We start from the raw sequence: 288,358 nt of genomic DNA, 5'->3' as shown, positions 1-288,358 counted from the left end.
GGCCTTTCTAATTGACCTGGCCCGGGTATCCTGGATGTATATTGACCTCATTCCGTCAGTAGAGGATGCCTGGTTGTTCTTTAAAAGTGCTTTCCTCTCAATCTTAAATAAGCATGCCCCATTCATAAAATTCAGAACTAAGAACAGATATAGCCCCTGGTTCTCCTCAGACTTGACTGCCCTTGACCAGCACAAAAACATCCTGTGGCGTACTGCATTAGCATCGAACAGCCCCCGCGATATGCAACTTTTCAGGGAAGTCAGGAACCAATATACACAATCAGTTAGGAAAGCAAAGGCTAGCTTTTTCAAACAGAAATTTGCATCCTGTAGCACTAACTCCAAAATGTTTTGGGACACTGTAATGTCCATGGAAAATAAGAGCACCTCCTCCCAACTGCCCACTGCACTGAGGCTAGGAAACACTGTCACCACCGATAAATCTACAATAATCGAGAATTTCAACAAGCATTTTGCTACGGCTGGCCATGCTTTCCACCTGGCTACCACTACCCCAGCCACCAGCTCTGCACCCTCCGCTGCAACTTTCCCATGCCCCCCCCCCCCCCTCGCTTCTCCTTCACACAAATTCAGACAGCTGATGTTCTGAAAGAGCTGAAAAATCTGGACCCCTACAAATCAGCTGGGCTAGACAATCTGGACCCTTTCTTTCTAAAATTAGCCGCCGAAATTGTCGCAACCCCTATTTCTAGCCTGTTCAACCTCTCTTTCATAACGTCTGAGATCCCCAGAGATTGGAAAGCTGCCGCGGTCATCCCCCTCTTCAAAGGGGGTGACACTCTAGATCCAAACTGTTACAGACCTATATCCATCCTGCCCTGCCTTTCGAAAGTATTTGAAAGCCAAGTTAACAAACAGATCACCGACCATTTCGAATCCCACCGTACCTTCTCCGCTATGCAATCCGGTTTCCGAGCTGGTCATGGGTGCACCTCAGTCACGCTCAAGATCCTAAACGATATTATAACCGCGATCGATAAAAGACAGTGCTGAGCCAGGTCTTCATCGACCTGGCCAAGACCTGGCCAAGGCTTTCGACTCTGTCAACCACCGCATTCTTATTGGCAGACTAAATAGCCTTGGTTTCTCTAATGACTGCCTCACCTGGTTCACCAACTACTTCTCAGATATTATAGACAGAGTTCAATGTGTCAAATCGGAGGGCCTGTTGTCTGGACCTCTGGCCGTCTCAATGGGGGTGCCACAGGGTTCAATTCTCTGGCCGACTCTATTCACTGTGTATATCAATGATGTTGCTCTTGCTGCTGGTGAAGCTCGGATCCACCTCTATGCGGACGACACCATTTTGTATACATCTGGCCCTTCATTGGACACTGTTAACAAACCTCCAAACGAGCTTCAACGCCATACAACACTCCTTCCGTAGTCTCCAACTGCTCTTAAACACTAGTAAAACTAAATGCATGCTCTTCAACCGAACGCTGCTTGCACCCGCCCACCCGACTAGAATCACTACTCTCAGCGGGTCGGACCTAGAGTATGTGGACAACTACAAATACCTAGGTGTCTGGTTAGACTGTAAACTCTCCTTCCAGACTCACATTAAGCATCTCCAATCAAAAGTTAGATCTAGAATCGGCTTCCTATTTCGCAACAAAGCCTCCTTCACTCATGCTGCCAAACATGCCCTCGTAAAACTGACTATATTACCGATCCTTGACTTCGGTGATGTCATTTACAAAATAGCCTCCAACACTCTACTCAGCAAATTGGATGTAGTCTATCACAGTGCCATCCTTTTTGTCACCAAAGCCCCATATACTACCCACCATTGTGACCTGTACGCTCTTGTTGGCTGGCCCTCACTACATATTCGTCGCCAAACCCACTGGCTCCAGGTCATCTATAAATCCCCGTCTTACCTTAGCTCACTGGTCACCATAGCAACACCCACCCGTAGTCTGCGCTCCAGCAACTAAGAGGGGTAGGACTACCCAGCTCCTGAAATTATACTTCACATAATATAGACACATGTAGCCTATTTATTTAGATATTGTATATTGTTATTGGTGAAAAATCTGTTGATATGCCCTTGATTGAGCCACTTAATCCTAATTTGCTCAAGGGGTGCGGTACTACTATGGTTGACACCGACGCCCTCCCCTATAGACTAAACATTCTACCCTTTGAAAATATAATTTTTTAGGACTCGCCATGTTGCACTTTCCTACTGCACTATTGTTGTTGAAACGATAGATGTAGTGGTAGCAGTTGAAAAATATATGCCTGTAAAAATATATGTTAAAAATGACAATGTCATATTATAATTTACAATATGATCAAATACAAGGACATACACTGTACATTATTTTCATATTCTCATTTTCTCTGGAAAGCTATGTGGAAGTAACACAGTAGTTGATCTTAAATGAAATGGTAAACTTCATGCAGATCATACTGATCTGGCTTATTGCAAGGTCTTACAACACTGTGGGTGAAACATTCTGAACTTCACCAGCTGTGTAGACATTCCTTCCAGGTCTGGAGATGACACACCAGTACTGCCCCTCATCACTTTGAATCAGTGCACTCATTGTGACAGTGAAGACCCCAACATTCGTATCCTCCATGATGTAGCTCCTTTCTGTCACTCTGGGCTTGCTGGTCTTCACCACAATCTGACAATAATCTAAAATAGGTCCCCTACACCAGTACTTTGTGTTCTGCCTGTAGTAAGGATTGTACTGACAGGAGATTGTTACAGATCTATCCTGGTCTCCCGTTACCACTTTGGTATCGGACAGCTGAATGGAGTCCACACTCCTGCATGTTAGAGGGAGGAGAATGAAGAGTGAAGCTGTACAAACATTTCACATGGTCAGCATATGCAAAATTAACTTGAATAGAGTCGATTTGTTTTGTCTTGATGCTCTTATATGTATGGTAGTCATTCTCTTTCCTTCCCCTTAAAATGTTGAGCAACATCTGTTTGCCAGTTACGTGTGTATGTGTGTGCTCTTGTCATGTTCCTGTTTATTCACATGATTGGCAGGGCCAGATTGATTGCAATGGGGCAGGAATTTTTTTCTTTCTGTAGAATTGCAGGAAGTTAGCTAATTTTGGGGGGGCAGTAAAGGCCTCCATTTAAAGTTAGTTTTCTCTTCAAGTCAGATCATCGATTTAAAGGCCAATGAATGACCCCAGATCCTAGGTGTTCCTGTAAAGAATTTGGTTTTCTTTACTTGTTAGTTGACATTTTATAACAAACAGTGGTTTATTGGTCCTTTTGTGAGAAAACCACCAAACAAGTGTAACACAGTTTATTTTTCTCTATAGGCTGCTTTACTCTCATGATTAAAAAATATACAAAAAGGATAAAGAATAATATATTAAACATATATGATACAAAACATAATTGCATTGAATAATCATTGCAATCAAAAACACGTTACATGTTTAGTAACCCCATCAAAATCATACAAAATAAACTTCAAAAGATTCCAATGCTGAGCTGTCTCCCACTCCTGTGACTTAAGAGCATTATCCTTGAAGAGATGCATATTTGTGCATTATTATGCATTTAAAACATCAGAATTGTGGATTCTAACACTGGCATATTCAGTCATCTCTGTGGCCGGCGATGGTTTGGCGTTAGCCCTTAGGATGGTCAGGTCACTGTAAATAACGTGGTCATCCATCATCAGTGCCTTGGATTTACCAACGTGCTCATTTTTAATAACAACAACCTGTAAAATAATATACAAACAATTTACAGACTAAAGTTGTGTATTGTGAGAGACTGGTCAAATTAGGCTTTTATCTCCTGTACAAATAATATGAATTTGTCTAAATGCTTAGGTATAGAGTCTGCTTATGGTCTTTGTTGAATGATGCATTTCCAAACCTGTGGTTTGTCTGTGGTTTTTGTTTCATCATCCAACTCTTTTGATTTTGACCCACATGCTGGAAAAAAAACAGAAGAAAGAAAAATATATATTTAAAAATGTTTCTCAGAATAAATCAATATACATCTCTGCCTATGTTACATTAAATAGGTTCAATAGGTTTCAAAATAAGATGATTACTCACCCAAAGCTATCTTTCTCCAGAGGGTATAAACAAGCAGACCTGATGCAGCCACCATAAGGAGTACACAGAAACAGGTGACCAGGCCAATAACGATCTGCTCCGCTGATATGGACCTAAAGCGTAAAAAAGAAGTAGAGAAAAACAGTGATTTAAGAGTTGAAAATGTAGCATAGAAGCCTTTTATCTGACTTGGCATGTGTGAAGAAAATGTATGAATTTGAGTGACTGTATGAATTAGTTGTAGAATTCAAGTCTTACCTTTGGTCAATTAATTTAGTTGTTGCTATGTATGTGGTTGTAGGACTAGTTGTTGTTGCTACTGTTGTTGGTGCTATTGTAGTAGTTGTTGCTATAAAGATATGAGTAAATGTATAGTAGCCATAACACAATATAATAAATAGAGCAAAATTCAATTAGTGCTTTAATATTGTGTCAAAAGAATACCACGAAAAACAGCCAATGGAAACATTTGTTCATGACAACTTCATATAACAATCATACAGTATATTTTATTTGACTAATATTGCCTGTTTACACCTGTTTAAGTCCCAATCACTGCCACCACAAGGTCACCTTTCACTTATCCATGAACACAGCCAAGCACCAAAACAATGATGCAAAACCACTAACCAGTCTGAGGTATGAGTCCCATATGTAGAACATTACAATTAAATACACATATTTGATCACATCACAATGTAAAGATGTATGTGTGACAGTATATTATGTAAGAAATACTGTGGATTTTCTAAATCATCTTGTGAATAGGAAATGACTTACTTGATGGTTTGTTTCCCATTTTTGTCAGCAAATGTTGTTGTTCTCTATGAGTGAACGGAACAAAATGGTGAGGCATAACTTGACGCCCTAATGTATTTCAACACATCTTTTAATGTAGTCTAAACTAACAGTGAAAATGTTACATGGCCTAATGCCTTTATCAATCTGAAAACTGTCTTTGTCTGTGGTTATACAGTAGCCTAAGTAGACAAGTATACTATTGTGGTTTAAGGGGATAAAAGGAGAACAACCTGACATTCCAAAAAAGATAACACTTCTTACCTTTAGTAAAACTTCTAGAATGTTCTTAACATTCTGAGCCAGTACTGTGAAATTGTGTGACTCAAAAAAGTATTAATTCATGAAGAAATAACTGTTGCGTCAGCTCGAAGTATATGTAGTTAGGGAAGTGTTTCCAAAAATGAGATACAGGACGTTTACTATTTGCTTAAACAAGAACACAGCAAATGAGAGAGCAGAAAAGCTGTAACACTTGCCAAGAGTGTGTGGTAATGATTCATTATGTCATTCATTGGCATTATAGTTAGAGACAAACTATTTACAATGATTTATACCCACCAAGGACTACCTTAAGTAATAATATGCCAATAACCGATGTTGAAACCTGGTTTGGTGTGAATATGACCTTAGAGATTAGTTCACCATGAATTAACCATGTTTTAATAGAGGACCTTGGAGTTTTGGGGCCGGTGTTTAGCAACCTACTGTAGTTGTACACAGATGACTTACATGGCCCACATATGACCTTGGATCTTTGGGGCTGGTGATAAGGAACATAATCAATCCAAGATGGCATAGCAGTGTGGTCGTGTTCTTTGTTGTGTGTCTGTGTAAATAGCCTGTTTTTTGTATTTTTTTGTATTTTTCGTACATATTTCCCTATCACACATTTAATCCTTCTACAAAATATACTTTCCTGCAACCCGCCTCACTCAATGTGGAACGGATTCTATTATTGACTTACCTTTTATCTAGAATCTCCAGTTGTTACCAGCTAGCCAGCTAACTAGCTACTTGCTATTAGCCACAGTTAGCGGTTTCACCCAGAACATCAGATTTTCTGCCGGAATAACTGAATCACTGGACATTAACACCGGATTGCAACTAGCTAGCCGCAACCGAATTGGATGTTGCTGTTTGGCTAATCACCACTGCCCCTGAAGCAAGCACCAGTTAGCCTTCAGCCAGGCCCATATCCTGGCTATCTACCTATCATGAGAATTTCTATCTCTAATTCAACCTAAGCATGAATCATTACCAGGGGTTGTAAGGCTCTGGTTTTAATCATAAATGATTCAAGGTCCACAACCAGCAAGAATGATCTGTATTTTTATTCATGGAGAGCTCTGGCGCCAAAAAACATACATACAGCTTTTATATCCCTTGACACACAAAGGCACTTTGCTCCGCCCACCTTTTCACAGCTTCTCAGTCCCCTTCACCCTGGAATGCTTTCTCAGCAGTTTCTAACTCCTCCCCCTCTGTTAGTGGGTTGACACTACATTATAACTCCTAACACCGTTCACACATTTATACTGTATTTGGGGTGAAATCCTTTAGTCATTATTCTTAAAATACAAATTAATCTAACACTACCTCTCTGTCTACCAGACGGGAGTAGCCAGCTAACTAGCTACTTGCCATTAGCCACCACTAGCGGTTTCTCGCCATTGTCCGTGGCCTGCACTACCTACCAGCCAGCTCTAGCCTGGACTATTATCCGCCAGTCTGCACTGTCTGCACAGCGCGTTATCGACCCAGAACATATCGGTTTTTCTGCCGGAATCACTGATTCACTGGACCTTTAACACCGGATCATCGTAGCTAGATAGCTGCAATCATATGGACGTTGTTGTTGGCTAATCAGCCTCGAGCTAGCCGCGAGCCAGGCCCTTCTCCCGGTTATCTACCTCTCTGTCAACCGGACGGGACCTCCTAGTGTTGACACGGAGCCCCACTGATCCAACACGACTGGTCTGCCGACGAAATCGTCTGATGTGATTACAACAGGTTTCCCGTTACGACGTCGACCACGAAGATCCATCTGCTAGCCCCAGCCCGCTAGCACACGCTAGTCGTGGCCTCTTGCTCGCTAGTGCTATAGCAGCCCCCGAACTACCTCTGAACTCTCCTATTGCTGTTCACCGTACCTTATGATAACTCAGCTATACAGCTGATGCCTGCTGGACTGTTCCTTTATACGGTACCGCATCCTGTTTATGTTTAGCCTCAGCCCAAACTTTGTCGCCATTACCAGCTGTTGTCTTAGCTCTCGAATAACACCTGTGATTGCTTTATGCCTCTCTCCCATTTCAATGTGCCTTGCTTATTGCTGTTTCGGTTATTTCTTATTGTACTATTTCACTGTAGGTCCCCCAGCCCAGCTCAACCTGCCATAGATAGCTCCTTTGTCCCACCCCCCACACACGCGGAGACCGACTCAATCGGTGCCTCCAGTGATGCTATCTCTTTCATCGTTACCCAACGCTTAGGTTTACCTCCACTGTACTCATATTCTTCCATATCCTTTTCTGTACATAATGCCCTGAATCTATTCTACAACGCCCGGAAACCTGCCACTTTTTTTCTCTGTACCCAACGCACTAGAAGACCAGTACTTAAAGCCTTTAGCCGTATCCTTATTCTACTCCTCCTCTGTTCCTCTGGTGATGTAGAGGTTAACCCAGGCCCTGTAGCCCCCAGTATCACTCCTACTCCCCAGGCGTTATCATTTGTTGACTTCTGTAACCGTGAAAGCATTGGTTTCTTGCATGTTAACATCCGAAGCCTCCTCCCTAAGTTTGAGTTATTCACTGCGTTAGCACACTCCGCCAACCCTGATGTCCTAGCAGTGTCTGAATCCTGGCATAGGAAGGCCACCAAAAATTCAGGTTCGTTGATAATTTGTGTGAGAAATGTCCATCCCCAACTACAACATTTTACGTCTCGATAGAACTGCCAAAGGGGGTGGGGTTGCAATCTACTGTAGAGATAGCCTGCAGAGCTCTATCGTACTATCCAGGTCTGTGCCCAAACAGTTTGAGCTTCTACTTCTAAAAATCCACCTTTCCAGAAATAAGTCTCTCACTGTTGCCGCTTGCTACAGACCCCCCTCAGCCCTGAGCTGTGCCCTGGACACCATATGTGAACTGATTGCCCCCCATCTATCCTCAGAGTTCGCACTGCTTGGTGACCTAAACTGGGATATGCTTAACACCCCGGCCAACCTACAATCTAAACTAGATGCCCTCAATCTCACACAAATCATCAACGAACCTACCAGGTACAACCCTAAATCTGTAAACATGGGCACCCTCATAGATATCATCCTGACAAATTTACCCTCTAATTACACCTCCGCTGTCTTCAACCAGGATCTCAGCGATCACTGCCTTATTGCCTGCGTCCGTAATGGGTCCGCGGTCAAACGACCACCCCTCATCACGGTCAAACACTCCCTAAAACACTTTAGCGAGCAGGCCTTTCTAATTGACCTGGCCCGGGTATCCTGGATGTATATTGACCTCATTCCGTCAGTAGAGGATGCCTGGTTGTTCTTTAAAAGTGCTTTCCTCTCAATCTTAAATAAGCATGCCCCATTCATAAAATTCAGAACTAAGAACAGATATAGCCCCTGGTTCTCCTCAGACTTGACTGCCCTTGACCAGCACAAAAACATCCTGTGGCGTACTGCATTAGCATCGAACAGCCCCCGCGATATGCAACTTTTCAGGGAAGTCAGGAACCAATATACACAATCAGTTAGGAAAGCAAAGGCTAGCTTTTTCAAACAGAAATTTGCATCCTGTAGCACTAACTCCAAAATGTTTTGGGACACTGTAATGTCCATGGAAAATAAGAGCACCTCCTCCCAACTGCCCACTGCACTGAGGCTAGGAAACACTGTCACCACCGATAAATCTACAATAATCGAGAATTTCAACAAGCATTTTGCTACGGCTGGCCATGCTTTCCACCTGGCTACCACTACCCCAGCCACCAGCTCTGCACCCTCCGCTGCAACTTTCCCATGCCCCCCCCCCCGCTTCTCCTTCACACAAATTCAGACAGCTGATGTTCTGAAAGAGCTGAAAAATCTGGACCCCTACAAATCAGCTGGGCTAGACAATCTGGACCCTTTCTTTCTAAAATTAGCCGCCGAAATTGTCGCAACCCCTATTTCTAGCCTGTTCAACCTCTCTTTCATAACGTCTGAGATCCCCAGAGATTGGAAAGCTGCCGCGGTCATCCCCCTCTTCAAAGGGGGTGACACTCTAGATCCAAACTGTTACAGACCTATATCCATCCTGCCCTGCCTTTCGAAAGTATTTGAAAGCCAAGTTAACAAACAGATCACCGACCATTTCGAATCCCACCGTACCTTCTCCGCTATGCAATCCGGTTTCCGAGCTGGTCATGGGTGCACCTCAGTCACGCTCAAGATCCTAAACGATATTATAACCGCGATCGATAAAAGACAGTGCTGCGCCAGGTCTTCATCGACCTGGCCAAGACCTGGCCAAGGCTTTCGACTCTGTCAACCACCGCATTCTTATTGGCAGACTAAATAGCCTTGGTTTCTCTAATGACTGCCTCACCTGGTTCACCAACTACTTCTCAGATATTATAGACAGAGTTCAATGTGTCAAATCGGAGGGCCTGTTGTCTGGACCTCTGGCCGTCTCAATGGGGGTGCCACAGGGTTCAATTCTCTGGCCGACTCTATTCACTGTGTATATCAATGATGTTGCTCTTGCTGCTGGTGAAGCTCGGATCCACCTCTATGCGGACGACACCATTTTGTATACATCTGGCCCTTCATTGGACACTGTTAACAAACCTCCAAACGAGCTTCAACGCCATACAACACTCCTTCCGTAGTCTCCAACTGCTCTTAAACACTAGTAAAACTAAATGCATGCTCTTCAACCGAACGCTGCTTGCACCCGCCCACCCGACTAGAATCACTACTCTCAGCGGGTCGGACCTAGAGTATGTGGACAACTACAAATACCTAGGTGTCTGGTTAGACTGTAAACTCTCCTTCCAGACTCACATTAAGCATCTCCAATCAAAAGTTAGATCTAGAATCGGCTTCCTATTTCGCAACAAAGCCTCCTTCACTCATGCTGCCAAACATGCCCTCGTAAAACTGACTATCCTACCGATCCCTGACTTCGGTGATGTCATTTACAAAATAGCCTCCAACACTCTACTCAGCAAATTGGATGTAGTCTATCACAGTGCCATCCTTTTTGTCACCAAAGCCCCATATACTACCCACCATTGTGACCTGTACGCTCTTGTTGGCTGGCCCTCACTACATATTCGTCGCCAAACCCACTGGCTCCAGGTCATCTATAAATCCCCGTCTTACCTTAGCTCACTGGTCACCATAGCAACACCCACCCGTAGTCTGCGCTCCAGCAGGTAGATCTCACTGGTCATCCCCATAGCCAACACCTCCTTTGGCCGCCATTCCTTCCAGTTCTCTGCTGCCAATGACTGGAACGAACTGCAAAAATCTCTGAAGCTGGAGACTCTTATCTCCCTCACTAACTTTAAGCGTCAGTTGTCAGAGCAGCTTACCGATCACTGCACCTGTACACAGCCATTCTGAAATTAGCCCACCCAACTACCTCATCCCCATATTGTTATTTATTTTGCTAATTTGCACCTTAGTATCTCTATTTGCACATCATCTTTTGCACATCTATCATGCAAGTGTTAGTACGAAATTGTAACTATTTTGCACTATGGCCTATTTATTGCCTTACCTCCATAACTTACTACATTCGCACACACTGTATATATATTTTCTGTTTGTATTTTTGACTTTATGTTTTGTTTATTCCATATGTAACTCTGTGTTGTTTTTATCGCACTGCTTTGCTTCATCTTGGACAGGTCGCAGTTGTAAATGAAAACTTGTTCTCAACTGGTTTACCTGGTTAAATAAAGGTGAAATAAAAATTTCAAAAATAATGTAATTGCACACAGCTACTCCTGACCAACATAGCCCACATTTGACCTTGGCCAAAGTACGTTCATATCCTATGGGTATACTATGGGGGATCCTCTACTACTGTCCCACTTACATCTGGTTAGCAAAACGCCTCCAGCAGAACAAACAAGGTTGCTAAGGTAAGATCAAATTATTACTTATTTCAATAACTTCTACTTTAAGGTGGTTGCTCAGACTAGCATTGACACTGCACAACATGTTCCATAAGTATCAGCATTTTTTATTTGATTTATGCAGTCTGAAATTAGGACGGAAAGATACAGTGTATTCGGAAAGTATTCAGACACCTTGACCTTTTCCACATTTTGTTACATTACAGCCTTATTCTAAAATTGATTAAATTATTTTTTCCCTGGCAAAGTGAAAACAGGTTTTTAGAAATTTTAGCAAATGTATAAAAAATAAGTACATTATTTACATAAGTATTCAGACCCTTTACTATGAGACTTGAAATTGAGCTCAGGTGCATCTTGTTTCCATTTTGTATTTTTGTATTTAAAGAAAAAGTGTTCGAATCCGCTCTTCTAAAAATATTATTGTTTTTGGATTTGTATTTATTATGGATCCCCATTAGCTGCTGCCAAGGCACCAGTTACTCTTCCTGGGGTCCAGCAAAATTAAGGCAGTTATACATTACAATACATTTATAACAGATTACACAACATATTAGTGTGTGCCCTCAGGCCTCTACTCTACTACCACATATCTATAACACAAAATCCAAGTATACATGTGTGTATAGTGCGTATGTTATCGTGTGTTTGTATGCATGTGTCTATGTTTGTGTTGCTTCACAGTTCCTGCTGTTCCATAAGGTGTATTTTTATCTGTTTTTTAAATCATATTTTACTGCTGGCATGAGTTACTTGATGTGGAATAGAGTTCCATGTAGTCATGGCTCTATGTAGTACTGTTTGCCTCCCATAGTCTGTTCTGGACTTGGGAACTGTGAAGAGACCTCTGGTGGCATGTCTTGTGGGGTATGCATGGGTGTCCGAGTTGTGTGCCAGTAGTTCAAACAGACAGCTTGGTGCATTCAACATGTAAATACCTTTCACAAATACAAGTAGTGATATAGTCAATCTCTCCTTCACTTTGAGCCAGGAGAGATTGACATGCATATTATTAATGTTAGCTCTCTGTGTACATCCAAGGGCCAGCCGTGCTGCCCTGTTCTGAGCCAAGTCCCTCTTTGTGGCACCTGACCACACAACTGAACAGTAGTCCAGGTGTGACAAAACTAGGGCCTGTAGGACCTGCCTTGTTGATAGTAACTGTTAAGAATGCAGAGCAGAGCTTTATTATAGACAGACTTCTCCCCATCCTAGCTACTATTGTATCAATATGTTTTGACCATGACAGTTTACAATCCAGGGTTATGCCAAGCAATTTAGTCATTGATCATCCTTGAGATGTTTCTACAACTTGATTAGAGTCCACCTGTGGTAAATTCAATTGATTGGACATGATTTGGAAAGGCACACACCTGTTTATATAAGGTCCTACAGTTGACATTGCATGTTAGAGCAAAAACCATGCCATGAGGTCGAAGGAATTGTCCGGTAGAGCTCTGAGACAGGATTGTATCGAGGCACAGATCTGAGGAAGGGTACGAAAACATGTCTGCAGCATTGAAGGTCCCCAAGAACACAGTGGCCTCCATCATTCTTAAATAGAAAAAGTTTGGAACCACCAAGACTCTTTCTAGAGCTGGCCGCCCGGCCAAACTGAACAATCGGGGGAGAAGGGCCTTGATCAGGAAGGTGACCAAGAACCCGATGGTCACTCTGACAGAGCTCCAGATTTTCTCTGTGGAGGTGGGAGAAGTACAACCATCTCTGCAGCACTCCACCAATCAGGCCTTTATGGTAGAGTGGCCAGACGGAAGCCACTCCTCAGTAAAAGGTACATGACAGCCCGCTTGGAGTTTGCCAAAAGGCACCTAAAGGACTCTCAGACCATGAGAAACAAGATTCTCTGGTCTGATGGAACCAAGATTGAACTCTTTGGCCTGAATGCCAAGTGTCACGTCTGGAGGAAACCTGGCACCATCCCTACGGTGAAGCATGGTGGTAGCAGCACCATGCTGTGGGAATGTTTTTCAGCGGCAGGGACTGGGAGACTAGTCAGGATCGAGGGAAAGATGAACAGAGTAAAGTACAGAGAGATCCTTGATGAAAAACTGCTCCAGAGCACGCAGGACCTCAGACTGGGGCGAAGGTTCAGCTTCCAACAGGACAACGAAAGATAAGCTGAATAACACACTCAGACAGATGATACGTTGTCTCATCATACTTTATCGTACCACTATTACGGAGTTATTACTGTGTCGTTATTGTGCTGGTGATTGATGTATGTACCTTGGTAGTCCAGAATGTCCTCAGTGTAGGTCAGTTTACAGGGGAAGATGCTGCTGAGGAACAGGCCCAGTAGAGTCGTCCCAACAAACAGGAATATACTGCTGGTGTAGAAGATGAGCAGCAACAACACTGTGACAATTACACCAGCCTACAAGGCCAAATGAACACTTCAGTTGGCTATATAGAGGATCAGTTATTGAGATAAATGTTCATTTAAAATGTATTGTAATTAAAATACAATGAAGTTCTAATTACATCCCTCAATTAACGTTCATTAATTTCCCTTGGAGATCAATAAAGTATTCTATCGATCTATCATTTGTATTACCAGATTGATCATGAGCAGTCGAACGGGCTGGAAGCGTACAGTGAGAGGGATGGACACCAGACGTCCTGCAGTGATGGCTGCCCAGAAGATACTAGCCAGGTATCCCGTGGTCTTATTTGGTAGAGACATGGGGGGAGACACTGCATATGTGTACACAAAGCCTGCATAAGCACCCTGGGAATAGAAAGTGGAAGTCCACAGATTAATCCAATGCTTTATACATACACTAATATGGAGCAGACTGCATAGTTTTAACAGAATCTGTGCCACTCACCACAATGCAATCGGTCATGAACAGGACCATTTCACCAACGATATGAATTCCAAAGAAGGACACAGGCAACCTGCGTAGGTTGACAGCAGCTGAAGACATCCCCATGACAAGCAAAACCCCCAAGAGAAACATTAGGAGAGATCTAAACCACTTGGCTAGTACAGTAGGTGTGAATCTTCAACTGAACCTAACTGAGACTTTGATGTGACAGATTCCCATACCTGAGATCCAAGTGTTATCATACTCAAGATATACTGTCATCTTAGAGAGGAAATGAGGGGTTCGATTCAGATCAGAAAATGGATGTTTTGTACTTTACCTCCTCCCATCTCCTGGTCTTTAGGTTCTATGACGGGCCCCTCGGCCCCCATGGCCAGTTTGTCTTTGTCCAGCAAACGAGGGGTGGTGCTGAGGCAGCTGCTCCCAGTACATCAAGAATAACACTGCCATTGGCACTGGCAGCAGAAACATATAATTCAAATGATTTATCACCGGGAAAAATGTAAAATGTAAAATCATTACATTTGTAATTATCAAACAAACATTATTTAAAAAATATATATTGCATGCATATCATCGCATTTGCGTAGTGGCAAAGAGCAGTAGAGTAGAGGCACGTACAGAATAGGTACACATGAGAAAACATTTTAGTCTCAAATATTTTGGTAGCCTACAGCAGACAGATTAGTGTCTTCTCTTTTCAGCAGGAGCCATTTGGTTTCCAACCTGTGTTTTCCCGTGATTGTATTTGAAATATTGCAAAAGTTTTTTTTTGTCTGCATGCTGTTTGTTCATTGACATATTTGCCGCACGTTCCCGACTGTAAGCTATTCCTTGTAATTGGGCTTCATCCATAGCTAGGCAATTTTTTAAAAGTAGCTATTGATCCTCTGTGGCGAAATTATAGGCCTTCTCATGGTATAGTAGGCTATCCAGAATTGTTTCATTTCTTTCTGAACAGACAGCAGTAATTCTATAATTTTCGCAAATGTATTTCAATTTATCAGGGGTTCTGCAGCTCCTCCAGAACCATTTGGGCGGCTATGCTTCTATAAGGAAATAAATGATGAAGTGTAACGATAGAGAGATGAGAGTTGCAGGCTCATGTCTTTCAGAGCAGAGAGCAGGAGAGAGATCATAGAAAGTTAATCTCATTCTAGTTCTATGAGAGATACAGGCGTGCTTCTCACACAGCCACGGCCACATGTTGGTCTCAAACATAGGTTACAATGTTGCACAAACCATAAACCAAAATCTACCTTTTCACATTATGTTTATTTTTGGAGGCAGGAGAATAAAAAATGTGAAAATTATTTTTCATGCCAGGAGAGGTACTGGATAAACGAAACAGAACAAAACAGTGAGGTGCCGGCACAAATTAAGCACTGCCCCTTACTAATTTAATACAGGATCTTACTGCTAGGGGCAGGTGGTCCACGGACACGTTGTGCATCGTTATGGGGCTGGTCCTCAGTGTGTTCCTAAAGTGGTGCATGATCTCTGTCACATTCTCTGTCATGTTCCCCACCCTGCAGCCTGTCTTGGACAGGAAGGGATCAGCAATCAGAGGGCTCACCAGCACCCCAAACCCAATGAAGAAGTGGAGGGCCTGCAAAAACAAGAAACTCACCTTTTAAAATGTGTTAGAATCCGCTCTTCTAAAAACATTATTGCCAAGGCAGTTATACAATTTTAAAAACATTACAATACATTCATAACAGATTTCACAGCACACTAAGTGTGTGCCCTTAGGCCCCTACTCCACCACCACATATCTACAACACAAAATCCATGTTTACATGTGTATGCATGTCTCTGTGCCTATGTTTGTGTTGCCTCACAGTCCTCGCTGTTCGATAAGGTGTATTTCTATCTATCGGTTTGTATCATTTGATTTACACAACATGCCTACCACTTTGAAGATGCAAAATGTTTTTTTTTGTGAAACAAACAAGAAATAAGACAAAAAAACAGAAAACTATTTGGTGGGCGGCCCTCTCTTGGCAGGTTTGTTGTGGTGCCATATTCTTTCAATTTTTTAATAATGGATTTAATGGTGCTCCGTGGGATGTTCAAAGTTTCTGATATTTATTTATAACCCAACCCTGATCTGTACTTCTCCACAACTTTGTCCCTGACCTGTTTGGAGAGCTCCTTGGTCTTCATGGTGCCGCTTGCTTGGTGGTGCCCCTTGCTTAGTGGTGTTGCAGACTCTGGGGCCTTTCAGAACAGGTGTATATATACTGAGATCATGTGACAGATCATGTGATACTTAGATTGCACACAGGTGGACTTTATTTAACTAATTATGTGACTTCTGAAGGTAATTGGTTGCACCAGATCTTATTTAGGGGCTTCATAGCAAAGGGGGTGAATACATATGCACGCACCACTTTTCCGTTATTTATTTCTTTGAATTTTCTGAAACAAGTTATTTTTTTCATTTCACTTCACCAATTTGGACTTTTTTGTGTATGTCCATTACATGAAATCCAAATGAAAATCCATTTAAATTACAGGTTGTAATGCAACAAAATAGGAAAAACCCCAAGGGGGATGAATACTTTTGCAAGGCACTGTACTTGATGTGGAATAGTTCCATGTAGTCATGGCTCTATGTAGTACAGTGCGCCTCCCATAGTCTGTTATGGACTTGGGGACTGTGAAGGGACCTCTGGTGGCATGTCTTGTGGGGTATGCATGGGTGTCCGAGTTGTGTGCCAGTAGTTCAAACAGACAGCTCGGTGCATTCAATATGTCAATACCTCTCACAAATACAAGTAGTGATGAAGTCAATCTCTCATCCATTTTGAGCCAGGAGAGATTGACATGCATATTATTAATAATAGCTCTCTGTGTACACCCTGTTCTGAGCCTATTGCAATTTTCCTAAGTCCCTCTTTGTGGCACCTGACCACACGACTGAACAGTAGTCCAGGTGCGACAAAACTAGGGCCTGTAGGACCTGCCTTGTTGATAGTGCTGTTAAGAAGGTTTATTATGGACAGACTTCTCCCCATCTTAGCTACTGTTGTATCAATATGTTTTGACCATGACAGTTTACAATCCAGGGTTACTCCAAGCAGTTTAGTCACCTCAACTTGCTCAATTTCCATATTATTTATTACATTAATTAGTTGAGGTTTAGGGTTTAGTGAATGATTTGTCCCAAATACAATTATTTTAGTTTTTGAAATGTTTAGGACTAACTTATTCCTTGCCACCCATTCTGAAACTAACTGCAGCTCTTTGTTGTGTTGCAGTAATTTCAGTCACTGTAGTAGCTGACGTGTATAGTGTTGAGTCATCCGCATACATAGACACACTGGCTTTACTCAAAGCCAGTGGCATGTCGTTGGTAAAGATTGAAAAAAGTAAGGGGCCTAGACAGCTGCCCTGGGGAATTTCTGATTCTACCTGGATTATGTTGGAGAGGCTTCCATTAAATAACACCCTCTGTGTTCTGTTAGACAGGTAACTCTTTATCCACAATATAGCAGGGGGTGTAAAGCCATAACCCATACGTTTTTTCCAGCAGCAGACTATGATCGATAATGTCAAAAGTAAACACTGAAGTCTAACAACACAACATTGTTTAACAAGCTTCAGAAATGTAAATTGAGAAATTAGCAAAATGGGATGGGGATTCAGACTAAATTGTCCAGTAGTAGACCTAACTAGCCTTTATGTTATTTGGTGCCCAGTCTATAGTATGGTAACTACTCTGTCTTTACCTGCTGAAAGTCTTGTAGTATAATAATATGAGTGGTCCTCTGTAGCTCAGCTGGTAGAGCACGGCGCTTGTAACGCCAAGGTAGTGGGTTCGATCCCCGGGACCACCCATACACAAAAATGTATGCACGCATGACTGTAAGTCGCTTTGGATAAAAGCGTCTGCTAAATGGCATTTTATTATTATTATTATTATTATTATTATTATTATAATATTTTCTATCTTAAGAGACTCACTCTCTTTTAATGCTTTTTAAGCTAGAGTTTCCCCCTGAATGACTTAACTGAAAGGATGTCCTTTGTAGTTAATGGGTAGAGGAGATTCTATGAACATTGGATCTATTTCAAGTGTCAATGATTTGCTGTTAGGTGCCGAACTGTGTCAAACTGTGTCTAAATGATATTTGAAAGCTAAATGTTGTCTTATCTGTCATAGGTAGCAGTCACTTCTGTCTCTCCATTCATAGTTTAGGTCAGGAAATGACACAGGATGACAGGGTGCCTTAGATTCCTTTGGTGCGATCATGGAGTTGCATCATGTTGTAACGAGAGCCCACGAAGGAACCATGCACCCTTGGTTGTGGGTGATGGAGAACAGATATCCCGTTCCCTAAGTCCCACATTCCAGGCCAAGATTTACAGTTATGTTAGTGATGGCGCCCCCCTTTACAAGCCATCATGAGAACAAACAAATTGCTCTTCCTTTCGCCTTTTACGACTTTGAGATGGCCCTGATGGGGGTCAACAGACAGAAAACAGACGCCTTCCGCAAGTCAGTAGACCGTCTTGTGATCTGCATGTGGTACTGAGTAAACAACCAGCTAGTCTTTTGAGTACTGGGGATGTGTATCCCAAGAGGAGAGAAGTCAGGAACGTTTTTCTTACTCTTTGAAACAAAGAGAAAATGTCGCCAATAGCGCAAAGGACATTAAAACATGTTTTCTGGACAATGTATCAAACTGAAGGACTTATGACATGTTGATATAAACTTGAAGCATACAGTGACATTTTTCTTCTCCTTTCCTATGTCATTAAAAGTGGTATAATGGGTATTTTGCTTTAACATCAAATGTATGGATTTTACCCATGTTATGTTTGGTACCTACAGGCTACGTATTACATCGTCGGGACTGTTAAACAGTTTTTGTACAGAAGGAACATTCTGTGAACACTTATGAGGAAATCTCAGATCTACCTAAATGTGCTAAATTCTTAGAACCAACAGGGTTCCGTGATGCCCTGTCCAGACTATCAGAGTCCGTCCTCTGTGAGTATCCCTATAAATTACAGGACTTGGAAACAGATGTTAGATCAAGTTTCTTTGCGGTGCGGCCACACCAAGTTGAACTGAGTGATCCCATCTCCTTGGAAACCAACCACCGATCAACTTTTCCTATCCTACTCAGGCGGAAGCAATCATCCCCGAGGGGACCCTGCGAACCCACTGTTTGCCTTCAAGACTCCACTAACAGCTGGGACCAAAGGAAGGATTAATTGCACGGAAGCAGCTCTAATATACTTTACTGAGGACCTTTATAACTGTGTTGTATTCCATTATACCCTGCCTTTATATTGTATCTGTTAACTACCTCATTTTCAACTTATTTAGTCTAGTAAATAAAACCTTGAATGAATAATTTGTGTCATTGAGTTAATTTGCGACTGATTTTGTTCTTGAGGTTCTAGAGCTTGACGATTGTTCAGAATGAGAATATAGTAAAATGACTGTTGATTAAGACTATTGTTGATATAGGATTAATGGTATAACGGTTAATGATAACTACTGATAAGAGTTAATCCATTAATGGTGCCCCTCTTAGATTCATTTGAATAGGATAACCAAATTAATCAAATAAATCAGATCAATTATTTTCAGTAATTAAATCAGTAAATTATCTTAAAAATTAATTAGCCAAAAGCCACAACAATCACCAAGAGGGCTTACGGGATCTAACCTGTGCAGGGCCCAATGTGACTTCCCATTGATGTGAAGCATCATACTTAATATATTATTAGAGTATCTTCAAAGGAGATATTATATTATTAGAACATAACTTCAAAGGACTCCAACATGCTCTTGGTCATTTAAATGGCAGACTCTCCTCCTCTACCTGGGTTCGTGATCTGAAACATCTCAGAGGCTTTCTCTGTGTGGGTGGCACAGGGAAAAGTACTTGAGATAATAATTTTCCCTACCTCGACTATCACAAGTTATTGACAAAGTGTCACATATCTGCTCTCAGTTACATATACCAACATGAAGTCCAGGAGGTTGACTGGAGATGGAGGGTAGGAGGAAGTGCATCATACAACACCACTAGTTTTATATTGTGTTACATTTGTGGTAAAACTTCAACCATTGCAGGAAGATAAAATGGTTTAGCAACAGGGATGTCCGAAGGCTTGTCTTGGTGAGTGTCTTGGTTTGCTGGTTTACAGCTCATTCCTGAATTGATTTATTGAGGCTAGTGGCAAGTTATGGATTTCCGGGTCACCACAGGGGCAAGGAATAGGATTCAAGAAATGGTAGTAATTCTAAGCATCACAAGCATTTCTTGAATCCCATTATTTGCCCCCGCAGTGAACTGGAAATCAAACCCTGTTGTGACATGGAGGGGAACCACAGGCCGCTGACCCCCAACCATTTACCATACTGCACCCAGTATCCTCCACATAGATGTTTAACATAACGACTTAATCATGTAATTTATGCTACACATTCGCTACACATTCATGCCGCAATATGCTACATATCAGAGGAGGCTGGTGGGAGGAGTTATAGGAGGAGGGGCTCATTGTAATGGCTGGAATGGAATAAATGGAACGTAGTCAAACACAAACACATGGAAACTTTGTTAAACTCCGTTGTGTTCATTCAATTCCAGCCATTACAACGAGCCCGTCCTCCTATAGCTCCTTCCACCAGCCTCCTCTACTACATACACTTCATTTACTTGTTAAAGGCTCAATAGTTCCATGTGTGTGCAGGTGAAAAAACTGTGCCAAAATCAAACAAGTTGCTGGGTTCATATTGTGTAACTGATTTGCCAAGTCTATTCCTTGGAGCGGAGATGCTGGTCGAGTAATGACCCCTGAGAAATACTGTATATGTTTTGATAAGAGGCATTGATTAACGACCATCAGCCTCAACACTTCCTCTTTCATAGTTATGCCAACACACAAGTCACTTTTTAGGTTATTGTCAACTAACAACGTCAACGAACTAACATCCTTGCAGAGATTTGTAAGGCAGTTGTTAATTTCAACTGCATTGTCATTTGAAGGAGGGTGAAGATAGTGGTTTTCCAAAGTTGGTAGAATTGGTTCTGTCAAAGTTGTCACAAGCAGAATTATAAGAATGTGTGTCTATTTCAAACAAAGTATTATTATTTACTCGTAACCTCTCAAATATTTGGTTAAGCACCCTGGCCTCACTATCACGATCACAATTTTTGCTGCATACTTCTATTATTAAGAAGTCATCTGACTCTGGGGAAGTAATTAAAGGGCTTCATTGCCAAAATCCTGAAGTATCACTTTAAGTGTTCATATTTGTATTTATTATATCCCAGAGTTACTATCCACTACATCATCAAAATAGCACGTCTAATAAAGTGCCACTTGCTCACTAAAGCTCTGATTATAGTAGAGTTGTGGGGTTGAGATTACTGACTTTCAACACTTTCCTCAACATGAAATTACATTTACTGCTCAGTAATAGCCAATTATGGCCATATCAACATCAAGATGGCCATTCTTTATTAAATTGGTGACCGAATGTAGAAATGAAATAATATTATGACACAGCACAATTTATTTAGACATAGCAGATTTTCAGTAAATAGATTTAGCTAAAATAACATATGCTGACTAATCCTGCAAATCAGATGTCTCTCATACGGAACGTTTCTCCGATTAACACTTTTACACTCTGAGTGGCAGACAAACTTTCTGTCACGTATTTTGATCCATACATTATTGATCAGATTAAATGAAAAACTGTACTGGCAGACAGTTTTTCATTTTCTCTCAGGATTAATGCCCATGAGTCAACCTCGAATTTATTTTCTCTCCGTCACCACTCTTTTGTCTCTGTCTGTCGCATAGGCACACACCCCCCCAGGCCTCCCCTCTCCTCCTCTCCCTCCCCTCTCCTGAATAATGATATATAATGATGAGGGAGAAAGTTACAGACGCACAAATATCATACCCCCAAGACATGCTAACCTCTATTCATTACAATAACTGGGGAGGTTAGCATTTTGGGGGGAGTATGATATTTGTGCATCTGTAACTTTATCACTCATTATTCACGATTCATTCAGGACTATCGGTAATCACGGTAGCATCCACATTAATGTAGAAGTGTTTAGAAATATATTATATTCTTATTTACAATAAAAGTGACTCCAAAATGACAAAACACATTATTTACCATTCATTTCTATTTGGCACAAAATAATCTGAAACACAACCAAAACAAACAGCAAATGCATCCAAAAAGTTTGTAGAGTCACAAGCTTGATGTAATTATTGCATGCTAGGAATATCGGACCAAATACTACACGTTTTGACTACTTTTTTTTTATGCACATGAGTGAATTTGTCCCAATACTTTTGTCCCCTAAAATGGGGGGACTATTTACAAAAAGTGCTGTAATTTCTAAAAGGTTAACCCGATATGGATGAAAATACCCTCAAATTAAAGATGACAGTCTGCACTTTAACCTCATAGTTTTTGTGCGGGAGTACAGAGCCAAAACAACAACTAAAATGTGTCACTGTCCCAATACTTTTGGAGCTCACTGCATCATCACATCAAGATCCTCTTTAAGACATACTGTTTGTCAATTTGTTTGAAGAGCCATAATATTACAATTATTCTTGACAAAACACACTTTTATATCAAAGGTATTTTTCCCGGTATCTTTTAAGTACTCATGTTGGAAGTTAGTTCATGGCTGAATTCCCAGATGTTTTATGTGGTCGAAAGCAATCGTCATATTATTGCGTCAACTCTAGTGAACTCTAGTTTTAGTGGGATTCCATTTTGAAAGGGCAAAAAAATCTAAAGCTCTCCTTCTTAGACTGATAACACAAAATGGTGGGAGAGAAAAAAGTAAGGATGACACATGATAACAGAGGATTAGTTTATGTGGAAGGGGAGATTTCCCAAAATGGATGTTACACTAGACTAGATTGATGTGTCAAGTATTTATGCTTATCATGCACAAAAGGCCTAAGCGTTTTAACAGTTTCCATGCATGAACATATACATCTGTAATGTGCAGTAGCAGTGGAGATTCAATCCAAACAGCAGAAAGCTCCATTAGCTGGCTGCATTTGTTGCCAGACTCAGGGATAATAGGGGTGGTGCTGATTAGGGTAAAACTAGCGTTGTTGTTTACCTGGATACTGTATATGCGGTCACACAACAGAAAAACAAACCACCAGATGAGGCATCGCACACTACAGTCTAGGAAGTGTTTTTTACACACATCTGGACAGAGATAAGTCTATTGTGATTTATTCTCCTCTATTACAAAATGTCTCTCCCTCGACCTCTCCGTCTCTACCTCCACCCTTCCCTCTTTCCTCTCCTGAGTAGGGCAGTGAAGCGTGTCTTAGTGAGACCTGGTGAATAGTAATGAACTGAGCCTGTGCATCTATTTGAGGGAAAGCGAGACAGAGAGAGAGTAGAGTGGGGGCCGGGGTGGTGGCGGCGGGGAGACTGTGAGTGAGGGCTTTTCTAGAAGCACTGATGCAGTACAAGCTGTGCAGCATACAGTCAGACAGGGAGTAGAGGAGGGATGCAGAGAGAGAGGGGAAGCAGTTTCATTACTCCCCTCCATCTAACCATTCTCCAACCTACTCTATTTTACTCCTTTTTTTCTCATCAGAATATCTACAGCGGTGAACAAGTTGTCATGATATCATGTCCTAAACCTTTTTACTTATTAAATCTTCAACAATTCACTGTTATTCTCCCTCTGGTTTCTTCCTCTTTATTTATCTCCTCTTGTTCTTACTTATAGAGTAGCTAATTTTCTCCCCCTTCCCTTGACCCAGTTTTTTTAAAGCAGAGGGGAATGTGTTAACAGGGGAAGCGGATGGAGGGAGGAGGAGAAAGCTGAGAGAGAGAGCGAGAGAGAGAATGTGGCTAAGAGAGGGGCACAACACCTGCTGGCTTCATCCCTGCACTGCAAGCGGCATTCTCCCTCTGCCAGTGATGGACTCTTAAAGAGGACAAAGAAGGAAGAAAGAAGGCCTGAACAAAGAATAGTGAAAAAGCTCTCTGAGGAATGAGGATACCAGGATTTTTCTGCATTGATTTGAGTCCCACTGCTTCTCAGACATGTTTCATTTGCCTGCTCTTTTCTTCCATGTAAATCCACTACGTTTCTGTGCTGGGAGAAGATATCAAAGTTCATGTCAATGTCGGCAGTTACAATGTAACAGATGAAACAAAATGTACAAAAAACCTTCCAACCCAGAGGTTGATAAACAAAGAATCTTTGGGAATATTCAGCAGCCACCCGCCACCTGCAAAGATCAACTGGAGTGCCAGGGTTGAAAGGAAGGGGACTCACACAATAGATGCCCCCCTACAACCCTCTTTTTTATCTTCTCCATCCAACATACATGGGCACACTGCCAACTCGAAATCTTAAGAACTCTCATTCAAAGAAACCCCCTTAAGAAGGGGATTTGTTTAAAGCCAGGACCCATTCTCTCTCCCAGTCCTTGTGTTTTCCCCATTTCATTTCCCCATAAGAGCGATTTTTGCTTGATTATTCTCCGACACTGCAACTGGGATTTCTAAAATTGCCACTCCAGCAGCGTTTCGTCAGTTTATGAATTTGTGAGTATTGTCAGCAATTGATCCTCCAAAGCTCTCCCTCTTTCCATTTTCATTCTGCTTTACTCCCTCTGTCTCCACTCCACTTTCTCCTCCAGCTCACACATTAACTCCTCCCCCCACTACCCATTGTCTCTCTATACAGTATCAGTGAGGAGATGCCATTCTCGCTCCAGCGTGGACACAGCCAGAGGAGGAGGAAATGGAGGTAAGTGAGAGATTTATTACATAGAATAAATCAGTCCATCAGTAAACTGTGGGCTATGCCATTATTTTGTATTTTAACTGTATGTATAAACTAATTGTCCATTCATTGGTCATTGTTTTCTGAATGAAAGGCAGTTTCAAACAAGAGGATCTTACAGTTGTTCTGCTGCTTACAGAATGCAGTGTTTGCCTGTGATAGTGACTGTGTAGGCTGACAGTAGTAGGTGCATTTGTATTGAATGAATAATGGGTTGTAATGTGACTGGCTGGACATTTGGGTGCTGTCCCTTATTCCTGTGTAATTGGGAAACAAGTAAATACCTCTGTGAGATGGTTTTGGTTTAAATCACAGAGTTTAAAACGCAACTGCAAATGGTGGAATGTATCATATCCTGCATTGTAATAGTGAAGGGCCCCATAAAATGCAACCCAGAACCTCTGTACTTAGAATGTCTATTTTTCTATTTTCTATTTTGTTTTGTCCATTACTCAATAGACAGAGAAATACACACCTGGTATGTGATTACATTACACACAGACATATATTACAAGCACATGGACATACACATCTGGTGTGTGAGACAGTGTGACAATTACTCCAATTGGCTCCCAGTAGAGATTAAACGTTGTAGGATGTTTGGGATTAGTGCTAATCCTGCTCCCTGAGATTCAATTTATCGCCTGGCCAGTGTCTGACACACACAGCAAAGCAGAGCAGAGGCCTTGCTAATTTATGCCTGGACATGCATCAGTAGGCTCCCTGGAGTTAAGGGATCTGGAGGAGGGGGCCAGAGGGGCCTGTCAAGCCAGGGTTTGAATTGGGTGTCTGGGGAAAGCAGACATTAGGGGTGTGAGAGCTCACTGCCTTCCAATAAAGTGAGCAGGGAATATTCTCACCAATAATAGCCATCTAATGTCTGCGGCCCAAATTAATGTTCACCCTGGCTGGCTGGGAGACTATTAGAACAGAATAATAATGAGATGGCAGGCAAGATGGTAAGTTACTTGGCCAGAAGAACATTGTCATAGAATGTTAGGTACTGTAGGACCTTCATATCTAAATAATTAAATCCAGGAACATATGACAGGGCAAATCAAACTCTGAATGTACTGTAGCCTTAGCTCTGTTGCATCTTGGCCTGTACTCTTCCTGTCCTAAGAGGGCCTAGCTGTTTTGTATCTATAATGCAGCCATATACAACCCCCATATGGTGTTGAAGTGCAGGTTTATAATCTTCATACCCTCTTTGTGTTTTGTCTGAATAACTTGAGGCTGGCTAACACATAAGCCCTGCTCTGCAGTGGACAGTCACAGCCCTACAGGAAGCTTTGAGTTCAAAGAAGAAGAAAAAACTGCTTGCCTCAATGGGTCTTTTGTTGTTTGAGTTGGATACACAGCAAGCACCAGAAACCCTGAACACTGACTGACAAATACCTGGCCCCCCTGTGCCTCAAATACCTCAGCTTTGCACTCGATACAATGTCAACAAAAACTCCCTCTGTCCTCCTCAGTTGCCCATTTTCTTCCCTGAGACTAGATCATCCAAGCTTTTTATGTTTCTCCTGAGTGGCGCAGTGGTCTAAGGCACTGCATCGCAGTGCTAACTGTGCCACTAGATCCTGGTTCGAATCCAGGTTCTGTCGCAGCCGGCCGCGACCGGGAGACTCATGGGCGCCGCACAATTGGCCCAGCGTCGTCCAGGGTAGGGGAGGGAATGGCCGGCAGGGATGTAGCTCCGTTGATAGAGCATGGCGTTTGCAACGCCAGGGTTGTGGGTTCGATTCCCACGGGGGGCCAGTATAAAAAAATATGTATTCACTAACTGTAAGTCGCTCTGGATAAGAGCGTCTGCTAAATGACTAAAATGTAAAATGTAAATATGTTTTGTACTTTTTCCTCAGCAGAGATGGCCAGCTTGATTGACCCAAAAAAAAGTGTACAGGGGAACGTTTCTGACTGGTACAGACCAATAGAAACATTGGGGGAAGGGGAGAGTTAACAGTGATTATGAGTTAACAGTGATTTACGTAAGCGTTTCAGTCAGAAGAGCTGCACAGAAGACATCGCACTAATGGTAAGTATAGTTCGCCCCTTCGTTAAATAATGTGTTCGGATGTCTATCTCTATGTATTTTGGGTATGCGATATAGGGAATTGGTTTGTAACTGAAAAAAAATCCTTTCTATTGCATTGTTTTTTATTATTTTGTGTGCAAATCTTTTCTCGCTGATTGGGGATAATGTTGTGTTGGACTTATCCTGGAAAACCCAGTTAGGCTACCAGTTTTGATTGAACAAGGCCAAGAGTCTCTGAAAACAGCATACAGTGCCTTACATACAGTCCACATTTTGTTGTGTTACAAGGTGGGATTAAAATGGATTTAATTGTCATTTTTTGTCAACAATCTACACAAAATTGTCAAAGTGGAAGACAAATTCTAACATTAGTAAAACATTTATGAAAAATAAAACAGTAATATATCTTGATTAGATAAGTATTAAACCCCTGAGTCAATACATTTTAGAATCACCTTTGCCAGCGATTACAGCTGTGAGTCTTTCTGGGTAAGTATCAAAGAGCTTTGCACACCTGGAGTGTACAATAGTTACACATTCTTAAAAAAATTCATCAAGCTCTGTCAAGTTGGTTGTTGATCATTGCTAAACAGCCATTTCCAAGTCTTGCCATTTAAGTACTGTAAAAACTGTAACTAGGCCACTCAGGAACATTCAATGTCTTCTTGGTAAGCATCTCCAGTGTATATTTGGCCTTGTATTTTAGGTTATTGTCCTGCTGAAAGGTGAATTTGTCTCCCAGTGTCTGGTGAAAAGCAGACTGAACAAGGTTTTCCTCTAGCATTTTGCCTGTGCTTACCTCTATTCCGTTTATTTTTATCCTAAAAATCTCCCTAGTCCTTGCCGATGAAAAGCATACCTATAACATGATGCAGTCACCACGATGCTTGAAAATAAGAAGAGTGGTACTCAGTGATGTGTTGTATTGGATTTGCCCCAAACATAACGGTTTCTATTCAGGACATGAAGTTCATTTCTTTGCCAAATTTTTTGCAGTTTGCAAACAGGATGCACGTTTTGGAATATTCTGTACAAGCTTCCTTCTTTTCACTCTGTCATTTAGGTTAGTATTTTGGAGTAACTACAATGTTGTTGATCCATCCTCATTGTTGTCCTATCACAGCCATTAAACTCTGTAATGGTTTTAAAGTCACCATTGGCCTCATGGTTAAATCCATGAGCGGTTTCCTTCCTCTCTGGCAACTGAAGGACACCTGTATCTAGTGACTGTGTGTATTGATACACCATCCAAAGTGTACTTAATAACTTCACCATGCTCAAAGGGATATTCCATGTCTGCTTTTTTACTTTATTTACCCATCTACCAATAGGTGCCCTTATTTGCGAGGCATTGCAAAACCTCCCTGGTCTTTGTGGTTGAATCTGTGCTCGACTGAGTGACCTTACAGATAATTGTATGTGTGGGGTACAGAGATGAGGTAGTCATAAAAAAAAATGGTTAAACACTATTATTGCACACAGAGTGAGTTTATGCAACTTATTATGTGACTTGTTAAACTCATTTTTATTAATGAATTTATTTAGGCTTGCCATAACAAATGGGTTGAATACTTATTGACTCAGGACATTTCAGCTTTTCATTTTGTATTAATTTGTAAAATTGTCTGAAAACATAATTCCACGTTGACATTATGGAATATTGTGTGTAGGCCAGTGACACAAAATCTCAATTTAATCCATGTTCAATTCAGGCTGTAATACAACAACATTTGGAAAAAGTCAAGGGGTGTAAATACTTTCTGAAGGCACTGTAACTTAAATGGGCAGACTTATGTTCATGCAACGAAAGCTTATCATCCTGTTCCCAATCCCAAATACTGCCTCTATCTGTTTGCACAAAGATTTAGTTAATTGCCCCAATCTGCTTAGTTCTCTGGGTCTCAGTCATGAATGAATCAATGCTGAGGTCATTTTCCAATCCTTTGTCAGTGGTTCCAAAAGTCAGGAAGAGGCCCGCCACTGAACAGAAATTACTGTTTATGTAAACCTTCTTGTATTCACTGCTTCCCTTTAAAAAAAACTTTTGATAAACCTTTTCCCTTCAGACACTGACTGAAAGCAGTGTTTTTTTCCCCATCAAAGATTATTTCTGTAATTGCCTTGGGAATGAAATATCTTGCAGATAGAAGGATATTTTAGACTGAAGCACCGAATAAGGATCGCTGCCTAGTATTTGAGTTTCGTCCGTCAAAAACACAATTCTTGTTCGTTCACTGAGGGATCAGTTGAAAAAAGAAAATAATAAAAAGATACTATCATGTAATTCCTCCGAGGCCCCAGTTGAATACTACCAGTTCAGTTCATTTGGTTAATTATTCATGGAGATGTGAGTTTTAAATCCTGAGCACTGCCTCCCTGCAACCTGCCCTGATTATTTCTATTTTTCAGCATCTAATATCAAAATCATAAGTGTCTCACATGGCATTAAACATATTGCTGCATATCATTTGGGAAGCAAATAAACAAAATACGCACATTGGGACTATTTAGTAGTTTGTTGTTTTCCCTGATCATTTAGCCACGCCTGTGTTCTATGGCTTTCTATTCCTATGTGATTTCTCTCTGGTATGTCATGTAGGGTTTAAAGCCATTGGGTACAGAGTGAAAATGCAACAAGGGTACCGACTGTATCCTAAACATAGACCATGAGGAAGGAATATCACTTTGCCGATCACTTGCAAAAATTCATAGCCCCTTTAATTATTGTACTTTATTACTTATTGATTAATAACCATAGCTATCACAATATAGTGTCTCAAAATCAAAAATAGACTCATCATATCAATTAAATGAAAATAGCAAAGTATTATTTTTATGTCAGAAAATGTAACTAATCAGCTGTCCATCATTTAGGTATAGAAGATGTTTCTGCTTTAGGCTATCCTTTTTGTTGTAATCTTTGCAGTTTTAAAGCCAGTGTCCTGCAATTCTACACATTTTGCCTAGACTTATGCCATGTTAATGATATCTAAGTGAGAGTGACTAACAAAATCAATGGGGCCCCCCTGGAGGTCAGGGCCCCTGGGCACATGCCCTGCGTTTCCAGTCAGTATTCAGCCATGATTACTACAAGTTTAGATAGCTGGCTAGACTAACTTACTAATTTAAAAATTATTAGCTGACATGGCTAATTGAGTGACTGTCAGTGGCTGACATAACATGAGAAAAACTGCTGATGCACAACCAAATTTCGACATCGCACCTTGTGTATTCCACTATTCTACCCCTCGCGTTTGGGAACCACTGCACTAGAGGGTACAGCCTACCTCTCGAACCTGGTAGACCAATAAGTATCCGCTCATTTCTTCTGCAGGCATGAATGGATGTTCAAGCCTCCATATTCTCTTTGTGCCAGCCTAAAAGACAGAAAAAGACAGGAAAAATGTATGGAGGGACCCGAGAATATGGAAAACGACTGGGCCAGAAGTAGGTTATCAATGCTGTGGAAATTAATAACATAACAAATGCCTCTGTAGTGAAAATGTGAAAATGTTTCAGCATAGGCCTATCTATTTCTGGAACAACATCACAAATTGTAAGCATGCTAGTAGTTACCAGGCACATGCACATATATAGATCTACCAGTCTCCAAAGTGCCCTTTTGGGTGGTGGTATACTCTTTTTGTCATTGTTGTTTGAAACCCACTGCCCGCAAGTTGTCATGACCTCGTGGAGTTCGCCACCCTGTCTGTTGGTTGCACCTGTTGATCTGCGCTGTTCGAAGCTTGTGCGCCTAATGATATTATATACAGTGCCTTCGGAAAGTTTTCAGACCCTTTGACTTTTTCCACATTTTGTTACGTTACAGCCTTATTCTAAAATTGATTTTTAAAAAATTTATCCTTAGCAATCTACATACAATACCCCATAATGACAAAGCGAAAACAGGTTTTTAGAAATGTTTGCTAATTTATATTTTAAAAAACTGAAATACCTTATTTACATAAGTATTCAGACACTTTGCTATGAGACTCGGAATTGAGCTCAGGTGCATCCTGTTTCCATTGATCATCCTTGAGATGTTTCTACAACTTGATTGGAGTCCACCTGTGGTAAATTCAATTGATTGGACATGATTTGGAAAGGCACACACCTGTTTATATGAGGTCCCACAGTTGACAGTGCATGTCAGAGCAAAAACCAAGCCATGAAGTTGAAGGAATTGCTGTAGAGCTCCGAGACAGGATTGTGTCGAGACACAGATCTGGGGAAGGGTACTGAAAAATGTCTGCAGCATTGAAGGTCCCCAAGAACACATTGGCCTCCATCATTCTTAAATGGAAAAAGTTTGGAACCACCAAGACTATTCCTAGAGCTGGCCGCCCTGCCAAACTGAGCAATCAGGGGAGAAGGGCCTTGGCTAGGGAGATGACCAAGAACCCGATGGTTACTCTGAAAGAGCTCCAGAGTTCCTCTGTGGAGATGGGAGAACCTTTCAGAAGGACAACCATCTCTGCAGCACTCCACTGTTAGATTAATTTGTATTTTAAGAATAATGACTAAAGGATTTCACCCCAAATACAGTATAAATGTGTGAACGGTGTTAGAGTTATAATGTAGTGGCAACCCACTAACAGAGGGGGGCGGGACTAAACATTCCAGGGTGAAGGGGACTGAGAAAACGGGTTACAAAAAGCCTCCTAAAGGTGGGCGGAGCAAAGTGTCTTTGTGTGTCAAGGGGTATAAAACAGGAGTGTATGGGTTTTGGCGCCAGAGCTCTCCATGAATAAAAATACAGATCATTCTTGCTGGTTGTGGACCTTGAATAATTTATGATTAAAACCAGAGCCTTACAACCTCTGGTAATGATTCAAGCTTAGGTTGAATTAGAGATAGAAATTCTCGTGACAGTGGTCCTTCGAGCCGGATCTTAAATACGTCTTTGTCGTTCTAAGGACACCGAAACCATGCACGGGCGGGTGATTGCATCCGTGGAGAATAGTCCTGGCCTTCAACGTTAAGGTTATAAACAGGCCGGTGATTACTCTTATGAACGATAAAGACGTTAACGAGTTTGAAAAAGCATTTAAATCCAAACTGCAAGGAAAAGGTCAGTAATTTTTATTCATGGTTTTTGGTGAAATGATTTTAACTTGTATGAGAATAGTAATTATTGTGGAGGGCAGAGAATAGTTACCAAAATCTCATAAGAGAATTAAAAGGGAGGGGGTCTGAAATGACTCAAGGTGAATGGCCATCACCAAAATAAACGAGTTAATATTGAGATTGTACGGGGTACAGTGTTACAATATAAACAGGAAGGGGGATAATTTTCGTTGTGTGCGATAGATACAGTGGGGAAAAAAAGTATTTAGTCAGCCACCAATTGTGCAAGTTCTCCCACTTAAAAAGATGAGAGAGGCCTGTAATTTTCATCATAGGTACACGTCAACTATGACAAACAAAATGAGATTTTGTTTTCCAGAAAATCACATTTTAGGATTTTTAATGAATTTATTTGCAAATTATGGTGGAAAATAAGTATTTGATCACCTACAAACAAGCAAGATTTCTGGCTCTCACAGACCTGTAACTTCTTCTTTAAGAGGCTCCTCTGTCCTCCATCCATTGACAACAGAATATTTAAGGAAACGCGTAGCATGTAACAGAGTTACAGTGAATAACAGTTCTGTAACAGCTTCTTTTTACAAAGTAAAATTTAAAAGAGAATGGTATCAACCCGCAAGGCATGTGGTCAAATTATTTGCTGCTGATAAATAGGGATAGCAAACTCATCATTACACTATTGCCTTTCTAAATTAAATCAGCATCTTCACCCTCCTTATCATTCAGTTAGGCCTAATTTAAATTAAATTGGTAAGTAAGGTGCACAATTATCGCCCATTCACCCATTTGTCATTAATTCAGTGAGGCGAGAGAGACGCATTAGCACCTGGCTGGGTACCATGTCCTACAGCACATTGTATTGGAGGGTTAAGTTGGGAATACAGTGGGGAAAAAAAGTATTTAGTCAGTCACCAATTGTGCAAGTTCTCCCACTTAAAAAGATGAGAGAGGCCTGTAATTTTCATCATAGGTACACGTCAACTATGACAGACAAATTGAGAAGAAAAAAATCCAGAAAATCACATTGTAGGATTTTTAATGAATTTATTTGCAAATTATGGTGGAAAATAAGTATTTGGTCACCTACAAACAAGCAAGATTTCTGGCTCTCACAGACCTGTAACTTCTTCTTTAAGAGGCTCCTCTGTCCTCCACTCGTTACCTGTATTAATGGCACCTGTTTGAACTCGTTATCAGTATAAAAGACACCTGTCCACAACCTCAAACAGTCACACTCCAAACTCTACTATGGCCAAGACCAAAGAGCTGTCAAAGGACACCAGAAACAAAATTGTAGACCTGCACCAGGCTGGGAAGACTGAATCTGCAATAGGTAAGCAGCTTGGTTTGAAGAAATCAACTGTGGGAGCAATTATTAGGAAATGGAAGACATACAAGACCACTGATAATCTCCCTCGATCTGGGTCTCCACGCAATATCTCACCCCGTGGGGTCAAAATGATCACAAGAACGGTGAGCAAAAATCCCAGAACCACATGGGGGGACCAAGTGAATGACCTGCAGAGAGCTGGGACCAAAGTAACAAAGCCTACCATCAGTAACACACTACGCCGCCAGGGACTCAAATCCTGCAGTGACAGACGTGTCCCCCTGCTTAAGCCAGTACATGTCCAGGCCCGTCTGAAGTTTGCTAGAGTGCATTTGGATGATCCAGAAGAGGATTGGGAGAATGTCATATGGTCAGATGAAACCAAAATATAACTTTTTGGTAAAAACTCAACTCATCGTGTTTGGAGGACAAAGAATGCTGAGTTGCATCCAAAGAACACCATACCTACTGTGAAGCATGGGGGTGGAAACATCGTGCTTTGGGGCTGTTTTTCTGCAAAGGGACCAGGACGACTGATCCGTGTAAAGGAAAGAATGAATGGGGCCATGTATCGTGAGATTTTGAGTGAAAACCTCCTTCCATCAGCAAGGGCATTGAAGATGAAACGTGGCTGGGTCTTTCAGCATGACAATGATCCCAAACACACCGCCCGGGCAACGAAGGAGTGGCTTCGTAAGAAGCATTTCAAGGTCCTGGAGTGGCCTAGCCAGTCTCCAGATCTCAACCCCATAGAAAATCTTTGGAGGGAGTTGAAAGTCTGTGTTGCCCAGCGACAGCCCCAAAACATCACTGCTCTAGAGGAGATCTGCATGGAGGAATGGGCCAAAATACCAGCAACAGTGTGTGAAAACCTTGTGAAGACTTACAGAAAATGTTTGACCTGTGTCATTGCCAACAAAGGGTATATAACAAAGTATTGAGAAACTTTTGTTATTGACCAAATACTTATTTTCCACCATAATTTGCAAATAAATTCATTAAGAATCCTACAATGTGATTTTCTGGAGAAAAAAAATCTAATTTTGTCTGTCATAGTTGACGTGTACCTATGATGAAAATTACAGGCCTCTCTCATCTTTTTAAGTGGGAGAACTTGCACAATTGGTGGCTGACTAAATACTTTTTTCCCCCACTGTACATTAAACAGGTCAAAAGTCACGTAAACAACTGGGGATTTGCTCTAACTCTGTCTGTTTCATGAAACTGGAGCAGTTACGACCTCTAGGTTACGGATAGTGTTAGCAAATGATCGTATAATGTTGTATACGTGTGAGACTTGATGATACATCGGAATACGTGATAATTGTTTCAATGAGGGACTGAATTAGATCGCGTGAGAAAAAATTGTTATCTGACCCCTTTCATGAAACGGGTTAGATAATTTAAATGGTTAATTACAAAAGCAGATCATAACATTGGCTCAAGAGACGCATTTAATAATAACTACTAGGAAAATAATTCTGGATTGAATTATTACTAAACGGGGGGATTTCTTATTTTTCCACCATGGGACATAAATATTCTAAAGAGGTCCGAGAATTAACGGGGGATGAAAGATATATGTTAGGAGGAGATCGAATAAATATGTTTTATGGATCCATTTGGGAGAAGAGGTATGGATTTATTGGGCATCTCGATGTGGAAAAGTTAAAAGTTATGATTAAGCAGATGCATGTTGTCACGCCCTGGCTCTGGGGACTCTAGTATGTTGAGCCAGGGTGTGAGTTTTCATTTGTTTATGTTCTAGTTGTTGTATATCTATGTTGGCCAGGGTGGCTCCCAATCAGAGAAGGCTGTAGCTCGTTGTCTCTGATTGGGAGTCATACTTAGGTAGCCGTTAGGCATTCATTATTTGTGGTTTCTTGTTCCGTGTTGGTTTGTTTATGTAACCAGGGACGTCACGTTTTCGTTTTATTGTTTTGATCGTGTGATCATTCTAATAATAAAAATGTTCGCATTCAACGCGGCGCCTTGGTCCTCCTCTATGAATGACGATCGTGACAGAAGAAACCACCAAGATGTGACCAAGCAGCGTGTCCAGGAGCCATCGCCAGGGAGATCCCTAACAGATCTCCTTCGCCTCCTCGACTGGGTCAAGCCGAGTGAGGAAGAGAAGGGCTTGACATTGTGGCAGAAGGGCGAAAGGCTGGCGAGGGACATGGAGACCTGGTCCACGGGTAGGGGAGACGCCCAGAAAATTTTTAGGGGGGGGCTAACGCCGTGGACGACGGGCCAGCAGGAGACCGCGGCAGAGCGGCCCAGCGGATTGGCAGAGGAGGCCGCCAGGTTACGGGGGCCACTGGTCGAAGAGGGGGTGGAAGATGTAGAGGCACGGCGAGAGGTACTGGCGTGTGTTGCCAGTCCGGTCCGGCCTGTTCCTGATCCCCACGTAGGGCCAGTGGTGTGTGTTCCCAGTACGGTCCGGCCTGTTCCTGCCACTCGCACCAAGTCTACGGTGCGCATCGCCAGCTCGGCCCGGCCCATTCCTGCTCCCCGCACCAAGTCAGTGGTGCGTTTCGTCAGCCCTGTCCGGCCCGTTCCTGCTCTCCGCACCAAGTCTGTGGTGCGCGTCGCCAGCCCAGTCCGGCCCATTCCTGCTCCCCGCACCAAGTCTGTGGTGCGTTTCGTCAGCCCTGTCCGGCCCGTTCCTGCTCTCCGCACCAAGTCTGTGGTGCGCGTCGTCAGCCCGGCACGGCCCGTTCCTGCTCCCCGCACCAAGTCAGTGGTGCGCTTCGTCAGCCCGGTCCGGCCCGCTCCTGCTCCCCGCACCAAGTCAGTGGTGCGTTTCGTCAGCCCGGCTCGGCCCGCTCCTGCTCCCCACACCAAGCCAGTGGTGTGCGTCGTCAGTCCGGCACGGCCCGTGCCTGTTCCACCGGTGGCAGGTCCGGCACCGGTCAGGTGCTGCGTCACGCCGGAGCTAGAGCAATCCGCTCCACCAGTGTTCAGTTCAGCTCTGGTCAGCAGGGCCAGACCGGACCAGGGGTACTTTGGGGGGTTAGAGAAGGAGTGGGGGTCATGTCCGGAGCCGGATCCGCCGCCGAGGCGGAGTGCCCACCCGGTCCCTCCCCTGTTGTATTTGGTTGGCGCGGTCGGAGTCCGCGCCTTTAGGGGGGGGTACTGTCACGCCCTGGCTCTGGGGACTCTAGTATGTTGAGCCAGGGTGTGAGTTTTCATTTGTTTATGTTCTAGTTGTTGTATATCTATGTTGGCCAGGGTGGCTCCCAATCAGAGACGGCTGTAGCTCGTTGTCTCTGATTGGGAGTCATACTTAGGTAGCCGTTAGGCATTCATTATTTGTGGTTTCTTGTTCCGTGTTGGTTTGTTTATGTAACCAGGGACGTCACGTTTTCGTTTTGTTGTTTTGATCGTGTGATCATTCTAATAATAAAAATGTTCGCATTCAACGCGGCGCCTTGGTCCTCCTCTATGAATGACGATCGTGACACATGTAAACTGTGGAACGGATTTGAAAAAACAGCGAGGGGAGGGGCTAGAGACAGCAAGGGTCTTTTTGAAGCGCGAAGGAGAGAGGAAGTGCTTTAACTGTAACAAAGAGGAATATTTGGCAAGGGAGTGTAAGGCCCCGTGTAAATACTGTAACAGAACAGGTCATAACCATCGTGACTGCAGGGTTAAAGGAAAGGGCAGTGTCGGAGATAGGACAGTCTATTTTTTGGTTCAACAGGTAAAATGTTTGAAGAAATGATTCGTGCCGATTAAGAATTGGCTAAAAACACCACGAAGCGATTATTTGAGAGGTACCTATAAATTTCCAACGATATATACGTATGAACTTTCTCACCCAAACGTAGACGTACGTCATGAGTGAGAAAGTAGAGAATATATACATTTGCATTTTTGGTCATTTGGCAGACGCTCTGGTCTGGAGCGACTTGCAGGAGCAGTGGGAGTTGGGTGCCTTGCTCGGGGGCACATCGGCAGATTTCTTGCCTGGTCGGCTCGGGGATTGGAGCCGGTGACCTCTCGGTTGCTGACACGGTGCTCTTGGTTACTGGGCTACCAGCCAGCCGATATGAGTTTAAGGTTGTGCCGTTGTTTGATTAGGTGATAAGGTTATGTGATAAGGTTTAAATGGGTAATCGGACCATAACTAAAGTGGTTATAGAAGTAATGTATAAATAGTAGAGAGCCAATAGAGGGTTCCATTGAACTATTATGTATTGTTGGGCATTTGAATGGCATAAGGTGAAATCTGTGTGTATGAGGGAATTCAACGGCTGGTGTGAATGATAACCGGATACTACTTAGTATTTGGTTGGTTAATGCTGAATGGAAGATTTGAGGCGTGGTTGGAGGGTAACTAGGAAGACGCACTTATTCAATGGGGAATGGGTGTAGGGAGAGAGAGTTTTTATGTGTATTAAAAGTTGCATTAGATAGCTTTAGTAGTATTCTAGATAGGTCTATGAAAATATGTTACAAGTACGAATGACATTATTTCCTAAGAAGGAAGATTTGTAGGGAAGGTCCCCGCGCCTCCCCCATAATGTAGGAAGGAGCAGGAGGGGGGGGGGGGGGGGGGGGGGGGGGAGGGGAGAGGTGAGAGACAGTACATAGTTCAGATGGTAGGAATGTCATTAAGTGTATGCTTATCAACAATATCAAGTATTTGTTTTATTGATTGGGGCCGAATCAGAGAGAACGGTTAAAGAGATTGAATGGCGAGCTGGAGTGGCGATAGAGCTGTGAAAATTGAGTTGAGGACAAAGGAGAATAATTTATGGCTCTGGTTGACGGGAAGAAAAAAAAATTGAGACAGTCCAGCCAGTTAGATTGAGCTAGAAACATTTCAAGTAGAGGGATAAAGACTTTACTGAAAGGAAGTGCTTTGATGAATTCAAATGGCATATTATATTATATTATTATTATATTGTATGAAAATAAATGGTGGATTCAAAAAATATATATATTTAGTTTTGTTACGTGAACAATGGGATATCATTTTTACTATTAGGATGATGGATTGAAAAAACATTGGTTATAATTATGAAGTTATTAAACAATAGGTTTACATTTTAAGAACATCAATGCAACAAGTTACAATGAGGAAAGGAATAGTAAATTGGGGAGATAAAGGGGAAAATAACTGAGTTGTATAATAATTTGAGGGAACATTACCATCGACATGCAGACTTCTCCAAAGTACATGAATGTAAACAGGAAGACAGTGAGACCATCAGCCAATACTTAGAGAGACTGATAAATGTATTTAACGCAAATAGTGGCATACCTGAGCCTCCCCAGGGGCAGGGAAATGATACTCTGTACCATCAGCAGCTAAAAATAGCATTCCTTAGTGGAATGAGACCAGAAATAAGCAGGAATATTAAGAGGACTTTAGTGGGATGGGGAACTACTTCGTTAGCCGAGGTCAAGAGATATGCAATCCATCATGAGCAGAATAGTAGACAGGATAGAGTAAGAAAAGAACAGAAGGGAGCAGAGTATTTAATGGCCACTCTAGGGGAAATAGCTGGTAGAGGTAGAACTCCAGAATAGAAGGGGAGAGAGATTTTCCTAGGGGGTGGATCAAATAATTGATAATGGATCATTTGAGATGAGATCACATGTAGCAGATTTAGGGTAATCAATTAAATAATCATTGTATACTCGAGGAATTTTGAGTGGTTTTATGGATTAGTTATGAGGAATTAGATTGATACAAAAATTATTGATGGGTTAGGACTGGGGATATCTGTATCATGTTTTGTGTGTACTACCATCTTTAGATTACTGATGGTAATTGAAGGTTAACAAAATGTATAACCAGGAGAAAGAGATTAGCTTATCTCATTGGAATGTTGCTAAGGGTGAGGGGGAGCAGTAGTGAAGTTAGGCAGTATTTAGGTAATAAAAGGGAGCTACCAAATTAAGTTGAGCCTGGCTATCTTTGATTGTTGTTTTTCAATTGGGTTTTTCAAATAGAAAAACAACACACTCAGCATGATGTTTATAAAGGGTTGTTATGTTGAATTTAGGGGATTTTCAACAGTTCATAGGTGGTGTTTACTATGCTGTGGGATGGAACGGTTTGTTGGGTGATATTTGAAATTAAAATTAATGCAATGAGCTGCAGTAATCAGAGGAATGTACAATCTAAGGCAAAACAGCTATTGCCTAGATCATTGATTTAGCAATAGGATCAGGAAGATAGGGACTAGAAAAAAAAAATAGATGAAGAATGATGAGCTTTTTGGTAATGATAGACTGCTGTAAAGCTTGGGTACTCCATTATGTACTGCATACTGGTAAATTAAGTGATCTTATCTATGGGAAGGCAATGGCAGCCCATGGTAAAATCATTTGGAACTCTAAGGAGAAAGAACAGTTTATGTTGTTGCTCTCTTCCCAAACAATCTTAGCTTTTCATACATATATCAGGGATGTTACCAAAATGGTAGAGAGTAAAGAGGGATATGACATTGGTCGTGATTTAAAGATGGTGAGGGTTTTTTTTTTTTGGTGGGCTATTAGATATAACTGGTTTAATCACGAACATAGAGGTTTTTATTCTTTGTTGCTAGGCAGAAGACTTAGGTGACCTAGGGTCGAAGTGCTTGCTCTTACTTCAATCCATGGCTGTCTTTTGTCTCTCTTCAAACATTGTGAAGAGAGCGGCACCAGGATTAAGCAGAGTTCAGGCTAAAACCTGTCTCTCCTTTGCTATCTTCTTGATTGATTACAGCAAGGGGGGGGGGGGGGGGGGGTTGTGTTAGGTTTGAAATATTTAAATATGGACTTGTCATGTCCAACAATCAGTCTTCAGGTCAAGGGGTGGAACAGAGTTTGAACTAAACATAAGTGTTTTTACAAGATAAGAGATTGATTGATTGGATTACTAATTGATTCTGAACTGAATGAAAGTCGAATTTAGCCGCCATAAAAGACAAAGGAAGTGGGAGGAGCAATAAAGAAGCAAAAGACAGTCTCAAAAATGAAAGGCATGGCAATTGGTTGATAAATTACCTAAGTGATTGTTTAGATAGGTGGTAATATTGACACATGAGCAGAACTATGTGTCAAGAGGGGGGAAGAGGCTAATGGTAGGATTAAATAATATACGAAGGAGAGGACAAAATACTTTTTTTTTTTTAAAGAAAGAAATAAAAAAAAATTTTTAGATACAGTCTAGAAAGAGAATGCAGTCAGAAATTGTTAGATTAATCTGAACATGTGTGAAGATAGTTTATTAACCACACCTGTATGTCAGAAGTTTTGTGCCCCACAGGTGAACTAAAGGAGAAGGTGACCCACTCTATCTAACCAGGTGACTGGTGAGCATCCAGTCCCTAAAGAAGAAAAACTGGAAGCAGGCCTGTTGGGAAGGGCCCTATCAGGTTATATTGGTCACTGCCTTGGCCATTAGAATAGCAGAGAGAGTACCTGGGTCCATGTTACCCACTGTAAGAAGGTAAGACCACATACAAGCACCACTTAACACACGCAGAGTTGGAGAGAAGAACTAGACCAATAGGGTCCGGAGATCACCTCTGTTAACGAAGATCTCCTACCCCGACCTATCATCACTGTAGTGTGTTCTTAGGGTGTGAGTATGGGGTGGTACCAAGCAGAAGGACTAAAGGCAGGAGAGGGTTGGCTGTTTTTGGGAATATGGGTGTCCCTGAGCTGCATCATAGTCTCGGCAATAGTCTTGGTATGTCAAGATCCACCACCACCTCGCACCAATTACGCTATGGCCTTCCCATTATTAAGAAATAAAAGGGAAGCGACCCGACATACTGACCGTCAAGGACGAGTGATCTACAAAATAGGAGTCAGAGAAGGGTGGGGAGTAAGATTCAAAATTTGGATTAGGGATCTTATCAGGACGGATAAGCAAGCAACGTGGGATTATAAGATCCCATTGTATTTATGTTCAGCTCCCTCGGCGGATTGTTCCTGGGCTCAGGTATTTAGACATACTGGGGGACGGAGAGATGAGACGGGGGGGGGGGGGCTGGACGTCCAGATGGAGGATAAGAAGGTATAACGACATCCCCATGGAGATGGTAGTAACAATAGTAAAGGTCACTAAAGAGGACATGAAAATAACTTACTGGGCTTGCGCGGATGAATACGGACGGGATACTTGTCTAAGATTACATTTGATGGAGTCAAAAGATATGGAGGGCACAGGTACTGTCATTAATCCATTAATAGCAATAGACCGAGTAGATCAGTCAAGGGATGACGGAGTCAATTCGACTAACCCGTCCACTATGAAAGATTTTCTCCTCCAAGAATGGAACCAAGGGGAAGTGGAGGGGGTCCCTGATGAGAATCTCTGGTTAAAGTGGATGAAGTACACCACTAGGGCCTTGGGGAGACCAATTGTTATGTATGCTCCATTGGGCGACCGACAATGTTGACCGCCCCAATGCCAAAGGCAATGTTTCCCTGTGTATTAGACCTGGGGTCCAATCAAAAAGAGCCCAATTGCACAGGGATTGGGCTGGCAAAGTTGACATACTCGGCCAGCCCACCTGGATTCACTTTAACTCCTGGCGAATACCAGTGTTACAGACATAGAAATGGCACCCGTAACTTGGGTGATTTTGATGGCTGTAAGGAGATAATTAATGTTACTGATTTAGATAAGGAAGGGAGGGGAAAAATTATGAACCTTACCATCCCTCTGACTGATGTGTGGTGGGCATGTACTAACAAAGGGAGCATTCGACAGACATTACCAGAAGGATGGGTGGGTACTTGTGCACCAGTATTGTTGGTCCAAACCTGTAAGAATTAGTCATCAAAGACCAGTGACAGGAAGAATAATCAGGAGGAGGAGAAATATAGGTCAGGAAGGAAATAGCCCAATTTGGATAGATGGTATAGGCATCCCCAGGGGTGTTCCAGACGAATACAAAGCTATAAATCAAATATGGGAGGGTTTTACCACAACATTTTTCTGGTGGGTGACAATAAACAAGAATGTGGATTGGATAAATTATATCTATTACAACCAACAACGATTTATTAACCAGACTAGAGATGCAGTAAAGGGGATCTCCGAGCGATTATCCGCCATCCCGCTCATAACTTAGTAGAGGTTGGTTCTAGATCAGGCAGAAAGGGCCGGTGTCTATAGAATGATAAGCCATTGTTGCACATTTATCCCTAACAACATCACACTGGATGGGACAGTCACCAGAGCTCTTACAGAATTAACTGCACTAAGTGAAGAATGAACTGAGAACTCAGAAGTTAGTACATCGTGGATAGGGTGGTTTGATGAAATGTTTGGTCAATGGAAAACCATAGCAGCCACCATCTTAGGAGCGGTCAGTGTTTGTATGGGTATTCTTGTATTATGTGGTTGTTGTCTTGTTCCCTGTGTCCGAGGATTGGTGAGTCAGGCGTTGGTGAAATGCAGTATCTAAACAATGATGAGAGATGGACTGACTCCGGACTCTGACCAGGGGAATGTGAAAAAACGATCCTCCAGGCTTGGTGGATGATGAGGATTTGGACCCCGAAAGACCGCAATTGGATGAAATGTTTATTAGTTCTGACGTAATCTCTGAGATTAATCATGCTTGTAAAATACATTTATCCTGAATGTGAAATCATTTAGTCAAAGGGGTGGATTGTTAGATTAATTTGTATTTTAAGAATAATGACTAAAGGATTTCACCCCAAATACAGTATAAATGTGTGAATGGTGTTAGAGTTATAATGTAGTGACAACCCACTAACAGAGGGGGGCGGGACTAAACATTCCAGGGTGAAGGGGACTGAGAAAACGGGTTAAAAAAAGCCTCCTAAAGGTGGGCGGAGCAAAGTGCCTTTGTGTGTCAAGGGGTATAAAACAGGAGTGTATGGGTTTTGGCGCCAGAGCTCTCCATGAATAAAAATACAGATCATTCTTGCTGGTTGTGGACCTTGAATCATTTATGATTAAAAGCAGAGCCTTACAACCTCTGGTAATGATTCAAGCTTAGGTTGAATTAGAGATAGAAATTCTCGTGACATCCACCAATCAGGCCTTTATGATAGAGTGGCCAGACAGAAGCCACTCCTCAGTAAAAAAGCACATGACTGCCCGCTTGGAGTTTGCCAAAAGGCACCTATAGACTCTCAGACCATGAGAAACAAGATTATCTGGTCTGATGAAACCAAGATTGAACTCTTTGGCCTGAATGCCAAGCGTCACATCTGGAGGAAACCTGGCACCATCCCTACGGTGAAGCATGGTGGTGGCAGCATCATGCTGTGGGGATGTTTTTCAGCAGCAAGGACTGGGCGACTAGTCAGGATCGAGGCAAAGATGAACGGAGCAAAGTACCGAGAGATTCTTGATGAGAACCTGCTCCAGTGCGCTCAGGACCTCAGACTGGGGCGAAGGTTCACCTTCTAACAGGACAAGGACCCTAAGCACACAGCCAAGACAATGCAGAAGTGGCTTCGGGACAAGTCTCTGAATGTCCTTGAGTGGCCCAGCCAGAGCCTGGACTTGAACTGATCTAACATCTCTGGAGAGACCTGAAAATAGCTGTGCAGCAACGCTCCCCATCAAACCTGACAGAGCTTGAGAGGATCTGCAGGGAAGAATGGAAGAAACTCCCCAAATACAGGTGTGCCAAGCTTGTAGCGTCATACCCAAGAAGACTCGAGGCTGTAATCGCTACCAAAGGTGCTTCAAGAAAGTACTGAGGAAAGGGTCTGAATACTTATATAAATGTGATATTTCCGTTTTTTCAATCAATTCTTTTATTAGCAAAACTTTCTAAAATCCTGTTTTTGCTTTGTCATTATGGTGTATTGTGTGTAGATTGATGAGGGGAAAAAACAATTTAATCAATTTTAGAATAAGGCTTTCACCTAACAAAATGTGGAAAAAGCCAAGGGGTCTGAATACTTTCCGAAGGCACTTGTTAGAAATTGCGTAATTCAAATCTGGTTTTGGAATAAGAGAAAATCAAGAGATATTCAATCCAAGCTAAATGTATTATATGCAAAATGTATGTATGATAAGTATGTTGGTTCGTATATGGGCTCACTGAAATACCACGCAGGGCAGACAGAGAACTGATCCATTGTTATGAGTTCTTCTTAAAATACTCTGACAGAGATAGTTCCCGCTCCCTGCTGGGCCTATCAGAGTAGAGACTGAGCGTGGTTTAGACTTACTCAGCCAATCCGTTGGTGCACCGGCTGGTCCCAGCCCCTTGGCGCTCCACTGTTGCACACTGTTGCCAGGCATACGTTTTTATCATAACAACCTGTAGAGTCAGCACCCAAAAGACACCGTTTCACTGTACCCTAAGTACCTACGTTCAATGACGGTTCACAGACAACGGTTCACAGACAACAAAGAGGCAGTGTTCGTATCTGTAAGAAATACAAGTCTTATCTGTAAGAAATACAAGTCTTATCTCATCCTACCCCCTAACGTTCCTCACATGAATCACAGCTTGTTATGTGAAACAATTCATATCAGTACAGTACAAACCTTTTATGCTTTAATCATTAATGCATTCCTTCTAACCTATTCATCCCTCCAGTTATGAGAAAATAGATCCCCACACACTGTATATATAAGAAAGTATGCAAGTGCACACTTTGGGAGAATGGTGGAGAATTGGGATGCAACTCACGCAATAACATTACTTTCAGGTCAAACTCATATTGATACTGCCGATGAGGAATATCAGTGCCAAGTAATGACTTGTAATGACTTGCAACCATATAGTTAGATACTGTAGACATCATCTACCTCTATGCTTGCAACCTCCACCTATTCATCCAAGTAGTATTAGGCCTACCTAATATAGGATACCTGCTATCAGCTGGTATAGATTAACTCCATGAGGATAATCTACATGTGCTCACTACTTAGTGAAGATGCCCTCCACTGTTGTCTACCACCACTCTCTTCCAGCCACATCTGGAAAACCTAAACAGGCAGACAGGCAGGACAGACAGATGGACACACACACAGCCAGTGTGAGGGCCACAAAAAAAGAAACAAATGCAAAACAAAATTGTCTATAGTACATGCACACTGTATAGTGTACTCTAATGAAAATCTTTCAGATAGTAGTGCCCTAGCTCTGGAGAACCCAAGGCCATACAGCACTGGAGTCCCCTAGTAATGCCCTTATTCTTGAATAGCCATATACCACTAGAGTAACTTCAGTGCATCATATCTTGCTTTCTGGCTGTGATAGAAATTATATAACCATGCTTGTTAGCTAGCTAATTGTTTATATGCATCTTCTAAATGTGAAATTACAAGACTCAAGAGAAACTTACCTAAGAGTGTTTCCCGATGTCCTCCTTGTTGTAAAGGTAACAAGCTAGCTAGCTAGTAGCCAATGAGCCCTTTTAATCCGAAATTGAAAAGTTAAATAAATCAAAAACAATCAAGCTTTTTTTATACACTTTCCATCTTCAACCTAGTCTAAACCCTGCCAACACAGAATGAATGTGCAAAAACTTTGCAAACGCAAAAAAAGGCAGCGAAAGCAAAGGGCAGGGTAACGTAACCGAAGAAGAGAAAATAGCAGGCAATGAGGGAAGCATTTCATTGCAATTGCATTATCATTTAAAATGTTTCACTTAAAAAAATGTTTTGCATTAATTTACAATTCATTTGTTCTTGCCTTTCAAAATTATTTCCTTGCAATATTATTTATTTTGCGCTCAATATTTTCGGGTTAATGTTTTACTTTCAATATAATTATTTTTGTTAGCCTTTATAAGAACTTTGTTCTCGAATTCATAAGGTTTACTTTATATTAAAGGCACAAAAGTAATTCCATACAAGTGATCAAAATGAAAAAAGGACATCCCCCCCACTTGATAAAAAAAAAAAAACGTTCATAATTCATATCTCAAATTAATAACATACACTCTTAGAAAAAAAGGTGCATCTGGAATCATCTGGAAAAGATGGTGGGCTATCAGCTGATCATTGATGTTGATGATTGATGTAAATCTGCTAGTTAACTAGCTCGATTTATTTTACTGCTTGTGATTTATCTTCAACGCTCGTATCAAATAATAACTTCATAATATATACTGAACAAAAATCTAAATGCAAAGTGCAACAATTTACCCCCTCAGACGATCCCGCAGGGGAAGAAGCCGGATGTGGAGGTCCTGGGCTGGCGTGGTTACATGTGGTCTGCGGTTGTGAGGCCGGTTGGACGCACTGGCAAATTCTCTAAAACGACGTTGGAGGCAGCTTATGGTAGAGAAATTAACATTCAATTCACTGGCAACAACCCTGGTGAACATTCCTGCAGTCAGCATGCCAATTGCACGCTCCCTCAAAACTTGTGTTGTGTGACAAAACTGCACATTTTAAAGTGGCCTTATATTGTCCCCAGCACAAGGTGCACCCGTGTAATGATCATGCTGTTTAATCAGCTTCTTGATATGCCACAACTGTCAGGTGGATGGATTATCTTGGCAAATGAGAAATGCTCACTAACAGTGATGTAAACAAATTTGTGCACAACATTTGAGAGAAATTAGCTTTTTATGCGTATGGAAAATGTCTGGGATTTTTTATTTCAGCTCATGAAACATGGGACCAACACTTTACATGTTGCGTTTATATTTTTGTTCAGTGTAATATTATTAATCTTTTAACTCATGATATATGGCTGGCTGGCTAGTGGCTTGTGTGGATACAGTATTTTAGTATGGTGGTTACAGGGACGGCCTGTTCAATAGGGCGATATGGGCGACGCACTGCCAAACGGGAAAAGGAAGGGATTTTTTTTCTAATCAATTATATCACGGCAACAGTAGTTATCAGTGTTGTAATCTATACGTCTGATCTGCCACAGTGCCACACTGCCACTAAATGTCGAATCAGGCTAAAGTCGTGCTTCAAATGGCTCCACCCCCTTTTGGGGCGATTTCAGTCAGATTGAAAATCGCCCAGAACTTCTGTCATAGACTCCCATGTAAAATCTATTTTTTTCAAATTTCAGAGCCTTCAATACAATCTCAATGGGTGTCTGTGGGCTTGCACTTACGCGCTTTCGTCACATGAACGTAACTAAGAAAAGAGAGGGTAGCAGCGTCAATCAATTCACTACTACTATCAACATGGCTAGGCTTCAGTGCAACTCGGTTGTGTCTTTGAAAGAATTTCCTTTTTGTCGGCGAACAAATGAAGATAAATTGGCAACGAAACAATTAGGATCTCCCAGACCAAATTTAATAATTCAACAGGTTTCTACTAAAGGGGGGAAGTCCTACACCCGAGGATTTTCCAAAAATTGGTATGAACGAAAAACCTGGCTAGCAGGCTGCGATGTAGCTAATGCAGTTTTCTGCTACCCCTGCTTACTCATTCACCCTGAAGGCGGCACGGCAGACAGCACCGCTTGGACAGCGACTGGTGTAACCGACATGCACCATCTTTCAGAAAAGATTAAGAAACATGAGCTGTCAAAGACCCACATGGATAGCTGTTTGAGAATTTCTGCTTTGGGGAGAGTGAATATTGCCACTCAACTGGATGAGGGATACAGGCTAGCTGTCCGCCGCCACAACGATGAGGTTAGCAAGAACCGCCATATCCTCAGCCGGCTAATCCAGTGTGTGAAGTTTTGCGGCGTGTTTGAGTTAGCTTTGCGAGGCAAAGATGAAACTGAGGGCTCCACCAACCCTGGTATTTTTCTTGGACTTGTCAACTTTGTGGCACAATTAGATGAGGTGTTTGATGACCATCTTAAAAATGCTAAAGTTTTCAAGGGCACATCAAAGACCATTCAAAACGAGCTACTGGAGTGTATGCTAGCGGTCACGAGGGAACATATTGTGGAGGAGGTGAAGTCTGCGAACTTCGTAGCTATCCAAGCTGACGAGACCACGGACGTTTCTACACAGACACAGTTGGTGCTTGTGCTGAGGTACATAGATAGCAAGAGTTGAAGTCGTAGCACTGTCTACGAGAATCGAGACGACCTAATAGAATGTTTTGAAGCCATCCGGACGGGTTCATTGGGTTCATTTGACCAGGGCACAGTGAGAGAGGCATCTGGCTACGTGAGGATGCTGCATGATGAAGATGTTATTTTTTTCCTGCGGCTTTTTCACAAAATCATGCCCCACGTCGACATTCTGTACCAGAAGCTACAGAAGAAGGACATCGATGCTGTCTTTATCAAAAGTGCCCTCGACAGCTTCACAAGCAGTGTGCAGGCCATAAGGTAAGATTAAACAATATCATTCGATCTTTCTCAAAGCAGAGCTTTATTTGAAAATGTATGCATGAAAGGAGACTGCATTTGTGTTTGAAATTACATTATTCTCATTATATATGGCCAGTGGTGTAATCTATTTTATTTTATATACTATGTGTACTGTGCAGTGGTGCTCATACAGTGAGGGAAAAAAGTATTTGAACCCCTGCTGATTTTGTACGTTTGCCCACTGACAAAGAAATTATCAGTCTATATTTTTAATGGTAGGTTTATTTGAACAGTGAGAGACAGAATAACAACAGAAAAATCCGGAAAAATGCATGTAAAAATTTTTATAAATTGATTTGCATTATAATGAGTGAAATAAGTATTTGACCCCTCTGCAAAACATGACTTAGTACTTGGTGGCAAAACCCTTGTTGGCAATCACAGAGGTCAGACGTTTCTTGTAGTTGGCCACCAGGATTGCACACATCTCAGGAGGGATTTTGTCCCACTCCTCTTTGCAGATCTTCTCCAAGACATTAAGATTTCGAGGCTGACGTTTGGCAACTCGAACCTTCAGCTCCCTCCACAGATTTTCTATGGGATTAAGGTCTGGAGACTGGCTAGGCCACTCCAGGACCTTAATGTGCTTCTTCTTGAGCCACTCCTTTGTTGCCTTGGCCGTGTGGTTTGGGTCATTGTCATGCTGGAATACCCATCACGACCCATTTTCCATGCCCTGGCTGAGGGAAGGAGGTTCTCACCCAAGATTTGACAGTACATGGCCCCGTCCATCGTCCCTTTGATGCGGTGAAGTTGTCCTGTCCCCTTAGCAGAAAAACACCCCCAAAGCATAATGTTTCCACCTCCATGTTTGACGGTGGGGATGGTGTTCTTGGGGTCATAGGCAGCATTCCTCCTCCTCCAAACACGGCAAGTTGAGTTGATGCCAAAGAGCTCAATTTTGGTCTCATCTGACCACAACACTTTCACCCAGTTCTCCTCTGAATCATTCAGATGTTCACTGGCAAACTTCAGACGGGCATGTATATGTGCTTTCTTGAGCAGGGGGACCTTGCGGGCACTGCAGGATTTCAGTCCTTCACGGCGTAGTGTGTTACCAATTGTTTTCTTGGTGACAATGGTCCCAGCTGCCTTGAGATCATTGACAAGATCCTCCCGTGTAGTTCTGGGCTGATTCCTCACCATTCTCATGATCATTACAACTCCACGAGGTGAGATCTTGCATGGAGCCCCAGGCCGAGGGAGATTGACAGTTATTTTGTGTTTCTTCCATTTGCGAATAATCGCACCAACTGTTGTCACCTTCTCACCAAGCTGCTTGGCGATTGTCTTGTAGCCCATTCCAGCCTTGTGTAGGTCTACAATCTTGTCCCTGACATCCTTGGAGAGCTCTTTGGTCTTGGCCATGGTGGAGAGTTTGGAATCTGATTGATTGATTGCTTCTTTGGACAGGTGTCTTTTATACAGGTAACAAGCTGAGATTAGGAGCACTCCCTTTAAGAGTGTGCTCCTAATCTCAGCTCGTTACCTGTATAAAAGACACCTGGCAGCCAGAAATCTTTCTGATTGAGAGGGGCTCAAATACTTATTTCCCTCATTAAAATGCAAATCAATTTATAACATTTTTTACATGCATTTTTCTGGATTTTTGTTTGTTTGTCTGTCTCTCACTGTTCAAATAAACCTACCATTAAAATTATAGACTGATCATTTCTTTGTCAGTGGGCAAACATACAAAATCAGCAGGGGATCAAATGCTTTTTTCCCTCACTGTAAGTGTATGAACACATTCTAAAGTTGACTAAAAAGAGGAATAAAAAAATAAAAAAATAATCTTTTGGAAATTTATCTTACTGACTTAATTAAAAAAGTTGGAAAATCCAACCTTTATGGACACCAATTTTCTTTTCTTTTTTATTCCTCTTTTTAGTCAACCTTAGCATGGGATCATAAGCTTATGAGCACCACTGTATACTGTGCTGAACATCCAGGCTATGTGAGACACAAAGGCTAACTTAAACACTAAAGACTTTATGCATCCCTGCCCATTTTAAGTGGAACTGAAGTATTTGTACTATACATCATGGATACATTGCATATACCTGTGCATCACATAGACAACAATACTGTACAAAGCCAACAAACACATTGGTCTGTTTGCCTTCAGGGACTCCTCTCAACAGCAGCTGCAAGAAGCAACAGGAGCCAAAAGACCCAGAACAGCTTTGAGAGAAGAGGAGAAGCAGAGGCTGTCTGAAGAGGTCTGCAACACCATCCTGGATCACATCAAAGAAAGGTTCTCTTTCTCTGGCCACCTTGTGAGTGCTACCTTACTGCAAGCAGACATGTTTGAAAGGTACTGCCATTCATTTCCTGATGAGGCTCTGAATGCCACTGTGAATGCATACCCCATGCTGAGCAAGGCAAAGCTCAAGACAGAACTATCTCTGATCTATGAGAATCCTGAATTCAAGGGAGGCTGTGGTGCACTGGCACTGTACCAGGTTCTCATGAGCTACAACCTCCAGGAGACGTTCTCTGAGACTGTGACTCTGTTGAACATCCTCATAACTACTCCCATGACAACAGCTGAAGCTGAGAGATGTTTCTCAACTTTGACACGAGTTAAGACATTCCTGCGAAATTCAATGGGCCAGGAACGTCTGAATGCACTGGCCATGCTTTCCATGGAGAGGGAACTTGTCCTCAGCATGCCTGATTTCAATGAGAAAGTCATTGAACGCTTTGCTGTATTGAAACAGAGAAGAGAACAGTTTCAGTACAAGTACCGGTAATGTAGCCTCTCTCTCTCTTTGTCCCTCCCTCCCTGTCTCTTTAACACACACACGCCCAAATCAGTTCACAGTTGATGTTGTTTAAAATAGTTATTTTTCATTTAAAAAAAAGTAAAACAAAAAAAAATATCTGTTCATGTTCATTTTTACAAATCTATACAATTGGCCAGAATATGGTTGTTCATATTTACAAATCTATACAATTGGCCAGAATATGGTTGTTCATTTTTACAAAGCCATACAGATAGCTGTGTTTACCTTTTCTAGAAATTACTTTCAAATTCTGTTTTCAAGCAAAATGTCTATCACTGTTCATTTTCACAAATCTATACAAGAGGGCAGAATATGGAAGTCTATAAAAATGTCTTATTACCAATAACTTGCATCAATGTTTTCAGTAGCCTCTATCAAAAGCTCCTGCTTGCTTGTTGTGAATTATGCTCAGGTGCACATATTTCCAATTCAACCATGAGGCAAAAAATGTGGTAAAAGCTCTTGTTGATCCTGCAATCTGAACAAATACCAAGATGCTGTATTTTCAGCTGATATTTCATTTGTTTATGGAAATGCATATTGTTTATGCAGTGTTGAGGAATGTGAAAGAACACCCTTGATTATTTTTACTGTGATAACTTATTTTGATTTTGTAAGCCAACACTTTTGAGATCAGTCAATAAATGCTTCTGGTATTGACTTATATGCTGCCCCTGTCTTCATGTTGTTGCTGGACATATCTTTTAAAAAATGTGTGTAGGTCACCTAAATCATCAGAAAAATTGCCCCCCCTGAGAATTTTTTCAGGAGCCGCCACTGGGTGGTTAGCTACCAGTCTGTTTTTTTCTGCCTCTCTCTGCTGCGTGTATCAGCCAACCAGACCTAATATTGATGATGATTTAGGCTAAATCAAGTGTTATCAAGTGTTAATCAAATGTTATGCTACTGTGGCAGTACTGTTGATATTTAAACCATGTAGCAAGCTACACACACTCGACCGGTGACCGAATCCCTCAAGCCATGCATGTTTGGATACCGAGCGCGTGCAATCTCCATACAGGGCAGACTGGGGGAAAAGGCGCAACCCGGCGCGCGCGAGCTCTGTATAGGGCAGCTCGACAGGCGCAGCCAACGGACGGGGTGGCGAACTTCACTCACAACGACTTGCGTGCAGTGGGTTCCGAACAGCAGTGACAAAAAAATTAAATTATACCACCACCCAAAGGGGCACTTTGCTTTGCACATGTAGAGCCCTATCTGTGTAACGTTAGGTGGCTGCTGTGGACTCATAGGTATCGGCATGTAAGGTTTATGCTGAGAATGAAACATCTCGATATCTTATTGTTTATACCAATAGCCCAAACCTGGTCAAGTAGATGCTTGTTTTCTTAATTTTGGCCCCAATGTGTGGAAATTAAATATACCTTCTTCCCCAAATGATGCCCCATCCAGCCTCACATGTAAAAGTAGCCTAGTCAAGGTGACTTGACGTTTGTAAAAGCAAGCGTGATGTGAAAAGCGTCCAATCAAGATGCTGTGCAGGTAATTTGGCGCCAAATCAGAACAACAACATCAAACGACCAAGACCGCGTCCGTGTACCAGCTAATTAAAATGTTTTACAACTTTAATAAGCTCTAAATTAAGCATGAAACAGTATCAACAATTAAAGTCATTTGATACTATCAACGTTAAATGCCACGAAGCCAGCGAATCATGACTATGCTCACTGATTAAATTAGCTTAGATAGCTAATCATGCAGCCTGCTCCTACTACTGTTGCAGCTGAGCTGCTTGCTTGACTGTTTTAGCTGGCATATCAAGTGACTAGTGCCCACTACCCCCTTCCAGGCAGCACCTGTTCTTTTGGCCGAGTGTGTAGTTTGCTTACCAGCAGGGTAGCTAGCTAGCAACCATTGCTGGATCATTGACATTGGACCGTCTGTCTACTTGAGTAGCTTGTAAACAAGTTGGCATATTGCTTGCTTTGGCTTTTTTTGGTCGGTCCCTCAACGCGTGACATGCCGGTGTTTGTAGAAGACCCCGCTCAGTTCTCCAAGCCAAGACTGAAGTCGGAGTTGATAGCCCACAATGTCACACTACCTGCGGCAGAGAACAAGAAGCAAGTCTACGTGGAACTATATTTGAAACACATCAGTCAGAAAAATGTTGCAGATTTCTCTAGCGATGAGGAAGATGACCAGCAAGATGTTGTGGAAATACAAGACAGCCAGGACTGTGTGAGTAATACTGATGGGTCGTTCGCGAACGAACGGCTCTTTTTGGTGAACATGGGACCGAATGGCATCAGTGAAAAAGCCGTTAATTTGGCTCCCTGATTTGCATATTGCTACTACTGTTTTTAAAATAATAATGCCATTTAGCAGACGCTTTTATCCAAAGCGACTTAGTCATGTGCGCATACATTTTTACGTATCGGTGGTCCCGGGGATCGAACCCACTACCCTGGCGTTACAAGCGCCATGCTCTACCAATTGAGCTACAGATGACCACAACTCAAAAACAACGTTTTTCTGCAGATAAGTTACAAACTAATTCTCTGAAGATGGTGAATCCTCACTGCAGAAACAAATAGTAGAGAGAGCGTGTCAATCTGGTGCACACTGATTTTAAGTGCATAGAAAAAATAAATGTATTTGAACGCGCATGTCACGATTGGACATAATGGTAGCCAACCCTTTTGGCTTTACATTAAATACAGTAATCCCTCGTTTATCGCGGGGGTTACGTTCCGAAAATGACCCGCGATAAGTGAAATCCGCGAAATAGAAAACTTTTTTTTTTTACAATTAGCAACTATTACATGTATACAAATACAGTGACTCACGTGTAGGCCGTTTCACTGCTCTTCAGACTGGGCCGCTGCATCCTGACTGCGCTCTGCAGTGTTCTCTTCTTCTGAAGCCCGCGGTGCAGGTGTGTTTGTTCGGGAGAAGAACATAGTGATAGGCAGCTGTTGTCGCTCTTTTTTCTTCTTTGCAAAAAGATCCTTGTACACCGACATGCCACCATCGATTACGTTGGAGAACTGTAATGAACGGCTCATCAAAGGGTCCCATTCCTCAGCTACTCGCTTAAGTTCAGTGGCCATTCGCACCATGGTTGCTAAGCGACCAAGCGTTAGTCCTTCCTCCTCATCTCTCGTGTCCTCTTCTCCCTCTTCTCTTTCATCGTCGCACATAGCCAGGGTCAAACGGTCTTTGTGAACTTTAAATCCTGGGGCTTTGGCTTCTTCCTGCATGATGAAGGTGCGGGAGGGCATTCGTTTCCAAAATAAGGCAGTCTCATCCATGTTAAAAACTTGTTCGGGCTTATATCCCCCCTCCTCAATGATCGCCTTGAATTTATTGTTCACGAAGGCTTCTGCCTCAGCGGTATCCGCAGACGCCATCTCACCGTGCATACAAACATTTTTAAGTCCAAAGCGTTTCTTAAACTTTTCAAACCAGCCCTTGCTTGCATTAAATGCGCTTGGCACTTTGTCAGCAGCACTTGCTGGGGGCCTGGCATCCTCTCCCACTGTGTCAGCAGCACTTGCTGAGGGCCCGGCATCCTCTCCCTCTTCCCCGTCACTGACAGCAAAGTTTTCATACAGCATTCTCGCTTTTGTGCAGATAACGTTTGTATCCAGGGTTATGTTTTTTTTCCTGAAGTCATTAATCCACAGAGCTAATGCCGTCTCCATCCGTACCATGGTCTTGTTGCGGACAGTTACAACCCTTTTTGCATTCGTATTAAAATTGACTGCTGCTGTCGTCCTTATGTTTTTTTCCTCCTTCTTTATGTAACGAACGGAAGATTCATTGATTCCGTAATGGCGAGCAACGGCTGCATAGCTTTTACCTTCCCTTAGCATGTCCAGAAGTTTAACTTTATCTGAGATAGGTAGCATCTTCCGCCGTTTGGGCCCATCCGCAGGTGCTTTTGTCGGTCCAGGCCGTTTCGTCGACATTATGGGTTTAGGAGATGTTCGAAATTACAAGATAATTTGGCCAACTTAATGTAAATTTGCCAAGCTGTTTTATGTACGTACACATAACTGCACGAGACGACAAAATGATAGCACAATTCGTAGCATGTTTTGATACAAGAAGCGGGAGTGAGTTTTTAGCGAATCAGAATGCAGAGCACAATGCACCAAAAAAAAAAAAATGCATTATGAAAATCCGCGAAATAGCGAATCCGCGATAAGTGAACCGCGAAGTGGCGAGGGATCACTGTATGTGCAATTTTTTCATGGTTCTAGGTCGATTTGTAAGTATTTTGGTCGAAGAGTCGTTTGGGAGTTAGCCTGCTATTTTACTTGAACAGAGCCAAAACGAATGCCCATAGTAAGTAGAGCTGTCATGTCTATAGGACAACTAATTATTTGTAAGTGAATGGCTTTACTGCTCCTCAAGTCTTGAGGATCAAGCCAACACAATTTTATATATATTGTTGCAGATTTGTGTTCTTCTGATCTGGATCAAATGATCTTTCTATATCCAGTCCTCACAATCTATTTGGGAATAGCAATCAAAACCATATGCACACTTATCAGTGTTTATTATTGTGTCCCCCCTCCCCTCTTCAGAGTCATTACCCCATTAATTGACGCTAACTACTTTAGCGCCTATTGACGATAGTATCTTCTGACCGGGGGAGTTTTGTTAAGAGCCCTGAAGCTTACTCTAAACATTAACACGCATCGCTTGCGGTAGTGTTTTGGAAACATAAGGAACGTATCTTTCATATCATAAAAAATGTAAATTACTACACACCTTTTATAGGGTCAGTGTTCCCACACGTCCATATCTCCATGTTACAGTGCGTGTTTACTGAAGACAGACAGCCACATGTGCTAATTAGCTATCTAGCGTGCAGGGTTGGGTAGGTTACTTTCTAAATGTAATCTGTTAGTTACTAGTTACCTGTCAAATCAATCAATCAATTTTATTTTATATAGCCCTTCTTACATCAGCTAATATCTCGAAGTGCTGTACAGAAACCCAGCCTAAAACCCCAAACAGCTAGTAATGCAGGTGTAGAAGCACGGTGGCTAGGAAAAACTCCCTAGAAAGGCGAAAACCTAGGAAGAAACCTAGAGAGGAACCAGGCTATGAGGGGTGGCCAGTCCTCTTCTGGCTGTGCCGGGTGGAGATTATAACAGAACCATGCCAAGATGTTAAAAAATGTTCATAAGTGACAAGCATGGTCAAATAATAATCAGGAATATATCTCAGTTGGCTTTTCATAGCCGATCATTAAGAGTTGAAAACAGCAGGTCTGGGACAGGTAGGGGTTCCATAACCGCAGGCAGAACAGTTGAAACTGGAATAGCAGCAAGGCCAGGCGGACTGGGGACAGCAAGGAGTCACCACGGCCGGTAGTCCCGACGTATGGTCCTAGGGCTCAGGTCTCTCAGTTGGCTTTTCATAGCCGATCATTAAGAGTTGAAAACAGCAGGTCTGGGACAGGTAGGGGTTTCGTAGCCGCAGGCAGAACAGTTGAAACTGGAATGGCAGCAAGGCCAGGCGGACTGGGGACAGCAAGGTGTCATCATGCCCGGTAGTCCTGACGTATGGTCCTAGGGCTCAGGTTCTCAGAGAGAAAGAGAGAACGAGAGAATTAGAGAGAGCATACTTAAATTCACACAGGACACTGGATAAGACAGGAGAAGTACTCCAGGTATAACCAACTAACCCCAGCCCCCCGACACATAAACTACTGCAGCATAAATACTGGAGGCTGAGACAGGAGCGGTCCGGAGACACTGTGGCCCCATCCGAAGAAACCCCCGGACAGGGCCAAACAGGAAGGATATAACCCCACCCACTCCGCCAAAGCACAGCCCCCGCACCACTAGAGGGATATCCCCAACCACCAACTTACAATCCTGAGACAAGGCCGAGTATAGCCCACAGAGGTCTCCACCACAGCACAAACCAAGGGGGGGGGCGCCAACCCAAATTGATTACATGTAGTCAGTTACTCCCCAGCCCAGCTAGCATGCCAAAGAACACCAGTGTGTAAGCTAACTGGGCAGGAAGTGTAGTTCGTCAACTGGAGGCACACAGTGTATGGATCTGTGCAAAACTGCTACAGTAAGTGTATCTTTTTTATTTGAAAGATTATTTCTCGCTGACATGAAAGATAAGGGACACATCAGCATATGTTTTGGAAAACCGCTTCAAAAGCGATGATTATTGACATTTCTAAACGTTAAAACCCAGCATCAGAATTGTAGTTTACACTGAGCCAAATGTGGCGACTGTAATGGCTGAAAACCCTACATACGGAGAAGTGTTTTCGAGAGCTACAGTCATGTGCTCACCGAAGTATGTTCAAATGGTTTTAGCTTAGCTACTACTATACTATACTGTACTGTACTAAAATGTTGTATGCAGTGTTTAAGTAACGATTTCATGGTTTATGGGACAGATCTTCTGGTAAATTAAGTTAAACATGTTATTGATACTGTCCCGGGGTGACTGCCTAAAGTAAAGGGTGCACACAGGGTGGCATGCAGCTGTTGTAGCCCCATATCAACTGATACCCTGAACTCTGCAAGGTCAGCTATATAGTTGGCCTAGCTGACTGGACTGCAGGGAGGGGCCCATGGAGGGGGTGAGGGGAGTGGGTCGGGGGTGGCTGTCTTCCAGAACTGGGTTGCCAATGGCATGCCATCATTCAGTGTGGTTTCACACTTAGGTAGAGCTTAATGCTTTACTGCACTACCCCCCAGACGGTTGTATTTCTATATTTACATTTGAGAATGTATTGCAGAGAAGGATTGCCCACAGGGACATTAGTCATGCTGATCACTTCTTCTCACACCTGTTTTATATACACTCACTGATCAGTTTATTAGGTACACCAACCATCTAGTACCGGGTCGGACCTACCTTTGCCTCCAGAACAGCCTGAATTTTTCAGGGGGATTCTACTAGGTGTTTGAAACATTCCACAGGGATGTTGGTCCATGCTGACGCGATGGCATCACGCAGTTGCTGCATATTGGACGACGGTACATTCATGCTGCGAACAGCCTGTTCCATCTCATCTCAAAGATGCTCTATTGGGTTGAGGTCTGGGGACTGCGCAGGCCACTCAAGTAAACTGAACTCGCTGTCATGTTCCAGGCAAAGTTTTTCCACTCAATTGTCCAGTGTTGGTAATCACATGCCCATTGGAGGTGCTTCTTCTTGTTTTTAGCTGATCGGAGTGGAACCCAGTGTGGTCGTCTGCTGCAATAGCCCATCCGTGACAAGGATCAACGAGTTGTACGTTCCGAGGTGCCGTTCTGCACACCACTGTTGTACTGTGCTGTTATTTGTCTGTTTGTGGCCCCCCTGTTAGTTTGCACGATTCTTGCCATTTTCCTTCGGCCTCTCTCATCAACAAGCTGTTTCCTGCTCACAGGACTGCCGCTGACTGGATGTTTTTTGTTTGTCGCACCATTCTCAGTAAGCCCTAGACACTGTCGTGCGTGAAAAGCCCAGGAGGGCGGCTGTTTCTGAGATACTGGATCCGGCGCGCCTGGCACCGACGATCATACTACACTCAAAGTCGCTTAGGTCACTCCTAACGTTGAATCGAACTGTAACTGAATGCCTCAATGCCCGTCTGCCTGATTTATATAGCAAGCCATGGCCACGTGACTCACTGTCTGTAGGAGCGATCCATTTTGTGAACGGGGTGGTGTATCTAATAAACTGTTCAGTGAGTGTATATGGGCTCGGTTTTGCTCGAACTCATGCTTGATGCTTTCAAAGGCTGGACCTGATTTGTCGTCTTTGCAACTTACAATACGTCAGCTAGCCTGTCAATGAATGGATATGAACACTGAATTATTTCCTGAATAAGGGCTAGCACCAAGCCTTATGTATAAGCTGCATTGTAGACAAAACAGGGTGACTTCTATAGAAGCTGTATAGGAGGTGGAATTTGAAATGCTGTAAAACCAGCACTTTGTGCAACTTTCTCTTGTATTGATTTATTAATGTTCTGCTGTAACAGCTAGCTTATTATCTTGACGTTTTGATCACCATTCAATTGTCCTTATTTTCATTATTCATGATTGTGTCTAGCATTATAATCAACATGACTGTGTTTACCCTGTCCAGTTAGTCCTGCTCAGTGGTCTGAAATGAATTTTTAAGAGAGACTTCTCAGTTATGGTAAAACTTGTGTCAAGGGATTTCCATGTGTTTCATCATACAGTGAGGGAAAAAAGTATTTGATCCCCTGCTGATTTTGTACGTTTGCCCACTGACAAAGAAATGATCAGTCTATAATTTTAATGGTAGGTTTATTTGAACAGTGAGAGACAGAATAACAACAACAAAATCCAGAAAAACGCATGTCAAAAATGTTAGAAATTGATTTGCATTTTAATGAGGGAAATAAGTATTTGACCCTCTCTCAATCAGAGAGATTTCTGGCTCCCAGGTGTCTTTTATACAGGTAACGAGCTGAGATTAGGAGCACACTCTTAAAGGGAGTGCTCCTAATCTCAGCTTGTTACCTGTATAAAAGACACCTGTCCACAGAAGCAATCAATCAATCAGATTCCAAACTCTCCACCATGGTCAAGACCAAAGAGCTCTCCAAGGATGTCAGGGACAATAATAATAATAATAATATGCCATTTAGCAGACGGTTTTATCCAAAGCGACTTAAATTCATGCGTGCATACATTATTTTTTTGTGTATGGGTGGTCCCGGGGATCAAACCCACTACCTTGGCGTTACAAGCGCCGTGCTCTACCAGCTGAGCTACAGAGGACCACAAAAAACATCCAGTCAGCGGCAGTCCTGTGAGCAGGAAACAGCTTGTTGATGAGAGAGGCCGAAGGAAAATGGCAAGAATCGTGCAAGCTAACAGGGGGGCCACAAACAGACAAATAACAGCACAGTACAACAGTGGTGTGCAGAACGGCACCTCGGAACGTACAACTCGTTGATCCTTGTCACGGATGGGCTATTGCAGCAGACGACGACACTGGGTTCCACTCCGCAAGATTGTAGACCTACACAAGGCTGGAATGGGCTACAAGACCATCGCCAAGCAGCTTGGTGAGAAGGTGACAACAGTTGCTGCGATTATTCGCAAATGGAAGAAACACAAAAGAACTGTCAATCTCCCTCGGCCTGGGGCTCCATGCAAGATCTCACCTCATGGAGTTGCAATGATCATGAGAACGGTGAGGAATCAGCCCAGAACTACACGGGAGGATCTTGTCAATGATCTCAAGGCAGCTGGGACCATAGTCACCACGAAAACAATTGGTAACACACTACGCCGTGAAGGACTGAAATCCTGCAGCGCCCGCAAGGTCCCCCTGCTCAAGAAAGCACATATACAGGCCCGTCTGAAGTTTGCCAATGAACATCTGAATGATTCAGAGGAGAACTGGCTGAAAGGGTTGTGGTCAGATGAGACCAAAATCGAGCTCTTTGGCATCAACTCAACTCGCTGTGTTTGGAGGAGGAGGAATGCTGCCTATGACCCCAAGAACACCATCCCCACCGTCAAACATGGAGGTGGAAACATTATGCTTTGGGGGTGTTTTTCTGCTAAGGGGACAGGACCACTTCACCGCATCAAAGGGACGATGGACAGGGCCATGTACCGTCAAATCTTGGGTGAGAACCTCCTTCCCTCAGCCAGGGCATTGAAAATGGGCCGTGGATGGGTATTCCAGCATGACAATGACCCAAAACACATGGCCAAGGCAACAAAGGAGTGGCTCAAGAAGAAGCACATTAAGGTCCTGGAGTGGCCTAGCCAGTCTCCAGACCTTAATCCCATAGAAAATCTGGGGAGGGAGCTGAAGGTTCGAGTTGCCAAACGTCAGCCTCAACCTTAATGACTTGGAGAAGATCTTCAAAAAGGAGTGGGTCAAAATCCCTCCTGAGATGTGTACTAACCTGGTGGCCAACTACAAGAAACGTCTGACCTCTGTGATTGCCAACAAGGGTTTTGCCACCAAGTACTAAGTCATGTTTTGCAGAGGGGTCAAATACTTATTTGCCCTCACTGTACCTGGTCATTTCCTGTCCCCACAGGAAGAAGAAGATAAGGAAGATCCAGAGATGACCGACCCCTGTGGACTTACGGATGATGAACTGAAGGCCACACTGCTCAAATATGGAGTCGAAGCTGGACCCATTGTAGGTGAGACTACTAAAGACTACACTTATTAAAGACGTTACATTAAAGCAGCAATCAAGTTGAAACAAAAAAGCTAAGTGATGGGGCTGGAGAAATGTTACCACTCTCAAATTCATAGACAGAGCTATGGATGCAAGGACTGACCATCCAAGATATCAAAATGATAGTTTTAACCATGTTTTGAGGCTATGCAGTGTTTGTTTGCTTTGATTACAAACATTGGAGTAAAACAAGCTTATATTTTGGGTTCTGATGGGGTAAGATAGTTGAACTAAAGTAATGAGGAATTTAGAAGTTATATTCTTCAAAAATCAATGGGTAGTCCAAAAATTTATGTAGCTACTGAAAATTGCCTTCTTTTAATATCTGTATTTGATTTGTATGCACTTGCTAATAAAACATATCCATATGGTACTTTGTACAATGTCTTTAGTTTTAAATTGATCTGTTTGTGATAGCCACCACCAGGTCTATCTATGAGAGGAAGCTGCAAAGGCTACTAGAACCTGCCCAGCCCAGACAGAACGGGGGCACAGGAGATGCAGACCAGTACTCTGACAGTGAAGAAGGGGAGGAGGAGTGGGGTATAATCATTCAGATTTGTCACTGCCATTTGTGATATACAGACACCGATGTGGATTCTGTATACTAAAATGGATGACAAAACGGTGTCCTCAAACAAGGATGTGTTTACCTCTGATTCTGTAGGTTCAGAACAAGGAAGACCAGAGACTGTTTCATTAGTGGAGGAATATCAGCATGCTAATGAACAGGTGAGTGCATTCATACTATGATCTTATTTTGAGACCCTGACCAAAGAATAGCACATTTCCTATGCAGCTATGTCGTTGTCCTCAAGTAATGAAAAGATGTTGCCTGCAGTGCCAATTTGTGACAGTAGTTAGGTATTTCTGTGCCTGGGTTCTAATGCAAACTGTTCAGTCACAAAGTCAAAATAAGTTGTTATATTTTAGGAGTTGTTCTCAGCTCAGTTATTCCTTACTTTTAACAGATGGAACGACACTCTCTGAATAATAAAAAAGCTGAATATCATTATAATCAGTGTTTTATGCCATCGTCCAGAATGGTAAATCTGTCAACTACTTAGACCACCAGCACCCTTATTTATGAATTATTCACACATTTAAAATGGGTGATGGAATTATTTCTGGAGTGTGATGCTTTTGTGTAATGGGATAATAATTATGCTACCTGGCAGTGGGTTTGGAGAGTTCCGGGCCGCTATGAATTCAATCCCAAGAGGAATGCAGGGAATCATGGGAATGTGGCTGAGTCTTCCATAACAGCAGAGGGGGGGCACCGGGGGCAGTTGCCCCCATCGCCTGTTACCCCTGGGCACGGAGTTGGGCTGAGCAGAACATCCTCTCTGCTAGGACATACCACAGGATCAGTGGCAACTCTTTTAGAAAAACTCACTGAACTCTTCAATGGGAATGGGATCTCTGCTCTTCTACTTGCAATTATTTTCCTCTTGAATCTGCACAGTATGCTCTCTTCTCACACTCTAAAGCTGGTGCATATTTTGGGTTTTAAGGGACAACTTAAGGGATCAAGCAAGCTGTTGGAGCATATTTTTGGATGTCCTGTTATTGGCTGTGGCTCTGAAAAACAGTCTTACTTTTAACCATGCAGGTACAGCCTCCGTCTGTATCTTTGGGAGGCGGTCGTGATGATTCCTCCTATTCCTCTTCTCAGAGCTTCAGTATTACTGAGATGGTAGAAGAGGGAAGTTTGTTTTGATCTGGTTTTTGTTATCTAATCTTGACGATCACATCAACAACCTAAATATCTAATCCCACAAAAGTGATGACCAATGAGTGATATGCTTTATTTACGTTTTCCTCTGGAACCACAGATTGAGAGTCGAAGCCCTCTCTCCAGTAGTAGAACACAGAAGCACAATGGGAGTAATATTCCGGGACCTTGGCCAAGGCCCCACCGGGTCAGTAGTACTCACAAACACTTCAGTAATCTTATCAGTGACAAGCTGTTGTTGGTGGTGGTTACAGGGTGGATGTGATTCACTGGGCTGTGGTTATCTGAGCGTGTGAGTAGAGGGGGATGTGGAGTATACATTTAATGAGTTGTTTCTCACTTCTTCTAGCAGGACATGGCGATGGTGGACAAGTATACCATGACTAACCGATCACCTTGCGTCACCCCAAATACCTCCTTTTTCAAACAGCATATCAAGGCACTTACATTAGCTTGTTTACTTGTCTTTCAGATTCATTCCCATCTTTTCACTCTTTCAACAGTTCATACAGTAGAGGTATGGTGTATATGCAGGTCTACACTCTATACTTTATTATCCGGTTAATGGTTTTGCCGTCACTATGTCAGTTTGATTGGGTTGTTCATGTATACAACCAAGCTAGTGGTTTAAACAAAGTGTTCATTCATACCTAAATTTAATGTTTTACTAAGAAAAGGTTTGGGGAAAATGTGTCTTCAGGACTTTGAACCCAAGGTCTTGCACAATAAGGACTTTCCCCTAACCTTTTATCTCTTTGCCATTCCACCTGATCTGATTTAAGATGGTGAGGACACTGGTAGTGTGGACGTTTCTCTTTCCTCTCATCTGTTTTGGTTTGGGTCAGACAGTCTGATTTGTGGCTCTATATGTTTCTCTTCTTAAGGAGCCGGCCACAGATGTCCTGATGGAGATGTTCCCGGAGACAGAACCCACACGCACTGGCATTGCGTAAGTCCAGTTTCCATAAAACAACACTACACATAAAGAAGACTAAGGTAGCCATCTCTCAGGTTAAATAAGGCTATGTCCCAGTGACTTTTTTGGTTTCTGCTTACTGAGGCTACATAGATTCCATATTCTCATACTATTTGCCTACCTTTTATGTGGCTAATTTTCCTCTTTCTTCCAGTGCCACCCGTCGGAGGCCTATCAAGGGTGCAGCGGGGCGACCAGTCCAGTTTAAATACCCAGACTTCCCTGCCAGTCCCATGACCCTACAGAGACAGGCAGTGGAGTGCCGCCTGGTGCCTCTGTGGGTCCAGATCCTGGTCTTCCTCATCTTGACTTGCCTCCTCTACCTCATCTACGCTGCCATGGAGCACAGCTCGGACCATCCCTTTGTGGCCTTGCTGGACAACCTCAGTATGGGGATGGAGACTGAGGGGCTGTCGCTCCAGGCTGACCCCTAGGACTTGTCTGTACACCCTCTCTAGGGAGGAGTAACTCCCCTGCTCTAGGTCTGTGTCCTGATTTTCCACCCTTCTCCTAAAGGGAGAAATCCTTTCCTTCATGGATTTAATAATGGATAAAACTTCATCCAGCCAAAGCTTATACACATCCTAAGCTTTCAAATCCATGATGAGAAGTAGTGCACACTTCGGTAAAAGGATGGACAATCGGGATACTCCACAAATTGGTTTACAGTTGTGAGGAACTTCATTTGGTCACCGTAATTCACCTTTACACTCTGGATGATGTCACTCTTAACCAAGCAAGGTAGCCAGTACAACCATGTTGGTTGGAAAATGTTTAGGTGAAACTACTGTTCAAATATATACAGTGATGGTGGAAGTGCAGAAAATAAAATGAGATTTGTGTAACTTAATGGAAGATTTTTTGTATTTAATTAAAAGTATGTATCAATGAAAAATGAATGGAATTACAGCTACAATTTACAAGTTGGTTTGGTTGGGGTTATCAAAGTCCAGTCTGTTTTAGAGCTCACCAAAGATGTGGTTATGGAAAGTATTCTCATGTTTTAAAGTTTTTGAGCACTGAAATGTCAAACTAATAAGAACTATATATTTTGTGAATACTCATTACCTTTTTTGAACCTATCTGTAATTTTAACATTTCTGTTGGGTGTGAAACAGCTACTTTTAACCAAAAATGTCAGGGAATTCAGTGTTTTTTCAAGAGTTGCTTTTGTGTTGTTTTGAGTTATTTTGAATAAAGAGATTTGTTTCATTTGGACATGGTCCCTTAAATGAATATCAAATGCTGTATGACATTTTGATTCAAACTGCATGCATGCATGTGCATATTTAGTTGAGCAGTCGGTATGCTGATAGTCTGGTGACATATTGCCAGGGTCAATGCTATCTGGAATCCTTGTGACGTCCATACCCTAACGCTTACCATTTCAAACGTTAACTTAATGGGTGGCAGATAGCGGATATCCTATTTCCAGCCCAACAGTTGGCGCTCTAATGGTCATTCATATATCAAAACGTCACGAGCAGCTGCACTGTCATTAACACTCCGTGTGTGCACTGTCAAATAATAAAAATGGCTGACCGCAGTGCAAAATTTAACATTCTGAAGTTAGTCAAGATTTTGTCTTTTAGCTTATTATTCGTTGTTTTAGTATGTTTCGTTGCAGCCATTGTAAGGACTCTGACGTTTGATGTGAATGCAGGACTTCAACTTGCACACTGGGAGAAGACGAACAACATTGCGTCTGACATAAACCAGCACCAGAGAAAGGAGCTTCTTGAGAATTTCAGAGGTGAGATCCGGACTAATTTGACCATCAAGCCGAACAGATTTGACAGTCTATGTTGTGTGAATAATCGCTATAATGTGCACACCAAATTTGGTCAACGCCACCGGCTTTTTTGTATGCAGAGGCAATCCGGATTCCCACGGTGTCAACCTCGAAGACTCAGCTCAACGTCACCGCACTGCGCGAGTTCGACAGCCTCCTGAGGAAAGGTAACCTACCCGCCAACCGCCGATATTCTTTGTTTAGGATCCAAAGGCAGACGGTTACTGTAGGAAACATGTTTTCACTGAGCACACAAAGTTAACAATTAGCATTAGGACACAGCTTTATGATACTCAAGCAGAAATGCAACCCCGTTTACTCCATTATTTTAAAAGCTGATTATAAATTATATCATGTAACAAAATATGGCTATTGAGCGATAATTGTTTGACGCTGGTGCTCACTTTATAAATCATAATATTTTGATGAACTGTTAAAGTTAAATATTTGGACATAAATATCTTCCTTAATATGTTGTGAATAACTTGTGTAAATGTCAATGTTGTCTTATGAACCGTTCGTGAGCAAGTCTCTGATAATCGGGGGAGCTCTGACGACCCCTTTTCGCGCTCCTGAAAATACTGCTTTCACATTTCCATTTCGGAAGTGTTATCTTGTCCAATCATAAACTATTTGAGTTTAAACTCGAAGCGAAATATACATGCTGACTGATGTCTGGAAGTCGTTTTGTGGAAAAAGTGCAGAAATCGCCTCCGTGAGAAGGTAAGCAACATTTACTTATCACTACAAAGATAAGGTTCATGGGGAAATGTAGCTATGCCATTATCAAGATTTAATGTTGAATTGTTGAAGCGTTTGTAGATTTACCGCGAGTAGGTGGCTAACAAACTGTTTGGCTAGAGAGCTACGGTAGCTAGCCAACCTTTGCTTACTGTGGGGAGAGAGTGGGGCGTTCTGCTTGGCTGGCTGTGGTGGAGATTTTCTCCTCTCGCACCGCGTTCCCTGTCTCTCTCGATTTGGTGAAACAAATACACTTTAATACATTCAAACCTCAGATTCTTAGTAACAATTTTATATGCGGTAAGTGAGACTGCATTTAGACCACGGAGGTGACAACTTCTGTTCTCAGCAAGTCTGCTTGCTAGCTAGCTAGTAGTTGGGGGAGAGAGAGGAACGTTGCTTGGCACCTGTCTTTATATCACAAGAGAGAGAGGGGGATGAGGATAGATGGGAGGGAAGGAGAGGACCACTGGTTGATAAATGCCCTCAGCAAGGACTGCCAGTCTACATACATATTTGTATGAAATTAAAGATTCTCATTCTGTTTTGGTTTGTTTGATATTAATAGGCCTGTGTTCTTCCAATGTTTAACATATCTTGCTCGTCTGGATGGCCTCTTCTACCCATCTTCTGACCAATTAGTTTGTATAATGTAAGTACACACAGTAGTCTGTGAGGGAGGGGTAAAAGGTGGGACAGATGCAGGGTTTCCATTAACTGGTAATAGCTGGCTTTTGGCCTTTGAATTGTATAAATAAATAGAAAAGGTGATTTAATATATATATATATATATATATATATATATATATATATATATATATATATATATATATATATATATATATAATCCCATTGCGAAATAATGATTTTTAGCCGATTCATTGATGGAAATAACAGTTGATGTAAATACATTTGACCAGTCATGCTTATTGGTCTATGGGGTAATATACATCATTTAGTGGAATTTAATTGGCACTGTCTGACAGATTTTCCGCACAAAGGCTCTGTATGCTGTTCGCGTGTGATAAATAACATGCATAATGAATACACACTTGCACAGCATACAAATACAGAGCCGTTCAGCGGATAATCTGTCAGTCAGCGCTTTTATAAGCCCAATCATTGCGCAACAATTCTAAATGCAATCGTGTTAAAAATAGTTTTTGGGCCACGATTAAAGAGCTTCTATTTTTATTTCTCAACTGCTAATTGAAGCGCGCTTCTCATTCGCCATTCAAATGCATAGGCAACAGAAGGCAGGCTTCATCAGCATGTCACACACCATTATTCAATGAGCTGGAGGCAGTATGCATTTTGAAAACATATAGCTACTTAATTAATAATAATCTCCAGAGTGGCGCAGTGGTCTAAGGCACTGCATCGCAGTACTAGCTGTGCCACTGGAGATCCTGGTTCGAATCCAGGCTCTGTCGTAGCCGGCCATGACCGGGAGACCCATGGGGCGGCGCACAATTGGCCCAGCGTCGTCCAGGGTAGGGGAGGGTTGGTAGAGCATGGCGTTTGCAACGCCAGGGTTGTGGGTTCGATTCCCACGGGGGGCCAGTATGAAAAATAAATAAAATAATGTATGCACTCACTAACTGTAAGTCGCTCTGGATAAGAGCGTCTGCTAAATGACTAAAATGTAAATGTAAAACATTTTAATTGTTTGAAACCTGAATGTTTTACTACATATTATGAGGCATGTTTTACCTTGCTTTTTCTTTTGCCTAGTAGCCTAGGCAAAATCCGACCATATCCGTAGAGGCAATTATTTGATAAAGACTTCCATTTGCCATTGAAACCAGTAGCCTATTTCTCTCATGTTCTACTGGTTTTCAACTTTCTTTCATTGTCATGTAGCTAAATGCACATTCGCGCGTAGCCTACTGCCTTGTGGGCATTGCTGCTCTAATAATAAGAAATAATAGTTTATCAACATTTTTAAGCAAAACGTTCTGATCTGTTGCATCAGATTCATTGCTTTAAAAAAAAAAAAAAGTTATGTAGCCTAGGCCTACTGGTTGTATGAATTTGGGATCTATTGTCCCACACCTGTCCCAGAGTCTGTTTGGGCTATTTCTTTCTCAACAAGCTGACCAATCGAATAGGTAAACTTTTCTTCTATGGTGGATAGTAGATTGACATAGGCTCATAGGTGGCGCGTCCATAAGGCTAAGTACATTTTAATTAAATTGCCAAAATTATATAGCCTAATTAGCCTACTCCTGTCTATACAGAAATAAATAAAATAATTCAAAAATAGGTTACTAAAGCATGATTTGGCCACAGAGGAACATTTAGCTTCCCCAAGCCTTAAAAGTTGTGGATTGTTTTAAATGGAATAGCCTACAGTTGGAAGCAAAGGCAGCGCGTGCAGCAAATACCAAATACTGTAGATGATTATTGAGTTGCGACTGTCAGTCAAAAGTAGAGGGGGCCCAGCCAGGCATATCGCAATATTTCTAAATTAAATTGTGGGAAAACATAGTTTGGAAAGCAAATGGCTATTGCTGTAAAGAGAAGACAATGAAAAGACTAAAATCGGTCTTTTAGTTATAACAATTCTCAACTTAATTGAGGGAACAACAATAGGCCTATCTTATTGGCACCAGCGGAGAGCATCGGCCATATCCCCAGTGATATTCACTCTATCATTGTTGGGTCAGTGCCACTTAAGTTTGTTTTTGGACAATTTCCTCCTCCAGTTTAGATGGATGTCATATTCTATTTGTGTCTCCCCTTCTCGTAGGCCTATTATATGTCAATTTTATTGATCTGTTTGTCAGTGTCAGTAGAGTAGGCTACCCTGTAATTTGTCATATTAAAAAAGATTCAGCTAATTTCACAAGTCATAAAGTGTAGTAAAATTGCATGAAATGTGGTTTTCCCATGCAAAGAAAAAAGAAATGTAACTGATATAGCCCAGGCCTCTACATTCTATGCTCTCAGCCATGCATTGAACAGTCTTTGCGAACAGTGTTTGTGTTATATTATTAGCCTAAATTATGACTATCCAGTCTACTAATCACGTTACGAATATTAGGCTATTTTACATAAGTCTGCAAATGCGATGATGCATGGAATGCTTTATTATAAAGGTGAATTTTTATGGTGAAAATTGGCTTCCCCAAACTTGAAACTCACACACCGCCTATGTGATTTTGCTGTTTGTTACTTGTCTTGTTGGCTGAGGAAAAGTAAATGTGGACAGTTATTCTAACATCTTCAAAGTGTGCGGTAAGGACACGCATCAATGCATCCTCGGCTTGCATGTTCTGCTAAGATTAATCACCATAATCTAAATGTGATTTCTGTCATTCTCAGCACCGTGGGTGGATGCTTTAATCAGGTTATGCACCCAATGCATATCGGTCTGCTAAATTTCTCAAATGTCCGTTAAGGTCAAATGTCTGGCACTACATTTTCATAAAGGAAACCCTGGACAGGTGTCAAGGTAATGTGTGAGCACATGATCATTATGCTCAGAGCTTAAACTCTCATGACATTTTAACCATCAAATGTCATCTTTTTTATTTGGTTTATTTTTGTATTTTTTTTTCTGTTCTTTCTTTTTGTCTTTCTTTCGTACACACAGTTTATTGGTGGTGTGAAAAGTACAGATGCTCATTTTGTTTGATATTAATAGGCCTGTTTTTTTTGCATGTTCACTATGAACTAAGGAACTTAAGATATGCACCTAGTGTAATGACATCTGCCTGTATGGAATATTTTAACTTAGATTCTTGGCCCATTTATTAGAAGCAATGTTTGGAAAACGGTTTGTTGTGCACACATTTATGAACACTTACAATCTCACCTTTGCTAGAGTAGCTCAGGAAGGTTAGCCGCCACCACACACACAAACACACACACACACACACTCACACTCGTGTAGTCTAAGGGAGGGGTTAAGGTTTGGTGAGTAGCATAGGTGTGTGAGGAGTTTCGAATGGAAATTTCCCCGTTAAAAGTCTATGGGCTTTGGAATGCATTGAATTGTATGCATATATTGCTATGGTTTAAAAAGGTCATTTCAGGTAATCTAGTCTGAAGCAGTCTGTAATGTTAGATTAGTGTCTCTAGCTCAAAGGTTTTAGAGCAGGGGTGGGCAGAAGAAAAAGGAGTATGTCTAGTCGAATTACATAATTGTTGCTGTTTATGAGCACACTAAAACCCTAAAAGTATTACATCAGGTTAGTTCAGTAGCGTGTGTGTGATTAATTGCATTAGTAGGTCAAAATAAATAACTTAGTTGGAAAAATGCTAACTTTGGTGCCATTTTTGGCGAAGGCTTTGCCATTGACCTGTGCATTATCTCCCGCGGCCTTTTGACCCAGAATTCAGACACATATTGTAATATCTCAGCAATGGTAAGGTTTACAGGCATAAAACAAAATGCAGTGTGCTTCTGGGATTCTGTTGTATCATCAGTTCAGCTCTAAAAGCAATGTTTATTTTACCCCCCCCCCCCCCAACACTCTACACCAGCAGTTCCTAAACTAGGGGTCGTGAAAAATAATATCTCGTCTTTGTATCTCAATCATTGTAATGTGGTTAACCATAAAAAATCAAAATGAAAATTATTCAAAAATAAAAGATAAAATTCAATCCGAGAGCGCCCTTAGATCATGGGAAAAGGCCACACTTGACCGTTGCACTTGAATCATTCCAACGGTGAATGGCTAGGACCACTACGTTATGAAACCACACGCTATTGCAGAGACTTTGATATTACTGACCGCAATTAATATGGTGAAAACAATGTGTGGGGAGGCAGAGGCACAGAAACTCTCATCAATTAGTTATGTTAAATTAAGAATTTAAGCTATTGCTAGCAATCAAGAGGAAACTGACTGCATGAGTCAAACTCCTCAGCTTTTCTAAATGGACGTTAGCTATGAGGGCCGAGATGCCCATGCATTGCCTTTTGTTCGCTATACATGTCAGGGGATGCTACGACGACATTGTTCTGTCTCATGATTCCCGAGCATGAAACGGCACAGGGGATGTTCAGTGTGCTGCGTGGCTATATTGATGAAAAACAGATTCCATGGGGTCGAATTGTGGGCTTTTGCACAGATGGGGCTCCATCCATGGTGGGACGGCGGGCAGGCCTCTGCGCTCTAGTTATGAATGTGTCTCCTCTACCATATGGACGCATTGTATGATACACATAGCAACTGGCGGCAAAAAAGCTGAGCACAGAACTCTGAGATATACTGCAGCAGGTAACTTCGATTGTAAACTACATCAAACCACATCCACTGTGTGCATGCCTGTTCGCAAAACTATGTGAAGGTATGGGATCAGAGCATGACAATGTTCTATTTCACACACAGGCTTGGTGGTTAACGAGGGGGAGTGTTGTAAAGATTTTTCACTTTGAGAGAGGAAGTGTTGTCATTCACACTGGATGTTAAAAAAGGAAAAAAAGGACTTAGTTGACTTTGTAATGAAAATAAAATGTTTCTCCTTGCCTATGTAACAGACTTATTTGGGAAACTGAACGAAACTGAACCCAAGCATGCGGGGGAAATACAAAAACATTCTACAGATGAGTAACCGATTCAGAGGAAATCATTCTTATTGGAGATGGTCTTCTAAAGGTGAACCAGGCAAAGCCAAGAGAAGGAGGCATGGGGAAAAATCAGACTGGGAAAAATCGATTTGAACGGTCATCCAACTCGGAATTCCAACTCAGACCTCTTTCTAGAGCTCCGACCTGAAGATCACTGACGTCATGATTTGATCTCGTATTTTTCTGAGTTCCCAGTTGTCTTGAAAGCACCATAAAACTCATGGTACCGTTCGCCTGCTCATAACTGTGTGAAGTTTGATTCAGTGCTCTCGTCTGCATTAAAACCAAATATTGATCCAGGTTGGACGTCATAGCCCCACATTTAAAAGTATGTGATGGTGAGTTGAGAATACAATCAGAAATACTGTTAATTTTTTTTTCAATTGACTGCCATAGCTCCAAATAAAAAAGTGAACATTGGCTGTTAATTACATAATTTTTTCACATGGTTGGTTGTCGTGAGAATTTTTTTATATCAAAATGGGGTCTTGGGCAGAAAAGGTTTGGGAACCCCTGCCCTACACTAAACATATTTTTCCCCCCCTCTGCCAGTTTTCCCTACAGTGTTCTCTTCCCACCTGGTCCAGCATGAGGTTGTGGCCAACTACAGCCACCTGTTCTGGGTGCCTGGCTCTGACCTGGCCCTGGTCCCCTACATGCTGCTGGCCCACATAGATGTGGTGCCTGCTGATGAGAGTGATGGATGGGAGGCCCCACCATTCTCTGCAAAGGAGATAGATGGATTCATCTACGGTAGAGGGACCATCGATAACAAGCAGTCTGTCATGGTGAGGGTTGACTGTAGGTAGAGGTTTATGGGACCTGGGTGTTCCAAGAACAAGGATCAGAGCGTAGAGAGAAATCTATGATTTGTTTGCTATGATTTAGGCCAGGGATGGGCAGCTGGCGGCGCGGCCCCCCTTTTTGAAGGCCCTCAGATCAATTTTGGGAACTCAGTTGGGGTCTCAACTGACTGTTGCGAGTTAGAAGGGGCCATTTAGAAATTTGGTTGTGCATCAGCAGTTTCTCTTTTTATGTAAGTCACTGATAGTCAGTCAATAAGCCCATGTCAGCTACATTATTTTAGATTGCTAAATGAGTTTTGTGGACAGCTATCTACATGTGTTATCATGGTCAAATTACCTGCTGGGGGTCCCCCTCCATTGATTTTGTCAGTCTCACTCAGATATATTAAAAACTGCTAACATTTCTCTCTGCCTCATGGAAAAATGAGGAGAATTGCATGAAATTAGTTATAAAATTACAAAATATGTAATTGCAGCAAACGTGCTTTAAAACTGCAACATTTTCTGTACACCCCAAATAAATGTAAAAATTATCTCTGCTGTCGAGAGCGGGGTTACTAAAATGTTTTGCTCGCAGTGTGTGTGGGGCGGGGGATTGTTTTGTGGCCCCCACCCCCAACAAAGTTGCCCATCCCTGATTTAGGCCAAGGGCATTGCATGATTAACAATGTGGTTACTGTTTTTCCTCATCCAATAATATGATTTAACGTTGTCAGAATCTAACCAGACAATTTTTTTCACTGTAGGGAATTCTTCAGGCGCTGGAGTACCTGTTGATAAGAGGTTATTCTCCGCGAAGGGGATTCTTCATTGGTCTGGGTCATGATGAAGAGGTTTGTGAAGTTGGTAGAGGTCTTTTATTTCAGAAACCGAAAGGGACAGAAATCAGAAACATGATCTTCTGTCTGTACTGTAGGTGAGTGGCTTCCAGGGGGCCATGAGCATAGTGAAGGTGCTGAAGAAGAAAGGGGTGCAGCTGGTGTTCGTACTGGATGAGGGTCTGGCTGTGCTGGATGGAGTCATCAGTGGTCTGCAGGGGCCTGCTGCTCTGTAAGCATTCATTCATTCACTCTTGTCTCATATTTAATGTCTTTCTCCTTTATTAAGTGTTACTTATACGGCTTACGTCATAGATTGCACTCACAGTATATTAAAAGTGTGTGGGCCTGCCTGTGTGTATATGTGTCAGAATTGGGGTCACTGAGAAAGGACAAGCCACTGTGAAACTGAGTGTCTTCAAGGCCCCGGGTCACTCCTCCATGCCTCCCAGAGAGAGCAGCATCGGCATCCTGGCTGGAGCTGTCAAAAGGTGAGAGGGTATTTGGGAATCACACTCATCACAGGCTAGATGGGTCTTCTGTGTGTAGCCATTGCTTAACACCTACAGGTACAGTTAAATGAAGGGGAATTCCACTTTTCTTTCTTGGTCAGCCATGAACATTATAGACAAATATGTTATAAGGCTCAAGGTTCAAATTTTATTGTCACGCGGACAAGTGTAGTGAAATGCCTTTCTTGCTAGCTCTATCCCAACAATGCAATAATAAATATCCGTAGGACTATAACGTAAAGTAGTAAAAAAACGCACAAGAAATATAAATAAGAAGAACACAAGAAAGTAAGCTTGTATACACCTCAGTTGAGTATGCGTGAACTCAGTAAAGGGAGGACATTTCTAAATCGGCTAGGCCTACATTGTTTTAGGCCTGCGTCATAGAATATATTGTGTCATGTCATATTGTGAACCTAAGCCCACGTGGTCTGTTTTGTCAGGCTGGAGGACAACCCAATGCCCATGTTGTTTGGTGGAGGCCCTGACCGCAGGACCTTTGAACACTTAGCTCACAAGGTAATCCTGTGTGTCTAACCTCTATCCTACATTGGCTTCAATTATCCTATCAGATAATCTGCTATAAAGAGACTAGTGTTTAGTACTAGTCTTAACAACATTTTAAATAAGTACATAGCTTTTTAAATCACTTTGAAATGTCTTTGTCTTAAAGTTTGGACTCCCACTTAAGTTTGTCATGTCGAATATGTGGCTGTTCTCTTCACTTATTGGCAGGTAATTTCCCTCACTGAATTTCTCTGGTTTGTTCCACCTTGATTATTTCAGTTACATGCAGATTATACTCGATTGAGTTATAAAACCTAAATAACAACATTTGTTTATGTTACAGAGTATTGGAAAGAAGACCTGACACAAATGCTTTTGTGAGAACTACAACTGCAGTCACCATGTTCAACTCAGGTGTTAAGGTACAATATCTTGTCATAATAAATGAGTTATAGTGCATGAAGGTGTCTGTTAAAGTGATGCTCCTGAGGTTTTCTATAATTTCACCAATAGTTTTGAAAGTGCTCTCGAGCCATACGGGTCCCCGAAATTGTTGTACTACGTCATCCATTTTGTGTGATATGTTCTTGTTTTTTTGCAATTTGTATATGTTCAAAATTCAAATTGTGTTAAGTTATATGGTCCTGGAATGCATCTTTACGCAAATACAGTACTTGATGTTTCTATTCTTCACAGGTGAATGTTCTTCCCTCCCTTGCTGAGGCCTATGTGAATATGCGGATACATCCAGCACAGTCATTACAAGAGGTGGGGATTAGCATTTTACGCATCTACGTATATGGTTCAACAGCATGCTATATTCAAAATTAATGTTATTTATCTATTATACTGTAAAGCTAAAATCGTAGGTTGATCTCACAAAACCGAGACACTGAATTTATAAACCATTTAGTCATGCTTGACCATTTTGAAAACTCCCCCAGTTTTCAAAATGATAGTGTTTGTATCTTCCTGTCAGGTTCTGGAGTTCATCCAATCCACAGTGGGAGATGAGAGAGTGAAGATGGAGCTGGTGAATGGCTTTGACCCACTGCCTGTCAGCTCGTATGATGAAACATCCTTTGGGTTCCAGACCATCAAGAAGACCGTGCTGGACCAGTTCCCACAAGTTACTGTTGCGCCTGGTAAGAAACAGAATAGAAGGGAGTGTGTGTGGAGAGGGAATGGTATTTGGTTGATTTGCCCACGATGATGTTGGGGGGGATCCTGCTTTTGGTATGGGTTTTTCAGGCAACATATTCACATATCTATGACATAGTAGGATTCAACATACAAATCTATCATATTCCAACGTGCAGGTATCTGCATCGGAAACACAGACAGCCGCCACTACACTGACCTGGCCAAGGACATCTATCGCTTTGCACCTACCTGGATCAGACCAGGGGACACCCAGAGGTATGACTCACATTGTAGCTGGAGCACTGAATATTCTGTAGAGAAGAGCTCTCTCCAGCCCCAATCTCTTTATCAGGTGCTGAATGTAGTCATAGTAACTGGATACGTACTGTACAACATACTGTATCTTTGGCCTGTTGAGGAGATTTGTTGATCATGAGACAAACTCCAGTCTTATGATCTAGCCATGTGACACTGTTGAACCATAACATGTAAGTCAGCCCTACATGCACAGCATCTTACATTTACATTTACGTCATTTAGCAGACGCTCTTATCCAGAGCGACTTACAGTTAGTGAATACATATTTTTTTTCTTTATACTGGCCCCCCGTGGGAATCAAACCCACAACCCTGGCGTTGCAAACGCCATGCTTTATCAACTGAGCTACATCCCTGCCGGCCATTCCCTTCCCTACCCTGGACGACGCTGGGCCAATTGTGCGCCACCCATGAGACTCCCGGTCGCGACAGAGCCTGGATTCGAACCAGGATCTCTAGTGGCACAGTTAGCACTGCGATGCAGTGCCTTAGACCACTGCGCCACTCAGGAGTACTTGACAAGGAGGGTTAAACAATGCCCTCTGTTTGCATTGAACAAACGAAAGTCTCACCTTACTAACACTGTAGTTTGGCCGCTATCGTTCCAGTACTTATGCATTCTCTACATTTCCAGGTTCCATGGTATTGACGAGAGGATTTCTAAGAAGAACTACGAGGAACTGGTCGTCTTTTACTTCAATCTGATCCAGAACTGTGACATCAAGGAGCTCCCTTCTCCCCACAGTGCTGGTCATGAGCTCTAAATCAGGGTATTGGAGGGGTGGGGTGGGGGCTGTGTATGCCACTGTTAAATTCATAATCCAGATCAAAATTACACTTTGTTGTGTAAGATTCTATTTACCCCTTCAGGTTGGGTCCCTCCTTTATTTTGGGTGAAGTACAGACATCTCTTGGTGATTAGTATATATGATAAACAACAAACTACCAATGCTATAGTTTGAATGAAGACAGTCCGATTTGTATTATCAATGAGTACATCAATTCAATATTACTCAGACGTCAAAAGGGGGCAAGATCTCAAGGGGAACAGACATACAACATGGAGATTTTGATCTCTGTGTTGTAAAAAAAAAAAAAAGGAAAGAAAAACACTGCCGCTTGGTGACAGTACTGCATTAGAGATATGGAGTTAGAATTTTGGTATGGCCATAGAACGTTTTTAATTGGTACAAAATCAATGTAATATGTTACTATTTTGTTGTTAATCATTGACATGAAACTTGAAATGGAGATTATTGTGATGGGTGAAGTGTATGCAGTGTGCATGTGAGAGCTATAATCTGATATTTGCTGGCCAAATGTCCTCCCTGTGGAATGGTTTCTAAACAAATATAAAGATATATAAATCATTTTATTTTCAATATACAGTAATGGTATGAAACTTGAAATCGCAAGCTCTTAAAAGGCCATATTTCAACTTTTGCGTGATGTCTTACTTGTTGATTTCTGAGGTACTTGAGATTTTTTTATTGTGAATATTAAACATGTTAATTGAGGTGCAATACTTGATTTATCTGTTTTCAGATAACTGAAATAAAACATTTTATTATAATACTGCTGCCTAGTGTGTGAGGTAATGGGCCAATAAAGCTGAAGATATCGTTGATGTGCGTGGTGAACATAATGGTTAATAAACATGATGCACTGTGGTGACGGCCATCTTTGTTTCCAGTTGATGTGTCCAAATTGTTACAATGTACAGTCCGACGTGATTTTACAAGTGTTCAGACAGTAGGTCTAAATTCACCTATACCAAGGGTGTCAAACTCATTACATGGAGGGCCTAGTGTCTGTTCCTTGGGGTTTTGGTTTTTCCTTTCAATTAAGACCTAGTCAACCAGGTGAGTTCTTTACTAATTAGTGACATTAATTCATCAATCAAGCACAAGGGAGGAGCGAAAACCTGCAGACACTCGGCCCTCTGTGGAATGAGTTTGAAGTGTGAAGTACTTTACAGTTGGGTTAATTGTGTAACAACAAACACAAAGGTTTCAAACATTTCAAATGATAGGAAGAGATTCCAATCTCTTGGAATCTAGTCACAATAAGCAGCATCAATAAACATTACATACAAACATTACACAAATACTTAATTTTTTGCTCACTTTTTATTATTCCATTGTAATTGGAGTACATCTTTTTTCATTTAAATGTAAACGAGCCTTGGCATCATGAAACTGAGGTAAACATAGTATATCAGTTACTCAGGCTGCAATTTGTACATTAACAGAAAACTCCTATGCCATGCTCATGTTCTACAAATTCCAGTCACAGCACTTGCATTTCTCGTTGAAAACAAGGTTAGTGGCGCACTTCTGGAGGTAGGTGTGTCCATTGAAGCATTGGTAGAAGGCATTAGGGTCTTCCTTTTTACAGTACAGACCGTCAGCTTTCCCCCCACAGAAGCCACTGCCGGGCAGAGGAGTGGTGGTGGAGGTGGTGGCGGGTACACTGCTGGTGGTAGTTGCTGGCAGTGGTGGTGGACGTGTTGTGGTAGGAAGGGGTGGCAAATCTATCAAACACAGAGTGTATTGTCAAGAATGGAATGATACAATGTCATTGTTATATCAACCAAACCTCTTATGAGACTTAAACCTCAGTGCTCTAGTAATGGCTGCTTACCTGAGGCCAGAAGAGAACGCAGATGGCTGATCAGGGGATAGTTGCCCTGTCCACAGAACTGTCCGGCAAAGTCATCCAGATCCAGAGACCAGATAAAGGCCCCTCCAAACTTGTTGTCTTTTAGATAGCGTGCCTATAAAATGACCAAATATTTTATTTCACAAAACCATATAGCCATCAACCAATCACCATGTAATCAATGACAAAGATATTATGGTTTAAATTAGCAAGACATTCGACTACTACAATTTACAGCCATCAACTGAAAGAAGATTCCTTTTTGCACATTAAGTCGTCTTAAGTAATATGATACCGTACCTTTATTTCAAAGCTCTCCCAGTTGTCATATCCCACCCACTCATTTCCTTTGGTGGCATAGGGAACCATCTGATCCTCAATCAACTCAACAGTTGCTCCATTCAGGAAAGTGCAGATCTGGTGGAAGAGAAAAATAAACATGTCATGAGTAGGTTGGAAAGCTGATTGCTGTTGTTTTGAATTGGCCCTGAGTACAGTATACTGAAAGTGTGCATTGATGCATTGTGTTAAAATCTATTTTTTTATCATCTACAAGTGTTTCCAAGTGGTTCCAAAACATAGCGTGTTAATTGACTCCACGGAGTTGGGAGATCGCACCACCAGTGACAACTGTATTTGTAGTTTTGAACTTTGACCCCTCTCCCTGACCTTTAGTCAGTACTGACCTCATAATAGGACCAGAAGCCGGCCTCACGGGTGTAGGTTCCAGCAGAGGCTGGTCCACTCGTTATGGCTCCGACGCCATTGTCTCCTGAGACAGTGCGGAATGTGCGCCCATAGGTGGCGAAACCCATCATCAGCTTCTCAACAGGGGCGCCCTGGTCCCGCCAGTACTTCATGGCAAAGTCCTTTGGAAAAAGAGTAAACATTCAACAACTATTTGACAAATTGTTAATGGTTTCTAAAATGCTTTCTAGATTATTTATGGTTTCAAATGGTTTCAAAATAATAATGATTGGTAATATGTTTTACTCACAACGTTGAAATACTTGAGCTCTCCTTCCTCTCCATCTAAAGCACCACGGTACAGGGGGCTGTTGTGGCGTGTGAATGGGTCCCAGGCTCCACCCATGTCATAGGACATCACATTGATAAAGTCCAAGTATCTGTTACACAGTCACACAAGGTGAAAGGTCACAAAATGTAACATGGAAAATACTAAATGGTAAATTATAAACCTTCGCAATAATTATTACTATACCAATCACCTATGGTGAATGACGGCCCTCTGTTTTAACTTTTGGACTCACTTTGCAACCTCTGCAATCTCATAACCGTTGTCAATGTTTCCCTTCCCAGCAGCCACTGCAGCTGTGACCAGCAGCCTTGGTCTCCTGGTGTCAGTGGCCTCCTCCTCAAATGCCTCAAGCAACTCCTGGACCCAGAACCAAATGAGACAGTGTATTTTGTTAATGTTATGAAATAATATAATTTCGAAGTTGTGCTGGATCAGTTAAAGTTGAACATAATTATTATGGTGCCCCATTAAAATTGTTACTCAGGATCCAAATATAATGTTTTCCAGATCTTTGATTATTACTACTGTGGCTGTGAATGCCAAACTGACCCTGCACAGCAGTGTGAACCTATTCTTGTCCTCTGGGGGGCTCCCTCGTGATCCAGGGTACTCCCAGTCCAGGTCCAGGCCATCAAAGCCGTACATCCTCAGGAAACTGATGGAGGACTGGATAAACTTCTGGCGATTGGCAGGTGTTGACACCATGATGGTGAATCTGAAAAGTTATTCAGTGTCAGTAATCATAATACCTGGAATTGTTATTATTAATTGAAAAGCATAATGACCAATAGATACTTAAGAACATGTTTATTTATTTCAGTAAAATACATTGAAACATGTACAACTTAATCATGGCTATCTGGCAACAATACTCACTGACTGGACCCAAAGTTCCATCCACCAACTGCCAACAGGGTCTTCAGTGCAGGATTTCTGTCCAAGACAAGAGAGATTCATCAACACACCCAATTTCAATGCATTTAAAGATAAATGTGAGTATGTAATAATTATTGTAAATGCACAAAATGCTGATGGAGAACCTAAGGCATCAATCATATAGCTCAGTAGCTAAAACTCACTGGTTCTTGAGCCCATTGAAGGACTGATAGAGAACATCATCGTTCCATTCGTAGGTGACTAGCTCGTTGTTGTGGTTGATCATTGAGAAGGCGTAGATCAGATGAGTGCAGAGATTGGGGTCCACATTGGCCGGCAGGTATTTCCCAGTGCCTGGTCTGTACTGGGACCAGTTGGTGAAGTAGCACAACAGTTTGGTTGATGACACTGTTGAGGAATTACTAGTATCAGGCCCCCATCAGAACAAAGTCATAGACAAAGACTTTGACAGTGACCATATCTAGGATTGTATCAATGTTGTCTGCTATGTACTGAGCCATGTTTTTCAACAGTAAGTTATTTATTTTCTCCATATTAATGTTACTTAACGATATCCTATTTTTGGTAGCTACAGTACAATTAAGTTTGGATAGACATCAAGAGTAATGCTGCAAGAACTACAAAACGTACCCATTTGAAGACACATCAAAACGGACAGTCCTGAAACAGGAATTAAACATTTGTTGTATTAGACAAATCAAACAAGCTTAATTGCATGCAGTCAACAAAGTACACTACATGACCAAATGTATGTGGACAGCTACTTGTCGAACATCTCATTCCAAACTGTTGCCACAAAGTTGGAAGCACAGAATCGTCTAGAATGTCATTATATCCTGTAGTGTTAAGATTTCCCTTCACTGCCCGAGATCATTATTCCTCCTCCACCAAACTTTACAGTTGGCACTATTCATTGGGGCAGGTAGCGTTCTCCTGGCAACCGCCAAACCCAGATTCGTCTGTCGGACTGCCAGATGGTGAAGCATGATTAATCACTCCAGAGAACGCGTTTCCACTGCTCCAGGTCCCATGACGGCGAGCTTTACACCACTCCAGCCGACGCTTGGCATTGCGATCTTAGGCTTGCGTGCGGCTGCTCGGCCATGGAAACCCATTTCATGAAGCTCCCGACGAACAGTTATTTTTGTTGTATTTTACCCACTTTTTTCTCAACATTTCAATTACGATCTTGTCTCATCGCTGCAACTCCCCACGGGCTCGGGAGAGGCGAAGGTCAAGTCATGCGTCCTCCGAAACATGACCCACCAAACCGCGCTCCTTAACCCGGAAGCCAGCTGCACCAATGTGTCGGAGGAAACATCGTTCAACTGACGACCAAAGTCAGCCTGCAGGCGCCTGGCCGACACAAGGAGTCGCTAGAGCGCGATGAGCCAAGTAAAGCCCCTCCGGCCAAACCCTTGCGACACTGGGCAAATTGTGCGCTGCCCTATGGTACTCCCGGTCACAGCCGCTTGTGACACAGCCTGGGATCGAACCCGGGTCTGTAGTGACACCTCAAGCACTGCGATGCAGTGCCTTAGACGCTGCGCCACTCGGGAGGCCCCCGAAGAACAGTTATTGTGTTGACGTTGCTTCCAGAGGTAGTTTGGAATCGAAGACAGACCATTTTTACGCGCTTCAGCATCTGTGAGCTTTTGTGGACTACCACTTCGCGGCTGAGCCATTGTTGCTCCAAGACGTTTCCACTTCACAATAACAGCACTTACAGTTGACCGGGGCAGCTCAAGAAGGGCAGAAGTTTGATGAACTGACTTGTTGGAAAGGTGGCATCCTATGACGGTGCCACCTTGAAAGTCACTGAGCTCTTTAGTAAGGCCGTTCTACTGCCAATGTTTGTCTATGGAGAGTGCATGGCTGTGTGCTCAGTTTTATATACCTGTCAGCAACGGGTGTGGCTGAAATAACCGAATCCACTAATTTGAAGGGGTGTCCACATACTTTTGTATATATAGTGTATCTAGAGTATACGATGGTGTCATTAACACGATTATGTAAAATGTATCACAATATTTCATTGCCAGAATTTGACTTACCAGTGAGGAGTGTTAGTTTGGCCATGATGAGTTTGTAGTTGCACGGCCTCTCCTTACAAAACCGAAGAGGAACCTGGAAAAAAGCATTTTCATTTCATTAAACAAACCATGGTGGTAAGAATGTTGTGTGTGGCTAAGGTTGCCCGAGTGCGTCTGCACTGTCCATCTTCAAGTTTAATATGTTGCAATTATTGTACCTAAAAGGTTATAACTGACGGTCGGGTGATAGTAAAACTATAATGTAATAATAATAATAATAAAAACATAGAGCCCAAGTCCTACCTGGTCCTCGGTGAGACACTGGATCAGTGTCTGAAAGAGAATACATATCACTTTTTATACTGTTCTGATAAGCCTGGGCATAAGGCTACATATCTGTACCAGGAAGTGGCAACCTGGTGGGGATTGTTTGCGATTGATCTGGATTAATCAGTGTCATCGTTTTTGCTAGGTTATATCCTAAAATGAAACTGTCTGAATTGTAATAGAGATAGACCTATCTTTATGGTCAGATAAACAACCATGGATGATTAGTATTAAGGGTGAAATAAACCATCTCTATCCTCTGTATCAGCAATATGGAATTGGGACATTCAGTTAGCAAATACAGTTAAATCATCTTCATTAACTAGTTAAGAGGTTTTAGTTTGAATACAAACTGTCCACAAACTGGACCCATTGTAGTATTTATCATTCATTCACATATACAGTGAGGGGAAAAAAGTATTTGATCCCCTGCTGATTTTGTACGTTTGCCCACTGACAAAGAAATGATCAGTCTATAATTTTAATGGTATGTTTATTTGAACAGTGAGAGACAGAATAACAACAAAGAAATCCAGAAAAACGCATTGATTTGCCTTTTAATGAACCCCCTCTCAATCAGAAAGATTTCTGGCTCCCAGGTGTCTTTTATACAGGTAACGAGCTGAGATTAGGAGCACACTCTTAAAGGGAGTGCTCCTAATCTCAGCTTGTTACCTGTATAAAAGACACCTGTCCACAGAATCAATCAATCAATCAGATTCCAAACTCTCCACCATGGCCAAGACCAAAGAGCTCTCCAAGGATGTCAGGGACAAGATTGTAGACCTACACAAGGCTGGAATGGGCTACAAGACCATCGCCAAGCAGCTTGGTGAGAAGGTGACAACAGTTGGTGCGATTATTCGCAAATGGAAGAAACACAAAAGAACTGTCAATCTCCCTCGGCCTGGGGCTCCATGCAAGATCTCACCTCGTGGAGTTGCAATGATCATGAGAACAGTGAGGAATCAGCCCAGAACTACACGGGAGGATCTTGTCAATGATCTCAAGGCAGCTGGGACCATAGTCACCAAGAAAACAATTGGTAACACACTATGCCGTGAAGGACTGAAATCCTGCAGCGCCCGCAAGGTCCCCCTGCTCAAGAAAGCACATATAAAGACCGTCTGAAATTTGCCAATGAACATCTGAATGATTCAGAGGAGAACTGGGTGAAAGTGTTGTGGTGAGATGAGATCAAAATCAAGCTCTTTGGCATCAACTCAACTCGCCGTGTTTGGAGGAGGAGGAATTCTGCCTATGACCCCAAGAACACCATCCCCACCATCAAACATGGAGGTGGAAACATTATGTTTTGGGGGTGTTTTTCTGCTAAGGGGACAGGACAACTTCACAGCATCAAAGGGACGATAAACGGGGCCATGTACCGTCAAATCTTGGGTGGGAACCTCCTTCCCTCAGCCAGTGCATTGAAAATGGGTCGTGGATGGGTATTCCAGCATGACAATGACCCAAAACACACATCCAAGGCAAGCAAAGGAGTGGCTCGAGAAGAAGCACATTAAGGTCCTAGAGTGGCCTAGCCAGTCTCCAGACCTTATTCCCATAGAAAATCTGTGGAGGGAGCTGAAGGTTCGAGTTGCCAAACGTCAGCCTCGAAACCTTAATGACTTGGAGAAGATCTGCAAAGAGGAGTGGAACAAAATCCCTCCTGAGATGTGTGCAAACCTGGTGGCCAACTACAAGAAACGTCTGGCCTCTGTGATTGCCAACAAGGGTTTTGCCACTAAGTACTAAGTCATGTTTTGCAGAGGGGTCAAATACTTATTTCCGTCATTGAAATGCAAATCAATTCATAACATTTTTGACATGCGTTTTTTTCTGGATTTTTTTGTTGTTATTCTGTCTCTCACTGTTCAAATAAACCTACCATTAAAATTATAGACTGATCATGTCTTTGTCAGTAGGCAAACGTACAAAATCAGCAGGGGATCAAATACTTTTTTCCCTCACTGTAATAGCTTCTGTAGGCCTTTCTCTTGGATATATTTGATGTGAAGTTCACGCCATAAACAAAGAAAACAAAAAAAAGTACAGAAAAGGCAAAAAATCTTAGTAGAACAAACATTATGCAAGCTCCAGGCCATTGCATGAGAGACATGACAAGATAAACTGTCATAAAAATGCCAGTATTGATTGGTTTTAAGATAAGATTTCCTTTGCTTCTTTTGTTGAAACTGGGAAGGTTGGCCCTTGGTTTTACCTATTGAGGTCACATAAAACAGAACAATACAGTCAATGCAAAACATGAGCATGTCTGGAGAGCCTACTGTCTGTGGAGTCTTCTGTGTGTGGAGTCTACTATGTGTGACGGTTTCTTGACCTTTAGAGACAGGAAGTTAACTGACATTCAAGATCACTTACAACCATTCACACTTGAGCAACCTGGATGTCAGTCCGCTTCTGCTTTAGCCAACTATTTTGTTGTTAATTTGCTACTATACTGAACAAAAATATAAACGCAACACGCAGCAATTTCAACGATTTTACTGAGTTACAGTTCATATAAGGAAATCAGTCAATTGAAATAAATTCATTAGGCCCTAATCTATGGATTTCACATGACTGGGCAGGGGCGCCAGGCCCACCCACTGGGGAGTCAGGCCCAGCCAATCAGAATGAGTTTTTCCTGACAAAAGGGCTTTATTACAGACAGAAATATTCCTCAGTTTCATCAGCTGTCCGGTTGGCTGGTTTCAGACGATCACACAGATGAAGAAGCCGGATGTGGAGGTCCTGGGCTGGCGGGGTTACACGTGGTCTGCGGTTGTGAGGCCGGTTGGACGTACTGCCAAATCCTCTAAAACGACGTTGGAGGCGGCTTATGGTTATGAAATGAATAGTCAATTCTCTGGCAACAGCTCTGGTGGACATTTCTGCAGTCAGCATGCTAATTGCACGCTCCCTCAAAAATGGAGACATCTGTGGCATTGTGTTGTGTGCACATTTTAGAGTGGCCTTTTATTGTCCCCAGCACAAGGTGCACCTGTGTGATGATCATGCTGTTTAATCAGCTTGTTGATATGCCACATCTGTCAGGTGGATGGATTATCTTGGCAAAGGAAAAATGTTCACTAACAGTGATGTAAACAAATTTGTGCACAACATTTTAGAGAAATAAGCTTTTTGTGCGTATGGAAATATTCTGGGATCTTTTATTTTAGCACATGAAACATGGGACCAACAATTCAGTATAGATTTTAATAAATAAAATGTAAATGTAAGCAATGTTGCTGGCGTTTTCTAATCTTCCGGTGTGATTGAGCTATATTAAATAGACACAATTCTTGAGAAAGCAAGCACTTTATTCATGTAGCAACACTTATGATACCATGACAACATAATAAGACTATGAACTAAATGAACAATCAATTGTTACATAAAGATTAGAGACATTTACAAGTGCCGGGACATCATAACTTCTTTATGGCTGAGATAAGGCCTCTGTTACAGCCCTGAATCACCAGTCAGCTTGAGCTCTTGCACCCATTAGCAAACTACTCAGAACCTATTCTCCCCCTCGCTAATATTACTGACATCATTGCAGCTCAATAGTCCCTGACTGGGAGATTTATTACAGTATGCTGTGTGCACCATTTAATTCAGAACATGATGATACTGTACTTTACACCCTATTAACCATGATAGAAACATGCAGCTAACTTTAAGCATTTCCTGTCATTACAGTACCTTTCAGGGTCTGAATATTATTATGATTATGATACTGTGTGATATCATTATGATATCATATGGTCCAACAATAAAATAAAAAACATATGTTTGTATAGTTCCTTTCTAACTAAGCTCCTAGGTATAGTTAATTTGAAATGTTTAAATGCTGACAGCCTGATAACAGAGCACATTAGAACAGTGTTTTAATCCATTTGTGTATTGATTAGAGGACCATAAGTACAAAGTACATCTCTATCAGTTAATATTGTCAAAATCACAAGGTACATTAATGATTAACAGAAAAGACAGAAATGACTGGATGCCATAATAATGCACATTGTAGTTCTAGTAAGCAAAACATCATTCTTATTTTGCTTTTCATGCTAGTGTACTATGTACAAATATTAGCCTTGATCATAGCATTTAAAACCCACATTCTATATACCATAGATAACCATATAACAATTATACAATAATTATACAAAACATTTCTGCAGCATTGAAGGTTCCCAAGAACACAGTGGCCTCCATCATTCTTAAATGGAAGAAGTTTGGAACCACCAAGACTCTTCCTAGAGCTGGCCGCCCGGCCAAACTGAGCAATCGGGGGAGAAGGGCCTTGGTCCAAGACCAAGAACCTGATGGTCACTCTGACAGAGCTCCAGAGTTCCTCTGTGGAGATGCGAGAACCTTCCAGAAGGACAACCATCTCTGCAGCACTCCACCAATCAGGCCTTTATGGTAGAGTGGCCAGACGGAAAACACTCCTCAGTAAAAGGCACATGACAGCTCGCTTGGAGTTTGCCAAAAGGCACCTAAAGACTCTCAGACCATGAGAAACAAGATTCTCTGGTCTGATGAAACCAAGATTGAACTCTTTGGCCGGAATGCCAAGCGTCACGTTGAGGAAACCTGGCACCATCTGTCGTGGAAATTCTAATCAATAAAGGTCAATCACCAATCAGGATATTACTTTATTCAAAACGTATTAATAAGGGAGCAGGTCACACCACACACAAGTGAATAGAGTGAGTGCTCTGCAACAATGAGGCTGGTTGTGTTGGGCCGAGAGCTCCGACATACAGAGAATACAAATATATTTTATAGCAAAGATACACCCTCTTAGTCTACATGACAAACAACAGATGTGTGGAATGGGTCAAAAGGTGAGGCTTGGTAAATGAGAAAAGGAGTATCCTCCAGCCAGATAGCATTTGCTGTGAAGACTGTTCTTATTGTATAGAAACCAGAGTTTGGCACCTAAGACAAGGTTCCTCTCATCATTATCCATATCCGAGCCATCTCCAACCTGGTACCCCCTAGTACACAAACACCAACTAATTCTATGGAATGCAGGCTGTAGGTTTTATCACCCAGCCATCGTAAATCAATTGCCAGCCCAAGCTCAACTGAGTTCACACAGACACAGATGAGTGAGTTCTAAGAACCCTATTCCATTGCATAAAACAGTATTAAACATAATCTTGTAATTTTTCTACCATATATCCCTATGGTGAAGCACGGTGGTGGCAGCATTATGCTGTGGGGATGTTTTTCAGCGGCAGGGACTGGGAGACTAGTCAGGATCGAGGGAAAGATTTACGAAGCAAAGTACAGAGAGATCCTTGATGAAAACCTGCTCCAGAGCGCTCAGGACCTCAGACTGTGGCGAAGGTTCACCTTCCAAAAGGACAATGAACCTAAGCACACAGCCAAGACAACTAAGGAGTGGCTTCGGGACAAGTCTCTGAATGTCGTTGAGTGGCCCATCCAGAGCCCGGACTTGAACCCGATCAAACATCTCTGGAGAGACCTGAAAATGGCTGTGCAGTGATGCTCCTCATCCAACCTGACAGAGCTTGAGAGGATCTGCAGAGAAGAACGGGAGAAAATCCCCAAATACAGGTATGCCAAGCTTGTAGCGTCATACCCAAGAAGACTCAAGGCTGTAATCGCTGCCAAGGTGCTTCAACAAAGTACTGAGTAAAGGGTCTGAATACTTACAGTACCAGTCAAAAGTTTGGACACACCTACTCATTCAAGGGTTTTTCTTTGTTTTTACTATTTTCTAAATTGTAGAATAATAGTGAGACATCAAAACTATGAAATAACACATATGGAATCATGTAGTAACCAAAGAAGTGTTAAACAAATTATTCAAATAGCCACCCTTTGCCTTGATGACAGATTTGCACACTCTTGGCATTATCTCAACCAGCTTCACCTGGAATGCTTTTCCAACAGTCTTGAAGGAGTTCCCACATATGCTTAGCACTTGTTGGCTGCTTTTCCTTCACTCTGTCGTCCGACTCATCCCAAACCATTTTGATTGGGTTGAGGTCGGGGGATTGTGGAGGCCAGGTCATCTGATGCAGCACTCCATCACTCTCCTTCTTGGTAAAATAGCCCTTGCACAGCCTGGAGATGTGTTGGGTCATTGTCCTGTTGAAAAACAAATGATAGTCCCACTAAGCCCAAACCAGATGGGATGGTGTATCGCTGCAGAATGCTGTGGTAGCCATGCTGGTTAAGTGTGCCTTTAATTCTAAATAAATCACAGACAGTGTCACCAGTAAAGCACCCCCACACCCTAACACCTCCTCCACATGCGGAGATCATCGGTTCATCCACACCGCGTCTCACAAAGACATGGCGGTTGGAACCAAAAATCTCAAATTTGGACTCCAGACCAAAGGACAAATTTCCACCGGTCTAATATCCATTGCTCGTGTTTCTTGGCCCAAGCAGGTCTCGTCTTCTTATTGGTGTCCTTTAGTAGTGGTTTCTTTGCAGAAATTTGACCATGAAGGCCTGATTCACACAGTCCCCTCTGAACAGTTGATGTTGAGATGTGTCTGTGACTTGAACTCTGTGAAGCATTTATTTGGGCTGCAATTTCTGAGGCTGGTAATTCAAATGAACTTATCCTCTGCAGCAGAGGTAACTCTGGGTCTTCCATTCCTGTGGTGGTCCTCATTGATGGTTTTTGCGACTGCACTTGAAGAAACCTTCAAAGTTCTTGAAATGTTCCGTATTGACTGACCTTCATGTGTTAAAGTAATGATGGACTGTCATTTCTCTTTGCTTATTTGAGCTGTTCCTGCCATAATATTGACTTGGTCTTTTACCAAATAGGGCTATCTTCTGTTCCCTATGGACCCTGGTGTGGAAGACCCCGAACCTGGAGAGGGGCTGACGTCTGGGCCTGGATCGGCAATCCTCCCGCGATGCACCAAGCCCTGTCTGGACCCTGGTGTGGGAGGCCCCGACCCTGGAGAGGGGCTGACTTCTGGGTCTGAAGTGGAGCCGCTGACCGGAGCTGAACTGGACCCCGGTGGAGCGGACTGCTCTGGCTCCGGAGTGGAACCGCTGACCGGAGCTGGACTTGAAACCGGTGGAGCGGACTACTCTGGCTCCGGAATGGATCCGCTGACCGGGGCTGGATTGGGCACCGGTGGAGCGGACTGCTCTGGCTCTGGAGTGGAGCCGCTGACCGGAGCTGGACTAGACCCCGGTGGAGCGGACTGCTCTGGCTCCGGAGTGGAACCGCTGACTGGTGCTGGAAAGGGCACCGGTGGAGCGGACTGCTCTGGCTCCGGAGTGGAACCGCTGACCGGAGCTGGACATGGCACCGGTGGAGCGGACTGCTCTGGCTCCGGAGTGGAGCCGCTGACCAGAGCTGGACTGGGCACCGGTGGAACGGACTGCTCTGACTCCGGAGTGGAGCTGCTGACCGGTGCTGAACCAGGCACCGGTGGAACGGGCACGGCCGGACTGGGAACACGCACAACTGGTCTGGAGCGAGGAGCAGGAACGGGCCGGACTGGAGACACGCACCACAGGTCTGGTGCGAGGAGCAGGAACGGGCCGTACTGGACTAGGAACACGCACCACTGGCTTGGTGCGAGGAGCAGGGACGGGCCATACTGGACTGGGAACACGCACCACTGGCTTGGTGCGGGTAGCAGGTACTGGGCGTACCGGGCTGGCGACACGCACCACTGGCTTGGTACGAGGAGCAGGGACGGGCCGTACTGGACTGGGAACACGCACCACTGGCTTGGTACGGGGCGTACCGGGCTGGCGACACGCACCACTGGTTTGGTGCGAGGAGCAGGGACGGGCCGTACTGGACTGGGAACACGCACCACTGGCTTGGTGCGGGGAGCAGGTACAGGGCGTACCGGGCTGGCGACACGCACCACTGGTTTGGTGTGAGGAGCAGGCACGGGCCGTATCGGACTGGGAACACGCACCACTAGCTTGGTGCGAGACGCAGGCACGAGGTGTACCGGACTGGGAACTGTTGTTAGAGATCTCCGACTGCACCAGTCTTTTACTCTCCGCGCCCAGTCTTGCTCCAGTGAGGACTCGTCCTTGAGCCCCCACGAGTGCAGTGGTCGGGGCTCTTCTCTATCGATCCCCGACCACCCTTTTAGCCCCCTCAAAAAAATATATTGGGGCTGTCTCTCGGGCTTTCTCCTCGGCCGGCGCCTTCTGTGTTGCCGTTGCTCCTCTCTAACCCGGGCCTCCTCTGTCTGTTCCCAAGGACGGCGATCCATCCCAGCCTGGATCTCCTCCCATGTCCAAAATCCCTTACCGTCCAGGATCTCCTCCCATGTCCAGGATGTCTGCTCCTGGGCACGCTGCTTGGTCCATTGTTGGTGGGATCTTCTGTCACGAACGTTGAGAGACGGGTCAGACCAAAGTGCAGCGTGAAAAGCGTACATGTTTATTTAACTCAATAAACATAAACAAAACAAGAAACACCGTAACGTGAAGTCCTCTAAACACATACAAACCTAACACGGAACAAGATCCCACAACTAAGGTAGGCAAACAGGCTACTTAAGTATGATCCCCAATCAGAGACAACGAGCGACAGCTGTCTCTGATTGGGAATCTCACCCGGCCAAACATAGAAACACAACCTAGATCCTAAACATAGATATACATCACATAGATTTCCACACCCTGACTCAACAAACAAGAGTTCCATACGTCAGGGCGTGACACTTTTAAGAAGGCACAACTGTTAATTGAAATGCATTCCAGGTGACAACCTCATGAAGCTGGTTGAGAGAATGCCAAGAGTGTGCAAAGCTTTCATCAAGGCAAAGGGTGGCTATTTGAAGAATCTCAAATATAAAATATATTTTGATTTGTTAAACACTTTTATGGTTACTACATGATTCCATATGTGTTATTTCATAGTTATGATGTCTTCACTATTATTCTACAATGCAAAAAATAGTAAAAAAAAAAAAAAACTTGAATGAGTAGGTGTGTACACTGGTAGTGTATGTGAATGTGATATTTCAGTTTTATTTTTATATAAATGTGCAACATTCTCTAAAAAACGGTTTTTGCTTTGTCATTATGGGGTATTGTGTGTAGATTTTTGAGGGAAAAAACGATTTAATCAATTTTAGAATAAGACTGCAACGTAACAAAATGTGGAAAAAGTAATGGGGTCTGAATACTTTCCGAATGCACTATACAAATCTCCCTGGCATATTACACAATTTATGCAGCAGCATACAATACATTTTTGGACTTGTTGGACCTTGATGTGCTGTGCTCACTTGAACAGGAAGGTGGCGCGGCAGTCCTTCGTCGGCAAATTTTGTCATCAAAATGTGTCATTCTCTGGATTTATGGTGCTTTCAAGACAACTGGGAACTCTGAAAACAACAAGGTCGAATCATGACGTTAGTGATCTTCAGGTCGGAGCTCTAGAAAGAGGCCCAGGTGCGTACACCGGTCCCTCACTGCGGTGGAGATCGGCGCTCGCCTTTTGACGACGGAGGGCCCGCTGCAGGTGGACGTGTGCAGCACCTGGTGATCGAGTCTGGCTCTCTACCAGAAACCTGCCCCTCCGCCTGCCCTGTCGGAAACTGGGTCGGCGGTTTGTGGGGCCGTTTAAAGTCCTGAGAAGATTGAACGAGGTGTGTTACAGATTACAACTACCTATTGAGTATAAAAGTATTAACCCCTCGTTCCATGTGTCTCTTCTCAGGCCGGTGGTAGCTGGCCCACTCCAGGAAAATGAGATCAAGGAGACTCCTCCGCCCCCATTGGACATCGAGGGGGCACCGGCGTACTCCGTGCGGTCCATCTTGGATTCGAGACGTCGGATGGGGGGTCTCCAATATCTGGTGGAGTGGGAGGGGTACGGCCCGGAGGAACGGTGCTGGGTGCCGAGGAGAGACATTTTGGACCCGTCTCTCCTGACAGAATTCCACCGTAGTCACCCGACGCGCCCTGCTCCGCGTCCTCCTGGTCGTCCCCGAGGCCGGAGTCGGCGCACGTCTGGAGCCGCGCGTCAAGGGGGGGGGTACTAAAGGCTGTCTTCCATTCATCGCCCTCCCTAATGCGCACCAAGTTGTACGCGCTCCTGAGATCTAATTTAGTGAAAAAACGCGCCCCGTGCAATGACTCCGTCATGGTCGCAATCAGAGGAAGTGGATAACTGTACTTCACCGTGATCTGATTGAGACTACGGTAATCAATGCACGGGCGTAACCCTCCATCCTTTTTCTTCACAAAAAAGAAACTTGAGGACGCAGGGGAAGTGGATGGCCGTATGTATCCTTGTCTCAGAGATTCGTCTATGTAAGTCTCCATAGCTCTCTTCTCCTCCTGAGACAGAGGATACACATGGCTCCGTGGGAGCGCAGCTCCTGCCAGGAGGTCTATCGCACAATCTCCCTGCCTATGGGGAGGCAACTGCGTCGCCCTCGACTTACTGAACACAATAGCCAAATCCTCATACTCAGGGGGAACGTGCAATGCGGGCACCTGGTTTGGACTCTCCACCGAGGTAGCCCCTACGGAAACGCCTAAACATCGACCCACACACTGGGCAGACCACTCCATCAGAGCCCTCTCCTGCCACGAAATAGACGGGTTATGGATACTCAACCAGGGCATGCCCAGCACCACCGGATACGCAGGCGAGTCGATCAGAAATAGCTGGATCATCTCCTTATGACCCCCCTGCGCACACATCCTAAGTGGCGCCGTGACCTCCCTGATCAAGCCCGATCCCAACGGACGGCTATCTAGGGCATGAACGGGGAATGGGACGTCAACAGGAAGAAGGGGAATCCCTAATTCTAAACAAAATTTCCTATCAACAAAATTCCCAGCCGCGCCTGAATCTACCAGCGCCTTATGCTGGGAATGAGGTGCTACCTGTGGAAAACGCACAGGTATACAGAAGTGCGCAACAGAGAGCTCTGGGTGAGTGGGGCGCCTACTCACCTGGAAGGACTCCCCAGTGCGGGGCCTGTCGTCTTCTCCCCTAGGAGGCCATCCCCAGCACCTAGCCGCGGTGTGTCCTCCACGGCCACAGTTGGTGCAGGAGACGGGCCCCCTCGTACTCCGACCCCTCCTCTCTCTAGCGCCAGCGCCCCCAAGCTCCATAGGGCTCGGCTCGGAGGCGCTGGAGGGTGAAATGGACGGACCCCCCTCGGAACGTCCGCGGGTAGCCAGCAGGGTGTCCAGCCTGATGGACATGTCGACTAACTGGTCGAAAGAGAGACTGGTGTCCCTACAGGCCAGCTCCCGACGGACGTCCTCTCGTAGACTACAGCGGTAGTGATCGATGAGGGCCCGCTCATTCCACCCTGCATCCGCCGCTAGAGTACGGAATTCTAACGCGAACTCCTGGGCGCTCCTCCTCCCCTGCCGGAGGCAGAACAGACGCTCCCCCGCCGCTTTCCCCTCCGGTGGATGGTCAAACACCGCCCTGAAGCGGCGGGAGAACTCAGCGTATGTGATGGTGGTAGCGTCTATCCTCCTCCACTCGGCGTTGGCCCATTCCAACGCCTTGCCGGTAAGGCAGGAGATGAGGGCGGACACGCTCTCGTGTCCCGAGGGCGCCGGGTGCACGGTGGCCAGGTATAGCTCCACCTGGAGAAGGAAGCCCTGACACCCGGCAGCGGTCCCATCGTAGGCCCTCGGGAGCGAGAGTCGAATTCCCCTGGGTTCCGGAGCGGGAATGGGCTGACTGGCTGATGGTGATGGCAGGGGAGGTGGAGTTGGGGGTGTCCCTCGGGTCTCCCAGCGTTGAAGTGTGTTAATAACATCCTGCAGGGCGGTCCCGATCCGAAGGATCTGGTCATTCTGCTCCCGGACCCGATCCTCCAAAGTCTCCTGTGCTGCTGCGGCTCCTGCTGATTCCATTCTGAATGGTGTGTGATTCTGTCAGCGGGTGCTGTAGGTGGGTGTGGTGTGGGAATCAGGCGCAGGACGCAGAAGATAAGTCCAAAAGACTTTAGTAATGCACACTCAAAACACGATCCAACAGCCCGGAGGCGAGAAAATGCGCACACAGGCGTAAACAAAAGGGCGCACTAAACATGTGCAAAAAATACTCTCCTACACAAAGGAGGCAAGCTACAATAGCGCACTGTAAATAGTAGCGCACCAACACGACAGCGAAAACAATCACACACAACACCTGACAAACACAACGAGAACTTATAGGACACTAATGACGCTAAACGACAACAGGTGTACATAATCCAGACAAAACCAAACGAACATAGAAACATACAACGGTGGCAGCTAGTATTCCGGAGACGACGAACGCCGAAGCCTGCCCGAGCAAGGAAGAGAGGCAGCCTCGGCCGAAACCGTGACACACACATGCGCTCCACTTCATAGCAGGCTAAGGATTGCTTTGCAATGCTTGCAGTTAGACACTGATTCCTTCCAAACCACTCATTGTTGAATTTGCGATTTCCAACTTGTTGTGTAATGTTTATCTCCAATTGCCGATGAGCACCGATACGTTTTATCTATAATTTCTCTTCATAATTTCTCTTCATATGACAAGGATTGAAAAGGATTTGCCAGTAGATTGTAGACTTGATTCATGTTGATGATTACTAGCTTGCTAGCTAAGATTTTTAAAGTAGGATGTTGACATGATCAGTCCAATCAAAACTACTGTAGATATAACGTGATTTGACGTCATTTTATCTGTGGCCAATGACCTTGAGCCTTCTTGGATGGCCACTTCTAATGTAACTCTATGGCTGAAACACCTGCATTTTGGAGCTGCCTTACTCAATCAAGCAAAAAAAAGACCATGTTTGTATGCAGCTTTATTAACTCAATTATTATTATTGATTTTTTTTACATTGTTTGCAAACTGATATGTGACACGTATTAATGCCAAAATAACATGCAAAACAGGCTCTGCCCCACCTGCCCTGGATGACTGGTCGCCACTGCACCCATTCTAAGTGCTGTTTCCTTATGCAAATTAGTTGATGGGGCTCATGGGGGAGTGGGCCTCCTGGCTCCTACTCTCCCTAAACTCTGGGTCTCTGTCATCCCTCTCCTTGTGTCTAGTGTACTGGCCAATGAAGGAGCCATCCTCATTGAACTCAATCTCCCGTCCATCACCATAGTCCACCAGACTGTCGTCACTCTCCGTCCATTTCATCATGGTGTCGTGTGTCGTCTGACCCCTCCTGACTTTAGTCTCTTCCTCCCTGGAAGAAAAGGGAAAATATTAGAGGCTGTGTTATGGCTCCCAGCTTTCACCATACAGTTCTAGACATTGAAAACAGACTGACTGGTTGTAATACTTACCGTCGGGCAGAGTAGGGAATGGTGGTGACATGGCTTATCCTGAAACGTTCAAATTGATTGTTTAGAATTTGTGTTGAGAGCTACAGTGTTGAAGAACATTTCTATAAAATATCCTAAAATCGTTGATAATTCAATCAAGTCACTTAAACCATTAATTTGTTTCAACAGCGACAGCATGTTGAAATGCAGACTACCCAAACGTTTATTTTGGTTCCGATTTCCGATTTATTGGTTATAAATATAAAATACAGTCAGTATAAGTAAAATAATACAGTAGAAATGGTGTACATGGTGTAGACTTGTGTTAGTATTCTCATACCTTTCCAGAGACCTTCAGCAGTCCAAAGGCAAAAAGAACAAGGATGAAAAATGTGAAAACATTAGTCAGAATAGAGAGATCAATTCTGAGGATTGGGGAGTTATCAGGAAATATACATTATTCTGAAATAATGACAACACTGAATGGTACAATATTGTTACCAAATGGAATTATTTATTTCACTGTTGAGTATTATTACCACACCATATTAAAGCATGAATGGGTCTTTCTATAAACTAGGGTACCAGTGAGCATTTCTTGCAGTGGACAACTGTTTGGAGCTGTTACAAAGTCATTAATAATTTTCAAGTAAATACATTAAGATATAAGGGGGAACATAGATACATTCAATATAATTCATGATTTGAATCAAAACCTGTTTAAACCCTTTTTTCGTGCTTGGAGTCTTCACAGATTTGGCAAAAATCGTGTGACATAAAACACTACCTTTCTTTCCTTACACTTATGATACTGTTTGTTGTTATATCATATACTAAGCATTTAACAGTTGAATTACACATTGACCTTGATCCTGTGAAATTCCTGGATATTGGTTTCAGACTCTTTTTTTGTATGGAGATCTCAGAAGTGTACTGTAACCTCTTAACATTTCGTATCTCCATATGTTATGGTGTGAAAACAGTTTTCATTGCCACACATATTCAAAACAATGTATGTGATTGCAGAATCCAATGTTTCAAACAGAAAGAGTAACTTTAATATGAAGAATAAAACAAAAATTGATACTGTCATTAAGGTTCTTCAATAATTACTCATAATAGTTGTCGGATGCCTGTTTGATGTCTAGCTGTTTAGTTACATGGGGACGTTATCGCGCAACATCAGCTGATTTAGGAAAGGATTTTCTGAATAACAGTCAAGTGATAAGAGCTTGTGTAATACTGCACACGATTTAACAACAGCCAAAGTGCGGGAATTACCTGGAGGATTGACAGAACATTTTGATGTCTATGTTGTTAGCCTACTTTGTTGACAACATTAAATCAAGATTCCTGAGGTAAGATTACGTCCATGTACATTTTTATAGTTTGTTTTCCTAGTTAAAACAGAAATCGAGAACTTGAAAACTGCCTGTTCATTCTTAAAAAAATAATGTTTCATTTTTGCATATAAAACAAAAAAAACGACTTGATATTTCGATGTTCAAATGTGGGTGGGGTAAAATGTGGAATGCTGGGTCAAGTGCACAGCCAACACTTCCTGTCCTTTCAAAATAAGAGGTCACCCTTCTAACTCCATTCTATGAATCTATTATCTATCAGTGGCAGTCAGTGCCGTTTATGATGAGGGAGGATGATTATGTTTTTCATGAGCATGGCCTTATTTCTATTACAGCATGTTGGATGACTGTCATTCATATTCCATTCACCCAATTCAATGTAACATCGATAGGTTTAGGCGACTACATGATACTCCAATTTTCCCTATACCCATCATGAGGTTGCTACAACCTAGCCTATGAATTAAAGTTTACAACGTAAGTGCACATAGGTCGAGAGAAACATTTGAGATGACAGACAGTGACACATTCAATACCACATTGCACACACTTGCCTGCATCTGGCTTATCTATGGTGTAATCATTAGTCCAACAATTGCAAACAAGAGTTTCTATTGGACAAATTCAGGTATTTTTATCCCCGTTTCGTTTGCTTCCGCTTAAGAAACGTTCTTCAACAGAATCGGCGGAATGAATACACCCCTGATCACGCATGAACACAGTTCACTTTCATAGCAGCCACATTGTATTGATTCTAGCCTCTATCCACTCTCCTCCTCTCACCTTTTCCCTTCGTTTGTGGACTTCAATGAACAACAGATCAGTTGTATGTGACCAGACTAAAAAACCTTTCCAAACCAAACCATGTTATAACCGCTACAAACAGCCTACATCATTGTCCCCATATTAAAATCAAATCAAATTATATTTGCCACATGTGCCGAATACAACAGGTGTAGACCTTACAGTGAAATTCTTACTTACAAGCCCTTAACCAACATTGCAGTTTTAAGAAAAATAAGTGTTAAGTAAAAAATGAATAAGTAAAAAAGAAAAATAATTAAAGAGCAGCAGTAAAATAAAATAACAGTAGGGAGGCTATATACAGAGGGTACCGGTACAGAGTCAATGTGCGGGGGCACCGGTTAGTCGAGGTAATTGAGGTAATATGTAGGGGGGGGGGGGCAATGCAAATAGTCCGGGTAGCCATGATTAGCTGTTCAGGAGTCTTATGGCTTGGGGGTAAAAGCTGTTAAGAAGCCTTTTGGACCGAGACTTGGCACTCCGGTACCGCTTGCCGTGCGGTAACAGAGAGAACAGTCTATGACTAGGGTTGCTGGAGTCTTTGACAATTTTTAGGGCCTTCCTCTGACACCGCCTGGTATAGAGGTCCTGGATGGCAGGAAGCTTGGCCCCAGTGATGTACTGGGCCGTACACACTACCCTCTGTAGTGGCTTGCGGTCGGAGGCCGAGCAGTTGCCATACCAGGCAGTGATGCAACCATTAGCTAAAGTAACGTCCTAGTCAACATAGCTAATAGAACTAATGCGTTAGTAAACCCGCTACAATCATGCAGTAGCGTTACAGTGTATAGTCAGTAAGCAGTTACACTGGCGGGCCCCGGTGGGAATAAATTAATAAAACCAAAAGCTTACCTTGACTTGGAAGAGTTCCAGTGTTGTGTTGGATAGTCATAGCCAGCTAGCTAACATAGCATCCCTCTGTTTGAGCCGGGTGTTTGAGTAACTAAACTAGCCAGCTGCATTTGCTAGCTAGCTAACATAGCATCCCTCTGTTTGAGCCTGGTGTTTGAGTAACTAAACTAGCCAGCTGCATTTGCTAGCTAAGTAAGTGAAACTGAAAGTGAAAAAAAATGACAAAAATCACTCTCTCGCTTCTCCTTCATTTTTGAAGAAATTAATTTGTTGAAAACTGTTCAGCTATTGTCTTTCTCTCTCTTCGAGTCAACTACTCACCACATTGTATGCACTGCAGTGCTAGCTAGCTGTAGCTTATGCTTTCAGTACTAAATTCATTCTCTGATCCTTTGATTGGGTGGACAACATGTCAGTTCATGCTGCAAGAGCTCTGATATGTTGGAGGACGTCCTCCGGATGTTGTCATAATTACTGTGTAAGTCTATGGAAGTGGGTGAGAACCAAGAGCCTCCTAGGTTTTGTATTGAAGTCAATGCACCAAGAGGAGGACGGAAGCTAGCTGTCCTCCGGCTACACCATGGTGCTACCGTACAGAGTGCGGTTGAGGCTACTGTAGACCTTCATTGAAAAACAGTGTTTTACTCAATTATTTGGTGACGTGAATATATTTAGTATAGTTTTATCTAAAAATGATAACTTTAAAAATATATATAATTATGAAATTCACTGAGGATGATGGCCCCTTCCTCCTCTGAGGAGCCTCCACTCTTATCTATTAATAAATGTATTAATAGCTGCCCGTACCGTGCCACAGTGCCAAGAAAAGGTAAGATTTCTAAATTTCTGCATAAGATTTAGTGTGTGTTGACTTATGAACTGCTGTTACTGTAAATGGTTAGCTGACTGATATATCAAAGCTACCTAGCTAACTATTGGTAATCTTAAATGATGCTATACATTCCAAAACAACAGTATCTATTGCTAGACTAGAAATGTGCTCTAGCTATAGTTAGTCGGTGGTTGCATATCTAACTAGCTGAAATGAAGCAAGCGTGTGAATAGTAGGCATGTAAATATAACCTTTCACTGTTTACAGCAGGTCTCCAGCTACCCAGACCTGTCTGATCAGCCTGATAGGGTGCCGTGGGTGTGTCCAGCTTACACCTGTGCAAATCTGTGTGTATAGCAATGGAATTAAACCTCCAACCAATGCCTCAAATATCGTGCTGTAGATCCACCACTCACCCGAAGGGAGTGTGGAGATCTGAGAGAATTGGACAGGTGTAAGCAATACCGTCAAAATGTTGACCCTGATGTCATACATTGGCCCATTTATTTATAGAAAGACCCGAATACATTTTCAAATGACTGTAGATTACTGTTCATGTGGAAGGTTTTAGATACCATAGTTGGCTTGAAGGGAAACCTACACGATCAGGACTACTTCACAAAATTATTATACATGATGTACGTGGTTGACTTTGACCTACACAAATCCTGCATTGGCACTACTGGTACTTACAGTTGAAGTCGGAAGTTTACATACACCTTAGCCAAATACATTTAAACTCAGTTTTTCACAATTCCTGACATTTAATCCTTAGTAAAAATTCCCTGACTTAGGTCAGTTAGGATCACCACTTTATTTTAAGAATGTGAAATGTCAGAATAATAGTAGAGAGAATGATTTATTTCAGCTTTTATTTCTTTCATCACATTCCCAGTGGGTCAGAAGTTTACATACACTCAATTAGTATTTGGTAGCATTGCCTTTAAATTGTTTAACTTGGGTCAAGCGTTTCGGGTAGCCTTCCACAAGCTTCCCACAATAGGTTGGGTGAATTTTGGCCCATTCCTCCTGTAACTGAGACAGGTTTGTAGGCCTCCTTGCTCGCACACACATTTTTAGTTCTGCCCACAAATGTTCTATAGGATTGAGGTCAGGGCTTTGTAATGGCCACTCTAATACCTTGACTTTGTTGTCCTTAAGCCATTTTGCCACAACTTTGGAAGTATGCTTGGGGTCATTGTGCATTTGAAAGACCCATTTGCGACCAAGCTTTAACTTCCTGATTGATGTCTTGAGATGTTGCTTCAATATATCCACATCATTTTCCTTCCTCATGATGCCATCTATTTTGTTAAGTGCACCAGTCCCTCCTGCAGCAAAGCACCCCAACAGCATGATACCGCCACACCGTGCTTCACGGTTGGGATGGTGTTCTTCGGCTTGCAAGCAACCCCCTTTTTCCTCCAAACATAACAATGGTCATTATGGCCAAACAGTTATATTTTTGTTTCATCAGACCAGAGGACATTTCTCCAAAAAGTACGATCTTTGTCCCCATGTGCAGTTGCAAACCGTAGTCTGGCTTTTTATGGCGGTTTTGGAGCAGTTGCTTCTTCCTTGCTGAGCGGCCTTTCAGGTTATGTCGATATAGGACTTGTTTTACTGTGGATATAGACACTTTTGTACCTGTTTCCTCCAGCATCTTCACAAGGTCCTTTGCTGTTGTTCTGGGATTGATTTGCACTTTTCGCACCAAAGTACGTTCATCTCTAGGAGACAGAACGCGTCTCCTTCCTGAGCGGTATGACGGCTGCGTGGTCCCATGGTGTTTATACTTGCGTACTATTGTTTGTACAGATGAACGTGGTACCTTCAGGCGTTTGGAAATTGCTCCCAAGGATGAACCAGACTTGTGGAGGTCTACAATTTTTTTTCTGAGGTCTTGGCTGATTTCTTTTGATTTTCCCATGATGTCAAGCAAAGAGGCACTGAGTTTGAAGATAGGCCTTGAAATACATCCACAGGTACACCTTCAATTGACTCAAATGATGTCAATTAGCCTATCAGAAGCTTCTAAAGCCATGACATAATTTTCTGGAATTTTCCAAGCTGTTTAAGGGCACAGTCAACTTAGTGTATGTAAACTTCTGACCCACTGGAATTGTGATTCAGTGAATTATAAGTGAAATAATCTGTCTGTAAATTTTTTTGGGAAAAATTACTTGCACTGTAGTTTGTTAACAAGACATGTGTGGAGTGGTTGAAAAACGAATTTTAATGACTCCAACCTAAGTGTATGTAAACTTCCGACTTCAACTGTATCTCAAGTCAAGGTTTTCTCAGTTGATTTTCAGCCAGTTATTTTATGTTGCCTACCGATAGTCAAATGATCCCTCCTGATCTTTATCATCCACTGGCTCCAATGTCACTTCTTTCTTGTACCGTACTGAAAATAAAAAGCTCTGTCTTGTTACTCTGACCAAATATAATATAAGCACTTTATACTTAGGGTAAATATATCCTATCCATTAGATAATTTAGCGCAACTGTGGAATTAGAAGCTTTATGCTAGTGAATGAACTATAGTATTAGGTATGTTGGGTCTGTCTCTCCATCTAAGAATGTTGGTCCTCTAATGGAGAAATCTTTTGGACTACATTATTGCTACAGTACCTGGGTATTTTCCCCCTCGGCTCCTCTTGATAAAGCAGACGACCAGGAGGATGAGCACAAAGAGGGCCACAGCACACATCACACCAATGACCCAGCCCTGAGTGGGGAGGTCCACCTGCTCCCGTGCATTAGCTGTATGTAAACACACACATTATTCATTGTCATGATAAAATCTGTAGGTGTGTGGATGTTTAATGGCTTGTAATTGTGTGTTGTGGTTGACCTGCAGTGTTTTACCTTCAGTTGTATAATGGGGTGATTCCTCTGTGTACCACTCTCCAACCCCGGTTCTAGTCTGTGCTGCTATGGTGAATCTATAGCGGGTGTAGCGATCATATCGGCGCACAGCAAAACTGGTGGTATTTGGGGGAAATTCCTCAACACGCAATTCCTCCTCCCGGGTTGCGTTCACTGTGGAGAGAGAGCACACCAGGGAGCCAAGATAACTTATGATTTAGAGACCTGTTTTCCCTACTGTATATGGATACTGTATCCACTTTGTTCACCTGACTGATGATGAGTAAGTCTTCCTACCTGTCTGATATTTCAGTATGTATCCGGTGATGATGCCATTGGGCTCTGCAGGAGTGTCCCAGTCCACCCAGATAGTGTCCAAATGTCTCTGCTGGATTCTGAAGGATCTTGGAGCAGAGGGTGCTAGAGACAAATACAATTACATTTTATTTGTCACATACTTTGTAAACAACAGGTGTAGACTAAAAGTGAAATGCTTACTTATGCAAAATAATAACACAAGGAATAAATACACGAGTAACAATAACTTTGCTATATAAACACGGGTACCAGTACCGAGTCAATGTGCAGGGGTACAGGGTAATTGAGGTAGATACTGTATGTACACACAGTGCATTCGGAAAGTTATCAGACTCCTTGACTTTTTCCACATTTTGTTAGGTTACAGCCTTATTCTAAAATGGATTAAATAGTTTTCCCCCCTCATCAATCTACACACAATACCCCATAATGACAAAGCAAAAACAGATTTAGAAATGTTGCAAATTTATTAAAAATAAAAAATTGAAATATAACATTTACATAAATATTCAGACCCTTTACTCAGTACTTGGTTGAAGCGCCTTTGGCAGTGATTACAGCCTCGAGTCTTCTTGGGTATGACACTACAAGCTTGGCACACCTGTACATGATGCTGCCACCACCATGCTTCAACGTAGGGATGGTGCCAGGTTTCCTCCAGATGTGACGCTTGGCATTCAGGCCAAAGAGTTCAATCTTGGTTTCATCAGACCAGAGAATCTTGTTTCTCATGGTCTGAGAGTCCTTTAGGTGCCTTTTGGCAAACTCCAAGCGGGCTGTCATGTGCCTTTTACTGAGGAGTGGCTTCCATCTGGCCACTCTACCATAAAGGCCTGATTGGTGGAGTGCTGCAGAGATGGATGTCCTTCTGGAAGGTTCTCCCATCTCCACAGAGGAACTCTGGAGCACTGTTAGAGTGGCCATTGGGTTCTTGGTCACCTCCCTGACCAAGGCCCTTCTCCCCTGATTGCTCAGTTCGGCGGGGCAGCCAGCTCTAGGAAGAGTCTTGGTAGTTCCAAACTTCTTCCATTTAATAATGATGGCCACTGTGTTTTTGGGGACCTTCAATGCAGCATACATTTTTTGGTACCCTTCCCCAGATCTGTGCCTCGACACAATTCTGTCTCGGAGCTCTACGGACAATTGCTTCCTTGGTTTTTGCTCTGGCATGCACTGTCAACTGTGGGACCTTATATAGACAGGTGTGTGCCTTTCCAAATCATGTCCAATCAATTGAATTTACCACAGGTGGACTCCAATCAAGTTGTAGAAACATCTCAAGGATGATCAATGGAAACAGCATCCACCGGAGCTCAATTTCGAATCTCATAGCAAAGGAGCTGAAAACCTGTTTTCGCTTTGTCATTATGGGGTATTGTGTGTAGATTGATGAGGGAAAAAAATAATGTAATACATTTTAGAATAAGGCTTTAACGTAACAAAATGTGGGAAAAGTCAAAGGGTCTGAATACTTTCCGAATGCACTGTATATGGCCAATATACCACGTCTAAGTGCTGTTCTTATGCACGACGCAACGCGGAGTGCCTGGACACAGCCATTAGTCATGGTATATTGGCCATATACCATATAACCTATTTTCACTTTGTCATTATGGGGTATTGTGTGTAGATTAATGAGGATGTTTTATTTATTTAATCCATTTTAGAACAAGGATGTAACGTAACAAAATGTGGATGAATTATTTTCAATTTACAATCTGTAGAAACAATGAGAATAGAAAGGTTCAGAACTTTTGTAAAACATCACAGTACAGTTGAAAAATATATGGCAAATAGAAATCCAATATGGATGTTGTTAAGAGATAGATGGGTGGTGTTGAATGGAGTTGAAGGATGGGACTAATAACAACTAACAACAACTAATAACAACAAGATAACTAATAATGTAAGCATACTGTGTCCATAATAAGTATATAGGTTATAGGTTGAGAGCTTTTGTGAAAGAGCACAGTTAGAAAGATATGGCATATAGAAGCAAACCGGATGGACATCATGAAAATGATCGGAGAGGTTGAGGGTAGAGGAAGTTAAGGAGTAAAAACAAACAAAATATAATTATTGTAAAATGTACTGTGTCCATAAAATGTATATCGTATGTATAAACTGGAAGTAGAGGCCTAAGCATTGTTGCTCACTAGTTTACTCCAATTAGGGAAGGGTTGGTGGGGTTGGAAAGTAATAAAGGGAAATATATATATTTTTTAAAGGTTATGTATATGTATATGTATATATGTATATACAGTGGGGAGAACAGGTATTTGATACACTGCCGATTTTGCAGGTTTTCCTACTTACAAAGCATGTAGAGGTCTGTCATTTTTATCATAGGTACACTTCAACTGTGAAAGGCAGAATCTAAAACCAAAATCCAGTAAATCACATTGTATGATTTTTAAGTAATAATTTGCATTTTATTGCATGACATAAGTATTTGATCACCTACCAACCAGTAAGAATTCCGGCTCTCACAGACCTGTTAGTTTTTCTTTAAGAAGCCCTCTGGTTCTCCACTCATTAGCTGTATTAACTGCACCTGTTTGAACTCGTTACCTGTATAAAAGGCACCTGTCCACACACTCAATCAAACAGATTCCGTCTCTCACAGTTGAAGTGTACCTATGATAAAAATGTCAGACCTCTACATGCTTTGTAAGTAGGAAAACCTTCAAAATCGGCAGTGTATCAAATACTTGTTCTCCCCACTGTATGTATGTATGTATGTATGTGTATGTATGTATGTGTGTGTATATATATATATATATATATATATATATATATATATATATATGTGAGAAAAAAAACATATGGGGGATTGGAAGTGATGCAGACAATTACATTGATGGAAGTTACAATCTATCTGCAATATTAAAGCTGATCTACCCCCTAAAAAAAAAAAAAAAAAGAATCTCAACGATGATCAATGGAGACAGGATCCACCAGAGCTCAATTTCGAATCTCATATCAAAGGAGCAGAATACTTATGTAAATAAGTTATTTCAGTTTTTTATTTTTAATACATTTGAGAAAAAATCTAAAAACCTGTTTTCGCTTTGTCATTATGGGGTATTGTTTGTAGATTAATGAGGATGTTTTATTTATTTAATCAATTTTACAACAAGGATGTAACGTAACAAAATGTGGAAAAAGGGAAGGGGTCTGAAAACTTTCCGAATGCACTTTATAGGTAGGGATAAAATGACTAGGCAACAGGATAGATAGTAAACAGTAACAGCAGTGTATGTGATGAGTCAAAATAGTTAGTGTAAAAAGGGTCAAAGCAGATAGTTAAATAGTTAACCAATAGCTACCCGGACTAACTATTAACACTAGAATCGCCTGTCCTTTCAGCCTATAAGTACCCGCTAGAGAACGTTCCCGGGCGTCTCTTTAGCATATGCATATCAAGGTGCACAAACATAAGTACCAACACTTGATAAATAGTGCATAACCTATTGTAAAGGATTAATTACATGAAGAAATATTTGTAGAAATACAGTACCAGTCAAAAGTTTGGAAACACCTACTCATTCAAGGGTTTTTCTTTATTTGTACTATTTTCCACATTGTAGAATAATAGTGAAGACATCAAAACTATGAAATAACACATATGGAATCATGTAGTAACCAAAAAAGTGTTAAACAAATCAAAATATATTTTATATTTGAGATTATAATAATAATAATAATATGCCATTTAGCAGACGCTTTTATCCAAAGCCACTTACAGTCATGCGTGCATACATTTTTTTGTGTATGGGTGGTCCCGGGGATCGAACCCACTACCTTGGCGTTACAAGCGCCGTGCTCTACCAGCTGAGCTACAGAGGACCAATATTCTTCAAATAGCCACCCTTTGCCTTGATGACAGCTTAGCACATTCTTGGCATTCTCTTAAACAGCTTCATGAGGTAGTCACCTGGAATGCATTTCAATTAACAGTTGTGCCTTCTTAAAAGTTAATTTGTGGAATTTCCTTAATGCGTTTGAGTCAATCAGTTGTGTTGTGACAAGGTAGGGGGGTTATACAGAAGATAGCCCCATTTAGTAAAAGACCAAGTCCATAATATGGCAAGAACAGCTCAAATAAGCAAAGAGAAACGACAGTCCGTCATTACTTTAAGGCATGGAGGTCAGTCAATACAGAACATTTCAAGAACTTTGAACGTTTCTTAAAGTGCAGTCGCAAAAACCATCAAGGGCTATGATGAAAATGCCTCTAATGATGAACACCACAGGAATGGAGGACCCAGAGTTACCTCTGCTGCAGAGGATAAGTTAATTAGAGTTACCAGCCTCAGAAATTGCAGCCCAAATAAATGCTTCACAGAGTTCAAGTAACAGACACATCTCAACATCAACTGTTCAGAGGGGACTGTGTGAATCAGGCCTTCATGGTCGAATTGCTGCAAAGAAACCACTACTAAAGGACACCAATAAGAAGAAGAGACCTGCCCTGCGGACATACAAGATTGCAATAAATGCTTTGAGTTCATCAATAGACATGTCCCACGTACTGTTTCCTTTTCTGTGCGCATGAGCAACAGTACAATCTCTGATGTGCTGCAACATCTGCATGTCACATAAACTCATCACTCTTTTCTACCCAAACACTGCCATCCCTCCCAGACTCCTGTCTCACCGTGGCAGTTGGGATCCCTGTCTCTTTTGGCGCTGTTCTGGTTTTTCTGCGGCGAGGCTCAGGCATCGGAGGCGGAGGCTCGAAGTCAACATCAGCAACGTCGATTTCAAGCTCAATATCCGATCCTCCATCTGACTCCAACTCATTTAAATTCTGCAGCATTTGCAATGCTGTCAGTGTGTGCATCCATTTGTTTGGTTCGGCTTGCCATTGTGAACTACATGCATTGTATGTTGTACTCAGTGTCTGATTTGACTCTCCGAGGGGCAATTATATACCATTTTACAGTCTTTCATAATAAAATAATTAGACCGCCCACAATTCTTCATCATCATTACACTATTGTTCTAAATTCAATCATCCTCTTCACCCTCATCATTCAGATCAATCAAATTCAATCACCCTCTTCATTATTCAGTTCATTGAAGTCATATGCACCATTATCAGTTTCTATCTGGTTTCTATCGCCCATTCATCCATTGACAACAGAATATTTAAGGAAACACGTAGCATGTAACAGAGTTACAGTGAATAACAGTTCTGTAACAGCTTCTTTTTACAAAGTAAAATTTAAAAGAGAATGGTATCAACCCGCAAGGCATGTGGTCAAATTATTTGCTGCTGATAAATAGGCATAACAAACTCATCATTACACTATTGCCTTTCTAAATTAAATCAGCATCTTCACCCTCCTTATCATTCAGTTAGGCCTAATTTAAATTAAATTGGTAAGTAAGGTGCACAATTATCGCCCATTCACCCATTTGTCATTAATTCAGTGAGGCGAGAGAGACGCATTAGCACCTGGCTGGGTACCATGTCCTACAGCACATTGTATTGGAGGGTTAAGTTGGGAATAGGTGTGAAAAAGCAGGTAAAAAGCCTCAATACGTTTCTGTTTGTGATTTCAAAGTTCTGACAAATGAGCAGTGTACAATACAAACATTTAGGAAAAGTCAGGGAAGGAGAAAAGCATTTTTTTTTGCTGATTTTTTTAAATTGACAAAATCAAACATCAGTGGCCATTGGCCTATAGCGGTTCTAGTGTTTATCAGTCTTATGGATTGGGGGTAGAAGCTGTTCAGGGTCCTGTTGGTTCCAAACTTGGTGCATCTGTACCGCTTGCCGTGTGGTAGCAGAGAACAGTCTATGACTTAGGTGGCTGAAGTCTTTGACAATTTTTAGGGCCTTCCTCTAGGTCCAAGAGGCTTCTAAACAGCTTCTACCCCCAAGCCATTAGACTCCTGAACATCTAATCAAATGGCTACCCAGACTATTTGCATTGCCCCCCCTCCCCTCTTTTACGCTGCTGCTACTCTCTGTTTATTGTCTATGCATAGTCACTTTAATAACTCTACCTACATGTACATATTACCCCAATTACCTCGACTAACCGGTGCCCCCGCACATTGACTCAGTACTGGTACCCCCTGTATATAGCCTCGCTATTGTTATTTTTACTGCTGCTCTTTAATTATTTGTTACTTTTATTTCATATTATTTTATATTGTATTTTTTTGTGAATTATTATTTTTTATATTTCTTTTTTGGTATTGTTTCTTAAAAGTGCATTGTTGGTTAAGGGCTTGTAAGCATTTCACTGTAAGGTCTACATCTGTTGTATTCGGCGCATGTGACAAATACAATTTGATTTGATTTGATTTGACACCGCCTGATATAGAGGTCCTGGATGGTAGGGAGCTCGGCCCAAGTGATCTACTGGGCCATACACACTACCCTCTGTAGCGCCTTGCGGTCAGATGCCAAGCAGTTGCCATACCATGCGGTGATGCAGCCAGTTAAGATGCTCTCAATGGTGCAGCTGTATAACTCTTTGAGGATCTGAGGGCCCATGCCAAATCTTTTCAGCCTCCTGAGGGGGAAGAGGCATTGTCGTGCCCTCTTCACGACTGTGTTGGTGTATGTGGACCATGCTAATTCCTTAGTGATGTGGACACCGAGGAACTTGAAGCTCTCAACCTGCTCCACTACAGCCCTGTCGATGTGTATGGGGGCGTGCTCGGCCCTCTGTTTCCTGTAGTCCACTATCATCTCCTTTGTCTTGCTGACATTAAGGGCGAGGTTGTTGTCCTGGCACCACACTGCCAGGTCTCTGACCTCCTCCCTGTAGGCTGTCTCATCGTCATCCATGATCAGGCCTACCACCGTCGTGTCGTCTGCAAACTTAATGATGGTGTTGGAGTCGTGTGTGGCCACGCAGTCGTGGGTGAACATGGAGTACAGGAGGGACTAAGCACGCACCCATTAGGGGCCCCCTTATTGAGGGTCAGTGTGGTGAATGTGTTGTTGCCTACCCGCACCACCTGGGGGTGGCCCGTCAGGAAATCCAGGATCCAGTTACAGAGGGAGGTGTTTAATTCCAGGGTCCTTAGCTTACTGATGAGCTTGGAGGGCACTATGGTGTTGAACGCTGAGCTGTAGTCAATGAACAGCATTCTCACGTAGGTGTTCCTTTTGTCAAGGTGGGAAAGGGCAGTGTGGAGTGCAAAAGAGATTGCGTCATCTGTGGATCTGTTGGGGCGGTATGCGAATTGGAGTGGATCCAGAGTGTCTGGGATGACGGTGTTGATGTGAGCCATGGCCAGCCTTTCAAAGCATTTCATGGCTACAGATATGAGTGCTACGGGGCGATAGTCATTTAGACAGGTTACCTTGGTGTTCTTGGGCACAGGGACTATGGTGGTCTGCTTGAAACATGTAGGTATTACAGACTGCGTCAGGGAGAGTTTGAAAATGTCAGTGAAGACACTTGCCAGGTGTCAGCGCATGCTCCGAGTACGCGTCCTGGTAATCCGTCTGGCCCTGCAGCCTTGTGAATGATAACCTGTTTAAAGGACACTCACATCGGCTACGGAGAGCATGATCACACAGTCGTCCGGAACAGCTGGTGCTCTCATGCATGGTTCAGTGTTGCTAGTCTCGAAGCGAGCATAGAAGGTATTTAGCTCATCTGGTACGCTCGTGTCACTGGACAGCTCGCGGCTGTGTTTCCCTTTGTAATCCATGATAGTTTGCAAGCCTTGCCACATCCAACGAGCATCAGAGCCGGTGTTGTAGGATTCAATCTTGGTCCTGTATTGATGGTTTGCCTGTTTGATGGTTTGTCGTAGGGCATAGCAGGATTTCTTATAAGTGTCCTGAATAGTGTCCCGCGGCAGCTCTAGCCTTTAGCTCAGTGCGTATGTTGCCTGTAATCCATGGCTTCTGGTTGGTTATGTGTACGTACGTTCACTGTGGGGACGACGTCATCGATGCACTTGTTAATGAAGCCGGTGACTGATGTGGTAAACTCCTCAACACCATCGGATGAATCCCGGAACATATTCCAGTCTAAGCTAGCGAAACAGTCCTGTAGTTTAGCATCCACTTCATTGGACCACTTCAGTATTGAGCACATCACTGGTACTTCCTGTTTGAGTTTTTGCTTTTAAGCAGGAATCAGGAGGTTAGAGTTATGGTCAGATTTGCCAAATGGATGGCGAGGGAGAGCTTTCTATGCGTCTCTGTGTGTGGAGTAAGGGTGATTTTTTTGGCTCTCGTTGCACAGGTGACATGCTGGTAGAAATTAGTTAAGACGGATTTCAGTTTTCCTGCATTAAAGTCACCGGCCACTAGGAGCGCCGCCTCTGGGTGTGCATTTTCTTGTTCACTTATGGCCCTATACAGCTTGTTGAGTGCCGTCTTAGTGCCAGCTTCGATTTGTTGTGGTAAATAGACAGCTACAAAAAATATAGATACTCTCTTGGTAAATAGTATGGTCTACAGCTTATCATGAGGTATTCTAACTCAGGCAGGCAGAACCTTGAGACTTCCTTAATATTAGAGATCACGCACCAGCTGTTTTTTTGGGGAGGGGGGAGTGGTAGATCACCAGCTGTTGTTAACAAAGAGATACCCTGAGTTTCCCCGACGCCACCGTTCTGTCCTGCCAATGTATAGAAAAACCAGCTAGATTTATATTTACCATGTCCTCATTCAGCCACGACTCAGAGAAACATAGGATTTTGCAGTTCTTCAGATCCTGTTGATAGGATAGTCTCGAACAGAGCTCATCCAGTTTATTCTCCAGTGATTGCACGTTGGCCAATAGAATGGAGGGTAGAGGCAATTTATCCACTCTCCGACCTAGTCTCTTCGGGTAGCCCGCACGCCAACCTCTATTGTGCCATCTCCTCCTCCTTCGATTGTCAGGGATTTGGGCCTGGTCCGGGATAATCAATGTCTTTTGCGGCCAACTCATTGAAGTCCAAATCGAGGTTAGTGATAGCTGTTCTGATGTCAAAAGTTAAGATCAGCGCAAAATAATACCAAAAATAACATAATTGGTCAGGATCCCGTAAAACAGCTACTATTGCCTCCAGCGCCATTATATCACTGCAGTATGGAAGAGAACAGGCGAGTGACATAATTCAAAGGTGAAGTCTGAGAATAAACAAAGGAAAATACATAATTAGGAAAATAACTGACAGAAAAAGTGCCACATCTAATACAGCATCACAATGTTTTTCCTTACTTCCCTCTGGAGTGGGGAACACTATGGTGTTACTGGGATCTCCCTCATATCGGTTGTTGGCCACCACTATGTACATTTTGTAGTTGCTGTAAGGGATGAGTCCCGGTAGGACACCAGAGAGACGCGGCCCGCTGGCTGGGAAGGCTTTAGACTTCAGGGCCCTGCTCACACTAAGCCACCTCAGCTGGCTACTGTCTCGCCAGAAGTACACCTGGGATTGGGGGATACAGCACATGCATTCATTTGTTTGTTTGTTCCCTCGTTTGTTCCCTCGTTCAGTTCCTCATTCGTTCATCTGTTCATTCTTTCAGCCGACGTGTGAAGAGCTTTTCATCCACTGCTCTCCTAATGTATACCAATATAGCCTGGATCTCATAACAGTTTGTTACACTTGGAATTGAAAACCAGAAACTAAACAAGCCACCTATTCCCAGTAGTCTGACCTTGTATTCCTTCAGTTCTCCCATTATGCTGCTGCGAGCCACAGGGTTCCAGTGCACGGTGACCTTGGTGGCCTCTATCCTGGACACACGTAGGTTGACGGGGGCAGCAGTGGGACCTGGGAGACACCAAGAGAAAGTTGTAATTCGCTATGGTATGGCTGACTGCCAAGTGTCAACTAGGGATGGTCTATATCTACCTGTAAATGGGTATAAAAAGGGTTTCTGTGTATCTGCAGGAAGGGATTGGGTGGTGATACTCACGGTCTTCCCCAGAGTAGCCTATGATGACAGGGGACTCTGGACCCAGCCCAAAGTCATTGACAGCTTGGACCTTTATCTCGTAGGGTGTGAAGGTGTCTGTGTCGTAGATGTAGTATTTACACCACCAAGTGGTAGCGTTCTTCCACTCCTCCCTGGAATCCCTCCGTTTCCACCACACCAAGTACTTCAGGTGGGGCCCATTCCACTCTCGGTTGTTCAGTGCCTTTTCCCCATACCAGACAAGGAAGTTCAATTGTACAGAATAAAAGTTGCTATTCTTCATTGAATAAACGTTGGGTTCAAAAGCATTGTTTTTATATATATGTTTGAATGTTTCACCTCCCAGCTGATCGCCATGCTGTTTCTCCATGTGCCCACTCCTTTGATGTTTTTAGGGATGGCGTCTGGAGCTGAGAAGCATAGCAAGTATACAAATGATTTTGGAAAGCTCATTGTACGATGGTTTGAATATGAAAGATCATTGTCAGCTGTATTCCTGTTCAATACAATTAATGAAGACAATGAGAAATCCGTTATTCATAACACATCATCACACGCATCAAGCACAAAATACTCACGAGCTCCACCAGTCTGGAAGTTGTCGGACGAGCGACTGGGTTTACTCATTCCAATATCATTGATAGCAATGACCCTAAATGCATAGATAATGAATGGTGACAGTTGCAGAATGACAGAGTTGAGGTTCCCGGGGTATGTGGAAAGGTTTCTCCAGTTGAAAGGTAACCAGTCGTCATCATCATACTGCACCAGGTATTCTGGAGGTAAAACACAGAAGAAAACACTGATTACTTCAGTTGATTTTAACTAACTCTGACCATTTCAAAGAAACTCTGGTGCATATGTGGCCTGAAACCAGGACTATGTTTACTTTGGGTGTCCTGCTCCTGAGGTGTAGACTGTAAGGTAGAGCTGTTACCTTTGATAGGGCTGTGTTTGCTATCTCCAGGGGTCCAGGAAAGCCTGACGCTGCGCTCAAAGGGGTCCGACAACTGCAAGTTTGTAGGGGGGTCTGGACGATCTGGGAGGAAGGGAAGGAAACTTTTGTTGCAAATTCAAAATATAAACTGTACAGCATGCATATTGTGTCTATCTGCTACTATTACATGATGCAATGTAATTAACATTAATTAACATTCCATAACATGTAATGAAATTGCTGAAACACAATAGTGTATCAGTGTCTTCAGAAACTATTCACACCCCTTAAATTGTTCCACATTTTGTTGTGTTACAGCCTGAATTTAAAATGGATTAAATTGAGATTTTGTGTCACTGGCCTACACACAATACCCCATAATGTCAAAGTGGAATTATGTTTTCAGAAATGTTTACAAATTAATAAGAAATGAAAAGCTGAAATATCTTGAGTGAATAAATATTCAACCCCTTTATTATGGCAAGCCTAAATAAGTTCAGGAGTAAAACATTTGCTTAACAAGTCACATAATAAGTTGCATGTAATAATAGTGTTTAACATGACTTTTGAATGACTACATCATCTCTGTACCCCACAGATACAATTATCTGTAAGGTCTCAGTCGAGCAGTGAATTTAAATTTAAAACACAGATTCAACCAAAGACCAGGGAGGTTTTCCAATGCCTCGCAATGAACAGCACCTTTTGGTAGATGGGTAAAAAAAAAAGCAGACATTGAATATCCCTTTGAGCATGGTGAAGTTATTAATTACACTTTGGATGGTGTATCAATACACCCAGTCACTACAAAGATACAGGCGTCCTTCCTAACTCAGTTGCCGGAGAGGAAGGAAACCGCTCAGAGATTTCACCATGAACCATGAGATTTCACCATGAACCATGAGATTTCACCATGAACCATGAGATTTCACCATGAACCATGAGATTTCACCATGATGCTTTTAATCATTAAAGATTGGAGCTAAGCATAGTCAAAATCCTAGAGGGAAACCTGGTTCAGTCTGCTTTCCACCAGACACTGGGAGATTAATTCACCTTCAGCAAGACAATAACCTAAAACACAAGGCCAAATCTACACTGGAGTTACTTACCAAGATGACATTGAATGTTCCTGAGTGGCATAGTTACAGTTTTGACATAAATCGGTTTGAAAATCTATGGCAAGTCATGAACATGGCAGTCTAGCAATGATCAACAAACAACTTGACAGAGCTTGAAGAATTTTGTTCAATCCAGGTGTGCAATGCTCTTAGAGACTTACCCAAAACTACTCATAGCTTTAATTGCTGCCAAAGGTGATTCTAACATGTATTGACTCAGGGGGTTGAATACTTATGTAAATGAGATATTTCTGTATTTTATTTTTCAATACATTTGCAAACATTTCTAAAAACATGTTTTCACTTTGTCATTATGGGGTATTGTGTGTAGATGGGTGAGAAACAACATATATTTAATCCATTTTGAATTCAGGCTGTAACACAACAAAATGTGGAATAAGTCAAGGGGTATGAATACTTTCTGAAGGCACTGTATGTATGTTTACTAAGCGCCACGTTAGAGTCCTACCCATCACCACCAGGTGGGCGGAGACAGTGTTCTTGTCTATCTCAGTCTTGATGATGCAGGTGTAGTTCCCTTCGTCTCCTCTGTTGACGTTTGTGATGACCAGAGTTGAATCATCCAGCGACACCCTGGAGATAATTAACAGGACACAATACTGATGACATTAGGAAGTCATCTTGACAAATTCAGTTGAACAATTCACCATTTAGCCTTTAGTTATACTCATATATAGACTATAACTCTGTTAGTTTGAAGTTAGCTATAACTATAACTAGGATGTTAGGGTGTCAAAAGAAACCCCATGGTTACAATGGTTACAAGGACGAGTAGTCATATTCATGCTCACCTCCAGCCTATGATGAGGAACTGTTTGTTCTTCAGCCAGGTGGTGGTGACGGTGACCGTGGGGTCATGTTCGGCCTTACACTCCAACCGGACATCAGTCCCCCGGAGGACTCTCATATTATCTGGCCGTTTGAGGATTTTGGTGGACTCTGAAAAAAAGAGGATACGGACCATGAGAACACCTGCAATGTACAGTGTAGATTGAACCACATGCAGAAGCGTTACAGTTAGGCTATTATTGGGTATTCACCTTTGACCTCTAATTTGACCTGGTTTTCGTCTCGTCCTGCGACATTGCTGACAATACACAGGTATGTCCCCTGGTCGTCCATACGGGTGCCTCTGATCTGCAGGGTCCCGTTGCTGTGTACTTTAAAGCGATTTCCCTCTAGATTGCCAAGTCCATACTTAGACCTGTGCAAAAAGAGGTAGACAGTTACACACATGCATACACACATATACTTGAGAGAAGAGCATCATAAACATGTTCTCACCAGCGCAGATCAGGCACGGGTGAGCCAAAATAGCGGCAGTCTAGCCAGGCGCGGCTGCCCTCAATGACCTTCACCAGGGCAGTCCTGGGCCTGAGGATACGTGGTGTTGCATCTACAGAAACAGAACATATGACCGTACCAATGCTTTCAACAAACAGAGAGGGTTATGGTTATTTTCTGCAAATGAATATGGTATCTTACGCAGTACATTGATGTAGGCATTGGCAAACAGGTAGCCATACTGGTTGGAGGCGTTGCACTGGTAAACACCAGTGTTCGCCACAGTCACTGAAAGGAAGGTAATTGTATCCCCTGACACCTGCCTGTTTGGGACCAGAGTGGCATCTGGAACAAGCATATAGTACAGTAAGTAAAATACTGCGTCCTTGCAGTTAAAGAACAGTTTGTTACTTTACTATACAGTCTTTTCAGTTAAGTGACAAAAACGGCAGATTGTATACATAAAACGTGTAATTGAGCAATTTGAGTGTCATCTCATGCAGTCATTTGCAACAGTGCATTTGGGTACTTAGGGTGGCTGTGCTTACCTTCGATTGAATCTCCGTTGATAAACCAGCGGATACTGGGCCGAGGGATGCCGTCAGAGCGGCACACTAAACGTGCATTCTCCTCTGGGGCCAGCACCAGGTTACTGGGCTTCTCCAACCAGAATGGAGCCGCTGTTAAATATATGGCTGAGGTCAGCATTTTAGAAGAAACAAAAATCAAAGCTACATCAGTGAATATTTGCTATATGAGTGGTTCATAGAAAGTATTACCAAATGAGCTATTTCCTCCCATAGTAAACCAAACAGTAGCTATGTTTCCATTAACATGTCCAGTGATTTTTTTGTCAACATTTAGAAAGTTTGCATAGAAAATAGATGCGACAATTGCCTACTCGGGTGCGTTTCCATTTAACTAACCTAACGTAGCAGGCGCAAAATAAATGCCTGAATCTAGATCACTTACATACTGGTCTTGATGAGAAAGTTCAACCAATCCAGTAAATGTGGAGGTAGAGTTAAGATGGAGTGTTGCCTTGTTAACGTCCAAAAGCGGAAGTCATGTCACAGGATCTGTTTTCATTTCCCCTGAAAACCGGAACATCCGGTTGTTGGGGATTCGGCAGAGGCTACCAAGGGGCCAGGGTTCCGGGCTAGAAGCACGGTTTCGACTGCTCCTACAGTTTTGCTTCGGTAGTGCAGTTTAACTGACGCCCGGCCCAAAAATACAATTTCCACACACGGCCACATAGAGAAGTCAGATTAGAAAATTCCTAATAAGACACTTTAGTTATTACCTTTGTACACAAAAAAATTCATTGAATTATTCAAATAATTGTCGCTGAGGCGTAATGATGTCACACCTAAAAAAACTAATTTTCACAAAAACCTAGAGTGTCGAATAAAAATGTAATGGTTGAAGTGTTGCCATTACCATTTTAGGCAAATTGCGCATTAATACATTGGCAACAGCATGTATGCCCTCCCACCTATCTGTTTCATGTCTCAGGTAGCCCGAGAAAGCCAGCATGGATAGACGCAAAAATGTACTAATATTTTCTATATTCTAATATTTCTCATGTGCCAAAGTATCGCCACATTGCGACATTGCTTTGGTTGAATAAACCAGGGTCAATGGAAACCTGCCTAGTGAAATGAAAAATGTATGTGAAAGATCAATGGGAGAGGTAATATTGTGAAAATATCCCCGTATCTGTGTGTTGGTGTGATGGAAAATAGGTATGAAGATGTTGTCTGACCTTTGATCTGGACAGTGATGGTGTGTTCCAGGTATCCAATCTTGTTAGTAGCCGTGCAGGTGTATTCACCAGTGTCCTCAAATGCAGTCTTGGGGATCTGCAACAACTTGTTGTAGTTCTTCAACTTAATGTTGGTTGTGTCCAGTTCCTTTCCATCTTTGGTCCATGTGATGACAGGGGTTGGACTATGGTCAAATATGGTAAAACAACAACAAAAATGAGGCAATTTCAGGGTCATTTTAGAGGGTTCTTTTAAAAGTGAACAGCCTGAGCAAAAAAAAACATACATATTGGCTAAGTTAAACATTTCATGAAGCGATTTATTACTGTGGCTTGTGAAAGCAGACACACTGTAAATATTGTCCAAATTATTTCAGACTATTTATTATTATTCTTTGGAACACTACTCCTCTTAAACCGTTTAAGCTAGAAACACCATTCAAACTGTGTAGACAGGTCTAGAATAGTTTGCTTGCGTACAACTTTTATACTTTTTAAACAATAAAACGTTTTGTCCTTTTTTTGTCCTCCATACACTTTCATGGAATTTCCTCAACATTCTAAAGGGCTCATTGTGACATCATGACTTCCAACATTCTATTCTATTCACTGTAAACAAGATACAGTGCCTTGCAAAAGTATTCATCCCCCTTGGCATTTTTCCTATTTTGTTGCATTACAACCTGTAATTTAAATGGATTTTTATTTGGATTTCATGTACTGGACATACACAAAATAGTCCAAATTGGTGAAGTGAAATGAAAAAAAGAACTTGTTTCAAAAAATTCTAAAACATTGTTAACGGAAAAGTGGTGCGTGCATATGTATTCACCCCCTTTGCTATGAAGCCCCTAAATAAGATCTGGGGCAACCAATTACCTTCAGAAGTCACATAATTAGTTAAATAAAGTCCACCTGTGTGCAATCTAAGTGTCACATGATCTCAGTATATATACACCTGTTCTGAAAGGCCCCAGAGTCTGCAATACCACTAAGCAAGGGGCACCACCAAGCAAGTGGCACCATGTAGACCAAGGAGCTCTCCAAACAGGTCAGGGACAAAGTTGTGGAGAAGTACAGATCAGGGTTGGGTTATAAAAAAAGATCCACAACTTTGAACATCCCACGGAGCACCATTAAATCCATTATAAAAAAATGGAAAGAATATGGCACCACAACAAACCTGCCAAGTGAGGGCCACCCACCAAAACTCACGGACCAGGCAAGGAGGGCATTAATCAGAGAGGCAACAAAGACACCAAAGATAACCCTGAAGGAGCTGCAAAGCTCCACAGCGGAGATTGGAGTATCTGTCCATAGGACCACTTTAAGCCGTACACTCCACAGAGCTGGGCTTTACGGAAGAGTGGCCAGAAAAAAAGCAATTGGTTAAAGAAAAAAATAAGCAAACACGTTTGGTGTTCGCCAAAAGGCATGTGCGAGACTCCCCAAACATATGGAAGAAGGTACTCTGGTCAGATGAGAATAAAATTGAGCTTTGGCCATCAAGGAAGAAAAAAATAAGCAAACACGTTTGGTGTTCGCCAAAAGGCATGTGCGAGACTCCCCAAACAAATGGAAGAAGGTACTCTGGTCAGATGAGAATAAAATTGAGCTGGCGCAAACCCAACACCTCTCATCACCCCGAGAACACCATCTCCACAGTGAAGCATGGTGGTGGCAGCATCATGCTGTGGGGATGTTTTTCATCGGCAGGGACTGGGAAACTGGTCAGAATTGAAGGAATGATGGATGGCGCTAAATACAGGGAAATTCTTGAGGGAAAACTGTTTCAGACTTCCAGAGATTTGAGACTGGGAAGGAGGTTCACCTTCCAGCAGGACAATGACCCTAAGCATACTGCTAAAGCAACACTCGAGTGGTTTAAGGGGAAACATGTAAATGTCTTGCAATGGCCTAGTCAAAGCCCAGACCTCAATCCAATTGAGAATCTGTGGTATGACTTAAAGATTGCTGTACACCAGCGGAACCCATCCAAGTTGAAGGCGCTGGAGCAGTTTTGCCTTGAAGAATGGGCAAAAATCCCAGTGGCTAGATGTGCCAAGCTTATAGAGACATATCCCAAGAGACTTGCAGCTGTAATTGCTGCAAAATGTGTCTCTACAAAGTATTGACTTTGGGGGGGTGAATAGTTATGCACGCTCAAGTTTTCTGTTTTTTTTGTCTTATTTCTTGTTTGTTTCACAATAAAAAATATTTTTGCATCTTCAAAGTGGTAGGCATGTTGTGTAAATCAAATGATACAACCCCCCCAAAAATCAATTTTAATTCCAGGTTGAAAGGCAACAAAATAGGAAAAATGCCAAGGGGGGTGAATACTTTCGCAAGCCACTGTAACTTTTGACACAAAATCGACTACTATGACCACTTTCCCAGCCATTTAGACAAAAAGTTAGAGCATATGAAATCTTTGTCTACTTCTCTGCTATTTAAATCTGAAATCAGAACACTTCTTCCACTACCACAAAAATACTTTTAAATAGCTGAAGCAAGAAACACAATTTTACTTCATGTGACCATCTAGTTTCATTTGGAACCTGACACTACATTCACATACACTGGGTAATAGTAATACAATGACTAACCCCAATGGTAACATTTGATAAACACTTGATGAACATTAATGTTTGTGGTTGAGAGGATCACTCACACTCCAGCAGCGATGCACTCGAGGAGCAGCTCCTCCCCCTGCAGGACAGTCTGGGAGCTGGACCTTCCGGCCGGAGACAAGAAGGTGGGGGCTGCCTCAGACACCATGCGCGCTGTTGAGGGAACACACCTGATGATTTAATTATCCCGGAGTGAAGACTTTCCCCACTGTCAAATATCATGACAGCAGGGACTAGGGCTGTGGATTGACTACTGGGACTACACTGGGAGCAAATTCTTATTTTCACTCCACAACAACACTGTCTGATCCTTATTTCAAGGCATGTCAATGTTATAGAAGATTGTTATAGGATGTTATGTTGTGTTAAGATGAGGAGATCGTTCATTTCTGGTTGTATATTTCAAAATAAAATTACAACAAAATGCAGATCAGTAAGATCAGAGGAGAACGGTAAATCATTTTAGCTGATAGTCTGAAATAAACAATGTGGAATCTGTAAGTATGCTAATAAAAACAAATGAAAACATACAGCAGTGAGCCAAGAAGGGGGGAAAGCAACTGTTTAATGAGGTAGGCAAGTTAGTACATGGTAGTAAATAAAATGGTGGGATCCTTGTGTCACATACTGTTGTTGCATATTATACAGTAACCAATACTAACTTGTGAGGACTCTGACGGTAATAGGCATCTTCTGCTGGATAATGTTTTTGTAGGGGAAGCGTGCATTGCAGCAGTAGTCGGTGGCAGAGTCATTGACGTAGACATTAGAGAAGTAGAGATCTCCATTCACCCCCATAGACACTCTACGGTCCTGTTTGATAGGCAGCATGACTGGGGGATGGGGCTGGTGAGGCCAGTTGAAAGGTCTACCAGATGAACCTGAAATTGAATATTAAGTTATGAATGCATTTCCTGGTAAGGTCATCTTGAGTCAATATGATAAAAAGTGGGACGTCCACACAGATCATGTTTGGGATAAGTATCAGAATACAAAAAATAAGTACAAAATAAGCTAATCAGTTCAGAAAGAGAGACAAGTGGTTGTCATTAGTTATAGAATATAAAATGCCATTCCTAGACACGATGTACTACTGATTTGAGAAAATGAGTTAGGCCTACTCACACTTGCTCATCCAGTAGGTCTCAGGTTTGGGAGGGCCTGGAGGAGGGCTGCAGTCCAGGACCAGAGGGAGACCAACACTCACTGTTACCGGCTCCAACATCTCTCTGGGCCACAGAAGGGCCCCTGACATGGACACATAGGGGTAATTTGTTTATTTGCTTACATAGGGTTAAGAGGATGAGGTAAGAGACATTTAATCTAGGGATCAGAATCTTGCTGGGACATGGACTTATCTCAACATCTTTTGAGGTCTGTAAACGGCAGACAAAATTGGACTTTGGAGTGATTTGTCCCTTTAGGCTTTGCTTGGTTCTGCCACAAACATTTAGCATTTTAAAGGTTTGAGACCCTGGCTTTTCTAATGTACTCTGTGACAATGGATTCAAAAGCCTGAATGGAGTGGCAGCTTACTAGAGATGTGTAGGTTGATCTTGTTTGAGTATGCAGTGCCATACTCATTGGTGGCAACACACTGGTACTCCCCCTCATAGGCCTCCGGGTCAGCCCAGGCATAGATGTCCAGCGTCCCCGAATGTCTCCTCATTGAGGCCTGAGGGTCCCGTGCCACGTTGAAATACTTCCCATTACGCCGCCATGAGAAACTTAGGGATAAAGGCAAGTCTTTTGGATCAGGTAATTAAAGGTGTTCTACTACAGCTACTCAAAATATTTACATGGTTTTGAACTATAAAGAAAGTGCTGCGGATGTGTCTGTTCTTACATGGGTATGTCAGTTCTTACATACAGTTGAAGTCGGAAGTTTACATACACTTAGGTTGGAGTCATTAAAACTTGTTTTTCAACCACTCCACAATATTTGGTCAGAGTAACAAGACAGAGCTTTTTATTTTCAGTACGGTACAAGAAAGAAGTGACATTGGAGCCAGTGGATGATAAAGATCAGGAGGGATCATTTGACTATCGGTAGGCAACATAAAAGAACTGGCTGAATATCAACTGAGAAAACCTTGACTTGAGATACAATTGAAGTCGGAAGTTTACATACACTTAGGTTGGAGTCATTAAAACTCGTTTTTCAACCACTCCACAAATTTCTTGTTAACAAACTATAGTGCAAGTTATTTTTCCAACAATTGTTTACAGACAGATTATTTCACTTATAATTCACTGAATCACAATTCCATTGGGTCAGAAGTTTACATACACTAAGTTGACTTTGCCCTTAAACAGCTTGGAAAATTCCAGAAAATGATGTCATTGCTTTAGAAGCTTCTGATAGGCTAATTGACATAATTTGAGTCAATTGGAGGTGTACCTGTGGATGTATGTCAAGGCCTACCTTCAAACTCAGTACCTCTTTGCTTGACATCATTGGAAAATCAAAAGAAATCAGCCAAGATTTGTAGACCTCCACAAGTCTGGTTCATCCTTGGGAGCAATTTCCAAACGCCTGAAGGTACCACGTTTGTCTGTACAAACAATAGGACGCAAGTATAAACACCATGAAAATCAATCCCAGAACAACAGCAAAAAACAACATCTTTTTGTGAAGATGCTGGAGGAAACAGGTACAAAGGTATCTATATCCACAGTAAAACGAGTCCTATATTGACATAACCTGAAAGGCCGCTCAGCAAGGAAGAAGCCACTGCTCCAAAACCACCATAAAAAAGCCAGACTACGGTTTGCAACTGCACATGGGGACAAAGATTGTACTTTTTGGAGAAATGTCCTCTGGTCTGATGAAACAAAAATAGAACTGTTTGGCCATAATGACCATCGTTATGTTTGGAGGAAAAAGGGGGTGGCTTACAAGCCGAAGAACACCATCCCAACCGTGAAGCACGGGGGTGGCAGCATCATGCTGTGGGGGTGCTTTGCTGCAGGAGGGACTAGTGCACTTCACAAAATAGATGGCATCATGAGGAAGGAAAATTATGTGGATATATTGAAGCAACATCATTCAGGAAGTTAAAGCTTGGTCGCAAATGGGTCTTCCAAATGGACAATGACCCCAAGCATACTTCCAAAGTTGTGGCAAAATGGCTTAAGGACAATAAAGTCAAGGTATTGGAGTGGCCATCACAAAGCCCTGACCTCAATCGCATAGAAAATTTGAGGGCAGAACTGAAAAAGCTTGTGTGAGCATGGAGGCCTACAAACCTGACTCAGTTCACCAGCTCTGTCAGGAGGAATGGGCTAAAATTCCCCCAACTTATTGTGGGAAGCTTGTGGAAGGCTACCCGAAACATTTGACCCAAGTTAAACAATTTAAAGGCAATGCTACCAAATACTAATTGAGTGTATGTAAACTTCTGACCCACTGGGAATGTGATGAAATAAATAAAAGCTGAAATAAATCATTCTCTCTACTATTATTCTGACATTTCACATTCTTAAAATAAAGTGGTGATCCTAACTGACCTAAGACAGGGAATTGTTAGGAATTGTGAAAAACTGAGTTTAAATGTATTTGGCTAAGGTGTATGTAAACTTCCGACTTCAACTGTAGGTGTGTCAGTTCTTACATGCGTGTGTCAGTTCTTACCTGGGTGTGTCAGTTCTTACATGTGTCTGTGAGTTCTTACCTGGGTGTGTCAGTTCTTACCTGGGTGTGTCAGTTCTTACCTGGGTGTGTCAGTTCTTACCTGGGTGTGTCAGTTCTTACATGTGTCTGTGAGTTCTTACCTGGGTGTGTCAATTCTTACATGGGTGTGTCAGTTCTTACCTGGGTGTGTCAGTTCTTACATGTGTCTGTGAGTTCTTACCTGGGTGTGTCAGTTCTTACATGTGTGTGTCAGTTCTTACATGGGTGTGTCAGTTCTTACATGTGTGTGTCAGTTCTTACATGGGTGTGTCAGTTCTTACATGTGTGTGTCAGTTCTTACATTGGGTGGGGGGTGCCTTTGGCTTCACACTCCACGACCATGTTGTCTCTGGGGTCCACGACAAGTTCCTTCAACGACTGTTTTATAATGGTGGGGGGCTGTCTGACTGTAGGTGGACAAGTAAAAATTAAAGACCTTATTACATTAGGATTGTACATTTATTGACATTCTGTATTTAAGCAATAAGGCATGATGTGGTGTGGTACAGTGCCTTCGGAAAGTATTCAGACCCCTTGACCTTTTCCACATTTTGTTACGTTACAGCCTTGTTCTGAAATGGATTAAATGGATTTTCCCCTAATCAATCTACACACAATACCCCATAATGACAAAGCAAAAACAGGTTTTGAGACATTTTTGTAAATTCATTAAAAATAAAAAACGGAAATATGACATTTACATAAGTATTCAGACCCTTTACTCAGTACTTTGTTGAAGCACCTTTGGCAGCGATTACAGTCTCGAGTCTTCTTTTTTTTTCCTTTTTTTTTTGTGTGTGACTTTTTTCTAGTTAGTAGATCAGCTTTAATATTGCAGATAGATTGTAACTTCCATCAATGTAATTGTCTGCATCACTTCCAATCCCCCATATGTTTTTTTTTCACTCGCATATATATATATATATATATATATATATATATATATATATATATAAATATATATATACATATACATTTCCTTTTAAAAAATATATTTCCCTTTATTACTTTCCAACCCCACCACCCCTTCCCTAATTGGAGTAAACTAGTGAACAACAATGCTTAGGCCTCTACTTCCAGCTTATACATATGATATACATTTTATGGACACAGTCAATTTTACAATAATTATATTTTGTTTGTTTTTACTCCTGAACTTCCTCTACCCTCAACCTCTCCGATCATTTTCATGATGTCCATCCGGTTTGCTTCTATATGCCATATCTTTCTAACTGTGCTCTTTCACAAAAGCTCTCAACCTATAACCTATATACTTATTATGGACACAGTATGCTTACATTATTAGTTATCTTGTTGTTATTAGTTGTTGTTAGTTGTTATTAGTCCCATCCTTCAACTCCATTCAACACCACCCATCTATCTCTTAACACCATCCATATTTGATTTCTATTTGCCATATATTTTTCAACTGTACTGTGATGTTTTACAAAGGTTCTGAACCTTTCTTTTCTCTTTGTTTCTACAGATTGTAAATTTAAAATAAACATTTTTGCTAAAAGCATTATTATATTATTTATCGATTGACTATGACTTTTCAGATCACCCATTAATGCTATCTGCAGGGTTAGCTCCAGGTAAATATTGCAATCCTTTAGCCATTCCTGGACCTGTGTCCAAAAACAAGCTACAAATGGACAGTACCAAAACAAATGATCTAATGATTCTGTCCCTTCGCAGCAAAATCTGCAGAGCTGGGAAGATTGTATCCCCCATATAAATAACATTATATTGGTAGCAAGAATTGTATTTAATAATTTAAATTGAAAAATTCTAAGTTTTGAATACGGCGTTGTTTTGCGTATCAGTTCATAAACACTATGCCATGGGATCGGTACGTCAAAAATCTCTTCCCAACTATTTTGCAATATATATGGGGTGGCTGTCAATCCTTTGGTCCTTAAATGAAACTGGTATACTTTGTTATTTATCACAGTTTTCTTTAACCAATTATGTTCTTTAACGCAAGGCCGACAGACAAGTTCCTTACATTTTCCCCCTTCCACTTTCCTCTTCCATTTTTGCGGTAATGCTGCAATTATTTGGTTGTAATTTTGGGTAGAGCAGACATTTCCATATGTTTTTGTTAGCTGCATGTGCGACATAACTCCACCAGTCCTACCGATGATATAATTTACGAAGATTATACCTTTTTTAAACATTTTGTCCAAAAAAATGTTTTTTTATCAATTAGTATATTTGAGTTTAACCACAATATTTGTTGCATTATTTGTTCTGTCGTTTCTGGAGGATTAAATTGAAAATGCAACCAACTTTCTATGTGTTGTTTTAGAAATATTGATATTTGGGAGATTATTTCCTTTTCAAATAACTGAAAGTGTGAGGTTGTAATCTGAATAAAGGGAAAAAGGCCATTCTTGAACATTGGGTGAGACAATCTTACTAATTTGCTAGAGAACCAGTTCGGATTGAAGCTTTTAGTGATAGGTCTAATGCTTTAATATTTAATAATTTATTTCCTCAGAATTCATATTCATTATAATAATAGGCCCTTTTAATTTTATCTGGCTTGCCGTTCCAAATAAAATTGAATATTTTTTTCTCATATAATTTAAAAAACTGTTCGCTAGGCGTAGGCAAGACCATAAGCAAATAGGTAAACTGGGATAATACTAAAGAGTTAATCAAGGTGATTTTTCCACAAATTGACAGGTATTTACCTTTCCATGGTTGCAAGATCTTATCTATTTTTGCTAACTTTCTATTAAAATGTAATGGAGTGAGATCATGTATTTCATATGTACAGTGGGGGAAAAAAGTATTTAGTCAGCCACCAATTGTGCAAGTTCTCCCACTTAAAAAGATGAGAGAGGCCTGTAATTTTCATCATAGGTACACGTCAACTATGACAGACAAAATGAGAATTTTTTTTCCAGAAAATCACATTGTAGGATTTTTAATGAATTTATTTGCAAATTATGGTGGAAAATAAGTATTTGGTCAATAACAAAAGTTTCTCAATACTTTGTTATATACCCTTTGTTGGCAATGACACAGGTCAAACGTTTTCTGTAAGTCTTCACAAGGTTTTCACACACTGTTGCTGGTATTTTGACCCATTCCTCCATGCAGATCTCCTCTAGAGCAGTGATGTTTTGGGGCTGTCGCTGGGTAACACAGACTTTCAACTCCCTCCAAAGATTTTCTATGGGGTTGAGATCTGGAGACTGGCTAGGCCACTCCAGGACCTTGAAATGCTTCTTACGAAGCCACTCCTTCGTTGCCCGGGCAGTGTGTTTGGGATCATTGTCATGCTGAAAGACCCAGCCACGTTTCATCTTCAATGCCCTTGCTGATGGAAGGAGGTTTTCACTCAAAATCTCACGATACATGGCCCCATTCATTCTTTCCTTTATACGGATCAGTCGTCCTGGTCCCTTTGCAGAAAAACAGCCCCAAAGCATGATGTTTCCACCCCCATGCTTCACAGTAGGTATGGCATTCTTTGTCCTCCAAACACGACGAGTTGAGTTTTTACCAAAAAGTTATATTTTGGTTTCATCTGACCATATGACATTCTCCCAATCCTCTTCTGGATCATCCAAATGCACTCTAGCAAACTTCAGACAGGCCTGGACATGTACTGGCTTAAGCAGGGGGACACGTCTGGCACTGCAGGATTTGAGTCCCTGGCGGCGTAGTGTGTTACTGATGGTAGGCTTTGTTACTTTGGTCCCAGCTCTCTGCAGGTCATTCACTAGGTCCCCCTGTGTGGTTCTGGGATTTTTGCTCACCGTTCTTGTGATCATTTTGACCCCACGGGGTGAGATCTTGCGTGGAGCCCCAGATCGAGGGAGATTATCAGTGGTCTTGTATGTCTTCCATTTCCTAATAATTGCTCCCACAGTTGATTTCTTCAAACCAAGCTGCTTACCTATTGCAGATTCAGTCTTCCCAGCCTGGTGCAGGTCTACAATTTTGTTTCTGGTGTCCTTTGACAGCTCTTTGGTCTTGGCCATAGTGGAGTTTGGAGTGTGACTGTTTTAGGTTGTGGACAGGTGTCTTTTATACTGATAACAAGTTCAAACAGGTGCCATTAATACAGGTAACGAGTGGAGGACAGAGGAGCCTCTTAAAGAAGAAGTTACAGGTCTGTGAGAGCCAGAAATCTTGCTTGTTTGTAGGTGACCAAATACTTATTTTCCACCATAATTTGCAAATAAATTCATTAAAAATCCTACAATGTGATTTTCTGGATATTATTTTCTGTCATAGTTGACGTGTACCTATGATGAAAATTACAGGCCTCTCTCATCTTTTTAAGTGGGAGAACTTGCACAATTGGTGGCTGACTAAATACTTTTTTTCCCCACTGTATTCCCGAGTATATCCACATCACCATCAGACCATTTTATTCGTAAACTACATGGTAATGTAAATTTATTATTTTTTAGTGATCCTATTTGTAATATAGTACATTTATCATAATTTGGTTGTAATCCAGAGATGTTAGAACATGTATCTAGATCCTCTATGAGGCTCTGGAGGGATTCAAGTTGTGGATTTAAAAGAAAACATGAATCATCAGCATACAATGACACTTTTGTCTTTAAGCCCTGGATTTCTAATCCTTTGATATTATTGTTGGATCTGATTTTAATAGCTAACATCTCGATGGCCATAATAAATAGATATGCCGATAGTGGACAACCTTGTTTCACTCCTCTTCACAGTTTAAAGCTTTCTGAGAAATAGCAATTTTTTACTATTTTACACCTAGGGTTACTATACGTGATTTTAACCTATTTTATAAGAGATTCTCCAAAATTGAAATGCTCCAGGCATTTATATATAAACGCCAGTCGTACTTTATCAAATTCCTTTCGATGTCTGCTATGAATAGCAAGCCTGGTTTCCCAGATTTTTCATAGAGTTCTATTGTTTCCAGTACTTGCCTTATATTATCTCCAATGTATCTTCCATGTAGAAAACCTGTCTGATTAGAATGAATAATGTCTGACAATACCTTTTTAATTCTATGAGCTATACATATTGCTAGAATTTTTGCATCACAACTCTGAAGTGTAAGGGGCCTCCAATTTTTTTAATGGACTGGATCTTTGTATTTTCCACTTGTATCCTGTTTCAGTAATAATGAAACCAGACCTTCTTGAGTGTCTGATAATCTACCATTTACATAGGAGTGGTTAAAACATGCTAATAACGGTCCTCTGAGTATATTAAAAAAGGTTTGGTATACCTCGACTGGTATGCCATCCAACTCTGGAGTTTACCTGGACTTAAAGTCTTTAATTACATCCAGAAGTTCCTCCTCTGTAATTTCACCTTCACATTAGTCTTTCTGTATGGCTGTTAATTTTACATTATCAATAGAAAAAAAATCTCTACAATTAGCTTCAGTTAGAGGAGATGGAGGCGACTGAAACAAAAACATATGCTTAAAGTACTTTGTTTCCTCCTTCAAATATAATTTGGTGAATCATGGGTGACTCCGTCATTTGTAACCAGTTTCAGTAAATTATTTTTGGTAGCATTCCTATGCTGAAGATTAAAAAATAATTTGGTGCATTTTCCCCCATATTCCATCCAGCTTTATTTTTATAATATATTACACTTGATCTTTCTTGAATAAGTTTCTCCATTACTTTTTGTTTTTCCTCTAATTTATTCTGAGTCTCTATGTTACAGTTTTTATTGCTATCTATCTTGTCACGATCGTCAGGAACAGATGAGGACCAAGGCGCAGCGTTGCAGGCAAACATACTCATTTATTAGCGAAACGTGATCAAAACAACAAAAGACGGTAACGTGACAGTACACGGTAAAACACAACCAACTCGAAACAAGAACCCACAAAACACAAAGGAAAAACCGACAGTTTAAATATGGCTCCCAATCAGAGACAACCAGCAAACAGCTGACACTCGTTGCCTCTGATTGGGAGTCACTCAGGCCAACATAGAAAATGACAAACTAGAACCCCCAACATAGAAATATAACACATAGAATAAACACACCCTGGCTCAACAAATAGAGTCCCAGAGCCAGGGTGTGACAGTACCCCCCCCTAAAGGCGCGGACTGCGACCGCGCCTCAATAAGAGCTAAACAGGGGAGGGCTGGGTGGGCATACCTCCTCGGCGGCGGTTCTGGCTCCGGCCTTGCCCACCACCCTCCAATCAACCCCCCATAGCACCCCTGGTCCGGTCTAGCCCCGCTGGCCGGAGCCGGACTGACGACACGCACCCCTGGCTTGGTGCGTGGAGCAGGAACGGACCGGACCGGGCTGACAATGCGCACCCCTGGCTTGGTGCGTGGAGTAGCACCTGGCCGAACCTGGCTGACGATACACACCCCTGGCTTGGTGCGTGGAACAGGAATGGACCGGACCGGGCTGACGATGCGCACCCCTGGCTTGGTGCGTGGAGTAGCAACTGGCCAGACCGGGCTGACGACTCGCACCCCTGGCTTTGTGCGTGGAGCCGGAACGGGCCTCACCGGACTGACGACTCGCTCCCCTGGCTTGGTGCGAGTAGCAGGAACGGGCTGGACCAGGCTGACGACTCGCACCCCTGGCTTGGTGCGTGGAGCCGGAACGGGCCTCACCGGACTGACGACTCGCACCCCTGGCTTGGTGCGTGGAGCCGGAACGGGCCTCACCGGACTGATGACTCGCTCCCCTGGCTTGGTGCGAGTAGCAGGAATGGGCTGGACCAGGCTGACGACTCGCACCCCTGGCTTGGTGCGAGTGGCAGGAACAGGCTGGACCGGGCTGACGACTCGCACCCCTGGCTTGGTGCGAGTGGCAGGAACAGGCCGGGCCGGGCTGGCGACTCGCACCCCTGGCTTGGTGCGAGTGGCAGGAACAGGCCGGGCCGGGCTGGCGACTCGCACCCCTGGCTTGGTGCGAGTGACAGGAACAGGCCGGGCCGGGCTGGCGACTCGCACCCCTGGCTTGGTGCGAGTGGCAGGAACAGGCCGGGCCGGGCTGGCGACTCGCACCCCTGGCTTGGTGCGAGTGGCAGGAACAGGCCGGGCCGGGCTGGCGACGCGCACCGTAGCTTTGGTGCGAGTGGCAGGAACAGGCCGGGCCGGGCTGGCGACGCACACCGTAGGCTTGGTGCGAGTGGCAGGAACAGGCCGGGCCGGGCTGGCGACGCGCACCGTAGGATTGGTGCGTGGAGCAGGGACAGGCCGGGCTGGGCTGGCGACGCACCCCGTAGGCTTGGTGCGTGGAGCAGGGACAGGCCGGGCTGGGCTGGCGACGCACCCCGTAGGCTTGGTGCGTGGAGCAGGGACAGGCCGAACCGGGCTGTGGAGACGGATAGGAGACCTGGAGTGAAGAGCGGCCACCACCCGTCCTGGCTGAATGCCTACCCTCACACACTCTGTGTGAGGCATCCGCACAGGACGTACAGGGCTGTGTACCCGTACTGGCATAACAGCACGTGACACTGGAGCAGGATATCCGGGACCGCGGAGAGGCATTGGAGACCACGAGCGTTGAGCCGGCACACTCCGTCCTGGCTGCATACCCACCTTCGCACGACACGTGCGGGGTGCTCGCACAGGACGTACACGACTATGCCGGACCACTCGTGGCACAGTACGCCGCTCCGCATACCGCGGAACCTGCCCCGTCCCATGCTGCCATGCCTGAGCACGGGAAGTTGGTTCCGCTCTCCATCCAGGCTCCGTCAACCTGCCTTCTGGTCCCCCAAACCCGGTGGCCTCCTCTCCAAATCGCCCTGTGGCAGCCTCCTGCTGCCCAGCCGCCCATGCCGTGTGCCCCCCCCTAAAAATTTTTTGGGGTTGCCTCTCGTCCTTTCGACGATGACACTGCTGACGCCGCTGCTCCTCTCTCGCCAGGGCCTTAATCCTACCCCAAGGTCCCTTGCCCCCGAGCATGTCCTCCCAGGACCACGATTTGCCCACCTGGGCCATCGCCAACCTCTCCATCTCTTTACCTGGCGCTTCCTCCCATGTCCAGTCTGCCTGCTCCTGGACACGCTGCTTGGTCCTTTTATGGTGGGTTCTTCTGTCACGATCGTCAGGAACAGATGAGGACCAAGGCGCAGCGTTGCAGGCAAACATACTCATTTATTAGCGAAACGTGATCAAAACAACAAAAGACGGTAACGTGACAGTACACTGTAAAACACAACCAACTCGAAACAAGAACCCACAAAACACAAAGGAAAAACCGACAGTTTAAATATGGCTCCCAATCAGAGACAACCAGCAAACAGCTGACACTCGTTGCCTCTGATTGGGAGTCACTCAGGCCAACATAGAAAATGACAAACTAGAACCCCCAACATAGAAATATAACACATAGAATAAACACACCCTGGCTCAACAAATAGAGTCCCAGAGCCAGGGTGTGACATATCTGTTCTGTTAGACCTTCTATTTCCTTTGTTAGTATGGACTCTTTTGACCTAAATTGCTTTTGTTTTTCGAGATGAGTACTGAATTGCATGGCCTCTAAAGGCACATTTAAAGGTGTCCCATACAATAAGGGAATTTGCTGTACCTATGTTATGTCGGAAAAAAACAGTTATGAATTCCTCTGTCCTAGTTAAAAACAAGTTATCATCCAATAGGCTTTGATTAAATTTCCAATATCCTCGCCCACGTGGAAATTCAGTAAGAGTAATGTATATGCCAATTATATGATGGTCCGTCCGCATTCTGTCCCCATCAACACTTTTTAAACTTTTGGTGCCAACGAGAATGACATAAGAAAGAAGTCAAGACGACTAGCTTGATTGAGTCTCCGCCATGTATATCTCACTAGATCAGGATATTTAAGCCTCCATATATCTACTAGTTCTAATGTATCCATGACATTCATGATTTCCTTAAGAGCATGAGGGTGATTGTTTGTAGTGTGATTTCCTTTACGGTCCATTGAGCTATTTAAAACGGTATTATAATCTCCCACCATAATAATAGAGTCTTGAATTGCTTGCAGGGTTGATAATTTATTACAGTGAGGGAAAAAAGTATTTGATCCGCTGCTGATTTTGTACGTTTGCCCACTGACAACGAAATGATCAGTCTATAATTTTATTGCTAGGTTTATTTGAACAGTGAGAGACAGAATAACAACAACAAAATCCAGAAAAAACGCATGTAAAAAATGTTACAAATTGATTTGCATTTTAATGAGGGAAATAAGTATTTGACCCCCTTCTCAATCAGAAAGATTTCTGCCTCCCAGGGGTCTTTTATCCAGGTAACGAGCTGAGATTAGGAGCACACTCTTAAAGGGAGTGCTCCTAATCTCAGCTTGTTACCTGTATAAAAGACACCTGTCCACAGAAGCAATCAATCAATCAGATTCCAAACTCTCCACCATGGCCAAGACCAAAGAGCTCTCCAAGGATGTCAGGGACAAGATTGTAGACCTACACAAGGCTGGAAAGGGCTACAAGACCATCGCCAAGCAGCTTGGTGAGAAGGTGACAACAGTTGGTACGATTATTCGCAAATGGAAGAAACACAAAATAACTGTCAATCTCCCTCGGCCTGGGGATCCATGCAAGATCTCACCTCGTGGAGTTGCAATGATCATGAGAACGGTGAGGAATCAGCCCAGAACTACACAGGAGGATCTTGTCAATGATCTCAAGGCAGCTGGGACCATAGTCACCAAGAAAACAATTGGTAACACACTACGCCGTGAAGGACTGAAATCCTGCAGCGCCCGCAAGGTCCCCCTGCTCAAGAAAGCACATATACAGGCCCGTCTGAAGTTTGCCAATGAACATCTGAATGATTCAGAGGAGAACTGGGTGAAAGTGTTGTGGTCAGATGAGACCAAAATCGAGCTCTTAGCCATCAACTCAACTCGCCGTGTTTGGAGGAGGAGGAATGCTGCCTATGACCCCAAGAACACCATCCCCACCATCAAACATGGAGGTGGAAACATTATGCTTTCGGGGTGTTTTTCTGCTAAGGGGACAGGACAACTTCACCGCATCAAAGGGACGATGGACGGGGCCATGTACCGTCAAATCTTGGGTGAGAACCTCCTTCCCTCAGCCAGGGCATTGAAAATGGGTCGTGGATGGGTATTCCAGCATGACAATGACCCGAAACACACGAGATGTGTGCAAAGCTGGTGGCCAACTACAAGAAACGTCTGATCTCTGTGATAGCCAACAATGGTTTTGCCACCAAGTACTAAGTCATGTTTTGCAGAGGAGTCAAATACTTATTTCCCTCATTAAAATGCAAATCAATTAATAACATTTTTGACATGCGTTTTTCTGAAATTTTTTGTTGTTATTCTGTCTCTCACTGTTCAAATAAACCTACCATTAAAATTATAGACTGATCATGTCTTTGTCAGTGGGCAAACGTACAAAATCAGCAGGGGATCAAATACTTTTTTCCCTCACTGTATATATATTGTCAAAGAAGTGTGGATCATCATTATTTGGTCCGTAAAGGTTAATGAACCACATCTGTTTATGGTCCAATAACATATTTAAAATAATCCATCTACCTTGCGTATCTGTTTGGACAATTTGCACATTCGGATCGAAATTACTGTTAATTAATATCATCACCCATTTTGAGTTTCTTTGCCCATGGGAGAAGTATAATTTAATACATAATTTTCCAGCATTATCAATTAATATGCGTAATAATGTCGGCAGTTCATGCGTAGGATTTTAACCTATAACCCGGATTGCCATTGTATTACATTACATTTTTGACAAGCAATTATTATTTTAGCAAACAATTATTGTGGTTCATCCTATATTCTCCCTAACATCCTTACCCCCCTTGCAACAGATGTGGGATAAACACACACGCACATACTCTAACACACTCAACCCCTTTCCTCCACAATCAACCATAAAATCAGATGCTCAACGGTTGTAACATCCCAGAGCCCAACTGAAGAAAGGACCTGATTTACGAATGAATATACGAATGCATATACAGTTACAGCTGATTGAGAAAGCATGCAAGATTTAGCAAAAATTTACAACAATGTGAGATTTGATTAATCTATTTAATCTATGTCAAGTCCTAGGTGATGGAGATCAGATCCACCCTCTTCACCTGAGACACAAACACTCTGGTCCCCCGTTGTAACCATTTTTCCCAAGCATCTCCGTGCAGTCAGACCTTTGATTATTTTGTGCCACCTGGGCCACAATGATAAGCCCCCTCTCTGATTATCCGAGTGTGACCCCCTCCCCATGGGTTACTGCAGCCAGTGTTGCCAGCACTGCCACTACCTGGGTGGGGGTACCCCACCGGAATCCCCACCGGCTAGGTACAAGGTCGTCAAGGTTCTCATTAGCAGCTTTGAGAATTTCCTTGTATATTATGCTCTCCCATCAGGGGGCTCTGGCTTTGTAGGACCAACCCTGCCAGGCAGGCTCAGAATCTTGAGGGGGCGGTGCTGCTCAAGTAGGTCTCTGACCGCATTTATTTTTCTGTTTTGGCTGCATATAGTCAACTCACAGCAGGTCCATAAAACAGATGGGGACTCCTCTTTGGTGTATGGGTCGCTCAGGTTGGTGTCTAGGATATAGAGTTGGGGATCGTTCCATCATGATAGGACAATTAAAACAATTATATTAGATGTATACTATATTTTAAAATGTATATCCCTCATCTGCACAAAATTGAAAGCTCTCTCTCACAACCCCTGCTCACAGACACACGTTAGTTCTGGGATATGCAACCATTTCCTTTCTCAATCACTTAAAGCCACACTTATTCAAACACAAAAACGCACATCACACCTTCCATCACAATACATCCACACATACTGTGCCTTCTATGTCTTCTGTTTGCTATGTTTTTATCTCCACTATGTTGATTGAGTACTTGTGTTCTAATTTAGTTGTATTTGAAGATGTATTATTTTGCTTGTTATCTTTTCTTGTAATACCGTCTATTCCCTTTATAAAATACTATACCTACTATAAATGTGCTTTATTATTACAATCCCTACCATGGCTAGTATTGGGTGTTCCATTATTCGACTCCTCTATTAGAACTTTCAGAATAGCCATGGAGTAGTCTTTGTGTCGCGGAACATTTGGTTGTCAATATACAGTTTATCGACAACAAGAGCAACACGCTTCCCTTTTGATCTATTTTCCTTGATGATTGGGTACAGAACTTTGTGCCGTTCTGCAATCTCCCTCGGGAACTGATCATTCATGCCTATTTTCGTGCCAGCAAGTCTTTTACCTTTTAACCATTACATTATCCTTAAAAAAAGCAAATTTGGCAACGATTGGACGCTCATATTTCTGTCCTCTTTGTCCGAAACGGTGTACACATTCGAGTTGGATTTTGGATTTTGAAAGAAGTCCTTCACTATTTTTTTCTGTAATCTCTCCCTCTTTTTCCTGGATACCTGTAAGTACTAGATTTTCTCTCATCGATCTAGTTTGTATGTCTAGTAAGGCTTCTCTCAAAAAGTTGTTCTCCTTTTTAAGTTCCTTAACATCCGTTTCCATCCTAGTGACTGTCCCTTTTAGTTTTTTTGTATCGCTCTCCATTATCGCAGCTTTTCCGTCACTCATTTCAAGACTTGCCTTCAATCTTTTACATAATTACTGACCAACTCTAGTATGCCCAGTTTGTCATTTATCGACTGCAACAAGTCGCTTTCCACACTTACCAGTCCCAGTGGTGAAAAGCATAAATCATCTGTATCAGTCGGGAAGTCGCGTTTTCTCTTGGAGATTGATTCTCCTCGTTTATCTTCCATCATGTTTGGGAGTTGCGTGTTGTTGTAATATTTGTCGATACATTTCTCTAGCCTTATAATTTGTTTTGTGTTATTATCCAGATTGAATGTTATTACCCTCGAATATATGAAATGTTAATATTTAGTATAACTTACTGATATTGAATATTATGTTTTTATCTTGAGGTGATTTTTACCGCTGTGTATTCAATACGCCATCTTGTATACCTGCCCTCTACCAGCCTCAAGTCTTCTTGGTATGACGCTACAAGCTTGGCACACATGTATTTGGGGAGTTTCTCCCATTCTTCTTTGCAGATATTCTCAAGCTCTGGCAGGTTGGATGGGGAGTGTCGCTGCACAGCTATTTTCAGGTCTCTCCAGAGATGTTCGATCGGGTTCATGTCCGGGCTCTGGCTGGGCCACTCAAGGACATTCAGAGACTTGTCCCGAAGCCACTCCTGCGTTGTCTTGGCTGTGTACTTAGGGTCATTGTCCTGTTGGAAGGTGAAACTTCGTCCCAGTCTGACGTCCTGAGCGCTCTGGAGCAGGTTTTCATCAAGGATCTCTCTGTACTTTACTCCGTCCATCTTTCCCTCGATCCTGACTAGTCTCCCAGTCCCTGCCATCACCATGCTTCACCATAGGGATGGTGCCAGGTTTCCTCCAGACGTGACACTTGGCATTCAGGCCAAAGAGTTCAATATTGGTTTCATCAGACCAGAGAATCTTGTTTCTCATGGTCTGAGAGTCCTTTAGGTGCCTTTCGGCAAACTCCAATCGGGCTGTCATGTGCCTTTTACTGAGGAGTGGCTTCCGTCTGGCCACTCTACCATAAAGGCCTGATTGGTGGAGTGCTGCAGAGATGGTTGTCCTTGTGGAAGGTTCTCCCATCTCCACAGAGGAACTCTGGAGCTCTGTCAGAGTGACCATTGGGTTCTTGGTCACCTCCCTGACCAAGGCCCTTCTTCCCTGATTGCTCAATTTGGCCGGGCGGCCAGCTCTAGGAAGAGTCTTGGTAATTCCAAACTTCTTCCATTTAAGAATGATGGAGGCCACTGTGTTCTTGGGGAGCTTCAATGCTGCAGAGATGTTTTGGTACCCTTCCCCAGATCTGTGCCTCGACACAATCCTGTCTCGGAACTCTACGGACAATTCTTTCGACCTCATGGCTTGGTTTTTGCTCTGACATGCACAGTCAACTGTGAGACCTTATATAGACAGGTGTGTGCCTTTCCAAATCATGTCCAATCAATTGAATTTACCACAGGTGGACTCCAATCAAGTTGTAGAAACATCTCAAGGATGATCAATGGAAACAGAATGCACCTGAGCTCAATTTGGAGCCTCATAGCAAAGGGTCTGAATACGTATGTAAATAAGGTGTTTGTGTTTCATTTTTTTGTACATTTGCAAAAAAATCTAAAAACCTGTTTTCGCTTTGTCATTATGGGGTATTGTGTGTAGATTGATGAGGGAAAAAAGCAATGTAATACATTTTAGAATAAGGCTTTAACATAACAAAATGTGGAAAAAGTCAAAGGGTCTGAATACTTTCCGAATGCACTGTATATGGCCAATATACCACGTCTAAGTGCTGTTCTTATGCACGACGCAACGCGGAGTGCCTGGACACAGCCATTAGTCATGGTATATTGGCCATATACCACAAACCCCAGATGTGACTTATTGCTATTATAAACTAGTTACCAACGTAATTAAAACAGTAAACAGAAATGTGTCATACCCAGCCAATCAGCATTCAGGGCTCAAACCACCCAGTTTATAATTGACATTGGCCATATACCACACTGTTACAGTGCAGGGCCACAATAGGTTGTGTTGACTTACTTTCCAGTGGGACATCGATGGCAGTCAGCCATTGCCATAACAGCAGTGATAGAGTTGATCTGATCAGCGTCCCCATCTTTACAGTGAATGGCCTCCAGCGATCCTGTTGAACTGCTAGATGCCCTTATCTAGAAACTGTTTTATAAGTGACCGATTAAGCAATTCAACTGTTTCATGAAATCAAATTCAATCAAATATTGTGACATTTATAGGACCAATTGTTTAGTAAGACAATATTTTCCAGCACAAAACAACCAAATAAAATGAAATACTATTTAGTTTCCAAACAGCAATATTTTATCTCTGTCCCTATCAACAGTCTGCACTGGCACATTCTCTGACAGAGTCTCTTTGTCGCACAATAGATCCACCTACGGAACACATGCCCAGGACTCAACTTCAGTCTCAAGCCATTCTGAAAAACCAGCCTCCACAGGACTACATTATAAAGCTTTTGTTAGTTGCTGTATAGATTTATTTGAATCCCAAAGAAATACACAGATGTTGTTATCATGTAATTAATATGTCACTACTATTTTACTGTTAATTTCTAAATATACATAATATAAAGTGTAACAAAACAGATCATTGATCACCTCATCAACAACCCTTATCAAAACTTTTCCTCCTCTCATTAGAACTCATTAGCTCATTACATCTGCGTTACCTTTCATAAGTACAATCCTTCAAGTGAAATCGCATCAGGGTTCCCTCTTCCCCATCATCTCCAAGACTCTCCAATGCATTGAGTTTCTCCACAATTCCAATGTCCAGTTAGTGCAGTAAACAGATAAAATCCTTGGTGATCAATCAGTCAATTCCGTTTTCTTGGTCAATCAAACAGTAGGATTCTGGAGAGGCAGAGCATAGTGGACAGACTTCTGTAATAAAGTTTCTGTCTGTGTCATGGCCATTCTGCACTCTGCCCACCCATCTCATGAATGAGCTCCCTACGCCCCTCACCACCCACATCTCTGTCCCTGACAATCTCTCTCTCTCTCTCTCTCTCTCTCTCTCTCTCTCTCTCTCCTCTCTCTCTCTCTCTCTCTCTCTCTCTCTCTCTCTCTCTCTCTCTCTCTCTCTCTCTCTCTCTCTCTCTCTCTCTCTCTCTCTCTCTCTCTCTCTCTCTCTCTCTCTCTCTCTCTCTCTCTCTCTCTCTCTCTCTCTCTCTCTCTCTCTCTCTCTCTCTCTCTCTCTCTCTCTCTCAGCATAGACATGAAATCAGTCAAAACACCTCAAAACATGACATAGTATCAAGAACAAGATAAAACTAGCTGAAACGAGCCACTTACGACTCCCCACATGGCAGCTTCTTGTCATTGTTGCTAGCTATCTGGCGATCTAGAATGACAACAACACACAGCCTTCTGCCCCACTGAGGCGCATGCATCCTTTTCGTGACGTTGTCAGCTAACCTGTCTATGGTCTGTGGTCACAACCTTGTATGCTGTGGAAATTGTGGAGGAAATTATGAGGGAAGCCAGACATACTTTTTTGTATTCACCTCAAAGCTGTGTAAATAACAATGCTTTATCTCCATTGCAGTCCCACACACTTCTTATGGGTATATTAGTAATTACACCAAAATACTCTGTAACTCAGTGGAAACACCAGCCAGCCCAAAGTCTGCACATAGTTTGCATGTTTATTGTATTTGATGACATCAGTGATGTGGGCCTTACTGTTGGCTGCTGAAAACCATTTTACATGAATTTTACATGCAAGAAAAACTCTGGCATATGACCTTATCACAAAGGCTGTTACAGGGGATGATCAATATTATTGCTTTACAGCCAAATCAGAGGCATATTTGTAACAAGCTGTGTCTGTTTTGTCTGATTGTGAACTGTGTTTAATGCGATTTTATGGTGTCTAATCATGTAGACAAATGAACTTCCTTTTGTGCGATAACAAAAATAAACACTTGTTTGCACTCCGGCCACCTTCCCACTATTTGCTCCTTCCAATATGTAGCTAATCAGCATTCTATTCCCATTCTGGACCACTCTGATACAGTACACCCAAGCAAGATCAATCATTCAGACTGACATCTTTAAAAAGGGGTAAGGTCAAAGCCATTCAGCCGAGGACCCTTCAGGCAAACTAAATGCTTTATTTTCTTGAAACAGCACAGGATCCTAGAAGAGACCTCTGTCTCTGTGGGAAACAAAAGCAGTCTCAAGCCTCTCCACATAGTTCTGATCTGTGTAGGCTCCCAGGAATCCGGACAGAGCACTAATGCATGAATTTATACTGCACTCTATGCTAGAATGGACAATCACAAATGGCAAGGGTGACATGAAAACCAATAAATTATATCTGCTTGTTTGTGCAAAAGACGCTAAAGGGTTTTAAATGATCTTTTGCTAAGGGGGCTTGGAGTCACAGATCACAATCAGCTCTGACGATGACCATGACCTTGACGTAAACCATTGAGGTTCTCGCAGTGACAGAGATATAACAGTGTCACAGGGATGAGAACAGAACTTGAGTATGGCCCAGCCTCTTGTTTTTGTCTTTCCCACCACGTTATTGTAATTGAACAGAAGTTGAGGCGCCTCAAAAAGGAAACAAAGGCGAAAAATTTTCAGCTACTTGGCTCTTGTCATGGCTTTTTTCTTCCCATGCATTTAACTTGAGCAGGGTTTCAGTCTGACCACCAGATTGCACAGTGTGAAGGGCTCGAGAGACGCATAGCTCCGTGAGGACATCAAGGTCTCTATGTCCCGTGGGTCCCCTTTGGCATGTGTGGCCAGAGCTTGGCTAGGAGCAGATGGCATGTGGGAGGATTTCTCCATTTCTACACAAGCTGCCTGTTCAGGAACGGAGACAGAGACAACCCATCACTCAAAACACAGCGTCATCAGCAGGAAGTAGTGGCTGGTAGGAGAGAAATTCCACTTAAGCGGGGCCGCTCTATTCTTAAGATAGCATCAGGTGAAGTCCTGATCATCATTCTCATTTGGACTCTGTAACAGTGCTTAGAAATCAAGACCTTCTAAAGTTATATTACAAACTACTGTATCTCTTCATTGCTGTATTAGATTTATAATCAATTACTGCTTTAACTGCCAGTATCAATGACTCTCAGCACTGCACAGTTACATAACTGGAGGTTTAGGCCTGGCTGAATATTGGACCATTCCAAGTGCCATGAAAATCAGTTTAAGTATAAATTATCAAGGGTATGTAATGTTTTCATTTGAAGTACAAATCTTCAAATCAAAAGCAAATATCTCTGCAAATGAGGAGTACAGCTCCCTTGAGAAAAAGGCCAATGGAAAAACTCTGACAGTATCGTGGGAACTAAACAATATACAGTACTCACTTTGTTTGTCTCAGACAAAAGTGCTGATTCAGTGGAAGATGGACCCACCCTCTTCTCGTCTCGAAAGACGATGAGATCATTTAAAGCTTGACCCTGCCTATGACTAGAAGAGGTCTCAGTCAGATACAGACAGTCATCATGGTGTGTTCATCAAATAATAAAATCCTTACATCATGTCCATGCAGGACTTATATGCACATGCCAATAGCCTTTCATTTATCTACTGGTCAAGTAAAGACATTCCATGAGAGAAACATTACTTTTTCTTCAAGCTATAAATTGTTTCTTTACAAAGTCTTCAGAGACAACAAAAATCTAAACAATGTTGTTTTACTGATCTCATTAAGGCATAGTGCTCATTCTTCAACATAGGGTATTACATTAGTTAGTTACCAATGAGCAGCAGAACATTTTAGAGGTGTCATCAAGATTTCTTGCATTCAAGATAATCAAAGGACAGATTAAATACAAGGAAATAAAACAAAGTTACCTGGATAATTCAGCTGCTGTATTTCCTCTCATCTCTCTTTCCTTTTGACAGATTTAGTTCTTACATTGTTAAACAGCCCTTTTCCTCCATCGGTCTCTCATTGGACTCTGATCTTCTCTGGTCTAATGTGTGTGTTATCAGGAAAAAGTTGCATTATTTCCAACCACATGCATGACACGTATCAATATTTCATGAGGACTTCAGAGGTTAAAATCAGGTCAAACTCTGTTCTGGTCACACGACTTGTCAAATGGGCACCATATTATTTCCTTTGTGTAATGTGGATACAACAAACATAACGTCATCTCCATCCACTGTGACAGATCAGCTGTCACGCATTAGCTGAATGGAGCCAGATGTCATCATAACATGTAATTTCTTCATACAGCAATCCATCACAATGGGGAAGTGGACTATCATATGGCATAGACCGAAGAGGATTTGATTTGATGTCTAAAGTAATGTAATATATTTTGTTATCTGTGCTTCTGTTGAGTGAAAGGAGGGGGATTACTGACCTTGTTGTCTTCTCTCTGGCTGACACAGAGACACTCATTCTCTCTCTAACAAGGCATTTCTGTCCCAAACAAAGTGTGTCCTTTACACTGACTGACCAGGAAGGGTACAGCCTCTAGACGCAGGCAGGCTGCCATCAACCCTTCACACTCCAGCAGTACACAGACAATATTACATATGACTTGCTGCTTTTTAATTGCTCAGTTGTTACATCACCAACTCCAATCCAAGTCTGGTATGGGAATTACTGGGTCTGAGAAGTTAGATATGTTACTACTTGAATGTAAAGGCCTCAGCTGAGCACATCATGAGGCCAGATATTTCACAGATATGTGAGGGACAAGTTTGCTGTATACTTCAGAGTAAATAATAGCTTTTAAGAGGGTGAGGCATCTTACAAAAATATCAGATAAGAAAATACAACACATCATTTTTCTATAATAATGTTTATTTTTTATATATAAATAGATTTTACATTTACAAAATTATAACTAGCAGCTACACTAATTCCCTCAGTGCAAAAATCTTCAATATACGGTCAGTGCCAGACCTGGTTACATGTTATTTAAATATTTATTTTCTGTGTATTTGAGTATTTTCAAATAATGTGGCCCCAATCAACTACTTCTATTGGAATTATTTGAAATTATTTTCAAATTATTCCCTATAAATAGCCTACTTCTTGAAAGTATTTTCAAAAACGTATTTCAAATACTATTTTCAAATTCATCAGTTAAATGCATGGGAGTGTATTTGAGTCAATGTATTTGAGTATTTTCAAATACTTTCCAAGTGTATTTCCTAATATATTCCAATAATCAACTACTTGTCTTATTAAATAAAGAATATTTAAATACTTACTTCCAAATGTCTTTGAAACTAATTGAAATACCCTAAATAGTATTAGATCCTAGGTCTGGAAGTGCACAAATAGGAAAATGTCAGACAAATATACTTAACAATAGTCCAGCCATTTGATTCACAGTAAATCTTACTCCATTAAGGAGTGCATCCTCATACTAATACATATACAGCACTGAATATATAAATTACTATGCAGTTTTGATTTTGCATACATAAATGCATGAGTAACAGACAGAGCCCTTTTAAAGCAATAGAGTAACAGAGCTCCATCTATGTATTTCCTCATTTTAGTGTTCATATATAGAAACACGTACTTACACAGTAATTTAAACAGAAAGGTGTATGTATGCATTTGGGAGGAAGGAACAGTTTGCCCAAAGCTGAAAAAATAAAAACAGGGTATAAAACTACAGGCACTGAGTAACAAAACCCTACCACTCTCCTCCAGAGCCGAGTTGTGACTGTGCTGTGCCTGTGTGTGGCCTAACCTGTGACCTGTGACCTATGACCCTCAAACCCAGCTCTGCTGCATCTCCCAGGCTCTCTCACTGACCCAGTCCTTGGTGTGGCTCAGCGCAGTGCGCTCCTGCCCCAGCACCTTACACAGCCTGGCCATCTTGGGCTTGTTCCTGTCCAGGTAGAGCTGGGTGTCAGCCTGCAGCTGCTCCATGGCCCTGACGCTGCTCTCATCCAGGGATACCTCGGCACTCAGTATGGGGTTGAACCTGAAGTAGACGTCTGGGGCCAGCAAGTCGTCCAGGAGGGTGTGGACCCCCTCTGTGTCGGTGGCGCTGCAGATCAGGTGGTTGATCTTGGCACGCAGGCTGGTGGAGGTGCCCGGGCTCCGCTTAGCATTGTCATAGCGACCGGTGCCTAGCGACAGGACACACTGGTAAGGCTGGTTGGGCCACAGGAGACGGCTCTCGTGGATGGCGAGGGCACAAGGGTTGTTTAGAATGAGGCCACCGTCCTACAAAGGGACATGCATTTTGAGTCAGGAACTGTTGGTACACATGACATGCAATGAATTTCATTGTACATGGGGCATCTCACTCTGAACTAAAAAATATTACAGTTAACAGCATTGCACGTATTTTTCCTATCAAGGGTCCTGAATCCCACACCCCTCTCAAACAACAGAAATTATAAGGGCATTAGCTTGATCTATGCAGTGCTTTTATAGCGGATTTCACCTCTATTAAACAACCACAGTCTCAGCCAGCATGGGCTATCAGAAACAGAGAGTAGAAGCCAATAAAGTCTTACCTGATGGATGTCACTGTGTAAGGGGAATTCCTGGAAGTATCCTGGGGCGGCGGACGACGCTCTCACCGCCTGCCACATCTGGTACCCAGACCCCCCTGCGTAGCGACTGAGACGGCCTGGGCTGTGGTTGTAGTTCCTGAAGATAAAGGCCTTGGGACTGGTGCCCCAGTTCACCACCGCGCTCACTGCTGACACCTGAACAACGATTTAGAAAAACACCACGGTCAATTTTCACCATATGAATGTAAGAATGGGTAACACACACATAATATTAACAATGGCTGAAAAGGGCAGAGTGAGTAGAGTGACATTACCTTGGGGCTCAACTCATCCCTGGCTGTTTTAATCAGAACTTGGTCGCCCATCTTCTCTCTGTAGAAGGTCCAATGAAATACAAACGGTAAACACATGAGAGCAGAACCATGGTTTGACATTTTAAGAATTCAAGAATTCATCATTATGATTCAAGCAAGGCTGGCCTGATCACCGACAACGATGAGACAGCCTATAGGGAGGAGTTCAGAGACCTGGCCGTGTGGTGCCAGGATAACAACCTCTCCCTCAACGTGATCAAAACAAAGGAGATGATTGTGGACTACAGGAAAAAGAGGACCGAGCATGCCCCCATTCTCATCGACGGGGCTGTAGTGGAGCAGGTTGAGAGCTTCAAGTTCCTTGGTGTCCACATCACCAACAAACTATCACGGCCCAAACACACCAAGACAGTCGTGAAGAGGGCACGACAAAGCCTATTCCCCCTCAGGAGACTGAAAAGATTTGGCATTGGTCCTCAGATCCTCAAAAAGTTCAACGGCTGCACCATCGAGAGGATCCTGACTGGTTGCATCACTGCCTGGTATGGCAACTGCTCGGCCTCCGACCGCAAGGCACTACAGAGGGTAGTGCGTAGAGCCCAGTACATCACTGGGGCCAAGCTTCCTGCCATCCAGGACCTCTATACCAAGCGGTGTCAGAGGAAGGGCCTAAAAATTGTCAAAGACTCCAGCCACCCTTGTCATAGACTGTTCTCTCTGCTACCGCATGGCAAGCGGTACCGGAGCGCCAAGTCTAGGTCCAAAAGGCTTCTTAACAGCTTCTACCCCAAAGCCATAAGACTCCTGAACAGCTAATCAAATGGCTACCCGGAATATTTGCATTCCGGGTAGCCACCCCCCCCCCCCCACACCCCCTATTTTACGCTGCTGCTACTCTCTATGCATAGTCACTTTAACTCTACCTACATGTACATATTACCTACTATTTTTTTTCTTCTTAAAACTGCATTGTTGGTTAAGGGCTTGTAAGCATTAAGGTCTACACCTGTTGTATTCGGCACATGTGACAAATACAATTTTGATTTGATTTGACTGAACAGTAAACTGGCATACCTCAGTATCATCTCCCAGGTCTCGGTGCTGTAGTAGGAGTGACTCCAGCCCATCTTCACTGTGCCCACCAGGGGATTCTGACGGAACACATCTGAGCCAAAGCGACGGTACATATCCGCACACTCCTCTAAAGAGAAACGGGCCAGGCCAAGCATGAAGGCCAACACTGCCCCTGTCACACAAAAGAAGGACAAACAGACAGGAAAATACTAATCATTTGCATGACAACGGTTAAATGATTCAAGCTCAGGTGTTGTTTGGGAATCCTAGATGTGTAGGTGAGTCAGGGTTTTTCTTACCTGTGCTCACTCCACAGATGTAGTCAAACAGCTGGTGAACCTGCTTGCCTGTTTCTGCCTCCAGCTGCTTGAGGACCTGTAGTGGCACCACCCCTCTGAAAAGAGACAGGAGAGAAAACAGAAAAGTGATTAAAGATTTAAAAAAATTACTACCATTTAATAAAAAGTGCTTGTATGCTTTTATAACAGTTACAGTTCATTGTAATACTTCAGTGGGTTAGCTTGTAACGCCAGGGTAGTGGGTTCGATCCCCGGGACCACCCATACACAAAAATGTATGCACGCATGACTGTAAGTCGCTTTGGATAAAAGCGTCTGCTAAATGGCATATTATTATTATTATTTAACCATGGGGAGAAGGATCAGTACCTTGTGCCACCACCATCGATTGAGAGCACTCGGATTCCACGACCTTTGACTGGATCCACATAGCCAATCAGAGCCAAGGTTTCCCTAATGACACTCTGAAGTTCCTGGTCTTCTCTATGGCTTCGCCGTTGTCTTAAGAGCTGAACAGCAGCTTTCTCCTGGAATGAAAGACACATTATTGAATTGGTGATGATTGAAGTAGTACATGACTGATGAAAAAAATCACAAAATAAGCATCATCATCTATAATCTTCTTGGATTATGGTTCTCTGGGCTGTGACTGGGGGTGGGGGGCGACGACACACGACACGTGGCTTTTCACTGCAACTTCACTATTACCATTACACTACATTATTATCAGTAGCATTTCATTATTATTATTCAAGTTATTATTACCTCTAAATATTAGTCTAGTATACAAATTAAGAAATGTCAGATTGGAGAGGAATTCCGAAAAAATACAGATTCCGATTTTGACGCACTAAACCATTCACACAAAGTCCGATGCAATTTTAATAATATAATAATAATAATCCCTCCACTTTTCCAGACAATTCATATAACGTCACCAATGCTGCTGCGGTCATTCTCTGTGGTCATATGTTGTTTAAAGTGGACGCAGTAATAAGAGAAAAATCATATACTACTGGAAAAATAATATACTAATGCAAATATTAGGATATAGGCTATGCATCCTATTTGATGAATCATGAAAGGAGCTTAGCTATTTCATTCAGTTGTACCACATTTAATAAGAAAGGAAATGCAAAACTGGAACCTGTCGTCATTCTTCGCATATATGCTGACCCTGCAATAAGACACCGTAAAAAAAAAAATCTGATTAAAGAGTTGAAGGCCTATTTTAGAAAACTTTCTGAATGGACATAAACTCATACCCGCACACCCACCCACCTAAAAGGACCCATCAATCAAAGGACAGCATCTCACTCAGACACATAAGCAAATCACAATTGTCCTTTCCCAAAAATGTATAAAAAAAAGTTGTAAAATTCCTTTCTGTAGGATATCAAAGAAATAGCCTACATTATAGCATAATGCTAAATCAATGTAGCCTATCATATAAATTGACAAGGAAAGTTAAGTGGGATATACTGTATAGAGACAGCTGTGGTAGGCATGAAGATGAAATTGACAACAATTAGAAAATAGAAACACATGCACGCAACCACTCCATAGCCTAATGATCAGCCAACATGTCCATAGCCTAATGATCAGCCAACCTGTCCATAGCCTAATGATCAGCCAACCTGTCCATAGCCTAATGATCAGCCAACATGTCCATAGCCTAATGATCAGCCAACATGTCCATAGCCTAATGATCAGCCAACCTGTCCATAGCCTAATGATCAGCCAACCTGTCCATAGCCTAATGGGTGGTTATGTTGACACTACATTTTAATTTGTGAGAGCTTTAGCTAAATCTGTGCAACCACTTATTGATAAGAGTAAACTCCGGCTGACATTTTTTCCCTCTGTCTTTTAAGGGTTGCGTATAGCACAGGTGGTCGCCTAGATTCACTTTAGCAGGCCTATAATATACACTCAGTGGCCAGTTTATTAGGTACACCCATCTAGTACCGGGTCGACCCCCCTTTGCCTCCAGAACAGCCTGAATTATTTGGGGCATGGATTCTACAAGGTGTGGTGTTCAAACGTTGCTCAATTGGTATCAAGGGAGCTAATGTGTGCCACACCCTTATACCACCGCCACCAGCCTGTACCGTTGACACCAGGCAGGATGGGGCCATGGAAACATGCTGCTTACGCCAAATCCTGACTCTGCCATCAGCATAGCATAACACAACAGGAACCGCGATTTGTCGGACCAGGCAATGTTTTTCAACTCCTCAATTGTCCAGTGTTGGTGATCGCGTGCCCACTGGAGCCACTTCTTCTTGTTTTTAGTTGATACGACGTCTGCTGCAATAGCCCATCCATGACAAGGACCGACGAGTTGTGCGTTCCGAGATGCCGTTCTGCACACCACTGTTGTACTGTGTCGTTATTTGCCTGTTTGTGGCCCGCCTGTTAGCTTGCACGATTCTTGCCTTTCTCCCTCGACCTTTCTCATCAACGAGCTATTTTCGCTCACAGGACTGCCGGTGACTGGATGTTTTTTTGTTTGTAGCACCATTCTTGGTAAACCCTAGACACTGTCATGCGTGAAAAGCCCAGGAGGCTGGCCATTTCTAAGATACTGAAACCGGCGTGCCTGACACCGACGATCAAACTATGCTCAAAGTCGCTTAGGTCACTCCTTTTGCCCATTCTAACGTTCAATCAAACAGTAACTGAATGCCTCAATGCCCATCTGCCTGCTTTATATAGCAAGCCACGGCCACATGACTCACTGTAAGTGTCAACCATTTTCATAAACCGGGTGGTGTACCTAATACACTGGCCACTGTGTGCATACTGTAGCCTAATATTTAGGCTATATGAATGATGCATTAATACATTAATTCACTTTAACATCTCTCTATCTTCACTGTTCCCTATCTCTCTAGCTCTTGAACGAGTAGCCTATATATATAGACAATGAACAGCAATATAGTTTGAAACTTATTTCGATCAATCCTCTAGCTTGCTGAATGGCTACAACATAGGCGACAGCGTTGGCAATGAACAGGCGGGGAAGTTTGAATGGCGAGAGTGATGTGTAGCCTAGCTCTGCTGTGATGTGATCACATTGGCTAAATTGACACATTGCTGCACTGATGCATTGCAAATGTAAAAAACAGGCAGAGAGAAATTAATTAATTCACACAACGAACCCACAGACCTGTCAATGTGCGGCCTGTCAGTGGCAGTGTCCCAGATAACATGTTCTATTGGTCAACAGCTTATTTTCGCATTGCGAAAAGACGCAAAAATCAAACCTGTTCCAAATAAATAATTGTCGGATTGTGGCAGGATGATATTTTGAGATTGGTGTGAACGGCGTCATAAACAAGACATGTACTTGTATTTTTTTCTTCCTAATTATTCGGACGAAAATAACGGAGTTGGTGAGAAAGGGCCTTTAGTGAAAATAGGCCTTTTACAAGATTAAATCATGACAGTAGCGTTTGATTCTTATTAAAGAGATAGGAGTCCAGACAGGCTACTTTAGGAAACTTTCTGAATGGGCATATAGGCCTATAGAGAGAATCAGTGAACTCACACACGCACACCCCCGTAAAAATTACCCGCCAATCAAAGCCACCAGCGTATGTCAGACACAAGAGCAAATATTTATCCTTTCTTAAAACGTATTAAAAAACCTAGGCCTAACTAAGGCTTTACGAAAGTAGGCTATAAGATAATGAATTGACAAGGAAAGTAAGAGGAGAGAGACAGCTATGTGATAGTATGAAGATGAAATTGACAATCATTAAAATAGAAACAAATACACGCAACATCCCATAGCCTATTTATCAGCTTTGATTAGTCTATAAATTAAGAAAATATTCCGTATCAAATTACACCATGCCAGGTTGGATGGAATTGGCACATTGTCCATTTGACACAACATTAGCGCATTATAGGCCTCAGAGCCAGAGCAACCTTGTCGACTGCTGTTGAATAATTAATGAATAGTCAGACACATCCAACCTGCAATGAAAACGTTAATTGTATAAAATAACATCAAACTACAGCTGGAAAGAGGAGGAAATGTAGACACAGTTATAAAAACAATTGCCTATAATCATTAGTAAACACGCCCGCTATTAGATAAAGTTTATCTACATGAAAATAAAGTCAATAAAAAATAAAAATAAATGAATGAAGGCCTATTTAAATGGTTTTGATGGTTATTTTATTCATCCATAACAGTCAGTTACGCTGTTATTCAATTACCGTCACAGCCCTATGCAAACTCTTAAAGTACCTGATCTTGTAAAGACACTCCTTGAGTACAAACCTGCCAGACCACTGCTTTGCATCCTGGGTGTCGGATGAGGTGTGTGTTGAGCTCATCGACAACTTCGGTGATGGCCTCAGGCGAGAAGGCCTGTTGTAGACTGAACACCAAAGCACGGGTCATCTCCTCTGCCTGTCTCCTGCCCATCACCTGGGGAAGGAATGATCACAGTCAGACCTAAAGGAGGATATGCTCTCTGTTAGTGTTAAATTAAATCAGGTAAAAAAAAAAAACACTATTGGAAATATCAATATTTCAGTATCTGATTCTACAATAACAAAAAACATGTTCATGTACAGTTGAAGTCGGAAGTTTACATACACTTAGGTTGGAGTCATTAAAACTCGTTTTTCAACCACTCCACAAATGTCTTGTTAACAAACTATAGTTTTGGCAAGTCGCTTAGGACATCTACTTTGTGCATGACACAAGTAATTTTTCCAACAATTGTTTACAGACTGATTATTTAACTTATAATTCACTGTATCACAATTCCAGTGGGTCAGAAGTTTACATACACTAAATTGACTGTGCCTTTAAACAAATTGGAAAATTCCAGAAAATGATGTCATGGCTTTAGAAGCTTCTGATACACTAATTGACATAATTTGAGTCAATTGGAGGTGTACCTGTGGATGTATTTCAAGGCCTACCTTCAAACTCAGTGCCTCTTTGCTTGACATCATTGGAAAATCAAAAGAAATCAGCCAAGACCACAGACATTTTTTTGTAGACCTCCACAAGTCTGGTTCATCCTTGGGAGCAATTTCCATACGCCTGAAGGTACCACGTTCACCTGTACAAACAATAGTATGCAAGTATAAACACCAAGGGACCACGCAGCAGTCATACCGCTCAGGAAGGAGACACGTTCTGTCTCCTAGAGATTAACATACTTTGGTGCGAAAAGTGCAAATAAATCCCAGAACAACAGCAAAGGACCTTGTGAAGATGCTGGAGGAAACAGGTACAAAAGTATCTATATCCACAGTAAAACGAGTCCTATATCGACATAACCTGAAAGGCCGCTCAGCAAGGAAGAAGCCACTGCTCCAAAACCGCCATAAAAAACCCAGACTACGGTTTGCAACTGCACATGGGGACAAAGATCGTACTTTTTGGAGAAATGTCCTCTGGTCTGATGAAACAAAAATAGAACTGTTTGGCCATAATGACCATCGTTATGTTTGGAGGAAAAAGGGGGTTGCTTGCAAGCTGAAGAACACCATCCCAACCGTGAAGCACGGGGGTGGCAGCTTCATGCTGTGTGGGTGCTTTGCTGCAGGAGGGACTGGTTCACTTCACAAAATAGATGGCATCATGAGGAAGGAAAATTATGTGGATATATTGAAGCAACATCTCAAGACATCAGTCAGGAAGTTAAAGCTTGGTCGCAAATGGGTCTTCCAAATGGACAATGACCCCAAGCATACTTACAAAGTTGTGGCAAAATGGCTAAAGGACAACAAAGTCAAGGTATTGGAGTGGCCATCACAAAGCCCTGACCTCAATCCTATAAAAATTTGTGGGCAGAACTGAAAAAGCGTGTGCGAGCAAGGAGGCCTACAAACCTGACTCAGTTACACCAGCAATGTCTGGAGGAATGGGCCAAAATTCACCCAACTTATTGTGGGAAGCTTGTGGAAGGCTACCCGAAACATTTGACCCAAGTTAAACAATTTAAAGGTAATGCTACCAAAATCTAATTGAGTGTATGTACACTTCTGACCCACTGGGAATGTGATGAAAGAAATAAAAGCTGAAATAAATAATTCTCTCTACAATTATTCTGACATTTCACATTCTTAAAATAAAGTGGTGATCCTAACTGACCTAAAACAGGGTATTTTTACTAGGATTAAATGTCAGGAATTGTGAAAAACTGAGTTTAAATGTATTTGGCTAAGGTGTATGTAAACGTCCGACTTCAATGCTAAATCTGGTTAATGTAAATTCATCTAAAATCAGAAGCAAGCACACAGATCATTTGCATTTCCTGGTTGTGTTGAAGGTGACTCACCATTCTTCTAAGTGTGGCCTCACTGAGCATAGAGGCAGGCTGGGCCTGGTTCCTCTGAGCCCAGGAGTCCCCCAGATATCCCCCCAGGAGGCTGGGGATGGCACTACGGGGATTGAGAAGGCACTCCATGAAGGATACAGCAGGCTGTGGTTTCGGGACCCTAACGGATCCATACTCCATCTCCCATTCTCCCCTGCGTTCCTCTATGGGACCTCTCTCTAACTCCTCCTCCTCCTCCACGGCATCATAGCTGCCTTTGAAATAGCTGTTGACGTAATTAGCCATGTATGCATAGTTCTCACCGAAACTGGTTGTGATGTTGCTAATGTGGAAAAGGGATTTGGGACGAATGGGTTGTTCTTCCTGCTTCAGCCCTGTGGGTGATTGTTCATGTCTGGAGGTAGAAGGTATAGAACACTGCTGTTGATACGTCCTACTGTTTGGCATGTTGTCCGCAACCAGATGTTCTGTTTGAGGTGGTGGTAGTTCGGTTTCTTCTGTAACGGTTTTGGCTCCAAAGTATCTGTTGACGTGCTGGGCAAAGTGAAGGTAGCCCTCTGCCTCTCCCTCCCAGTTGTTGGAGATATCAGCACTTTCAATGGCTGGTTTCTGAATGGCTGTGGTCTGAGCTACAGGTGCACTAGTCTTTAACTGAGCCGCTTCAGCTTCCTTTACACTTTCAATGTGACTTATTTTTATTGTTTTCCTCCTCCTCATCCCCCTGGTCGACACTCTGCTTGAAGCCAGATCCTCCAGAGTCTCTTCCAGAGTTGAACCTAGGAAGTCCTGTGCCGAACCTTTGGCGAACACTGACTTTAGGTGTTTATGTGATGAGTTTATGTGATGAGCAACATAACTGTAACTTTCCCCAAACCTGGTGGCAATGGAACTGATGTGAAATAACTGCATTGTACCATATGGCTGGGGGGAGGAACTTGTTTCTGTCTGGCTGTCTGACGTCTCAAGCTCGTCTTCATTTTCCAAAGGCTGCTGTGTTGTTGTCTCCCTGTCCTCCATTGCTCTTCTCTCCCTGGCTGCCCTGTTACTTTGACTACGCCTCTGTGGCCTGCTGCCCAGACTCTCCTGAGTTGTGACGACAAACCCCACATTCCCAGCAACAGGGGACTGCTGGGTCACATCCTTTCTCTTGAAGTAAATATTGATGTGTCTGGAGAGGTGATTAAAAGAATCACCCAGACAAAGCATGCTCAGCTGAAAGGGTGTCTGGCTGTCCTCCTGAAGGCTGTTCTCGCGAAGGACCCCGATGGGGGCCTCAGCCTTCAACTCATGCCTACTCAAGGTTGAGTAGACACGGACCGCCTGGGAGTATCTCACCCCTCTGGTACCACCCCCAAGGAGGTACTCAGGGGTCAAGCTCCTGTGTTTGAACCTTAAGCTCTTGGGGGCGCCTTTCCTTGGAAAGCTGGGAGGCAGGGGAGAGGAAGGCAAGGAGTAGCTACGGAAGTCCAAGGCTAGGGGTGTCTTGGCCAGGTGAGGGAAGGTTCTAAGGCTGGTTATGAGGTACCTGAGCTTGCAGTACAGTCTTAACGTCCTCCCTCCCAGGTGACTCACACAGAGGTTTATGTTGAGGAACCGACCCATCTTTAGCTTGGATGTAGCCGGCTGGGGACAAAGACAACCAACAGGGTGCTAGGAGCTGGGCCTGTATTGGCTTAGGCCGAGATATCAGAATCATCTGGTACCTGTAAAATACAAGAGGGAGAGGTAAGTAGATTTTCCCACCAAAACTGTGATAACTTTAGTTTTAACTATGCTTTGTGGAAAGTAACTATTTTTCCAGGGGAACAAATAGTTACTTTGGAGGTGACTACAACTATTTGAATAACAGATCCCAATAAAGTACTACTTTTTAAAACTATTTGAATACAGATCTCAGAAAGTAACTACTTCTGTAAACTATTTGAATACAGATCTGAGAAAGCAACTACTTTGACAAATTATTTAAATACAGATCTCAGGAAGTGACTGCTTTTCTGAAACTATTGGATTGGCTGCCTTCAACTAATGGCAGGGCTGTATCTGGAACTGCATGTTGAAGATAGAATGAATAGAGGACACACAACATCCTATACTATTCCAATCTGACAGTCATATTTGAAGCGTTTCGTTCCAAAAAGCTATACTCCACTTTTTCACAAGTGTTTTTTTGTGTGTAAAATATTCTCAGATTCTTAAAGATTCTTAATTTATAGATTTTAGATGTATTAAAACGAGTTGTTGCAAAACGCTATATATCCATTGTTTAGCTGAAATGGAATGTTCGTATCCTGTATATTTGACTTTGATATGTGGTTGTCTCACCTAACTATTTTAAGATTAATGCATCTGCTAATTGAATAAAATGTAAATGTAAATATTTTACATACAGATCTCATATTACTGTATTGATTAATTTTTGTATTGAAAAAAATATTGATGTCACAAATGTATAATTTGTACAGTTCTTTATTTAAAAAATAGTTATTTGTCAGATTTGACTGTGTAAAACCTCCTAACAGTACTACTTATTTCTCTGAGAGTGAGGCAGATGGCATTTTGCAACAAAACATGATTATTTGTCTCTCTGAAAGGAAACCATCAAGTGATAGATTTCAAACAAATACATGTCTCTGTCTATGAACAAATCCATTCCATCTCTTTCAAAGTTCTTTAAACAATAAAAGCTAATTTACCAACATTTCTGAAAATGGATATATAGCGTTTTGAAATGAAACTTCATTTGAGCTACACAATACATTTCTATCTGAACATTTTGTAAATGTCCATTCTCCCAAATATATTTAGTACAGATAAGTGTTCTTGTTTCCAACACACACTATACCATTTTTAAAGGGATAGTTTACTCAGTATTCAAACTAACATGATTTTCAACCTACCTTGGCTGTATTTGATTCAAGAAAGCAGTTTTGGGATATTGAGTTTCCTTTCTACACTTAATAGCCATATTGTTACTGTTAGCGTTCTCAGTAAGACATAACATTAAAAAGTTATTGTGCCTGTAATAAAACAAATTACTTTTGGAGCAACAGTTGATTAGCATGTTGTTACATAATATTTTGGTAATAACATTTTAATTGCCTAGCAATGAGCTGAGAGTTTGACTGTTCCTTATTCAATGTATGTAATAACTCCATTAGTGTGCAATTATAAAGAAAGTTCCAAAGTTACTACACTTTTTTAAAAACATGGCCAACATCACTTGAATGACCTACCTTTAATAAAAGGGATGTCTGTCTTTCTTTATCTGATACAGTGTGATTGATTGATTGATAGATAGATAGATAGATAGATAGATAGATAGATAGATAGATAGATAGATAGATAGATAGATAGATAGATAGATAGATAGATAGATAGATAGATAGATAGATAGATAGATAGATAGATAGATAGATAGATAGATAGATAGATAGATAGATAGATAGATAGATAGATAGTCAGTCAAGTGTTACTGTATCATCTTATGTCTGACTCATTATGAAAATGTATTTGAAGCTTCAAAAGTGGTCTACTCTAATGTTGAGGTGATTCCATGCACCTCATGTATTTGATTCTAGACTATCGGCTATATTAAGATTCATATCAAAGAGCCCTCCAAACCATGTTCTTCTGATCATATTTGTACACTAATTCAACTAACTGTTGTAGTTTTTGGTTCTTCATCATATATTTTGCAGTCTTCAAATACATATTTGTTGTTTTCAAATAACTTCCTTATATTCAAATACCTTCAAATAATATTTGGTTTTCTGCAACCTGTATTTGAATATCAAAAGAAAATAGTTGCCTTTTAGTTGAAACTATATTTGACTACATAAACTACAAAATATAACTATTTTCTGCCCAGGTCTGTTTCCCACAAACAATCAAAAGTGGCTGGCTGACTATTCTAAACAGATCAAAATTAAAAAATCCATCTCAATCTGAGCTGGAAACAATGTAAAATGTTTGTGTTGAGGTGGAGCCTTTATTTGTAAACAAGCTAAAGAACACAACATCTGGAAGACAACTATCTGCCATTCAAATAATTAGGCCAACATAGTCTTCCCTTATATGTAGACAGAGGCATGAGGTCAAAAAACATCCTGTCCTGCACCCATGTGCCCTCATCAGTATGTCATATCAATGTCCCTACCACATCACTACAATACGGGAGCTGGCAAGAGGTATATCTTTACCTGCCACAATAACAACTACCAGGGAGGGGGGTTGTTTTGATACATTGTGTGTGTGGTCCTGGTCACATTTTATAAACACCTCTGACAAAATAGACATGCTGTCCCACTGTTCCCTCGTAAATATAACATTACACCATTACACAAATGTCAATCTAGAAAGAGCGGGAATCCTGGGACATGTTTTAATAAAACACTTTCTACTAAGTCCACTATTAGGACTCAGGAGAGAACTTAGCGGAGGTATCCCTTTAATGTGACAGAAATCTGAGAAGCAGAGAGGATAGTTCTTACCTCACTGCACCCTCATTTCTATGGTAAAACCCAAAATAAGCTATGACTGTACTTCTATATGTAGCCGTGTCCCTCCTAAATGCAAGGTAGTTGCGGTACATAACAAAGGAGCACAATTTAATTGAAAATAGCAACTTGCTATAGTACATTGAACATCAAGAAATACTGTCTACCTGCACCAAGGAAGGTCATATGCACAGATTTTCCAGTCAGGTACTGCATGGCTAGACCTGGGTAGACAATGTTCACTATAACCTTGAGACAACATACAGTAGATTCTGATAAATATGAGGCAGGTATAGATTAAACATTTACCTGGGGCAACTCTTCTCCTGTTATCCTCCGCTTTCTTCCTTTTATGTTTTGCTCTCTATCCTGAAACAGTTTCTTATTGGATGTCCTGCAGGGCAACCCTTCAAAAGTACCGACACTGTTTCTGTTTTGATACTTAATCTCATCCTACCTTCCTGTAGGGTCTGTATCCTATTGGCTGGTCTGAGCGGAGGGCTGGGCATAGCAGCCCTCGGACTAACCAATCCTCTTTAAGACTGCAGATCCCTCTACTTAAGGTCATCTGCTGTCACCGCTGTCTAAATAAAGAGAAGGCGTGATAGGGATTTCAGAGTGAGTTGAGAAAGTTGTCATTGACGTCACAGTCACACTTTGCGTGACACAGTTATGTTCTAGCCAGTACATATTTTAGACAGATGTGGGTGTCAAGTGATGTTTTGTTATGCTTCTCAGAGCTAACATAATATTGACAGTATGCAGTGCTTCTCAGAACTGAAAAATGTACAGTGTATAGTTCCTATTTCACTAGCATTGTTAATTTAAATTCCAAATATTTGCTATGTACAGTGCATTTGGAAAGTATTCAGACCCCTTGACATTTTCTACATTTTGTTATGTTACAGCCTTATTCTAAAATGGATTAAATATATACATTGTTTCATCAATCTACACACAATACCCCATAATGACAAAGCGAAAACAGGTTTCTTGACAATGTTGCACATTTATACAGAAATACCTTATTTACATAAGTATTCAGACCCTTTGCTATGAGACTCAAAACTGAGCTCAGGTGCATCCTGTTTCCATTGATCATCCTTGAGATGTTTCTACAACTTGATTGGAGTCCACCTGTGGTAAATTAAATTGATTGGACATGATTTGGAAAGGCACACACCAGTCTATATAAGGTCCCACAGTTGACAGTGCATGTCAGAGCAAAAACTAAGCCATGAGGTCGAAGGAATTGTCCGTAGAGCTCCGAGACAGGATTCTGTGGAGGCACAGATCTGGGGAAGGGTACCAAAACATTTCTGCAGCATTGAAGGTCCCCAAGAACACAGTGGCCTCCATCAATCTTAAATGGAAGCAGTTTGGAACCACCAAGACTCTTCCTAGAGCTGGCCGCCCGGCCAAACTGAGCAATTGGGGGAGAAGGGCCTTGGTCAGGGAGGTGACCAAGAACCTGATGGTCACTCTGAGAGAGCTCGAGTTCCTCTGTGGAGATGGGAGAACCTTCCAGAAGGACAACCATCTCTGCAGCACTCCACCAATCAGACCTTTATGGTAGAGTGGCAAGACGGAAGCCACTCCTCAGTAAAATGCACATGACAGCCTTTGGCCTGAATGCCAAGCGTCACTTCTGGAGGAAACCAGGCACCGCTTATCACCTGGCCAATACCATCCCTACAGTGAAGCATGGTGGTGGCAGCATCATGCTGTGGGGATGTGTTCAAGCGGCAGGGACTGGGAGACTAGTCAGGATCAAGGGAAAGATTAACGGAGCAAAGTACAGAGAGATCCTTGATGAAAACCTGCTCCAGAGCGCTCAGGACCTCTGACTGGGGGCGAAGGTTCACCTTCCAACAGGACAACGACCCTAAGCACACAGCCAAGACAATGCAGGAGTGGCTTCGGGACAATTCTCTGAATGTCCTTGAGTGGCCTAGCCAGAGCCCGGACATGAACCCGATCAAACATCGCTGGAGAGACCTGAAAATAGCTGTGCAGAGACGCTCCCCATCCAACCTGACAGAGCTTGAGAGGATCTGCAGAGAAGAATGGGAGAAACTCCCCAAATACAGGTGTGTCATACCCAAGACGACTCGAGGCTGTAATCGCTGCCAAATGTGCTTCAACAAAGCACTGAGTAAAGGGTCTGAATACTTATGTAAATGTTTATTTTTTTAAAGCCTTTTTTTGCTTTGTCATTATGGGGTATTGTGTGTAGATTGATGAGGGGAAAAAAACAATTTAATCAATTTTTGAATAAAGCTGTAACGTGACAAAATGTGGAAAAGTCTAGGGGTCTGAATACTTTCCGAACGCACTGTACATTTGCATTAGCCTGATCTATAAAGCAATATACAGTACCAGTCAAACGTTTGGACACACCTACTCATTCAAGAGTTTTTCTTTATTTTTACTATTTTCTACATTGAAAAATAATAGTGAAGACATCAAAACTATGAAATAACACATATGGAATCATGTAGTAACCAAAAAAGTGTTAAAGAAATCCAAATATATTTTTTTATTTTTGAGATTCTTCAAATAGCCACCCTTTGCCTTGATGACAGCTTTGCACACTCTTGGCACTCTCAACCAGCTTCACATGGAATGCTTTTCCAACAGTCTTGAAGGAGTTCCCACATATGCTGAGCACTTGTTGGCTGCTTTTCCTTCCAACTCATCCCAAACCATCTCAATTGGGTTGAGGTTGGGTGATTGTGGAGGCCAGGTCATCTGATGCAGCACTCCATCACTCTCCTTCTTGGTAAAATAGGCCTTACACAGCCTGGAGGTGAGTTGGGTCATTGTCCTGTTGAAAAACAAATGATAGTCCCACTAAGTCCAAACCAGATGGGATGGTGTATCGCTGCAGAATGCTGGGGTAGCCACGCTGGTTAAGTGTGCCTTGAATTTTAAATAAATCACAGACAGTGTCACCAGCAAAGCACCCCCACACCATAACCCTCCTCCTCCATGCTTTACAGTGGGAAATACACATGCAGAGATTATCCGTTCACCCACACCACGTCTCACAAAGACACGGCGGTTGGAACCAAAAACCTCAAATTTGGATTCCAGACCAAAGGACACATTTCCACCGGTATAATGTCCATTGCTCGTGTTTCTTGGCCCAAGCAGGTCTCTTCCTCTTATTAGTATCCTTTAGTAGTAGTTTCTTGCAGCAATTCGACCATGAAGGACTGATTTACACAGTCCCCTCTGAACAGTTGATGTTGAGATGTGTCTGTTACTTGAACTCTGCGAAGCATTAATTTGGGCTGCAATTTATGAGGCTGGTAACTCTATTGAACTTATCCTCTGCAGCAGAGGTAACTCTGGGTCTTCCATTCCTGTGGCAGTCCTCATGAGAGCCAGTTTCATCATACCACTTGAAGGTTTTGCGACTGCACTTGAAGAAACTTTCAAAGTTCTTGACATTTTCCGGATTGACTGACCTTCATGTCTTAAAGTAATGATGGACTGTAGTTTCTCTTTGCTTATTTGAGCTGTTCTTGCCGTAATATGGACTTGGTCTTTTACTAAATAGGGCTATCTTCTGTATACACTACCAATCAAACGTTTGGACACACCTACTCATTCAAGGGTTTTTCTTTATTTTTACTATTCTCTACACTGTAGAATAATACCTTGTCACAACACAACTGATTGGCTCAAACGCATTAAGAAGGAAAGAAATTCCAAAAACTTTTAAGAAGGGACACCTGTTAATTGAAATGCATTCCAGGTGACTATCTCATGAAGCTGGTTGAGAGAATGCCAAGTGTGCAAAGCTGTCATGAAGGTTGGCTATTCGAAGAATCTCAAATATAAAATATATTTTGATTTGTTTAACACTTTATTGGTTACTACATGATTCCATATGTGTTATTTCATAGTGTTGATGTCTTCACTATTATTCTACAATGTAGAGAATATTCAAAATAAAGAAAAACCCTTGAATGAGTAGGTGTGTCCAAACTTTTGACTGGTAGTGTAGGTCAACAGGTGCAATGGCAAGAGCCCAACTCATATATAGCACAATGTACCCTACAACCAACCTAAAATAACCCTGTCACATACCGGGTCCATGTTTAGTAAACAACATACAGTAGATCATCGCAAAGTATCTCAACCTTTGTCAGGCACATGATGTACAGAGACTCTTTGAGGACTCTGAAGATCAGAAAGAGTTGAGTCTCTCTTAAAGGATATAGTTGAGGCATCAAAATTAACTTTATCTTGAGTTATTTTCTCAGGACGATCCTCAACATAATTTTGGGAGGATTATCAACAATACTTACTTTTGAATGACCATTAGGTAGTGAATGACAGTGATTGGTAGTGAATAGTGAATGACTAAAAAATATACAAACAAGTAACATACAATATTATATCATCTCTGTCACTGTATTATTCATCCTTTGTGTCAAGCAACCTAATGAAACAACATGCCAACTTGAAAATGGTTGATGATCATATCAAATAATTTATTCATGGGTGAATTACAAACAATACATTTTAATGTACTGGGACCAATGATGTGTATATATATAAATCATTGACTTGGACCTATTCAATAACCTTGTCTAAGATAAAGATTCCATCTAGTGGTAGCTTTAAGTAGTTACGCCACAAGATTTCAGATGGAAAGAATGTCTGTTTGGCAAAAAGAGATGAGGCTAGAAGGGCATTTATATAGTGTACATTTCCTGCATGTGTTCCAGCAAATGGAGTGCAAGCTCTTTTGTTAAGTTCCAGTCAGTGGTGGAACTCAGTGCCCAAGTGCACCTGATATAAAGAGGAAATAAAGTTTATATTGACTGTGAAGAGGTGCCACACCTGTAATGAGGTGCTGTCTCCTCTGTTTATGGGTAAGTTCTTCAACTCCCTCCATGGTCAAGGTTCTTTCTTCACACAGCGTCCTGTAGTACAGTCTTCTCGTCCGGTCCATTTCAGGCGGTTTTTAGCAAAGATTGCATAAGCTTTGTCCATGACTGGTCTAACGAGAGGCCATGACATGAAGCGGCCCAGCCAGCCTAAACCAACTGCACTGTACATGACTGTAAAGGCTGGAACACCACGGTGAACCTGGAGGGAGATGAGAGGAAAGGAAGTGGTAGAGTCAGTGAAAGAAGAGATACATACTGTGGGTGTAACTAACTATACTGAACAAAAATATAAACGCAACATATAAAGAGTTGGTCCCATTTTTCATGAGGTGAAATAAAAGATCCCAGAAATGTGCATTTCTCCTTTGCCAAGATAATCCATCCACCTGACAGGTGTGGCATATCAAGAAGTTGATTAAACAGCATGATCATTACACAAGTGTACTTTGTGCTGGGGACAATATAGGCCACTCTAAAATGTGCAGTTTTGTCACACAACACAATGCCACAGATGTCTCAAGTTGAGGGAAAGTGCAATTGGCATTCTGACTGCAAGAATGTCCACCAGAGCTGTTGCCACAGAATTGAATGTTCATTTCTCTACCATAAGCCGCCTCCAACGTCGTTTTAGAGAATTTGGTGGTATGTCCAATCGGCCTCACAACCACAGACCGAAGACCTCCACATCCGGTTTATTCACCTGCGGGATCGTCTGAGACCAGCCACCCGGACAGCTGATGAAACTGTGGGTTGGCACAACTAGGGCTGTGGAGGTCATGAAATTGTCAGCTGGTGATTGTCAAGCAAATAAATGCTGGTCTCATAGCAATTGACCGTTAATTAACATAAACACATTTAGCATCTCTCCTGGCTTCCACGCATAGCTAACAAGCCACTGATGCAGATTTTGGAACATCTACATTTAAAAAAGTCTAATAAATCCATTTAATATAGCCTACACCATCACAATAAATCCATTATTTATTTTAGACAGGTCTAAAGAAGCATGATATGAAGAAAATGTAGTCTATTTCAAATGAACAGAATAGCATACTCTGCGTTGTCCTTATGTTAGGCCCTGATCTGGCTATGCCATATGGCTGTGGGCTACACTAGTTCATTTAGCAGACAAGATTTGCTTAGAATTCCATGGCATTATTTTTCCTTTTTTTTTCTCCGTATTATTAACTTAACATAGTTGAATAAAATAGAAAGGATATTTTGTCCGAATTATTTGATCTGTGTTGAGCGGTTAACAAAGAAACAGGTCCTCCTATATTCATAATTTAGAGTTATTTATGCAACTTTAGTTGTGATACAAATGTTGGGCTATATGTTTTGATTTATAATACATTCTAAGGCTGCATGATACGACTCTAATGATGATTTGAAAAAAGTTGCATGAAAGGCATGAGCTCTACTTTGTTTTTTTTGCACAGGCTGCACACACTCCATCAGTCTCTCATTCACAATTTGACAAGCACTTGATAATGCCTCAAATTTCTCGGCGGCATCCCCTTTCTGTGGCCGTAATGCCCCCTAAAAAAATCCATGCCTTTTGCGGCCAGTGGCCGTTGTGCCCTTGGGCTGAATATCCCCATAGTACAAAAGTTGACCTATTCCATTCTGTGCGAGAAATCAATATTCCAAGCATAGTCTGGGACAGTTGTGAGATGCGATAGATCCCAAATTAATACACCCACTAGCATCAAATAAACATTTAAAAGCAATGAGGCTGACGCAACAGATCAGAATGTTTAGCTTAAAATGTTGATAGCCTAATGGTTTATTTCATAACATTATAAGCGCAGCAATGCGCACACGGCAGTAGGCTATAAGCGAGAATGTTCCAAAATGCAATCAATTAGCGGGAAAACAACACTCAAGTGACTGCAAATGCGATTATGCATGTATTTATTTTATTATAAAGGTGCATTTTTATGGTGAAAATGATCTTCAGGCGCTGCATATGCATGCCAGTTAGGCGCTACACCTGTTGTAAAGCGGATTAATGTGCTTAAATGTAAGACGTTTTTTGGCCACTTTAGTTGTGATACAAATCTTATCAAAACATATAGGCCTATGTCCTAGGCTACATGAGGTGTGCGACTATGATTTGCACACAAGCTGGGCATCATTCACAAGTGATAATATATCATTCACAAGTGATAGGCTAATATTGTCACCCATCAGACTATTCTTGATTTAATCTGGTCTTTACAGTGAGGGAAAAAAGTATTTGATCCCCTGCTGATTTTGTACGTTTGCCCACTGACAAAGAAATGATCAGTCTATCATTTTAATGGTAGGTTTTTTGAACAGTGAGAGACAGAATAACAACAAAAAAATCCAGAAAAACGCATGTCAAAAATGTTATAAATTGATTTGCATTTTAATGAGGGAAATAAGTATTTTACCCCCTCTCAATCAGAAAGATTTCTGGCTCCCAGGTGTCTTTTATACAGGTAACGAGCTGAGATTAGGAGCACACTCTTAAAGGGAGTGCTCCTAATCTCAGTTTGTTACCTGTATAAAAGACACCTGTCCACAGAAGTAATCAATCAATCAGATTCCAAACTCTCCACCATGGCCAAGACCAAAGAGCTCTCCAAGGATTTCAGGGAGAAGATTGTAGACCTACACAAGGCTGGAATGGGCTACAAGACCATTGCCAAGCAGCTTGGTGAGAAGGTGACAACAGTTGGTGCGATTATTCGCAAATGGAAGAAACACAAAATAACTGTCAATCTCCCTCGGCCTGGGGCTCCATGTAAGATCATGAGAACGGTGAGGAATCAGCCCAGAACTACACGGGAGGATCTTGTCAATGATCTCAAGGCAGCTGGGACCATAGTCACCAAGAAAACAATTGGTAACACACTACGCCGTGAATGACTGAAATCCTGCAGCGCCCACAAGGTCCCCCTACTCAAGAAAACACATATACAGGCCCGTCTGAAGTTTGCCAATGAACATCTGAATGATTCAGAGGAGAACTGGGTGAAAGTGTTGTGGTCAGATGAGACCAAAATCGAGCTCTTTGGCATCAACTCAACTTGCCGTGTTTGGAGGAGGAGGAATGCTGCCTATGACCCCAAGAACACCATCCCCACCATCAAACATGGAGGTGGAAACATTATGCTTTGGGGGTGTTTTTCTGCTAAGGGGACAGGACAACTTCACCGCATCAAAGGGACGATTGACCAGGCCATGTACCGTCAAATCTTGGGTGAGAACCTCCTTCCCTCAGCCAGGGCATTGAAAATGGGTCGTGGATGGGTATTCCAGCATGACAATGACCCAAAACACACGGCCAAGGCAACAAAGGAGTGGCTCAAGAAGAAGCACATTAAGGTCCTGGAGTGGCCTAGCCAGTCTCCATACCTTAATCCCATAGAAAATCTGTGGAGGGAGCTGAAGGTTCGAGTTGCCAAACGTCAGCCTCGAAACCTTAATGACTTGGAGAAGATCTGCAAAGAGGAGTGGGACAAAATCCCTCCTGAGATGTGTGCAAACCTGGTGGCCAACTACAAGAAACGTCTGACCTCTGTGATTGGCAACAAGGGTTTTGCCACCAAGTACTAAGTCATGTTTTGCAGAGGGGTCAAATACTTATTTCCCTCATTAAAATGCAAATCAATTTATAACATTTTTGACATGCGTTTTTCTGGATTTTGTTGTTGTTATCCTGTCTCTCACTGTTCAAATAAACCTACCATTAAAATTATAGACTGATCATTTCTTTGTCAGTGGGCAAATGTACAAAATCAGCAGGGGATCAAATACTTTTTTCCCTCACTGTATACTAAATATTATATGTGTGAAATTTGTTTTGATTTAGAATGGACCACTATCATGCATCTGTCTAGAAACAGGGGCAGAGGAAAAAAAATACATGTTCTCTATGCACTTAAATAGCGAATGGAGGACGCATTTCCCATGGTTAATTTTCATGCCAGCCAGGTAGGCTATACTCCTGTTGTAAAGATAAGCAATGTGCTTAATATTAGGAAAGTTGAGAAATAAATATAGTAAGCCTATAGAAAGCTGATGGGATCCTCCTCTTTTTAATAGAGGCCATCAAAACGCTGTTTTCTCACGCAATTGCATATCCTATAGAAACGTTGCAAAATATGAGCTCTTGGGCTCTAATAAAGTGTTTGATTAGATTTTCAATTACATTTCCATTGATGTCAGAGGGATTAGAGGGACAATAGAGTACTGAGTACCAGGCAGTTAGCAAGTTTGGTAGGCTACTAATGACCATCACCAGCATCAGAGCTTGGAGAAGCCTGCAGTTTGACGTCGTAACAGACTTCAGTGGGCAAATGCTCACCTTCGATGGCCACTGGCACGCTGGAGAAGTGTCCTCTTCATGGATGAATCCCAGTTTTAACTGTACCGGGCAGATGGCAGACAGTGTATATGGCGTTCTGTGGGCGAGTGGTTTGCTGATGTCAACGTTGTGAACAGAGTGCCCCATGGTGGCGGTGGGGTTCTGGTATGGGCAGGCATAAGCTACGTACAACGAACACAATTGCATTTTATTGATGGCAATATGAATGCAGAGAGCTACCGTGACAAGATCCTGAGGCCCATTGTCGTGCCATTCATCCACTGCCATCCCCTCATGTTTCAGCATGATATTGCACGGCCCCGTGTCACAAGGATCTGTACACAATTCCTGGAAGCTGAAAATTTCCCAGTTCTTCCATGGTCTGCATACTCGCCAGACATGTCCCTCATTGAGCATGTTTGGGATGCTCTGGATCGACGTGTACGACAGAGTGTTCCAGTTCCCGCCAATATCCAGCAACTTCGCACAGCCATTGAAGAGGAGTGGGAGAACATTCCACAGGCCACAATCAACAGCCTGATCAACTCTATGCGAAGGAGATGTGTCGCGCTGCATGAGGCAAATGGTGGTCACACCAGATACTGACTGGTTATCTGATCCACGCCCCTACATTGTTGTTGAGTTATCTTGCAATTATATTTTTGATCAGCAAACAAAAGAAAAACAAACATAGCCATTCTTGCCATACTCAATGGTGATTATCAATATTTAGTGTCGTTCCAACTCAAGCTGTTTACCTTGTTATTCTCATCAATCACGTGCATCTCGTCCATGGCCATCTCATAGCTGATCCCCCCATACTTCTCTTCATCGAAGCCTTGCAGGGAGATGTCCACAAAGTCTACTTTCCCTGGTCGGTTTCTCTGCAGATACTGCAGGAATTGGATCTCTTTAACACATATGGGGCATTCTCCATCATATAGCACCTGTGATTGAGTGGAAGGGAGGAAAAACTTTCTGTATTTCATTGACTGTTGATCTCCAGCTACCTATAAGATCAAAATGTTCCTGTGCAGTTAACAGTCTTGTAGGCTGTCTTATTGTAACATATGCATTTACTATATTGCCAACATTAATCTTGTTTTGGAGCCCAGGATATGCAACACTAGTTATCTTACCCTGACACCAGCAGGGTCAGTTGAATAGGTCTGATGGCTGCAGAGAGGTCGTGTCAAACCAATCACAGACCTTGAATTCACATGACTGGCTATTCTAGCCAACGATGTCCTCACAGTAGACAGCATTCTGTGGCAGCCAAAATATAAGCTGAAGCAACAGTCTGGACCCCGGAATATAAAATCAGGAAACATAAAGTATTAATGATGATGATTGCATGTACTTAATTCAATTAAAACCACACTTTTCAATTTCTGTTTCCATCCACAGTGAGTTTGTAGAACAAATACATTGACCAAAACCCACCCCTAAATGTACAAAAACAAATATTTTGTTTAGCTTGCTATTTGCTTTAGCTAGATAGATACTGCAGCTAGCTACAATAAGTCACTCAACAACAAACGGTAGAGAATGAATTAGACTGGCTACCAGGTTAGCTAGTCATTCTAGCAAAGTTCATAGACAATAAACCTTAACTATTCAAATTATGCGATCAGGTCTTACCAAACAACAGATGATGGTCCAATTCAGGCAAGCAGTGATACTCAATGACACTGGCAGACACTCAAATTCAAACGTTACACAACAGCATTGTAGCTAGTACAAAATGCTAGCATTGTTGATAGCTTAGCTAATGGTACTAACTTAGTTTCAGCATTGCTGTAGGGAAGCTAACGTTTTTCGTGGCAGGTAAGAGTAGGCGCATGCAATTGTTTCCTAGTTAATTAAGATAAAATAACAATGAAGGAAGTATATTTGGACAGCTGCTGGCTTACGACTAGCTAGCAACAAAATGTTAGCATGTTTGATAACAAACGCGGAAGCAGGTAATTCTGGGATTTGTAGTCCGTTCTGGGACATGTAGTCCCGATGTTGGGAACGTCTGCAATGTACACAGAAGAACGTTGTACCAAATATTAGATATACTCTTCCTCTCATACACACCGAAACGGCTGTGTAACTTTTCCCTTCCGGCAAGTTGTGTTATGCAAAAAACCTGCTGTTTTCGCCATCGAGCCAATCTGCTGGTAGCTACAGTCATAATGGGATATTGAAATTGAACACTTTTGACATTATGGGGAAATTATCAAACCAAATGTGTGACAGTTCACTTGACACAAGACTGAAATCAAACATTACACTGTTGATTTTATGTGTGTTTTACATTTACTGTAACTTTCACAGCATTTGTCAATAACTAAGTCTACATAATACATTCAGTAACATAATAAGAATATTCACTGTCATTTTGGGATAAGTGCAACATAAGAAGAAAACGATAACAAGGGTTTGAATGAGAGGTCTGCTGTCTCCAAGTGGCCACACACCTCTCCAAACTGTGCACAGTTCCTAAGTAATTTCCATGCACTTTTATGACAAGGAAAAAGCCTTCAACAATAAGGTGCTTTTTTGAGCTCACCTAACATTGCGGTTGAGGAACTGAAGCAAGCACACTTGTAGTTTTTTGTTTGGAACACAGCCCTGCGTCCCCACTATCACACAATTAGTACTGTTGTTGTTTATACAACGGGTGGGTCTAATCCTGAATGCTGATTGGTTAAAACCGCATTCAAGCCGGTGTCTATTCCACAAGTTATCACCGCCTAATCTATGAAATTAAAATGCCTATTTACTCTGTTCCATCTGACTGCGCAATCCACTGTCTCATCAGCCCAGCCAGGCAATTTATAAACTTGATATCCACTATAAAAAGCATCTAGACATTATTTCACATTTCTTTTAGACTAACATTTAGTTTTCAACAGTGGAGATTTGTATAAACCTTGCTGTCTCTCTCTCCGACATTTGCAACATTGTTTCAATATTCAAATTCGATCTCCAGCTGTCCCATAGTAATGAACGTGTCCGGAGTTGGGACGAGACAGACAGGCAGGCAGTGTTTCTCAGCCAGTCGAAATCATGAATCAGCTGGCATAATTTTTATGGACATGCAAAGACATGTCAATTGATAAAAAGGTCAAATGAAATGAAGTGCAGCTAGTTTGCTGTCTTTCCAGCTTCAGTTTGAAGTGATTGTGTTAGCTGTGTTGTTGGCTAGCTCCTCTGAACAACAGTGTCCTGACGAGTGAGCACTTTTTCTATGCCAGCCGAAATCACGCCTCATTAGCTCATTGTTATGGATGTATCCAAATAAATGTCACAAGAAAACAACTTAAACAAATGCAAATGCAGCTACTTTGCTGTTATTGTGGCGTGGTTATTCTATTTTGCTCTATTTTATATACCTGTCAGCAACAGGTGTGGCTGAAATAGCCAAATCCACTAATTTGAAGGGTTGTCCACATACTTTTTGTATATATAGTGTATATATGAATTAGATAGTTGTGTGATGATAATGAAGAAAAACATTTTTAAAATGTATGACATGACCAAAACTTGATATACAGTGCATTCTGAAATTATTCAGACCCCTTGACTTTATCCACATTTTGTTACGTTACAGCCTTATTCTATTTTCCTCATCAATCTACACAATACCCCATAATGACAAAGCGAAAGAGACATTTTTGCAAATGTATTAAAGATAAACAACACAAATACCTTATTTACATAAGTATTCAGACCCTTTACTATGAGAATCGAAATTGAGCTCAGGTGCATTCTGTTTCCATTGATCATCCTTGAGATGTTTCTACAACTTGATTGGAGTCCACCTGTGGTAAATTCAATTGATTGGACATGATTTGGAAAGGCACACTCCTGTCTATATAAGGTCCCACAGTTGACAATGCATGTCAGAGCAAAAACCAAGCCATGAGGTCGAAGGAATTGTCCGTAAAGCTCCAAGACAGGATTCTGTTGAGGCACAGATCTGGGGAAGGGTACCAAAAAATGTATGCAGCATTGAAGGTCCCCAAGAACACAGTGGCCTCCATCATTCTTAAATGGAAGAAGTTTGAAACCAACAAGACTCTTCCTAGAGCTGACAGCCTGGCCAAACTGAGCAATCGGGGGAGAAGGGCCTTGGTCAGGGAGGTGAACAAGAACCCAATGGTCACTCTGACAGAGCCCCAAAGTTCCTCTGTGGAGATGGGAGACCCTTTGTCGTGGAAATTCTAATTAATAAATGAGGAGAGACAAGGTCAATCACCAACCAGGATATTACTTTATTCAAAACATATTAATAAGGGAGCAGGTCACACCACACACACAAATGAATAGAGTGAGTGCTCTGCAATAATGAGGCTGGTCGACCCCACACTTTTGAGTATTGGGCCGAGAGCTCTGACATACAGAGATAAACAGAGGTCTTATATAGTAGACCTAGAAATGCTTAGTCATGGCTGGTTCCACCACAACTGGCTCAATGTGCCGAACCAACAGATATCTACTGGATGAGGTGGCCAAATACTATTGAGTCCTCTGTGTTCTCATGCGAGTACTAAGAACTGTTTGTTCTTAGAATAGAGGATAAGGAGAGACTTCGTTCGAAACAGAGATACATTTTATCCGAACATGCAAGTTTCAGAGTACAGAGGGTGGGGGTAAGAACACGAGATGTGCACAGCCGTGGTGGATTAGGTACAGAGTTATGTTAAAACAGCAACTTAAACAACCAGAGTAACAGGATTGTACACACCTATCATTTATATTAACCTAAAAAGTAATGCTAATACTGATTTTTTCTCTCACACCTTCCAGAAGGACAACCAACTCTGCAGCACTCCACCAATCAGGCCTTTATAATAGAGTGGCCAGACGGAAGCCACTCCTCAGTAAAAGGCACGACAGCCCGCTTGGAGTTTGCCAAAAGGCACCTAAAGGACTCTCAGACCATGAGAAACAAGATTCTCTGGTCTGATGAAACCAAGATTGAACTCTTTGACCTGAATGCCAAGTGTCATGTCTGGAGGAAAACTGGCACCATCCCTACGATAAAGCATGGTGGTGGCAGCATCATGCTGTGGGGATGTTTTTCAGCGGCAGGGACTAGGAGACTAGTCAGGATTGAGGGGAAGATGAACGGAGCAAAGTACAGAGAGATCCTTGATGAAAACCTGCTCCAGAGCGCTCAGGACCTCAGACTGGGGCGAAGGTTCACCTTTCAACAGGACAATGACCCTAAGCACTCAGCCAAGACAATGCTGGAGTGGCTTCGGGACAAGTCTCTGAATGTCCTTGAGTGGCCCAGCCAGAGCCCGGACTTGAACCCGATCGAACATCTCTGGAGAGACCTGAAAATAGCTGTGCAGCGATGCTCCCCATCCAACCACAGAGCTTGAGAGGATCTGCAGAGAAGAATGGGAGAAACTCCCCAAATACAGGTGTGCCAAGCTTGTAGCGTCATACCCAAGAAGACTCGAGGCTGTAATCGCTGCCAAAGTTACTTCAACAAAGTACTGAGTAAAGGGTCTGAATACTTATGTAAATGTAATATTTCAGTATTTTTTTATTTGCAATCATTTCTAAAAACCTGTTTTTGCTTCGTCAATATTGGGTATTAATGAGGGAAAAAACTATTTAATCAATTTTAGAACAAGGCTGTAACGTAACAAAACGTGGAAAAAGTCAAGGGGTCTGAATACTTTCCGAATGCACTGTATAGTAATTAATTCATGCAATGTCATAAGAACAAGGAGAGGTGGTCTAACATTGCCTAGCCCAATAATGGACTAAAGGAGCCTAAAGTTACACCTTATAGTCCAAGGACCTTAGCATGTTCTGTTTAAAGGCGAATTGGCTCTAAACCATCTAAACGTGAATTGATTCTCAATTGCGGTACAGTTCTAGAAACATAAAGCCCTATAGTTTCATATCACATCAAAATAATTTCACAGATGCAAAATATACACTTACTGTACACTTTCTAAACCAGTTTTAACAGTTGCAGCCGACAGTATTTCAGTGACAACATGGCGTCCTTCTTCCGCTTACACACAGGTGTTCGGAGACGCAGATAGCTAATTAGCGCAAGTATGCCTCAGTCTTCCGTCTGTTTTCCATAACCAAGCTCTGTAACATGGAAATAAAGCCATGTGGGAACCCTGACCCTATAAATGGTGTGTAGTAATTTAACCTTTAGTTTTTTGAAAAATATGTTCCTGTTTCCAAAACCGTACTGCAAGCGATATGTTTGAACATTCAGAACAAGCATCGGGGCTCTAAAAGAAACTGCCCTGGCCAGAGGATACTATCTTCAATAGGTGTTAAAGGTAGTTAGAATGGGTGAAACAATACACATACAGTGGGGAAAAAAAGTATTTAGTCAGCCACCAATTGTGCAAGTTCTCCCACTTAAAAAGATGAGAGAGGCCTTTAATTTTCATCATAGGTACACGTCAACTATGACAGACAAAATGAGAAAAAAAAAATCCGAAAATCACATTGTAGGATTTTTAATGAATTTATTTGCAAATTATGGTGGAAAATAAGTATTTGGTCACCTACAAACAAGCAAGATTTCTGGCTCTCACAGACCTGTAAGTTCTTCTTTAAGAGGCTCCTCTGTCCTCCACTCGTTACCTGTATTAATGGCACCTGTTTGAACTTGTTATCAGTATAAAAGACACCTGTCCACAACCTCAAACAGTCACACTCCAAACTCCACTATGGCCAAGACCAAAGAGCTGTCAAAGGACACCAGAAACAAAATTGTAGACCTGCACCAGGCTGGGAAGACTGAATCTGCAATAGGTAAGCAGCTTGGTTTGAAGAAATCAACTCTGGGAGCAATTATTAGGAAATGGAAGACATACAAGACCACTGATAATCTCCCTCGATCTGGGGCTCCACGCAAGATATCACCCGTGGGGTCAAAATGATCACAAGAACGGTGAGCAAAAATCCCAGAACCACACGGGGGGACCTAGTGAATGACCTGCAGAGAGCTGGGACCAAAGTAACAAAGCCTACCATCAGTAACACACTACGCCGCCAGGGACTCAAATCCTGCAGTGCCAGACGTGTCCCCCTGCTTAAGCCAGTACATGTCCAGGCCCATCTGAAGTTTGCTAGAGTGCATTTGGATGATCCAGAAGAGGATTGGGAGAATGTCATATGGTCAGATGAAACCAAAATAGAACTTTTTGGTAAAAACTCAACTCCTCGTGTTTGGAGGACAAAGAATGCTGAGTTGCATCCAAAGAACACCATACCTACTGTGAAGCATGGGAGTGGAAACATCATGCTTTGGGGCTGTTTTTCTGCAAAGGGACCAGGACGACTGATCCGTGTAAAGGAAAGAATGAATGGGGCCATGTATCGTGAGATTTTGAGTGAAAACCTCCTTCCATCAGCAAGGGCATTGAAGATTAAACGTGGCTGGGTCTTTCAGCATGACAATGATCCCAAACACACCGCCCGTGCAACGAAGGAGTGGCTTCGTAAGAAGCATTTCAAGGTCCTGGAGTGGCCTAGCCAGTCTCCAGATCTCAACCCCATAGAAAATCTTTGGAGGAAGTTGAAAGTCCGTGTTGCCCAGTGACAGCCCCAAAACATCACTGCTCTAGAGGAGATCTGCATGGAGGAATGGGCCAAAATACCAGCAACAGTATGTGAAAACCTTGTGAAGACTTACAGAAAATGTTTGACCTGTGTCATTGCCAACAAAGGGTATATAACAAAGTATTGAGAAACTTTTATTATTGACCAAATACTTATTTTCCACCATAATTTGCAAATAAATTCATTAAAAATCCTACAATGTGATTTTCTGGATTTATTTTTCTCATTTTGTCTGTCATAGTTGACGTGTACCTATGATGAAAATTACAGGCCTCTCTCATCTTTTTAAGTGGTAGAACTTGCACAATTGGCTGCTGACTAAATACTTTTCCCCCCCACTGTATAGGCACGCTTTATCTTGTCTGGTTTAGCATCCCAGATAAAGCGAAATTTTTTTGCTCATATGATTTGAAAAAAAGATTCATCAGGAGCAGGCAGCGCCATAAGTAAGTGAGTAAACTGAGATATGACTAAGGAGTTAATCAGGGCAATTTTTCCATAAATAGACAGGTATTTACCTCTCCATGGTTGCAAGATCTTGTCTATTTTTACAATTTTTCTATTGAAATACATTGTGGAGAGCTCATTTATATATTTTGTGATATGAATACCAAGTATGTCTACTTCACCATCAGCCCATTTTATAGGTAAACTGCAAGGTAATGTAAAAGATCCAATACGTAATATTGTACACTTATCATAATTAGGTTTTAGTCCAGAGAGTTCAGAAAGGTTATCTAGATCTTCAATGAGACATTGCAGGGATCTAGCTTGCGGACTTAATATAAAACTTGAGTCATCGGCATACATTTCTAATCCTCTAATGTTGTTATTTGATCGGATTTGAATAGTGTCATGACTTGCCCTCATGGGTTGAGGATCAAAGATGCCGGCTAGGCAAAGGTTTGAACACCCCCACTCCTGGGGGCCAGTTTTATGACCGGTCGTAAATACCGTGCCGACTTTCTCTTCCTTGCCATGAAGTATTGGGAGAAAGGACCCCTTTGTTAACACATAGATTCTTTCCGCCAAAACTCCAACATCCAAAAGTGGATAATGAAACAATATTCCTACCACAAAGAATGTCGGAAATGGTCGGTGGGGACTTAAAGAACAATCATGTCGAATTCGTTACTATGTTGTAATGTCATTAAAGACGGTAGAACAACATAACTGTATCTCTGGGGGTGTACACTTCCCAGTTATGAGGTTTGCATCTAATTGTTGTATAAAACGAATTATTAAGTATAATAATACTTTTGTGAAGATAACAATGTGATTTTAGCATTCTATATGAGATGATTGTTTTCCATATTGACTTGTTCTCAGTCAGTGGCCAAGCCCAGATGAGCACAAACATGATGGAACGCCCCTTTTACCCCGAGTGCATAAAAAGCCTTGAAACACAAATTAACATTAGACCAGCAGACGTGAAACGTGAGCTAAACGTTACAAAATGGTTTAAAACTACAACTCCATTACCAAAGGAAGACCAAGCAGATTACGGTATAAACCGGACGTTGCAAATGGTTGAATATCTACCAGACCAGGAAGCGTGAAGCTGAAGCTACACATCACAAAATGGTTAGACTAAATTCCCTGTCTTAGGTCAGTTAGAATCGCCACTTTATTTTAAGAATGTGAAATGTCAGAATAATAGTAGAGAGAATGATTTATTTCAGCTTTTATTTCTTTCATCACATTCCCAGTGGGTCAGAAGTTTACATACACTCAATTAGTATTTGGTAGCATTGCCTTTAAATTGTTTAACTTGGGTCAAACGTTTCGGGTAGCCTTCCACAAGCTTCCCACAATAAGTTGGGTGAATTTTGGCCCATTCCTCCTGACAGAGCTGGTGTAACTGAGTCAGGTTTGTAGGCCTCCTTGCTCACACACGCTTTTTCAGTTCTGCCCACACATTTTCTATAGGATTGAGGTCAAGGCTTTGTGATGGCCACTCCAATACCTTGACTTTGTTGTACTTTAGCCATTTTGCCACAACTTTGGAAGTATGCTTGGGGTCATTGTCCATTTGGAAGACCCATTTGCAACAAAGCTTTAACTTCCTGACTGATGTCTTGAGATGTTGCTTCAATATATCCACATAATTTTCCTTCCTCATGATGCCATCTATTTTGTGAAGTGCACCAGTCCCTCCTGCAGCAAAGCACCTCCACAGTATGATGCTGCCACCCCCGTGAGTCACGGTTGGGATGGTGTTCTTCGGCTTGCAAGCAACCCCCTTTTTCCTCCAAACATAACGATGGTCATTATGGCCAAACAGTTCTATTTTTGTTTCATCAGACCAGAGGACATTTCTCCAAAAAGTACAATCTTTGTCCCCATGTGCAGTTGCAAACCATAGTCTGGCTTTTTTATGGTGGTTTTGGAGCAGTGGCTTCTTCCTTGCTGAGCGGCCTTTCAGGTTATGTCGATATAGGACTTGTTTTACTGTGGATATAGATACTTTTGTACCGGTTTCCTCCGCACAAGGTCCTTTGCTGTTGTTCTGGGATTGATTTGCACTTTTCGCACCAAAGTACGTTCATCTCTAGGAGACAGAACACGTCTCTTTCCTGAGCGGTATGACGGCTGCGTGGTCCAATGGTGTTTACACTTGCGTACTATTGTTTGTACAGATGAACGTGGTACCTTCAGGCGTTTGGAAATTGCTCCCAAGGATGAACCAGACATGTGGAGGTCTACAATTATTTTTCTGAGGTCTTGGCTGATTTCTTTTGATTTTCCCATGATGTCAAGCAAAGAGGCACTGAGTTTGAAGGTAGGCCTTGAAATACATCCACAGGTACACTTCCAATTGACTCAAATTATGTCAGAAGCTTCTAAAGCCATGACATCATTTTCTGGAATTTTCCAAGCTGTTTAAAGGCACAGTCAACTTAGTGTATGTAAACTTCTAACCCACTGGAATTGTTATACAGTGAATTATAAGTTAAATAATCAGTCTGTAAACAATTGTTGGAAAAATTACTTGTGTCATGCACAAAGTAGATGTCCTAACCGACTTGCCAAAACCATAGTTTGTTAACAAGAAATGTGTGGAGTGGTTGAAAAACGAGTTTTAATGACTCCAACCTAAGTGTATGTAAACTTCCCACATCAACTGTATATAACATATATATCTTCTAAGAGTTTAATTTGGGAGATGGTAACTCGTTAAACAACTTATTCCGTGGTGCCCCAAATTCCTAATAAGTTAATTGTTACATGATTTATTTAATGGAGTGACAATTAAACATAGTTAGTTAATTCGATAAATAATAGTCATACATATTAATGTAGGTCACGTCACGACAATAGCTAGCATTTCGATGGCCATAGAATAGATACATTGAGGGAAAAAAGCATTTGATCCCCTGCTGATTTTGTACATTTGCCCACTGACAAAGAAATGATCAGTCTATAATTTTAATGGTAGGTTTATTTGAACAGTGAGAGACAGAATAACAACAAAAAAATCCAGAAAAACGCATGTCAAAAATGTTATAAATTGATTTGCATTTTAATGAGGGAAATAAGTATTTGACCGCCTCTCAATCAGAAAGAATTCTGGCTCCCAGGTGTCTTTTATACAGGTAACGAGCTGAGATTAGGAGCACACTCTTAAAGGGAGTGCTCCTAATCTCAGTTTGTTACCTGTATAAAAGACACCTGTGCACAGAAGTAATCAATCAATAAGATTCCAAACTCTCCACTATGGCCAAGACCAAAGAGCTCTCCAAGGATGTCAGGGACAAGATTGTAGACCTACACAAGGCTGGAATGGGCTACAAGACCATCGCCAAGCAGCTTGGTGAGAAGGTGACAACAGTTGGTGCGATTATTCGCAAATGGAAGAAACACAAAAAAACTGTCAATCTCCCTCGGCCTGGGGCTCCATGCAAGATCTCACCTCGTGGAGTTGCAATGATCATGAGAACGGTGAGGAATCAGCCCAGAACCACCACCAGCCCAGGATCTTGTCAATGATCTCAAGGCAGCTGGGACCATAGTCACCAAGAAAACAATTGGTAACACACTACGCCGTAAAGGACTGAAATCCTGCAACGCCCGCAAGGTCCCCCTGCTCAAGAAAGCACATATACAGGCCCGTCTGAAGTTTGCCAATGAACATCTGAATGATTCGAGGAGAACTGGCTGAAAGTGTTGTGGTCAGATGAGACCAAAATCGAGCTCTTTGGCATCAACTCAACTCGCCGTGTTTGGAGGAGGAGGAATGCTGCCTATGACCCCAAGAACACCATCCCCACCGTCAAACATGGAGGTGGAAACATTATGCTTTGGGGGTATTTTTCTGCTAAAGGGACAGGACAACTTCACCGCATCAAAGGGACGATGGACGGGGCCATGTACCGTCAAATCTTAGGTGAGAACCTCCTTCCCTCAGCCAGGGCATTGAAAATGGGAATTCCAGCATGACATTGACCCAAAACACACGGCCAAGGCAACAAAGGAGTGGCTCAAGAAGAAGCACAGCCAGTCTCCAGACCTTAATCCCATAGAAAATCTGTGGAGGGAGCTGAAGGTTCGAGTTGCCAAATGTTTTGCAGAGGGGTCAAATACTTATATCCCTCATTAAAAAGCAAATCAATTTATAACATTTTTGACATGCGTCTTTCTGGATTGTTTTGTTGTTATTCTGTCTCTCACTGTTCAAATAAACCTACCATTAAAATTAGACTGATCATGTCTTTGTCAGTGGGCAAACGTACAAAATCAGCAGGAGATCAAATACTTTTTTCCCTCACTGTATGGTGATAGCAGACACCCTAGTTTAACTCCTCTTGACATTTCGAAGCTCTCTGAGAAGTAGCCGCTATTTACTATTTTACAACTGGGGTTGCTATACATTATCTTTTACCTATTTTATAAGAGAATCACAGAAATTGAAAACATCCAGGCATTTATGAATAAAATCCAGTATTACTGTCACGCCCTGACTCAGGGGACTCTTATATGTTGAGTCAGGGTGTGGTGTTCTATGTTGTGTTTTCTATGTTTCAGTCTAGGTGTTGTAGTTCTGTGTTTGGCCGGGTGTGATTCCCAATCAGAGACAGCTGTCGCTTGTTGTCTCTGATTGGGGATCATACTTAGGCAGCCTATTGGCAATCATTAGTTGTGGGATCTTGTTCCGTGTTTAGAGGCTTGTATTGTGTTTAGCCTTAGGACTTCACGTTTCGTTGGTTTGTTGTTTTTGTTTGTGTGTTTATTCGGTGAAATAAACATGTATGCCTTTCACGCTGTGCCTTGGTCTGACCCGTCCTTAAACGAACGTGACAGAAGATCCCACCAAACATGGACCAAGCAGCGTGCCCAGGAGGACCGTACACCCTGGACACAGGTGAGGAAGATGTGGTCGTGGGAGGAGATATTTGCGGGGAAAGGACCATGGGCGAAGGTAGATGCCCAGGCAGGAGAGGAGCAACGGCAACACAGAGGGCGCCAGTCGAGGAGGAAGCCCGAGAAGCAGCCCCAACAAAATGTTGGGGTGGTGGGGGGACGGGGTGGTTGGCGGAGCCTAGTGTCAGAGCAGAGCCAACTCCCCATACTCACGCAAGGAAGCGTGTGACTGGGCAGGCTCCGTGTTATGCGGAGCTACGTACTGTGTCGCCAGTGCGCCGGCACAGTCCTGTACGTCCTGTGCTAGCACCACGCACGTGCCGTGCGAAGATGGGCATCCAGCCAGGACGGGGTGTGCCGGCTCAACGCTCCTGGTCTCCAGTACGCCTCCTCGGTCCCGCATATCCTGCGCCGGTTCTACGTACTGTATCGCCAGTGCGCGTGCACAGCCCAGTGCGTCTGTGCTAATGCCTCACACATACAGTGGGGAGAACAAGTATTTCATACACTGCCGATTTTGCAGGTTTTCCTACTTACAAAGCATGTAGAGGTCTGTCATTTTTATCATAGGTACACTTCAACTGTGAGAGACGGAATCTAAAACAAAAATCCAGAAAATCACATTTGTATGATTTTTAAGTAATTAATTTGCATTTTATTGCATGACATAAGTATTTGATACATCAGAAAAGCAGAACTTAATATTTGGTACAGAAACCTTTGTTTGCAATTACAGAGATCATACGTTTCCTGTAGGTCTTGTCCAGGTTTGCACACACTGCAGCAGGGATTTTGGCCCACTCCTCCATACAGACCTTCTCCAGATCCTTCAGGTTTCGGGGCTGTCGCTGGGCAATACAGACTTTCAGCTCCCTCCAAAGATTTTCTATTGGGTTCAGGTCTGGAGACTGGCTAGGCCACTCCAGGACCTTGAGATGCTTCTTAGGGAGCCACTCCTTAGTTGCCCTGGCTGTGTGTTTCGGGTCGTTGTCATGCTGGAAGACCCAGCCACGACCCATCTTCAATGCTCTTACTGAGGGAAGGAGGTTGTTGGCCAAGATCTCGCGATACATGGCCCCATCCATCCTCCCCTCAATACGGTGCAGTCGTCCTGTCCCCTTTGCAGAAAAGCATCCCCAAAGAATGATGTTTCCACCTCCATGCTTCACGGTTGGGATGGTGTTCTTGAGGTTGTACTCATCCTTCTTCTTCCTCCAAATTTCGGCGAGTGGAGTTTAGACCAAAAAGCTCTATTTTTGTCTCATCAGACCACATGACCTTCTCCCATTCCTCCTCTAGATCATCCAGATGGTCATTGGCAAACTTCAGACGGGCCTGGACATGCGCTGGCTTGAGCAGGGGGACCTTGCGTGCGCTGCAGGATTTTAATCCATGACGGCGTAGTGTGTTACTAATGGTTTTCTTTGAGACTGTGGTCCCAGCTCTATTCAGGTCATTGACCAGGTCCTGCCGTGTAGTTCTGGGCTGATCCCTCACCTTCCTCATGATCATTGATGCCCCACGAGGTGAGATCTTGCATGGAGCCCCAGACCGAGGGTGATTGACCGTCATCTTGAACTTCTTCAATTTTCTAATAATTGCGCCAACAGTTGTTGCCTTCTCACCAAGCTGCTTGCCTATTGTCCTGTAGCCCATCCCAGCCTTGTGCAGGTCTACAATTTTATCCCTGATGTCCTTACACAGCTCTCTGGTCTTGGCCATTGTGGAGAGGTTGGAGTCTGTTTGATTGAGTGTGTGGACAGGTGTCTTTTATACAGGTAACAAGTTCAAACAGGTGCAGTTAATACAGGTAATGAGTGGAGAACAGGAGGGCTTCTTAAAGAAAAACTAACAGGTCTGTGAGAGCCGGAATTCTTACTGGTTGGTAGGTGATCAAATACTTATGTCATGCAATAAAATGCAAATTAATTACTTAAAAATCATACAATGTGATTTTCTGGATTTTTGTTTTAGATTCCGTCTCTCACAGTTGAAGTGTACCTATGGTAAACATTACAGACCTCTACATGCTTTGTAAGTAGGGAAACCTGGAAAATCAGCAGTGTATCAAATACTTGTTCTCCCCGCTGTACTGTGCGGAAGTAGGCATCCAGCCAGGACGGGTTGTGCCAGCTCTCCACTCCAGACCTCCAGTCTGCCTCCACAGCCCGATTCGACCCGTACCTGCTCCCCGCCTCAAGCCAGTGGTGCGTGTCGCCAGTCCGACCCGGCCCGTTCCTGCTCCTCGCACCAAGCCAGTGGTGCGTGTTCCCAGTCCAGCCCGGCCCGTTCCTGCTCCCCGCACCAAGCCAGTGGTGCGTGTTCCCAGTCCGGCCCGGCCCGTTCCTGCTCCCCGCACCAAGCCAGTGGTGCTTGTTCCCAGTCCGGCCCGGCCCGTTCCTGCTCCTCGTACCAGACCTGTGGTGCGTGTCTCCAGTCCGGCCCGGCCCGTTCCTGCTCCTCGCACCAGATCAGTGGTGCGTGTGTCCAGTCCGGCACGGCCTGTGCCCGTTCCACTGGTGCCGGTCAGCTGCTCCACTCCGGAGCCAGAGTAGTCCGCTCCACCGGTGCCCAGTCCAGCTCTGGTCAGCGGCTCCAGTCCAGACCCAGACGTCAGCCCCTCTCCAGGTTCGGGGTCTCCCACACCAGGGTCCAGACAGGGCTTGGAGTATCGTGGGAGGAAGGAGAGGGGAAGCAGCACGCCGAGGTCCAGACCAGACCAGGGGTGCAACAGGGAGGCGGAGAGTATGTGGTCGTCACGCCCGGAGCCGGATCCACCTCCGAGATGGAATGCCCACCCTGTCCCTACCCTGTTATGTAAAGGTTGTGCGGTCGCTTGTTGTCTCTGATTGGGGATCATACTTAGGCAGCCTATTGGCAATCATTAGTTGTGGGATCTTGTTCCGTGTTTAGAGGCTTGTATTGTGTTTAGCCTTAGGACTTGGTTTGTTGTTTTTGTTTGTGTGTTTATTCGGTAAAATAAAATTATATGCCTTTCACGCTGCGCCTTGGTCTGACCCGTCCTTAAACGAACGTGACAATTACTTTATCAAAGGCCTTTTCAAAATCTGCAATAAATACCAGGCCTGGTTTCTTAAATGTTTCACGTTGTTCTATTATTTCTAGTAGTTGTCGTATATTATCTCCAATGTATGTATGTAAAAAATCTGTCTGATCAGGATGAGCAATACCTGGTAAAAACCTATCTAATTCTGAATGCTATGCATTTCTCTGGTATTTTTGCATCACAACATTGAAGTGTAAGAGGCCTCCAGTTTTTTAGATAGACTGGATCTTTATATTTGCCATCTGGGTCTTGTTTTAATAATAGTGGAATCAGACCTTCCTGCTGAGTACCTGACAGACTACCATTTCTATAGGCGTAGTTAAAACAAGCTAACAATGGAGCTTTGAGTTTATCAAAAAAGGCTTGATATACAGTACCAGTCAAAAGTTTGGACACTCCTACATTGTAGCATAACAGTGAAGACATCAAAACTATGAAATAACATATATGGAATCATGTACAGTGGCTTGCGAAAGTATTCACCCCCCTTGGCATTTTTCCTAATTTGTTGCCTTACAACCTGGAATTAAAATGGATTTTTTGGGTGTTTGTATCATTTGATTTACACAACATGCCTACCACTTTGAAGATGCAAAATATTTTTTTTTTGTGAATCAAAAAAAACAGAAAACTTGAGCATGCATAACTATTCACCCCCACAAAGTCAATACTTTGTAGAGCCACCTTTTGCAGCAATTATATCTGCAAGTCTCTTGGGGTATGTCTCTATAAGCTTGGCACATTTAGCCACTGGGATATTTGCCCATTCTTCAAGGCAAAACTGCTCCAGCTCCTTCAAGTTGGATGGGTTCCGCTGGTGTACAGCAATCTTTAAGTCATACCACAGATTCTCAATTGGATTGAAGTCTGGGATTTGACTAGGCCATTCCAAGACATTTAAATGTTTCCCCTTAAACCACTCAAGTGTTGCTTTAGCAGTATGCTTAGGTTCATTGTCCTGCTGGAAGGTGAACCTCCGTCCCAGTCTCAAATCTCTGGAAGACTGAAACAGGTTTGCCTCAAGAATTCCCTGTGTTTAGCGCCATCCATCATTCCTTCAATTCTGACCAGTTTCCCAGTCCCTGCCGATGAAAAACATCCCCACAGCTAAATGACTAAAATGTAAAATGTAATGATGCTGCCACCACCATGCTTCACTGTGGAGATGGTGTTCTCGGGGTGATGAGAGGTGTTGGGTTTGCGCCAGACATAGCGTTTTCCTTGATGGCCATCTGACCAGAGTACCTTCTTCAATATGTTTGGAGAGTCTCCCGTATGGCTTTTGGCGAACACCAAACGTGTTTGCTTATTTCTTTCTTCAAGCAATAGCTTTTATCTGGCCACTCTTCCATAAAGCCCAGCTCTGTAGAGTGTACAGCTTAATGTGGTCCTATGGACAGATACTCCAATCTCCGCTGTGGAGCTTTGCAGCTCCTTCAGGGTTATCTTCGGTCTCTTTGTTGCCGCTCTGATTAATTCCCTCCTTGCCTCGTCCATGAGTTTTGGTGGGCAGCCCTCTCTTGGCAGGTATTTTTTTTTTTTGTGGTGCCATATTCTTTCCATTTTTTAATAATGGATTTAATGGTGTTGTGGGATGTTCAAAGTTTCAGATATTTTTTTATAACCCAACCCTGATCTGTACTTCTCCACAACTTTGTCCCTGACCTATTTGGAGAGTCTTCATGGTGCCGCTTGCTTGGTGGTACCCCTTGCTTAGTGGTGTTGCAGACTCTGGGGCCTTTCAGAACAGGTGTATATATGCTGAGATCATATGACAGATCATGTGACACTTAGATTGCACACAGGTGGACTTTATTTAACTAATTATGTGACTTCTGAAGGTAATTGGTTGCACCAGATCTTATTTAGGGGCTTCATAGCAAAGGGGGTGAATACATATGCACGCACCACTTTTCTGTTATTTATTTTTTATCATTTTTTGAAACAAGTAATTTTTTTCATTTCACTTCACCAATTTGGAGTATTTTGTGTATGTCCATTACATAAAATCCAAATAAAAATCCATTTAAATTACAGGTTGTAAAGCAGTAGAGGAGCACATGTCTGGAGTCGTGGCACGGGTCCGGGAGCATTCGACGATGCTTGCCAGCTTGGGAGAAGTGATGAATCGAGTTCTCCAGGTCGTCCAACACCTGGAGAGGGGAGGACCCGATCTGTTGGGACCAGCTGGGCAACCGGATCCAGCCACCCACACCACAGCACCCAGAGGGATCCATATATCCCGATCACGGGATTTTGAGGGGACAGCTGCTCTCTGCCAGGGATTCCTCCTCCAAAAGGCTATACTATTCTAACATCAGCCTGGCCCCATCGGAGCGGGAGAAGGTGTCCGCCCTCATTTCCTGCCTCTCGGGGAATGCCCTGGCTGTCTTCGATCACCCGCCCGAGGATAGAGAGGCGGGCGATCGGCTGGTCCACCTGAGGCAGGGGACGAGGACCACACAGGACTTCGCCCTGGAGTTCCGGACTCTAGCAGCTGGGTCCGGGTGGAACGAGCGGGCCCTCATCGACCATTTCTGGTGCCATCTACGGGAGGACGTCCGAAGGGAGCTAGCCTGCCGGGACACCATGTTGTCCTTCACTCAACTGGTGGACATGGTCATCCGTTTGGACAACCTGCTGGCGGCCAGAGCTCCACTCAGCTCCACCCAGCTGATGGAGCTGGGTGGAGCGGCGATCCGGGAGAGCGGAGGACGACAGCGCCAGTGTCACTCTGGTGGCACGAGAGGACATTTCACTGCACAATGTCGTCAGCATTCTTTTGGGTCTGGAGGCGGCAGGCAGGGCACTCTCGCGTTACCCCAGGTATTGAGCACCCACACTCGTTCAGAGCCCTCTGCTGAGCACTGTACCCTACCCATCCACTTTCCTGATTACATTGTAGTTCCCCAGTGTAAGGCGCTGGTTGATTCATGCGCAGCTGGGAACTTTATGGACAGGTCATTTTCACACAGTCTAGGCATTACATTGGTTCCCCTATCCATTCCACTCCCCATCAGAGCACTTGACAGTCGAACATTAGGGTCCGGGTTCGTTAGGGAGGTTACAGCACCAGTCACTATGGTTACACACGAAACTCATCGCGAGCAAGTCACTTTTTTTATTATTGTGTTTCCTGATTTCCCTGTTGTGTTAGGTATTCCCTGGTTAGCACTCCACAACCCCACCTTTTCATGGCCGCAGAGGGTTCTCACGGGGTGGTCGCGAGAGTGTCAGGGAAGGTGTCTAGGTGTTTCCGTTGGTGCAACCACGGTGGAAATCTAGACAGTACCTCCCCCTGAATACCTCGATTTGACCAAATTACCACCTCATCGGGCGTTGGATTGCGCAATAAACCTCTCGGTAGACGCTGTGCCTCCCAGGAGTCATGTGTATCCCCTGTCACAGGCTGAAATGGAGTCTATGGAGATATACGTCTCTGAGTTCCTGCGCCAGGGGTTTATACGTCCCTCCACTTCGCCCAACTCTTCAAGTTTATTTTTTGTGAAGAAGAAAGACGGAGGTCTGCGCCCTTGCATTGATTACCGATCATTGAACAAGGGGACTATACGATTTAGTTATCCTCTACCCCTCATTCTATCTGTGATCGAGTCAATGCATGGAGCGCGCTTTTCACAAAATTAGATCTCCGGAGTGCATACAACCTGGTGTGTGTCCGAGAGGGGGACGAGTGGAAGACCTCTTCAGCACAACCACGGGGCATTACGAATACCTGGTGATGCCTTACAGTTTGATGAATGCTCCATCCGTCTTCCAGTCCTTTGTGAACGAGGTGTTTCGGGACATACTTGGTCGCAGTGTAGTGGTCTACATCGATGACATTCTGGTGTATTCCGCTACACGTGCCGAGCATGTGTCCCTGGTTCGCAAACTGCTGGCCCGACTGTTGGAACATTACCTTTATGCCAAGGCAGAAAAGTGTCTGTTTTTCCAACAGTCTGTCTCCTTCCTCGGATACCGCATTACCAACTCAGGTGTGGAGATGGAGGGAGATCGCATTTCAGCCGTGCATAATTGGCCGACTCCAACCACGGTAAAGGAGGTACAGCGCTTTATTGGCTTTGCCAAAGCCCCAGAGGTTTATCCGGGGCTTTGGCAAGGTCGCAGCTCCCATCACATCTCTGTTGAAGGGTGGGCTGTCCCGGCTCCGCTGGTCTGCTGAGGCTGACAGGGCCTTCAGTAACCTGAGGGGTCTGTTCACCTCAGCCCTGGTACTGGCCCACTCTGATCCATGACTACCGTTTGTAGTGGAGGTGGATGCGTCCGAGGTAGGGATAGGCACGGTCATATCTCAACGCTTGGGCACGCCACCCAAGCTCCACCCATGTGCCTTCTTCTCCAAGAAGCTCAGCCCGGCGGAGCAGAACTATGACGTTGGTGATCGGGAGCTGTTGGCTGTTGTCCGAGCCCTGACCGTGTGGAGGCACTGGCTTGAGGGGGCAAAACACCCTTTCCTCGTCTGGACGGACCACCGTAACCTGGAGTACATCTGGGCAGCGAGGAGGCTGAACCCTCGCCAGGCCAGGTGGGCCCTATTCTTCACCCGGTTTGATTTTACACTATCATACATCCTGGGTACGAAGAACGTGAAGGCAGACGCACTGTCACGGCTGTACGACACAGAGGAGAGGCCCAGAGACAACACCCCCATACTCCCGGCCTCCTGCATTGTGGCGCCGGTAGTATGGGTGATGGACGCGGATATAGAGCAGACGCTACGCACGTAGCCCTCTCCACCTCAGTGTCCAGCTGGGCTGCAGTATGTGTCAGCTCTTTTCCGTGACCGTCTGATCTATTGGGCACACACGTCCCCCTCCTCTGGTCACCCATTTATCGGTCGTACAGTGCGCTGCCTGACCGGAAAGTACTGGTGGCCTACCTTGGCTAAGGATGTGAGGGTGTATGTCTCCTCCTGCTCGGTGTGCGCCCAGAGTAAGGCACCTAGGCACCACCCAGCGGGTAAGTTACAGCCTTTACCAGTTCCACAACGGCCATGGTCCCACTTGAGTATTTATTTACTTACTGATCTTCCCCTCTCTCAAGGTAACACCACCATCCTGGTCGTTGTGGACCACTTTTCCAAAGCCTGCCACCTCCTTCCTCTGCCCGGTCTCCCCACGGCCCTGCAGACTGCGGTGGCCCTGTTTACACACGTCTTCCGGCAGTACGGGGTACCAGAGGACATAGTGTCTGACAGGGGTCCCCAGTTCACATCCAAGGTCTGGAAGGAGTTCATGGAACGTCTGGGGGTCTCGGTCAGCCTGACCTCTGGTTTTCACCCTGAGTCTAATGGGCAGGTGGAACGGGTGAATCAGGATGTGGGTAGGTTCCTGCGGTCCTACTGCCAGGACCGGCCGGGGGAGTGGTCAGTGTTCTTGCCATGGGCCGAATATGCCCAGAACGCTCTCCGTCACTAACCTAACGCCATTCCAATGTGTTTTAGGTTATCAACCGGTTCTGGCACCAGAGCCAGACCGAGGCTCCTGTGGTGGATGACTGGTTTTGGCGCGCGGAGGAGACGTGGAACGCTGCTCACGTCCACCTCCAACGTGCCATGCATCGTGGCTGTGCAGACACATTTATAGATATCTCACTCTTCAAACAGAGGTTTCATCATCTACCTCATAAGCAATGTGGTCATGTTTTTTTCATATGCCAAAGGTATTGGGATTGATAACTACAAGGCCGCTTTCCTTCTCTCCAACTTTCCCTTAGTGAACATGTTTGCCAGGCCAGGGACAGGCCTCATCGCTTACACCAAGTGGATCAGGATCCAGTACCTCTTCAGTTTCTCTGTAGCGTACAACAGTGTGTGTCACTTCCTCTGCCTGTTCCTTGTAGACAACCTGGGGTATGCAGGCCTGGTGGTGTATGCTGTCTTTGGCGTGGTTTTCGGCATGGTGTGTGCCCTGCTCTTTGAGGTCCTGATGGATCTGGTGGGAGCACAGCGGTTCTCAAGCGTAGTAGGACTGGTCACCATCATCAATTGTTGACCCGTGCTTCTGGGTCCCCCAATCTCAGGTGAGTGAATTTACCATTTTAGGAAATATATTTATACATTGGTAGAAACCTTTGTAAATATACACAGTGTACAAAACATTAGGAACACCCTCCTAATATTGAGTTGCACCCCCTTTTGCCCTCAGAACAGCCTCAATTCGTCAGAGCATGGACTCTACAAGGTGTCGAAAGCATTTCACAGGGATGCTGTGCTTCCCACAGTTGTGTCAAGTTGGCTGGATGTCCTTTGGGTGGTGGACCATTATTGATACACACGGGAAACTGTTGAGCGTGAAAAACCCTGCAGCATTGCAGTTCTAGACACACTCAGACCGGTGCGCCTGTCACCTACTACCATACCCCGTTCAATGCACTTAAATCTACACAATCCATGTCTCAATTGTCTCAAGGCTTAAAAATCCTTCTTTAATCTGTCTCCTCCCCTTCATATACATTGATTGAAGTGGATTTGACAGGTGACATCAATAAGGCATGATGGATTCACCTACTCACTCTGTCATGGAAAGAGGTGTTTATAATGTTTTGTACAGTCTGTGTATTGTACTTGATATACATTTTGTGTTCTTGAAAACTCTAAGCATTGTAGTCCAATTGGTGTAAGAGTAATTGATAGCCAAAGAGCTGTCCATGGAGGTCATACAGTAGGTGCTGCTTACTCTCTCTGCAAGGTTTTTGGTGGATGTCTTTGACGATGACAAATGCATGTACTGGGCATGTGGTGTCATGATGCTGGCACCTTTCTCTTCATCATGAACTACTTCAACTACAAACGTCTGGACCAGGAGGAAAAGGAGAGACAGAGTGGAGCCATAGGGGTGCATAGCGGAGGAGGGAGAAGGGAAAATGAGATTAAAATCAGCAAGGATGAGGAAATAATAGAGGGGACAGGGGACTAAACCTTTTAATGGCAGAAATGGGCTTATTTATAGGTTAATGTTGATGTGTATATCTTGACATTTTGTATTTTTGGTCTGATTAAAAATATATATCTTAAGTGTTGTGCTTGTTGAAATCTTTGGCCCATAGGCAAAGCATTGTAAATACAATATCATACTATGATTCTTGCAAATAAAATAGTTTACCAACTTCATCAGTACTTTTGGACGGCGCTGTAACCCACATCTTTATGACCACTAGATGGCAATGAAGGTCTCCTACAGCAAACAAGGTTCTCGGAGCAAACCAGGAGTTCAGTACTCAAATCAAATCAAATCAAATCAAATTGTATTTGTCACATGCGCCGAATACAACAGGTGTAGACCTTACTGTGAAATGCTTACTTACAAGACCTTATCCAACAATGCAGTTCAAGAAATAGAGTTAAGAAAATATTTACTAAATAAACTAAAGTAAAAAATAAAATAAAAAGTAACAATAAAATAACAATAACGAGGCTATATACAGGGGGTACCGGTACCGAGTTTTGTGCGGGGGTACAGGTTAGTCGAGGTGTCCTCGAGGGATGTACTCCTGTCCTCGAGGGATGTAGTCCTGCTGCTGGTTTTCATATCTCCCTGGTACTTCATTGACCAATGAATGAATATCACTTATTGGCTAGGGAATTGACAATTCCTAGGATTGTATTTTTTGGGAGGAATCTTGTATGACTTTAAAGCATGTTTTACATGAACTAGGTGTGCAGAATATCCCTAAATATACCCCTCAATTATTGTATTCAATGTTCAATGTCTAGTTTTGATTTATATTTGGTTGAGTTGTCAACTAATGTGAATTCAACGTGAAATCAATGAAAATTTTCACCATGTCATTGGATTTTGGGTAAAATTTGAAATTCACTTATGTTGATGACTTTTTTCAAATCAAATTAGTTTTCCACAATGATTCAACGTCCTCACATTGAATTATTTGGTTGAAATGACGTGGAAACAACGTTTATTCAACCAGTTTTTTCCCAGTGGCTGCTTTCTAGTGTGGTCATTATCTAAGATCAATACTGATCATTACAGATAGATATCCTCATCATTACATTCCTTTTAAGGCAGAAATTACCTCTGTCTAAGGGAAATCACTTATCAGAGAAAATCAATGGGTTTATAATAACCTATGATATCATAACCTGGAAATCTGATAAGCAACACATGTAACTGCCAGAGAAAGATCTATCTAGGGACTTGGGCTTGGTCTCGTCTAATAGTCGAAGACATTGTTGCAGGGTTCAGCTTGAGCTTCAGTTCTTTAGATGTCGGAGGACACCATGCCACCATGCCTCAGTATGTCGTTATTACAGCATTAAGGATGCAGAAAATAGGGTATATCATAGTTCACATGGGTAAATTATTGATTGGCAGTGTACAGAGTTAACCACAACACGCTGAGGACACTGACAGACATCCACAGTTCATGTCATGGGCACAAACCGAGAAAGTGAAGGTCTCCAATTAGTAGCCGTTCCTATAAGCCCCTGCATTATCTCCTTACGGAACAGCTTGTACATAATTACACACATTGAACTGGTACTGATGTCAGTAAATCTGCCTTTAATTGAGACCCAGAAGATTGGATGCTGGCAGCTTCTCAGGATGGGTCAATCCTTCTTTCCTTGTGATGGCTGTTGGAGACTGGGGAGCCCAGCCACGGTTTATATTAACCTTGGGTGATGGAGATAGATGGAGAGGAGATGAGAAGAAATGCACACACAAAACAATATTGCTGTAATTTGAGTAGACTTTATGTAACAGTTCTTGTGATGCTTATTGATGTGCATATAATACCAAGAAGACTACAGTATGAGTCATTGCATGAGGACTTCATTATTACATGGATGTAGAAAGAAAGAAGATACAAAATATGCACCAACAAGACACACCAAAGCCATACTCAAGGAATATGGTTCTTAAAAGTAACAGCAGTCAAATCTAAAAAAGCAAAGACCAACTGGTATTTACTCTAATGTGGTTCCATGCTTCAGTACACATCTAAAATCTTGAGAAATGAACAGATTGCGTTCACGCCAGCACTGTACCCCAACCACCGCTTTAATTGCTTGAGCTGGATATGTGAAAAGGATGAAATGATACTGTCTGCCTAATCCAACATGCTTGTTAATAATCTCTGCTAATCTGCTTTAACTGCTGCAGCAGAACTAATCTGTCTTTACAGTGTTTACACCCTGAGAGGAGAGGGCTGGGCACATCATGGGATTGCTGCCGAGGCTTTATATACTGAGTTCTAGAACCCTGTACAACTGTGAAACACACTGAAGATGGAACATTTACCATGGTTGGATTTAGTGAGTTCTTATGTTATGCGAACAGGAGAAGTGGTCACTGTCTGGTGTGTCACTATCTGTCTATTCAAGCAGCTTTCAAGGATTCAATCAGCACACTGTGACTCCATTAGATTTCCTGTACAGTATTTTGATTGATCACGGTCTGTGACTTTACTAGAGCATTGTCTGATACGTAGAATGGTTACCCGCAACTGCTGCATTTTATACATAAATACATATTTATCAGACTTACAGTACCAGTCAAAAGTTTGGACACACCTACTAATTCCAGGGTTTTTCTTTATTTTTACTATTTTCTACATTGTAGAATAATAGTGAAGACATCAAAACTATAAAATAACACATATGGAATCATGTAGTAACCAATAAAGTGTTAAACATATCACAATATATTTTAGATTTTAAGATTCCTCTAAGTAGCCAACCTTTGCCTTGATGACAGCTTTGCGCACTCTTGGCATTCTCTCAACCAGCTTCATGAGGTAGTCACCTGGAATGCATTTCAATTAACAGGTGTGCCTTGTTAAAAGTTCATTTGTGGAATTTCTTTCCTTCTTAATGTGTTTGAGCCAATCAGTTGTGTTGTGACAAGGTAGGGGTGGTATACAGAAGATAGCCCTATTTGGTAAAAGACCAAGTCCATATTATGGCAAGAACAGCTCAAATAAGCTAAGAGAAACAACAGTCCATCATTACTTTAAGACTTTGAAAGTTTCTTCAGGTGCATTCGCAAAAACCATCAAGCGCTATGATGAAACTGGCTCTCATGAAGACTGCCACAGAAAAGGAAGACGCAGAGTTACCTCTGCTGCAGAGAATAAGTTCATTAGAGTTAACTGCACCTCAGATTGCAGACCAAATAAATGCTTCACAGAGGTCAAGTAACAGACACATCTCAACATCAACTGTTCAGAGGAAACTGCATGAATCAGGCCTTCATGGTTGAATTGCTGCAAAGAAACCACCACTAAAGGACACCAATAAGAAGAATAGACTTGCTTGGGCCAAGAAACACGACCAATGGACATTAGACTGGTGGAAATCTGTCCTTTGGTCTGATGAGTCCAAATTTGAGATTTTTGGTTCTAACCGCTGTCTTTGTGAGACGCAGAGTAGGTGAGTGGATGATCTCCGCATGTGTGGTTCCCACCGTGAAGCATGGAGGAGGAAGTGTGATGGTGTGGGGGTGCTTTGCTGGTGACACTGTCAGTGATTTATTTAGAATTCAAGGCACATTTAACCAGCATGGCTACCACAGCATTCTGCAGCGATACGCCATCCCATCTGGTTTGCGCTTAGTGGGACTATCATTTGTTTTTCAACAGGACAATGACCCAAAACACACCTCCAGGCTGTGTAAGGGCTATTTGACCAAGAAGGAGAGTGATGGAGTGCTGCATCAGATGACCTGGCCTCCACAATCACCCAACCTCAACCCAATTGAGATGGTTTGGGATGAGTTGGAAGGAAAAGCAGCCAACAAGTGCTCAGCATATGTGGGAACTCCTTCAAGACTGTTGGAAAAGAAGCTGGATGAGAGGCTGCCAAGAGTGTGCAGAGCTGTCATCAAGGCAAAGGGTGGCTACATTGAAGAGTCTAAAATCTAAAATATATTTTGATATGTTTAACACTTTTTTGGTTACTGCATGATTCCTTATGTGTTATTTCATAGTTTTGATGTCTTCACTATTATTCTACAATGTAGAAAATAGTAAAAATAAAGAAAAACCCTTGAATGAGTAGGTGTGTCCAAACTTTTTACTGGTACTGTACAAATCAAAATAATGATTTCCTGTGTTCAGTGTGAACTGGGGATGTGAAGATTGTGTGTTACCTGATGCAATCCCTAGAGGGCAGACTAAATCAATGAACCTGTAAACCACAAAACTCAATACAGATTTTTCTGTCAACAGATTTTCTGGCATTTGCGCTCCATCTAAGGAAAGAGTATTTTACAAAACAAAAATATACTACCCAAATGCATGCCCAGATGGAAATAGTTTCATGAATTAAAATGTGACATTAAGCAACATGATTAACTCACAATATCCAGGTTGAAGAAACCTGGAATACTAAGCCTCTAAATAAACTACTGAGTGCCTCACCTTTTTGGAAGTGTTACATGTTTGAACTCAGAATTTGGCAAGATGCTGCATAGTGGTGTTTGAGTTTCTCTTCTCTCCTGAAAGGACCTTCCCTGTTTCCTGCATCAGTACCCTAGGTGTGGTATTGTAGAGTATCACGGTGAATTGTCATGCAGAAGCTGATGTGTCCTGCTATCTGAGGGAATACAAATTAAACCCAGTGCATGACTATGTAGAGAGCAAAGTCTTTTGTTTGAACCCAGACAAAAGAGGGACGAGTAACACAAACATTCATACACTACACTACTCAATGATCAAAGGAATTGAGAGGCCATGCAAAAGAAGACATTATGAGATTACGATGTTTCCTATAATCAACAAACTGTGAAACACACAAATCTCCAAACTAAGCCTAAGCAATGTGGATTGTTTTATGTTTTTTGTCAGCCATTTAGTCTGAGATAGTGTAAATTATCATCCAAACCCACATTTACCATGCCTTTCATAGCTCACAATGCTGGGCCCCTGACCGACATTGCTAATCTGCCACTCAAAATACATTCAGCCTTTGTGAGAACAAATGCGTGTCTCTGAGACAGTGATTATGGAGTCTCTCTGTGGCCTATTAGTGCCATTGTTCTGTCTTTATCTGTTGAACACAGGCTACCATGAAAGCTTTTGTGCTTAGAGATGTTGGAGCCATTACGTGAATGTAATGGGGAGACTGGCTGCATAGGGAGTGCCATGGGGTAAAATCTATCCCTTCCCTGAGAATTGCAGAATACGTTGCAAACTGCTATCGAATGGAAAATACATTCCTCCGTATTGCAAATGCAAAGCACCACTATAAACTATTGGCATTAGTATTATATACCTTCTATCATAGCTAAATACTCTCTCTCATTCTCTCTACTTCTCTCTCTCTCTCTTTCTCTATCCTCCCTCTTCCTCTCCCTCCCTCCCTCCCTCCCTCCCTCCCTCCCTCCCTCCCTCCCTCCCTCCCTCCCTCCCTCCCTCCTCTCTCTCTCTCTTTCTCTCTCTTTCTCTTTCTCTTTCTCTTTCTCTTTCTCTTTCTCTTTCTCTCTCTCTCTCTCTCTCTCTCTCTCTCTCTCTCTCTCACTCACACACACACAAATATAGAGGGAGAGAGAGAGACAGACATACATACACACAGATGGAGGGAGGGAGGGATGTAATTTACAACAAAGCATGCTCGATCCAAACTATGCGACGCATAGTAACATTGTACGATTTCATGTAATTCTTAATTTGGAGAAATCAAATCAAATCTAAGATAGTTCCCAATCCCCATTTGCACAGTCTTGAGATCGCTATATAGCTATTCCAGTGTCATGTCCTCTGGGAGATGGGAGATGAGAAGCAGTCCTGGGCTGCCATTGGTCGTGTCCCAAATGGCGCCCTATTCCCTTTCTAGTGCACTACTTTTGACCAGGACCCATAGGACTCTGGTCAAAAGTAGTGCACTATTTAGGGAATTGGGTGTTATTTGGGATGCACCCAGTGTGGGGTTGGGATTGGGCATGGAAAAGGAAGAGGAGCAGAAATAATTACCAGACCAACTGAGGCATTACGGTTTGTCCTTGCCCCAAAGTGAAAAGCAGGATGAGGCATGATGAGACAAATTTGCTGCGAGCTCCTCCATACACCCATCTCAGGCCTAACATCTGTGTCATTACATATCAGAACCATGTAATGTCTGGACTGCAGCTACATTCTGACATATAAATGCTTCTGAAATAGTGGACTTATAATGCGTGATGAGTCAATGTGCCAGTGGATACAACACTATATGGAAATGTATGATGGATACATATGTGGTAGATGGGTCTCCATTATCGGTAGCAATTTTCCTTGCTGCTTACACCTCAAGTACATTCTACTTGGACATTGTGGTCCAGGGCCTTGTTTTTTGAACACTCCATGTAAACAAAAAGTGTTTCTAGGTTGGCTAACAATGGTCTGGTGAAGTTACTCAAAGCGGATCAATACTCAGTGGTTCTTTCAGTTTCAAGGGCACTGTGTCTCTCTGACAGGCATGATGAGGTTGTTAACGCTGACAGCTGCCTTTTGAGGCTTGGCCACCATAGGTGTGTGATTAAGACTCCTATTCTCCTCCCAAGGAGAAGCAACACATTTTCTAGAATACACGAACACGAGCCATATGGCCAAGACAATAATATGTCTTCATTACCTCTTGGAGAAGTTGGCTGGTCTGTCCCTACAGACCGTTCCCTAGGGCCTAGAAGATGATATTTGAAGCTACATTCCCTCACAGGAATGTGTGTTTGTGCAGTGTTGCATTTCTGCTAGCTTGACATCTTTTGGCATTTTTTGGTTCAAGCAGTAACAAAACAATCTGGAGAAGATAAAGGAGAAACAGTACAGTAACAGTTCTGGTATTCCACCTCCCACATATACAGTACATCATTGAAGGCATTTGTTTCCTAATCTACAAAACAATCTCCCATCATAAAGGATTCATCAAGGCTGGAGCAGTGGCCGTCGGTGCCGTTTAAGATCAGGGAGGACGCTGATGTTTTTATGAGCATGGCCTTATTCCTATTATAGCATATTGGATGACTGTCATTCAAATTCCATTCACCCAGTTCAATGTAACATCGATAGGTTTAGGATACTACATGATAGTCAAATTTTCCCTAAAGTTTACAATGTAAGTGCACACAGGTCGAGAGAAAGATATGAGATGACAGACAGTGACACATGGACAGACTGACACAGTCAATACCGCCTTGCACACTCTTACCTGCATCTAGCTGATCTAAGGTGTAATCATTAGTCCAACAGTTGCAAACAAGAGTTTCTATTAGACAAATTCAGATATGTTTGGCCCCATTTCATTCCCTTTGCTTCTGTTTAAGAAAAGTTTTTCAACAGAATCGGCGGAATGAATTACACCCCTGATCATATTCAAACAGTTCACTTTCATAGCCACATACAAACAGCTCTCCTCCTCTCACCTTTTCCCTTTGTTTGTGCAATGCCCAACACATCAGCTGTCTGTGACCAGGCGAAAAAACCTTTCCAAGCTAAACCTTCAGATCATAACCGCTACACACAGCCTACATCGTTGTCGTTGTCACCATATTAGCTAAAGTAACATCATAGTCAACATGAGTAATATAACTAATGTGTTAGTAAACCTGCTACAATCATGCAGTACAGTCAGTAAGTAGTTTAGCAGTTACACCGGCGGGCCCCGGTGGCAATAAATTAGTAAAACCAAAAGCTTAACTTGACTTGGAAAAGTTCCAGTGTTGGATAGTCATAGCCAGCTAGCTAACATAGCATCCCTCTGTTTGAGCCGGGTGTTTGAGTAGGCTAAACTAGCTAGCTGCATTTGCTAGCTAAGCAAGTGAAAGTGAAAAAAATACAACATCTCTCTCTCTCTCTCTCTCTCTCTCTCTCTCTCTCTTGCTCCTCCTTCATTTTTAAAGACATTAATTTGTTCAAAACTGTTCAACTATTGTCTTTCTCTCTTTTTGAATCAACTACTCACCACATTTTATGCACTGCAGTGCTAGATAACCGTAGCTTATGCTTTAAGTACTAGATTAATTCTCTGATCCTTTGTTTGGGTGGACAACATGTCAGTTCATGGTGCAAGAGCTCTGATAGTTTGGAGGATGTCCTCCGGAAGTTGTCATAATTACTGTGTAAGTCTATGGAAGGGGGTGAGAACCATGAGGCTCCTAGGTTTTGTATTGAAGTCAATGTACCCAGAGGAGGACAGAAGCCAGTTGTCCTCCGGTCACACCATGGTGCTACCCTACAGAGTGCTGTTGAGGCTTCTGTAGATCTTCATTGCAAAACAGTATGTTTTAATCAATTATTTGGTGACAATGAATACATTTAGTATAGTTTTATCTAAAAAGGATCACTTCTTCACAATAAAAAAATGAAATTCACTGAGGAGGATGGTCCTCCCCTTCCTCCTCTGAGGAGCCTCCACTGGGCTGGAGACAGGGATTAGGCATATATACAGTAAATAGTATGTGAAGGTCATTAGCAGGGGTGTCTAACATGAGGCTCTGCCCTGGAGAAAGCTTCCGGGTGAGTCCCAATAGCACCCTATAGTCGCTAGTGAAAGTCTACACACCCCTTGCACAGTCTTCACATTGCTTAAAATTAAATCTACAAGGGAGTAAATTATATATTTTTCCTATCAATCAACACAACCTACTCCACATTTTCAAAGTGAAAGAAAAAATATAGAAAGGTTTTTAAAAATGCCTATTTACTCTGTTCCATCTCACTGCGCAATTCATTGTATCATCAGCCCAGCCAGGCAATGTATAAACTTGATCTCCACTGTAAAAAGCATCTAGACATTATCTCCCATTTCTTTTAAACTTGCAATTGGTTTTCAACAGCGGAGATTTGTATAAACCTTGTTGTCTGTCACTCCAACATTTGCAACATTGTTTCAATATTGAAATTTGATCTCCAGCTGTTCCATAGTAATGAAGGTGTCGGGGTCGGGAGTTGGGAGGAGACAGACAGGCAGGCAGCTTTTCTCAGCCAGTCGAAATCAAATCAAATCAAATCAAATTTTATTGGCCACATGCGCCGAATACAACAGGTGCAGACATTACAGTGAAATGCTTACTTACAGCCCTTAAGTAACAGTGCATTTATTTTTAATTTAAAAAAGTAAAATAAAACAACAACAAAAAAGTGTTGAGAAAAAAAAGAGCAGAAGCTAAATAAAATAACAGTAGGGAGGCTATATATATACAGGGGGGTACCGGTGCAGAGTCAATGTGCGGGGGCACCGGCTAGTTGAGGTAGTTGAAGTAATATGTACATGTGGGCATAGTTAAAGTGACTATGCATAAATAATTAACAGAGTAGCAGCAGTGTAAAAAGATGGGGTGGGGGTTGGGGGTGGGGAGCAGTGCAAATAGTCTGGGTAGCCATGATTAGCTGTTCAGGAGTCTTATGGCTTGGGGATAGAAGCTGTTGAGAAGTCTTTTGGACCTAGACTTGGCACTCCGGTACCGCTTGCCGTGCGGTAGCATAGAGAACAGTCTATGACTAGTCTTTGACAATTTTGAGGTCCTTCCTCTGACGCCGCCTGGTATAGAGGTCCTGGATGGCAGGAAGCTTGGCCCCAGTGATGTACTGGGCCGTACGCACTACCCTCTGTAGTGCCTTGCGGTCGGAGGCAAAGCAGTTGCCATACCAGGTGGTGATGAAACCAGTCAGGATGCTCTCGATGGTGCAGCTGTAGAATTCTTTGAGGATCTGAGGACCCATGCCAAATCTTTTCAGTCTCCTGAGGGGGAATAGGCTTTGTCGTGCCCTCTTCACGACTGTCTTGGTGTGTTTGGACCATGATAGTTCGTTGGTGATGTGGACACCAAGGAACTTGAAGCTCTCAACCTGTTCCACTACAGCCCTGTCGATGAGAATGGGGGCGTGCTCAGTCCTCTTTTTTTTCCTGTAGTCCACAATCATCTCCTTTGTCTTGGTCATGTTGACGGAGAGGTTGTTATCCTGGCACCACACGGCCAGGTCTCTGACCTCCTCCCTATAGGCTGTCTCATCGTTGTCGGTGATCAGGCCTACCACTGTTGTGTCGTCAGAAAACGTAATGATGGTGTTGGAGTCGTGCCTGGCCATGCAGTCATGGGTGAACAGGGAGTACAGGAGGGGACTGAGCACGCACCCCTGAGGGGCCCCTGTGTTGAGGATCAGTGTGGCAGACGGCCCGTCAGGAAGTCCAGGATCCAATTGCAGAGGGAGGGGTTTAGTCCCAGGATCCTTAGCTTAGTGATGAGCTTTGAGGGCACTATGGTGTTGAATGCTGAGCTGTAGTCAATGAATAGCATTCTCACGTAGGTGTTCCTCTTGTCCAGGTGGGAAAGGGCAGTGTGGAGAGCAATAGAGATTGCATCATCTGTGGATCTGTTGGGGCGATATGAAAATTGGAGTGGGTCTAGGGTTTCTGGGATGATGGTGTTGATGTGAGCCATGCCTTTCAAAGCACTTCATGGCTACAGACATCAGTGCTACGGGTCGGTAGTCATTTAGGCAGGTTATCTTAGTGTCCTTGGGCACGGGGACTATGGTGGTCTGCTTGAAACATGTTGGTATTACAGACTCAGTCAGGGACATGTTGAAAATGTCAGTGAAGACACTTGCCAGTTGGTCAGCACATGCTCGGAGTACACGTCCTGGTAATCCGTCTGGCCCTGCGGCCTTGTGAATGTTGACCTGCTTAAAAGTCTTACTCACATCGGCTACGGAGAGCGTGATCACATAGTCATCCGGAACAGCTGGTGCTCTCATGCATGCTTCAGTGTTGCTTGCCTCGAAGCGAGCATAGAAGTGGTTTAGCTCGTCTGGAAGTCTTGTGTCACTGGGCAGCTCGCGGCTGTGCTTCCCTTTGTAGTGTAATAGTTTTCAAGCCCTACCACCGCCGACGAGCGTCAGAGCCGGTGTAGTACGATTCAATCTTAGTCTTGTATTGACTCTTTGCCTGTTTGATGGTTCGTCGGAGGGCATAGCGGGATTTCTTATAAGCGTCCGGGTTAGAGTCCCGCTCCTTGAAAGCGGCAGCTCTACCCTTTAGCTCAGTGTGGATGTTTCCTGTAATCCATGGCTTCTGGTTGGGGTATGTACGTACAGTCACTGTGGGGACGACATCATCGATGCACTTATTGATGAAGCCAGTGACTGATGTGGTGACTAATGCTATCTGAAGAATCCCGGAACATGTCTGTGCTAGCAGACCTGTAGCTTAGCATCTGCGTCATCTGACCACTTTTTTATTAACCGAGTCACTGGTGCTTCCTGCTTTAGTTTTTGCTTATAAGCAGGAATCAGGAGGATACAATTATGGTCAGATTTGCCAAATGGAGGGCGAGGGAGAGCTTTGTATGCGTCTCTGTGTGTGGAGTAAATGTGGTCTAGAGTTTTTTTTCCTCTGGTTGCACATTTAACATGCTGGTAGAAATTAGGTCAAACGGATTTAAGTTTCCCTGCAGAGGCAGCCACTAGGAGCGCTGCCTCTGGATGAGCGTTTTCCTGTTGACTTATGGCCTTATACAGCTCATTCAGTGCAATCTTAATGCCAGCATTGGTTTGTGGTGGTAAATAGACAGCTATGAAAAATATAAATGAAAACTCTGGGAGAGGCAGATTACTCGCTCGCCGTCGGATCCTTACAAGGCACCCCGACCTACGTCCACGATACCTCCGTCTCTTCCTCATGCGAATGACGGGGATTTGGGCCTTGTCGGGTGTCTGTAGGATATCCTTTGCGGCCGCCTCGTTGATGAAAAAATCTTTGTCCAATACGAGGTGAGTAATCGCTGTCCTGATATCCAGAAGCTCTTTTTGGTTATAAGAGACGATGGCAGAAACATTATGTACAAAATAAATTACAAATAACGCGGAAAAACACACATAATAGTACAATTGGTTAGAGGGCTGTAAAACGGCAGCCATCTTCTCCGGCGCCATTATCTATCATGAATCAGCATCATTTTTATGGATATATACTAAAAAATGCCAATAGAAAAACACGAAATGCAGTTAGTTTGCTGTCATTCCAGCTTCAGTTTGAAGTGATTGTGTTAGCTTTGTAGTTGGCTAGCTCCTCTGAACAGTGTCCTGGCGAGAGAGCACATTTTCTATGCCAGGTGAAATCATGCATCATTAGCTCATTGTTATAGATGTATCTCCCCAAAAATCACTAGAAAACAGCTTAAACAAACGCAAATGCAGCTACTTTTCTGTTATCCTGGCTGCACTGTTTGACATGACTGTGTTAGCCGAAGTTGGCTAGCTAGCAAGCAAGGGACAAGAACGTTGCCAGCCATCATGGCAACGGAACATTTAAAACGAACGACTGGGTTGCGTCCATAGATTTAGAACAAAAAGACTTAGCAACTGGGTCACGTCTCTGGCAACCGAACCGATAGAACGAGCGACAAGCCAGCTTGGGTAGCAACCCTAGATTTGTGTCGGGACTATATCTTGTGGAAGTGTGAAATAGTATGAATAAATTCATCAAAATAAAGTTTTTAATGAAAATATGTCAATCATTATTTAAATGTTAGCAACCCGTTGTATAAAAGTGATCATGCCCTCGAAGCCGATGTTTGGAGGATATATTGGCATGGTTTGCCGGCTCTCGACTTCCTCTTGGGCCTAAAAACACCTGTGCCAATATATCCTCCAAACACCGGCTTCTCTGGCATTATCACTTAAGTGTCACCTTTCGCAGTCATTACAGCTGTGAATCATTTAGAATAAGATTCTACCAACCTTGCACAACTCTTAGGGTAACATACATCCATTGTTTATGTCAAAATTGCTTAAGCTCAGTAAATGTGGTTGGGAATCATTGATGGAGATCAATATTCAAACCTTGTCTCTGATATGTTAAGCATATTTAAGTCAGGAACACTCAACCCCTCTCGGAAAGCCATTCTGGTGTGTCTTTGGCATTAAAAGTTGTGCAATTGTCTCATTGAAAAATAAAACTATATCCCAGGGCTAGGTTTTCAGAAGACTGTGGCGGGTTTTCCTCTAACTTTTTACCTGGCCTTTTCTCCTGTCATATTTATTTAAATCCTAACAAACTCCCCAGTCCCTGCCAGTGGCAAGCATACCCATAACATGTACAATGGGATCAACAACATTGCATTCACTCCACATTACTTGTGAAAAGAAGGACGCTTGTGTTAAAAAGTCCACTTCAAATCATCCATTCTGTTTGCAACAAGGCTGTTAAGTAATACTACAAGACAACCCGGCAAATACATTATAATTCTATCTTATTTTTGGATTAAATTAAAAATCCAATAAAACACAACACAGAGTGAAACCCTCTGTATTTTCAAGTAACCTGTCTCCTCCCATTCGTCTACACCGATTGAAGTGGATTTAACAAGTGACATCAATAAGGGATCATAGTTTTCACTTGGATTCACCTGGTCAGTCTATGTCATGGAAAGAGCAGGTGTTCATAATGTTTTGTACACTCAATGTAAATTGCCCTAAGAGTGATGCAAAGTGGGTAGAATCTTATTCAAAATTATTCACAGCTGTAATGGCTGCCAAGAGTGCTTCCACCAAGTATTAACTCTGGGGTGGGAAGACATACACAATCAAGATGTCTTAATTTTTATTTATTTTTATAAGGAACTTTTTGTATAACTTCGTTCACGCTAATTCAATCCCTTTTTAGATTTAATTTTAAGGCAGCAAAATGTTAAGACTGCAAGGGGTGTGTAGACTTTCACTAGGCTTTCACAAGTAGTGCACTGTAGGGAATAGTGTGCCATTTAGGACGTACATTCACGCTCAGCAGCCTCGGTTTCAGTCTGCTTCAGAAACCTCACTGCTATCTTTAAATCTTACTGTATCACTCATGAAGGGGGAAGGCTTCCCTCTTGCAAATGGCCATTAAATGCTTCTTCGGGGTTGGTTAGGAAATATTAATCTCTAGTGTCCACCCTCACCATATAGTCATGCCTCTACAAAGGGTATCTGTTTATTATCATATACAGTGAGGGAAAGAAGTATTTGATCCCCTGCTGATTTTGTACGTTTGCCCACTGACAAAGAAATGATCAGTCTATAATTTTAATGGTAGGTTTATTTGAACAGTGAGAGACAGAATAACAACAAAGAAATCCAGAAAAATGCATGTAAAAAATGTTATAAATTGATTTGCATTTTAATGAGGGAAATAAGTATTTGACCCCCTCTCAATCAGAAAGATTTCTGGCTCCCAGGTGTCTTTTATACAGGTAACGAGCTGAGATTAGGAGCACACTCTTAAAGGGAGCGCTCCTAATCTCAGCTTGTTACCTGTATAAAAGACACCTGTCCACAGAAGCAATCAATCAATCAGATTCCAAACTCTCCACCATGGCCAAGACCAAAGAGCTCTCCAAGGATGTCAGGGACAACATTGTAGACCTACACAAGGCTGGAATGGGCTACAAGACCATCGCCAAGCAGCTTGGCGAGAAGGTGACAACAGCTGGTGCGATTATTCGCAAATGGAAGAAACACAAAATAACTGTCAATCTCCCTCGGCCTGGGGTTCCATGCAAGATCTCACCTTGTGGAGTTGCAATGATCATGAGAACGGTGAGGAATCAGCCCAGAACTACACAGGAGGATCTTGTCAATGATCTCAAGGCAGCTGGGACCATAGTCACCAAGAAAACAATTGGTAACACACTACGTCGCGAAGGACTGAAATCCTGCAGCGCCCGCAAGGACCCCCTGCTCAAGAAAGCACATATACAGGCCCGTCTGAAGTTTGCCAATGAACATCTGAATGATTCAGAGGAGAACTGGGTGAAAGTGTTGTGGTCAGATGAGACCGAAATCGAGCTCTTTGCCATCAACTCAACTCGCCGTGTTTGGAGAAGGAGGAATGCTGCCTATGACCCCAAGAACACCATCCCCACCGTCAAACATGGAGGTGGAAACATTATGCTTTGGGGGTGTTTTTCTGCTAAGGGGACAGGACAACTTCACCACATCAAAGGGACGATGGACGGGGCCATGTACCGTCAAATCTTGGGTGAGAACCTCCTTCCCTCAGCCAGGGCATTGAAAATGGGTCGTGGATGGGTATTCCAGCATGACAATGACCCAAAACACACGGCCAAGGCAACAAAGGAGTGGCTCAAGAAGAAGCACATTAAGGTCCTGGAGTGGCCTAGCCAGTCTCCAGACCTTAATCCCATAGAAAATCTGTGGAGGGAGCTGAAGGTTCGAGTTGCCAAACGTCAGGCTCGAAACCTTAATGACTTGGAGAAGATCTGCAAAGAGGAGTGGGACAAAATCCCTCCTGAGATGTGTGCAAATCTGGTGGCCAACTACAAGAAACGTCTGACCTCTGTGATTGCCAACAAGAATTTTGCCACCAAGTACTAAGTCATGTCATTAAAATGCAAATCAATTTATAACATTTTTGACATGCATTTTTCTGGATTTTTTTGTTGTTATTCTGTCTCTCACTGTTCAAATAAACCTACCATTAAAATTATAGACTGATCATGTCTTTTTTTTTTGGGGGGGGGGGGGGGGGTAGATCAGCTTAATATTGCAGATAGATATACATATATACACACATACATACATATATATATATATATATATACACACACATACACATACACACATACATACACACACACGTATACATACACACACACATATACACACACACACACACACACACACACACACACACACACATACATACATATCCTTTAAAAAAATATATATATTCCCCTTTATTACTTTCCAACCCCGCCACCCTTTCCCCACTTGGAGTAAACTAGTGAACAACAACGCCTAGGCCTCTACTTCCAGCCCATACCCACTATCTACATTTTATCAATACAGTCAATTTTACAATAATTACATTTTGTTTGTTCTTTCTCCTGAACTTCTTCTACTCTCAACCTCTCCGATCATTTTCATGATGTCCATCCGGTTTGCTTCTATATGCCATATCTTTCTAACTGTGCTCCTTCACAAAAGCTCCCAACCTACAACCCATACACTTAAGACACAGCTTGCCTACATTATTAGTTATTTTGTTATTGTTTGTTGTTATTAGTCCCATCCTTCAATTCCATTCACTGTCTTTTAACACCATCCATATAGGATTTATATTTGCCATATATATTTCAACTGTACTGTGATGTCTTACAAAAGTTCTGAACCTTTCTATTCTCATTGTTTCTACAGATTGTGAAAATAAACATTTTTGCTAATAGTATTATTATGTTATTGATCGATTGACTATGACTTTTCAGATCACCCAGTAGTGCTATCTGCAGGGTTAGCTCCAGGTAAGTATTGCAATCCTTTAGCCATTCCTGAACCTGTGTCCAAAAACAAGCTACAAATGGACAGTACCAAAACAAATGATCTAATGATTCTGTCTCTTCGCAGCAAAATCTGCAGAGCTGGGAAGATTGTATCCCCCATATAAATAACATTCAATTGGTAGCAAGAATTTTATATAATAATTTAAATTGAAAGATTCTAAGTTTTGAATCCGGTGTCGTTTTGCGTATCAGTTCATAAACACTATGCCATGGGATCGGTACGTCAAAAATCTCTTCCCAACTATTTTGCAATCTATATGGGACGGCTGTCAATCCTTTGGTCCTTAAATTAAACTGATATACTTTTTTATTTATCACAGTTTTCCTTAACCAATTATGTTCTTTAATGCAAGGCCGACAGACAAGTTCCTTACTTTCTCCTCCTTCCATTTTCCTCTAGACTGATCATGTCTTTGTCAGTGGGCAAACGTACAAAATCAGCAGGGGATCAAATATTTTTTTCCCTCACTGTATATTATACTTTTTTTAAACAGTTGTGTTTCTGTATGATATGTTGGATTAAGGAATAAAGACAGACACCAATGTTCAGTTCAATAGCCTTGTTCAGCCTTGTACAAATCCCTACGCGTGGAGTCTGGGGAACAGTCCAACTAGTCGATTACCTATCAACTAGACTCCGTAACATCATCCTTTTCAATAGAAAGTGGAAACATAACATTGCGTTCTTAACAGTCAAGTCATAACAATTGAAAAGCATGACATTTTCTTTTTACTTCAGCTGTCTTCTTCCTTTTTTAATTTATTTATTTTTTTTTTTTTTTTTAATTAACAGACAACCAGTTAAGTCTCTTGCTTACAGAGTATGCCTGTCCGGTGGCTTGCACAGCCGACCCACCCGTGAGTAAGTATTGGCTCTGACAGGGGTAGGATTAGGGCCACGAGCTGGAGAGTTTGGTGGGGTAGAAGCTTCACCTTCAGTTGGCTCATGTCTCAATTCTGCACCCCTTACCCTTAGGCCTGGACTGTGATCCAGCTCATCTAAGTGAGTGTATGGCATGTTCTGGTTTGTCTGCTCTGCTACGCGCAGATCCACCCGATTGCGACGATAGAGGGAGCCACCAACATCCACCAGGTAAGAACGTGGTGCAACTCTCTGTAGGCATGTGCCCAGCCTCCAAAGTCCTGTGTGGTCTCCCGGCAGCGGTTTCATCCTTATAGTTTCACCCACCTCCAGCTCTGGTAGGTCTCGAGCAGTCCGGTCGTAGAAGCACTTAGCGAGCTGCTTTCTGTGACGCAGTTTGTCCGTGACGCCAACCATGACGCAGGGCTCAAGTAGCTTGTTAGCTACGGGGATAGTAGTCTTCAGACGTCTGGACAGAAGGCGTTGTGCTGGGCTGCTGTCCATGTTTTCGGTGGGTGTGTTCCTCCACTGTAAGATCGCTTTCCATGGGTCGTTGCTGTCGCGCAAGGCCCTGCTTAACAGGTTTTTTGCAATCTTGACAGCTGATTCTGCCTTGCCATTTGCTTTTGGGTGTCTTGGAGAGGAGGTCACGTGGTCAAACTCCCATTCTGAGGCGAAACGCTTGAACTGTGCAGTGAATTGTGGGCCATTGTCCGTGATTACCTTGTCAGGCTGACCTTGCCTTGCAAACTGCGCCTTGCAGCGCTTTATGACCGTCTCTGCGGACAAGTCAGGGAGCAGTTCAATTTCCCAAAAGTCAGAGTAATGATCAACGAGGAGAAGATAGTCCTTTTGTCTGTGGCTGAATAAGTCCATGCTGATGATTTGCCAGGCCCTTGTGGGCAGTTCGTGTGACATCATGGTTTCCTTTTGCTGTTCATGAGCGTACTCGTTGCATGTGGTACAGTTGCTGACAAAGTCTTTAATTTCTGCTTGCATGTTTGGCCAGTATAATGTTTCACGAGCCTGACAGTAGCATGCGTCACCTCCGACGTGACTGGAGTGTATGCGGGTAAGCATCTCTGGACGTAGTGATTTGGGAATAATGACCTTCTGACCTCTGAACAAGACGCCATTTTGCACACTGATCTCATCTCGAAAGGTCCAGTATTCTCTCACTGTGAAAGGTGTCTCCTCTTTCAGATATGGCCAACCTGCTAGAGCCATGGACTTCAGTGACTGTAGGTGTTCGTCCTTGTCAGTATGTTGCCTGATCTGGGCTAGGCGGTGATCTGTCACGTTTAAGTAGTCTGCCTGATTGATCTGTTGAACATCTTGTTGTTCCTGCTGTAGCGAACAGATGGCCTGCCGCTGATAGGCAGTGCCTCTACCTGTACATTGTGCTGTTGCCCTGCTCAGTGTGTCGCTGATGTACATCTCAGGTCCTGGCTTGTAAATGACCTTCAGGCTGTAGTTTTGCAGAGTCAGGAGCATACTTTGAAGCCTCTTGGGCGCGTTGAGGAGAGGTTTACTGAATATGGCAATGAGTGGTTTGTGGTCAGTTTCAGCGGTGACCAGCTCTCGACCATATAAGTAGTGATGGAATCGCTGGCAGGCGAAGACGATGCTGAGGCACTCTTTCTCAATTTGTGCATAGTTTTGTTCGGTGGGGGTGAGCGCTCTCGAGGCAAACGCAACGGGCTGGCCTTCCTGCATAAGGCAGCATCCAAGTCCCCTTTGGCTAGAGTCGCTCTGGATTGTGACAGGCTTCGTGACGTCGTAGTAGCGCAACACTGGCATGGATGAAGCCAGAGATTTCATCTCCTGCACTGCGGCCTCGTGCTTGGGTAGCCAGTGCCATGGTGTGTCTTTGTCCAGCAACCGGCGCAGAGGCTCACAGACTGCTGATAGGTGTGGCATGAACTTTGCAAGATAGTTTGCAAAGCCGATGAGACGCTGTACTCCTTTTGCATCAGACGGGTTTGGCATGTCGAGGATCGCTTGGACCTTGTCTGGGTCCGGCTTCAGGCCTTTTGCCGAGAGAATGTGGCCATGGAAGTGGACGTCTTTCACCTTGAACTGCAGCTTCTTCAGGCCAAGACGAAGCTTAACTGATCGGCAGCGCTCCATCAGTGCCAGGAGCTTCACATCGTGGTCGCGTTCTGCTTCTTCGTCTGTTTCACCACAGCCTACGATCAGGATATCATCGGCGATGGGTTCAATGCCCTTGAGCCCAGCCAGTAACTCGTGCTGCTTGCGTTGGTATACCTCAGGCGCCACTGAGACACCAAACGGGAGCTTGAGCCAGCGTTTCCGACCCCAGGGGGTCCAGAAGGTAGTCATGAAGCTGCTTTCTTCGTCCAGCTTGCATTGAAGGAATGCATCTCGGGCATCCACCAAGGTGAAAATCCTGGCCTTGGGAAGCTTATAGAGGACATCCTCTAGTGTCGGCATGATGTAGTGGGATCGTTTCAGTGCTTGGTTCAGATGCTTTGGGTCGATGCAGACCCTCAGCTTCTCTGTTTTTTTTACTATGACCATATTGCTGATCCAGTCAGTTGGTTCAGTCACAGATGTCATGTGGCCATCGGCCTCATACTTGTCCAGCTGGGCCTTCACAGCCACTTTCATTGCAATGGGCACATTGCGAGGAGCACACTGGACTGGAGTAATGCTCTCATCCACTTCAAAGTGTACCTCCCCAGGCACTGATTCAACGGGCATGTTGAATACATCGTCATATCTGCTGAGTAGTTGTTCTTTGGACAGGGGTCCATGCTGGACATGATCCACAATGTGCAGGTCATTTGGTACAGTGAACTGCATCAGTCCCAGGCGTTCGCATGTAGAGCCTGAGAGGAGAGGATTTTGACTGGTTTTCACAATCTCGAACTCCAGCTTGTGTTTGCGTCCCCGAATAACACATTCGGTCTCAAAGGTGCCCATAGAGCTCATTAGTTCTCCTGAGTACAGCTTTAGTCTAGTATCGCTGGAAAATAGATGTGTGTCAGGTGCCAGATTGATTTTGTCTTTGTAGCTCATTACGTTGCATGTAGCACCCGAATCCAGTTGACATTGTTGTTGCTTGTTGTGTAATCGTAGTGTCACAAACCATTTCTTCCCTCTTGAGTGTACAGCCCCAATGGATTCATGCATGTAAATGTCACTTTCACTGTTCAGCTCTGAACATTGAGTAACATCATCAACACAGTGAATCTTGCCCTCACTCACCCTTCTTTTGCTTTTGAGACACACTTTTGCAAAGTGATTATTAGTTCCACAAGCTCTGCATGGTTTTCCATAGGCCGGGCAGTGCTCTTTGCCACGTGTGTGTGTATTCCCACAGTATTTACATGTTACGGGGCTCTCTGTGTTCACCGTTCGTGGTGAATTACTCTGCCTCGATTGGTTTTGTCTGAATGTCTGCCTAGCAACAGCGTGAACAGTATCAACGTCGGAGCGTGGGGTTTCCGTTTCCATTGCTCTCATTCTCATGTCAGTGACTTCAGCAGTGCGGCACATTTCGATGGCAGTTACTAATGTTAAGCCTCTCTCTCTCAGTAGACGCCGGCGCGTATTCTCATTTGCAATTCCCAGTACTATTTTGTCACGAATCAGTTCATCTTTCAATCCCCCGTATTCACAAGTGGCGGATTTCTCTCTCAAACGGGTTACAAAGTTGTGTACTGACTCACCCTCTTCCTGTTTGCAGCTTCCGAAAACGAACCGCTAGTAAATTACGTTTCTGGCGGGTTTGAAGTAATTCTCCAATGCATCCAATATAGCCTTTGCATCACACTGTTGTCGTGCCGTGAGGGTGAGATTGTGCCGGTAGATATGCCTGCATTCGCTGCCCATTAAACTCCTCAGAGTTGCCGCTTGTACCTCGTTGGGTTTCTCACGTAGACCGGTCGCCAGCGCATAGTCCTCGAATTCATCCCTGAAGTTGTCCCAATTAGTATTCCAGTCCCCTGTGAGAACCATGTGATTTGGTGGCGGAATGTTCGCTGCCATAGCAATGGAATAGGAGATTTCTTTGTCTTCAGTCATGGAGGTAGGTAGTGATGCTAGCTAGTCAGCTAACACGAGTTGATCAGTGTTGTGAGTAGGAAACGGCTTGTGTTCGCATATGGAACGTAACTGCGCCTATACTGTACTTAGCTACAAAAATAACAAACGTGTGTTTTCCGAGCCACTTCTGATACCATGTTTCTGTATGATATGTTGGATTAAGGAATAAAGACAGACACCAATGTTCAGTTCAATAGCCTTGTTCAGCCTTGTACAAATCCCTACGCGTGGAGTCTGGGGAACAGTCCAACTAGTCGATTACCTATCAACTAGACTCCGTAACAAGTTGCCATGGCCAAATACCCATACTTGCATCCTAAATAGTAGGCGAAAAAATAAAGTTTAATAGTATGGTCCGGATGTCATACTCATTTCTGTTTTGGCAACAGCTTATCAATTAGGCTAGATATGGGGATGCGCTACCGAAATCAATGACTAGCGGGAAACAACGAAATCACTCATGTATTCTCAGTATGCGAAAGTAGAACGTATAGTATGCAACATTTAGAAAATCCAGTATGGTTTAAATGCCAGGATGTTATACTAATTTCGGCTCTTCTTCAAGTAGAATTCGATGCCCACTTTTCCACAATTGTTTTAGTTTTGTAGGCTCCCTTATAAATTATTAAATTTTTGGATCAAGCCTTAGCAGTCATTCTGATCTCGTTCCCAATGATCAGTGCTTTAGTTTATTATGTTGCTCTCCAGCGGATCTGAATTTGCGATGCACCCGACTGTCCACGCCTTTTGATTTGAACATTTAAAACGTTTTGGTGTGTGTACTAAGCTATTTGATTACATTTATATATGTTACATCACTTTGGTTTCACTAATAAATATGTTGAAATGGAACCAAATGATCTGTTTCTGTCTACAGTCCTTTTTAAATAGGATAGATGGGCTTTGGTCTACTACGGTATAGGTTGAATGTGATAGTCTTCCTATAATCAGCCTGAGAGGGCATATACTGTACCTCCACTCCTATTCTGTTCCGAGTTTAGAGAAATTAATCAAATTGGATATTAGCTATTATCAGGCTGGTTAATGCAATGCATGTCTGTTGAATTTGGAAAAATCTACCCACACTCGGCCCAGCCCCAACTACCCAACCAATCAGGAGCCGCTCCTGCGTTGCGGCGGTGGCATACTGCATATACTACACAGTACATGCTAAATAGTATGCGACGATGAGTAGCCTAAATAGTATGCAGTTTAAGTATATAGTATGGGCATTCGGACATGACCAATGTGTAGTAGTCAACTATATTGAATAATAAAAGAGAAGCCTCATTTCCTGAGAATGGACCATTTCCCTCAGATGTATTTTATATACTAGAATTGGGAAGGTTTGTGGGTAAAATATACAAAAACAATAGGTTTATACATTTATATGGTGTTGTTTATTTATAATGAAGACTTCACCAAGTACTAAAAATGAAGAATTGCAAACTAATTTACGTCCTTACTGTAGGCATTAAGAATACTCTCATATAGAGTGCATTCGGAAAGTATTCAGACCCCTTGACTTTTAACCACATTTTGTTAGGTTACAGCCTTATTCTAAAATTGATTAAATTGTTTTCTCCCCTCATCAATCTACTTAAAATACTCCATAATGTCAAAGCAAAAACAGGTTTTTAGAAATGTTTGCAAATGTATATAAAGAAAACAACTGAAATATTTCATTTACATAAGTATTCAGACCCTTTACTCAGTACATTGTTGAAGCACCTTTGACAGCGATTACAGCCTCAAGTCTTCTTGGGTATGACGCTACAAACTTGGCACACCTGTATTTGGGTAGTTTCTCCCATTCTTCAATGCAGATCCTCTCAAGCTCTGTCAGGTTGAATGGGGAGCATCGCTGCACAGCTATTTTCATATTTCTCCAGAGAAACCGGGTTCAAGTCTGGGCTCTGGCTGGGCCACTCAAGGATATTCAGAGACTTGTCCCGAAGCCGCTCCTGCATTGTCTTGGCTGTGTACTTAAGGTCGTTGTCCTGTTGGAAGGTGAACCTTCGCCCCAGTCTGAGGTCCTGAGCGCTCTGGAGCAGGTTTTCATCAATGATCTCTCTGTACTTTGCTCCGTTCATCTTTCCCTCGATCCTGACTAGTCTCCCAGTCTCTGCCACTGAAAAACATCCCCACAGCATGATGCTGCCACCACCATGCTTCACCATAGGGATGCTGCCAGGTTTCCTCCAGACGCATGGCATTCAGGCCAAAGAGTTAAATCTTGGTAACATCAGACCAGAGGATCTTGTTTCTCATGGCCTGAGAGTCCTTTAGGTGCCACTTGGCAAACTCCAAGCGGGCTGTCATGCATTTTACTGAGGAGTGGCTTCCGTCTGGCCACTCTACCATAAAGGCCTGATTGGTGGAGTGCTGCAGAGATGGTTGTCCTTCTGGAAGGTTCTCCCATCTCTACAATGGAGCTCTGGAGCTCTGTCAGAGTGACCATCGGGTTCTTGGTCACCTACCTGACCAAGGCCCTTCTCCCCCGATTGCTCAGTTTGGCTGGGCGGCCAGCTCTAGGAAGAGTCTTGGTGGTTCCAAAATTATTCCATTTAAGAATGATGGAGGCCACTGTGTTCTTGGGGACCTTCAATGCTGCAGACATCTTTTGGTACCCTTCCCCAGATCTGTGCCTTGACACAATCCTGTCTCGGAGCTCTAGGGATAATTCCTTCGACCTCATGGCTTTGTTTTTGCTCTGACATACACTGTCAACTGTTGGATCTTATATAGACAGGTGTGTGCCTTTCAAAATCATGTCCAATCAATAGAATTTACCACAGGTGGACTCCAATCAAGTTGTAGAAACATCTCAAGGATGATCATTGGAAACAGGATGCACCTGAGCGAAATTTCGAGACTCATAGCAAAGGGTCTGAATACTTATGTAATTAAGGTATTTCTGTTTTGAGATTTTGATACATTTGCAAAAATTTCTATAAACCTGTTTTCGCTTTGTCATTATGGGGTGTTATGCATAGATTGATGAGGAAATGTGTTTATTTAATCCATTTTAGAATAAGGCTGTAACGTAACAAAATGTGGAAAAAGTCAAGGGGTCTGAATACTTTCCGAATGCACTGTAGGCTACCTGAAGCTCTAACCATACACTCACTTTTCCCAATCCCAAGGTGCTAACATTTTTTTTCTAATCACTCAACAATGTGAAACTTTCCATTCATGTGTCGAGAGCTTAGTTTAGCATAATTTAAATTATTTTTGAGAAGACCCTATCTTTCCACTCCACTTAAAATCAATGCATTTCACACAAGCAATTGCAGTAGACTCAAGCTGCCATGTTGAAATGAGCAAAAGTTCCTATTACTAAAGATAGTATGCATAATCACCTCAGGGACTTCATGGAACAAACTAGTTCTGAATATAAACCACACATCCCCCTTCATGACTACACTCAAACAGCTACAATGTATTGTAATGTATTCCGAAGGTGGGTCAGTAGTAGGCTACAGAAATGATTTTGACTCTGAAAATGATCTTATCTAAGCCAATGAGCCATGAAAAGGGCATCTGTTTAGTTTTTTTGTTTCCTCTTTGTTTTTGTCAATCTCTCTTATAAAGTTGTACAATATTGTGAAGGCATTCTTTCCAAGAAAAACATGGGTCCTTCCTGAAATAAGATGGAAATATGGCATCACTAACTTATAGGGCTGAGACATTCAGATAAAGTATATAATGACAAAGGTAAAGTATACATGATAGTAAAGTATAGTCAGCGGATGCAAACCAAACCAAATAACAAATTACATAACTGAAAACATCAAAATGCAACTTATCGTTTCAGGTAATAATTGCAGGCTTTGGCAAAACAACTCTTGCAAAGAACCCTATTACACAAAGCACTCTGTTCAGCTGTCTCAATAGGATGATTGCAGCGGATTTGAAGGGTCCTTCAGAGTAGAGGTCGGCGCAGGAGTGATTTATTCATCGCGCTCCCGGCCGCATCCGCAGCTTATCATACCGCACTCGCCCACAGCGGATGGCTTCTGTCCGACTCCCACCTGCTACCGCAAGAACTGGTCCCGAACCCAACCGCAGTCCCGCAATGTGATTTTAGGGGTATGTGAAGATGCAGCTCACTTGCCAGCCATGGTGGCAGCAATATTGCGCCCTATAGGCAATATAAAAATGGCAAAAATTACCTACAAAATGTGTTAAATTAGGTGAGATTCTCAAGTGGCCAATTAGGCTATCATATTACTGGGCTATGTCAGCGAATAGGCTAGACCTAGTTTGAAGAGAGCTGAGTTGAAGAGATTTGCCATTTCTATTGAACTACTTTTTATAGCCTACCTTTTATGAGTGGGATGATTTTCAGATGGCTACAAATATGGGTGATCAAAATTAATTTCTAGGCAATGTAGTAAACTATAGCCTAATCATATTTAGGGAGTACATTTATTTGGAAAGATAACTAACTTCCCATGCATAGGCAGCCTACTCTACAGTATTTAATTGAGACCACACATTTAGCCCTACTGGGCGCACTTGATCTCGCACGCCTAATTAGGAGAGAAGAGGTAGGCTACTTGAAGCAGCGTTTTCTGAGTGTGTGAATAATGCGACAAAGATGTGTTTTTAATACAATAGCCAGGCCTAGGCTAACGCATACAAAGCAGAAAGACGACCATCTCCAAGTAATCTGCGGGACAACAAAAATATTTTCATCCCAAAGTTGTCTGAGCTGACCGCCCACTCCCAACCGCATGCAGCAAGAAAAATGCCGGAAAATGATATCTGTCGAGACCCGCAGCCCTCTACTTCAAGGCGAGAAGCTCTGGTATAACAGAGAGAGCAGATTATCACACATACATGTGGGTGGGGCTGAGCCTCGTGTTGAGTAACCCTGAACAATTTGGGAGGAATATTAGCCATCTTATCCCACACCTTGGCCATCCACACCTGACGGTGAGTCAGAACACAGTCAATGTGAGCAAGGGTCTGTGTTTTGTATTCACCAACCACTCTCAGATATATTCTGTCTATTTATTCATTTTACCCAGTACAGTATGTTGATTGAAAACACATTCTCATTTGCAACAATGACCTGGGTAGTGTTGCAGTAGTTGAAAATAATTCTGAAGGTGGGAAGCACTTCCATTGCTCACTCCTTCTCATTCTGACAAAATAGTACACTGCCACAGGTAGCAGCAGGAAATGTTGTTCATGGTCTGTCTAGTTGGGGCTATACTCACTCCAGTAAACCAGTGAGAATATTCATGCCACAGTGAGGGGAGTCTGAAGGCTATAGCAGAGAACTTAATCAGTACAATGGCTGTAGCCTCAGTGGTTTTGAATGGGCATCCTGGCACTTAACAATCTGACAATCTAATTATCCCGTCATATAATTGGCTAATTAGGAACAAATGACTACCATGAATCTACTTATAGCTCTACAATGTAATGGAGGCACCCTTAGACAATCAAACAAATGCTCCATAGTCTAGTAGGGGCCTACTCTTTATCACTTGTCCTAGATCTGTGGTCAGAATCGGAAAGGGCTCTACAATGTAGCCAAGTGGATGCAGCTGTTGCCTTGTCAAAACATTTGTTACAGACTGATCACTGATGAAAGCTAGGATTATAATTGATGACAATCCTTCTAAGGATAGTAGTTTTATAGGTGTTTATTGTTCAACTCCTATAAGGAGGAGGTGGCATATAATGAATAAGCATATTACTTGATTAAGTCCAGCTCAGAAAAAAATATTACTCTTATCCCCAGTGTATGATACAGTTATTACAATGGATACATATTCTCATTGGTCACCAGACTTATTCTGACATTCTGTCTCCAATTATAGTATTCCTCTTTGTCAGTCATATTAACCTCCACATGAACCCAGCACAGTGAATGTAGGACAGTGGTTTATGACAAAGCTGCAAAGCATACTGCTCCCTTTTGTCCAAGCGTAGGAGGCTGTAGTAGTAATTGTAGTGGAAAATTGGGTGTCATTATTTTATTAAATATAATGTAACATAATGATCCAGAGCTCTAACAAATAGGTTAATTACAACTATATCATGGTGGATACAACAGCAAAGTGAATGTCTTTTTTTCTAAATGAATTTTACTTACAGCAAATATGTTAGATGCAATAAATTCAATTATTAACAGTTGGTCAAGATAGTCTGGGAATGTCTTAAAGAGAAGAGCAGAGACTCAAACGTGTCTATCACAAGCCCTCTGCTGTTAGCTGCTATAGTAGTGATCTATAGCAATGAAGCACAATAGATGATAGGACCATAGACCTATAAATAATGCATGGCACAGCTAGAGAAATGACAGTCACTCTGCCTGTAGCTCCTCTCTAGGAGCCAGCCATAAATTTGCAGGGTAATAATAATGATTCTTCACAGGGAAATAAAGGCCACCCCCTGCTCTCTAAAGTAATAAACCTGACTCACCCCTCCATTGGTGCAAAGAAAAATGGTCCCCCTCTCCTCCAACCTCACAGGAGTCATTCACCATGGGTACTTCAACCCAGGCCAACTTGGCATGCAATCTTCTCTCTTTTTACAATGGAAAGAATACCATTTCAACTTTTATATTCACAATTTTCCAATAACCCCTAGGAGGAGGATGTAAGGAAATTGAGTTCAGTAACAGACTCCCACTGCTTCAGTCTTTTGAACAAAAGCACTGAACAATAATTTTTACAGGGATGTTTTCATATACTTGATGTTCCCTCAGTCCAGTTGTACACACAGCATGCTGTAGTAGAAAAGGTATTATCCTTTTAAGCTGTTTTGAAGGTTCTCTTTATTGTCCTATCAGGAAAAATGTATTCTACAAATACCCTTATCTATGTTTGTATATAGTATATTGTGAAATCTGTTCATTGTGTGTTTTTACGTTGTATTGGTCCATGTGTATTGTTTGGAAAATAAAGCTTTATACTGAACAGAACTGCACTGACCTGTATTCTACTGAACTACAGCATGTCAAGGCATTCAATCATACCACAATTATCTAGGCAATGGCTGCTCAATGCTGTGTTTAGACTTGAGAAACCATCCCTAGGATTGTTAAAGCGCAGTGCCATGTGCGGTTGTCAGTTCTCAGTCTACTGTATGTCAGCTTAACTCTTCCTTTTCTTTGCCTGTTGATCCCGCCTCCTGCCATCTCTGAACAGTATGATGTAACTACAAGTAAGAGACCATCATCATCACTCAGGCAGAGTCTCCAGAGCCAACTGCTACCCCAGCCAGTGAACTACTTCCAGCTGCTCAAGAAGTCATATTCACAAATAGACACTTTAGTTTAGTGGTTAAGACTGCTGCCTAAAAAACACATGATGATCTCACGAGCTAAGACCAGACTGGCATAATTATCTTGGAAGAGCTGTGTTGAAAGTGGAGACTGTGGTGACAGGTATCAAAACAATTTAGATCTCCTTGGCCTGCTGAGCGTTATCACTCAGACAGCATTTCTATAGTGGTGACCATCTCCTCAATGATTTCTTAGAATTCACCCATATGACAACTAAATAACATTTACATAATTTTAGCAGACGCTCTTATCCAGAGCGACTTACAGTTAGTGAGTGCATACATTATTATTTTTTAATATTTTTTTATACTGGCCCCCCGTGGGAATCGAACCCACAACCCTGGCGTTGCAAACACCATGCTCTACCTACTGAGCTACAACCCTGCCGGCCATTCCCTCCCCTACCCTGGACGCCAATTGTGTGCCGCCCCATGGGTCTCCCGGTCGCAGCCGGCTACGACAGAGCCTGGATTCGAACCAGGATCTCTAGTGGCACAGCTAGCACTGCGCTGCAGTGCCTTAGACCACTGCGCCACTCGGGAGGTAAACATGCTATTTGATATTACAGGCACATCACTCTTTACTGTAGTAACATTCATCAAATTGAGCTGTGTAGAGTTGTAGAACACATTTAGCAAATCATGTGTTGAAAGACAAAAAAATTACTGTTGTGTTGTTCACAAAAACCAAACTCAACAGATACTGCCAAAGCATTTTGATTATTTTCAGTATGTTTTGTATGCATGGTTCAATGACCACCCTTGCAGCATCAAATGTATAAATCACATTTTATTCCAATTTTATTTGTCACATACGGCGAATACAAGAGGTGTAGACCTTACTGTGAAATGCTTACTTACGAGCCATTAACCAACAATGCAGTTACATTTTTTTTGCTAAATAACTAAAGGAAAAATAGTAACACAATAAAATAACAATAACGAAGCTATATACAAGGTCCATGAATATGATTCAGCCTCATCTCATGGCTGATGTAGTGACATGCATGTTGATGGTAGATAAATATGACATGATGTTGATGTTGCCCTCCAGATGCTAAACAGAATGTTTGAACACATTATGGCACATTATGGTTTCATTTGTGTTTGGCAGTTTCTGGAGACAGACACATTCATCAGGAAAGAGCTGACAAGTGCAATAATGTGTTCAACCACAGTTTTGGGAACGTTTGACATGATGGAGCCATAATTAATTGAATGAGCCACGCAAGGCATTTGCATTGGCTGAGCAACACACATTTAGCATATCTTAAAAGTGAAAATTATATGTTTTCTCCAGAGTTTCCACAGAAAATAAATATTAGACATAGTATAATACACAATGTATCCATTAGTAATCCACAGCTTGAGTTGGTTCAATACTGTATGTCAATATTACACGATTCCATGGAATGAATCATTCAATGGCAGCAGCAATGAATTCTCTTTCCAAATGATTGATTTAAATCAAGTGGACAATTTGACAGTTTTGAGAGATGAGTAAATTCAATGTCCTTGCCTAATAAAACATGTATTTAAGAGTACAAACACATTCGAGTTGACATCTGTTCTTCGTTCTTTTCACCTTTATTTGACAAGTGCTCAGTGACAATGACACTGTTAAAAGCAGCAAGAAAATAATATACTGTATAATTGAATAGAGAGTTGTTATAGCAGATCTGGGGAGAAGTAGAGGCACTTACTGAGATGGAACGGTGAGGCCGAGAACCAGAAGAAAAAGCATCTGCTCTCAAGAGACTGTCATCAGCAGTTTGGGATAAAATAATGAGTAGTTATGTTAAAATCTGTATGTCCTTTATGTTCTGCCCTTTTCAACATTGCATGTGCATGCATTGATGTTACTACATAGCAGTAAAAAAAAGCGTAAAAATGGGGGTAATTGTCCCACAATGATCTCAAAAAGACGACTTATACCGAGAGGCTTTGCATATTGTTCAGTCTTTTCTTTAGACTAGGAGCCTACTAGAAACCAAACACCAGCGAGTACATTATGTAAACATCTTAACCTGCTGTGTCGCAGATTTGTTTCCAACTGATCTCACATCGGGATGAGAATAGTGAAGTTTGTGCCTAGTAAGTTAATGAATAGTGTTTGCTGGGGGAAAGATTCCAACTGTTTCTCACTCTCATCCATAACAAATTTGAAATGGAAAAGATCCTTAAAAATAATCTATTAAATGTTAAGATCATCAGGTGTAAAACGTGGAGACACTCAATTTCCATGAAACATGAGAAGTCAGTCAATTGAAAAATACCCAGCTTCCTCAAATCGAGACATCAGTTATTCTAATAGTGTTTTGATGGAATCCTACCCAACATATGAATGCACCACTATATAAGATTCAAGGCCTCAGCTTTCAGACTTTCAGACTAGGTCTCCCTTTGAAGATTATCTTATTTCTTACTTGGCTGAACCCGCAAGGTGGCTCATGCAGATGGATCAGCCCCTAACTGTTTACCATTGACCTTTAAAGAAACAAGCCAAGATTGCTGCTTAAAACAGAAGCACTCAATGAAAATGCTAATAGTTGGAAGTTGAAAGGAATCCCTCATCGTCTCATGCTGTCTCCCCGGTGTGGTTTATTGGCATTGGTGATTGATATGCCTCTGAGAAAATGCATTTGGACCCAACCATAAGGGGAAGGCATTTCCTCCTCTTTAAATAGTCTTGAGTGTTTTCTCAGCACATGGGTAAAATGGGTTTTAAATTATACTCTTTATTAATGTCAGTTGAAGAAATGATCATTAGATTATGAACAACAGAGCCTGGTGGGGTGGCTGGCACATTCACAGCTACAAACATGTCAGTCTCTGTCTCTGTGTTCGTCTCTGTGTCCGTCTGTCTCTGTCGTCTCCACATCAGTCTCTGTATCTGTCTCAGTCTCCATCTCACTCTCAGGAAAGACAGAGAAAGACAAAACACATACCCACAGGTGACAATGAGTAAATCACACAAACAAGACTATCAAACAAAAAAAGTTCACAGAGCCCTCAGGCGAGTGATGGCTGAAGATGCTAACTGCTTGGCTTCCCTTACTTAGGCAGTGGTTTGGCTTCAACGGAAGGGTTAAAATAAGTTATCCTTCTGAGCAACCTACAGAGAGAGAGACCTAAAAACATAATGGGGGTATGCTGGCACGCTGTGGCTATGGCCCTCCAACTGTGCCACTGGTGTAGAACCTCAGGCCACGCTTTTATGCCACTGTGTTGATTAGAGAGTGCCTTGCAGGTGTGTTGATTAATAATGCTATACAGGTGTGTTGTGGGTTAAGTGACAAGGGGCTGGCTGTCCTTGGCCAGCATGGTTCTGTAGTGATTAGGGCTGTAGCTGTCCAGGCTGCTCAAATGTGATTTCTTCATTGTGATGCAGTGAACAGAGCTGTCCATGGTGCTGAACTAGGGCCTCTTGATGGTGTCGTAGTGAGTAGATCTGTCTATGGTGCTGAACTAGGGCCTCTTGATGGTGTTGTAGTGAGTAGATCTGTCTATGGTGCTGAACTAGGGCCTCTTGATGGTGTCGTAGTGAGTAGATCTGTCTATGGTGCTGAACTAGGGCCTCTTGATGGTGTTGTAGTGAGTAGATCTGTCTATGGTGCTGAACTAGGGCCTCTTGATGGTGTTGTAGTGAGTAGATCTGTCTATGGTGCTGAACTAGGGCCTCTTGATGGTGTCGTAGTGAGTAGAGCTGTCTATGGTGCTGAACTAGGGGCGGCAGGTAGTGGTTAAGAGCGTTGTGCCAGTAACCGAAAGGTCGCTGGTTCTAATCCCTGAGCCGACTAGGTGAAAAATCTGTCGATGTGCCCTTGAGCAAGGCACTTAACCCTAATTGCTCATGTAAGTCGCTCTGGATAAGAGTGTCTGCTAAATGACTAAAATGTAAATGTAAACTAGGGCCTCTTGATGGTGTCGTAGTGAGTAGAGCTGTCTATGGTGCTGAACTAGGGCCGCTTGATGGTGCTGTAGAAGGTGGAACTGGCATGGTGCTGAAACAGGAGCCCCTCGCTGTGCTACACATGTGTAGTAGAAATACATTTAATATGAAGTATGAAATCTTTGGAGTAGGTTTGACATGTTGTATTGTTCTGAATGACCAACAATATATAATATACAGTAATTAAGAATTTAAAAAAAGTCGCACATTTTCCCTGAAGATGGCTCTGCGTTCCGAAACATTTGTTATGTTTACCCATTAAATTGTTGGGAGCATATATAGTTTGCAACTTTCTTTCTTTCTTTTTATACAGTTAACTCTCCATTAGTCAGCACTTCTATAGAAATGTTTTGGTGTGCGTCAGCTCATGCTCTTTACTAGATAATTACGAATTTTTACATGCTCCATGAAGTCTTAAAACAATGAGCCTTCAGGAGTAAATGTCAATGTCTGCAATATCATTTCCAAATGCCATGTGTGGTTTTTGGGACATCAAAACCTTTCAGAATTTGGTCACTCACGACAGCGGTGGACATTACTGTTGCTGAGGGGAGAAAAATATGAACTAGTTTAGGATACTGCAGCTCACAATTGCATCACATGCACTGTTCACTTCAGACACGCGTACATTACCACCACCATCTCACGGAGAGGTTTTGAGATATATCCTACAGTATATTATGAATAATACAGTATTTATGGCGCATTCAGCGCTGTGCATCAGACTGAAATTGCCCTGTATTTGTTAAAACATTTATTCTCCTGTTTGGTCTTGAGGATATCAACAACATGTGTTCTCATCCTTGGACTTCCTATAATGAGAGAGACTGTGTCAGTGGACTGCTGAGTGCTGCAACACCTGCGACAGAGCACAGACATGTGAGGGGTCATTTACAGGGCCGAGAGACTCACATCCTCAACAATAACAACCTTCCTGTCTGAAGGAGAATGCTCCTTTTCTTCTACAACATACCTACTGTAATTGGTTTCTGTTTTCTAAGGATGATAGCTGTCAGAAACACTCATCCAGCAGCTATACACAAAGCCTTTTAAGACAGAAAGTAGTGGTCTGTAGGTCAGAGAAACAGGTGGTACCATAGCAGTTTTCACAATGAATAAGAGGGGTACTATAGCATATCTATCACATTGAATCATATATTTTCTAAAATTGTAATTCAATGTTAATTGTTCTACCCTGGCCACTGAGCATTCAGCGCTGCATAAGCTTGACGTGTGCTTTGTTGATGCCAGGACTTATTGTTTTTCAGTGAGATCCTTGCACTGTTTCCAATGGAGCGTTGAAACATATAGTTCGCTCCTAACACTGTTAAAGAGAAATCTAATTAAATCAATGTTATAAGGCTGATACTTCATGCTGTAGATGTCTGACGATGGGAATGAATGTCTAACTCTGATTCTGTTCTAAGATATTTAAGTTGTCTCTCAGTCTGTTTTCACAGTTATCCTCTTCTCCACACCATGTCTTCTCCATCCCCGTCAGAGTGTTGATTATTCCATAGCCTCACAGCAGAGACAATCATTCAAAGTGTGAGAGGAGGGTGTCACACTTTCCCCTCTTGCTCCAAGTTTTTATTCACTCATTCCCTCTATGGGAATTAACCTCACCTTTCCAATCAAGCAACTCCAATAAAAATGGACGTTGTCTCACCGCTGTAAGAGCAGTGTGAGTTCAGGTCCGCAGGCGTGTTCTGTATTCCAGCGATAAAGCCTAGGCACAACGGAGTGGAGCTGGCTTTAAGTCATGCCATGGGTATGGAGGAGGGAGGGCAGCTTCTCTCAGCTTCGATGTCTCCCACACATACTGATCAGGGCTGACTTACTCCCTGTAATGGCACTTACCTCTCCCTTATTTCCTAAGGTAGCCATTAAACCTCCATCACATGACTGATGAACTCGACTACGGTATTTGAATATCCCCCTCAGCAGTCCAGTCTATGAACAACCTTCTAGTAAATTACCCTTCAGCAGAAGGTTGGTTCCAGCGCTCTTCTTCAAACTTCTTATTTCTAATAGGTGGCTATTTGGTGATGAATATGTATTATCTGCAGTTTCCATGTAATCAACAGGCTCAAGCAATGTACAGTAAAAGTAATTAGACTGTATGCAATTGCATGTCAGATTACCATGAACCACATGTTGTTGTGTATATCTATAATGAGGGGAGAAATGAAATGCTGACAAAAATCCATTGAAGATTTCCTGGGGAAATCTGAGTGTCTGTAGGTTCTCAAGTGGGTTTTCCTATGTGAGACCACCTGTGCTGATTTGTAACTGTGAGAGGCTGATTATCATGGTTTGTTCATACTGTACCTCACAGTAGCATGCAGTTCCAGTGTGATACTGGGGCAGTCTTGCTTTAAGAAATGTGATACAGTCTTTACACTCAGCTGGGCTGTAGAGGAACACTCATTACTTAGTGCTCGCTGAAGGGGACAGAGCAAGAGCGTGTGCTCAGAGGCTGCCTCTCAATGGGAGGAGGATGCAGATGGAGAAAGCGAGAGAGAGCGAGAGAGGGAGAAAGCAAGAACGCGAGAGGGGGGATTCTACAGCTGTAAATTAAGGATCGCTCCTTATGTGCCTGTAAACGCAAAGAGGCAAATCTATTCTGTGTCAGTGCCGGGGTCTCCTCAAGGGAAGCCAGTGATATTTCAAAGGTGGAAATGGCAAGGCTCTAAATCTGTTGTTTCTGACTGGCTCAGCTGTCAGCTTTCAGTCACTGTGCTCAACACTGTTGGTTGTCCTCAGACAAAGTGAAGAAAAGGAAGGAAGAGTAGAGTGACGAGTCAAAGGAGTTTGGGAGTCTCAACCTAAATCAAGGACGGAGTTGGATGGGGATTCCACATCAGCCTCAAGATGGATGGATTTAAAACAACGTGTTAGAATACTTAGGTAAGAGATTTACTGTTTAAAGAATAGAGAGAGATGTTTGCTGTATGGAGGGAAGTAGAAATATAAATTCACCTAAGTGAATTCAAATGAATAAATGGAGACAGTTTTATAAAATCATCATCACTTGTTTAACATTTTCATAAAGATTAAAGTGTGTTTGTACATATTTACTGCATTAAGCTAATTCCTTAGAGGTACGGTGCTCTGTTTTTATTACATACTTTTGTTTGGTATTTGTAGTAACATTGCTTTACGTACTCAATATTTACTGTTTATTTGATGCTGTGGATTTCATTTTCCTCTCTTTTTCCAAGGATCATTTATACCAAATGTCAATGGCAAATAAGTGCAGGTTACATAGAGCCTGTTCAAATACATAATGCATGAATGATCAAATGTACTATCATTTTCTGGACCTTTTATGTTATCTACAGTACTTACATGAACACACATGAGTACATGAACACATTGATAGAGCATCAAAAATAATAGAAATGTAATATGGTTTGCTGACTACACCACCTTTGTACAGAGGTAAGGTTCTCTAGATACACAGAGACTGTAATATCTAAGATGTGCTGCTGGAAGAAATTTTCTCTCGAGGTACCATTCTTGAAACCCAATCCTTTTAGGTAGAATAAAAAACTCTGCTACATTCAGAGAAAAGGCTGTGCAAAATCATTTGAAACCTAATCTAATACAAAATCTTATTACCTATCAAAAACCTTAAAAGCTAATTTGCCTTTGACATGCTCCTTGAAAAATGTAATTTGTTGAACAGAAACACTGCTTGCAGACAACCCGTCTAGTTTGTTGATGTGAGGATCTTTTGACAGAGGTCATTATTTTCTTTATAACTGAGAAAAAATGACACTGAAATGGAATCTAATAAAACATCTTATTACCTGACAAAGGCACCGGCCCAAAAGCTATTTCTCTTTCACAAGCGTGACTAAAATTGGATAATTCTGTACTCTTTCAATAGAATCACAATTTAATGCTATCACCTCTACAACATTTGTTGATTTCAAGATCTTTTGACAGAGGCAATTATTTCAAATATTGAATCATTCTCAACCCAACCCAAACTTAACCTGGGATCTGCATGTGTCTTAAAGCCCCCTTATATAAACAGCTTTGTGAGAGACATTAGATGTCTTTGGATTCCCATTACAGTTCTGTCACTGTCACAGCCTTGTGATATCCAAAAGCCAACCATAGAAAAGTGTTGGCAGATGACTGCCTGAGAGCCAGGAGAGAAATCTTGTATTTTTTCATTTCAGATTTTGGTTTAAAGGCATGCAAGAAGAGAGAGAGGGAGAGAGTCAGGAGTTGAAGAGAGGGAGTCATCCTGTCAGGGGAAAACTCAGCTGCATGAAAAACATCCCCAGGGGCCATTCCACATTTGCTGCTGCGCTGTGGCTCAGCGACGAGATAGGGCAGGAATAAAAAGATTACAAATCAGCAGTTGATAATCACGCTTAATCACTGCTTGTTATGGCGATTATGTGGAAGTTCATCTGGGTCAGTGTGCCAGGACATCTTTTTCTGTGTGTGCGTGTGCTTTCATGTGGTCATGAGTGCATCTTTTCCTTGCGTGTGTGTGTTCCTGTGTGTGTGACATCATGACCTATGACATTGACTGTGCTCTCCCCCTGCTATAGCAGATGTGTCCTGTCATGTCCTGGCTGCTGTGCCTGGTCCTCTGGGTCAGTGGGAGGTCCATCCAGCTGTGCCAGGCCACCTTCTATGACACCATACAGCTACAGCAGCACCATGTGACACGGCCTGGAAGGACCTCCATTCACATGATTGGTGAGTTGGCTTCTCAACACCCTCTTCCACTTCCACCTCTGCTTTCTTCCACCTTTCAGCTGTATGAATGTAAGTCTGACCTTGTGAGTCAAATTGCATAAGGTTTATTCTCTTTATATAGCCATTGTATGGATATTTGCGGTACTTAGAGTAATGGCTGTTAATCTTTTAATGATTGGACCCTTCTTTTCAATTTTCGCCTAAAATGACATACCCAAATCTAACTGCCTGTAGCTCAGGACCTGAAGCAAGGATATACATATTCTTGATACCATTTGAAAGGAAACACTTTGAAGTTTGTGGAAATGTGAAATTAATGTAGGAGAATATAACACATTAGATCTGGTAAAAGATAATACAAACAAAAAAACATGTGTTTTCTATTTTTATTTTATCATCTTTGAAATGCAAGAGAACGGCCACAATATAATATTGCAGTTTAGGCGCAATTTCGATTTGGGCCACTAAATGGCAGCAGTGTGTGTGCAAAGTTTCAGATTGATCCAGTGATGCATTGCAATACTGGACTATTTTGTATCAAGTCTGCCCAAATGTGCAGAATTGGTCAATTGATACATTTTCAAGTACATAACTATAGAGAACATACAAAAATGATATGGTAATACATAATGTAAATTTTAATCTTAGGAATGTCATACATGATGGATCATTAGCTTATACACTAACTTTCACACATCTATAGTAGATGGCCGGGCGCGGTGGGTGTGGAGCCAGAGACAGCAGTGCTTCAAACTGTAGAACCCAGTTCCTACATCTGAATATAAAAATTGATTATATCAAACAAAACTATGCTACATTTTTATCTCTGGGACACTTAGGATGACAAATCAGACCAAGATTAATGAATGTAAGTACATTATTTACCTTCAGAGGTGAATGTATCAAACCAGTTGCCGTGCTAAGTTTTTTGTTGTTGTGCACTCTCCTCAAACAATAGCATGGTATTTTTTCACTGTAATAGCTACTGTAAATTGGACAGTGCAGTTAGATTAACAAGACTTTAAGCTTTCTGCCCATATAAGACATGTCTATGTCCTGGAAAGTTTGCTGTTACTTACAACAGTCATGCTAATCACATTAGCGCACGTTAGCTCAACCGTCCCGTATACGGGAGGTTAAAGCTGCAATCCATAGCGGTGAAACTGGCACGTCCGTTTGCAGAGATATTACAACAACAAAGACGTTACTTCAAACAACAAACAATGTTTTTTCTCTCGGACATCATTGCACATCATTGCACGCGCGATAGAACAGCAGAGTATGCACTGCGATTTTTTTAACCACGATACTGGATGCTAATTTCCTCAAAACAAAATCAATAACAAATGCGTATGGGGCGGCCAGTGGCGCTGTTTCGCCTATCATGGTTGTACGTTTTAACTGGAAGAAGAGGGGATAGGATGGTGGGCTTGGGCAATATAACTATATTCTACACTGAACAAAAATATAAACGCTATATGCAACAATTTCAAAGATTTTATTGAGTTACAGTTCTTATAAGGAAATCAGTCAATTGAAATTTGTGCACCAAATTTGAGAGAAATACGTTTTTTGTGCATACAGAACATTTCTGTGATCTTTTATTTCAGCTCATGAAACATTGGACCAACACTTTTTTTATGTTGCGTTTATATTTTTGTTCAGTAGAATGGTGTGTGTTTGTAACTTCCTTGTAAATAGTAATGGAGAAAAATTGCAATATTTAATATTTTACCGCTTTAGAAAAGGTTATGGTGCATGTGGTGTCTGTGGGGCCTTAATTTGACGAAGCCATTAATTTCTAATAAGCTAGGACTAAACACCCATTAGCTAGCTAGCATGCACATTGCACTGTGTTACGTTTGCCTTTTGTGCACAGAGGTTCTGCTGCAAAAGTACAAACCCACCTGGCAAGATTGAGTCATTTCGATCTACAGTTCGCAGGATCTGACAGAACTATTAACTTTTGGGCTGGTCTCAACCCAGTAACTTCCATGATGAGGTATGAGTTTATTTACCAACAAACTATTCTCCTCCTTCTGGTTTGGGTGATTACAATCTCTATGAAATTGAGCTGAATGGAAATTGGACTACTGGTCATATGGTTCATATGATATAAGGAGAGAAGCATTCCCAAGCTGTATAGTGAATCTTGTCAAGGCTTTCCACAGAGAACTGTGCCTGTGCTTTTAACTGGGGTGGCAGGTAGCCAAGTGGTAAAGAGCATTGGGTCAGTAACTGAAAGGTTGCTGGTTCAATTCCCCATGCTGACTTGGTGAAACATATTTTGATGTGCATTGAGCAAGGCACTTAACCCTACTTGCTCTGGACAAGAGCATCTGCTGAATGACATGCATGTAATTGAGCGTGCAGCTCCTCAGTAGCTGTTAAATTTGTAATGTCATAGTAGTGCTAAAGCGTGTTAGCTGCTGCTTGTATTCAACATGCTGTCAATGTCAGGACAATTATTCTTACTACAATATAAAATTCCATGTTCATGTCCTGATGCCTACTGAGGCAGCAATAAAGACTGGTTCAAAATAAACTGTGTAACAATATTGGCTCAAATGCTTTATACATTCTCCTACAGTATTTTTTTATACTAAAAGTACGTTTTCAGTGTTCAAAAATGTATTGGGTCAGTGTAATAAAGCACAATATGATGTAGGCTACATGCTCATTGGGTTCTGTTCTTTTCCATGTCAAATATCCACTTTAGTGAGATATATTTGGAGAAAGCAGTGAGCCTGATTAGAGTTACTGCTCTCTCATGAGTCTTTGTTGTTTAGATGTCCCTGCTCATAAGCTTTCCTGAAAAGATTGATTGTGCCGGCACTGAAAGCAGCTAATTAGTCTAGCTGCTTCAATCATAAAGCAATGATGGAGGAGTAAATAAACATGGATGTCATATTAGTATGTCTAGTCCTTGAGAGTAAAAACTACATAGTGAGCCATTTAAAACTAAACAGGGCGCCATTTAAAACTACACAAAAGCCATTTAAGAGATGGCCTTGTACACAGAAAAACAGATACAGTACACAGCTGAGATGGGACTGGGATAGGACTGTAATGCTGAGTTTCAATTGCATGTCTGTCCCCCAAAAATGTCTGAACAATAATGAAGGAGACTATGTTTGCTGAGTATGAGAGCCCTAGCTACCAAGTAATGACCTTGTGAAATCTCCTCTGAGACGTCAGTGCTTATTGCTGTTCTATGAGCTTTGTGATGGTACACACCATAATTACATTTTCCCACTGAAGAATGAATCCCTTGGGATGTTGGCATAAAGCTGTTCAGACAATACCCTCTACAAACACACATTACAGACAAGCATTTAAGAGAGATTACAAATTCAACCAAACATGTGAATCCTGGTTAGTTGATCTTGTACAAGCATACAATCCTTATTTTTCTGGATCAGGGGAAAGTGTAAAAGCCTTGTCATTCCTGAATACCATAGTTTGCCTTATCCTCTTTCCAGAATAAATGGGATGCCGGTGTTATGAGAACAGAATGGGGTGTCTGGATTGACTTTGACATCGGGCATTTGTTCTGTGTTGTGTGTAGTGTGGCTGTTGGATTGGTAGCAGTATTGGGGTTGACGGGTCATGAATTGGTGGCAGGAAGGCCATTGGCTGTAGACCGTTGGGCCAATCATTGAAGCCAGTGACATGCCTTATGTTCAAAGTGACTGGTGTTACCACAGGTAATTGAGATCACAAGGGGCTGGAGATCAGTTGTTTCCTTGCCAAAGGAAAGTGTTGGGCTGTAGGGGTAAACAGGGCCTCTCATCATAATAAATGGTAGGCATAGTGCAATGGAAGATTGGGACTCTTTACATGCTGATCACGGCTAAATGCAACTCACATGATGTCCAATATGAACATAAACAACACCTAATCCCAAACAATAGACATTAACTTTGAAAGCCTTGAACACAGGTAGGTCTAAATGTATAATTGCCTTGAGCGAATTTTGAAATGTGTTACAAAAACAGCACAAAGCATCCCAAGTCTCCCTGTACTTGAGATGATCACACTGGTGATTACTTTTGGTTTGCAAGGATACAGGTTACCAAACAACAGTTCATTGGGTAGTACTTGACAGTCCTCCTGGTAGCATTAAGGGCTCTATTCAATCCACATCGTGGAAGTTCAGCTTTACAGTGTGATTGAAATTTAAAGGTAATGTTCCCGCTTTAGCGGAGACTGAATTCACGGTAAACGCAGCACATGTCGGCTGAATGGGAAATTACCTGTACATTTCCATCGTGGAATCTGTAACACTTAATCTTTACATATTGAATAGAGCCCGAAGTCTTTCCAGTCCCAGGCCCAGGCCCAGCACACGCTAACTCTAGCTGGAGGTAGAATTCCTGAATAGAATGATTATGTATGTCCAGTGAATCAGGAGGAGTTAGTGTACTCCTCTCCACCCTGCAGCTGTACTTATAGGATGCAGCATCAGCCGGAGCTCCAATCTCAGACATGCTGTGTGCTGTTCTACCTTTGGTGCAGATGGACAGTGCTGCTTGCTGAGCTAAGGGTCACATGATTCACAAGGTGCCGTATTTATTCGGTGCAAGGAGCGTGAACAACAGAGCACAAAAGAGGAACAGATTGTCAGTAGCGGTGCGCGGATAAAATCATTGGGGAAGCAGGCTTGGAAGAAAAGCCATATTACAACCTGTATTGTGATAATTGCAATGTTTGCTCTATAACCTGTTAGTTCATATGCCTTGCAACTGTGATACACTACATGACCATAAGTATGTGGACACCTGCTCGTATATGAAGTTGGTCGACCCTTTACTGCTATAACAGACTCCACTCTTCTGGGAAGGCTTTCCACTAGATGTTGGAACATTGCTGCAGGGACTTGCTTCCATTCAGCAACAAGAGCATTAGTGAGGTTGGGCAATTAGGCCTGGGTCGCGTTCCAATTCATCCCAAAGGTCTTCGAATGGGATTAAGGTCAGGGCTCTGTGCAGGCCAGTCAAGTTCTTCCACACCGATCTTGACAAACCATTTCTGTATGGACCTCGCTTTGTGCACGGGGGCATTCTCATGCTGAAATAGGAAAGGGCCTTCCCCAAACTGTTGCCACAAAGTTGGAAGCACAGAATCGTCTAGAATTTTGTGCTTCCAACTGGAACTAAGGGGCCTAGCCTGAACCATGAAAAACAGCCCCAGACCATTATTCCTCCTCCACCAAACTTTACAGTTGGCACTATGCATTGGGGCAGGTAGCATTCTCCTAGCATCTGCTAAACCCAGATTCGTCTGTCGGACTGCGAGGTGGTGAAGCGTGATTCATCATTCCAGAGAATTCGTTTCCACTGCTCAAGAGTCCAATGGTGGCGAGCTTTACACCACTCCAGCCAACGGTTGGCATTGTGCATGGTGATCTTATGCTTGTGTGCGGCTGCTCGGCCATGGAAACCCATTTCATGAAGCTCCCGACGAACAGTTCTTGTGCTGACATTGCTTCCAGAGGTAGTTTGGAACTCGGTAGTGAGTGTTGCAACCGAGGACAGACGATTTTTACGCGCTACGCACTTCGGCACTTCGCGGCTGAGCCGTTGTTGCTCCTAGATGTTTCCACTTCACAATAACAGCACTTACAGTTGACCAGGGCAGCTCTAGCAGTGCAGAAATGTGACGAACTGACTTGTTGGAAAGGTGGCATCCTATGACGGTGCCACGTTGAGAGTCACTGAGCTCTTCATAAGGTCATTCTACTGACAATGTTTGTCTATGGAGATTGCATGGCTGTGTGCTCGATTTTATACACCTGTCAGCAACGGGTGTGGCTGAAATAGCCGATTCCACTAATTTGAAGGGATGTCCACATACTTTTGTATATATAGTGTATATAGGTCTAAGGCCAAGACAATAAGAAGACACAGTGGCAGAATAAATCCAATCACATATTTGTTTCATCACAAAACCGGAAAGCAACATCTGTCCGGTGAAGTCCACAAAGCATATTGCATGTAACAAACAGTTACATGACCTACAGCATGGTCAATCAAGTTAATGTTTCCGACATTTTCTGACTACTAAACAACTATTGATTTAGAACACAGGAGAGTTACCTCAAGTCACAAAGAAAACAGGAGCTGCCTCCACTATTCCAACACCATTTCAACTTCAACATTTCAACATCATAATATCACTCTAATACAGTGACAACTAAAACATTCAAAAAACAATTTTAAGCTAAATATAATGTGGCTGTCCCTGGTACTGATTACTGTGTGTGTGTGTGCGTAATTAGAAAAAAACATGTTGACTCACCCTACTTGTTGAGAAACGCCAATGCCATCCTCCTCTCTTTCATGTTGACGAAACGGTCTATGACTGTCATACAGTACAAGCTTTTAGTTTTTGTTGTCCTAGCCTACCTGGCTAAAATGCTTGCTCGCTAGCTTAACTTCCTTTCATGGGAAACGATTAGCCAGCTAGTTAACATTAGTCTACTACATCTAGCTACTGTACATTTTGAACTTCCATCCTCTCAGGCCAGAGGCACAATGTATGAATTTATGGTTGGATCAGAATCGCTGTTATAATCATTGGCCAGTAGGGAGAATAAAAAAAAAACACAAGTACAAATCCCTATCTCAATCTATGGCTTATTTAGGAAAGGGCCAATTTTAACTAGCTAGCCACCGGAGGACAACAACACAACGAGATGCAACAATTCATGTTTTTCTGTCAATGACGTTTGGCTTGATGTGATGTGATTGGTGTGAAGCCAAATCCAAACTGGCTTCCCTTGACACTTTTTTTGGTGCGCCTGGACCATTCACAGTTGAGCTCGATCAGTTTAGCTCAACACTGATTGGCTATTATTGTATCGTTTTTTTTATCAAGGGAGGCCAAATGCTCGCTTGCTTCCCTTGCATTCAATGCTACACATGCAGAGACAGAGGGGCGCTGATTCACTCGCTCGGATGCTTTCTCCGGTGAGAAACATTCAGCCTCTTGCGAATTGAGGGAAAATGATGAAACACGGAGAGACAAAAGATACAATTATTTTATGTTTTCTCTTTTTTTATTGATCAATTTGACTTTCAAACTGAACCATATGCTCAAAACAAACAAACATAATGCCACCTACAATTAATCTGTAGTGATATGGTTATATATAAATGATATGGTTATACTGTATATAAGTGCATGAAAAGGGTGTGCTCACAGGTAAAAAGTGTAATATTTTTAATGCAAAAAACTATCTGTCATACAGTCCATTTTCCCATGTGGTGTGTGTGCACTTAACAGTGATCTATATCTAGTAGAGGGAAACATAATCCATTTTAAATTAATCTGGAGTGATTGTATTGCAATTATGTGCATTCTTCAAAGAGGAGGAAAGATTGGTGTTTTAGATGGGAAGAATCCTGTTGAGTGGTTGGCCTAAAGCTCAATTCTATGTGGAGATGTCAAGAGAGACAACAGAGAGGAGTTGGAAGGAGACAGAAGCCTGAGGTGGTCTCACTCTCATCAACTCCCTCTCACCTACACTTTGGCTGGCAGGGTTTGTACTCAGACAGTGTTGAACTGTACTTGGCTCAATGGTTCTTTCCTAAAAGCCCTGAAGATACAACATCAAAATCATGTTTGTGTACTAGACTCCCAGTATCATTTAAATTCTCAGTGCAAATACAATTTTTAACTTCACTTTTTTCCAATAAAGAAATCAGAACTGAAACCACACACGTCGACGTTTCATATTTCGGTTAGAGGCAGTGGTTATAGGTAGGCTACACCATTTTAATGTTGCTTGCAAGCTACATGTTATTCATTGTGTATCGCTCTGTAAAACAGAGTGAGTGAGAAAGAGAAGGAGCACAGACATTTCCCCCATGCTCTCTAACAAAGGAGAGCCAGTGCTACTAGTACAGTACTAGTCATTTGCCAAAGACAGGAGTGGCAAGGAGTGAAATGTAATAGCTGAACAGAGACGGCAACCAGGCTACAGTGTTACGTCCTCGCCAGAAACAAACATGGAAAATTGATTTTCAGCTGTTACAAACAAAGGTTGCATCCTTCTCTGCCGAGTTCTAGAGAGTGACAGTTTAATAGCCTTATATAATGCATCCTCCTGGCACATTATTTTACTTACATTTCCCTCATCCTCCCCTCAGACCTCCTCTGAGAAGGGTTAAAATACTATTTGAAATCTTTCATATACTTTGAGTGTTTGCATTAGTCTGCCTGGAGTGCCAGGTGGGAGGGGTTTGCACTTTGAGACTTTTGTATTGGTTCCATTGCAACAGGCAAGCTTAATCAAGCACAGATACAATATTTGAAATTATTTCAAATAGTATTTGAACCCAGGTCTGCCTCTGAGCCAGGCAGCCATGCTCTCACCAGTCTCATCCCAGCCTGACTGCAGTGTTTATGGGAAGTGGCATGCAGCCTGAGCTCCAGGCCCTGCTACATCTGGAGCCTGCCAAGGCCACTTTGGCACAATATTCTCCATACATGCCACAGTGTGACCCCAGAGGACCAACACTCCATACAGCTTCATTATGCTATGTAGGGAACCCTTCTAGACTAATGCCCAGTCTATAAACTATTCTCATAGCATTTGCATTTCTGACAAGACTTTGGGGTCTCCTTCAGGGGAGGATAAAGATTAACTACTGATGTGCCAATTTTGGATTTGGGCTACATATTCTCAGTTATTTTATGTCTTTGGTTCAACTAGGTGAAAAGTAATCATACATGGATACAACACATTTTGGACATGCAATACCCTTATTATGTCCAGTATAGGAGCGATATTGGATTTTACAATTCGATTCCCTCACAATTTTCTCTCTTGGAAACCATGAATAATTCAATACACAAGACACACGTGGGCTTAGTGCTTGTAGATAGTTGTTTATACAACATGTTAATTGAAAATGTACATGCAGCAGCATTGTGCAAAGGGCTATGGTTTGAGGTCAATGTTTCTGTGCAAAATGAATTACGGAGGCCTACAGCTTAGTTAATTACCCAGCACTCTGTATGAGGATCCCTGTGCATTAATAACCATGCTACATCATTCCCACCAGGCTCAGTGGCCGCTGGCGCAGGGGGTTCTCCAAGAATGCACGCACGCACACACACACACACACACACACACACACACACAAACACAAAGTGTAGGGGAATTGTTTTGTTTTGCATGTTGGAGTCACATGAAAACAGCAATCCATCAACACAGTGTCAAACAGCCTCCACATTCAATGAGATCATCCTCTATTCACGTTTCACCATTTCTTTCTCCACAACAACAGTATGTGTCATGAGCCTCTCACTCCACCGGGTTACCACCTTAATTTTCTTCCACTCTGCTCACCACTCTCTCTACTCAGCCTAACTAGCTCCACCTGTCCCTGCTCTGCTCTGCTCTAATTACTCTGCCAGCTGCGCTGCATTACCCACTACCTCTCCCAGTATTTAAGGCCCTGTCTTTCAGCTCTCCGGTGTCAGATCGTCTGCAAAGCTCACACCCGGAACCTGTTTGCTCGCGCTTCTGGCTCACCCTGGTTTTGTGACCCCGGACCTGCCTGATTTTTGGATACTCTTCTGCCCCAGGAGATCCAGACCTGCTTCTGCCATAACGACTCCTGACTACTCTTCAATCCCGGTAACTCTGACCAGCCTTCTGCCTTGCTACTACGTATTTTGGATTTCCCTTGAACTGTACTGCTGCCTTGTTTCATTCCGCCCTGTTGTGTCTGTGTCTCCCCCCCCCCAGGACTTCTGGACCACCCACCACCGGCTTCATAGGACGCATCGCTGCCACTGGGGGGGGCACAGACCCAGCACATTGGACGGGATCCCTGTTACCCCTGGAGCCTTCATTCACTCCCCACTTCCCTTTTCCCTTAAGTTTTAATAAACTTTCTGGTGTGACGCAATTGTGGTCCTCTGGTCGTCTGTCTGAACCGTGACAGTACGATCTGACCATTATGGACTCAGCGCACACTTTCCCCGACATGGAAACCGATGAGCATGAGCAGCAGTTCCAGCAGCAGCAACAACAACTCGCCATGATCATTCAACTCCTCACCAACCTTACCCCAGCCAGTCTGCCCACCAGCCCTGCCCCCGAGTTACCTGCCCCGGTCATTGCAGCCGCTGCTCCGGAACCCAAGATTGGAAACCCCGAGCGGTTCAACGGCGATTCAACCCAGGTCCGGCCATTCCTGACTAGCTGCCGACTTCAGTTCTCCTTGCAGCCAAGGACCTTCGCCACGGAGGGGGCTAAAGTTGGGTATGCCATCACTCACCTGACGGGCCGAGCTCGACTCTGGGGAACAGCAGAGTTCGAACGTCAAACCCCCGCATGTGCAACCTTCGACCTGTTTGCTGAGGAGATGCTGAAGGTGTTTGACCTGGATTCACCAACCGCAGAGGCGTCTCGTGAACTGTTCAGTATTCGACAAGGCAGACGTACAGTCGCAGACCATTCCATCGACTTCCGAACCCTGGCTAGACGAAGTTCTTGGAACACACCATCGTTGGTGGACGCGTTCTTCCATAGTTTGGCTGACTATATCAAGGACGAGTTGGTCTCCCATGAACTGCCTTCCACTCTTGATGAAGCCATCGCACTGACTGTCAGGATCGACAGAAGGATACAGACCCGTCGTCGTGAGAGGGGGCGCCAAGGTCCACCTACTACCGGCATTCGGAGAGATCCGACTGGGCTCCTGTCATCTACTGCCACTCACCCAGGTCAGCTTGATCAGTCTGAGCCTATGGAGATTGGGCGAGCCTCTCTCACTCCTGCAGAGCGCCAGCGCCGCTTCACCTCTAACCTCTGCCTCTATTGTGGAGGTGATGGACATCGTGTGGTAACCTGCCCTTTAAAGGGCCGAAGCTCACCGGGCATAGGGGGAGTCCGGTTGAGTTCAATGACCATCCAGTCCTCCGACCGCAAACCCCTGCTGCAAGTTCACCTCCGCCTCTCTGACTCAACTCACACCCTGGCTGCTCTGGTGGATTCTGGCGCCGAAGCCAACATAATGGACATCAAGCTGGCACGCCAACTGGGACTGGAGAACCTCCGTTTGACACCTCCTATTCCTGCCCGGGCACTGGACGGACACTTACTCGGATCGGTCACTCATGTCACGGCCCCGGTCTCGATGGGTCTGTCCGGAAACCATCAAGAAACTATCCAGTTTCACCTGCTCCCCTCTCCAGGCCAACCCCTCATCCTGGGTTACCCATGGCTCCGCCGGCACAACCCTCAGCTCGACTGGGTGACCGGGGTGATCAGGGAGTGGGGAGAGGACTGCCACCGAACCTGCCTGCTTGCTGCCGCACTACCCCCTCGGCCAGTACCTACTAACTCCGCTCCTGACCTCTCCAATGTCCCAGAATGCTACCATGGTCTCAGAGAGGTGTTTAACAAAGCAAGAGCCACATCTCTGCCCCCTCACCGACCGTACGACTGTGCCATCGACCTCCTCCCTGGAACAGCCCCTCCAAAGGGTCGTCTTTATTCGTTGTCTGCTCCTGAAAGAAAGTCCATGGAGGACTACATCAATGGCTCTCTGTCCGCAGGATTAATCCGTTCATCTTCATCTCCTGCTGGTGCTGGCTTCTTCTTTGTGGGGAAGAAGGACGGATCTCTTCGCCCCTGCATCGACTACAGGGGACTCAACGACATCACAGTGAAAAACCGTTACCCTCTGCCTCTGCTCACCTCTGCTTTTGAGTTGCTCCAGGGAGCCACTGTTTTTACCAAGTTGGATCTCAGAAACGCTTACCACCTAGTGCGGATCCGGGAGGGAGATGAATGGAAAACCGCATTCAATACACCAACAGGCCACTACGAGTATCTGGTTATGCCTTTTGGCCTCACCAATGCTCCTGCTGTGTTCCAGGCTCTAGTGAATGATGTACTGCGGGACATGTTAAACAAGTTTGTCTTCGTTTACCTGGATGACATCTTAATCTACTCCAGAAACCTGTCTGAACACACCCGCCATGTCCAGCAAGTCCTTCATCGTCTTCTGGAGAATTCCCTCTACGCCAAGGCAGAGAAATGTGAGTTTCACGTCAAGACAGTGGCCTTCCTGGGGTACATAGTGGCAGAGGGAAGTATCCAAATGGATCCTGCCAAAGTATCAGCAGTCACTTCATGGCCAGTTCCGGAGAACAGAAAGAAGCTGCAACAGTTTCTGGGGTTTGCTAACTTCTATAGAAAGTTTATCCGGAACTACAGTACCGTTGCTGCCCCTCTCACTGCTCTAACCAGCACCAAGCAACCCTTCACCTGGACCCCAGCAGCCGACAAAGCCTTCAGTACCCTCAAGGTGAGGTTCACCTCCGCTCCCATCCTCCAGATGCCTGATGTGGACCGGCAATTCATTGTGGAGGTGGACGCCTCGGATGTGGGAGTTGGTGCTGTGATTTCTCAGTGGGCTGCGGAGGATAGGAAGCTCCATCCCTGTGCCTTTTTCTCACGTCGGTTGTCCCCCTCTGAGTGCAATTACGACATAGGGAACCGTGAGCTGCTGGCTGTGAAGCTTGCCTTGGAGGAGTGGCGTCACTGGCTGGAGGGGTCCACCATTCCATTTCTCGTTTGGACCGATCATAAGAAATTGGAGTACATCCGCACGGCCAAACGGTTGAACTCCAGGCAGTCCCGCTGGGCCCTGTTCTTCACCAGGTTTAATTTCACTCTGTCATACCGGCCTGGATCACGCAACACCAAGCCAGACGCCCTCTCCCGTCAATTCCAGAAGGATGACACCCCCTCCAAGGACCCTGTGTCGATTCTGCCAAGTCCCTGCATCGTTGCAGCTCTGACCTGGGCTGTTGAGGAACAGGTGCTGGAGGCTCTCCGTAACCAGCCAGGTCCCAGCACTTGCCCAGCTGACCGCCTTTTTGTCCCCGAAGACCTGAGGTCCCAGGTCGTTCAGTGGGGACATGACTCCCGCCTAGCTTGTCACCCTGGCTCCACCCGCACTTACAACCTGCTCGCCCAGAGGTTCTGGTGGCCCTCTCTGAGAAAGGATGTACGGGAATTCGTCCAAGCCTGCCCCATCTGCAACCAACACAAGTCGTCCTGCCAGCCCCCAGCCGGATTGCTGCAGCCCCTGCCTGTGCCCAGACGTCCCTGGTCTCACATCGCCCTTGACTTTGTCACGGGGCTGCCCCCTTCAAGTGGCATGACCGTCATTCTCACCATAGTTGACCGTTTCAGCAAGATGGCACACTTCATTCCCCTCCCCAAGCTCCCAACCGCCAAGGAGACCGCCCAGGTGGTCCTGGAACACGTCTTCCGGATCCACGGACTGCCAAAGGATGTAGTTTCTGACCGTGGTCCACAATTCTCCTCCGCTTTTTGGAAGGAGTTCTGTCACCTGCTGGGAGCCACAGTCAGTCTGACTTCCGGATTCCATCCCCAATCCAATGGGCAGTCAGAGCGGGCTAATCAGGAGCTCGAGAAGGCACTGCGATGCATGACTTCACGCAACCCCCACTCCTGGTCGCAGCAATTGACATGGGTGGAGTACGCACACAATTCTCTGACCTGCTCTGCCATCGGTATGTCCCCTTTCCAATGTGTTTATGGATACCAGCCTCCTCTATTTGCCAGCCAGGAAGAGGAGGTTACTTGCCCATCTGCACTTGCTTTTGCCCGTCGATGTCGCCGCACCTGGTCACAAGCCCGAGCCACACTCCTCAGATCCGTTGCCAGCTACACTACCGGGGCCAACCGTCGGAGAATTCCTGCTCCCACCTACCATGTTGGTCAAAGGGTGTGGTTGTCATCGAAGAACCTGCCACTCAGGGTGGAGTCGCAGAAGCTGGCACCTCGGTTCATTGGCCCATTCCCTATCATAAGAGTGATTAGCCCAACTGCTGTCCGGCTCCAACTGCCTAATTCCCTGAGGGTGCACCCCACTTTCCATGTGTCTAAGATTAAGCCCATCCATGAGAGTCCGCTGGTCCCTGCTGCGCCTTGTCCTCCTCCACGGCTCGTCGATGGTGGTCTGGTTTACACCGTCCGCCGCCTGCTTCGGTCCAGACGGAGGGGTAGGGGTCTCCAGTACCTCATTGACTGGGAGGGCTATGGACCTGAGGAAAGGACCTGGGTGCCAGCTAGTCGGATTGTGGATAGGACTCTCATCACCGCTTTCCACCAACGGCATCCTGATCAACCTGCAATCCGTAGGGGCCGCCCCAGAGGGGTCCCTAACCGTCCTGCCCGCTCGGCTTCCTGTCCTGTGCCTGATCCTGTCTCGGGACCTGTCCCATCTCCCGACCACGGCCCTCCGGCTTCCTCCGAGGATGAGGACGTTCACTCGGACCGTTCGGAGGAGTTCTAGCCCTCCTCCGGCTCCCCTCCTCCCGCCCGGCGTGGTGTTGCTCTTGGGACTTCTGGGGCCGTCCCTTGGGGGGGGGGTTCTGTCATGAGCCTCTCACTCCACCGGGTTACCACCTTAATTTTCTTCCACTCTGCTCACCACTCTCTCTACTCAGCCTAACTAGCTCCACCTGTCCCTGCTCTGCTCTGCTCTAATTACTCTGCCAGCTGCGCTGCATTACCCACTACCTCTCCCAGTATTTAAGGCCCTGTCTTTCAGCTCTCCGGTGTCAGATCGTCTGCAAAGCTCACACCCGGAACCTGTTTGCTCGCGCTTCTGGCTCACCCTGGTTTTGTGACCCCGGACCTGCCTGATTTTTGGATACTCTTCTGCCCCAGGAGATCCAGACCTGCTTCTGCCATAACGACTCCTGACTACTCTTCAATCCCGGTAACTCTGACCAGCCTTCTGCCTTGCTACTACGTATTTTGGATTTCCCTTGAACTGTACTGCTGCCTTGTTTCATTCCGCCCTGTTGTGTCTGTGTCTCCCCCCCCCAGGACTTCTGGACCACCCACCACCGGCTTCATAGGACGCATCGCTGCCACTGGGGGGGGGCACAGACCCAGCACATTGGACGGGATCCCTGTTACCCCTGGAGCCTTCATTCACTCCCCACTTCCCTTTTCCCTTAAGTTTTAATAAACTTTCTGGTGTGACGCAATTGTGGTCCTCTGGTCGTCTGTCTGAACCGTGACAGTATGAGGATGAAGGAAGCTAGAAGAATACTATTTATCCTCACCCTAGATAAGATCTGATTCTGAAATAGAATAAAGTGATAATCCTTTTAATGAACAGATCATGCCTATGTCAGCGGTTCCCATCTCTTTCCGATCCGGGGACCACCAAATCACTGTCAAATGCTCTTGAGGACCACCATTCGCGATGTCACTGAATTCTTTTAACATAAAATATCTTGGCGGTCACATTTAGTTCATTTTAATAATAATAATAATAATTTATTAAACTTCTATAGCGCTTCTCATTACAATCTCAAAGCGCTTTAAGCGAGATAAATAACAATAAAAAAAGACATGCAACAAATAGTTGAATAGATGGATGATCATGGCATGCAGGGTAGTTAATTAATGACTGCATCACCTCTTCTTTTTATAAGAAACATGAATGTGTTGAAAATTCCAAATTGTTTGCATAGTCAACTTACACACAGCTCTGACACACACACTTCCCCACCAGACATACCACCAGGGGTCTTTTCACAGTCCCCAAATCCAGAACAAATTCAAGAAAACTTACAGTATTATACTGTATAGAGCCATGATTGCATGGAACTCTCTTCCATCTCAGATTGCTCAAGTGAACAGCAAACCTGGTTTAAAAAACAGATAAGGCAACACCTCACAATACAATGCCTCTCCCCTATTTGACCTATATATTATGTGTGTATGTACTGACATGTAGACTATGTGTGACATTTTAAATGTGTGTAGTTCTGTCCTTGAGCTGTTTTTGTCTATTAATGTTCTGTATTATAAAAATAAAAAAACATTTTAGCAGACGCTCTTATCCAGAGCGACTTACAGTTAGTGAGTGCATACATTTTCATACTGGCCCCCCGTGGGACACGAACCCACAACCCTGGCGTTGCAAACGCCATGCTCTACCAACTGAGCTACACGGGACTATTATGTCATGTTTCATGTTTTGTTTGGACCCCCAGGAAGAGTAGATTGTGCTGCTGCTTTCACAACAGCTAATGGGGATCCTAATAAAATACCAAAATACCATTCATGGCTTGAGCAGTCAGCACCAGGCAGAAGGCCAGAGTAGAGCAGCGAAGGTAACAAATTAAAGGCCTATTATTATTATAAACAATTTGCATTGTGAAAAGTTATGCAAAATTGCTTAATACCATTCATAGTACCGACTGTTATTATTTGCGGACCACCTGCAGTACATCCGCGGACCACGGGTTGAAAACCACTAGTCTAAGTGACTCTGACTGATAATGTTGACCCACAGGCAAATGGATTTACGTGGTTGTTGTAATATCCATTAGCCACAACATCCACATGACAACATCCAAATTCACTACACAGTGGCTGATGTGATTGGGCACAAAAGGATGCATGATATTCTGTATGAATGATTGACACGTACACCATGTTCTTCGAATATATAATAAACTAAAATGGAATATTAATGGTAATACCTTTCACACCACCCTACCAGTTGATGGGATTTTGATAACTGAAAAATGAAACAAGTCCTTGAACGAGTTTCTGAGTAACATTCATTTGTCATGATGCCGGTGTCAACTCTAATCAGTATTAAACTATTAGTGTTGTGAGTCTGCTGTACATCTCAGTGAGACAAGATCAGGACCCTTAGGCATCATCAAGAAAGACACAACCCCTTTTCAATTCAGCTGTTTCTTTTCTAGTCCTAATCTCTTAAAAAAGTGTTTATGGCCATTTAGCCCTAACCCTAGCTTCATGTCCACATCTTGGTTCAACCCTAACACTAGCCTCAACTCCTAACCCTAGCCAAAACCCTAACCCTAACCCTAGCTTCATGTCCACACCCTGGTTCATCATGTCCACACCCCGGTTCATCATGTCCACACCCCGGTTCATGACCACACCTCGGTTCATCATGTCCACACCCCGGTTCTTCATGTCCACACCCCAGTTCATCATGTCCACACCCCGGTTCATGACCACACCTCGGTTCATCATGTCCACACCCCGGTTCTTCATGTCCACACCCCAGTTCATCATGTCCACACCCCGGTTTATGACCACACCTCGGTTCATCATGTCCACACCTCGGTTCATCATGTCCACACCCCAGTTCATCATGTCCACACCCCGGTTCATGACCACACCCCGGTTCATCATGTCCACACCCCGGTTCAACCCTAACCCTTGTCAATAAAGGAAACTATCTGTCCAGTACACCTATAGTATATCTGCAGGATGATCTCTGACTGAGTCTTTGCCCTCCATTCTTAGTTATTTCAAATGCTTGACAGGGATATGCAATTCATTATCATGACTTAATCCTCATTAACTAGAAAAATAGCTTCTTGAAATCCTAATTGGGTCCAAGGATGAGGGTTGGTATGATAAATAAACAAGGTCATTAATACTGTGAGTATCAGGCTCTATTGCAGACTTCAGCTTCTTCTGCCTCTTATACCTCCTTGGTGTGCCACAAATCACTTTGCATATTTCAACCACCCATCCAATTACAGCAGGTTCAGAGTTGATGATAAGCATGCCGATGCTGAGGTAGAGTGGCGCTATATGATAGAAATGACTGCTCTGTTGCATTAACGAGAACCCTATCATAGGATGAGTGATGGAGTTAGGCATCTCACATTGGGACACTTGTGATAAGAAAATACCCAATGGTACTTCATTGTATAGAAATTATGATTGGTATACTGTCCCTTCATTAATTATTAACCAAACAGTCCACTGGTGGCAGCAGGACTGGAGAGTAGGCTAGAAGTTAAATAAATCATTAAAACCGTAGGCTGTATACGGCACCAATACCCACATAGCCTAATTCCTAATGCACGATTAAGATAATTGAAAATGCTTGTTACCTAAAACATCTCTGCACAACACCAGCATATTGAATTAATAATTGACCATTTCCTTCAACTCCTTTTACCAGCACTGTCACCCTGCAAAACTTAAGTAATCATTGCAACCCAACCCAGGAGAGTACATGTCTTATTGCATGACAGGTATTTTAAGCATTCTATTTTCAGAGCATTATCACACAGAGCACATGTTGCAGCAGAGTGCAGTAGCAGGGCAGCCAGACACATTAGTACCCAGCACCAGACTGCAGCGTCCGTCCATCCAGCCCTAAGAAGAAACGACGTCGCTACAGAGCCAAGCTAAGCAGCTGTCCACTGAAGACTCTTTGAATAGCGCTCGCCAATCACTTCCCTCCTTTCTTTCTTTCTTTCTTTCATTCATTCATTCATTATTTTTTTCTTTCTCCATGCAGACTCAAAGTCTGTCATCAGGGAAGGCTATCTATAGATATTAAATACCTAGAAATATAACAGGCAGAGAGAGCTAGGGCCAGATAGATAGACAGGCAGACAAAGCATTGACATTTAACAATGGAGTAAGGAAACTAGGGGCTCATGTTCCATGTTTCTTGTCCTATTTTACCAACGTCACCATTCACTATTCATAATGCAAGTCTAAAGTGGCATGTTTTTCTTTCATTGCATGATCGCTACTGTAGTTTGCTGTCACGACCAACAGCACACATATACAGTATATCCACAGCAAAACGTAATCACCATGGGCAGTTTTTCACATAAGGGAAGACTGGGAATCTGATTTCATGCCCTTGATCAATACCAGTTTTACAACAGCCTCTGCTTCCCTGTATGACAGCTGTGGAGACAGGCTTTGAGGCTCAGATGCAAATGGGTGGAAAAAAACATTCCCTTTCTCTCTCTGGTCCCTCTCTTCCATGCTGTTTTCATGCATCTTAAAACAGCAGCAGCAGCTCCCTCCTCTCAGTTTGCATTTCAATAAAGTATTGCCCATTCTCGGTGGCCCATCGCATAGGACATATCTTTCACCCTCCTGTGTTAAAGTGACAGTACTGCCAGCCATTTATTTTATACATTTTCTTGCTTATATTTGTCATGGGCCCTACTTTTTCAGAGTAGCAATTGATATTTTTCTTCAGCCATGTGTAAATTGTGCATGCTGTGAAAAAAGGACTTTGCTAAATCCAATCCAGAGGGGGAGAGGGGAGGATCATTCTTTCTGCTCTGGGAGGGTAGGTAAACACACACACACACACACAGACAGACACACAGACACACACACACATGCACTTACACACTACACGCAAACTCAAGAAGGGACTGTCAAATCATTTATCCTTATTGGGACTTTTCAAAGCCATGTTATTTGTTCTAACTTAGAGAAAAGGAAACATTGATCTAACATTGAGCTGTTCATAACATTCAGTTACTCCATTAGTTTTTTTCTGCCATGACTCATACGATTCATGTAGATTTCATTTTGTCTATTGAATTGCAAAAGACAAAGTTATGATTGGCAAACATATCATGTTATCTTCCATTTTCCTTTTTTGCAGAAACAAATTTCTCATGAGCGGCATATTTATCATGGAATTTATCATGCAATATTTGTCTCCATGTCTCTCTGTTTTCCCCAAGCATTTGAGACCAGAATAACAACAGCACTGCAGGGACTTCACTGGAGGGAGAAACCTAGTCCTTCAATTTGACACCATGCAGGCTTGTGTTTTGTGACTCTCGCTGTCTTCCATCTGCATTAATTTGACATTCTTTAATCTGGTTGTCTCATTACCTCAGTAACAGGGCTGTGGTAGCCTGCTGGCATGGACCTCTACAGAGAATGAACCATAAGAGCTGCCTATTACAGGTCACCTTGAGTGAATCTTCTATTTCATGGTGACAGGCATGCTGCTTCCTTCCAAGCATGGGCTGTGGTTTGCCAGAACTCTTGGAGATCTGTCCTGCTGTTTCATTTAAATTAGTTGTTATATGTATAATACCCGAGCACACAAAAGAGGGACCTAGGTTTCAAATGTAATATTTTCTACAATTTAATATTTACTCAGAGCAGTCACTGTACTTTGTTATGACATCATCAATACCGATTATTCTTATTTTCTCCTCAAATTATGTAATAAAGGCTATAATTACATTATGTAACTTTTAGAAACATCTCTGAAGGCAGTCAAACATGGCATTGTTCCGAAGGAGTTGTCATAGATAAGCGGTCCACATACCAGTGTCTATGCCTGAATGTGTGTGTGTGTGTGTGTGCGTGCGTAGATGCGTGCAAGCGTGGGAGAGAGCCATGTCACCTGTGTGTGTCCATGTGTGCGTGCGTCTGTGTGTTGGTGCGTGTACACTCATGCATGTGTGTGTCTGTGTGTTGGTGCATGTACGTTCATGCGTGCATGTGTCAGTGTGCGTGCTTGCATGTGTGTACACGTGTGAGGGGTATATTCACAACCCAGTATGTGTGCATCCACAGAACCCTGGGAGAGAGCCATGTTACCTGCTAAATTGAGTCCCTTAGGCTTTCCAAGTGGATTGCAATGTAAAGTACAGTAGAGATAGTACAGTACGTTAAATTGCAGTACCATATTCAGTTTTACACACACACACACACACACACAGGCATACTGGACACCCTGCATGGTGGGGGGGCCCACGAGCTCTGGGTGCCTTTTGAGTTTTAGTTTAGAAAACGATCTCTCTGCAGAAACGACAGTTACATTGATGGTAAAAGCAGCTTGATTGCCATAGCAACATCAGGGAAACTGGGCAGAAGGGAGTGGTTCTTCAAATACAGCAGTTCTGCAACATCTTTAATTGAGCCTCTCATTGTCCTTAATTGCCGGCCTCAACATGTTTAATACAGAAAGAGAATAACTGTATAGAAAGCTCTGGGTACAGGTCGTCTGGATACTGGACAGCCAATAAATTGCCAGATGCAAACAGATGATAATCTTTAGTGGACAATAGTTCTTGTGGGCTTGAACAAAAAAAGCAGTCTGCTGGTGAACCGGCATTTGAGTTGTGTGGTTGTAATATCAGCAGTCCCTTATCTCTGGTATATCTTGGCATTCATCATTCAAGACTAAGTTTAAATTGTGTGCAGTGCAATGGACATACAGTATAATGCACAATGTCTCAGGAAAGACTGTCTGGGTTGGCAATTCTCAGTATAGAAAACAGCCGGGCACGCAACCTGGACCCACAGGCCATGGTAAAAAAACTAAATCACACAAAAGGACTTCAGAAGCCTAGGGGAGTCCCTCAAGTTGGATTTAATTTGATCTAATTTAATTTACTATTTATTATTGCAGCCCATTTGTGTAGGCCATTAGCCAAACAAAACCCACTGAGTTCAACAATAAATAGTGGCTGAATCTATCCTCAAGCCAACGTGTATTTGATGTGTAATTCTTATTTTAAAAAGTTTATAAATAGCAGCTAAATAAGTTTCTTCAGAAAGTATTCACACGCCTTGACTTTTTCCATATTTTGTTGTGTTACAGGCTGAATTTAAAACTGATTAAATTGAGATTTTTTGTCACTGGCCTACACACAATACCCGATTAATGTCAAAGTGGAATTATGTTTTTCGAAGATTTTACAAATTAATTAAAAATTAAAAGCTGAAATGTCTACAGTCAATAAGTATTCAACCCCTTTGTTATGGCAAGCCTAAATAAGTTCAGGAGTAAATATTTCCTTACAAGTCACATAATAAGTTGCATGGGCTCACTATGTGCAATAAAAGTGTTTAACATGATTTGTGAATGACTGCCTCATCTCTGTACCCGACACATACAATTACAGTGGCTTGCGAAAGTATTCACCCCCCTTGGCATTTTTTCCCATTTCTAAAAACAATTTAATCCATTTTGAATTCAGGCTGTAACACAACAAAATGTGGGATAAGTCAAAGGCTAGTGTTTTGAGGGTGGACTGACTGTGTTATTTGGCATTAATAGACTGGTTTTACGCACAACAACTTTCTATCCAAGCTGGGAGAGAGCTCGAGGATGGCTCATGTCATGTAGGTTCAGGTAGCCTTTACAGGACAGATGTATATTCAAAAAAATCTACTGGTAACTCATTAGTATGCTGTTGCATCGAAAATGTATTTTACTATCTGCAATGTTTTAATTTCAAACTTTAATTACTGAACAAGTAATTACATTATTGCCACCAGCCAGAAATCTAAAAATGGCAGCATTGCGACACCGTGTAGAGCTTTGTGAAATGTAAGGCTTAACATGAGAAAATGATGACCAAATAGGCCTAACAATAAACATTTATCCATTAGCTAAAGCAAAGCTAGATGTGCCCTAGCACCACAGAAAGCCTATCATCGATTCGATAGGCATTCAGCCACATAGACATGTTGCAATTTCAGCACCATGGACAGCAATCGGTATTCTATACTTTGTGAGTGGCTGTCTGGCTGACACATTAGCTTATTTATTTTTCATTGGGGGTGGGGGCAACTCCGACCTTGTGGGGGTCCAGAGAAACTGCAGTATGCCGGTGACACACACACACACCCTCTGTGTTAATTACAGTAGACAGCAAGTCATGGCATACTTATGGCATATCGTATTAGTGACATTTCTAGTGAGATGTAGCGACCATTTGCCTTTGAGAAATTGCAGCTTCATTACTGATGAATAGCCAATTATTGGTCCCATATGGCCCCTGTTCACCTCTATTAGGCACAGAGAATCTCAGATCCATTGTGGAATCTCAATGTTGTGTGTCATTGTCATGCATGGGTTGGCACTACAGTATGAATCTCTATATCATGGGTAATAAGTCATAATTCTTGATTTCTGCTGGCTTTCACTGGGTTTCAGCATTTGTTTGATTGTTTTGTGGACTCCCCAGTAACTGATTTACTCCTCTGTTAGTCCTCAGAAAGTGATTCACCATAGACACCAGGTGTTGTGTGATCTGTCCAAATCATGTGTTCTTAAAATATTTAGTGCTCACGCAAAGGTTTGTCTCTGCAGCTCCCATGAACCAGGGCTCCCAGCCCCCTTTTACACTGGTTTGAAATTTTACAACCATCTCCCCTGAGTGCCACAGAAAGTACATTGTCAAATGTCAGGACTGTACCTTATCTTTCGTTGAAAAAGGTCAATGCCTCGAAAGAAAATAAAAAAGGGGCCCAGATCTTTTGGGTGGCTGGTTGTGTGTTGGCACCTGTGTTCCTGACAAATCCAATGTTCAGAGTACTGCAGCCAGGAGGAGGGCACTAGCAGAAACATGGCATGGCAACTAAAACAGTGCCATACTAGCAAAGCTCCTCCTGTTGCTGCCTGCCTTTACCACCAACCCCCTGGAACAACTGTCAGTCAACACAACAGCGGTAGAAACAATAAGCTAAGAGATCAGGAACTGGCTCATGACATGCTTCACATAATGTGCTTTTCAGGGAGAGATGGGAGAGATTAAACTGATATTTTTCTGCTTTTCAGAAAACACACAAACTCAACCTTCCATACAATATCCCAGCTTCTATTAGACCTATAGCTACATAAACACATGTATGCACACACTAGTTCTGATGCTATTTGTCATATTGACTATGTTCTCAGTCATTGATAATGGAGGAGGGGAATGGAAATACAGAAAACAATTATATCCTGGCATGGCTCCAGCAGCCGTCACCTGATGAGACAGTATCTCCAGCCTTTATTATTATCCATAGGCAGCTTTTCTCCATCTCCCCCTGATATATTCATGACACAGAGATGAGGTATTGGAGCATGCAGTGTATGGCAGTCACAAACTGACTCCACGCCGACTGAACTTAAAGAGCGCTCATCAGTTTTACATTACTTTTGTTTAAAGCCACCGAATACACCTGCCCAGCTGGAAATAACCAAGACTATTTGCATTTGTATTTGATTTTAATATATTCTTCAGCGGTAATGATTTCCAATTATAGAGTATATCCAGACTCAAACTTCTGTTCTCATTGCTGCTCCTCTCAACAAGCAACGCAAGCAACGAACAAAGTGGATTCTGTTGAGTAGTGTGGCTTTAAATAGATCAAAGGAGGAATCTGGGTCTTGTCTTATGCAATTAAGAAGAAGCATTAAAGAGAACAAACCCCTGTGGACTGTTGTTGTTTTAACTGATGCCCTATTGCTTCCACTGCTATATCAGGATGAACATGTTGTTACACACCAACCAGGCTCAGAGATACACTTTATGTCTCTCCTCAACTTCTGCCAAAGGTTGTTGACGTTTTCTCAACCACTAGCCTTGAGTCATGAAAACCCCTCTAAAACCACATTATTTACTGAAATATCTGATGAGAAAGAGAGAATCGGGAAGCCAAAGTTTGTAATTTCTTTCCTCCCCCTCAATTAATTAAACTTCAATTACCATTGTTGAATTACTGTATTACAATTATTTCCGCCAATTAAACCTCTAGGCTGTCTCTAACGTCGCTTCCCGGCTTTGCTGCTATTATTTGCAGTCACTTCTCAGTCAATCTAGACACTTCAGATATCTGACAGACGTTATGTACAATCCACATTCTGAAAAACACAATGCTATGATGCATAAAGACAGTGGCTGGGTGAAGAATATCACAAATCCTAATACCCTTACTTATAATGGTAACATTTGGAAGCCTCTTAAGCATTCTTTGCATGTCTTATTGAAAATGTGAACTGAATTATCTTGCTAATGAGATAAGGTGGTGGAATGAGTGATTGATTGAGTGAGTGAGTGAGTCTGTAGGAGAGTAGTGTGTGGTCTCCTTTCATCCTGGGGTCAGGAGAGGTGGTGTTAGATAATCTTATCAGGTTTTAATACGATGGCTGAATTATAGCATGAAAGTGATACCGACTCATCTCCAACCTGAATTTAAGCTCTTTTAAATGTTAATCTGGGTTTGACTCTGAATATGGGTTTTACTTGAAATCTCATATCTTTGAAGACAAATCAACATTTCTATCTAGTTGGGAAAAAGTCAGTTGGCTATATTTGACTAATCTTTAGATATTGCACAAGGAAAGATTATAGCATGAATATTACTCAACCCAGTCTCATGAGCTATATGTTCTATACTATTACTTTCATCAGCAGGTGATATCCGCTGCTGCTCTGCAATTACATTCTCTAGTCATAATTTTTTTTTATAACTTAATGACATATACATTTCTCAAAAAACTTCTCCAAGTGGGAAAATGTTCATACTTGTCTCATTTTGAAAACACAAAGGAATATAAGTTTCTCTCTACAAACTCCTCCGAATGGGAAACTTTACATTTTTCCCACCTGATTCACTAATCAACTTTCCTTGTCTCTGGTCAACAGACAGGCCTAATTGTTGGATGGGTCCTACTTGTTGTGTTGATAGTGTTAGGTATAGGGGTAGACCACTGAGGACAGCAGGAGGGGCATCCTGATAGGGAGATGTCTGTCCTGTAGGCAAAGATAACCAACCTCCTGATAATTACATGAAGGGCCATTATTCAGACTGAGCGGGGAGGGAGGGCCCCTGCAGGCTTTCTCATCCTGCTTATAGAGCTGTCTTTATCTACTGGGTCTCCATCATCTTCATCATTCCGTCACACACACACACACCAGGGGCCTCACTCAATCAGCCATTACTCTTGTTTATGGTAAATCTGCTTGACATATTAATAGTTGTCACATGTAATAAACTTGTGATGTCTTGCATAAAGATATTCCATCTACTGTATGTTGATATTGTGATAAAGCCTAGAACATACACAGGTAGTTAAGACATTTAACAGGCCACCAAGAGGCCTACAAATACAGCTACATAAATCATTGTTAATTGTGTTGACTTTGCTATCAACTAAGCCGGGGGATCTTAAACTCTTTCAGCTTGAGACCCAAATGAGAAATTTACCGCTCTTCCGTGACCAAAATCATCCTACAACGACCCCAATTGAAAATAAATAGTGTGTGATTATAGATGTATCCTCCTAACTCGCAACCTACCTCTCACATTCCCAGGGCCCACTTTGGGATACAGGGATAGTTTAAGAAACCCTGGACTAAGCTCAGAAGTTATTCTGAACTGTTTTTACTTGTTTGTTGTTCTTTTTTCTTAGAGGGTGGAACGTGTGAGGTGATTGCGGCTCACAGATGCTGTAATAAGAACAAGATTGAAGAGCGGTCCCAGACAGTCAAATGTTCTTGTCTACCAGGGAAGGTGGCAGGGACTACCAGGAACAGACCCTCCTGTGTTGATGGTGAGTACCACCACTACCATCACAATCCCCATTGGTATTGCAGGCGCAAGAGAAGTGTTGGCACTATCAGTGATTGGACTCACATAGGTGCTGCTAATAGAACCCATATACAACAGTTCTTTAAAATATTTTTCTCCAGGGTTGCATAAAAGTAGTACAATATATCATGTGGAGTGTACATGATGCTTCAGCCTTTCCCAGTAGATCTGGAATAGCAAATATCACAGCAGGTGGCCAGTAGAGATGGAGAGTCCCATGCCCTATCCCTTTCGTCTGATTAGCTGAATGTAGAAGTATAAACCTGAGAGAATGTATCGAAGAACATATACAATTCATCAGTGGCATACATTTCCTAGACCTAGAGAAGCTGCGATGGTTCTTTATTTATTATGTTTTAAATAGTGTCAGGTTTAAGACAAGATGCCCAAAGAGTTGTTGTTATTGATTAATAGATGCACTATAACCTTGGTTCGACCAGACTCCTGGCAACAAACCTCAGCAACCCTGTTTACCATAAGGAACAGGTCCAAGTGAGGTCCTCAAGGATGATGAATATGTATGACTGGAAAACCACTTAGACTAGGACAGAAAATAACACTGTCAGACCAGCTGGCTAAAGTGTTCACGGACATATTCAACCTCTCCCTGTCCCAGTCTGTGATCCCCACATGCTTCAAGATGTCCACCATTGTCTCTGTACCAAAGCAAACTAAAGTAACCTGCCTAAATGACTATCGGCCTGTAGCACTCACTTCTGTCATCATGAAGTGCTTCGAGAGGCTGATCAAGGACCACATCAGCTCCACCTTACCTGACACCTCGGACCCACTCCAATTTGTATACTGCCCCAACAGATCCAAGGATGTAATCACCATTGCTCTACACACTGCCCTAACCATCTGGACAAGAGGAACACCTATGTGAGAATACTGTTAATCGACTACAGTTCAGCGTTCAACACCATAGTCCCCTACAAGCTTGACACTAACCTAAAGGCCCTAGGTATGAACACCTCCCTCTGCAACTGGATCCAATACTTCCTGACAGGCAGATGCCAGGTGATGAGGGTAGGCAAAAACACCTCCACCACGCTGATCCTCAACACGGGGGCCCCACAAGGGTGCGTGCTCAGCCCACTCCTGTACTCCATGTGCACATACGACTGCTTGGTCAGGCATGACTCCAACACTATCATAAAGTTTGCAGACAACACAACGGTGATGGGCCTGACCACCGACGGCGACGAGACAGCTTAGAGGGAGGAGGTCAGAGCCCTCGCAGAGTGGTGCCAGGAAAACAACCTCTCCCTCAATGTCAGAAAACCAAGGAGCTGGCTAGCACATCACAGATGACCTGACATTGTCCAATCACACCACCACCGTGGTGAAGAAGGCGCAGCAGTGGCTCTTCAACCTCATGTGACTGAAGAAATTCGGTATGGGCCCTCGGATCCTAAAGAAGTTCTACAGCTGCACAATCGAGAGCATCTTGATCGGCTGCATCACCGCCTGGTACGGCAACTGCACCGCCCTCAACCAGAAGGCTCTACAGAGGGTGGTGCAGACGGCCCAATACATCACTGGGGGCAAGCTCCCTGCCCTCCAGGACATCTACATCAGGCGGTGTCGGAGGTAAGGCCCGAAAGATCGTCAAGGACTCCAGTCACCCGAGCCATGGACTGTTCCCTCTGTTACCATCTGGCAAGCGGTATCAGAGCATCAGGTCTCGGACCAACAGGCTCCGAGACAGCTACTACCACCAGGCCATTAGACTGCTGAACAGTTAACCCTAGCTGTCTCCCGGCACAAAACTGCACCTTGGAGACTATATGCACCATAGAGGTTATTTGCACTGACTACCCACACATTCAACCCTCACACACAAACTTACACATACACAAACTCCCATAAAACACACACACAATTACCCGCACGCACTCAGAACACACACACAACGCTGCTGTTCTATTATATACTATTGATTCCGCTGTATGACCAAGTCACTACCCACTCTATATTTGTAAATACAGTGTAATACAGTCCATAACATTTGATTGGAAACACTCAAACCAAACATTTACTGAACGTACTGGCCATATACAACACAACTACCTCATTTTGTACTGTGGAATTGCAGTGTTGCTTTATGAATTGTATATATTGGCTTTTTGACTGATGAGGCACAATTTTACCATCTCTAGTAAAGATCCAACAGAAGCCAATAGTAGCCTATATCACTCCCTATATATTCTTCCTGTGCTGTACAGTGAGCATTACCTCTCACCTGCCTGCATGCTTCTTTAGATTCTAACCATTAGATGATGTTGCCACAATTACTGAGCAGAGTAGACAGAGTGAGGGAATTTGAGATCTCTTCTGTCTGTCAGCACTGACAGGGTATTTTCCTCTGTCAGACATCTGAGATGTGCTGGACATTTAACCTGTATTTAAGGCAATTTTCTCTTCCCAGAGCAAGAATATGGCTTGCATTAGAGTCACAGCTACGCCTCCTCTTTCACTTAACACATGTCTAGACGTCTGTCTTTCTATTTGATTTAAAATGCATGTAAGAAATGCAATGAAATAAAATGCTTTAAATAATTCACCTAGGGTTGTTTCAGTGCATATTTTGTTTTGTAAGTATTGGTATAAGGATTCAGATTTTGATTTTGATTGATTCTTACACCATACTCAGGTAGGGATGTTACAGTTGTAAGACAAGGGAGAGTTGACAGTTACTTTGATATTAGTCAGACAGATTCCCACAATTTAGATGTGTGTGTCTGTCATGTGATGAACGAACCAACAGACCCTCTAGTCACCAATCCATCTCCAAGTCATACACTGCTATCACATATAGCTGTTCCACTGGGTAAGACATACTCAGGTCACCTTATGCCTTTGTTGCCTGCAGCATCCATAGTGATTGGGAAGTGGTGGTGCGAGATGGAGCCCTGTCTGGAGGGAGAGGAGTGCAAGACGCTGCCTGACAACTCAGGCTGGATGTGTTACGCTGGGAACAAGATCAAAACCACCCGGGTAAGATAACCTCACATTACCATTTGAAACAGAGACATACTGGAGGAGGGAGAGTTACAGTCATGAGGAATTTGCACCAATAGAACAATACAGACTTTACATTTAAAGACAAAGGCACAAGGTATTGACTCAAGCATATGGGCTATACTAATGTCTCTTTTATTTTTTAGAATACCCAACAGCCTGCAAGCGAAGAATACCTCTAACTTTAGACGGACCAACTGCAGAGGTCAGCTTTGACATGTTCCATGGAGCTGTTACTGTATACCATCTTATCATAAACCATCTAATAAACAAGGTTAACATTATAGCTGCACTGCAATATATCACAATATCTTAGTGCTCTCTTTGTTTGTTTCAGATCAATCCAAGGACCCAACAAAGACATTCAGTTTACCTTACAGTTATAAGAGTGAAAACCTTCCTGGATTGAAATGTGTGAATTCTCAAAGTAACTGCTGCTCAAGGGTACTGGGAATGATGCAGTTCAAGGATACCAATGGGGGACCTTATTGAATTCTCAGTTTTGTTCTTTGAGGAAACACTGCATTTGGATGTACAGCACATCTGTTGTCAGCAAACTCAGACAGACTCTACGAGATGGGCAGACATTTCTGGGTTACTTTGAGCAAGTACTTGCAGTGGGGCCTCAGGATTCTGTATATACCATGTTTCAGTGTTTTCATGTTAACAAGAACATTGTCTACAGTATGATGGTGGTGAGATGTAAATGATTCCAAACCCTGATCTGTTCTGTTCTTGTCCATGTGTTCCAGATTTCAGACCACAACAAAAAGTATAATATTTCTCAGAAAAACAATAACCTATAGGTTTACATCATGTGAGGATGCAACTGTATATTGACTGTTAAAAGGAATAATTTGACCAATCTAACAAGACATATTTTTGTTATCAAAACCGTTTTTGTATTTGAATGCCTTCAGTCATCTCAGTTGCTTCATCATGTCTCTTAGAAATAACAACACTTATAGTTCAGTTATCCTTCAAAAGGTTAATTGCTCACAAAAAATACAGTATGCTTGTTTGTTTTTTACTCCTTTAGATACCTTGTGTGTGTCAACTTCTTCAACAACATATTAAAAGTCTACCATTGCTCTGTGCGTAAATATTGATTTAAAGTATGGTGTGTTATGTAATTAAATATATATTTTGTATTGGCTGCACAGTGCCATTTACCTCTAAGTTGAAGTATCAACAAATCAGCTTATCATACCAAGTGATGAAATCTGGATAATAATTGCCTCTATAGCGCACAGATGTCAGAAAGCACAACGATCACAATCAACTAGCTTACTAACTGGGTTAAGTAGAGGAAATCACATGACCAGAATATCAATGTTTAATTTGTACATGTACAGTGCCTTCGGAAAGTATTCAGACCCCTTGACTTTTCCACATTTTGTTACGTTACAGCCTTATTCTAAAATTGATTAAATGAAACAAATTCCTCAGCAATCTACACACAATATCCCATAATGACAAAGTGAAAACAGTTTTTTTGAAATGTTTGCAAAATTATTCAAAATTAAAAAATGAAGTATTCAGTCCCTTTCCTATGAGACTCGAAATTGAGCTCAGGTGCATCCTGTTTCCATTGATCATCCTTGAGATGTTTCTACAACTTGATTGGAGTCCACCTGTGGTAAATTCAATTGATTGGACATGAGTTGGAAAGGCACACACCTGTCTATATAAGGTCCCACAGTTGACAGTCATGTCAGAGCAAAAACCAAGCCATGAGGTCGAAGGAATTGTCCGTACAGTGCAGAGACGGAATTGTGTCGGGGCACAGATCTGGGGAAGGGTACCAAAACATTTCTGCAGCATTGAAGGTCCCCACAGTGGCCTCCATCATTCTTAAATGGAAGAAGTTTGGAACCACCAAGACTCTTCCTAGAGCTGGCCTCCCGGCCAAATTGAGCAATCGGGGGAGAAGGGCCTTGGTCAGGGAGTTGACCAAGAACCCGATGGTCACTCTGACAGAGCTCTAGAGTTCCTCTGTGGAGATGGGGGAACCTTCCAGCAGGACAACCATCTCTGCAGCACTCCACCAAACAGGCCTTTATGGTAGAGTGGCCAGACGGAAGCCACTCCTCAGTAAAAGGCACATGACAGCCCGCTTGGAGTTTGCCAAAAGGCACCTAAAGACTCTCAGACCATGAGAAACAAGATTCTCGTGTCTGATGAAACCAAGATGGAACTCTTTGTCCTGAATGCCAAGCGTCACGTCTGGAGGAAACCTGGCACCATCCCTACGGTGAAGCATGGTGGTGGCAGAATCATGCTGTGGGGATGTTTTTCAGTGGCAGGGACTGGAAGACTAGTCAGGATCGAGGCAAAGATGAACGGAGCAAAGTAAAGAGAGATCCTTGATGAAAACCTGCTCCAGAGCTCTTAGGACCTCAGACTGGGGCGAAGGTTCACCTTCCAACAGGACAACGCAGGAGTGGCCTCGGGACAAGTCTCTGAACGTCCTTGAGTGGCCCAGCCAGAGCCCGGACTTAAACCTGATCGAACATCTCTGGAGAGACCTGAAAATAGCTGTGTAGCAACACTCCCCATCCAACCTGACAGAGCTTCTATGCTCGCTTTGAGGCAAGCAACACTGAAGCATGCATGAGAGCATCAGCTGTTCTGGATGACTATGTGATCATGCTCTCCATAGCCGATGTGAGTAAGACTTTTAAGCAGGTCAACATTCACAAAGCCGCAGGGTGTACTCCAACTGGCAAGTGTCTTCACTGACATTTTCAACATGTCCCTGACTGAGTCTGTAATACCAACATGTTTCAAGCAGACCACCATAGTCCCTGTGCCCAAGAACACTAAGATAACCTGCCTAAATGACTACCGACCCGTAGCACTTATGTCTGTAGCCATGAAGTGCTTTGAAAGGCTGGTCATGGCTCACATCAACACCATTATCCCAGAAACCCTAGACCCACTCCAATTTGCATACCGCCCCAACAGATTCACAGATGATGCAATCTCTATTGCACTCCACACTGCCCTTTCCCAACTGGACAAGAGGAACACCTACGTGATAATGCTATTCATTGACTACAGCTCAGCGTTCAACACCATAGTGCCCTCAAAACTCATTACTAAGCTAAGGACCCTGGGACTAAACACCTCCCTCTGCAACTGGATCCTGGACTTCCTGATGGGCCGCCCCCAGGTGGTAAGGGTAGGTAACAACACATCTGCCACGCTGATCCCCAACACGGGGGCCCCTCAGGGGTGCGTGCTCAGTCCCCTCCTGTACTCTCTGTTCACCCATGACTGCATGGCCAGGCATGACTCCAACACCATCATTAAGTTTGCTGACGACACAACAGTGGTAGGCCTGATCACTGACAATGATGAGACAGCCTATAGGGAGGAGGTCAGAGTCCTGGCCGTGTGGTGCCAGGATAAAAACCTCTCCCTCAACGTGATCAAGACAAAGGAGATGATTGTGGACTACAGGAAAAAAAAGAGGACTGAGCACGCCCCCATACTCATTGATGGGGCTGTAGTGGAACAGGTTGAGAGCTACAAGTTCCTTGGGGTCCACATCACCAACAAACTATCATGGTCCAAACACACCAAGACAGTCGTGAAGAGGGCACGACAAAACCTATTCCCCCTCAGGAGACTGAAAAGATTTGGCATGGGTCCTCAGATCCTCAAAAAGTTATACAGCTGCACCATCGAGAGCATCCTGACTGGTTGCATCACCGCCTGGAATGGCAACTGCTAGGCCGAGGACCGCAAGGCACTACAGAGGGTAGTGCGTACGGCCCAGTACATCACTGGGGCCAAGCTTCCTGCCATCCAGGACCTCTATACCAGGCATGTCAGAGGAAGGCCCTAAAAAATTGTCAAAAACTCCAGCCACCCTAGTCATAGACTGTTCTCTCTGCTACCGCACAGCAAGCAGTACCAGAGCGCCAACTCTAGGTCCAAAAGGCTTCTTAACAGCTTCTACCCCCAAGCCATAAGACTCCTGAACAGCTAATCATGGCTACCTGGACTATTTGCAATGCCCCCCCACCTCACCCCAACCCCCTCTTTTATGCTGCTGCTGCTCTGTTTATTATTTATGCATAGTCACTTTAACTCTACCCACATGTACATATTACCTCAATTACCTCGACTAACCGGTGCCCCCGCACATTGACTCTGTACCGGTACCCCCTGTATATAGCCTCCCTACTGTTATTTTATTTTACTGCTGCTCTTTAATTATTTGCTATTTTAAATGTTTTACTTATCTTTTTTTAATTAACACTTTCTTAAAAACTGCATTGTTGGTTAAGGGCTTGTAAGTAAGCATTTCACTGTAAGGTGAATACACCTGTTGTATTCGGCGCATGTGGCAAATACAATTTGATTTGATTTGATCTGCAGAGAAGAATGGGAGAAACTCCCCAAATACAGGTGTGCCAAGCTTGTAGCATCATACACAAGAAGACTTGAGGCTGTAATCGCTGCCAAAGGTGCTTCAACAAAGTACTGAGTAAAGGATCTGAATACTTATGTAAATGTCATTTTTCAGTTTTTGTTAGTTTTTTTTATTAGCAAAAGTTTCAAAAAAACTGTTTTTGCTTTGTCATTATGGGATATTGTGTGTAGATTGATGAGGCGAAAAAAACAATTTAATCAATTTTAGAATAAGTTTGTAACCTAACAAAATGTGGAAAAAGTCAAGGGGTCTGAATACATTCCGAAGGCACTGTATATTTTGTATTGGGTACTAGACCAGTTGTTCCACTAAAACAGTACATGACTGCAGCACTCTACCCTAACAGAATTCTAACCTAACAAATTGTTTTTTTTATAGTCTCCTGCTCTCATTGTAAATAAGAACTTAGCTTGTTTAGGACTAAGAAGGACAGTCAATGAAGGACAGTCAAAGACTCTGAAGTCTTCCGCTCAACAAAGGATGCCCAACAAAGCATAAAGCAGATTATACAAAGACTGTGCTATTACAAAGCGCCAGGGAACCAAGCAGTCAGTGGGCATACGTTGATTTAAATACACCAGACACCCTGAAGTGATTTTTCTGAGTGTTGCTCTCTGGCACGTTTTCTGAAATCTCCATCTGTATGGATCAAACACATCGTATAAACACACACTGAAATCACATCACACCAACTGCAGGAAAGGCTAGAGACAGCACAATGCCATATGCAAGTAAAGGCACTGTATCCTAACTGTATTCTAAAAAGTCTTACATGGGCCCGTATCCACAAAGCATCTCAGAGTAGGAGTGCTGATCTAAGATCAGTTTTGCCTTTTAGATCATAATGAATAAGATTATATGGACAGATCCTAGATAAGCACTCCTACTCTGAGACGCTTTGTGGATACAGTTTCTTAAAGCGGATTCCAAACTGAACAATAGGTCGTTATCAATAAAACGTCACAATAAGCTGCAGAACGTTCGATTTGTCTGCTGGGGGGCAAGGTGACCCCCAGCTCCGCTAAAACCATTGACAGTCATTTCAAGGGATTGTTAAATAAATGTTAACTATTTGGTTGTAATATCATCACCTCTTGAAGAGCATAGTCAGAACTACACATTTCCAATTATTCCATGCAAAACAATTGTGCACATTTAGCGCTATCAGAGTTATACAGCGAGCAACTGCCTGCTTTTTATGATCAGTAAACATCAACTGATCATGTAATTTCAGATACTTGAGGGTAGCCTCACGATATCTCTCAATATTGGCCACCACTAATTGGATATTTGAGTGATAAAAAATACCTTACAAGTATAAGTGGTTTAAGTTAATTTCCCATCCTTTGTGGGCTCTGCCTGTCAAGCAGCAGAAGGGCACATTTGCCAAATGCCAATGCACTGTTAGCTGATAATGTTTACTTTGCAAGCTACCGGTAGAAACGTTGTACAGTTGGCTAAACATAGTGGTAAGCAGACCTAATGTACCTTTTTCTCCAACCAACGTAGACCTACCTAGCGATGTTAGCTAACATTATCCCCTTTTCAACATTGTTTTTAAGAGTGTTTAATAATGATTGCTGCTGACAGGCATGATGAGCAACATCGGTTGGTTGACCACGTCAAATTGGCTAGCTAGCAAATAACTAGCCCAAAGGCCGGCAGATGGTGATTAGTGATCTGGTATTGATGTTTTCATCTTACCGTCCAAACGCATTGTATGTAGCCTTCAATGAACTCGTATCCCCCGTGGAACGGTTCGTAGCCAAAACATTCTCCATTCAGGCTGCAAAGGCATCGATTTTCTCCTTAACTAGATTTAATGGCGAGAAGTCTGAAAAAAACTGGGAAGATATGCGTACTTTCTTTATGAAACACCATTTTCCATCACCATGCTAGTGGTACAATGCGTTTGGACGGTAAGATGGAAATTACTTAATATCGCCATCTGCCAGCCTTTGGGCTAGCTAATAACAGATCATGTCAATATGGCTAATTAGCAAGTTAACTTTCAGGGCATAAACTAGATGGCTATATCCAAATATTGTTTGATTTGCTTGCCATCTACAGTGGCCATGACAGTAGTCCGACTGACAACTTTACCAGGATGAGAACATGCCGATGTCAAGCTCTTTCCAAAAGCCCAATCTCTGATGGAGCAAGCTAAATGGCACATGTTGTTTGCTTAGCTAGCTAGCTACATGCCAAATGAAAAGTGCATGATCAATTTATGTTTACTGATCATGAAAAGCATGCAGTTACTTGATGTATGGGTCATTCTACAGATTCGGTGCCTTTTGTGATTGAGGAGGATGAAACAATGAACATTAAAATCTTAAGCTTTTTTTTATTTGATGTGACAAAGTAATGTGTGTACTTGATAGAAAATACCTTTTCCCATCTCAATGTAGAGTATTAAGTTATTATTCTGTATTATTTTCTCAAACAAGTCCCAATTTAATTCAACCCCGTCACAGTCATTTTGTTATTCAACTATTCATTTTTCCAATAAGCTTGAGATCAGCTTCTGGCATAATCTCACAGTTTAGATGTCCCTTGTAAATAATGGCATATTGTAATTAAAGAGAAAATCAAGAAAAACTGACCAGCACCATCCTTTCCAGTTTACGATGAAGAAATGTCTAATCTAACTCCACATTTTCGCAAGAAATGTGCAAGAATGCTGCGTAATTCCTGACAAAATTGAAATAGCCTTATTTACCATGATTTAATACACACAATAAAAACACTATTGATGTTATATTTTGTGTATTTAATACAAAAATGTAAAAAAATAATCTCGTAACAGGGATGAATGCACCGCAACAGGGTTGAAAATCATGTAACAGGGTTGAGTGAAAAGCATCACGTGTCATATGTTTTATCTTTTGAGATCACTAACATGTTGCCATTTTTTAAACATTTTTAACATTTTTAAACCTACTGTCAACATAGCTTTTAAAATCTAAAGAATCTAGATGAAAGCTAGACAGAGTAAAACACATTAATAAACTAACAACAGTTACAACATTTTCATTGATTTCATAGAAATATCCAGAGTAATGGCAGGAATGTCTGTGTTGTTTGAACATTAAGCAAACATCTTAACATTAATAACCTATAGGTAAGCCTACAGTTTGTTCACCATTTTTACTGAGAGAGCCTAGCCCACACTTCCTTCTGTATTTCCATGTGCCTAGAAGTCACCGGTTTAGGGGGTTCAATGTGTTCCAAGATGTCCTCAAATGGATACCACAGGATATCATCAAGAAGTGGCCAGAAGTACCTATTTGGTCCAGCACAGCACATGCATTTGACCTGCACATGGGATTCATCTGTGGCTAGAATTATTCCGGGATAGAAATCGTCATCATATTTGGCCACGCACCATTTCCCGCATATGTCTGGATTTGCCCAATCAACCTCCCTCTGTGACACGACTGATGTAACTTTAGGGGTAAATGTGAAATGTTGTGTATTGAAACACTGGCATTCCAGTTTCTTGTTGTGGACTGTGCACATACAGTTGCCTTGCAGCCACACAAACAACTTGGTGGATCCGCATTGTGGATGGAACTACTGGCAAATTGGCTGGCATACCTTGGACGGCTTTCTCGATGGCCTCGTCTTCAATGAAGTAAAGCTTGATGGCAGTGTTGTTCTCCTCTAAGACCCTGTACAGAGTATGAGCATTTGGGATGTCACATCCTTGACTTATCAGCCTGTCTGCGGTTCTTTTTAGGGTTGCACCAACACCATCTGGTGCTCCCTTCCCATGTCCAGGAGAATTACCTGACCACCGGCGCGCGGATGTCCCTCACCTTCCTCTCTATGTGTGTTTCCTTTCTGCTGCTGTTTTTTCCATTGTTGAATCTGAAATTGTAGGTCAAGGTCAAGTCAATGACCTGCTTACTCTTCAAGACTAAATATTGTATCCTTTTAATCACTATGTAGTAAAATGAACATGAACTTGCAGATAATACTCCTAAATATGTCAATGTATATAGGAGAGAGAACAAATTAATTGTCACTTTTTTAAAGTTATTATTTTCAAAAATTCCTCGTACTTTTAGTTGATACTGTAAAACCGTAAACAACAAACATTCAACAAGAAAATATGATTAGTATTAAGCAATATACATTAAATCTTGCTAAGATTTAACAGCTATTCAACCCTGTAACAGCCATTCAACCCCGTAACATTGAAAAATGTGATGGGGTTGAATGTGACAGGGTTGAAGATTTTGTGCTAATCTGTTGCTAATTTGGGATGCTAGCAGCTAGCAGTGTGCCACATGGCCTTATTCAACAAAAGACATTGTTATACTTCATAGCTATAAAAACAATTATTGGTAAAATCTTAACTATGAATTCCCTCCCCCCAACAGAGTTGAATACCTGAGATTGACAAAGCCCATATGTGCTTAAAAAACATGAAATATTTATAAAAAGTGAGAGAGCAGCTTACCACTTGTCACACCAGGCTTCTCTGAAGACTTGTATGATGTCACTTCCTCATAAATGATGTCCACAGGATCAAACCATTATTTAATTGTGAGTGGGGGTATTGTTGCGTTACGGGGTTGAAAGAAATACAAGGACAGGGGTAAAAGCCTGAATTTCTCAGAAAATAAAATGTCTTATGCTGAGAAAATGGATTATGCATAATAAGGGGGCATATACAATTAATTTAACAAAAAAAAAAGCATTATTATTTAACACTGTGTACTCAAAATGAGTCACGCCATTTGCATGATGGTCAATAGGGACAGGCGAAATTCTTAATACTCCTAAGAAAAGCAAACATATAAGTATTGAAATTCAACTCTGTTTAAAATCATATTCTCTACTCCATATTAAAAACATGTAAAACTTTGAAATGTTGTAATTTAAGTGTAGTTTGATAAATGTTCTGACAAGTTATAACACTAGTACATCTTGGGACACTGACAATACTGAAATGTCACCGAATCTGTAGAATGACCCGTATAACTCTGATGATAGAGCTAAATGTGGAATAATCGGAAATGTGAAGTTCTGACTATACTCTTCAAGAGGTGATGATACTAAAAGCAAATAATTATAACATTTATTTAACAATCCCTTGAAAACGGCACATAGCTGTCAATGGTTGTAGTGGAGCTGGGCATCTCCAAATCGAACGCTCTGCACTGTATTGTGTTGTTTTATTGATAACGACCTATTGATAAACCTGTAGTGTGCACACTGTACCTGTGTAAGGACACAGCCTAAGAGAGCAAATTAATTACTAAACCACTGTTTAATGGACTATGTGCTTCCTTTAAAGGTTCCATTTACAATCATGCTGCAGATGAAATGATTAAGCACAGAGGACACCAGCTGGTAAGACTGGGCTACTGGGAGTCTGGGACAAAGATAAATGAGAGAGGTGAACAGTAGTTGAAGGTGAAACCACGGTATGTAGCAAGCATTGTGCCTCATGGGGTGAATCAAGTTTCAAGTTTTAATGTCACATGCACAAGTACAATGAAATGCCTTTCTTGCAAGCTCTAAACCCAACAATGCAGTGATCAATATCAATGTAGTACTAAAAAATAACATAAGGTAGAACAAAAACACACAAGAAATAAAAATAAGAAGAACACGAGAAAGTAAGAATATACAGGGTCAGTTCCAATACCATATTTACAATGTACAGGTATACTGGAGTGATAGAGGTAGAAGTGGAGGCTCCTTAGAATAGGAAGGGGAGTGAATTTTATAAAAATTAAAATAGTTAAACATTAAAAAAGTTATAGTTTTTAGATACAACTATACTAAATATATTCACGTCACCAAATAATGTATTAAAACACAGTGTTTTGCAATGAAGGTCTACAGTAGCCTTAGCAGCACTCTGTAGGGTAGCACCATGGTGTAGCCGAAGGACAGCTAGCTTCTGTCCTCCTCTGGGTACACTGACTTCAATACAAAACCTAGGAGGTTTATGGTTCTCACCCCCATCCATAGACTTACAGTTAATTATGACAACTTCTGGAGGACATCCTCCAACCTATCAGAGCTCAGCATGAACTGACATGTTGTTCACCCAATCGAAGAATCAGATAATATGAATCTAGTGCTGAAAGCATAAGCTACAGTAGAGCTAGCTAGCACTGCAGTGCATAAAATGGGGTGAGTAGTTGACTCAAAGAGAGAGAAAGACAGTTGAACTGTTTTGAACAAATTAATTTATTCAAAAATTAAGGAAAAGCAAGAGAGAGAGAGGGAGCTATGATTGTAGCGGGTTTACTAACGCATTAGTTCTAGTAGTTCACGTTGACTATGACCTGACAATGATGTAGGCTGTGTAGTAGTTAGCGGTCATGATATGAAGGCTTGGCTTGAAAAGGTTTTTTCACCTGGTCACAGACAGCTGATGTGTTGTGCACTGATGTCCACAAGCAAAGGGAAAAGGTGAGAGGAAGATAATATTTGTGAGAAGGAATTATATATACAACGAGCAAAGTGATCATGCTGTTTTTATGTGGCTGCTATAAAAGTGAACTGTGTTTGCGTGTGATATGGGGTGTATACATTCTGCCGATTCGGTTTTAAAATGTTTCTTAAACGGAAGCAAACAGAACGAAACGGGGATAAAGATACCGGAATTTGCCCAATATAAACTATAATTTACAACAGTTGGACTAATGATTATACCCTAGATCAGCTAGATGCAGGCAAACGTGTGCAAGGCGGTATTGAATGTGTAACTGTTTTTCTCCTTGATTACTCAAAATTCTCTCGACCTGTGCACCTACGTTGTAAGCTTTCATTCATAGGCTAGGTTGTAGCAACCTCATGATGGATACAGGGAAAATTTGTATGTAGTAGCCTAAACCTATTAATGTTACATTCAGCTGGGTGAATGGAATATGAATGACGGTCATCCAATATGCTATAATAGAAATAAGGCCATGCTCATTAAAAAAAGAATCATCCTCCCTCATCTTAAACGGCACCGACCGCCACTGAGCGGTAGATATGTATAGGGTGACTAAGCATCAGGATGTATGATAAACAGAGTAGCAGCAGTGTAAATTAAGATTGTATGTGAGTGTGTGTGTGTAGTCATTCTAAATGTATGTGCATGTCATTTGTGTTTTAGAGTGTCAGTGTGCGTGAGTGTGTAAAGTCCTGTGAGTGTGCATAGAGACAGTGCACAAATAAAAATAAATACAAGGGTCAACTCAGATAGTCTGTGTAGCCATTTTGTTAGCTGTTTAGCAGTCTTATGGCATGGGGATAGAAGCTGTTCAGGAGCCTGTTGGTGTCTGACTTGATGCACCGGTACAGCTTGCCATGCAGAAGCAGAGAGAACAGTCTATGGCTTGGGTGGCTGGAGTCTTTAACGATTTTCTGGCCCTTCTTTTAACAAGGCCTGATAAAGAGGTCCTGGATGGCAGGGAGCTCGGCCCCAGTGATGTACTGGGCTGTCTCCACCACCCTCTGTAGCTCCATGCGATCGAAGGCGGTGCTGTTGCCATACCAAGCAGTGATGCAGCCAGTCAAGATGCTCTCAGTGGTGCAGCTATAAAACTTTTTGAGGTTTTGAGGGCCCATGTCAAACTTTTTAACCTCCTGAGGGGGACGAGGCGCTGTCATGCCTTCTTCATGACTGTGTGCGTGTGTGTGGACCATTTTAAGTCCTTAGTGATTTGGACACCGAGGAACTTGAAGCTCTCGACCTGCTCCACTGCAGCCCTGTAAGTGTGGATGGGGGCGTGCTCGCCCCCCCGTTTCCTGAAGTCCACAATCAGCTTCTTGGTCTTGCTTGAGGGAGAGGTTGTTGTCCCGGCACTACACTGCCGGGTCACTGACCTCCTCCATGTAGGTTGTCTCATCGTCGCCGGTGATCAGGCCTACCACTGTCATGTCGTCAGCAAACTTGAGGATGGTGGTGGAGTCGTGTGTGGCCACGCTGTCGTGGGTGAACAGGGAGTATAGGAGGGGACTAGTGTGGAGTGCAATTGAGATTGCGTCGTCTATGGATCTGTTGGGGCAGTATGAAAATTGGAGTGGGTCTAGGGTGTCTGGGAGGATGGTCAGCTAAAATCAGCTAAATTGTTGCGCAGATCAGCTCAATGGAAGTACTCTGAAAAGTCCTCGTCTTCAATTATCTGTGGATGAGCTGTTGAAACTGAGGTCCTGACTCTCAGTGGTCATTAAAAATCGTGTGGCCAGAATATGGGTGTTAACCCCGGTGCCCTGGCCCAGCTACATTCCCAATACGTTTGCTTATCCTACCAATGGCTACTCAATCTCAGCTTCCAATTGTCTCATTCAGTCACTCTCCTGTCCCTCTTCCCCAGAACCTGACATTCAGCCATATTCTGTTTCTAACTAAAGTTGATTTGTTTGGTACTCCATCACACTACCAAACACTGTGGCACTAATGACCATTTAATGTCAGCTAAGTGCAGGAGTTTCTGAAGTTGTACCAGCGCCATAAAATCAGACATCCTTAAGTCACGCTCTGGGCCTCTCCCACGGGGCGTGATTTCTCACATTTGGGTGCAGAACCGTGACAAATACGTGACAACTGACGTTGATCCGCCTTGACTTTCTGTCAGGACGTGATTGAGGCATCATGGGACAACAGTGCAACTTGGACTCAAGGGTAGACGTAACATAGTAACTGTAAATCTGTCTCCCTCCATTTAGTATGATATGTTGTGTTTTGTATGGTATGTATGAATTTGTGGATGTCCATCATCCATTTCATATGATATGTTACGAATTACAATTCGTATGATATGTTGCAAATTCCAATTTGTACAATATGTTACGAATTTGCAATGCGTATGATATGTTACATATTTATTTATTATTATATATATATAACACAAATGAAAATTATAAATATACTCTAAAAATTAAGAATTAACAAATTTGTAAAATATATTTACAAAAAAATTGTAAAGTGGCTGTCCCACTGGCTATCATAAGGTGAATGCACCAATTTGTAAGTCACTCTGGATAAGAGCGTCTGCTAAATGACGTAAATGTAAATGTATTTCAATTTGTTGTGGCTAATGCTAGCTAGGTGGCTAACGTTAGCTAGGCTAGGGGTTAGGAGTTAGGTTAAAGGATTAAGGTTAGGGGAATGGTTAGCAAACATGGAAAGTAGTTACAAAGTAGCTAATTAGCTAAAATGCTGAAGTTGTCCGTGATGACATTCGAACACAACATTTGGTTTGCTAGACGTTTGCGTTTTACGCTAACCTATCCACCCTCATTTTGTTTTTGCCTTAAGTAACCTTGTCTTATGTAACCATACCAAACGTAACATATCATACTAAGTTAAGTGTCCCGGATTTACATTTACTATGTTATGTCTAGTCTATGAGACCAGGCTGAAGAGTGAGGTACTTATGGGACCCCTTTCCTGCTGGATCCCCATGGAATTCTTTAGATATGAACATATTCAAACTGGGTAACACTGACAGTATATTCATGCTCAATGTAGTACTTTAGATCTGCACCAACTCATTTACACGTTTTCAAAGTCAGTCAGTATCAATATCATGATGGGTGGTGTCAGGTATGAAGTCTATTATTGTATCTAGAGGGAGTTAATTAACCTCTTAAGTAAATGCCACCACTTCAGCCACCATTACATTTGGACAACTGGTAAAAAACAAAGCATGAGCCACATACAGACTGTACATAGACATTAGAGTAAAGTAACATGCTCTACTGTTTGCCATTCTCTCCAAGTAAACCGGCTACAGCTAGCCACCAATATATTACCAAGTCTAATCACATCCTCTCAAACCAGGCACTGTCTCCCTGTTTCCCTGTGGGATGCTGGGATTTCAAAGTCAAGATAACGTGGACCAAACTGGATTCTAATTAAAGTTGACATCAGGTTCCTCTCCCGGCTCCTCCAGCTTTCATCTAAATCATTCATGCTGAGAACGCCGAGGCCGCCACGCCATTTGGGCTCCATCAATGATTAAAGACTTGATCAAGCAAACAAAAACAATAACACATTAAACAGCACCAGATGTGTGATTTAAAAGCCCCTAGATTGTAATCTTTAAAAAATGTACTGACGTCAAATGAGTCATGTATGAATCATACTAACAGTATACCAGGAGATGTTGACTCATAGCATTATTCACTCAACATATTATCGTTAAGCGTTTGTGTAACAAATGCTGCTGTATGTCATCATGTCATGACGTTAATTTGGTAGTAATCTAATGCACTGATTCATTCCCATGAATTATACATATAGCATGTTCAGTAATAACATACGTATACAGTATAGCGATTAGAATGAAGGTCAGGCAAAGTGATATTTCAAAATATTTTTTTAAATACAATGATTATATTTTGTGAAATTGCTACAATGATAAATCTACAGGGTTACGCTTTGTGAAGTATATATTTTTGCAAAACATACCAGACTGACGCTTATCAATGATATCATGTTGACAAGGTAGTGTTTTCAGTGGTGACCTGCTGTGAGCCCACAGCCTGGAACCTGGGATGCTTTGACATGTGTTGAAACTGACACTGACAATGTGTTATGTGTTGTGGGCCTGTCTCTCAGTGACCTTGTACACTCAGTGTACCTTACAGAAACATTACCCAGCTGATGTTCAGGAAGCAAAACTTTTAAACGTACAGTTTTTCCCTTGTAAAGGAACCATCAGAATACAAAGGTTAATTAAATAATTGTTGAATTGTAAAATGCATGTTTTAAAAGATTTTACAAAATGGATTAAATCTGTGAGAAGGGGTGATAATATTATGGTAACACTGGGGCATACAAAGCTACAATAGTTACACAGTGCATAAGGACATTGTGTTTAATGCTAGAACAACATGGAAGAATGTGAAATGTCACCACATGCCTTGTACTGTCTGGATGACATGAAATAGGCAGTGTCTGAGTCTTTTTGTGCTGTGGGTTATTTTATTTTCTCTGCTGTGAGCTCACCATGTTGACTTTAATAGAGTGTGACAGTAAATTACAATTACCCATATGCAAGATACTTTCAAAATAGTTCAGGGAATTAGGCTGCCCTGATATGACCGTTGCTTTATAAATCATAGTGTATTTTACATATTAAATCATGTTAACTGCAGAAATGTTCATACATACTATATATAATTAACATCAGACACAGCACGATGAAAAAAGGGAGAAAGACTGTATACTACGGTTTTATGTACTTGATTACAAGTAGCTACACAATATGTATCAATCTGCCTGTGCATACAGCCAAGAGGCATAGAAATACTGTACATGCATTATGAATGAATTATACACAGGTAGATTAACTAACATTAATGTTAGTCTGATTAATATTATATTAATTAAAATCTCTAATTATGTTAAATGTAATTCAAATTCTAGACATCATGCACAAGACAAGACAAATGGAACAAATCTTTGAGCCATGACCAAATTGCAGGGTGATTTTAATTTCTGCCTCACCAGGCAAAACACGCACACAGACACACAGACACAGCGTAATAATGGTCATATTTATCATATTCACACTTTATTAATTAGCCGTGTCATCTCTAGGTTACTAAGAGAAGGTTGTGATGAATAAATTAGGAACATAAATAATTGTGAACTGTTAATGTTGAGTAGGGGAGTGGGGTAAGTTGAGCCAAAGGGGTAAGTTGAGCCACCCTTGTTTCTAGGAAACTATACACAAAATGAATCATTTGACCAAATATTTAGGAAAAGGTCGTCATTTCATGGAGTCTGTGAAGGAAGAAAACACATGGAAAAAGTGGTAAGCAAGTAGGTCCAGAAAGCAGATTTGAAATAAGTAAAATTAATGTATTGTGTTAGAGGTTTCATGATGCTTGTATCTAAACCAACTACTAGATATTTTAAGATTGTTCTATACATCAGTTGGTGTCTCAATATGAGGTCCTAAACCAAGCATGAAAGTGCATCCTTGTAGTTGTGTGGGCTAATATATTCAACTGGTTTGCCTTGGGGTAAGTTTAGCAAATTGAAGTGTTGTGATGAGGTGTGAATGACAGAGTCAGGCGCAGGAGGTAAAACACCGAAATCCAGAGTTTATTCAGTGTACATGAATAAAGCGCAGCAAGCGTCAAAACGAAACTAGCACAAGGGAAAAATCTACCTCGGCTACATACAACGAAAGAGTAGCTCAACCGAGCTACTCACTCTCACAATGAACAATCACTCACAAAGGACAAGGGGGCAGAGGGAACACTTATACACAGACTAATGAGGGAATGAGTACCAGGTGTGTGTGATTGACAAGACAAGACAAGATAAATGGAGTGATGATAAATGGAGCGGTAGTGGCTAGTAAGCCTGTGACGATGAACGCCGAAACCTGCCCGAGCAAGGAAGAGGGGCAGCCCCGGCTGAATTCGTGACAAGTGTTTTCTTCCAAGGCATAATGCAAGGCATTATCGCTGGGATGTGAGGTAACAACTGGGCCTGGCCTATGCTATAAGTGTTTTAAAAAGTACAAAGTGTTTGTTAGGTGTTACGCCTGTGTTAAAAGATAGTTAAAATGATTAAAATACAAAAATAGTTATTGTGATTGTGTTGAATTGTGTTTGGGAAATAAAGATAGACCACTTTTTTTGGACAAGCTATGTTTTCAAAACTGTAATGTTGTCACGACTTCCACTGAGGCTGCCTCCCCTCCTTGTTCGGGCAGGTTTCTGCGTCACCGGCTTACTAGCTACTGCCGATCCATTTATCATCACTCCATTTGTCTTGTCTTCAATCACACACACCTGGTCCTTATTCCCTCATTAGTCATTGTATAAGTGTTCCCTCTGCTTCCTTGTCTGTGTGGGTGATTGTTTATTGTGGAGGTTAGTGAAGCTCGTGTATTTTGTATCGAAGGAAGTATTTCCTGTGTGCCTTGTATTTTCCAGTGCGCCTGTTTTGTGCCCTGGTGTGTGTTTGACGCATTTCTGCATAAACCTGTATTTTGCGGATTAAAGCCTGTGTTTCTGTGATTTAACCCTCCTGCGCCTGACTCCTTCAACACCACCTCATCACAAATGTTTACATGAATTCTGATTATTTCCAGGGATACACAACATCCTAAAATATATGTAGATATCTTAGAAAGAATACTATATTTCCCTTGATGAAGTGATGCTAAATGTAACTTACCCCACTCTCCCCTAAAACTCTGTAGGTTAGGTTAGGCATCATGTACACTAGAATGAATTATTCTGTCACAAACATGACATTACATCTGACCATTTGTGAAAGTTCAGAAGATGTAAATGCCAAATAATTTTACAAGTTAATGATTTGGGCGGTGGTGAGCAAACAAGCAGGTTGTAGTTTATTGTCATGAATCTTGCCCTGGAGGCAGAACTAAGCTATTTCCACTAGATGGGCCAGCTTCAAAAACAAAACCCAATTTAAGGTTAGGGTTAGGCATTACGGTTAGCAGTGTGGGTAAGGTTAGGTCTATGGTTATGTTTAAAAACAGATTTCCTGACTTTGTGGCTAAGTCAGCTAGTGACCACCCTGAAGAGTTGCCTCCAGGGCAAGATTCATTACAATAAATCTACAATGTTGTGGTGAAATGTAAAAGCTTTGCTCCTGAATTCTCAAATTAATTTAAGAATGAACAAAAGAATGACAATTATTATGAGTATACACAGATGTACAAAAGTGTTGAGAGGACAGAAAGTAAGGATGGTAAATGACAGTAGAATGAATGTTCTATTTTGCTTGTAGACACAATTTGCTTGAAGGCACAGACGATTCTGCACCATTTCACATCATTACTATTACAGAGGTCCTCTCCATGGGAGACGGGAGTTCGAAAGACAAACTAAAGCGTGATGTAAATACTCTCGGCAGTGAAGAAGCTTCTTTCCTCTCTCCTCCTCTCCTCGTGATTAGCATTTCAAACAGCCGTTGTTTTGCATCTGTCTATTTGCATGCCATCGCATCCTTGCAGGTGGTGGCTTGTCTAACTGGGTGAGACGAAAAGCTCTCTGTGCACGTGTGTGTGTGTGTGTCTGTGTGGCTGAATCTCTACACATATTGTATCAATAATAATGCCCAAATCGAAGGTGCTTCCACTTGTCACTAGCAGGGCACATTGCTTAATGAGACAGTCAAGACAAGAGTCTCTCTCCATACAGCCATTGGTCCAAGTTCACAATCTATTTCTCGAATCAATGTCCAGTTGTGTCTCTGCGTGTGGCTCATCCTAAACTTAGACTGAATGTAGACTGCAATCCCCAGCTCAGCATTTATCTGTCACGGAAAGACAATGTTCCGCTGACAGAACACAATATGGAATCCCATTGAAAGAAGTGCCAAGCAATATATTTTAATCTGCCCCTCAGTCTCAGGTAGGAGCTGGCTGAGACTGAGGCACTGTCTCCTCCTCTCAGAGGACACAGGCAGGGAAGTAAGGATACGTACTGTTTGACGTAGGCTTCTTGAGTTCCTCTTGAGTTCGCCTTTTCATTCACATCAGTCATTTTACTCATCTGATAGGGCTGCTCATTTGCTATTGTATTCCTCATTATATTCTGGGGACTGAAGGAGATCTTCACTTTTTTCAAAGCAAAGAAATGGTGTGATTGACAACTGGCCAGGCCATGGAACATTCAGGGTCTTAGTCGATTGGCTGAGATGGGTTTTTCTGCTACCGCGCCACCTGAAAAAGGAAAAGGAAGAACAAATACAGGAACTTCCAAAAGGTCCATTAAATGCTGGGTCACCCTGAGCCAAGTCTACTTTCCTGGGCATCATTATTTGCAGCTAGCCTGATCCACATCTCAGATATATTTTATGTAGTTGACATGAAAATGGAAGAAAATAGTTTATTCCTCAGGAGTTGTTAGATCAAATGGGTATACTTTACCTGTCCAGAAAGCTTAATGTTGGACTGTTTGTTGTCAGTTTTTATTAATTAATTAATATATGCATTATATGTTCAGCTGCTTTTCTATTCTTTTTGAGTTGACTCTCATTAGATATTTCCCTACTGCATATCAATTTGAAGCTAATAAAAGACATATCACAGATTTGCACATTCCTAAAGGCAGTAGTTTGTCCACATGCATTTAAGGCTGTCAGATTGAATTACATCCCATTAAGATCTCTGTATCAGATGGTTTACATGTTGTTCTTTTGGTCCCATCTTCCACAGGATTACCAAATGAGGCTTGCTTAGCCCTCTGTATCTGATTGGGAGCAGCAGTGTTGATGCTGCCTATGGGAGCAGTAATTGTGACTGATTGTGGGATCTTTTATCATCAAAGCAAGTCTTATTGCAAGTACTGTAATCGCATCTGATGATTCTGCATAAACACTGTCATTCAATCTTTATATGCAAACATAATTAGGCTTCATGGGGGGGGGGGGGGGGGGGAGAGAGAGAGAGAGAGAGAGAGAGTGTGACTGCAAGTGCTTACATTTCTTCTTACTTTTATCAAAACCATCAATCATTACATTGCCTTTAGGCTATTTATCATAATCTTTACACAGGGACCACTTTAATATAATATAATATATAATAACTTTAAAACATGTATGCATCATTGGCGTTATTTCCCTGATGTGTTGCTAGTTTAAACAGATGTATAGTTTGCTTGTCATTATGTTTTATATTTCTAAGATACTTATACATTTTATACCTTTAAAACCTTTGTTTTTAAGTGTTTTATTTTGGGACCATGGTGTTAGTGCTTTTCTTAACACAACGTGTTCCGGCTGGATTTTACTGTCTCCTGGAGCTTACATTAGCAGGCTAGCCTAGGCTAGCTCCGACTAGCTAGGTTACCTGGCTGTCACTGGCAAAGCTTGTCTCACGTCGCGGTTGGCTCTTGTAGCCAGCTGTTTCTGACCTGAGAATAAGCATGTCAGACTCCTCTGTTTTGGAGTCGGATCCAGAGATGGACAGTGAAGCCATAAAATGTGAAATCTTTGATATGTTCATTGTAGTGAAATAGGAAGAATTGACTGACTTATACATTTGTGAAAAGTGTAAGCGACTCGTTGCCTCAAAAGACTGGATGATTGAACTACTAGAGAACAGAGTCCTAAAAGAAGGTCTCGCTCTGGCGAGACTTCAAGACTTCATGCTGTTTTGATACAACACCTCTAAATTACCGAGAGGATAATCAAGGGTGCACTACGAGATTGGGCTACTCTGCAGTAGCTACTGAGGATACCACCTTGGACCACTTTCCCATATTAACACATCCCACCGACAAGAACGGGAGAACTACTGCGACTTGCTCTACACCTTTGGGGCAAAGTGGAATCGAGTTAGAAGAAGGAAAGGAATATTCCAACGAATCCTCCCTCTGCCCTATCGTCCAGACTTGCAGCTCTCAAACTGTTTTGCGGCCCTGACCCCGGCCCTCCAATGAGGCCCTCCACCGCTCCCCCCACCACTCCACCGCAGTACCCAGCGAAAGCCACTGCCTCCGTGCGGCCTGGGAATTCACGACCTCCCCCTCCTAGTGTGGCCATTGTAGGGAGTTCTGTTGTACGGGATGTGGTGGTTGCTGGAGAAAATACATTCTGCTTTCCTGGTGCTAGGGTGCGTGATATTACTTGGGAGCTACTCGGGACTTCGAATACCTGAGGGACAGGCTAATGGCTACTGGCAAGAGGATTGTCCTTTCTGGCCCTATCCCAACATACGGTTCTGGAGTTGAAATTCTGCCCTTGAAACTCTGCCCCAAAAAGCATTGGATTTTATTGACTTTTATAGATTTGTTTTGGGAGCTACCTCAGTTCTTAAAAAGGGACGGCTTACATCCGAAAAGAAGAGGAGCTAGAATGCTGAGTTCTAACATTGCACATGCACTAAACAAGTGATAGGATTTCAGTCCTGGCCCAAAACAGGTAACCCTCATTGACTCTTGTTTTAAGTCATGTCCTCGTTCGAGGCATAGGCCTAATGGTACAATCCTGGGAAATCTTGTATCTATACAAATTCAAGCCAACCCTACGGTAGCATGGTTATTCTAGAGACTCCGTCTGATCGAAATCCCGCAGCTGCGGCCTTGGACTGATTCATGTAAATGCCAGAAGTTAGATTTTCAACAAAAACAAAAGATTGTAACTCTGGCTTCTCAAACCAATGCGGACATTCTGATTATTAATGAATATTGGTTAAAGAAGTCTATGCCGAATTTTGACTGGTTATAATGTATAAACCAACTCACCTCAGCTTTAAACACCTTGAAAAATCTACTATTTTAGATATTATTCTAATAAATGCCCCTCATAAGTATACTGCCAATGGAATCTTTGCTAATGAGCTCATTGACCATTGTCCCATTCCCTGCATGAGAGATGCTAGGCTACGTAAATCCCGCCCATGCATTTTTATAAAGAGACATTTTTGCAATTAAAATGAGCAACATTTCATGTCTGATCTAGGGTTGTGTGCCTGGGGGATTGTGTCATCTATCTCTGACTAGGATCAGGCCCTAAATTGTTTTAATTCTCTGTTTAACTCTGTTGCAGATAAGCATGCTCCATATAAAAAACTAAGAGTAAAGTATAGATCAAACCCTTGGTTCACGCATTAATTGTCTGAAAGATTACTGGAAATACATTTTGCTTGGGCTAAGGCTAGATTGACTGGCAGTCCTTCAGACATTCTGCTTAGAAAAGCAAAGTCAACATACTTTTTGAACTGTGTATCTGAGAATGGTAGGAATCCAGTGAACTTCTGGAAACTAGTCAAATCTCTGAAACAAAACTCCACCCCCCCTTCATAGGCCCTTTTCACGATGACGTCATCTAACTTCCGCCTTTCCGCGTAGCAGGTTAACTTCACTTCCGTTCGCCCGTAACCTGAGACTTCTCAACGAAAATACAACTGTTGACCACTAACTAGCAAGCTAGCTACTTGAAGAAATTCCAAAAGGTACGTTTAAGTTAAATTAGTAAAGTTAAGAGTAATAATGTTTATGTATATGCAATGGTTTGTAACTTGCTAACGTTATTGTTAATTCATAATTGTTCACTGCCTTAGTTACTTAAAAGTGGGCTAACGTTAGCTAACAACAACTTAGTACCAGATACCGATAACGTTAAAAGGTAGCGTTACATTGCTGCCTGGCTGTAATGTAACAAGTTTACTTAGCTAGCTATCTAACCCTTTGTTAGGCAGTTAGTTTATTCATGAATGTATAGTAACTCACCTATTCAAATACTGTTGTGCATGATAGCTAGATAAATATTGATTCCTGGTCAAAGCTGAATGTTAATTTAGCTGTTTCTTTTCTCTCGGTGTCTGTATCGCAACAGTATCCCATCCAACACCGAAGCATGGCACAATCTTCGAGAAGATGCTATTGCAGTGTACCATTTTGTTCAAACAACAAAAATAAATTCCCGTATCTGAGTTTTCACGATTTCCCTGTTGATGGAGAAATACGTGCCCGTTGGGTGAGGGCGATCAGGAGAGATGAGGGACCAAGTTTTAAGATTCTTCGTGGGAGCACCTTTGTTTGCAGTCAGCACTTTCCCCCTGAGGATAGATACACATCGGCCAGTGGACGGATCCGTATTAAACAGGGATCAGTGCCGTCTAGATTCCACTGGAATGATTGGGGTAAGGATAGGTAGACAGCGTTAAACGTAATACTACTGTAATCCAATAATATATTACTTGTACAAAATGTTTAATAATTTAATCCTGATGCAATATAGCTGCTACATTTTGTCATTTTAGGGACTGAAAAGTGATTACCAAAATGTATCATGACAAGCATATGGTTAATTTCACACATATAGGAGGCGGCTCACAGGCGCAGCATTAGCCATTAATACATTACTGACTCTTATCTTACGGTCGATACAAACAGCAGTAATATTAAAAAGAGGCTGCAAAACAGAAACTCGTCAGCTCATAACCTTCGCTAGCATAGGGCTAATTTAAGCTAAATAAAGATAAACACGTACCTTCATAATCAAACAGGTAACCTTCAACGAAGAACTTGTAGCCTTTATCAAGCTTTGATCTTGAAGTAAGGTACCACTTGTCAGCAAGTCGTTCTACGTCGTTAAGTCGTATTGGTGGCAGATGTGAAAGGGACTGGGTGAACTCCATAATGATGTGCTACTAGCTAAGCGTTCCTAAGCGACACCGGATGTAAACATAACCTGCATCGCGGCAGAACGGAAGTTGTCTGACGTCACGTGAAAAGGGCCTATTGCCCCAGCTGGTTATGACAGCCTCTAGTCCCATAATCGACTGGTTGGTGACCACTGCTGTAGAGAATGATGCACTCCCACATACACATTCTCTATTTTAATTTCAACCATTTTATATATATGATGTACTAAGTGCCTTGTTAAAAATTGTCTTAAAAAATTCCACTTATTGCAGAATAATTAACTTAGATTTTTTATATGACAATTGTTCCTGTTGTTATCCCTAAGCTCTGGAAAGCGGCACATGTCCTCCCTATACACAAAGCAGCAGATCCTTTTGACTTAACTACTGTCCAATTTCCAAGTTATCTTGCCTTTCCAAAGTTTTAGAATCCCTGTCCAACCCTCAGCTAATAACTTTATTTTTTTTCTCATTCTATTTTAAATGTGCACCAGTCTGGTTTTAAAACCTGGACATAGCACTGTTTCAACTGCTACGCTTGTTCTTTGATGTGTTAAATTGCTTAAATCATAAAAACCATTGTGCTGCCTTACTTATAGACCTTTACAAGGTCTTTGTCACTGTTGACCATTACATTCTCATTCAAAGGCTGACTGAAATAATTCGCAAGTGGTCCGAGAATGATCTGTCTGATAGGACACAATGCGTGATTTCTGATGGTGTCAAGTCTAGTTTCTTGGATATTACAAAAGCTGTACCGCAGGTGTCGGTATTGGAACCTGTTCTCTTTACTATTTATTTAAATAATATTGGTCTATGTGTTAAAACTTGTAATATTCATCTGTATGCAGACAACACTGTTATGTACGCCATTGCCCCAACTGTTGACCAGGCTATGTTAGAGCTGCAATCTGACCTTGCTACCTTACAGAAAGCTCTAGTTGGTTTAAAATGTGTACTTAATGCAGGCAAGACTAAATACATGTTGTTCTCTAAAATGTAGATTGATTACATATTTATTCATTAGATAGGTCTCCCAATCGATCGGGTTCCCGCCTACAAATATCTGGGCATTTGGATTGACAAAGATTTAATGTTTAAAAAACATACAGATGAGCTAGTTAAAAATCTAAGATTTAAAGTAGGCTTCTTTTTTAGAAATAGATCTTACCTCTCCCTAAATAGCTGGAAGCAGATTGTACAGTCAACTTTCCTGCCAGTTCTTAATTATGGTGACACCATTTACCAGATCGCAGCAGCCACTACTCTTAAACTTTTAGATGCCATCTACCATAGTCCCATTCGTTTTATCACTGCTGACAGTTTTAATACTCACCACTGCATCCTGTATCAAAAGGTTGTCTGGTCCTCATTAAAGTCCTGTAGATCACTTCATTGTTCCCTTTTTGTTTACAAAGCTCTAGTAAACAAGCTTCCAACTTACCTTACTTCGCTGTTAAAATATAAAAACATGAGATACCAAACCCGTTCACAAAGTTGGTTAACTCTTGAGGTTCCTCGGGTCTCCACCAAACTAGGTAAATCTGCTTTTAGCTTTAAAGCACCTCATTGCTGGAACCAACTACAAAAAACATTACAATTGGATGTTCTGGTGCTGCTCATGTAATTTAAAATATTGATTGGAGACCATCTTACTGAGAAATGTAATTGTTTTTCTTGAATATTTGTGTTGCGCTGTATTTTACTTGTTTTATATTGTATTAGATTTTTGATTTGTCTCATGAAATTGTATATGCAGAGCTCCCTTGTGAAAGAGACCCTGGTCTCAATGGTGACTCCCTGCTTAAATAATAATATAATAAATATATATTTTTTAAACAGACTGGTTTCATTACCTTCCAACTGTAATAATGCATGAATTCAAAGTCATATGAATTGGATTTCCTTTGCTGTCCCTTCACATAAACTCACCTTGGTGGTCTTGACTTTGTTTCCGGAGCTGCAGGACCAGCCAGTGAGATCAGGCAGTACTTTACAATCCTCTCCCTCCAGACAGGGCTGCATCTGGCACCACCACTTCTGACGCACGATGGATGCTGAAGAGAACACAGCACAGTGGGCAGTCAGTCACTTGAAATGAGATGAGATGCAACGTTTGTTCGGAGAGCACTTCAATAAACACTGATTTCCGCCTGGAAATGGACGAGATAACAACTGTAACATTGACAATATGTTGATGCAATACAAAACCCGTTGAAGTACTGAAACGCTACCATCTTATTTGAAGCATCCTACCTTCAACACAAGAGGGCATTGCCCTTGTTGTCCCGGCGACCTGACCAGGGAAGCAGGAACACTTGACTGTTTGAGAGCGCTCCTCAATCTTGTTCTTATTGCAGCAGCGATGGGCAGCCACCACTTCACAGGTACCCGTCTTTATCTGTGATGAACCTGAGAGAGGGATTAGGAAAGGTGGTTACTAACAAGCAGTAGCAGCATGCATAGAGAGGGATAAACACAATGAAACAGCTCCTTAAAATCAGTCAAACGGATGTGAAGTTGTCTGTGCTATCATTTTAGTGCACTTTGCAAGATATGACATACTGCACTTGCCTGCCTTTCACATACTGTTTGAGTGTGAGAAGAAAAATCTAACCATACATACAAGCCAACATAAGAGATTTCAACACTACATAATTACATAATTCACATCAGTATGCACCAGGCATGCATATAAGTATGAGGTCATAAGATTCTCCTGCAGTTGCCTAAATGAAGCTGAAGCTTGAATACATCTACTAGGGATGTGACAAATGTTAAATGCACAATTCTTCACGTTTAAACTGCCATTTTAAAAATCGTTTAAACGTTGTTGTTTTTTATCATAGAATGACGCGAATTCACAATTCACATAGAGTGAGGGAAAAAAGTATTTGATCCCCTGCTGATTTTGTACATTTGCCCACTGACAAAGAAATGATCAGTCTATAATTTTAATGGTAGGTTTATTTGAACAGTGAGAGACAGAATAACAACAAAAAAATCAAGAAAAATGCATTTAAAAAAATTTATAAATTGATTTGCATTTTAATGAGGGAAATAAGTATTTGACCCCCTCTCAATCAGAAAGATTTCTGGCTCCCATGTGTCTTTTATACAGGTAACAAGCTGAGATTAGGAGCACACTCTTAAAGGGAGTGCTCCTAATCTCAGTTTGTTACCTGTATAAAAGACAACTGTCCACAGAAGCAATCAATCAATCAGATTCCAAACTCTCCACCATGGCCAAGACCAAAGAGCTCTCCAAGGATGTCAGGGACAAGATTGTAAACCTACACAAGGCTGGAATGGCCTACAAGACCATCGCCAAGCAGCTTGGTGAGAAGGTGACAACAGTTGGTGTGATTATTCGCAAATGGAAGAAACACAAAATAACTGTCAATCTCCCTCGGCCTGGGGCTCCATGCAAGATCTCACCTCGTGGAGTTGCAATGATCATGAGAACGGTGAGGAATCAGCCCAGAACTACACGGGAGGATCTTGTCAATGATCTCAAGGCAGCTGGGACCATAGTCACCAAAAAAAACTATTGGTAACACACTACGCCGTGAAGGACTGAAATCCTGCAGCGCCCGCAAGGTCCCCCTGCTCAAGAAAGCACATATACAGGCCCGTCTGAAGTTTGCCAATCTGAATGATTCGAGGAGAACTGGCTGAAAGTGTTGTGGTCAGATGAGACCAAAATCGAGCTCTTTGGCATCAACTCAACTCGCCGTGTTTGGAGGAGGAGGAATGCTGCCTATGACCCCAAGAACACCATCCCCACCGTCAAACATGGAGGTGGAAACATTATGCTTTGGGGGTGTTTTTCTGCTAAGGGGACAGGACAACTTCACCGCATCAAAGGGACGATGGACGGGGCCATGTACCGTCAAATCTTGGGTGAGAACCTCCTTCTCTCAGCCAGGGCATTGAAAATGGGTCGTGGATGGGTATTCCAGCATGACAATGACCCAAAACACACGGCCAAGGCAACAAAGGAGTGGCTCAAGAAGAAGCACATTAAGGTCCTGGAGAGGCCTAGCCAGTCTCCAGACCTTAATCCCATAGAAAATCTGTGGAGGGAGCTGAAGGTTCGAGTTGCCAAACGTCAGCCTCGAAACCTTAATGACTTGGAGAAGATCTGCAAAGAGGAATGGAACAAAATCCCTCCTGAGATGTGTGCAAACCTGGTGGCCAACTACAAGGAACGTCTGACCTCTGTGATTGCCAACAAGGGTTTTGCCACCAAGTACTAAGTCATGTTTTGCAGAGGGGTCAAATACTTATTTCCCTCATTAAAATGCAAATCAATTTATAACATTTTTGACATGCGTTTTTCTGGATTTTTTTATTGTTATTCTGTCTCTCACTGTTCAAATAAACCTACCATTAAAATTATAGACTGATCATTTCTTTGTCAGTGGGCAAACGTACAAAATCAGCAGGCGATCAAATACTTTTTTCCCTCACTGTATGGTCCTGCGTATAACCGCTAGGGGGCACTGCAGTTCAATCTACCACTGCCCTGGCTACCTAACAGACGACGCTCACCTTACTGATGTCCCCACCCACTCGGCAACGATGGTATTAATGCCTGTTTTCAGTACATGGGACTTCATGTCCCTCTTCTCATCAATGTGATGAATCATTGCAGTGATGTTTGACCGCGTTTTCATAGATGTCCAACAATCTGTTGTTAGCGCCACGTATGGTGTTTGAGAGCTCACACTTTGTACTTGCAGAGCAATCATTGTACAATTTCACCATCAGGGCCGTCACAGTTTTTCATCTGGTTCTAGATATGTCATTAGGGTATTGAAGCCAACATCCTCTACCATTGACAATGGCTGCATATAATATGCCATTTAGCAGACGCTTTTATCCAAAGCGACTTACAGTCGTGCGTGCATACATTTTTGTGTATGGGTGGTCCCGGGGTTCGAACCCACTATCTTGGCGTTACAAGCGCCGTGCTCTACCAGCTGAGCTACAGAGGACCACATATCAACTGCAATCATTTCTGTAATCAGTGCTTTGATTTTCTCACTCTGTCCCTTATTGTAATGCTGCCAGGAACAGGTTGGGTCTCACATTGCCTCCCTTTCAGCATTGCACCTGTACTGTCACTGTAGCTCAATTCCACCTCGCAAGGTTAGCATTTCATCACCTTCTCCTTTAACTTCTCAAAGTATTGCCATACAGGACTTCGCTGAAGCTGCTTGCCTGTCTCTCTACTATTTTTCCAACTGTTAACGACAATGACATGTGGAGCACTTCATATCTGTGGCAAATCATTTGAAAGATGCATATTTCCTCCTACTTACAGCATTGTTGCGTTAGGTATTTGTTTAATTACAATGTTTGCCTTTATGATGATGATGATCGGGACCTGTTAGTGGTAGTTTTGTGATAATAGTACTGTGACTTTAATTTTGTTAAAAAAAGAAAAGAAAAGAAAAAAGAAGAAGACAAAGACAAAGAAAAGTATTTACACAGTATCAGCACTCACATCCATTTGGTTTCTGGAGCAACTAGGCCCCCGTGTGGATATAAGAAATAGCACAGGGAACACAGTCAAAATGGAGGAGGTAAAAGAGAAAGTGAATGAGACCAAGACCAAAAGGGAAAGGCAGCATTCACAGAACTCCCTTTCAATCATTGCAAAGTTCTCTCAATTGAGATAAGAAAATATACAATAAAATGTAGGTATTAAATATATTTTTCAGAATGTGTATGAATGTAATAACAGATTTTGGCATTGAGGATTGTGACCTTTTCACAATAAACATCTGACAGTATCAGTGCCACATTCAGGGGGAACACTGCATAATGCATCAATATTAGTTGCCACTTGAGATGTATTCATTAACACTCAAGGGAATAAATGACTGCAAATGACCCGTTTCTTATTTATGAATGTATACTTAAATATTATAGTATTATGTTGTCTCCTCCCTCAGTAGCTGCAGGAACACCATGAGTCTGACAAGACAGACTACAGTAATTGTAGCATCAGCACTTGTTGTGTTTACATTCTACCATGCAGACCAGACCACAAACACCTATTTTCACCTCATTAGTGTTGGCCGTGCTTAGTTCCCAGTGGAGCTGGGTGTACAGGTGACCAGGAGCAATAATGAGTCCAGTGGGGGCCAGTGTTCACTGGTATGAATGGTTCTGGGACTTACCTGACTGCCCCCGGGAGCTGCGGTTGCCGGTGGACACTGGTTGGCAGTAGAGGATCACTATGCAGAGCAGGAGGAGGCCCCAGTGTACTGGCCACGCCATCTCACAGCTAATAACCTTCATCCGGTCAGCCAAGCAACCACAGAGACATATGTTGTTAGTGAGAAGATATGATACAGCTATTGCACAGTAATGGGGTCTGAAAACTCTGTTCAAAGTTAGAACATTCAGTATGAGATCAAAACACAAACTGTGCTTGCGCCTACTCCAAATATTTGATTTCTTAAAAAATAAAAATAGTATCTACATTTTGTGTCAACATTGCACACTCTTGGCATTCTCTCAACAAGCTTCACCTGGAATGCTTTTCCAACAGTCTTGAAGGAGTTCCCACATAAGCTGAGCACTTGTTGGCTGCTTTTCCTTCACTCTGCGGTCCGACTCATCCCAAACCATCTCAATTTGGATGAGGTCGGGGGATTGTGGAGGCCAGGTCATCTGATGCAGCACTCCATCACTCTCCTTCTTGGTTAAATAGCCCTTACACAGCCTGGAGGTGTGTTGGGTCATTGTCCTGTTGAAAAACAAATGATAGTCCCACTAAGTCCAAACCAGATGGGATGGCGTATCGTTGCAGAATGCTGTGGTAGCCATGCTGGTTAAGTGTGCCTTGAATTCTAAATAAATCACAGACAGTGTCACCAGCAAAGCACCCCCACACCATAACACTTCCCCCTCCATGCTTTACGGTGGGAACTACACATGCGGACATCATCCGTTGACCCACACCGTGTCTCACAAAGACACAGCGGTTGGAACCAAACATTTCAAATTTGGACTCCAGACCAAAGGACAAATTTCCACCGGTCTAATGTCCATTGCTCGTGTTTCTTGGCCCAAGCAGGTCTCTCTCTTCTTATTATTGGTGTCCTTTAGTAGTGGTATCTTTACAGCAATTCGACCACGAAGGCCTGATTCACACAGTCTGCTCTGAACAGTTGATGCTGAGATGTGTCTGTTACTTGAACTCTGTGAAGCATTTATTTGGGCTGCAATTTCTGAGGCTGGTAACTCTAATGAACATATCCTCTGCAGCAGAGGTAACTCTGGGTCTTCCATTCCTATGGCGGTCCTCATGAGAGCCAGTTTCATCATAGTGCTTGATGGTTTTTGCGACTGCACTTGAAGAAACTTTCAAAGTTCTTGAAATGTTCTGTATTGACTGACCTCCATGCCTTAAAGTAATGATGGACTGTCGTTTCTCTTTGCTTATTTGAGCTGTTTTTGTCATAATATGGACTTTACCAAATAGGGCTATCTTCTGTATACCCCCCCTACCTTGTCACAACACAACTGATTGGGTCAAACGCATTAAGAAGGAAAGAAATTCCACAAATTATCTTTTAAGAAGGCAAACCTGTTAATTGAAATGCATT

At 42.6% G+C, this 288,358-nt stretch overlaps 8 protein-coding genes and 2 pseudogenes across 10 annotated transcripts; 3 read left to right on the top strand and 7 right to left on the bottom strand.

Annotated features, from left to right (window-relative positions):
* Positions 1–3,355: 3,355 nt before the first annotated feature.
* LOC311149351 (uncharacterized protein) lies at positions 3,356–5,237 on the bottom strand. Its single transcript, XM_084186520.1, has 6 exons — positions 5,134–5,237; positions 4,852–4,895; positions 4,330–4,420; positions 4,072–4,184; positions 3,887–3,945; positions 3,356–3,728 (listed from the first exon to the last, which is right to left on the bottom strand). The coding sequence occupies exons 2-6, from the start codon at positions 4,868–4,870 to the stop codon at positions 3,555–3,557; spliced, it is 456 nt and encodes a 151-aa protein (XP_084042646.1). The 5' UTR covers positions 4,871–4,895; positions 5,134–5,237; the 3' UTR covers positions 3,356–3,554.
* A 7,970-nt stretch (positions 5,238–13,207) lies between these two features.
* Positions 13,208–15,670, bottom strand: LOC311149902 (major facilitator superfamily domain-containing protein 4B-like; annotated as a pseudogene). The gene is made up of 6 exons: positions 15,659–15,670; positions 15,246–15,489; positions 14,174–14,368; positions 13,860–13,962; positions 13,586–13,759; positions 13,208–13,405 (listed from the first exon to the last, which is right to left on the bottom strand). The product of its transcript is annotated as a major facilitator superfamily domain-containing protein 4B-like (transcript).
* Positions 15,671–53,179: 37,509 nt separating this feature from the next.
* LOC311149901 (lamina-associated polypeptide 2, isoforms beta/gamma-like) lies at positions 53,180–64,623 on the top strand (annotated as a pseudogene). The gene is made up of 7 exons (XR_014615677.1): positions 53,180–53,396; positions 61,234–61,338; positions 61,794–61,919; positions 62,044–62,108; positions 63,461–63,550; positions 63,996–64,060; positions 64,242–64,623. The product of XR_014615677.1 is annotated as a lamina-associated polypeptide 2, isoforms beta/gamma-like (transcript).
* A 940-nt stretch (positions 64,624–65,563) lies between these two features.
* On the top strand, positions 65,564–77,974 carry LOC311150375 (N-fatty-acyl-amino acid synthase/hydrolase PM20D1.2-like). Its single transcript, XM_084187813.1, has 13 exons — positions 65,564–65,840; positions 65,960–66,046; positions 72,754–72,989; positions 73,754–73,840; positions 73,924–74,057; positions 74,197–74,316; positions 74,781–74,856; positions 75,011–75,072; positions 75,188–75,266; positions 75,541–75,612; positions 75,824–75,989; positions 76,164–76,263; positions 76,939–77,974. The coding sequence occupies exons 1-13, from the start codon at positions 65,621–65,623 to the stop codon at positions 77,066–77,068; spliced, it is 1,569 nt and encodes a 522-aa protein (XP_084043939.1). The 5' UTR covers positions 65,564–65,620; the 3' UTR covers positions 77,069–77,974.
* A 463-nt stretch (positions 77,975–78,437) lies between these two features.
* On the bottom strand, positions 78,438–83,260 carry LOC311150151 (acidic mammalian chitinase-like). Its single transcript, XM_084187458.1, has 12 exons — positions 83,238–83,260; positions 82,956–83,028; positions 81,532–81,561; positions 81,084–81,288; positions 80,881–80,937; positions 80,554–80,719; positions 80,237–80,361; positions 79,963–80,092; positions 79,652–79,834; positions 79,266–79,382; positions 78,948–79,080; positions 78,438–78,837 (listed from the first exon to the last, which is right to left on the bottom strand). Exons 2-12 carry the CDS (start codon positions 82,978–82,980, stop codon positions 78,581–78,583), a joined length of 1,428 nt encoding a protein of 475 aa, XP_084043584.1. The 5' UTR covers positions 82,981–83,028; positions 83,238–83,260; the 3' UTR covers positions 78,438–78,580.
* A 12,971-nt stretch (positions 83,261–96,231) lies between these two features.
* LOC311149900 (neurofascin-like) lies at positions 96,232–139,568 on the bottom strand (the record flags this gene model as incomplete). Its single annotated transcript, XM_084187134.1, has 25 exons — positions 96,232–96,463; positions 96,564–96,602; positions 102,729–102,798; positions 103,026–103,157; positions 103,263–103,436; positions 103,560–103,682; positions 112,775–112,985; positions 113,218–113,333; positions 113,479–113,701; positions 113,818–113,888; positions 114,057–114,254; positions 114,416–114,517; positions 116,006–116,130; positions 116,349–116,496; positions 116,598–116,761; positions 116,842–116,953; positions 117,043–117,186; positions 117,390–117,521; positions 118,607–118,791; positions 121,278–121,389; positions 121,899–122,117; positions 122,362–122,484; positions 122,773–122,963; positions 125,211–125,316; positions 139,493–139,568. The coding sequence occupies 25 exons, from the start codon at positions 139,566–139,568 to the stop codon at positions 96,232–96,234; spliced, it is 3,528 nt and encodes a 1,175-aa protein (XP_084043260.1).
* A 4,781-nt stretch (positions 139,569–144,349) lies between these two features.
* On the bottom strand, positions 144,350–158,849 carry LOC311150162 (calcium-independent phospholipase A2-gamma-like). The gene is made up of 9 exons (XM_084187478.1): positions 158,763–158,849; positions 153,958–155,660; positions 151,938–152,087; positions 148,013–148,170; positions 147,644–147,738; positions 147,345–147,516; positions 146,271–146,328; positions 145,957–146,151; positions 144,350–145,660 (listed from the first exon to the last, which is right to left on the bottom strand). Exons 2-9 carry the CDS (start codon positions 155,557–155,559, stop codon positions 145,202–145,204), a joined length of 2,889 nt encoding a protein of 962 aa, XP_084043604.1. The 5' UTR covers positions 155,560–155,660; positions 158,763–158,849; the 3' UTR covers positions 144,350–145,201.
* A 3,472-nt stretch (positions 158,850–162,321) lies between these two features.
* LOC311150160 (uncharacterized protein) lies at positions 162,322–169,658 on the bottom strand. The gene is made up of 4 exons (XM_084187476.1): positions 169,338–169,658; positions 168,836–168,996; positions 168,455–168,643; positions 162,322–163,559 (listed from the first exon to the last, which is right to left on the bottom strand). The coding sequence occupies exons 2-4, from the start codon at positions 168,959–168,961 to the stop codon at positions 163,368–163,370; spliced, it is 507 nt and encodes a 168-aa protein (XP_084043602.1). The 5' UTR covers positions 168,962–168,996; positions 169,338–169,658; the 3' UTR covers positions 162,322–163,367.
* Positions 169,659–227,784: 58,126 nt separating this feature from the next.
* Positions 227,785–257,365, top strand: LOC311150161 (chemokine-like protein TAFA-1; the record flags this gene model as incomplete). Its single annotated transcript, XM_084187477.1, has 4 exons — positions 227,785–227,932; positions 253,981–254,121; positions 257,035–257,159; positions 257,330–257,365. The coding sequence occupies 4 exons, from the start codon at positions 227,785–227,787 to the stop codon at positions 257,363–257,365; spliced, it is 450 nt and encodes a 149-aa protein (XP_084043603.1).
* Positions 257,366–282,620: 25,255 nt separating this feature from the next.
* Positions 282,621–287,024, bottom strand: LOC311149899 (chemokine-like protein TAFA-2; the record flags this gene model as incomplete). The annotated part of the gene is made up of 3 exons (XM_084187133.1): positions 282,621–282,790; positions 282,990–283,145; positions 286,925–287,024. The coding sequence occupies 3 exons, from the start codon at positions 287,022–287,024 to the stop codon at positions 282,621–282,623; spliced, it is 426 nt and encodes a 141-aa protein (XP_084043259.1).
* Between the last annotated feature and the right edge of the window lie 1,334 nt (positions 287,025–288,358).

Source organism: Coregonus lavaretus (genome assembly GCF_964263955.1).
Source record: "Coregonus lavaretus genome assembly, chromosome: 22".
Taxonomy (NCBI): Eukaryota; Metazoa; Chordata; class Actinopteri; order Salmoniformes; family Salmonidae; genus Coregonus; species Coregonus lavaretus.
Note: the sequence above shows the minus strand (reverse complement) of the source record. Positions and strands in the feature narration are given on the sequence as shown.

What these genes read in the sequence shown, in the direction of transcription:
- LOC311150151 (XM_084187458.1), bottom strand. Translation starts at nt 82,980, where the DNA reads ATGGCCAAACTAACACTCCTCACTG. An exon ending in AGCTCAAGTATTTCAACGTT is followed by an intron (nt 79,835 to 79,962) that starts GTGAGTAAAACA and finishes CTTTTTCCAAAG; the next exon opens with GACTTTGCCATGAAGTACTG. An exon ending in GCGTTCTCTTCTGGCCTCAG is followed by an intron (nt 78,838 to 78,947) that starts GTAAGCAGCCAT and finishes TGTGTTTGATAG; the next exon opens with ATTTGCCACCCCTTCCTACC.
- LOC311149351 (XM_084186520.1), bottom strand. An exon ending in ACTAAATTAATTGACCAAAG is followed by an intron (nt 4,185 to 4,329) that starts GTAAGACTTGAA and finishes TTTACGCTTTAG; the next exon opens with GTCCATATCAGCGGAGCAGA. An exon ending in CTGGAGAAAGATAGCTTTGG is followed by an intron (nt 3,946 to 4,071) that starts GTGAGTAATCAT and finishes TTTTTTTTCCAG; the next exon opens with CATGTGGGTCAAAATCAAAA.
- LOC311150160 (XM_084187476.1), bottom strand. Translation starts at nt 168,961, where the DNA reads ATGCTGTCTACTGTGAGGACATCGTTGGCTAGAATAGCCAGTCATGTG. An exon ending in CTGACCCTGCTGGTGTCAGG is followed by an intron (nt 168,644 to 168,835) that starts GTAAGATAACTA and finishes ACTCAATCACAG; the next exon opens with GTGCTATATGATGGAGAATG. An exon ending in TGATTGATGAGAATAACAAG is followed by an intron (nt 163,560 to 168,454) that starts GTAAACAGCTTG and finishes ATCTCCCTCCAG; the next exon opens with GTTCACCGTGGTGTTCCAGC.
- LOC311150162 (XM_084187478.1), bottom strand. Translation starts at nt 155,559, where the DNA reads ATGGGTCGGTTCCTCAACATAAACCTCTGTGTGAGTCACCTGGGAGGG. An exon ending in ATCGATGGTGGTGGCACAAG is followed by an intron (nt 147,739 to 148,012) that starts GTACTGATCCTT and finishes GTCTCTTTTCAG; the next exon opens with AGGGGTGGTGCCACTACAGG. An exon ending in CATCTGTGGAGTGAGCACAG is followed by an intron (nt 147,517 to 147,643) that starts GTAAGAAAAACC and finishes TTTGTGTGACAG; the next exon opens with GGGCAGTGTTGGCCTTCATG.
- LOC311150375 (XM_084187813.1), top strand. Translation starts at nt 65,621, where the DNA reads ATGGCTGACCGCAGTGCAAAATTTAACATTCTGAAGTTAGTCAAGATT. An exon ending in TTGAACACTTAGCTCACAAG is followed by an intron (nt 74,857 to 75,010) that starts GTAATCCTGTGT and finishes TTTGTCTTAAAG; the next exon opens with TTTGGACTCCCACTTAAGTT. An exon ending in CAGCACAGTCATTACAAGAG is followed by an intron (nt 75,613 to 75,823) that starts GTGGGGATTAGC and finishes TCTTCCTGTCAG; the next exon opens with GTTCTGGAGTTCATCCAATC.